Genomic DNA, 239,612 nt, shown 5'->3' with positions numbered 1-239,612 from the left:
CACTTCGAGTAGAAAGACTACTCCCTGGACCAATGTCTAGGATTCTTTGACACTATCACAAGACTTCCATTATGTTTTACATCCCTGGTTCCTTCAGGCATCACCATACAACAGTGCTCTCTGTTGTTCTTTGCTGCCATTATGGTTCTCTGGCGATTCCCACATCTTTTGTATATCCCTAGCTTGGCCAACTCCTCCACCCATCACCTACTCTGTCCATCGCCTTCTACTCCGGTTCTTTGATCAGAAAACTCCCTTGTGTCAACAACCTGAAAAACAACAAATTCTATTCTTTGTCTTACCTTAACTTAAGCTGGACATCTATGGACACTTCTTATTCCTATCTAAGGGCTGTTGTTTTTTGTTTTCTATCATTCTTCTTGTGCTTCAAACTGAGGATTTGAAGTAGGTGCATCCTTTCTTCAAAAATGTCCCATGAAGACCATGCCATGTGGATATATTATCCTCCCTTTCTAGCTGTCGTCAGCTATAAATCTATAGATCATTTCTCTTGATTCATTCTTTTCATTCATTACTTTAGAACTTTTTTGACTTTCTTTCTTTCTTTTCTTTCTTTTCTTTTCTTTTCTTTCTTTTCTTTTCTTTTCTCTTCTCTTCTCTTCTCTTCTCTTCTCTTCTTTTCTTTTCTTTTCTTTTTTCTTTTCTTTTCTTTTCTTTCTCTCTTTCTTCTTTTTTACTTCTTTATACCCCTACTTCTATCATGTTCATGGGTGACTTCAATATCCATGCAAACAACTCCAGCATCTGTGCTCTAATTACTTGACCACCATATTTCTTCCCTTCAGCCACCCTGTCAGCATCACTAATAACCATTTTTTTCTCTGATAGTTTGATCATTCATAAACTCTCTCACTACCACTTCTTGTCCTTCTGATTCATTCATGCTAGTCCTTCCTCTTAAAGAATGTCCCCTATGTCTTTGAGACCTCCAAACCATTGATCTTGTTATTCACTATCAACAACTTAGTCCACACCTAACTGCTGATCCAGAATGGTTTGTTTTTCATCATTATAATAGTCATAATGAGAATTGCCACTCTCAATTCACATGTTCTTTTTTTTTTTTTTTAAGATTTTATGTATTCATGAGACATACAGAGAGAGTGGCAGAGACACAGGCAGAGGAGAAGCAGGCTTCCTGCAGGGGGCCCAGTGTGATACTGGGTTCTGGGTCTCTGGGATCACACCCTGAGCCAAAGGCAGATGCTCAACCACTGAGCCACTCAGGCATCCCTCAATTCACATGTTCTTTTCTCCATCATTCTTACTTGAAAAACTCCAAACCCTGGATAAATCCAAGTATTTACAAAATATTTGCATCCTTTACCCTTGTATCCTAGCAGTTGGCATCCTGGGATAACACCCTTATTACCATCAATCTGGGAAAACTCCTCTCTTTTTCTCTTGTGTGGATTTTATGCCTTCCTCCTTTTTGGTTCACTTCCTCATTTGGGAGTACACCATTTGGCAATTTTTTGTGGAAGGGTTCAGGATGCATACCTTTTTTGAGAGCTTTATACCCGAAAATACCTTCATTCTACCCTTAGATTTAATATATTCTCTGAGTATAGATTTCTTGGTTAAAAATCATTTCTTTAATTGATATTTTGAATTTTCTTCTAAATTCCCATACTGAAAAATCCAATGCATATTTTATTTTTTGATCCTTTGTTAGTGATCTTATTTTTTTTCCTCTCTGAAAATTTATGGGTCGTCTTTTTACCTTAATGTTCTGAAACTTCATAATGAATGTTATGTCGCTTAACATTTTTCTGTGCTCCTTAAATACTCATGCCTTTAAATTCTGAGAAATTTTCTAAATATTTCTTAATTTTATCTTTTATATTCCTAGTTTCTTTCTGGAAATCTTATTACATCAGACATCTAATATATTGACCTTCTAATATATTTGGAAGGGACTTTTGCTCGCTTTATCCCATGTCTTTGCGTATGCTATTTTCTAGAAGATATTCTGAATGTATTGTTCTAAGCCTTCTATTGAGTTTTTAAATTTCTATCGCAATTCCCATGAGCACATTCTTGTTCTCTGAATGCTTTTTGTATAAGATTTTGTTATATTATGTGAATGCAATTTTTTCCCCTTTATCTTGTAGGACTATTCATGGTAGTTTTTTTTTTTTTTAAGTTTTCATCTATTTGCATGGACTGTTTCCTCTGACCCGCAGTATTTTTCCTATTTTTTTTTTTTTACTCTCTTCATTTCATAATAAATAGTTTCCTCAAATGTCTGGTGATACTTGCCTGTTTAACAGAGGAGTATTGAATGCTTATTAGAAATGTTTGTAGTATGGGGAGGACTTGTTGACTGTTGTCTATCTTGTAGGGTGACCTGATGGTGCCCTTATACTGGAAAACAAAATGACTAGTTAGATCCACAGAGAAGAATCTTCCAATTGCTTTTCTGGAGAATGTAAACCTAACTGCCATCGGAAGAAGAAGGCTTTAGTATGAGACTCCTGTCCTAAACTGTGCTGGATGTTCCCTGTTCTAGAGACATTTTGGTTTTACACTTTCCAGTGGATGACTCTCACTTTCCAGTGGATGACTCTCTAGGTTTCTTCTTGGGTATCAGAGAGGATCTTGGGATCAGACTGGTAGAGTTGTAGCTAGTCTTCCTCTCCCAACTCCATTTTCTCCTCACTTCCAGAGTCACCTGGTACCACCAGCTCTTGAACCTTTTAGTGGTCTTGCAATGCAAAATGGATTGATTACTGCCCTGCTTCCTCCACTACTAGCTTTGGATGAATCTTTCTTCATTCTGTTGACATTCACTACTAATTGATTTGTTTTTCAAATTCAGAAATTTGTCCTTGAAACTCCCTTGCTCTTTCTCCCTATGGATTTGTGATTTTTCATTTTATCTTTATTGTCATTTTCATGGAACTTTGGAAGGGACCAGAAGAAAATAAGGGTTGAATCTGGCATTCTGAATAAAACAAAAAACAAACAAAAAAACCCCTCCATTCATTCTTCAGTGACCTCCAATCTATCTTCTGTCACTAACAACTTCCAAGTTGCCAAATCCAATATTTCTTTTCCTGTCCTCAAATATCTAAGCTCTGCAGCATTTGAAATGATTGACTACAGTTTCACTTTTGAAGTTTTTGAAACTCCCTCCTCTCTGGGCTTCTATGGCACCACAAGCTTCTATCTCCAGTCCTACTGCTCTTCTCCAAACCCTCAAATCTCACATGGACCAGGATGATCTCTTAACTAATTCCCCTGCTTTTTTCTCATTCCATTAGCTGATTTTTTTTCACAGCAACTAAAGTTTGTTCTTTAAATAAAAAAACACATTGCTCCCTTGCCACTGTAATCTTCCAAGGCTTTCCAGCTGTTCTTAGAATGAAAATTGTGCTCCTTGCTTCAGCCTGCAAGACCCTAGATCACCCAGTCCTTGCCTATTTCTCCTGCTTCATCTATGAGCACTTCTTCTCTGGCTCATTGTGCTCCAGACACGGCAATTGTCTCTTCTATTTGTCTCATAGTTCAAGTTTTTTCTTCTGTAGAGCCTATGTTTTCTTTGCCTGGATGCTCTTCATAACAGTATTTTTATGTTTCAGGTCTCAGCTCAATGATATTCTTAGAAGAAACCACCCTTCATAGGGTAACTCAATCACTACTCCACTACCCTGTGTATTTCCTTTGTTAAATTTGCCACAACCTGAAATTATTGTCTTAATTTATGTGTAAACTTGTCTTTTATCTCCACTAAAATGGGCTTCATGAGGGCAACATAAGGAGCAATGAAATTCATGTCACATTAAAATTTAGGTAATTCAGTATACTTATATATGAAACAACTCTATTTTTCAAGGATAGTTATATTAAACACAGTATGTGTACCAATGAGGAAAGGCTGTAAACAAAGGAATGGAAGATGAAGAGGAAAAATGGATTAAAAAAGGGGGGATAGGATTTTGCTTGGACTGATAAAGATAGATCCAAGTTTTTAAAAATCTTAATGGAAAAACTTCTCTGAATTTATATATTATTTCTTCAAAACATGTGTTACAGAGTCATAGATTTATTTATAAAATCCTATAGTATAAGAATAATGGAGCCAAAAAAATAAAAGTACTAATTCACATAGGAAAGAGTAAGTCCATGAAATCCTTTACCTAAAGAGTTTATGTAGGTGGAAAGTTTGAGTAGATATAAAGTAGACTCAGCAAATTGATGGCTGATAAATTCACAATTGATAAGGACAGGTAGGATGCTTAGCATGTCCCAAAGCTCTTAGAGTGACACAAAAGACAACAACATCTTCCCAAACATATCTCCTGAGCATGACAGCACATATTCTATACTCCCTGGAATATTAGCTGTGTATGTGTTTCTATTTAAGAATTTTTTTTTTTTTAATTTTAAGATTTTCCTTTAGAATCTCAGTCATCCACTGTGTAAATTATTATGGGAGAAGTTTAATTTTTTGCCAGTGGATATTTTGAAAATGTCTTCTTTTTAAAAACATCACATTAATTGTGAAAGATACTTTGAAAGCATGAACTGAAATGACTGATCCCGGTGAAAAAAGGAATTTTTTGAAAGGGTATTGAGTAGTTATAGAATCATTTGGAACACTGGAGAAAAGGCTAGAAAAATGGGCAGGATAAAGCAGAGCACACAGCTTTGAAGTGAACATTAAGCTGTAGAACTCATCTGGTGAGTGAGGATACAGCTCCCACTGTCACCAAACACCAGATGAATGGTTTGCTCCTCATCTCCCTTGGCGTTGGCATTGCCCACTGCAGACGCTGGCTGCTGGATGACCCCCTGCTCTGTAGCTGTGACTGTATCCTCGAGGCTACTGCCCCTGCTGCTGCTAGAGTGGTTTCCCACAGTCATCTGCTTTTCTCAACAGCTCCCAAATTCATATCCAGGGGAATGCAGACTGAGCCTGTTCACGTGCCCTCTCCTCAAAAGCATGGAGCCTCTGAAAGCCAGTATCTGGCTTTGGGGCTTCTGCAGCAGAGGGCAGACATTTCTCAAACTTAGGAAAGGAATTCCGATGCCAGGAAGCTTTAAAAAAAATGCAAATGACTTTAGTACAAATCCTAGGCTTTGTAAACTATAACATGATTTGCATTCCTTCCTTACTATCTTTCCCTTTAAAATGTAAAGCAAACACATTTAAATGGCTATGCCTGTAGTATATGTGAACATGCTTCTGTTAAGCCATCATATTGTGATCATTCTCACTGTTTTTTGCCTTTCAATTAGGTCAAAATATTTTTAATTTCTGTATTGCACTTAGTTGGCTATCATAGTCATGTTTTCCTGTAGCAACAAGTTTTGGCTTGTTTTAGAAAATTACCTTTTTATCAAGATGTAATTTTATATACAATAAATTATGCAAATCTTAAGGGTTTATTTTGATGAGTTTTGACTTCTACATATCCTTGTAACCACCACCCAAAATTGGATATAGAATATTCCCATCACAACAGAAAGTGCTCTTGTGTCTCCTACTCAAACTTTCAACCCAGGAAACGACCAATTTCTGATCTCTATCTGCATGAATTAATTTTGATTTTTTCCCATTTTATATAAATGGGATCATACATTATATATCCTTTTGTGTCTGTTTTTTGTTGTTCATCATGATATTTTTGAGCTCGTCCATAAAGTTTTGTGTGTCTTTTAATCACTGAGTAATGTTCCATGCATGGATACAGCACAATTTTTTAATTCATCTTTCACTGATGTATATTTGAGTTCCAAGTTTTGGGCTACTTTGAACAAGAGTGCTATAAACAGTCAATGTAAGTCTTTCTGTAAAGATGTGGTTTTAATGTTCTTAAATAGACACCTAGGAATGGGTTCTTAGAATTGATGAGTGTTTGAAAGATACTGCCCAGTGTAGTTTTTCTTTCTTTCTTTTTTTAAATCATTTTGATATTTTGTATTTCCACCAGCAGCACATGAGAGTTCCCAGTGGCTCTGCAACCTCACCATTTGGTATTTTCAGTCTATGATTTTAGGCATTCTAGTGAGTGTGGAATGGCATCTTATGGTGATTTTTATTCTTATTTCTCTGATGAGTAATGAACATCTTTTCATGTTCATATTGGACAGGCATATATCTTTTTTCTTCCAATCTGAAGTTTATTTTTTTAATGATGTGTTTTAATGTATAGAACTCCTTATTTTTGATGAAATGTAATTTATTACATTTTATTTTATGTTTAATGCTTTCTACATATTGAGAAATCTTTGCCTGCTCCAAGGATGTGAAGCTATATTTCTATATTTTTTTCTTAACTTTACTGTTCTTGATTTTATTTTAGGTGAACCTTGAAATAATTCTTACCTTGAAATGATTTTGGAGTGACATGGAGGTTGAGATTTATTTAATTTTCCATAAAGTTATCTAGTTCTTCCAATATAATTTGTGAACTTTCCCAAAAGACGTGCACTGGTGTCCTCATTGAAAATTAATGGACTCTGTGTATGTGTCTATTTCTAGACTCTATTTTATTGGCACATCTTTCTTGGCAATAAAATGCTGTCTGGATTATTATAGTTCTATAGCAGGTTTTGAAATCCTGTGGAATAAATTGCTCAACTTAATTATTCTTTTTCAAGATTGTTTTGACTATTCTAGATTCTTTGCATTTTGATCTTGTACCCTGTATTTGCATTGGCATTTACATTGTATCCTGCACACTTGCTTGATTTTTTTCTTTGTTTTCTTTGAAAGATTTAACTGGCCAATATTTTGTTAGGGATTTTGTATCTGTGTTCAGGAAAGCTATTGGTTTGGAATTTTCTTGTAATGACTTTGTTAGATTTTGTTATCTGGACTATGCTGGTCTCATGAAACTGGGAAGTTGTTTTCTCTTCCTTTATTTTCTGAAAGACATATTAAGGACCCATTGCATTTAGTTTTCATATTTCTTTAGTCTCCTTTAGACTGAAGCAGCTCCATAGTCTTTCCCTGACTGCCATGTAGTTCACAGTTTTAGAGTATTAAGAATGTCAATCAACCCGAGACCTTCTGGTATTTCCAAATGGCCAGACTCAAGCCATTCTTTCTTATCAGGAATAGCACAAAGATGGTATTACCCTTACAGGATTTCATCAAGAGTCCTTCAATGTTGATCCTTCCTACCACTGGAAACGTTAACCTTGATAACCCATTCAAGTTGGTAACTGCCAGATTCCTAAACCATAAGGCCATCATTTCCCCCTTCGTGGGTGGTCTTTGTTGAGATATTCCAAGACTATGCAAACCTATAATTCTTCATGAAGCTACTACCCACTGGCTTTAGCATCTACTGATGACTCCACTGTGACAAATGTCATCATCCCTTCTCCATTAATTTGTTGGCATTGTACTGAAAGAAAAAGCTTTCCTTTCTTATTCATTCCTTTATTCTGGCCTGATGGATTTATGCTTCATTCAATGAGTTATAATCTGATTACTGTCATTATTTATTTTGATGCTCTGATTGTCCCAGATTTGGCCATTGAAGCCTCTTCAAGCTAACTACTGTGATTTTTTTCAGCATGTTCCCATCATTCTTTGAGCACTTCTGTGCTTTCTGACTCATTTTGTACTTTTTGTCCCACCCTTGGAATTGACCATTTCTCCATGGAACTTGATTCCTTTTGGTGAATGCTCATTACCGGTAGGGTATTATGACTTCTTGCCCTCTTGGCAGACAGAGGTATGTTTATATATCTATGTTATTTAACTATCTGTACACACATCTTTATCTCTTACCATGTATCTCTCTCTCTCTCAGTTGCAGTCCAATACCTTAGCCTTCTCCAGTTCCATTTTTGTAAATTCTTTCTATGACCATAAGAAACCTGGCTCCCATTATCTTCAGTGTATTTACTTATTAGCTCAGTCTCCCTGAAAGTAAGCAGCCTCCTGACTATGCCATCACCCTTCTCAGCTGCCACTCCCACCATCATCTCGTCAGCCCTAGCAATGCTATTTCCTCCTTTCAACCTCCTCAGCCCCCAGCCACCTCCATGAGAAGGAAAAGGAACAAGGGAGGAGGGAAACAAGAGGAAACAATCTCTTGTTTCTCAAAATAGAAAAAAAAATATATTTGAAGCCAAACTAGACCATTTGTGGGTTGTTGTTGTTGTTGTTGTTTTAAGATTTTATTTATTTATTTGTGAGAGACACAGAGAGAGAGGCAGAGACAGGGCAGAGGGAGAAGCAGGCTTCCTTCAGGGAGCCCGATGCGGGACTTGATCCTGGGACCCCGATGCGGGACTTGATCCTGGGACCCCAAGGCCACGACCTGAACCAAAGACAGACAGTCAACCACTGAGCCAGCAGGTGCCCCTACTACTTGTGTTTTTGATCAAATTTTGTCTGTTTCACTGTAGTGGAGAATAGGAAAAATACAGTGAATGCATTTTAAAAAGCACAGTTTGATAGCTTTGTAGATTCTGTGTACAAAAAATTGGAAAAACATTTGCAACATCTGTAGCTGTTTCCTGTTGCTGCTATAACAAATTACCACACATTTGGTGGTTTAAAACAACACAGACTTATTACCTTACAGTTCAAGAAATCAGAAATCTGAAATGGGTCTCACTAGGCAAAAATCAAGCTGTTGGCTGGGCTGTGTTTCTTCTGGAAGCTCTGGGAAAAGAATCTATTTCCTTGCCTTCTCCAGCCTCTAGAGGCCACCCACATTCTTTGGTTCGTGGCTCTATTCCTTCGTCATCAAAGGCAGCAGTGTGGCATCTTCAAATCTAACTCTGACTCTGATCCCGCCTTTGTCTCTCTCTTCCACTTTTACGATGCCTTATGATTACATTATGAGTCCACTGGATAATCCAGGATAATCTCCCTGTTTTAAGGGCAGTTGATTAGCAAACTTAGTTCTACCCATAACCTTAATTCCTTTTTTGACACAACATATTCAGAGGTTCTAGGATACCAGGAGGTGAACATTTTGGGGAGGCTATTATTCTGTCAACCACGATATAAGATGGACAAAATGTTGACATTTTTATATAAGTAACTTTTAGAAATCAATTAGAATAACAATGTTCTACCAGAAAAAATCAGCAAAAAATATTCACAAGTAATTAATAAAGGAAAAAGTAGAAATGACTCCAAACTTATCAAATGCTTACACCAGTAATTAAAGAAATGCAAATTAAAAAAAATTTAGAAGACAAATTTTCACTCATCAAATTGGCAGAGATTTTGTTTTTTGTTTTTTTGTTTTCATGATTATGGTCAGTATCAGTGAGGACAGAGGGAGAGAAAGACATTCACACACTGCTGGTGAGGATTCAAACTGGCAAAACCAAAAAAAAAAAAAAAAAAACCCCCCAAAAAAACAAAACAAACAAACAAAAAAACTGGCAAAACCTTTTTGGATGGCAGTTCCGCAATATATATTAATGGCCTTGAGATTTTGCAAACCATTTGACTCAGCAATTTTATTTCAAGGAATGTGTCCTAAGATAACTATAAAGGTATTTGTCATGTGCTTTAGCATAAGAATATTCATCAGTTTTGTTTAGTGAAAGATTGGAGAAGTGTAAATGCTTACTGGAAGGAGGTTGCTCGAATGAATTTTGATGCATCTAATTATAAAATAGTCTACTTGTGTATGTTTTAGAAATAATATATATGGTATAAAAATAATGAAAAATATTCATGTCTTTAAAATCATGGTTAGTATCTTCTCCAATCCAATAGTCTTTCAATAAACATACCCACTTTTCTGAATTTTGTGCTTATTTTCCCTTGTCTTTTATTATCATTTTACTGCACATGTACAGATTCATATACAGACATTAAATATTATTGCTTTAGAAGTGCATTTAGTGAGATGAGAAGAAACCCAGGGTATATTGAACAAAAAAGACCAGGTTAAAAAACAGCATATTCAGGATGATCTAAGTTTTTTGTGAAAAAAAGATACTAAATATGGAAGGATATATAGCAATGTAACATGGTTAACTCTAGGTCGTAGGAAATACCTGATAATTTGGATATATTCATTTCTACTAATCTTATATAGCTTAGTTAATATTTTTTTAGCTTTTTTTAGCTTAGTTAATATTGTAAGGTGCTTATCATCAGAGAAAACTATAGTTAGAAAGGATTATTTAAAAGGTAGTAGCGTTCTTAATATTTTGATCACCCACTGTTCGCCACTTAATTATGGAAGTAAAACACCTTTTAGCTGTGCTATAAAAAGTAGAAGGAAATGAAAACTCCTATTTTAACCTATTTAGTATTCAATACACATGTGTTTGGTTTTAGGGGTAAATGAAGGTGAAAATGTTTTTTACCATCTTTATTTCACATGCATCACTGTGGAAAGGTCTCCTTACCTGTGTTAATGATGCAGTAACTGAAGTATCTGCCTAGAATGTGACATGCTGGAAGTCAGGAGGAGTCAAGGAGAATTCACGGTGGGGATGTCAAGGAAGCTTTATTGGAAGGCATGACCGTGAGCTGTGCTTGGAAGGACAACTTCAGGGACACCTGGATGGCTCAGTGGTTGAGCAATCTGCCTTCAGCTCAGGTCAGTCATGATCCCGGAGTCCCGGGATCAAGTCTTGCATCGGGCTCCCTGGGAGGAGCCTGCTTCTCCCTCTGCCTGTGTCTCTGCCTGTGTCTCTGTGTCTCTCATGAATAAATAAATAAAAATCTTAAAAAAAAAAAAAAAAAAGAAGGACAACTTAGACATAACCAGGTTGACTGCCCTTTAGCTTCCCACCAGTAATCTGGAGTTTATTCTTTGGATGGGGTAAAAGAGGGTGATCTTTCATCTACTCTTGAGAGCAGGAAGTGGGATGGTAAACTTAGAAGCAGAGAAAGCAGAGCTGGCTACTGTCCTGTCCTATCACTGCCAGACCTCCAACACCAGACTCACACTCCAGATGCCTTATGTTTGGCAGGCCCACTTTCCCGTCTATTTGCCTCTGCTTCCCTATTAATGACTTTGTAAACTCCCCGTTACCAAACCTCAGTCTTGTAAACTAAAGCCATGCTATGATGGAAAGGTCCTGGTCAGCTTATTTTCTTCCAGGAAAGGTCTTCTCTCAGTGGCAATATTGATTTTTTTTTTTTCTTACACATATGGGCTTGTGATTGCTACTGAGTTTTTTTTTTTAAGATTTTATTTATTTATTCATGAGAGACACAGAGAGAGAGAGGCAGAGATATAAGCATAGGAGAAACAGGTTCCCCAGGTGGGGCCTGATGTGGGGCTAGGTCCCAGGACCCCGAGATCACGACCTGAGGCAGACGCTCAACCACTGAGCCACCTAGACATCCCTGCTACTGAATTTTTGAAAACTAAATGATGTATTGTTAGAGAGAAAGAAGAGCAGAAGTCTGGGTTAATGCAGAAGTCAGTGATTAACACGAAAGTTGGGATTGTGGTTACTTTGGAATGTGGAAGAACAGGGGTGTGGTTTGGAAGGGACACACAAGGAATGTCTAGACACATTCTGTTTCTTAAGGGGGTGCACGGGTGTTTATTTTATTATTATTCTTGAAAATGAAGATTCATGTTTTATGTGGCCTTATGTGTATATAAAGCATTTCATAATTAATAGAAAAAAGCTTAGGTGAAATAAGCAGGCTTAAAGATGGTGAGGAAGTAGGGGGTGTGGAAGGAGGCATACCCATCACTTACAAGGGTGGTTGGCTTTGCTGACCATTAGTTTATTCTCATTTTCTCTAAAATGGCCTTGTCTCTAATTTATCGTCAAGCATTCATTAAAAATATTTGTTTATCTGTATAAGAGATTTCACTAAGTAAAATGCTCTAAGAATTAGATGTGGAGGGCAGCCTGGTGGCTCAGTGGCCTACCTGCAGCCCATGGCATGACCCTGGAGACCCAGGATTGAGTCCCGCATCGGGCTCCCTGCATGGAGCCTGCTTCTCCTTCTGCCCATGACTCTGCCTCTCTCTCTCTCTCCCTCTCCTCTCTCTCTGTGTGTGTCTCTCATGAATAAATAAAATTAAATATTTAAAAAAAAAAAGAATTAGATGTGGAACTTCCAATGCTGTAGAAGAGCCTGCCGACTATGACGGCTGAAAAGCCAAAGCAATGGGCACTGAACAAATGCAGCATAAAAGCATCTGCATCATGTTGCAACCAGAGGGCAAGTGCATTTAATGGGGCTGTGAGGGAACCATGGGAATTGGGTGTTTATCCAGAGTTCAAAGGGAGTTTTCACCGTTTCAGTTAGGGAAGGCTTTGTGGAGGGGGCAGGATTGCTGGAGCCATTTGATAGAAGCAGGAGAGGTTGAACAGGAGGGAAGAAAATGTCTCAGGCTTTGAATTATTTGTGGTCCTGTTGCTATTTTGACTCCTCTGGAGCAGGCGCTGCCTGCATGGTGATCACCCCGGGCCCACAGCAGACTGTCCAGGAATGCTCCATGCGGCCTCCACCTCCTCTCTGGCGCTCCTCTTCGCCAACCACAAAACCCAAATGAATGTGTTTTTCTTCTAAATGGGCATGGCTTTGAATATGAAACCAAAATTTCTGGTTTGAGAAGAGTCAACATTTTGATGGCATTTAGATTTCTGGTCTTTATATTTCAAGCATAGCAGCAAAGATGAACTCTCTCCCTCCATCTGTGCTTGCGGCTTTTTATGGTTAACTGAAAAGTGGGCACCACGGTGCTTATCATGTTTGTCACCCATCCGTGTCCGTTTGTTCCTTATTTTTAGATCTGTGTCCCTCAACAATGGAAGTGTGCCTGTCCCCTTGGCATTTGAGTTCACTTTGTGACGGGAGAAGAGAAAACGTTAGGGAAGGCCTTGGGAGTCAAGGTCTGGAAAACAACGATTCCAGCGTCCTCTCCCCAGCTCTGTTTTCTGCTCTTCCCTCTTTTCGTTGTCCTTCATCCCCCCCAATCTCCCCCCTTGTCCCAAGTTCCTCTTGTCCTTCCACCCTCACCCTGGCCAAGGTTCCACATTTGGAAAGACGCTGCTAAGTTCCTCACCCCCACCCTGTTACTTATTACGCACCAGTTTTGCCTGCACCATCCACAGGATGAAGGACACAGTTATAAAGAGAAGTTTAAGCCATTGCTTAAAATTGGCTGCAATAAAGGAGCCAACTTAATTATTTTATTTATTTTTGATAGAAATTTTATCCAATCATGGTAGAGGTAAGAGGGAATTATTATTATTTTTTAAAAGATATTCATTTATTTGTTTATTTATTTAGGAGAGGGAGAGAGGGGACGTGGCAGGGGAGCAGAGGGGGAGAGAGAGGGAGGGGGAAAGAACCTCAAGCTGACCCGCCCCCCCCCCCCCCCCCCCCCCACTGAGCATGGAGCCAGAGTCATGGGCCTCCACCTCACAACCCCCTAGACCATGACCTGAGCTAAAACCAAGAGCCAGTCACTTAACCGACTGAGCCACTCGGGCGCCCCAAGAGGTAATTATTTTTATATTCTCCATGGAGAAAATGACATTACAAAATCATATGAACAGAGCATGTAGCCGAAAATTGCAAGAGAAGTATTATAAGGCCGTGTTAATCAACATACTTAGTAGGTTATTTTTATTGATTTTGTGATATTTATGATATTTGTCAGCCCCTCAAAATTTGCTTATTTGCTGAGATTTAAATTCTCTTTATAGATATACTTACGTCGGGACTCTATGTTCATAACTTTATGTTTTAGTTTCATAACGAGAAACCCCTAAATTGTAAAAGTGTCAGCATCCACAACATTTAGACCTGCCCTTGGTGCTCCAGAAAATGAGCAATTGCACATCTGAAAGACAAATGATAAATGAAGGAAGATTATTTCCGTATCAACGCAGGAAGAGACGTAGCTTCTCCTATGCTGTACTTCTGCTGTTTCTGGTTCTGCTTTTTAACCTAGCTCTTTCTATTTCCTGCCTTTGTGCAGAACCATTTTTCCAAATAGTCAAGTGCATGTTACACTTACTCTTCTCAGAGCGTCAGCCACTCTCCTAATTCAGAACTGTGCTTTTTGATTTACTGGAAACCTGCCCAGTGGGCATTGCCTCTGTGTACCCATTTGATATAGTGCTTCCACGAACTGATGTTTAGTAAATATTTAATAGGGTGTGTTCAGCAGAATTAGGTCAGCAGCTAAGGTGGGAGGGGAACAGTATTTTTTTTTAAATACTGGAGCAGCTCTGGATGTCGAAAAGCATTAGAAAGCAGAGGCCCTGAGAGGAAAGACAATAGTTACTGCTCTTTTTTTTTTTTCATGAGACTCCAGAAGCTGCTCCAAATTTCTGAGGAGATGTTCCAGTCAATAGAAGCGTGGGTCTAATATTGATCGGAAAGCCTTGGGAGAGAGGCATTATCACCCCCCAGCCTGTGTGCCTCGGAGGGCCCACCCAGCAAGCAGAGTGGATCCAAATCACTGTAAAATGTTGAAGGATTTAGTGAGACATCATTTCTGCAACTTACGCTCAGATTTTTGGGGGCCGTGGGATGGGGAATGTTTGAGAGATACAGCAAAGACTGTAAAATTGAACATTTGGGGGATCTGGGCAAAGGGAATATGGAAATTTTTTCTAGCACTCTTGAAACTTTTCTATACATGTGAAATTATGGACAAATTAAAACTACTACAATGTTCTAAAAGGAGAACGAAATGAAAAAATAACAGTGAATCTCCATTTTGATTCTACTTTTCTTCTTAGCATGATGAAAACACTGACACAAACAATTTAAGTAAAAGATTATCTCTGCATCTCTTTGCCTGGTGTATTATGAAAAGCTGGGTGGGGTGCCTGGATGGCTCGGTCAGTTAAGAGCCAGACTCTTGCTTTCCACTCAGGTCGTGATTTCATCATGGTGGGATTGAGGTCCACATGGGCTCCACGCTCAGTGGGAGTCTGCTTGCGATTCTCTCCCCCTGCCCCTCCCTCTTCTCACTTGCTCATGCTCTAAAATAAATAAAATAAATAAATATAATTTATATATTTATATAAAGAAAAGCCGAATATTACTGAGATTTTGGTAACTTAATTTCAAGCACTGCCTATTTAAGAGAATTGGGACTATCCATGAATGAGAGAAATTTGAGGCTTTGAAGACTCCATAGACAATTTTCACATTTCCAACAGCACAGATACTGCAATAAACAGTACCCTTCATGGTTTTGTTTGTTTGTTTGTTGTTTGTTTTAATACTAGGTTAAAACTAGAGGCCCTTGTGTTCCTGCCACTAGTTTACCTTCATTGTTGTTATTGTCATTGTCCCTCACTGCTTCGTGTTCCTGGATATTCCTTAAGTTCTATATATGATGTATATCTTGGATGACAGCCTCCATAAAACACTGTAGGTTCCATAGAGATGATAAAAAGGTTAGGTATGAGATCAAGGTTTTCCTGCTGAACCTGGAGAGATTTTTGCACTTACTGGAGGTACAAGGCATGTGTGCACTAAGTAGAGGAGAACCTTGCTTGGGTTAGGGTTGGCCCTCCTGTGGTTTAACTCTGAGGACACTGCACACCAGTGGAGGCAGGTGCCAAAAAGGCAACGAAAGAGGAAAAAACATTTTCGTTATGGTAAATCCCACATTCAGACAAGAAGAAGAGACATGCTTTCCCTTCATTTGCCCTTTTCTCACCTCTTTGTGTTTGCTTCATTCTCTCCATGACCTTCTATTTCCAGAACTTAAAATAGGTCTCTTCGAACTGTTCTTCTATTGTGTTATTTCAAATAGATATTTAATATGCTGCAAAAATCTAAAAGTAAATTAACCATTTGCACCATTTACTATAGCTTTGAAAAGATATTTATGTGCTTCTAAGCAACTAATTTAGAGCTAACTTGGGAACAAAGACTATAAACTAAGAAATGTATTATGCATTTTTACTTTTGAATTAAAACAACTTTCAGTTTTGCACATATTCCATTAGATGCAGCTACAGAAGAGGAAAACTGATCTTGGCTGGGAATCGGGAGTCTTGAGTTTCACGGCCCATAGGCACCAGCACGTGACTGACGTGTCTCCAGCAAATCTTCGCCTTCCCTGTGCTGGGTACAATAGGTCTTTAGCAGCCCATTCTTACAGTCCTAACAAAAGTTTCTAATAATTTATTTATCATCATTTCTATCCCAATAATTAAGCCAACTGCACTCTGGCTATCTTTAATGTTCAACTTTGAGCTTTATTAGTTATTCAGGGAAAGAAATAAAAGATACAGCATCCACTTCCTATATTTTTAAAAGATTTATTTATTATCTGAGAGGCAGAGAGAGAGAGAGCATAAGCATGGGGGGGAAGAGGCAGAGAAAGGAGAGGGAGAGGATTTCAAGCAGATTCCCCGCTGAGCTTGGAGCCCTAGCTAGGGTTCAATCTCAGGACCCTCAGATCAGGACCTGAGCTGAAACCAAGAGTTGGATGCTTACCCAACTGTGCCACCCAGGCACTCCCAATATTCTATCTTAGCCAATCACCAAGATCCTTGAGGAACTTGTTAAGACACAGATCACTGGGTTCCTACCTGAAGGTCTGGAGTGGACCTTCATTAGCTGGTATCTAAAGACATAATGAGCCTTATCTTGTTTTCCCTAGTGTCCTTTCTTTTTATTATATTACTTTTACCTAATTTCTCTCTCTCTCCCACCCACCATAACAAAGTTGTAGATAAAACAAACATTTAAAGAAAGGAAAGCAGCTAACATTTACAGATCACCTATTATAAGAAATGCAATACTAGATACAATATTGTTTTCAATCCTCAAAACTCTTCTATAATATTGTACTATTATCCTCATTTTCCTTAAAAAAAAAAAAAAGGGAGAGGGCCTCAGATAAGTTCACCATCTTGGACAAGTTTCTACTGATGGTGAGTGGCAGAACTAGGATTTGAATTTAGATGTATGTGACTACTGGTAAGTGCTGCTATAATGCTGTTTTCTGGGGAGTGATGTACTTTCACACCTTCTTTTCTGTCTCTGGTAGCAATAAAACAAATGCATATGATAAGCTTAAAATTATGCAAGAACTGAACATGGATTATTCACTATGCTTTATTTACCGGGGTGGGAAGAATGAAGGCATCTAAGTTTTTTTTTTTTTTTCTGATTAACTTTAAACTAGCTCACCACATTCATTGAGTTAAATTAGTTTCTAGAATGCAGAATTACTTCTGATAATTGCTATTGAATATGAGTACACTTGTGGTTTGCCAGATTTTCTTAAAAACAGAAAATAGAATAGAATAAAATAAAAAATAAAATAAATAAAATAAAATAAAATAAAAATAAAGAGGTTATTTAGGAGCTCTGCTTCTAGATGACCTAACAATCCCTCTGGAAAGTTCTTAGGTAGTTCTTTTCATATTTCACAAAAAGTATGAAACAAAGTAATGTAACTAGAAAGTGAGTGCTGTGGGTTGGATGGTCAAAGACTCTGAGAGATCTGAGTTGCAAGGAGAGAGCCATGCAATCGTCCCTCCGAACTTCTTTGGAGCTTGAAGGGTGGTTTCTCCCCTCATTTCCTGGTCCTGAGTTTGATTGCTGTGGGAGAGGGGATGCTGTAGTGGGGCTGGTGCCCTGAAACACACAAATGAATCTATGAAAAGGAGAAGGATGCCGACTAATTCCTGGCAGGTGTACTCCAAATTCGGGACTCTTACATTAATCTAAGAGACTGTGTGATCTTTACAATAAAGAAGATAAATAACTAAAAACAGGCAAAACATTTGAGAGACATTTCTCTAAAGATATATAAATGGTCAGTAAAGCATAAGAAAAGACGTTCTGCATCATTATCTATTAGGGAAGGGAAATGCGAATAAAAACCACAGTGAGATACTATTGCATGCCCAATAGAAAGGCTATAATTAAAATAAAAAAGGAAAATAACAAGTGTTGGCAAAGATATGGAGAAATTGTAATCTTTATATATTGCTGGTGAGAATAGAAAAGGTGTAGTCACAAAAACGGTGGGAAACAGTTTAGTAATAAGTCAAAAAGTGATATGTAGGTTTTCATATGATCTAACAATTCTACTGCTAGGTATATACCAAATATATTTGAAAACATATTTTCACACACCGAAAAAAAAAAAGCCTGATGCACAGATGTTTATAGCATTATTCATATCACCTAATAAGTGGAAACTACCCAAACATCTGTCAACTGATGAATGGATTTTTTAAAATGTGGTATATCCATACAGGAGACTATTATTCAATCATGACAAGAAATGGGATTCTGTTACTTATGGTTGAACCTTAAAAACATGAAGCTTAGTAAAACAAGCCAGCCGCAAAGACCTCTTATTGGATGATTTAATTTACATGGGCCAGGAAAATCCATAGAGAGAGAAAACTGATTAGTGGTTGTCAGGGGCTAGGGCATGGCTGGGAAGAAGGGAGAAATAATGGTTAAAGGATTTTTTGGGGAGAGAGAGTAGTGAAAGCATCCTGGAATGAGTGGTGATGGTTGCACAACTCTGTAAATGTATTAAAAACAACTTTAAATGGTGAAGCTTATGGTTGTGAATTATGTCTCAATAAGGAATATGCTTTAAAAAGCCTGTGTTACTCTACTGAGATGTAAATATTGAGGTTGCCATCTATAAATCAAGTAACCGAGAAGAAGTTTTTTTTGTTTTTTTTTATTTGGGTTTTTCTAGAGAGGAAGAGTGTGGGGAGAGAGGCAGAGAGTGAAGAAGAGAGAGGATCCCAGGCAGGCTCTACGCCCAGAGCAGAGCCCAACATGGGGCTCAATCTCACAACCCTGAGATCATGACCTGAGCCAAAACCAAGAGTCAGATGCTTAATGGACTGAGCACCCTAAGCACCCCAAGAATTTAATTGTTAAACAAGGAAGGTATCTATCTACACTAACAAAGCAGGTCATTCACATTTATTATTTATTACTTAAAAGTTGTTGAAATAAATTAAAGGAAATTCATAAGGAGTTAGCACTTGAAACTCGAGGCACCTGACTTGGATTACAGGTCTTTAGTCATCTATTCCTGCCTTGCTATTACTTTAGGGAGTATCAGCAAGCCCCGGGCTAATCAGATGGTCACACTGAGGAATAAATAGATGAACTGGGGATTCTTCATTCGATCTCTAAGGAGCAGTTGTATTGACACCCGAGAGGCCAGAGGTCAGTGCTCCTCTGATGGTGGCTAGCTCAGGGAGAGGCAGGCCTGAGCCTGAAGGAACCCCAGCGTCCAAGAATACAAGGACTTAGGGGAAGTATATATACTAAGGCAGTGAAACGCAAATTATATGGCTTATTCGGGGCGGGGCGGGGGAGGGAAATGTGTCTACTAGTTTGCTTTGTCCATAGGAGTAGGATAGAGGAACAGGCGGGGGAGGCTGGCCTAGATGGAGAAGGATACCTTGAACGTCAGGATAAAGTAGAAAGAACCAAACTAAGAGAGAATGCCACTTTTATCCTGGGCTTTCCCCAAGTCTGAATGAAGTTGGATAGTGTACTTCACTCTCCCTGTTCTAGGTTCCTTGTCATTACAGCTTAGAGAGGCACTGACGTCGAGTTCTATACAAAATCCTCTTTAGGTTACTGCTGTATTTCAGGGATCACTGTATTCGTTTACTATTTCTGCTCTAACAGATGACCACGAACTTAGCGGCTTAAAGCAACATACATTTATTCTTTTACAGTTCTAGAGACCAGAAGTCTAATCAGAGCAGCATTTCTTCTGGAGGCTTCAGGAGACAATCTGAGACTCTGTTTCCTTGCCCTTTTCAGCTTCTAGAGAGTCTATATTCTTTGGCTCATGGCTCCTTCCTCCATCGTCAAAGCACATCACTGCAACCGCTGGTCCCAATGTCACATCTTCTGTTTTTTGCTTTTTTTTTTTTTCCTTTGATCCTGCTGTCTCCCTCTGATTAGGGCCCTTGCTCAATGGGCCCCCAGAGATAGCCAGGATCACCTCATCTCAAGGCCTTTAACCCCATCATGTCTGCAAGGATCCTTTTGTCATTTAAGCTAATGTATTCACAGGTTACAAGAGGGACATCTTCAGAGGTCCATTATTGAGCCCATCACAGGCAGCTACTACAGTTTACTGGACTCCCTAAAATACACAGATTTCGAATGAGTCCCTTTCCAGATCTCCAGGAGTAGGGTCCAGAATATGCATTTTAAACAAGACTGTCCAAGTTTTCAGATCTCTGCTGCTGAGACAGGCATGTTGCTTAAGATTTTTGAGGATGAGTAGAGGAGTTAAATTAGTAAAACAGTATTTTAACATAAATTTGGAACTCTTTAAAATCATGTGAGAGTATAGGGGCACCTGGGTGGCTCAGTGGTTGAGCATCTATCTGCCTTTGGCTCAGGGTGTGATCCTGGGGTCCTGGGATCGAGTCCCGTGTCGGGCTCCCTGCAGGGAGTCTGCTTCTCCCTCTGCCTATGTCTCTGCCTCTCTCTGTGTGTCTCTCATGAATAAATAAATAAAATCTTAAAAGATAAAATAAAGTAAAATAAAAATAAAAATGTGAAAGTTAAGCTGTGTTGAGGGCTCTTGAATGTTTGGTGTAGGGTTGCTTTGTGTGTGTGTGTGTGTGTGTGTGTGGTAAAGGATCGTTCTGCTTAGAACTCAGATCAAAGAAAGACAAAAGGTATTGGCTTAGATGTGACAGTATGAGCAAGCCTGCTTTTTTAGTCTATGAACCACCTTAGTTATTAAACTCCTTTGCTCCTTGGGAGAACCCTGCTTCAGAATGCCTGTATTCCTATGGTGTTACCTGCCAGCTGGGAAGCCTTTTTTAAAAAATTTATTATTTAAATTCAATTAGCCAACATATAGTACATCCTTAGTTTCAGATGTAGCATTCAATGATACTTAGACGTGGATGGAACTGGCGGGTATTATGCTAAGAGAAATAAGTCAAACAGAGAAAGACGATTATCATATGGTTTCACTCATATGTGGAATATAAGAAATAGCAGAGAGCATCACAGGGGAAGAGAGGGGAAAATTGAAGAGGAAGTCACCAGAGAAGGAGAAAACCCATGAGAGACTCATATAATAATAGATAACTACAGGAAACAAACTGAGGGTTGGTGGAGGGGAGGTGGGAAAGGGGAAGGGGGAATTGGGTGATGGGCACTAAAGGCACAAAATGTGATGAGCACTAAGTGTTTTTGCATAACTGATGAGAAGCCTTTTAAGCCCTGTAGCAACCTGAACGCAGACACGCTTTACTACAGCACCCATGCACACGAAAAGGAATTCAGAACAAAGCTGGCATGTCCTTCCTTCTCCTGTCAGATAATTAATCTCTGCACTATGTTCCTTCTGGTTTTGCATGTGACAGGCTTCTGGGCCTTGAGGCTTAGAATGAAAAATTCTTCGTTTCATGGTTAGTCAAGGGTCAGAAGAAGCTTGTTTACGTGAGATGGTTTTCCCATCTTAACTTGATAGATTCCTCCAGCATGAGTCCACAGAATGAAACATATCCACCAAGATACCAAAGGGCTTTCTCCTGGAGGCAAATCCATGAAGACCTAGCAGGTGGCCCAAGAGAGCCAAGTTTCTGCCACTTACTTCCACATCTGACACATCGATTCTCAGCTCCACCCATACATTGGAATCACTTGAGGATCTGAAGTTATCCTTGGGATCTATTCCTCCTGGAGATTCTGATTTAACTGGTTTGAGAAGGATCTCTGGCGTCAGGATTGTTAATAACTCTCCAAGTAATTTAAAAAAAAAAAGAATTGGGAGTGATGTTAGACCTATTCTAACGAGATTCTAGAAGCAGAGCTTGGGCTTTGGAGATAGACAGACTTGAGGTTGAATGACTTTTGGTTCTTCCAGTTACTAGCTAGGAAGTGTTGACCTCTTACCTCTCCTGAGCTTCAACTTCCTTCTCTGTGGAATGTCTGTAATAATCCCTCCTTTATTAATTTGTTAAAAGGAATAAATGAGATTCAAATAAAGCCTCCGGCATATTAGTAAACACACAGTGACTATTATTGTCTCCCTTTTCATACAGAAAAGGATTTTTAGGCCAAAACCCCTCTGCTGTGTGTCTTTTCCAAGTAACACAGTTAACTAGCATAAAATCTGGAACTAGAACTGATGACTTCTAGTTAGGGTCTGGTTCTTTGGCAGAACCACAGTAACGTGGCTAATGTATTATTTAGAAACAGTAGCATCTTTCCCCTTAAGGGTTGCTTCTAGATGATTATTAACTGTAATGGCCCAAATCATCACGTCTCCTTTCCCTCCTCTTTCTTTAGCTGCATAATTAAATTTACGAGAGGCGGTTAGTGCAGGCCAAGGCGTACCTTATGTGGCAATAACAATAATATGCTCTAGAGCAGATAATAAACATGCGATTCCAAATGAGAGCAAGCTGCTGAGGGTGATTCCTCCCTGACTAGCCATAGGCGGCACAAGTGACCGGGCTTGAATATGATTCTGCCCTGTTCAGTACAATAGTCCTAGCCACATGCAGCTATTTCAATTAAAATTAAAAGGAATTAAATTAAAGAAATCTAAAACTTTAGTTACTCGGTTGGACTGTCTACGCTTAACGTGCTGAGTAGCCGTATATGCCCAGTGACTGTTGCATTGAACAGTTCGGATCTGGAACATTTCTACCATCGCAGAAAGCTCCATCCGTCAATGCTGTGCGAAGGGGCCCTACTTGTTTCTTTGGATTTGCCATTGCATCGAAGTTTGTGAGTCGCTCTATGAATGACTGTTACCTCCACAGCAATCACGTGAGAAAAAAAAAATGTTGGGGGCGTGATATGAAAGTAAGGTGGGAGGGAGAGTGCAGGAAGGAAGAGAAAACAGTTTGGCTTTCGAAATGGACATCTGGCGAGTGACAGTTCAAGCGAGAATGAACTGTCCCCCGGGTGAGTCAGCAGAAAGGCCCTGGCGGAGGGGCTCAGGAGGTGATTCGGCAAGGCTGGGGGTGGGACACCGGGTGACTCAGGCTCTGGCCGCCAGGGTGCCCAAGGGGCTCCAGGCCGGCTCCCGCTCCCGGCGGCTGTCGCCATGGCAACGCCCAAGCCAGGCGGGGGCCCCGCAGCCGCCCCGGGCGCCCTCGGCGCGGCCTCACTGACCCCTGCGCCCCCCCCCCCCCCCCCGCCCGGGCTCCGTTGAAGCACCATTTATTGCAATAAAAATAGGAAGACGCGGAAGGGAAACCGGCCACAAACCTGAGAGCGAATAACGATGCGAGGCCTCGTCCGCGAAACAAACGAAAATCGGTGCATTTTAACTCTGCCGCCGTCCTGGGGCTGTATTTGAAGCTCGGCTGAGACGCCCTGTCCCCTTGCTCCGCATCGAGGTAAAGGGGCCCCCCCCCCCCACCAGCGCCTGGTCCTCAAGCTCGTAGCAGGAGGCCCCTCCCGTTTTGCAATAATGCAAGTACCTTTGTTGGCAATCAGGTCGGACGGTAGGAAGTAAAATGCCCCCCTCTTTGTCCGTGTGATTGGTTTTGACCAATGCAGTGGCAGTGGGAGTGTCGTGTGTCACCTGCAGCTGGAGGTGGGAAGGGAGCCCGCCCGCAGGGGTTCGGACGGTGGAGGCCCCCGCTAGATGGACCTGCGCCTTAGGATGGTGTCCTATCCTACCCCTGCAGGAGAGACCAAGGTGTAGACCGCTGATATTTATTTATTTTTATTTTTAAAAGATTTTATTTATTCACTCATGTGAGATAGAGAGAGAGACAGGCAGAGGCAGGCCCCACGCAGGGAGCCCGACATGGGACTCGATCCCGGGTCTCCAGGATCACGCCCTGGGCCCAAGGCGGTGCTAAACCACTGGGGCTGCCCGACCACTGAGATTCAGAGGCTTGTTTGTAAACACAGCATCATCTAGAGTCTTTCAACTCATACACTGGCTATGCTCAAGTAAAAGTGAATGAAAATCAAACGGAAAGAGTGGGAAATGTGAGGACAATGAACAATTCAATGTAAACTGGATTTCAAGAATATCTTGTCTATCGGAGGATCAGCTTAAATAAAATAATTAGTTTAAGGTGTTATTATTATTATTTTTTTCTATGCCGGTATTTTTATCTCGCAAGCAAGATTTATTGGTCAAAGCAAAAAATTAGCCCTGTACTACTGACTGAATTAGTCTTCTCAGACTTCTTGAGGACAAAATGTACATAAAAATATTAGAATAGGGGGTCTCTGGGTGGCTCAGTGGTTTGGCACCCGCCTTCAGCCCAGGGCATGATCCTGGAGTCCTGGGATCGAGTCCCACCGGGGGCTCCCTGCATGGAGCCTGCTTCTCCCTGGGCCTGGGTCTCTGCCTCTCTCTCTCTCTCTATGTCTATCATAAATGAATAAATAAAATCTTTAAAAAAAATTGATGATGCCCACATGTAAAATTGTTTTTAAGAATTTTAATAAAAGGGACGCCTGGATGGCATGGTTGAGTGCCTGCCTTTGGCCTGGGGCTGACCTGGAGTCTTGGGAGTGGAGTCCCATGTGGGACTCCGTGCAGGGACCCTGCTTCTCCCTTTGACTCTCTCTCTGTGTGTCTCTCATGAATAAATAAATAAAATTAAAAATGTTTTAAATAAAATATTCCAGTTCTTATATTCAAATATATAGCCACATACAAAATCTGTTGAAAGATGAATGGATATATACTTAGTATGTTATCTGATATTTTTAATATAATTTGGGGGGGAGTCCTGGGGAACAATTTAGAAGACATATATTTTATTTTTATTATTTTATTTTATTTAAGTAGGTTCCACACCCAGCATGGAGCCTAACATGGGGCTTGAACTCATGACCCTGAGATTCAGACCCGAGCTGAAATCACAAGTCAGATGCATAACTGACTGAGCCACCTAGGTGCACCTACTTTTATTATTTTAGATAAATAGTTCAACTTTACTAGTTCATCAGGGTTTCAACATAACAGATTCTGAATGACACGGATATTTTAAAAAGCCAAATAGATTGTTAAGGTAGTAAGATTTGTCATAATTAAAGCTGTATTCCAATTTTTAAAAGTGAAATCCAAGATAGCTTCGAGCAATGGCAGCCTCTCTACTGTCTCCTCAAAAAAAGCAGCTTATTTAGATATATCGGTCCTGATGTGGGTGCGTGTGTGCGTGTGTCTGTGTGCTCGGTTTTAAAACTTAGATGTGGTATAAAATATTAAAAAATTAAAAAGCATAAAGCAATCCTGTTATTTGGTAATCACAAATCCTAACACCAAATCCTTTAAACATCCACTAAAGACAAATAAATATAGAAATCAGAAAATAATTTCTGCTGGATTTTAGAAATTCCGTGGCTGAGATTTCCCTTCGGTTACCTTGATACTCAGCAAATAAAATCTACTTTAGCAACTTTATTTTTTTTCCTTTTTAAGTGCAGGCAACTTAGAAGTGAAGTAGGATGTCTCAGGGCATGTCTTCCCACCCATCTTCAGGATCTAAGACGATCTGCCAGTTGGCCAGTAAGGGGAGCCATCGCAAAGTAATTGCAGACACATGCCACCCATTTCTCCTAGATTTCAAGTTTGTGAGGGTTTTTCTAATGTGTACCTCGTTCTTCAGTGAATTTTCTAGGTCATTGCTGACCATGCTGCCGAAACGGCAGGCCACCAGTAGTAAATGCTGCAGAGAAGCTCAGATGCTGTGCTGTTTCTTTGGAATCTCTCTCTCCCCGTGTCCCATGCTGTTAGAAAAAGCTTCTATTACACAGGATCCAGGCCAAAGGCTGTGATCTGAGTCCTGCTGCTGCTCTAATGTCTGCCCCTACTCAGGTCTCTTTATTAACTCCTCTCACCCCTCCAATAATACATGGAAATTACATGTTTCTTTCAAGTCCACCTACCCACTCCTTTCAGGAAAAGCCATTTGTTCCCAAGCACCTGGAGCTAATTCTCACTTCCTGCATCTTATCCACTGAGCCAACCCCCTGCCCTGCCGCCTCCTCCCAGACCCCCCTAGATGCCATTTTCCCCCTTCTGGAGGTCTGAGCTGGTGTGTTTTGGGACTTGCCCAAAATGAAAGAATTCAAGCGTTGAGTTTTTCCAGGTATGGTATTATTGTGTATTGTTTCATGAGGGCAAGCGTTTGAGTGTGGCAACTAGCCAAGCATAGTTGTTTCAAGAAAAGTCAATAATGCATATTACAAACATGTTTTGGTGACCAAACATAGCCTCCAAGCTATAGGTCTCCCCTAGAAAAGTGAGGCAATTATCTCAATCAGTCAAGTGAAAAGGTCTATTTATGCTTCAATTCTCTGGCTAATTCAGGCAAAAGTAAAATTTTCATCTGAATGATCTCAGTAATTGGCTTGCTGCTTTGCTTTACCAGTGAAAACTTGACAAAGAAGCACAGGCTGTTCCATACCGACAGGGTGGTGGTAATCATAGGGAACATGTGCATGGAAAACATCTATGAAGAAGTACATTAGTGGAGGTGTGGTTGAGAGATTCCAGCAAAGATAGCTCCTTAACCATAGTGCTGGTAAATACATGTATTCATTTTTTAAAATCTAAGTCCAAAACTTTACGTTGATCTCTTTTACTGTCACGTGTCTTTTCTTCTTTTTTTCATGTGATGGATATGGAGATCTACCAGCCAAATTCATATCAGGGCAAACTTATCTCGCTTTTGGGAATGACCTCAGCTGCAGAGAGATGTCTTGCTCAAAAGCATGACCTACCTGGGATACTCACATCCAATGACTGCTCATGGCAGGGACATAAAGATCTGACATTTCTGCCTCACTAGGGGACATCTCCAGTGGGCCATATCGACTTGTGAGTTGGCCTGAGGCCTTGTTAGATCCGCGTCACAGTTGAACCTGTCCCTGTGTTCAAATGCTTTTTCTCCTTGCTTCCACAGGTGTTGGTACCTAATAAATATCCTACTCTAAAAATTCCATTTTAGAGTCTGCCTCTAGAAAACCCAATCTGATATTTGGTACGAGGGATGGCCCAAAATATCAGTTGATAGCATGGAGTTTTGGAGCTGTACTTACCACTTGCCTAGTAATGTGGATTCTCTTACTGATGGTATATGGAGCATAGACATTCCCTGACCCAAAGCAGTAGGCCAACGGGGACGATAGAACAATAGAGGACAGGTGGGGACACATCAGTACTAAAAACAAGGAGGATGCAGTTATAGTGAGCAGCAGAGTTAGAGTGGCAGCCAAGGCGTCTTGACCCACAGAAAGTTATGGAAACAGTTAATAGAAACTGGTATATCTAGAGATAAAGTAGATGGGCAGCCAACCTGGGTACTTTTCAGTTATTACCAAGGTATAGCTTCCTTCCATGGGGGAAAAGCAGAAGTGGACTCATTTAACATGACCCGCTGGGGAAAACTGTGCTTGCTACCCCACAACTCCACCGGATTAAAGGTCCTGGTTCTCAGGGCAACTCTATCAGGGGGCTAAAGATTCCCATAGAACTTCAGCTCCTGCTGCTGCCTGGGCATTTGGGGCAGGGAGAAGAGAGTCACCGTCCCGGTAGAAATACTTGACCTTGATCATCAGGACGAGATAGAGCTGATATTATACGATGGGAGCAGGAAGGAATAACTACCTCGATGCCTCTTAGGTCTGGGTCTACCACCAAGTAGGCCACCGAGACTAGCAGGGGTGGCTGCTGAAGCTGCAGAGATTATAGAATTTATAGTGAAAGAGGGAGATGATGAGTATCAGTTGTGGTTCAAGACCAGCTGGAGTGGCAGGGGCTGTAATTTATTCTACTAACCAAAACCTTCTAAGTTTTCCAGAATCCTGCAAGGCCTGCTCCCTGAAATTTAAATGAAGAAGTGGGTCCCAGGGATGGAATGTGGAACACATGGGGCTGTGCCAGCTTCAATGGTTTCTCTTCATGGAAGGATTTTCCCAGCTCCTGAGAGTGTTCCTCTACTACTGAGTGCCACGGCACCCCCGGGGACTCCCTTCCTGAGGTGGACTACACCCAGAGACTGGTGGTGGCCGGCTAGAAAGGCCCATTTTCAGCCCGCCAAGGTCAGAGGAGCCATTTATGTTCTGGGCACCCCCGTGGGGGTGGCCCAGCTGGGGCTTTGTGGGGTCTGCATCAGAGCTTGCTTCCTCCCTCTTCCTGATATGCTTCCTCCCCCAGCTCCCACAAGGACTGAGCCCTAATGGAAACACGGCTTGCTCAACTCCATCTCAGCATCCGCTTCTGGGGAACACAGCCTGCAAGGCCAGCCCCGCAAGTGCTCAGTGCTCCCCATCCTACTTCTCTTTTTCGCTCTGTCCAGGTTTTTCCCACTCTCTGAAAGTTCCTTAATGTCAGGCCACCTGGTTTTGTGAAAGGCCTAGCGTATCTGTTTTCGATAACAAAAGAACTCTGCAGAGGATATTCGATTTTGTGGAATGGTAATTGCTTCTTCACCCTCTGCCATTCTGGCTTATGAAAGGTTTCACGGGAACGCTCTACTTTCAGGTAGTAGGGGAACCTGTGTTCCCTCTGAGAGAACACTCCACCCCAGTCTTACATCTACATCGAAGTTTGAGACTCCTGTTTCCTTCCATCGTTTGTTATTTTCCTGAAGTATTCCAGCATCAAGTCAATGTCCAAAATGAACACATCTTCCTTCTAACCTGCTAACGTCTGATAATGACATATGTCTTCCCTTAAATCCTTTCCCACCTACAGTATTTTAAGCTCATAATCTTGCTGTTACTCTTAATCTCTCACACCTCTGTAGGGCTTCAAATAGCTGACCGTTTTTTTGCCATAATCCCTCAGGCCCCTACCCTCACTTGTCTGGAGGGAGCCTGCCTGTCTTGTGCACGGCTGCCCCCTCATCCTCCAGCACATGCTCTAAACAGAGTAGGCCCTCAGCAATTGTTTTTTGGAAAGGATAGTGATTGCAAGAGCTCCAGAGCAGAGTTTTATGCTGGCATTCTCGTCTTCCCAAACTGTCTGTTTGCGGCGACCACTCTGATTCCGTGATGTCTTGGGGATTTCCCTATTTCCCTAAGGATAAGAGTCAGATTCCTTGGATGGGGTCCAAGCTTCTCAGAGCTTTGCAGTATCTGAATTGATTCTCCCCTGATTGCTCATTTGTTCCAAAGGCAAATCATCTGCTCTTAGCAGCGTCCCTCTGCTCAGTACAGAAAGGGGTGACTTGGTCCTGACTCAGACTCTCCTCAAGCTGACCCATAAAGTCCCCCTACCAGCTGAAACTCTTCCTCCCCTTGAATCTGACTCCTCCTCCTCTCTTTCAGCCAGCCACCTTTTCCCCACCTGAACTCCTGTAAATGCACCCTTCATTATCATATCGCAAATATATCAGCAAACATTTTCAGTGTCTACTATGTTCCAGGCACTAAGCTGGATACCAAGGATATGGAAAAGAGACACATTTTTCTGTTCTCAGGGAGTCCTGTAGAGGGAGTAGGTGCATAAATGAGGGCAGTGGAACTTGAAGGGAAATATCTGCACCGGGTATAAAACAGGTAATCCAGTTTCAGGAGAATCAGAAAGACAATGCAAAGGAAGAGACATTTGAGTTTTCTCTTGAAAAAACAAGCAGATGGTCATTAGAATTGTGCTGGTAGGACAGGGTTGTGGGGTGTGTGTTCTGGACAGAAGGGGCATGCTCCATAGAGGCGGTGAAAAATGGAGTAGCAGACTGTCCTGTGGGCGAAGGAGGACATGAAAAGCAGAGTCCGATGAGCAAAAAGGTTGGAAATGTTTGTTGCGCCCAGATCTTGGGCGATCTCGTGGGGCATTCCAAAGAATCTGGATTTTATCTTGTGGGCAGTGAGGAAGGACTATCACAGAAGATATTTTAAGTAAGCGAGCAACATGATCGAATCTGAGTTGTAGGATGTTCACACAATAGCATATTAGGATTTCACTTTCAAAAATATAAATCTAGGGGCACCTGGGTGGCTCAGCGGTTGAGCGACTGCCTTGGGCTCAGTGCATGATCTCAGGGTCCTGGGACCAAGTTCACCTTGCGCTCTCTGCAGGGAGCCTGCTTCTCCCTCTGCCTGTGGCTCTGCCTCTATCTCCACGTCTCTCATGAATAAATAAATAAATTCTTAAAAAAAAAAAATCTAGGGTCCAGAAGTGAGAAAACCAGTTGTTTGAGGACAGCGACTTGCATATAATAGGGGATGAAAAAGGATTTGTTTTCTCTTTGTTCTATTGCCAGTAAAAGGTTGCCTTAATTCAGCATTATCAGACAGGTAAGCATGTATCTGCTCTATGTGTACACAAATATTCTAAACAGCAAATCACACAGAGTCTGCTTTAAGCAAAGCAAAACAAAAATACTACTAATCAGGTGTACTACAGGATACTACTTGCAAGAGATTGGATTTGTCTTTGTCAAAACATCCTCCCAAATTTCATTTGAATAGGGAGTTCCTCTCTGGCCCTCATATTTGTTTACATATCATTTTTTGATGAAGGAGTTGAATAGTTGAAGAAGAAAAATGTTAGCAGCGGCTCCACTTAGGGATCAAGCATAATAAAGTTAACACATCTTTGAGATGATAATGTAAGAAGCCATTCACAGGAACTGGTTTCACGCGTTTCGGGACTCTGTTACACAGAGGGAGGGAGGTATTCCTGCATGTTTTGTGACAGCTCAGTATATAAGAACAAAGGATTTACACAAAATGCGAAAGAATGCAACAGTAAATACAACTTAGAAACCGGTTTTACTCTGCTGCAAACAAATGGACAAGATATTGTACAATATATAATAAAAAGTACAGCATAATACAAGTGCCACTAATAAAAGAAACTTAAGGATAAGACTTAAAAATGCTTATTTGTGATATATATATATACACACTGCAATAAAAAGCCACAATAAATACACGAATTTCCATGTCATTCATAATAAATACTGAAAATATAAATACAGAAGACTACATCTAATATGAATAAATTATTACAACATAAGGTCCAGGTTAAGTTCTGTTGAATATTATTGTAGCTTATTTTATATACCCTTTGGCATCTTTGATGTTATAACTTATACACAAGAGAAATCAATCTAGAAACTGTGTGACACACAATATGACGTTTTAGTGTAAAGTGATTGTATGTATGAACTGTTGTTTGATTTTCTTCCCTTTCAACCTTTCTGAGTGATTAAATTGAACATAACAGTAAGAAAATGTCTACTGAAATACTGTTGAAATTGAGTAAAAGTAATAACAGAGCTAAAAGATAAAACCAATCACAATGTCAAAAAAATGTTACAGTGAGTTTATATCACTAAGGTTTTAAATTACTTTTTTTTTTTGCCAGCAAAAAGGCAAACAAAAAACCAAACCAAACTAAACAAAAAACACTCTCAAAAGACTTCCCTTGTGTAAAGACCATTCCCAATGTCTGAATGGTTCAACATAGACTGAACGATAACACTCAAGTCCTTTGGATTATTTGATCTACCATTACATTCAGCTCACTCGATTTCACCAGAATTTGCAAATGCTCCAAATTTCTATGGCAGCTGGAAAGTGGAGACACAGTTGACATCTAAGACTATGATCAAGATAAAGATACTGCGAAAGGTGCCATTTGTCTATGCAACCGATTATACATATATATTTTAAATGGGGAAAATGCATTTTTGACCAATGTCAAATGACCTTTTCCTATCAAATTGATATACCCTGTGACATTGAGGGAAACACATTGAAATAACAAAGTGCCATTTTCTGCATTAACAGGCATTAACCAGTACATATGTATTAATAGTTCTATCTTAAGAGGCTATTACACCAGAAATGCAATAAACTAAAATGAAAGCAGATCAACTTTACTAAGACACAATAAAGGCTGAGGTTCTTAGGAACAGAGTTGTAATCTACAGGTTTTAAAAATTTTTTAACTATGTCTGTACTGTAAATGTCTAGCATTTATTTTACATCAAACACTTTTGAAACATGTTTCACAAACTACGCCTCAGACTTATTTCCATAGAGGTGTCTAGAGTCAATTAAAACATGGGCCAAATTATTCAACATTCTTTACATAAACATTCTATAGTTTTTTTTTTCTTAAAGCAAAAAGGGTTACTTCCCCTCGTGTTGTTTGTGGGAGACAACCACACTGAGGTGGCTGTCATTTCACAAGAGCATCCGAGTTGGGGAGATAAGCAGCCATATTTAGATTGAAAAAAATCCCATAGAGAAAGGAAACATTGATTTCAGGAGTGCTCCTCATCTTCCAGTTACTTCTGACTCTGAGTTGGAAGCAACTCTGAGCAAACAGAAAATGCTCTGAAAGCTGCAGGGGGTGCTTGGGTCAAGTGATATACTCAGAAAAAAAAAAAAAAAAGTCACCATCCTCCCAGACTCCTCCCTTCGATTTCAGGCCTTGTCAAGATGACAAATTTTTAAATCATTCTGCTGATCCCTGAGAAGGCAGGCAGCCATTGTTTAAATAACATGGGGACAAAGACTGGGATCAAATGGTGGCTGAGTAATTCTCTGGAGTCATTTTGTTCCACAGCAGACTCTCCAAAGCTAGTCACATCTTCCCCAGCAGGAGTGGAAAAGCTTGAGAGTCTCATTTTTCATTTTAGAGTAAAGAAAGATTAATGAGAAGGTACTTATTTAGAAGGAAGAAGATAGAAAATGCTCACTTTATGTAATTATAACTTCTCAGAAAACTGAGCAAATCAAGTCACTTGATCCTAACTCTGATGTCTTTCACTGGGGATCTGCAACAGTCACTTCTCTTGACATTAACTCCTGACATTACAGCAGCAGTGAACACAAACAAAAAAATAAAAATGAAAACGAAAACGAAAACCACCGTCATATTTATTGAAAGCAGGTTATGTTATTGAGCATGATCTCAATACTCACACCTTTCTACAAAGTCTGATTTCTTAGGAGACTTATGGAGTCATCAGATACAATAAGCATCAAAGAAAGGGGAAACCCAATGTCCTTTGAGTCTGCCAGGACAATGGTCCAAATCACCACAACTGTTGCCAGGTGCCTGGCCCACAAAGACTGGCCAAGATATTTTCTTATTGTGAGAAAAACCTAAGAGAGCTGGATTGTGTTGCCAAGGAAACCTCTTTCCCTAGAGATGTTAAGAATAGATGGGTATCTATCCTGTTGGGCATGCCTGAATGACAGTCCTCCCTGGAGATAGATGGATGAGCCAGATGACCTCTGGAGATCTCTTCTAGTCTCAGGACTATAAAATTTGAAGAATACACAAGAATCTCAAACTTTTCATTATTCACACACAGTTGGCCATTGTGAGTATCCTTGAAAAGATTAAACTAGTCTAAGATATCCGTTTGGCATGACTAGCGTCTAATGAATCAAGATTCAGAGCATAACCTTTGGCAGAGGACCCTATTTGATTGTGGTACAAAGGAAATAACTGTGCCAACTACTAAAATTTAAAGTCTATCAAGTTCAGATATTATTTGGGTATCGTTAAAGCATCCAAGGACCAACACTTAATTAAAAAAACCCAATAGCCTCAGGCAAATGATTTCTTAAGCTTAGATATTTAGGTTTCTCCTTTTTAGGAGAATTCAGGTTTTGATTTTATTTCCTTCCTTCCTTTTCTTTTATATTGAAATAGAATTTCAAAAAATAAATAAATTTCAAATTCCTTTGAATTTGTTTTAAAGATGGGTGGCTTTCTTTAGGGCTAAGGGGAAAAGCCTACTGACAAACATAAAAAAACTGGATAAACAAAACTGGATAAATTATGTTACAAAGTTTAACATTTTTATCTAATTTTAATAGGTTTCCTATGTAGAGACAACAACAAAACCATATTTGTAGGACACATCCCTGACAATGGGGTTTCTGGTCTTACATAGCCTGGCAGTAACACTTTATAAAGATCTCTGGTGATGAAGCTCCTAGATAATTTTTAAAGAGATATTTTCTAAATCAATTTCCTTCCAAATACTTATTTTTAAATAACTTTTAAGATATCCCCAAGCAGATAAAGATATTAGGAGAAAGCCAAAGTAGAAGAAAAGGCATACCTTATAAAACAGATATTCTAAAATTGCAATTAAAACCATTCAATCAGGCCACATAAATCACTTAGACAAAGGCAACGCTAATTTCTACCATAAATTTATCTTCTCCTAAATCCTTCAAATCAATATACATTATCTTAAAATATTGAAATGGCCTCATACATGTCACTAAAATGAAAGTTATTGAACTGACTTGATTATCACCATGGTAATGAGTAACGCGAAGAAAGGAATGTCATCATTAGCACATGAAATGCAAATATTGCCCAAAATAAATTCTTTCATATTCTCTTGAAACTTTAGTTCTGCCAACAACTTATGAGATAAAATAAAATGACACACTAAAGTTGGCTTTTCTTGACTTATAAGCAAGTGTAAAGTAGCCAATAAGAAACAGTTACCCTGTATAGTGATATATTTATCACAAGTGAAAGAAAGCAGTCAACAACATGACTTAAATCTTTGAAATTACTTCATTTTCCATGAACGTAACATGTACCTGCGTTTACTCAAATCCTAGGCTATGTGTTAATTAGGTTACAATAATTGCCTATAAAGGATGAACTGGTTTAGGCTTTGAATCTGGTTGTATTCATTCGCCTTCCTGCTTCCAATAATCCTATCTGAATCACTACTGTCAGAGATCAATACCCAAGGCATTCCATTTATTCTCCAGACAGCGCAGGGTTAGACTAACTGCAGGACAACTCACCAGGTGAAACCCAGGACATATCAAGCTTTTGAGTTTGAATTTCTGATAAGAAAGAAAATAAACCAAAACCCCCCCACCTGCACTGGTTGGTCGGAAGGGGGTCTCATAGTCTAGTTTGAAAGCTGAAAGGAGTTGAAGTAAAACTTAGAAGTGACTATTTTAAAAAGTCACATTAAATATGCAGATTTGACAGGTAAAATATTAAAGAGCTCTTTTATTTCCATATTCATCACTTTTGACAATAGTCTGTCAGTCACTTTAATATAAAATGTGTCTAAATCTTAAAAATAGTTTCTTTAGCATGTTGTAGCTCAGTGTTTTTTTATTTCTTAAAGCAAGCATCAAAAGATTTTTAGAGAGTTAGACATAATCGATGTGGATAGTGGGCAGCAGATGTGAACACCAACTGGGCTCTGAGTTTCCACATTGTCACCGCCCCTTCTAGGTTTCAGGCTGCCATTTGTGAATCTGGTTTTCCTGGTGAAAATTCTAGTCGTTCAGCTCTGCTGAAACTTTATGGTTCCCAGGAGACACTACCACTTATTACGCTTATATTCCATCCTCACTCCACCCTGACACTTCCATAATTTTAGTGGGCTCTTAAATTGCTGATATTCAGTTAAATTAAGTCAATTAGATTCTTTAATGCTACAGAAAACATCTGTTGAGCTGTGCTATTTGTGCAAAGCTGTGGTATTTGGCTTAGGCATTTAAGTTACTCGAGCACAAGTTAGCAGATCTCAGAAAGAATAATGTAATCAGAAGTTGCAAATTTGTGTTAGAACTGAGAGTGATTAAGGCTTTAAACTTTCCAAGTCCATTGTGGTAAGAATACACAGATAGTCGTGGTTTCAAGTGACAGTCAAGCCTTGCCAAAGCAAGAAGGTACTTTCCACTTAAGGTTGGTATTTTATATACTGACAACAGTAATAACAGTCTAAACTCTCTGCAAGAGAATAAGGAGCAGATGCCATTTTTAATGAGAAAGGTGAAGTCATTTTTGGAGAAATAGAAGGCTTCCTGGCACCTTTTAAAAAAGCAGTCTCTATCTGACTTCTGAGAATGTCCATCTTCCACCTGCTAATTTGGTGGCTTTTTGACCCCATCGAAAAGTGAGGTGGCCAGAATGACCTCTGTTTTCTATAGGCTACAAGGCGATGCCTTTGGAACTTGGAACTATGGTTTTGCTGATTTTTTTTTAGGCTGTTTATAAATAGAAGTAAGAGTGATTATGTCGCACATCATTGTTTTAAAGTTTCCCTGAAATGTTTCCTGGTTTATATATGAGTCAACCAGCTTTTGAAACTATCTGGTAGGAGTTTGCTAGTATAAATTTAGCATCACTTATATAGATCTAATGCTGCAGAAGCAAGTAGCTGAAAATCTCTTTTTCATTCGATTCAGTTCCTCTAGCTGAGTCTAGATTTAATTCAGAGATTTTGGATAGGGGGAGAGGGAAAAAAGAGCATCCAGTTAATCCCATTGATTTGGGAAAAGGAAGTATCTTTTTAGTTATAGTTTGCATACAATTAGACAATAATTATATCACTTTTTCTAATATCATGTTACAAAATCGCCAGTTAAAAGAATTAGAGTGAGGCTTGATTATTTCATGCTGCTCCTCTACATCATCACAATCCCTTAGAATATATAGTGTTTTATCTCTTTTTATCGCTTAGACCACTTCCTCTAATAGAGTAGGTGTTTCATAAATATTTGTTGATAGAGTTGATACTTCGTAAATTCTTAATATCAAGACCAAAGAAATATAAACTTGTGCAATATCAGAGGTTCAATCAAAGAAACAATGAGATATCAATTTATAGGCAATAAATCATGATGTATTTCCCTATTTAATGATAACCAAACCAGAATTTTGCCTAAATGACAGCTACTAGAATGTAAAAATATAAAGAACATAATCACTTACAATCTCCTTGCTTCTTGATTATTTTGTGGCCAAGGTTTCTGTATTCCATAGAGGTTTTTAAAGGAGGGGCCATATATCATTGTGAAGATCTTCCGACTCTAATAATATTAATTTCACATTTTATATGTGGCTGGCACACTGAGGAAAATAGTTTTATCACAAAGAAAAGGTTGACTTTTCAAAAGTAACCATATTATTCAGTTAACAAAAGACATGAGTTGAACACATTTTACTAATGTCTTAATAACCAATGATTAAATGATGGGGGGGGGGGGGACTTAAGTAAATCTCTTTTGTTTTTCTTTCTCCCAAAGGAAACCTAGAATGACAAAGGAAATGCAAGCTGCCCCAGCCTCTTTAATTGCAAATCAATCTGGCCTAGATTATAACTGGGAATCGAGTCCCAATAAAAAGTATAGGGTTGGTGCTAAAACAACAGAGACCAGAGCATGAAGCTTTGCCATTGACAGTGAATGATGAAAAAGCTGTGTGTCAGAAAAAGACAATAATTTGGTTAGATATACTGTGGGGGCAATACAACAGCTACAGGTCAGGTGTCACTGTGTCTCAGTATAAAGATCTTAAGTATCCCAACTGGCTGCATCTAGCTTGATCCCCATTTCAAAAAGCTCAGAAAAACTGTAGCGCTCTCCTGGCATGTGGGCAGTTTCTGTTGAATAGAAGGGCTATTAATGGGGGAAAAAAAAGTCAGATGGAACACTGTGCTCTCTTAGCTTTTCTGGGAAAGGAAGTAACAATGAAATGAATCCATCATTAATATTATTTGCAACTTTGACCCAACATTTTTAAACTATAGCTTTACAAGTTATCATCTCCTTTTCTCAACCTGATTTTTTGATCATAAAACCCAGTCAAATCCTAGGGTGGGGAAAAAACACAGTGTTCATTATTGGCCACTGCCTAAAATCTGTCATCCTCCAGTGTGTGACATGCATCGTGTTTGTGTGTGTGTGTGTGTGTGTGTGTGTGTGTTACAGTGGTGTTTTAATAGGTAATTTGTGCATATAGTTTGTGGGAGATGCTAGGGGTTAGGTTATCTATACGAAAATTTGGTCTGGAATTCATGCTTGGCAGGTTAATCCTTCTGTGCACAGTGACTTTCAACCCCAATTGCACAAATAGTGGAAAAAGCTCTGATCTTTCTGTTTGCCTGTTTCTAGGCGCAGCATCCTTTTGGAAATGAAGCTACAAAACAGAGACCTTGCCAAACAAAGAAGTAGGCGCCAACCTCCTTGTGAATGTAAAGCTGAACCAAATTAAATATCTCTCCTTTCAGAAACTGGACTGACATTCTATCCTTCAACGTCGCCCCAGCCAGAGTCGCCTCTTCCCCACTCTGCCACAGTCCGTGTTCCGAGAATATGCTGACCGCTTCACAAGTGAATACGTCGAGGGCTTGTAATGGTCCAGCCAATATGGCACATGTGATCTTTTCACATGCCTACATGGAGGAACAGAAGCCTCTTGTCATTTTTCTTTGGGCCTCTGCTCTTTAGATTGTATTGGTAAGGGAAACAATTTTGGAAATCCAGCACTAAAAAGTGTAACTTAGTAAACAATATGAGCTACACTACCTAGATCTGAGCAAAACCCCAATTGGGTTAACCCAAAGGGCTTATCATTCAAAAGTAACATCCCTGCCCTCATCACTGCGACTTCCATAAGGACAAACCCAAAGCTCCTTTAATGTTAATATTCACGGTTAGAAATTTGGCCCCGGGGAGCGGGGTAGAGACAGGGCAGGAACCAACTGCACAGTGGAAGAGCTGCCGAGTGAACATGTTTTCCCCAAATCAAGTTTTAGTAGAAACTTTTCCACTGGAGGACTTTCTCTAGATCAAACATTTTTTAGTTCAATTAAATAAAATAGTATTTTTTTAAGGAATCGAGATCTACAATATATTTATATCCATATTTCTAAACAATCTAAGTCTAAAAGACATAAAAATTAGCGATGCAGTCACTGAATAGCAAGGCATGTCCACATTTCAAAGAGGCATAAAGTGTGAAATGATGTAACAACGGAAGGTCAAAAATATGAAACGGACTCAGCGTAGTCATATCGCGTGGGGGGGGGGGGAAGAAGATAGAACATACCATTGAGTCACCTAAATTAATTTACAGGAAAACGGGATCTTAGAAGTCCTCCGAGGAACCAAGTACAGATAATCTAAAGGTGGGGAGTGCATGTTTTATTTCTATCTGTCCCCTTTGACAAGAGAACATGAGGTAATTCGAAAAGTATTCAATGCATTCTGGACTGTTCTGCTAATTGTCCCAGGCAAGAGAAATCAAAATGCTTCAGAAAAGTAAGGCCTAGTTGAGTATTTGGGTAGAGGCCCCCCCTTCAATCAATCAGCTAGTCACTAAAAGGAAATCTCCTTCTATACTCGTTTTGTAGAGATGGATTGATCACGCTGTAGAAAAGGCTGGTAGCTGAGGATGTGTCTCTTCCACGTTTCCTCTGCCTCTGCTTTTACCGAGTTAGGTCTTCAGAGTGGCGAAGGAAAAAAAAAAGGTCATTTTTCCTTCATAAAGTATCATTGGATGATTCCTCTATAGTAATTATATGAACCTTATAATAGTTACAGATTTAAAAAATTTTTTTCTTTTTTTTTCTTTTTTTTTTTTTTTTAAATTTTTCATCTCAAAGAGTTCTCAGTCCCCACCCCTCACAAGGTACCACGAAGGGGCACTAAAGTGCATTTGGATGTAGGGGAGTAGAGTTTAAAGGTGCTGTCCGAGCTAAGAACCAAGATGATGCTGTTTAAAAAAGAAAGGCAATTCCTTCTACCTCCATCTCTGGAGTCAACTGAGGGAGGGCAGTGACTGGACCCTCACCGGAGGATTGTCCTAACTCTTAACTTTAGAGAAAACTGTGTAAGGACCTGCACATATAGACTCATTTATTTGTCCAAAATAGCAAAAATAGGCCTATTTCACCCTTAAGAAAGTATTTGCAAATCTGATCAGTCATGATCATAAAAACGTGAATGGATTCCAGAGGCAATCCATGTGGGCATGCTCGGTGGTACTAACTATGCATCTTCAGCTTAAAAGAACATGCTGCTGTTCATTTTCATCAAAACGTGACTTCTAACTACCATAAATAAAATACACATGGAACGATTAAATCTTTTTTTTTTCTTACAATAGGTACTTTTACATTTAAAAAGTCACCATCATCTTCAGATTTATCGAAAATTAGGACTCTACATCTTATTATTTCCCAGTCTTAAGTTAACAATCTTGCACAGGCCCGATAATCCAAAACTTGGAGCTCTGATCTACACAGCTTGGCAGGTTTCACACAGTTTGACAGGTAGGCAACTGTGAGATAGGCTTTTTTTTTTTTTTTAATTAGCATTTTTCTATCAAAAGGGTCTGAAATCTTTTAAAATCCTCATAGAGACTGTATTTGTGCAAAGCCACCGACACGTAGCTAGAAAGGAGAGAACAAAATACAGTCTGGAAGATTCGCCGCGGTCCGGGGGGGTTCTTGGTCCTCAGCTTGCAGAACCGCGGGCCCAGGAGATGCAAGGGGGTGGGGCGCCTCGCAGGAGGGCTGGGGGGGGGGGGGGCGGGTCGGGGGCGCCTACACCGGGACCGTCTCCACCACGGGGGACGTGATGCACTCGTCGTGCAGTCTGCTCTTGTCGGCCAGACTCAAAGGCTTCTCCGCGGGGTGCTCGGGGAGGTGGCCGTCCCCGTGCAGCGGGGACACGAACCCTTCCGGGGGGGGCCCCTTCAAGTACGAGTGGAATTCCACCTGCGGGTGGCTGGGCCTGCGGTCGGGGTACAGGCTGGTGCAGGGCACGCCGCCGTCGTCGGCCGACGAGCAGCACACGATGACCGAGGGGCTGGCGGCCGGGTAGTGCGGGGGCCCGTAGGCCTCCTCGGCCTGCCGGGCGTAGTCGGCGAACTGCTCGGGCGTCATGCTGTAAGGCACCAGCGAGAGGGCCCCGGCCTTCCCGGGCTCCCGGGCGGAGTAGCCGTCGGCGGCCGGGCCGGGCGGCCCCGGGACGTGGCTGTCTATTTGGTAGTAGAGGGTGGAGGAGCTGGCGTAGAAGGACGCGCCCTTGGCCGGGCCCTCGTGCACCGCGCCGCCGTCGGAGTAGCACAGGACCGACGGCAGAGGCACGACCTCGGCGTGCGCGCCCAAGCCGTCCACGAAGCTGTCCCCCTTGTCGTCGTCGTCCTCGTCCTCCTCCTCCTCCTCATCCTCGTCCTCCTCCTCCTCCTCCTCCTCCGACTCACTGGGCGCCAGGCTCTGGGTGCTCGAGTCGGTGACTCCGCTGCAGAAGCTGCTGCCGTCCTCCTCCTCCTCCTCCTCCTCTTCCTCCTCCTCCTCTTCCTCCTCGTCCTCCTCCTCTCCTTGGCAGTCCAGCTCCTCGGCGGACTGCAGGTGCAGCACGGCGGCCTGCGGCTCGGCTTCGATCTCGAAATTGTCCGCGATGGAATACTCCACCGAGTGCGCCACGGGGCCCACGGCGCTGCCGTGCGCGCTCACCTCCGCGTGGCAGCCGTTCAGCGCCGGGATCTGCTGCTCCCGGCTCTTCTCCAGTTCAAGTTTCATTATCGTGTGCAAAAAGTGAGTCCGGACACGGATAGGATTAAATTCAATTCTACCTGCTGTGTTACTGCATCCTTCTTTAGTGCAGCCGCACGGGAAAGACATTCGGTCCACCTTGGAGGGAAGAACACAGTTAGCCCCGTGCCACGCCCCCCGGCCGACCCGGCCCGCACCGCCCCCCGCGCCCGGGATCCTGGGCTCGCCGGACCCCAGCTGCGCCACAACCAGCGACAGTCACCCCGCCAAGGAGCCCGGAGGGGAAGGGGAGCCTGCCAGCCCGAGAGTCAACCTGGCTGTAAAATCTGTACTCAGAAGAAAGAGGAGCTACGGCTGTGGGCGTGGCGTTCGAGTTCAGGGACCTCCTCCCCCGCTTTCTTCTTTCTGCGTCCTCCCCTCCCCGCCCCCCTCCATCCTGGTACTTTCCCTCCCGTCTTTTGAAAGCCTCTCCATTCCCCAAGCCCGGCTCACTTCTGCTGCACGCCAGCTCACATGCGCAGGTTTTTTTTTTTTTTTTTTTTTAGATTCTTTATTTATTCATGAGAGACACACACACAGAGAGAGAGAGAGAGAGGCAGAGACACAGGCAGAGGGACAAGCAGGCTCCGTGCAGGAGCCCCATGTGGGTCTGGATCCCAGGACCCCGGGATCACGCCCTGAGCTGAAGACAGACACTCAACCATGAGTCACCCAGGCGTCCCTCATGCCCAATTTTAAACTACACACACTTACTGCCCCCATCCCTACCTACTATTTTTAATCAAAGTTATTTGACATTTTGCCTACCAGACACACCCCCCGCTTCTTGGCTTACTCTAACATGAATTTTTCTGCCTGACGTGTCCAGATGGACACCGCTTAGGATCATGCGGCCTGACAATTCGTCCTCGTTGTGTTTTCTTCTCATTTGTTTGGATCCTTGGTCCGGGGCACCTGTGGGTGTCCTGCAGGACTGTGACGGTTGCGCACATTTATGACTCTGACCAATGGACCCATGCATTTGGGGGGCCTGGCTCTCCCTTGCCCTTCTCCACTCCAACCGATGGACCCATGCATTTGGGGGGCCTGGCTCTCCCTTGCCCTTCTCCACTCCAGTAGGTCATAGGCTTCTTGAGGGAAAGGGATGTTCCCTTAATCAGTCTCCCAGAATCAGAGCGACTGGGCTCTGCTGACAGAGTGTCTGGGTTCACCAAGTGTCATGGGACTGAACTGGTCACTCAGGTGATAGGTGGTATTCCCAGCCATCCAAGGGCACCCCTTAGACATTTGCTAATTGCTGACTGCTACCGATTACCCTGCATGCACACCAGAGCACAGGCACCCACAAAGAGCTGCTTGCCACCTTATCCAGGCGCAGGGAATTTCCTCTGCTCCAGAGAAGAGGGCAGACTCCAGCAGTCATCCTGGTTTCAGGAAAAAGCAGGGGCAAGGGGCAGAACCAGAATCTATAGCTGTTTTCTTACTCATGGATCCCTTTTCTAGAACTGTCCTCTCTTTCTGCCTGCCCGAGGGGCTGTCCTTGTCAAAAAAGGGCAAGTTTCTTCATAAAATAATAACACCTAACTAATCATGGAGTGTAAATCATAGAGATGTACGGGGGCTTGAGAATCACCTAGTCTGGAGGTTGGTAAACTCTCTTTCTCTTTTTTCTTTTTCTTCCTTCCCTTTTCCTTTTCCTTCTTTTTCTTGGTAAAGGGCCAGAGAATAAATATTTTAGGCTTTGTGGGCCATACAGTGTCTCTGGCAACTACTCATTGCTGTTGTAAAAGCATGAAAGCAGTCATGGGCAACACCACAACAGGCAAACAAAGAGACACAAAGTGGCTGGGCCTCACTAACGTGTTACTTACGGAAACAGGTGGCAGGCCAGGTTTGTCCTGTGAGTTATAGCTTGCCAACCTCTGATCTAGTCCAGCTCTTTCATTTTTGGGATAAGCACACCGTGCCCAGAAAGTTGACCTGACTTGCCTATTTCACGTACCTGGCGGAAAGCAGAGCCAGGGGTCGAACTCCATTTTCTGAAGTCCCGGTCGCGTAATTTTTCCACCAGTAGTGCCACCTCTAACCTCTCACCATCGTGTCCCCCACGGATGGACCAGAAGACACAATCTCACACGTCAGGGATGTCATCATCCCTCTGAGTGCTTGTAAAAACCCACCAGAAGCGAGCACAATAAAGCAATCCAAGGGGAAATCCTTCTGATGGGCTCAGCTGCAGCTTGGGCTGCCTCTCACATCATATCGTGTGCGTGTCAGCCTGTGAGGCACACCCGCAAACGTCCTCGACTTACTATTTCTCCCTGCTGGAACCACAGGCCTTGCCTCGCTCCAGAGTGCCTTCCTGTGTGTGGGAAGCTTCTGTATCTGCCGCAGGCGGGGTGCTGTAGGAGGTCCCACCTCCGGAGTCCTCGACATGCAAAACCTTACCTGACACTTGATGCCCGCCAGGCTGCAGGTACACGTTTCTGGATCACAGAACACTCGGCAGTCGCAGCCACAGTCCTCCCTCGACAGGCGGATGGCGCGCAGCTCATGCTTTTCTTCCACGTCAATCTTCTTCACCCCAGAGGCCCGCAGCAGCGCTCTCCTTTTCTTCGTGGGCAGGGGTTGCAGGAAGAAGTACTCGTCTACCTCGGTGTTGTCTAAATCAATATCATCATCCGAAATGTCATCCACGGTAAGGGTGCTAGCTTCTTCAGATTCCACTGTGCCATTCTTGGTCATCTGGAAACACAAAGCGGCCAACAGACTTAGCGTCAGCGGGGCCCTCACATCCCTACCCTTACCCTTTGCAGAACAAAACAGAGTCATACAACACCACGTCCCCATAATCCATAGGGTTTGTGGGTCACTTTATTTCCTTTTCTTTTTCTCTTTGGAGAAGTCATGAGAAAGGGGGATCCCTGGGTGGCTCAGCGGTTTAGCGCCTGCCTTTGGCCCAGGGTGTGATCCTGGAGTCCCGGGATCGAGTCCCACGCTGGGCTCCTGGCATGGAGCCTGCCTCTCCCACTGCCTCTCTCTCTCTCTCTCTCTCTCTCTCTCTCTATCATAAATAAATAAAATATTTAAAAAAAAAAAGTCAGAAAGAAAAAGGAAGACATCGAAATGAGAGGCTTTTAAATGTAATTGGGACTCTTAACCTCCTAATGTAAGGAGCCAGAGTCGTTAGAGTTGGTAGCCAGCACGATGTGAGAAAAGGCCAAAGGTTACAGCTGCCCATCAGTGAAAGCTATCTTTAGACTCAGTTCGCGATGGGCGGCTCTGATGGTGGAGTCAACGTGTCCTTGTTCCGAGGCGACAGCATCCTAGCAGAAGCCACTGCCACCTAAATCAGCAAACGTGTCCTTGAAATAACCACTCTGTCTCTTGGGCGCCAGCAAAGCCATGAACGAGGAAATAACATCGTGCTGCGCTGTGCTTTGGGGTCACAAACCTGGTTACCCTGCAGAACATTCCAAGAACGAGGCCTTGATGTGGAGTAACCCGTCAGGTCAGGGTGCTATCAGAAAGGCAAGGAGGAGAGGGCAGGGCCGGCAGGCTCTTGCCAACCGGCAACCCAAACAATAAACTCAGCCCCCAAAGGACTCACGTGAACCTGTGCCCAAAGCACCGGCTCCTGTGTCATAGCTCATGTGGCTCGTCCATGGCTATGGCTCGTCTACTCCTAACTATTCTGCATCTACTGATATTTCTTTTCTAAATTAATTTCATCCATCAGTAAACCCTGAATCAGTATTTTACTTCTGTTGTACCAGCACTTTATTATGCTTCCTGCATAGAAAAGCACTTGGAAAAGAGACATTTTCTCTATCAGCGAGAAATGTATCTGGAGAAGCAGCACACGAATAAATGCAGAAACTCCGTGCGGGCTTACTCCAAATACAGAAGCTATTTTGATTCTTTAATTTTAAATGTGTTACTTCACAAACTTTATTAATTGTAATTATTACCATGCGATTTTTTAAAATTTACTTATTTGAGAGGGAAAGAGAGAGAGTCCATGGGCGAGAGTAAGAGTAGGGAAGCAGATTCCCGTTTTGCAGGAGCCCGATGCCGGCCTGGATCCCCGAGATCGTGACCTGAGCTGAAGGCACACACTTAACTGACTGAGCCACCCAGGTGCCCCCATGCTGTTTTTCATCTTAATACCAGTTCAGTTATTACACAGTTAAAATACTCTGATGACATCAGACACCATTCTTTTATCTTAGGAGAAGAAAGTCCAGTATATAGACAAAAATACTTTATATTGACCAAACACCACAAACTCTGAATATGTTGGAAAACAAATAGATCACTGGTCCTTACCCTCAAGAAGAGGAAACAACACAGTAGCAAGTGTATATTTAAATATTTTACAGATGGGCTCTGAACTTCATGTTCAAAAGCTACTAAATTATATATATTTTTTTAATATTTCAGAGCTTAGATCTGTGTTCAGGCAACAATGGGCCTTCCCCTTTATTGGGTTTTGCTTCTCAGTGTGATCTGCAGCGCATTTTCCTTGTTGGCATTTCTTTATGCTGTATTGGCTAAGCTGCTACCATGTTTCTGTGATGTCCAACTACTAGGATGTTACTTTGATTGCTTGCTGTTATCATTTTTGTTAAGAATTAATTTGCTGATAGAAGCATCTATCCGTGAAGATCTGATTTCCTAAGAAATTCAAGTGTGCGATTGCCTAGCACATACTCAATCCTCCTCGATAGGTAAAGCTGCATTAACAAATAGGAGGCATTACCTTTCCCAGCTTGTCACTTCTGTGGCATTTAGATTGGTTTTCATTAATTCCTGGCCTGTCTATGTGAACCTTGTCTGACTCCACAGCTCACGTAGAACACCTAGGACTTGGTGAGCATGATTCATTTTAGTATTTCCCTTCCTACTTAATCTCCATGTTCTATACTTATGCTCCCTCATGTAACTGGTAACATCACAAAACGACGAAAAGCCCTCCATTTTATATCAATAGGGTTTGATTTAAAAAAAAAAAAAAGACTGCTGTCTAACATATCAGTGCAAATTGTTAGGGGAATATGAATTACCAGTTGGCATCTAAAAATTTTAAAAGAAGCTTTCTCAAATAAGTTAACAGAGATGATGCTTATTCCAAATATAAGCGCTCTTAAAAATACAATCTTAGTCTCTTATTCCCACATATTTAAATTACAACAAACAATTTCATTTCAAGATAAAAATTCAATTAAGAATCTAAAAGCTCTTCACTCAGAGCTACATACTGTTTTCACTCTTGTTTAGGAACCTGCAGGGGCCCTAATCTAGATTTCAAAATCTCACGTTAACATTGAAGAGATCTGGCAAGGTTTTCTCCTCACCTCTCCACTATAATCCTTGCCATTTTTTTTAAAAAAAGTTTTATTTATTTATTTTACTTGAGAGAGAGAGAGTATGTGCATAAGCAGTGGAGGTGGGCAGGCAGAGGCAGAGGGAGAGAGACTCTCAAGCAGATACCCTGCTGAGCACCCCACTTGGGGCTCGATCTCATGACCCTGAGATCATGAAACCAAGAGTCAGATGCTTAGTGGACCGAGCCACCCAGGAGCTCCTTATCTCTGCCATTTTTAATGAAGATTAGAAATATTGGAGTTCATCCTGGTCAGTTGCCTTTTCTTCCCTTCCTCAGTTTCTGGTGTGGTAAGCAGCCATTGAGAGATACTCTCTGCCTCCCCAGGCCCTCCTGTGGTCTGTGCCCATTTGCTTCTTTAAAACCAAGCCACATACTATATGTTGGCAAATCGAACTCCAATAAAAAAATATACAAAAAAAACCAAAAAAAAAAAAAACAAAAACAACCCAGGCCAAACCTACTGAGTTTAAATGCTCTCTAAAATCGATGCATTACAGGAACACCTGGGTGGCTCAGATGGTTGCGTGCCTGCCTTTGCCTCAGGTCCTGGGATAGAGCCCCATGTCACGTCGGGCTCCCTGCTCAATGGGGCGTCTGCCTCTCTCTCTCCCTCTGTCTCTTCCCCCCTTGCTCATGTGTACGCTCTCTTTCCCTCAAATGAATAAATACAATCTTTAAAATAAAATAAAAATGATGAATTGCATAGATTATTTTCAAAAGCATCTTCTCATATTAGAGCAAAAGGGAACAAAGTCAGTGAGCTCCCTATTTCGGGGCACAACTCCTGTCCATCATGCTCTCAAGACCTGGTGCGGAGAAGCCAGGGAGTCTTCAAGATTGCCTCGCCTACTTTTCCGGACCTATCACCCAGCTTCACAGGGGTATTCACTTTGTACATTTCTTTCCCCCCCAACCCCAACATTATTGAGACATAATTGACATATGACATTGTGTAAGCTTAAGAGGTGTGTTTTGATTTAATGCCCTTGGATATTGCATCATGATTACCACTGTAGCGTTAGCTGACATCTCCGTCATAGCACATAATTCCCACTTTTTTGTGTGTGTGTGTGTGATGGGAACATTTCAGATGGACTCTCTTGGCAACGGCCAAGTGTGAAACACAGAATTGTGAGCGACAATCACCGTGCTGTACATTAGATCTCCAGAACTTATTCATTTTACAACTGGAAATTTATAACCTTTGACCAACGTCTCCCCATTTCCCTTATTTTCCAGCTCCTGGCAACCACTGTTCTACTCTCTATTTCTGTGAGTTCTGCTTTTTTAGGTTCCACACAGAAGTGCTATCATACCGCATTCATCTTTATCTGTCTGACTTACTCCACTTAGCGTAATGCCCTCACGGTCCATCCATTTGTCGCAAACGGCAGGATATCCTTCCTTCTCACGGCTGGAGACGATTCCAGTGCATATATAGAACATTTCTCTCTGTCAACAGGAGTGTTACCTTTAAATGTCTTTTCTCTATCTCAAAATAGATCCATCGAATTTTCAGGCTTTAGTTTATCGGATGCAGCCTCCTTATTTTATGCAGTAATGAGGCCCAGATTAACTGTGACCTCTCCAAAACACACTTCTAGAACCTAATTCCCTTATGCTTTTCCCTGTATCTCACAGTTCCAGGTTTCTGATGGCAGGCAATGTCATGCTGGAATCCTTCTGTGGAATTAAACACGATGTATCTAAAAACCTCTTCTGTTTATTAAAAAAAATGCATACAGAGTAATGAGCACGTTCAGAGGAATGCTTCTTTTTGAGACAGAGACAAGACAATCTGTGACATGGACCATTTCTAGTTCTGCGCTCTTTCCCCAATGTAATGTTGCCTTCCCAAGAGCTAAGAAAAAACTTGCCAAAATGTGGCTTAATTACACTGTGGTAAACTACCGAATAATGCTGGCCCTGACCCCTGCTTTTGTTTCGGTGCACGTATGTGTGTAAAAAGAGAGATTGGAGGTGAGGATGAAAGAGAAGTGGGAGAGAAGTGAGAGGAGATTAACAATACGAATAAGAGCAATTTTTGCTCGGTGCCCAGCGCTACTCTAAGCACTTTACCTACATTAACTCATTAAACATCACAAAAATCTCATTAGGTAGATATTAGCATTATACTCATTTAACTGCTGATGAAACAGAGGCACTGGGTGGTAAATAACTTGTCCAAGATCACAAGCAGTAAGGGTGGGCACCAAGTCACGGCCTTAGATATCTGACTCTGCAGTTTGTGCTCTTAATTGCCATGATATTACATATATATATGGCTTTTATATATTAAAATATGTTGAATAGCCTTTGTGTTTACTTTGTATACAAGTATTAGGTATGTCAGTGCACAAGATACAGGTGCTGATCTCAATGGATTAAAGAGGTGAGGAATCTAGTCATTTTAATTCAGTTCAAAGGGCTTTCCAAGCTGAGAATGAGCACAGGGCACCTAGAGGGGGTGCTGGTGGTGGGGTGATGAAGAAGACTTCCACATGTAAACTTAACTCTGAAGACTGAGTAGCAGTGAGATGAACAAGTGCAGACAGAAGGATTTCACACTCAGCAACAATACAATTTCAAAGGTCTGACATGGAACAGAGCCTGGTGCTTTTATTGGCCTACAAATTATTCAGAGGACTGGACTTGTGCAGGATCCCTTCCTGTCTTGGTCCATAAGCAAGGAACAAAAAGTAAATAAATAGTAGACCTCTAGGGAGTAGCTCCTCTGTTCCTCTGCCTTAGTCACCTTAGAGGTGATAAGTAATGACCTAACTCATGATTTGATTAAATAATCTTTATCTTATTTTAGATTTATCCCAAATTTGTGTACATTGGTTTATATTATATTGGAAGGGTCTCAAGGTCAAGGACTCTAGAGTGTGTGTGTGTGTGTTTGCATGTGTGTGCACATGTACATGTATTTGCTAGCTTTGTTCCAAGAATAATTAAGATGAGACTTAGTTCTTAAGTCACTGGGTAAGCTTGTCTAGACTCATTCTACAATTGAAAGGATTTTAACTTTCTTTAGGTAGACAGAATTCAAACATCTTAATTTTGCAAATCTGTCTGATTCGTGCTGATAAGTATGAACAAATAGTTCCCAAGCCCAATTTACCCATCTAAATACACTTGAAGGATAGGATACATTAGAGGAATGATTCTCAGACTGCTCTAGGTCAAGTCTTAGGCAAGGGGGGTTCAAATGAAAGTCAGCATTCAATCCCCTGCCTTTTTTTTTTTCGCCATGTCATGTGGGGATGAATTCCAAACAGATGAAATTTTGGGTGAATTAAGTACCTGAAAGGACTATTTCAATGCCAAGTGATTATAGAGAGGGAAACACGACTGAAAATGTAGATTCAAAGTGCCAAAAGACAATACAAAAACCCACAAAAACAAAAACACTCCCATTTGGGAGTTAAAAGGTACTCTTAGTAATAATGTCTCCTGGTTATTACCAAGTTATTAGCATATGTAAAAATAATAATGGAAAGAAATAAGGATGTGAAAATAATTCAATTCCACAAACAATGATTACTGCCTATTGCAGTGATGATAATGATGTTAAGAAAGACCCAAGCTACCGTATATTGAAAACAAGTCAGTGGGCTCCATACTTTATATAAATTATCTCATCTAATTTGTACAATAGTCTTATGAAGTATGTTTTAATAGTTGAGAAAATTGGAGCCTTGAGAAGATAATTTACCAAAGTCTAGCTAGTGTTTGTACTGAGAATCAAACTCAGGTCTATTTGACCTCAAAGCTAAAGCCAGGTTCTTGAGACCAGTTTAGAGTAAGAATACTTAGAGGAACCCTGTACATAAGAAAAAAAGGATATGGTTGCAGCCACATTCCAAGAGCTGATCTCAGTGCTATAGGGTAGCAGACAAAAGAGCAGTACAAGCTTCCTTAGACTTAGCTCATTCAGAAATGAAAAATATGATTCAGACACAGAGAACAAAAGCTCAGAAAAGAAGAAAAGAGGAAGCAAGCTAAAGATACAGGACATTTCTTTGGAACCTAATCTGTGAGCGTGTGGTGGCGGACTTTCTAATGGAGATGCCAGTAGAAGAAGCTAGTCTAAGCGATAGCTACCACTGTTAAACTTTCTCAGATGACTTTTGACTCATTTACCCTGGCCTGCAGTTAATTAGCACACTATGCTGCCTAAGTTTGTGATAATATATTAGTTTTGGAGATTAGCTTCATGTATATTTCCCCCAACATAATGTGCACACACTGAGAAGGAGACCAAGTCAGGCTTGTTCACCACTTTATCCCCAGGCACTTTGTTAATTGCATTCTGACAGCAATTGCTTAATAAATATTTTTGAATAAATGAATGAGTGAATGAATGAATGAATGAATGCTTAAGCACTATGCTATACTGCCAGCCATTGTACTAGGTGTCAGAATTTACAGATGTATAATAATTCGTCATCTAAAGAGCTTCCAGCCTGGTGGAGAGATGATCACCCAATAAATATGATACAATGCAGTAAGGGAACAAAATATACGTGCAAGTTATAGAAGTGGCAGGGAAGAGGAAATGATAGACCAGTGAAATGGAAGGACAGATACCAAGACACAGAGGATTATTTAGTTCCTATTCTGATTCTACAGTCTCTCTCAAGGAGAAAACCTTCAAACCAGAAATGGGAGAATGGATATGTTAGTAAGGATTTTTAAAAATTAATTTATTTATTTATTCATGAGAAACACACACACACACACACACACACACAGAGAGAGAGAGGCAGGCAGAGACACAGGCAGGCTCCATGCAAGGAGCCCGACGTGGGACTCGATCCCGGTCTCCAGGATCACACCCTGGGCTGCAGGCGGCGCTAAACCGCTGCGCCACCGGGGCCGCCCTGTTAGTAAGGATTTAACATACAACAAAAGGTGGGGGAAGAGTGAGATAGTACTCAGCTGCTTCATGTGAGAATCTCCAGGTCCAGGCCATTCATGCTCTTGAGCAAAGAAAAAGTGTGAAGCTACAGTTGTTCAGTCTAACATGTGTGAAGCACTATGGGGAAAGGAATCAAAAGATGATCAACATGGGAGTGAATTGTTGAAAAAGGAAAATTAATTGTAGGTAATATTCTAGAAAAGATGATTTAAACAAATGGTCTTTGTACATTTGAAGAAAGAGAGTAGTGACTACTGGAGTTATCGCTTGAGTTCACTAAAGAGAGAATGTCCACTTTTCATATTGAACCCTGTGCAGAACCTCAAGCTATAAAATAGATACAAGTGGAAGTAAGGTATAGAGAGCTCCGACCCCATGGAACACAACTAGAAAACCACTATAGTCCTAAGATGCTCAGACAAAATTTTGTATGTTCCATGGAAGGGCAAAATGCAAACTCATTAATAAGAGTATGGTTGGATATGTGGATTTTTAGTTATTTGAACAGTTGAAAATGTCTCTAATAACAGTGATACTCAGCTCTTTTGCACACCAGTGAGCCTGGGAAGAGGGGTGTGGCACAAATACCAACAAGTATCAGCAGAGGTCATGGTGGGATGGTAAAGAGGAAAGTCCCCCTGTCCCCCTGAGGATCACTACTCTGAGAGGATATCCTGAACTTGATCCTGTCTTGTTAAATATAGTTTTTAAATCAAAGCATGGATGAAGATTGAGAGGTGGGATTATCACATTGGAGGATGACAAGATCAGGTTTATTTAAATTAAAGAACAAACTTTATTGATTGCTCTGTATGTCATGTCCCACACTAAAGAGGATTCGCCTAGAGATGTACAAAGTTTTGATGATGCTGACCTGACTTACTGGGCTTTGTTTGTTTGCCTGCTTTTTGTTGTTTCTCTTTTACTTACTTAATATGAACAAACAAACTCATCAAGATCCAAAAAGCTCCCGTACCTTTAGTATGCACTCAGGGATAGAGCATCTGCAACTTAAGGCAGGGGGGTGAGGAGGATAACGTAACATATTCCTGTATACCGTGGATACATCCCATCTAGAGTACAAAGTCCAGATCAAATACCATGTTTCGAGGTAGACATTAACAAACAGCATTGTATCCAGGGAATGTAACTGGAGTGAAAATATCCGAAAACCACACCCTGGGAGGATTAGTGGGAAGAACTAAGGATGTCTAATCCCATAGAACAGCAACACATGTGGACAGCCACATGCAGAAGAATGAAACTAGACCATTCTCTTTCACCATACACAAAGATAAACTCAAAATGGGTGAAAGATCTAAATGTGAGACAAGAATCCATCAAAATCCTAGAGGAGAACACAGGCAACACCCTTTTTGAACATGGCCACAGCCACTTCTTGAGAGATACATCTATGAAGGCAAGAGAAACAAAAGCAAAAATGAATTATTGGGACTTAAGATAAAAAGCTTCTGCACAGCAAAAGAAACAGTCAACAAAACCAAAAGACAACCTACAGAATGGGAGAAGATATTTGCAAATGACATATCAGATAAAGGGCTAGTATCCAAGATCCATAAAGAACTTATGAAACTCAACAGCAAAGAAACAATCCAATCATGAAATGGGCAAAAGACATGAAGAGAAACCTCACAGAGGAAGACATAGACATGGCCAACAAGCACATGAGAAAATGCTCCACATCACTGGCCATCAGGGAAATACAATCAAAACCACAATGAGATCCCACCTCACACCAGTGAGAATGGGGAAAATTAACAAGACGGGAAACAGCAAATGTTGGAGAGGATGTGGAGAAAGGGAACCCTCCTGCACTGTTGGTGGGAATGTGAACTGGTGCAGCCACTCTGGGAAACTGTGTGGAGGTTCCTCAAAGAGTTAAAAATAGATCTGCCCTACGACCCAGCAATTGCACTGCTCAATTTGGGATTTACCCCAAAGATTCAGATGCAATGAAATGCCGGGACACCTACACCCCGATGTTTCTAGCAGCAATGGCCAAACTGTGGAAGGAGCCTCAGTGTCCATCGACAGATGAATGGATAAAGAGGCTGTGGGCTATGTATACAATGGAATATTCCTCAGCCATTAGAAATGACAAATACCCACCATTTGCTTCAACGTGGAGGGAACTGGAGGGTATTATGCTCAGTGAAGTAAGTCAATTGGAGAAGGACAAACATTATGTGGTCTCATTCATTTGGGGAATATAAAAAATAGTGAAAAGGATTAAAGGGGAAAGGAGGGAAAATGAGTGCGAAATATCAGTGAAGGAGACAGAACATGAGAGACACCTAACTCTGGGAAAGGAACAAGGGAAAGTGGAAGGGGAGGTGGGCAGGGGGATGGGATGACTGGGTGATGGGCACTGAGGGGGGCACTTGACGGGATGAGCACTGGGTGTTATGCTATATGTTGGCAAATCAAACTCCAATAAAAAATAATAATAATAAAAAAAAACAGCAACACATGGATCCCACATAACCCGCTTGTCAAATATTGGCATATCCATCAACATTGCTTTCAAACACTTGGAGTTTGGAGAACAGGAGCAGGATTTATTCTGTTTGCCTCGAAGGCAGGACTAGGGTCAAAAGATATAAAGGACAAAAAGATACAAGGAACAGGGCTAGAGGTTAAGGTGGAGAATTATGTTGTATGGGTGAGTCACTAAGCGAATAAAGCACAACCATAAGGGTAAGATTTCAGGTGAAGAAAATTTAGGTAGAGATTTTTAAAGGGTTGATCATTAAAGGAAGAGTTACCACCTGGCAATTTTTTTTTTTTTTTTTTTTAATAAAGAGAGAGTGCAAACAACCAAGCATTACTCAAGGAACATGTGACTGAAGGATTGAGAAAACTAATTCTGGGAAGTAATTGGAAGTGGTACCAGAGTGCAGACAGTCCTTTGATCTCAGAAAGGAGAAAAAGAACAATCAAGATTGAAAAAACATTGAGAAGGAAAGCCAGTCAAAGCTGTGAAAGCTAAATTAAATTTCTTAGAACAAGGTAGTAGAATCCAGTAAGATACAACCCAGAGGCAATTGGAATGCCAAGGCTCTTTGAAACATAAATGGCTGCCTAATGCGTTTTACAGATACATGAGAAATGGGAATAAAGGCTAATGTAATTGTTCAACAATGTGGTGCAGATGATGAAATCTAAGCACTTAATTTGGAAAAGAGTACAGTATTAAGATGACCGCCTTGATTACTGTGAAGAGTATGACATGTTTGAATGGGCTTGACAGGCAAAACGGATACTCTCTGTAATTCAGAAATCTAAAGCTAGTTATTTCTTCTAGGAACAAGCATTTTATTCATTTAGCTTTCTCTATTGATTGTTTTTTGACATTGTTTGGAGCACCAACACCATCAACAAAAAAGACACCTGAGTGCCCAAATAGAATTGGATTTTTTTTTTCCTACACATCTAATCGGATATATTATTTCCCAATGTGGCTAGCTCATAATTTGATTAAGAGATGGATTTCAAAATAAGAAGCTATTTTACAGTGAAAAACTAAATTCCTATTCTTACCTGTTTCCAAAGTGTGTAGTGTGTGTGTAGTTTGTTTCAAGAAGTGTGTGGTGTATGTTTCTGTCTACAAATCTTTCCCGAAAGGCAGCATCAGAAGGGGTGCCATTACAGAGGCAGGTTCTCTATTTGGAACCTAGTGAAATGCCCTGGGAAGACTTGGAGGCACAGTGGAAAGAGGAACTTCTCCTTACTGTTCTGGGCTGTTGGTTCTCAAATAAGGAAAAGGGAAATGCCTCGGTTCCACGTCCAGTGGGTTTCCTGTGGTGTTGCGGCTGGTCTCCATGGGGAGGGCTTTGGAAAGTGTTTGTCTTGTCAGAAGTTGTCTTCTCTCTCTTACTCCATAGCAAGCTCACTGCCACTCAGGGAGGACCACCTCCAGCCAAAGCCAAAGTGAAGTTTGTACAATCCTTGCTTTCCTCTTTTGACCCTGTTCTGTGCCAGCAAACCTCCTGCTGCCCCAGTCAAAATAATGGAATCAATTTAGCTACATTTATTTTATTACTTACTCCAGAGGTATTAGTATTTCAAGACAAATGTTACATTAAAAGTCAAATTTTTAAGTATCAGAGTGATATTTTTGGATAGTGAATGTTTTTGGAAGCTAATTTTAGATTTTGGATAACTAAACCCTAGATAAGTATAGTCAATGATATTTTAAAAATCATAAAAGTTAATATACTAGAGGAATTATAATTAAAATATACAACTGTTGGGGATCCCCCTGGGTGGCTCAGCAGTTTAGCGCCTGCCTTTGGCCCAGGGTGTGATCCTGGAGTCCCGGGATCAAGTCCCACGTTGGGCTCCTGGCATGGAGCCTGCTTCTCCCTCTGCCTGTGTCTCTGCCCCCCCCGCCCCCCCTCCCCCGTCTATCATGAATATGTAAATTTTAAAAAATCTTTTAAAAAATATACAACTGTTTCTTCATTTGGTCTTCTCAGATTTTTTTTTTAAAGCAAACTGGTCCGCATTGCTATGATCTTTTATTAGGTTTGTGTGACATGTTTCTGAGTTTCTAAATATTTTCAACACAGAGAGGCTAAAATCAGACACCTTAGAATCCCATTATCTTTTTGCTTGGTATTCATTTGAAAGGAGCAATGATATCCAAATGTCTTCTGTTTACATCTTCACCAAAAAGGGAAGTTGCGTGTTTTCACTTATCAATGACAAACCGAGCCATGACTGCCTCTCCAACTTCCAATACTAAGTACGATTAAAAATAAAAGAAGAATCAATAGGAGAATTCTTTCTTTCTTTCTTTCTTTCTTTCTTTCTTTCTTTCTTTCTTCTTTCTTTCTTTCTTTCTTTCTGGTTCTTCTTTTCTTCTTCAGCTTATTAAAGAAAAAGCATAAAAGTCGCTGAATACAAATTACAGTATCAGAATATATTACTGCCTGTTATGGAAGGTTCCTGTAGGTGTGTGGCTCTCCCAACATTCATCACATGTATAATGTGCCTCAAAGTTCGCCACAATAAATCTTTTGGTTCTCAGATAGAATTATAGTCTCCCAGCTGCTAAAAACCACTGTATACACAGTCCAAACCCCAGAAAGGTATGACTCCCTATAGGTACAGAGATTGGCTTTCCCAATGCCTAGGGGGGATAATCAATTAATTTTAGAATAAGAAGTAACAGGATAATATAACCAGTTTTCTATTGAGTGAGTCAGTGTTTAACATCATTGAGTTCTTTTTCTTCAGCACACATGGTCCAATAATTTACTTATCCCACTGGGTCTTTGTTAAGATTAAATTGAATGATGTTTACCGAATGCCTGGCAAATAAAAATCACTTAATGAATGGCAGCCATTACTATTGTTTTGCCAATATTTGATTGGGAATGACTTTGTTCTTTGAGTAGGGCATAGAGTTGGTTTACAGTGGTTTAGAAAGGTAGAGGGCAGATTTCAAAAGCAAATCTAAGAGTTATTATTAAAATAAGCTATATGCAAAGCAATCAGGAAAAACAATAATAACAGTGGGCTGCTACCAAAAAAATCTTAAGAGACTTCCAATGAAATTTGTCAAAAATATCACCAAAGGAAATATGAGATAAGCTCTAGGCTAGATTGTGCCTCGCTTAATTTAAGCAATGGCCTTCTTATACAATTGGGAGCAAGGCAGATACATAAATTGCAAAATACATAAAAACAAGGTATTGTAAAACACACGGCACACCTCTGCTGTCTGACTTTGTACTGGGAACTAGAGTTACACGTAACACAGGTGTGCTCATTGGTGCTTCAGCGATTTAATAAGAGGCTCTTTATGTTAAGTATCCTGGATTACCTACAAAACATTTCCTTTGTCCCATAATAGTGGGAGAACATTCCTATATTTTGATAGGCTGATGGATCAGTACATGTTTAAAGATTGTCTTTGGTTGATGAAAGATGTTTTCTGAGCTGTGTTTCTCTCCACTTAATCTCTAATATGGCCTGGACACATCTCTGACATCTCTTTACTAATTCAAAAGCCTCTCCAAAATCAGTATGTTCAAAAATAATCTCATTATCTATCCCTTCCCTTCTGATCCCAGGCCCAACCTACTCCTCTTCCTGGATTCCTTGCCATATCCTCATAGAGAAAGCTACTATTACCCACAACCTGTTCATTTGTGTAAGCCAGAAATCCAGGAATCATTCTTGACTCCTCCTTTTTTTTTCCCTCTAAGTATCACAATGTTCATTGATAGATACAAGTAAATAAGATCAGGGCAAGAACATGATTTGATAAATTATGTAGACTTAACTTCAATACTATAATAAGAGGGACCAATTCAAATCATTACCATTTGTTTCACACCCACAAAACCACGTCAAGGGCAGGAATGGTCTCTCAAAATTGATCAGTTTTGTGCAAGTAAACCATGTTTCTTTTAAAAAGACTTATGTGCTAGCCCAGGTTCAAGGATATTAAAATCTAGCACATAAATCCTATTACGGGAGGTAGAAATACAGACAATATACTACTACAGCAACAAGTAACCACAGTTAAGAATTTTTCTGTAACAACCAAATGGATAATCAAATATTGCAACAACACAATATTACTGAGAAAAGTGCATTTCTACAGTATCCAGTATTGCTGTTCAATCTTCTAACTTCGAAAAGCCTACAGTAACCGGCAGCAAAGACGGTCCTTGCCTGCGGAAAGATTTAGGATGTAATTATCACATGCTACTAAAATACTATCTAAACATTAAAGATACTCCTAAAATATTTGATGGTAGACTATGATTAAGACATTACACTACAAAAAAATCCTTATGCAAAGGGAAACACTAACTGATGTGCTTCTGCTTTAAATAATGTGAAAACATTACAGCGGAATGACTTTTTGCAGTGGTTAGGTCAAATGCAGTTTGGTCATAGCAACGGTATGTTTTGCACAATTCGAGGCTTTGGCTGGTTCTTTAGTCAGCTTCTTCCTCAGACACTTCTTCTTCAGCAGTTTCTAGCCAGGTTAGCCACTGATTCACCTGGAATGAAGCCTTGCCTTTCCCGGCAATCTCTTGAGTTGTATCTTTCCAAGCCCAGCCCTCTTTTCCTTTCAAAACCAGCCTGTCACCAAGAGCTGTTGACTTTACTCTCGAAACTTCTTCCTCTGTCTATTTCTCTTCATCTCTCCTATCATCAGTCTATCTAACTCACCATCATCCTTCTCCTGGACTACTGCGATAGCCTCTTAACTGGTTAATCCTGTATGCTCCCCCACCCTTAAGCATGGCAGCCCTTACCCCAAAACTATTCTCACAGCATAGGATGAACCCGATCATATTATTCTACTACCCTGACCCCAATGCCCAAAACTCTCAGATGACTTTTGATGGTCTTAGATGAAGAGAAAAAAAGGTGCCTTAACATGATCTACAAAGTCTCGTCCTGCCTCCTCCATGTATAGTCTACTTCACGAAGTAGACTCTGTTCCAGCCACACTAGTACTCACTATGCTTCCTCCTCCAGCACAAGGCAGTTCTGGCTCTTCCTGTTGCCTGAACCACTCTTGCCAACCCTTTGGCCTAGTTAGTTGTTCGGATTTCCATTCAGTCGTCACTTCCTTGAAGACGCCTTCCTTGGCCTCTGGACCACACCAATGCCCTGTTACATACTTTCACAGCCTTTGCAAATCTCCTTTATAGCACTTAATGAAGCTATGATTCTATTTTGTCTACATGATTGATATTTTTCTTTCCTATTAATATAAAAGTTCCAGAAGAGAATGGACCACATCTATTTTTGATAGCAGTTGGCCCCAGCCCAAGCATAGGCTCTATGACCTGGTGGTACTCAATAACAAATATTTATTGAATGAATAACTAAATGATGTCAGATAGGCTTTCCACATAGCTTTCAGTGAAGACACTACTGTTTTCGCTTAAAAGAAAAAAAAAAAAGCCTCAGCAGGCAGGTAGTCTGTTGTGTAAAATGTCCAGCTTGGTCCACGAAGTATGAAAAGTATGAAAGTATGTAACAAGTATGAAAACGGATAATTCAACCAAATCAAGGTAAGGATACAAGGTTTTGCAAAAAGTGAGTTCCTAATGCTTTTTTACCTTTAGTTTTAAAGAGTTCAGTTTTTCCTCCCTGAGGTGTTCTCTCAACATCTCCCGGTGGAGCCTCTCTTGCTCTCTTGCAAATTCACCAAGAGTGTACTGGCGCACGCTGTTATGGCGGCTGGACATGCCCAGGGTGCTGCCCCCTTGACTGGGCACGCTCGTGAAGCCTTGCCTCCTGGTGAAGTAGTACACGGTGACACAACTGAAATGCACATTCTTTGTCCTTAGCCGCTTCTCTCTTTTGAGGATGGAGGAGGCTGGAAGAGAAAGAAACCATTCAGTGAACACCTAGGGCAGCAGGTTTCAGATGAGGTGAAGAATTAGAAAGTGCCATTTGATGATATTGAATCTACAGTCAACCCTTTTTGGCTAGGAGACACTAAAATGTTGTATATGAGAGCTGGCATAGATTTCTATTTCCTTTCTTGAATTTTCTTCTAACTGTAGTAGAGTAGACTTTTAAGCCCTCTGTAATGGTAGTCTAAGCAAACTTTCAGGAAAGTTGCCAACAGTCTATGAGTCAGTGGCAGGATTTAATTTTATTTTCCCTAACGTCTTAAGTTTTGGTTTTATGGTTTTCACGAGAGTGGCATCATAGTCTAATCAGAAAAGACACACTACACTACAAACTCTTATATTCTGGATCTTATTTTGATATCAGGGGCATTTGGCATAGAAAAATGTCTATTTACAAATTTTAGAAAATCTCACGAAGCAATAAAAACTAAAAAAGCAATAAAAATAAAAAAGGCTCAGTGGCACTATTTAGACATTTTTACAACCTATATCTAACAAAGCTTTGATTTGATAAGAACCCCACTAAAGCATTGCAGACAGTGGGATTTTAATACAAGTATATACTGAGATGATTGACAATGGTCATGAAATACATCAGAACCTTTATTATTAGTTAAAAGGCCACCAAGATGCATTGAACATCGTGGAAGTTTGAGATACACGCTGTGGTTGAGAAAGAGAGCCACACATTATAAACATGACCTTTTGGAGATGGAAGACATGCTAGACACCATCTAACCCGGTCCTTCTATTTTATAAAGTAGCCCAGACTTGCAGAATTTGAGTATTTTCAATGAAGGTAGTTAGTGGCAAGGCTACACTCAAACTTAAAAGCTCCCACTCTGGTGCCATATTATAGACACTTCTCCAATGGGGAAGGAAGTACACTGAATTGAGGAGGAAAATATAGAATCATGCTCATATGGGTCATTTCCTTCCCACTGCTACCAATTTGTTGAGGTTCTAGCCCTCGATACCCCAGGATGTAAGTTTATTTGGGAACGAGGTCCTTATACAGGTGATCAAGTTGAGGTGAGATCATCAGGGTGGGTGCTAATCCAGTACAAATGGTGTCCATATAAAAAGGGAAAATATAAACTCACATGCAGAGAGGGATGATGTAAAGGGACAAAGGGAGAAATCTGTGTGAAGATGGGTAACAGAGATTAGGAGTATGCTGCAGAAAGCTAAGGGATGCCTAGGGCTACCAGGAGCTGGAAATGCAAGGAAAGCCACTGCTTTCATAGAGAGCACCGTTCTGCTAACATGTTGACTTCAATCTTGTCTCCAGAACTGTTGAGACAAGAAATTTTCGTTGTTCTAAGTCACTGAGTTAGTAGTACTTTGTTTCTAAACTAATATGCACATTCAAGTAGAAAAATAGGCAGAAACAATAAATGAGGCAAAAATCCTTGGATAGCAACGAGTAATATAAGCTAACGTTTATGGAGCTTATGGAGTACTTCCCAAGTGCTGGACCATGCAAAGAATTTTACATGAATTATCTCATTTTATCCTTACATCTCCTTGGGTTGATATTACCCATGTCTCCATTTGAGGAAACCAAGTCACTAAAGGTTAAATAACATTGCTAAAGTCATATAACCAGTAGTGAAGCTGGGGTTCATTATTTCAAGGTCCAGGCTCTTAACCGCCATTTCACAGAGAGAACTGAAGCCACCCTGAGGGAACCGAACAAGGCTGAAACTTGCTGTCATACTACTTCTGGTAGATGTCAACTGCTGCTGCCTTCAGAGATGATTTTGATTTGGAAGGCTACACAATGAGAGAAAAGGGACTACACTATTACTTCGAATTTATATAAGAATCTTCTAACAAGGGGGTTCAAGTTCCTTAGTCTCCTATGTCTTCCACCTCATAAAGCATTCAACCCAAATACAGAGAGGCTGTTATGATTAATTTCATTTCATGAATTGGTTTATTCAGTAAATATAAATCAAGGGCCTGCCATGTGCCAGGCACTTTCTGGATGATTGGATATATTGGTGAAAAAACCAGATGGTGATTCCTGCCCACATGGAACTTCCATTTCCAGCGATGAGAAACTCAGGCAGAATGAACAGACTCAAAAGTTTACGGAGTAAGAGAAATATGACATTTGGGCAAGGATTTCATTTTCCCAACTTCTTTTTTCTACTGTTTTACCTCTCCAGAGGAGATTGCCAGAAAGCAAAGGCTTTCAAACGTGCACATAATTTCCCCATTTATTTATGTACATGTTCACTACACATACTTGTACTCCTGGCAGCAGAGACAGTTTTCAACTTTGATTTAAAAGCTCTGATCTGCTTCATAACGGTATGTTTAAATCATCTCAAAACAGGGAAGAATTTGTCAAAATGTGAAAGATTACCGTAGAAAGAAAAATTCAACAACCTGCCTACGAATCTGCCACCCTGACAGCCTCATCTGTCACCGTCTTACAGCAGGCGAGAGCTTCTGGTTTTGGGGTGATAACCTTCAACCTTTTTCACTCTTATTATCATAAAATGATGCCCTTCAGACATCATCTTTCAAGGCCATGAATTTATAAATTAAAAAAAATATTTTAATGAACCGATTTAAGATAATTCTTATAAACATCTCTGATGATTTTATTACTTATTTTTTAGACAATTCATGGTAGTAGTCTAGACAAATTTTCTTTCTTTTCTTTTAAGATTTTATTTATTTTTTTTTCACGAGAGACACAGAGAGACAGAGAGAGGCAGAGACACAGGCAGAGGGAGAAGCAGGCTCCATGCAGGAAGCCCGACGTGGGACTCGATCCCGGGTCTCCAGGATCACGCCCTGGGCCAAAGGCAGGCGCCAAACCACTGAGCCACCCAGGGATCCCAACAGATTTTCTTTTTAACACTTATTTAGACTTGTACCTGCACTTTTAGATTATAAAAATTCTTCAATATTCTGGATAAATCTATTGTGATATGAATCTACTATTTCCTAAAAAGTCAGATTATATTTTCCCCAAAAGATAGAGTTTAGAGACAATTTTCTAAGGCTTTGAGGATAACGATAGTGGCAGACTATAGAGTCCCTTCAGCTGGACTCTTGGCATTGCTAACATGGTCAAAGTGTGTTAGGATTGGATTGGTGTCAGTTCCTATCCACAGGGGTTTATAATTCAAACCTGTGCTTATCCTTGTCCTAGAATTTGCATATTATAAATAGCACCGTAAAAACAAAGATCGAAATGCCTATGGAATATGTTTAAAAGGAAGGCTTTGAAATACTATAAGATCAGCCTTATGGGAGATACTTTAAATGTGGCTTTCCTGAATATAGGAGCCACCCACGTCTCTCTTCTGATGATTGAATTGGAGCGCTAGAATGGGCCTTTATGGGCTATCTCCTGCCTCCAGGCCCCAATTTGACTAACATCGCAAAATGAAGCCATAAAAAAGAGTCTGTGTTCTTCAAGCCTGGGAAAAACAGGCCAAATTCACTCAGCACAGCTGCCTTAGGGAATCGGAAACCTCCCTCATATGCCTACCTACTAATTTGTGCCATTTGCAGAGGGATTGAACTCTACTTTGTGCCTCTATAGAGTTCAGAATTCATTTCACCACTGTGAGGTCAAGAGCAAGTAAAAAAAAGGGTGGAGGTGTCTTTCATTACCGCTTTGAAAATAATTAGTCTGTTTTCATACATGATACAAATTTTTGTGTGTGTCTTTCAACCCGTTTTCTTTGATCTCATTCATAGTTACCACCCGGAGGTGGAAGTGCGTAAATGCGACAGTACTTTGTACACTGCCCAGGACAGCTCTGGAGAACACCATTATGGCTCCCATCAGGGTACACTGCTGTTACTGTCAAATGATCACATTTTATGGAGATAGTATTGATCTTTGTAAACTACAGGAATAAATAGCACAGAGCAACTGATGTTAGTTGTCTGCAGAATATAGCTTTCTTAAAATAATGCTTAAAAAGTGAATGAAGAAGACAATTGAGAAATTGTCTAGTTCACAATGCCAGGGTAAGAATATAAGTAGACAAAATAATCCGTGCCATAAATTATATAGAGTTCATGCACAGAGTGGATTAAAAATGGAAGCCAAAACTAAGAACTGGACAGTGTGTTTCTGAGACCATCCAGGGAAGCCAGTGCTGTGATGACATGAATATTTGATCCAACAGAGGAGATGAATATATCAAAGTATCACAGTTGAATCAAATTAAACTCTAAGAAAATGCTTCTGACTTGGCTCCACTTCCACACTCCTAAACCAACCTGTTCATACAAATTGGAATACATCTTCAGATCAACAAGACTATCTACTTGATACATTAATTTTTTTCTTTTGCTGAAAATAATCAAATTTGTTTCAGATGTTTAATAGTTATTTCTGAATATGCATAGTATGTGTCATTACACTGGAGATTGTCTTGTCTGCATGCAAAAGACCATGATGTGTCTGGGCCTATAAAATTGAAGACCAGATCTTAGACCATTGGCTCCACCACGGTGCAGCCACTCTGGAGCTAACTATGCTTGAGCAGCACGCTAGTTACCCTCTCAAGGCGCGTGTTCTTTTTAATGTCAACAATCATCAGCAAAGCACCGTGAAAGCCAGAAAGGCAGAAAGCAGTAAGAGCTATGTTTTTTGGCACTAAATTTGGCACATGCAGGTTGAGAGTTTGTGGTCCAGTCTGATGTTAAACAAGAGGGAAATTATGGAAAATATTAATTCTACCATTTGGGTCTAAAGTCAATGATACACTTCTCTCTCCTATGTACTATGCTCAAAAGGAAAATACCAGATGATTTTTTTTCAAAGATTTGATTTCTTAATTCATGAGAGAGAGAGAGAGAGAGAGAGAGAGAGGCAGAGAGAGAAGCAGGCAGGGAGCCCCATGTAGGACTCGATCCTGGAACTCCAGGATCATGCCCTGGGCCAAAGGCAGGTGCCAAACCACTGAGCCACCCAGGCATTCCAATACCACATGATTTGTAAGTCTATATTTTGAGTTTATTTTTCATTTATTTGGGGGGAAGTTAGTCTAAGCAAAATGAGATTACTGAAATTAACTTATCTGGTAAATCTTGGGCAATAAAAACTCTTATTTTTTTTAAAACATACACCCCGAATTAATCAGGGGCATTAATTAATCAGCGTGCATGTTCTTCTTTGAAAAACAAATGAAGATCAAATCAGTTATGAAGTCATGAAGCCTACCTAGCTTATAAACAAAAAATCTGGTTTCATCAGAAAATATTTTGTATAAAAACTAGCCTAATAATAGCTCAGATATTAAGTCGATTTCCAATGGTTAAAGTTATTCAGATAAAAAAAAAGTCCCTAATCTTTACAAGTGACTTCTGTAAATGTCCAGTGATCATATTTTTATGTGTCCTCCAGCTTGCCATGGCAGTCCAGGTTGGCCCCTCTTGGTTAGGTGTCAACTTCATGGTCTCAAATCCTAACCCCAGAGTGAAAATGGATCCAGCAACCAAGAAATATAGGAGTAGTTTCTTTGAAAATGAAGTCTAGTTTGCTACTAAAAGCAATCCTTCCCCCTCTTCCTTGTTCTAGTTTTCCCCTTTTATTCTTTTAAGTTACATCCTCAAGCTTCCTGAAGATACTTGCCCCAGTCACGCCATTTATTATTTTGCTCAAGTGAGGTATTTAGGACACGAGTGAATCATTCAGGTGGGAGAAACTCCACAGGATTGATAATAAGGAAATGTCTGGGACATGAGTGAATGAGAGGCAAGACAAAAATAAGAACTAATTGAGGATGTTTTCTTTCCGACCCATGAACAAAATCCAAATTATCTTAAATGTGGGATGTGAAGTGATCTATCATCTATGGCTAAATCCATGTTACGTTGTTGTGTACTCAGTATGTTGTTTTATACTTGGTTATGAAGGGTAGAAAAACACATACAGACAGTCACAAACAAAAGAAAAAGAATCTCCCAAACAATTGGACGGGCACTACTGGGGTATACTCAATGTTTTGGAATTGAAGTGCTTTGCATTTCCAAAAAAGTAATCAGAACTAAGACAGAACCAGGAAATGTAAGAAAATGTCAGAATCCTCCAAATAGTAAGTCAGGATTTTTTCCCCTTTGTATTACTGCCCTTTTACTACGAAATAGCATTCAAAAACAAAAATCAAAGAAAAATAGCTCCCACTTACAGGGATGCCCGAGATGTCAAACCCAAGTTTGTATTTGGCTCCCTACAGTGTGAATGATAGCTCCAAATGCTTTTAAAATTGTAGCACATCTCTCTCCCGAGGCTCTAAATGTCACTCTTCCCCATCTCAAACCAACCAAACAACTCGTGTGCTAGTAAAGGGGCAAGCAGACTTGCACCACATAAAATATGATAAACATACATAAGAACCAGTCATCATTGTGATTTCAGTCCTTCTGTAGGGGAGGAATAGTTTTATAATTCTCAGGCAAGATGAGGTAGTTTAATCATTTAGCTACACGTTATTTTCCATTCTAATACTAAGTTGAAAATATTCACAATGGATTTCCCTCAAGACTAATAATGTCTTTTGTGAATTGCAGCTTCTAAGTGAAAAAAATTCAAGATGACACCCTTTTGTTTAAGTCACCAGTTTGCAAAAACAAAACCAAACAAAAACCTTCTCATACAAGACTGTGTGAAGTCAGTTTTCCATCAAGATACGTCCACATGCTGCACATGCAATTCAACAATGACAACAACAAACCAGCAAAAATAGAAATAATATAAAAAGATGACCCTTGAGTCTGGATGACTAAAGCTTTGTTTTGGATCATGAACATGCATGTCACGTCGTCATCCATTCAGTCTGTCGGCTACGTCCATACAAGCAAGCGAGAGAACCGCACAGAGGGGACAGGCTCTCTCCTGAGTCTCTCCAGACAGCTACAGCCCATGCTGCTCAGATGCTGCAAGCTGGTTTTGACATTATTGGGGTGCTTTCACAGCATAATCGTCTATTTGCAGTTCTCAGCTTAAAAAAATAAGATTTACCACCCAAGATTTTGATGTAAATTCAGAAAGCTGCATATAAAAAATTATGTCTAAGTGTAAACTTGGACCTCCCTCCCAGCTTTGATGTCATAAATAATTAAAATGACTAACTCACAAACAGTGATCATTTTTCAGAACTAGCTATTTTTTATCCACACATTTCTATTTTATTCAAGATGTCCCCTGCACTCTTCCCCTAATTCTTATGAATAAAAAAAAAGGGAAGGAATCACTTGCTCTCATATGTGTTAAGACAGAAGGGATACATATTATATTTTAAAGTTATAAAATTGAAATTGAAAAATTGAAGCATCAAAAATTTTAGAAAGAAATCATGTTCTCCTTTATAGATAATTGACTTAACACTAACCTTGAGCCCCCTTGCATTAATTTGACGTTCTACTGCAAGTGTGCTCTGACCGCAGAGTGCCCTAGCCATCAATAGAAAATGCGATTGATATTGGGGATGGTGAATTGCCAAACTAAAATAAATTCAGATCAAACTATAGATTAAATAATACCACTCACTGAGTGATCTACTCATTTTCATTCTAATTTTCATTTCTTATCAATCCATCCATCAAATTTACAGGGACTCGTATCATCAATTTTGTTGTTCCAATTCTATGTGACGTGCAGTCTTCCTTCCGATTCAGTTTTGTCTTTTTGTAATACATTACTTAAGTGAAATTTATAAATTCAAATCCTTGCATAAAATATTTGAAACACAATGTTATGTGAAATGGTTTTGCTAAATCTGCTCAGTTTTGCCCAAAGTAGACTGGAAATTGGGAATTTTCTCCATCTGGTCCACGTACTCCTCTAACCACCTGACATTGTTACTGGTAGGAGCTATTTTTATAGGATTTTGATCAAGTCAATTCTTTTCTCTTTTCACACTATATACATCTCTTTAGATAACACTAAACTTTTCCAAGGAATCTGGAGGATTCAATGTTAACATTTACACATGGAACATATGGCACATACATTGTTAGGGAGGTGTTTATTTGTCTTCTTATTCGTAAAGGACATTTCTTTATTGTAAGCATGTAATATTACTAATGAATTAGAGAAAACATGATCCTGTCCTGGGACCCAGAAAATAATAAATTGTTAAATAATGTAATCAATCAAAACTCTGAATTCTAATAATTGCTACGATCCATTGTACAAATTACTTTCATGAGCATCCGCATGTCTCAGTTCCTCCATTAATATTTTCAGAATTATGTTTATCTACCTCATAGGAATATTACCAGGAATAATTACCTTTGTAAAAAGCCTTAAGAATCACAGATGGAAAGCATTACATATACAGAGTACTATCTTGGTGATGCTGTTAAAACCAAATAAAAAGTACTCCTCTATTATCAGTGAGAAAATAAGGACCACCTACTTCCCAGTTTATTTCCTTAATTTCTCATACGTGCAATTAAGCCCTAAAACCTCCTGCTTAAGAAACACATTTCGCTACTACTAGAGAAACAGCCATTTGCAAAATATATAAATTTATACTCTTATTTTATTAGAATCTCAACATGGATACCATCTTAAGACCATACTGTTTCTTACTGGGGGAAAAAGGTGGTTGTTACTACACATAAATAATCGTAGCTCTGGCTGCAGTCCAAGATGTAAGCACTTTCCTGTGCTGTCTCAGCAATTCTCCTGATGTCAAAGACACATTAAAATAAATGGGAACCATATGGCTCCGCAGCAGAGTACCCGCACTCTTACAACCGAGAGGGCAATGCGATTCATTACCACCATCGGAGAAATATTTTGGGGACATGGAATATCTCTCAATGCAAAATAAAGCTGCGTGAGGCAGGCCATTTGATTAAAATCTGCACACAATGACAGAGGAGACATTTGCTGTTCTCCGGCTCTACTAACCTGTTCTGCTGCTTTTTACATTTTCTCCATACCACCGTGAGCCTCTCCTGCTAGAAGAATTAAACAGCACTTTCCACCTGCTCGATGACTTTCCCACACAGTATTTCATCTGGTCCCACAATACAGCCCCATCAAGCCTAATATATCATGATAATCCAGGTCAGAACATCACTTAACAATAACCACGACCAAACCAAATCCAAAGCTTCAAAAACAAGAGCAACAAGACGTTTCTAAGATCCAGCCATTCTGGAGAGCAACACAGAGTCAAAGATTATATGTTGAACTTTGACCTTTGCCAGGAAGGATGAAATCTGGAAGCATTTTTTTTTAAATATGAAAGCCTAAAAGGCCTTTACTATATTTATCCCAAATAGAAATCCAAATCATTGAGAAACATAAAAGGAAGAAATTCATCAATGCTGTATTACTGGCTCCATATGTCAGAAATCTAGGTTTAAAAAAGAGACACGGCTGCAGAGTTGGGATGAAAGATGAGGCTGGGAAGGCAGCCAGCGGGAGGGGGCGGCTGGGGTTACTGAGGTGCTGTCAGTGAGTGATTTGGGAGGACTGTAAACATCAAAAGCAAAAAGAAAAACTTTTAACTATGACTTTTTCTCTAATGCACATATTTTTTGATTGAGCATATGCTTCAATTTTTAATATTGCCCTGATTGTCTGTTTTAATGTTTTTTTTTAAGACTATGAATCGCTTCAGCACCATGTCTGGCATAATAGCATTATCACCCAACATCTACTAGAAAAGTAAAATCAAGACTCATCCCAAACGTCAACTCCAGAAAGCCTTTCATAGACTGCCTAAGAATGAGGTGAGCGCTCTTTTTACGATTTTCTGGATCATCCTTGCCTTGGCACTGATAATCTGAGTGTGCGTTTCTTTTCTTTTCTTTTTTAAGATTTTATTTATTTATTCATGAGGGACACAGAGAGAGAGAGCCAGAGACATAGGCAGAGGGAGAAGCAGACTCCCTGCGGGGTGCCTGATGCAGGACTTGACCCCAGGACCTGGGCCAAAGGCAGATGCTCAACCACTGAGCCACCCAGGCGTCCCTGAGTGTACGTTTCTACTCTACTATGAGCTTCGGACCTCAGGCACAAGGACCCTATCTTACCCTCTGGGGAAACTCTCGGCATAGGATTCCTTGATTAGTGTCTGTTTAACTAAATTAGATGAATGAATAACTGAACTCTGGGCTAAGCACATATTTACATTTCCTAAATATGTTTTCCCTAATCTTAAATGGTAAGGTGACATTTAACAGCTTTTCCCTGAAGCTTCAGGCTCAACACGTCTTCCTTCCTCCCTTCCTTGCTGTTAGTCATTTTATTTCCCCGCCGGGGTCCTTTTCAGTGAAAAATAAAAATGTATGTATTGGAGAGAGGACACATCGCCCTCATGCCTTGAGGGTACACGTAACATTTGTATTAGGAACCATTTGAAATATGCTATATTTTACATATCAGAAGATCTAACATAGCAAGCCAACTCTGGCATCATAAGAGACCTCTAAACAATCCATCAGTAATGAGCTTGTAGATCCAACTCTAAAAAGCAAGTAGCGGGGAGGAGGAAGAGTTACCTGAGAATTACAAAATAATTTTGAAAGAGAAATCCCGCTGACAAAATATCACTAATTAGTGTTGACCTCCAGCAAAAAACATGACTGAAATTCCTGCCTTCAGCGGTCCATTAGTGATAGATCTACAAAATGATTCTCTCTCTTAGTATTGAAATTGTCATCTTTGCCTCAGAGCAGGGACTGTCCTGTGAAAATAAAAATCATATTGCTCAAGATTTATTAATTTCCCATGAAACTTTATCATATATTGTCATGTTATAAGACAATGTTTGTCTTTTTGGTGGTAGTGGCAAAGAGACACAAGTAAAAGGCCCAGATGACATCCTGAGACAAGGAGCAGAAATAAGCCAGGAGAAGTCTAAATTTTTGTTAAAATATAAAAGCAGGACAGAACCGAAACAATATGGGCTAGAATAGAAGTGGAATGAGGGCAGAAACCTGTCATGCATGGGACTGGTTTTACCCTAAAGCTACAGAGTCATCCTGTGGATGTTTCACAGATGGAGGCAAAAGGCGTGCGACTCTTGAGTCCAAATAAAACTTTACTGTTCGTGGCACAGCAAAAGGCACGGGCATCCTATTTCTGTTGTATTTTTTGTCCTCCAAACTGTCCATGGTGGCAGAGAAATGCTACACATGGCAGGTCTGCATTGTACCAAAGGCCTAACGAGCTTGAGAACCCAGGGGTTCTTGGCACACAAAAAGAATCCCATTCTGTGTCCCCAGAGGAGACATAACCTCATCCCTCAAGGTTGCTTCCTACCAACCCAACACTGCATTCTTGACATCCTCAGAAAGACACGTAGGAATGCAAAAACCTATGGAAGTTTTTTAATTTATTTATTTTGTTCATTCATATATCCCAAGCACCTGGAATAGGGTCTGGCATAATATTCAGTACATCGCTGTTTAATGAACGAGTGGGATTTATTGATGGGCTTCTACTCTTATTAAATCTTGTAATTCTTGTGAAATTATCATTTCACAGGCATGTTTAATGTAACTATCCCTTAGTACGGGAAAGCAATATTCATAACACACGAAGAAACAATGTTTCCTGCAAAATGTCTATGAACTAAAGAGTTTCTTGAAGAATGTTTAGTGAGGTATTTTTATTCCTATGAAGTAAATCATTTTTTTTCTCTAGGTCTCTTCATAGTTCATGGATACTTCCTATCTTGTCAAAGGAGACAATCAGTCCACAGATCTGTAGCACAATTTTGGCAGCTCCCAAGACTGGTGTCAGCTACTATCACATCTAACGATGCGTAGGAAAAAAAAAAAAAATATATATATATATATATATATATTTAAGAATATATATTATAGGTATCTCCTGGATGCAGAGCAATCCCAAAGGATCCATGTTTGCCCTTTTCTATGCTATTATGACATGTGGGTTATTTGCTACAAGAAAGGTTTTTTTTTTTTTTTTCCCCCAAAGCCAAATGTAATCTCAGGTTTGGACTATATAAGGAAGAAGGGAAAAAATAAAGAGGTTTCTTTTTCTTCTACATTTTAAGTGTTTGTATTTCTTGGGATGGAAATAAAAACTGAGCAGAGTAATGAGTATACTGCATTTTATAAAAGCAGGATTCATCCTCTCCTACCTTTAAAGAGCATCACTCTTCAATGACTTCTGATTGTTTTGTCATCTGGAGCAAACTCAAATTCCAAAACCTGGTTCTCAGCATTCTTTACTAATCACTTCCTCTGACTTCGTTCTCACATGCCTATGGTCTTCAATGCCTTTGAGTCTAGTTTTTAAGTGATTTACACTAGCATAATATTCATCACTAACCCTGCTAGAGAACCATGGCACTCACCAAACAGGCTCTTGGAGTTTGAAGTTGGAGAAGGAAAAAGTAAGAAGTAGAATCAATTTAAGGCCGACCCTACCTTGGCCCCCAGACTTCTAGTCTTTGGTGAAGGATTCAGTAAGGATAACACAGGATGTTTTTTTTTTTGTTTTTGTTTTTTTTGTTTGTTTGTTTGTTTGTTTTTGAGTGTGTGAATAATCTTGGAAGAGCTGAGGGACTACGATGACTACTATTATTCCCAGATGGTAGTGGATATAATTACTTTCCTTCAACAGCTACCCCTTTTTCTTTAGTAAGTCATTGGAATTGAGAAGGACTGGAGGAGGCCATAGGCAGCTTTGAACAAAGAATTCTTTGGGGAAGAGAGGCGCAACAATCCAGGGGTGCCCCAGGACAGTTTGAGGGTATTGGGGCAAGATGAATGAGGACCTGGTGAGTCTGTGGTCTAGCTTAAAATTTCATGAAATCCATTACTACAGCAATGTAATTTCCATCATTTATACATAAAATAAGGATATACATGTCAATTGCACCGACAGAGGTGTGTGATCACAACAATGTGGGAAACTACTAGTACACGAGACGTGACACTGTCTAAAAGACAAACTGGGCTACTTTCAAAGTATTGCATCTATCAGTGAAATTTTATTCGTGTGTTTACCAAGTGCCAAAGACCTTTCTCACTGCTTTATAGGTATTAATTCACTGAATCCTCGAGTCAGTGCAATCATGGTTTGAATGGGTAAAACTGTACCGATTTTATAAATGAAAGTGAGGTCCAGAGAGGTGAAGCAATTTACCAAAACTTCACAGCTGGTAGCAGAGCAGCCTGATTTGAATGCAGACAGTGTCAGTCCATAGCTCAAGCTGTTATCTTGACAACATACTGCCTTCCTTTCTTAGTTCTAGAATGGGCTAAAACTCTTTCTTATATTCCATGAACACCTGCTCCCACAACCCACAGAATCCAAAATCATGGCAATGATAATCTAGCTGCATTATTAAGAAAACAGGAAGAGAGAAAGCAAGTTGCCTGTGCCTTGGAAGCAGTTAGAAGCAGCATTAGCAGCAAATCATTGCGAACCTCTGTTGTTTTATTACCAGACCACTAGTAGCCTGGAGCCATAAATCCTAAAGACACAGGCTTTGGAATCAGACGCACCAGTGGGTTCATTGCCACCTTGGGTCAGTTGCTTAACTCCTGTTTCCTTGTTTGGAACCTCCGGCTATAGTGAAGAAGCAGAGGTTATAAACATGAACTCTGCAGCCACAGCACTTAGTTCAGATCCTGGGTCTGCCATTTACTTGTTATGTGACCTTGGGCAAGTTACTTACTCTTTCTACGCCTTATGTTATAAAATGCTTTTAATAATAATACCTACTGCATAGTGTTGTTACAAGGATCATAAATTAATATTTATAAAGGGTTAAACAATGCCTGGTGCATAGTACTGTATAAGAGTTTGTTAAATAAAAATAAAGAAATCAATAAATCATTCATATAATTTGGATTCACATAAATCATTTATATAAAGCAGTAGAGTGTCTAAATAGAACGATCAATAAGTGTAAACTATTTATTGGCAGGGATTGGTCCCACATGACAAGGGCTTTACAATAAAAATGTTTTATTCTGTACAAAATAAGTGTTTTATTGTTGTACTTTAAACGTACAACATTCTGTACTTTAAAAACGTTTTGGGAGGTTTCTTGCATTCATTTTGGTACATTTTGGACATTGAGTATCTGGCATATCTGACAGAGAATTGATACATGTGTGTGTATGTGTGTATATATATGTCTATACATATATACTGCAAATATATACTGCTATATATATATATTTGGAATTTTGCAAAATCCTAGGATTGTATCTGTGACTAAGAGAGAAAATGTACCCTTAGGAGACATTTAGTCTAAGGGGGATATGTTAATATTGATTTTGTGGAGAAGAAAAATAGAGGCTCCAAGTGGTTTTCACCAAGGTCACAAGCTGGGAAATGAGGCTCACATTCGTCTCTGTCTGCCTTCATGTGGGAGCCCTTTGCATCTCCCCGTGGGGTGTTTCTCCTCAGGTGTCAACATATTGATTTTGCCAGTCTCAGCTTCGCACTTTCCTTGCTGTGGGTATGGTACTTCCTGTCTGTATTTCAAAATTACAGGATTTAAAGGGCACTGATTTTTACTCATTCCCTTTAAAATGATTTGTATTTATCTGTCCATTCATTCAGTTCTTTACTTACCTATATTTTTCGCCATTCAACTGTGGCCAGGCTACTAAAATATGAAGATAGAGTAGGGGCACCTGAGTGGCTCAGTGGTTGGGCATCTGCCTGTGGCTCAAGGTATGATCCCGGGGTCCTGGGATCGAGTCCCACACCGGGCTCCCTGCAGAGCACCTGCTTCTCTCTCTGCCTATGTCTCTGCCTCTCTCTCTCTGTGTGTCTCTCATGAATAAATTAATAAAATCTTTAAAAAAATAAAATAAAATATGAAGATAGAGTCAATCCTTGTTATTCATGGATTTTATATTTATAAATTTCCCTACTCACTAAACCTTATATGTAACCCCCAAATCAATATTTGTGGCACTTTCATGGTCATTCACAGGCCCAGAGCAGTGAAAAATTTAAGTAGCCTTACATTCCCAGCTGAGGCCAAACATGGTAACTGTCCACCTTCTTGTTTTCACTTTAGGTCATATGTTTAGAGCCACATCATTTGCACTTTTGGGCTCTTCTTTGGTCATTTTGCTGTTTAAAATGGCCCCACCATGTAGTGCTGAAGAGCTGCCTTGTGTTCCCAAGTGTGAGAAGGCAGTGATGTGTCTTCTTGAGAAAATAGATGTGTTGGAGGAGCTTAGTTCAAGCGTGAGTCACAGTGCTGTAGGCCACGAGTATAATGTTAATCAAGCAACAATATATACTCAGTAAGGTGTCTTCAAGATAGAAATACACTAAACAAAGTATGTATTGATCAGTGGATGAAAACATTATGACCGGAAGCTCCCAGAAACCTGACCCTCTGTTTCCCCTACGAGCAGGGGTTCAGTATCTGCTAATTTAGTATTCGCTGTAACCTGACAGAACATAACCACCTTGATAATGAGAATCAGCTGTATGTACTTTTCTTCTCTGTGGGCCATTTTCCCAACAACTGATTGATGAGTGAAGCTAATAAATAGAAAGGTGACATAAAACGATATTCAAATGTTTAGCATATATAAAGTGTTCAACCTCACTAATAAATAAAAATAAAAACAATAATAAAGATCAAGCTTCTCTCATCCACTTAGTAAATAATACAAAATTATAATAATCCTAAATTGTGGCAATAGTACGAAGAGATGAATACTTTTCCATACCATTATACAACATTTTCAAAACGCAATTTCTCAATATATACCAAGAGCCTTAGAAAAATCTTCATCTTTTTTGAATAAAAATAATTCTGAATCTAGGACTAAGCCTTCAGGATATAATCAGAGCTTTAGAAAATTATTTATATCCAAGCATGCCCATCGTTAAGTTATGCATAATAATGACAAATCAAAAACCACCTAAATGCTCGACACTATAGAAAAGGTTAAGTAAGATGAGGTTCTATCTGTATGAAGAGATATTCTTATAGCTAGTAAAATTAATAAGATCTTGCAGATGGTTTTTAACAATACTAGATAACAATACTAGATAACAATACTAGATAAGTCTGTTATAATGTCCAGTGAAAAAAATAGTAGATTAGAAAAAAATTGCTAAACAATATATAGCAACTATAATAATATACAAAGGAAATATTAGGACAGTACACTAAAATGCAAATATTGTTATTCAGAATGATAGGATTATATATGTATTTTTTAAGTCTGTTTTATACTGTTTTGAATTTTCCAACTTTTATACAATTAACATCACAAAGAGTTAAAAGTTTTCAGACTTTAAACTCTCCCTTTTGCATTTTAAGAAACACTTCTCGGGTGGCCCAGGTGGCTCAGCTGTTTAGCGCCGCCTTCAGCCCAGGGCGTGATCCTGGAGACCCGGGATCGAGTCCCACGTCGGGCTCCCTGCATGGAGCCTGCTTCTCCCTCTGCCTGTGTCTCTGCCTCTCTTTTTCTGTGTGTCTCTCATGAATAAATAAATAAAATCTTTTTTTTTTAAAGAAACCCTTCTCTATAGCTTTCTGAACATAAGACAATAAAATTGTTTAATATATTCATGAAGTGGCATTACTCTAAATGAGTCATCTTATACCCTAGCACTTATGACCATATGTTTCCCATTTTCAAAATTCTGTTAAACATAGGTACAAGTACCAATATATAGAATTCCATAAAGTATATTCAAGAGCCTAAACCAGTCTATAATGGCTATGAATGTATCATTCCTTGACTGTCCTATCACGACCAACTGTAAGTACTAACTCTGAGCCAGTGCGAATGGGCCTGGAAATGCATTAATAGCTCCGTCTCCATTGCCATGCCAGGTACACACTTAGTCTGTCCTTTTTCTCAGGGCACACTCATATGCACTGGATAGTAGCATTCCTGCCAAATCGGTATATAAAGACCCAGATAGTTAGAAGAGGGTAAGAGCTCTAGTCTCTATTACCCCTTTCGTCCTACTCAGGATTTGGTCTTTGTTCCTTTAATTGCAAGCTATTTTACGAGTTCCTGCTATAGCTTTGTCAAATCATCCTAAAAGCATAGCATTGTGACCTGCCTATTTCTCTGATCCAGCCATACTTCTTTCCACCATATCAGATATTTTACCTAAAAATAAAAAACAAAACCTAGAAAATTGGCCTAGATTAGAACTGAGTATTCCATAACACCTGCAGCATTGTGACTAGGACTGCTGGTTGTCTCACACAGGGGTAAAACATACTGTCCAGTGACTGCCCTCAGTCCCGATCCACCGAAATCTCTGGGCTCTGCTCCAGCACTGATAAAAGCCCCCAAAGCCTTCTTTGGCCCCAAAGGCTAATAAATAGCTAATGCTTAATACTCTAAAAAAAAAAAAAAAAAAGAAAAATAGTATTAGCCTGATGGAATTTTGGAATGGGTGGGAATGTATCCATAAAGTCTAAGCTTTCTAGAATTTAAATATGCACATGACTTATATATACAGATAACACATATTTATGTTTTACAGTCATATATCCATTTATGATAAGTATATCTGATTGATTTGCTAATTTGGTTCTTGTGAAGCCAAGGTTATACATGGTGATAGTGGTCACATGCCACATGTTTTGCACATCAATGCTATTAGTTACGAGAACTTAATGGGAGAGAAGTATGTGAATAACACAAAAACATCAACATTACTGGGAAAACACCTCAAGACACGTGTCTTACTGGTGGAATTAGAAAAATTTCCTCATACACAGATCTCTAAAAACACACCAATTATCTTCCTATGTTATTCACTCTTTCAAATAGCTCCTCACCTACGCACTCCTAATTTATGCATCCAATTATGAGCGCATACATTCATATTTATTCATTCACTGAATAAATATCTATTAAGTACCTATAACCCATGCAATTTCTAAGTGGGTTCTGCATAAATTGTCATTTTGCCTATATATGAGTTTGTCATTGGCCATAGCTGATGAGAACAAGGAAGTTCATTCGATCCAACAGAAGACATTGTTGCTCTCAATGTTAATGGGAATTCTATTAAAACAATGTCATGTGTTTACACAGATTCGGGAAACAGAGGAACAACAAAAACCAGTTATTTTTTTACCCCTAAGTCAGCTACTCCCCATGTTGTGTTTGGATATGTGAGTTAGGGAGCAGAAGCTAGAGGGATCAAAGGGCTTTGCATGATGGAAGGAAGTGAGTTGCAGCTCTCAGGGCAGCACTTTGGGAGGGAAAAGAGAATGAGTGTGGAGTGAGGAACAGTAGAGTCACAGAGATGAAGGAAGGTTGCATGTTTTACCAAGCAATGATTACCCATGACTCTGAAGTCAATTTTCAGTTCTTTTTTTTTTTTTTTTTTTCAATTTTCAGTTCTACAGAATCATGTAATTCTGGCTCGCAATCCTGGTGAATTGCACTGGGCCATGACCAGAACAACTAGATGACTACTATCATCTAACACAAAACCTAGACCAGCCTAGACTAGTCTTACCACTAGGTAAGATACTGTATGTAACCAAGATAATATTGTCTCACATGTAAATAATATATGAATAAGACTAGGGATTTAAAATAGCCTTTGTCCTGTGTATACGAACATTCTATGATGCCATGTTCTTACTGGAGCGCAAATTACTCACTTGCCCTTTGTCACTCGCTGTTTCTTTCTGCCTCACCAAACACCAGGCCCTTTCTCAAAGCAGCTGATTATCCCAGAGAGTCAAGTCTCAAATGTGCCTCTGAAAATGAGTTTCTGAAGACTGGAATTTACAGTTTCCACTTAAAATCTCCTCTTTTCCTGGGGGGGAATAGAGGCAGATTTTTGTCAACCAAGATGAATTAAAATGTCTTCTGTGGCAGTGGGGTACATTTTTAATATATATGGAGGCAAAAGAATGAGTTTCTCCAGGTTCTGCCCTCTGATCTCCACTATGATCACAGTAAGCTTTTCAAACAGAAGAGGATGACCTCATGGGCACCCCGGGGGCCCCGCCTGGCTGCACTGCTTTGGCAGCTCTCCCACTGATCAGATGTGCTGCCACAGGGCTTCTCAGTGTGTACAGTAATTCACAGGGGGAGAGCATTCAGCTCCCTCTGCTGAGAACACCAAGACAGGAGGTCCAGGTGCCTCCTCCCCCAGCTCCAGCTTAAGTGCTGGGAAGGCTCTCCTCAGGATGCAGGGGCTGAATCCACAGCCTGCTGGGTCTAGAGCACATGGGGACTGTAAGCACTCCGGGGCCTAGCAAGACGAACAGCACACGGCTCCAGACGAGATTACAATATAGACCACAGAAGCACATAAAATAGCAAGGCCGGCTTTCCTCCCCAGGTCGGGTTAGCATTCTGAAGTGTAATCACCATCACCTAACAGGTAGGTCTCTTCACGACGTTGTGAGCAAGGGACATGCTTCACCAGTCTCTATATTCTTGTCACCTAGCACAAGACCTAGCATACTTCCTCGTGAAATCTATGTCTTTATTCACAGAGGCCACCTCTAAGCTCCCTGTGTGGGAGAGCCACCTGCCCATCCTTCCCTCCATTCCTTGCCCTCTTCTATTTTTTGTCAGAGTCTGTATCCCCTGCCTGATGTTACGTATCAGTCTACTACGCACCTTGACGCATCAACACATATGCTTTGTTAAGAACGGGGCCTTTGTCAATCTTACTCACCATTGTATCTTTGGTGGGTGCTGACAGGGGAGGGTCTGTTTATACTTCACTTACTAGCTCAATGCACCCATATGTACTGAGCACCTACTATGTGTCAGACACTGTTCTCAGCACCGAGGAAATGAACAAAGGCATAAGACACAAGACCTGGTATTCAGCAGGAAAGAGGTAACAGGCTATTTTAACAGTTTGGTTTTATGTTTAAATCTTGCAATCAGGAGGCTGGATTTTTATTCTGTACTCAGTGGGAAGTCTTGGGAAGCTAGTGAGCTGGGGGATTGAAGTTATTATGTGGAAAACAAAGAAAGGCATTAGAAAGTTGAATAAAACAAGACTGAGGATGCTGCGAATCTCAGAAGGGATTGCTTTCTTTTTTTTTTTAATTAAAAAATATCTGAACATTTCCCATGCAGGTTCATAAGAAATCCTGGAAAAAATAACAAGATCAAAATGTTATTAATGGCAGCACTGGAGGCTCCGTTATAGGCTGGTACATTCTTTCTTAAAGATAGAGACTCAAAACCTGCTGGCTGCAGGAGGTTAACGCTCCTATTCCAACACAGTTATGGGTGATTTAAATGATAGAAAGAAACAATAAAGGACAGTCCTGGCTGCCTTCCTTTGAACAATACAATTGCATTATCAGTCCTCCGGAGCGGGGCGTCCCTAAGTTTAAATCACTTGATGGTATTATCTAGTAATGACTGGGATGAATGCTTAAGAGACGTTAAATAAGCTTAACCCCATAATCAATGTCTGGCTCACTCAGGTGGTCCTTTTCCTAAGTTTAAAGTGACAGGAACATTTGCATTAAATATGATATAAAAATGTTCAAAAATTCCAGAATATATCAAAAAAGGGAAGGTAACTAACATTTCTCACATGTTTACCACAGTGCAAAGCATGTCTCATGTTTTATCTCATTAATTCTCAGCACGGCCCTACAGATGAGATAAAGGAGCTCTATTTTGCAGGTATGAAGTGAAAATTGACAGCTGGTTAGTCGCTTAGTTTAGCTGTTGTTCAACCCACCTCTAGAGTGCAAAGTTCTGATAACAACAGTAGCAAAATAAAGATGTGGGTGAACCATGGGGCACAGCATAATTATACTTGTTGGAAATATCCCATGAAAAAAATAATCATTTAATTCAAGATTTTTCTTTATGAATCAAAATGAGATATTCTGATGAGAAATTTGTTAAAATTTAAATGATTTAGATTTGTTGATTTTTAGATACAGATTTTTTAAATGTAGATGTAAGGCTCTAACGTCCCATTGCAAGGACAATGAAGAGAGAAACAACAACATTTGGTTTATTTCACTTTTTTTTTTCTTAAAAGGATGACACATTTGTCACAGTGACAATAAAAAAGAACATTTCCTCACTAAATTCAGAATTAATATCTAGGCTGTATTCTAAGCACTCGTGAGATGTTTGATGGTTTTCTATTATCATTAGTGTGATGACGGTCATATCTCATTTTGTTTCTAGGCCGGGCCATGCAAGCAAGTCTTGAGGCGGTGCTTTAAATGCCAATAGTATTTGAGCCCATTCTTTTGAAACAGGTTCATACATATTTTATTGAAGGGGTCAACAAACTTTTTTCTATAAAGGGCCAGATGGTAAGCATTTTGGTTTTGTGGGCCATTCGGTCTCTTGCAACTATTCGACTCTGCTATTATAGTGCAAGAGCAGCCACAGACCATATGTGCAATATGTAAATGAACGAGAGTAGCTGCATTCTAATAAAACTTTACTTACAAAATAGGATGACAGGACGGGTTTGGCCTACAAGGGTTGTAGTCTTGCTGAAATCTATAAAATAGATTATCGCTATAAAAATATAATCCAAATACAATGACATATTCTGGTTGCCTAATTGCTAATTTGTGTCATTTGTCTGCTTCCTCCTCTGCTAGACCGTGGTCTTTGGGAGCGTGGAGTGCATTTTGCTTTTCTTTAATATCTCTAACCCATTCAGAGCAGGATATCTGGGCAGTGGCAAAGAGCTTCTGTAGGGGCATCCATCATGGGTTATAGAAATATCACTGGAATAAATAAAAGATATGTGCCAGGAAGACTGGATTTCCACAGAAAACTGGCAACTTATAAATTGGTCTTGTTCCCACCAGAGTCAACAGCTCCCATGAGTGAGAATATAAAAAGACTTCACTGGCATCACTAATCTCTGTTGAGGATACACATGGCGTGCACACCATGCTGCTCCTTGCAACGACAGGCAGAAGCACCACGTTCCTGCACATATGCTGCCCCCAGCCCGAGTCAGCTGCCTGAAGGCGCAGTCACTGGGAGCTGAGATTCTGATAGTGCACGATGCATAACTGCTGTTTACTGGGAACATGTGATTTATCATTTAAATTTAAAACCCTCTTATATGCCTCCTCAGAAGTTATCTGGTTCAGAAAATTGCAATAGCAAGGCAATTACAATTAAGTTATAATGTTACATAATGTTTAGTGCAGGTAATAAATCTCTCATTTTGAACATAATGAAAAAGGTACACAAATAATTGAAAACCCTGGCCCTAATAAGAAAACGTTGAACAAATAATTAGCTTCCCTGGGGCATTCACATGTCCTGGTATGTCCCTGGGTAGGCTTTTAATAAACGTTTGTTGAGTGAATGAGTGCAATAGGCCTATGCTCCACAAGCTCCGAAGAACTGAAGGGCTGGCTTGGAACATGTTGAATGTAAGCAATTTTATGATATGAGACATAAAAGAATTTCTGATAAAATCCCCACTAGGAGAGCTGTCCAAGGTCGGTATTTCCTCAAATGGTATTAAAGTTTACAACAAGTGAGAGATACTTTCATGTACAGAGTAAACATGAAGTGCCTATTTTATATCTGGGAGAGGAGGAGATACAATGAGAGGCCCTGGAGTCCCAGGCTGGAGAGCTGTTGGTGTCCAGCTGAAAAAGCAAAGTTCCAGGACATGCTGCCATGGGCACCCAAAATGTGTCCACCACTCACTGGAGTTAATGCCCTGTGGAGGCCAGAGGGGCAGGGAACAGTCAGGAAAAAAAATATGGTGGATTTCAAAGTGATTAAGGAGAGGGCAGGAAAGTCAATAAAGCAGGGTGAATAAACAGTTGGAGGAAGGGAGTCAGGTTTCGGTGCAGAAGAAATCAGAATGGCAATTATAAATGCTGTCTTAGATGAAAAGACCAATTCAAAATATATATGCATGCTTTTCGGATTAATACTTTGTTCACTAAGAATACTAGAATTTAATTTTTTCCGGCAGAAGAGGAGACAAAAAGGAGCTTTTATATTTCTTCAAAAATCAAAGAACAGGCACCCTTGGGTGGTGTGCCCTGGGTCTTATTTTAGTCTGCACACAGAAACGATGATTAAGCTTTTGTAGAGTCTGGTGAGATTCTTTGAAAGCAAGCTTGTTTTAAACAATCAAATTCACCTGACTACAAAAGGAAAAGCTGCAACCTTTCTTTCAAGTGGCTGAGAACTGAGCCACAGGAAATCAGCTTGGGGTCCTCTAGATCTGAGAGAGGGAATGGCTTGCTGAATGCTGCAGGCAGGGCATCCAGGGATAAAAGAGGAAATCAATGAAAGGTAGAATGCAAAATGAAGATAAATAAAGGCGAAAACTTTTAAAGGGAAGAAAAGAGGGTGATCGAATAGGATTAATGCTGGGCCACCGCTTCAGGTTTTCACAAGCAGTAATTTGATGGTCCTGGAATTTAATGTTTCCTAATCGGAAACGAACATGTCTGGAGATATCTTCATTTGTCACATGGTTGAATATTTTATGAGCGACGCTGAAGGGAGAAGATGACACTCTGCCTCTGATTCTGGCCTGTCTCCTGACTTGACAAGTAACCGAGTGACCTTGGACAAGTCACGTATCTGCGGGTGCTTCAGCAGCTCTACAGACATGGGGAGATAATACGTGCACTCTGGAAGTCATAGCATTTTGAAGAAAAATCACAGGAGCTCTCGTTATCTTTGTGAATGAGCTGCAAGAGCCAGGAGCTGGTAAGTATAGAAAGAAATTGGTACATGGTGGCACGTTGATAAAGCCAAGAGGACGAGAGAAATGGAATAGGGGGTAAAGGATATAAAATGGTGTCTCAAGAATACAGGAGACCAGAAAGTAGAGTATGTTTGTGGTTCGGGGTAGGGACATACCTGGAGCACGTCCCCCAGGGCTGATTGGTGATGTGAGAAGAGGAGTAACCACACGGAAATCTAAGGGTAAGGCTGACTAATAAAGTGATACCAGAGTAGAGTAGCAGGAAACGTTTTGAGACGATTCCATGGAACAGGCTGAGACTAAGAACTATCCATTCTCTTTAGGAACCCAACAATGGCTCCAAGAGAATCTGTTAATTGGTTTTAGCAAGTGTTGTAAGGCATCAACAGCTCCGGTGCAGTTTGCTGGGGCAAGAGTAAGAGGGTGCTGGAGGGGGAGGGTCTACAGAAGACAGGGTCCAAGTGGCAGCTCTTTATTGGCTGTGAACTTGGGGGGCAGGGAGTAGGACTGCATAACCTCTCAGATCACAGGTTTTCTTTTTTTTTTTTTAATCTAAGATTTTATTTATTTGTTCATGAGAGACACACAAAGAGAGGCAGAGACAGAGGCAGAGAGGGGAGTACGCTCCCCATGAGGAGCCTGATGTAGGACTTGATCCCAGGACGCCAGGGACGGCGACTTGAGCCAAAGGCAGACACTCAACCACCCAGGTGCCCCCAGATGACAGTTTTTTATCCATGGAAGAATGAGTGTCCTACCCTGACCCTGTCCCTGGGTGGCGAAGATAAAAATAAAATAAATGCAATTGACTCAATTGCATTTACCCGTGGTCGGGACAATATTTGTGAAAACTAAGGTCATGTGACAAGAGGAAGAAAGGGTTACTTACTGGAAAGTTTTCTTTTTAGGTAGAAAGTGCTTAGAACTAAACCAGGAGGGCACAAAAAACATGGTTTGCATGTGGCTCAAGTCATCATTGCGATGTGAAGGAGAAGTGGGGTTTCCAAGGAGAGAGGATGTCAGTGCACTCTTTTTTTTTAAAAAAAAAAAAAGGCAGAAAAAGCTATTTCAAACAGACTGGCACAAATCACTTCACATTAAAGCTAGGCTATGCCTCCTCCTTCGAGGGGCAGCCTGAAAGAGAGCAGAGCTCAGGAAGCTACCTGTGGCCTGGTGCAAAGGGCAGCTAGTGCAGAGGGGCTTTGGGGGGGGCGGCGGCAAAGGACTTCGGGTGGCGGGAGGAAAAACAAACTAGCTCAGAGCACACAACAGGGAAATCAAGGGAATGAAAGGAAAATGATCACACCCACGGAAGAGAGGCGATTGTGGGCTGGCGTCAGAGGGAAAGGAGTGGAAGGAGACTGTGGAGGGGGGCCCAGGGAAGTGGGTCCCCCAGGATCTCAGGGTGGCCCAGCCCTGGGCAGGCGAAGGCCCAGTAGCAGAAGACCTGGGGTGGCCAGCAGGGCTGGCAGGGCACAGAGGGATGGGAGGCCCTGGAGAAACCACCTTCTCTAAAGTGCACGAAAGCCCAAAGCCACAAAAAGCCACAGGTATGGCAGGAGGACGAAGGAGGCTGGCGACAGGCCTGCGCGATGGTGAAGGAAGTGCAGCTAGAGAAGGGAAAGGAAGCGGCCACTGTGTTGGTGGGGTGTGGAGTGGGCCTTTTCTCCAGTTTGAGACTAACAGAGGTAACCCTGGGCCAACCAGCAAGGGAGAAGCAAGTGCTTTCCCCCGTGGGGGAGGTTGGTTGACACTGCGGTGAAGCCACTTGGTCACTGGTACAGAGGAGAGAGGGGATGGGAGGCAGTGGGACATGGGTGGCAGCAGCGGCGCTGAGCCCACCCGCAGGAGGGCGGGAAGAGGCCCAGCGGGTCACAGCAATGAGCCAAGACAGTAGGTTTTTTATTTTTTTTAAGATAGATTTTTTATTTATTTATTTATTTATTTATTTATTTATTTATTTATTTATTTATGATAGACATAGAGAGAGAGAGGCAGCGGAGACACAGGAGGAGGGAGAAGCAGGCTCCATGCCAGGAGCCCGATGCGGGACTCGATCCCGGGTCTCCAGGATCGCACTCTGGGCCAAAGGCAGGCGCTAAATGGCTGAGCCACCCAGGGATCCCCAAGACAGTAGGTTTTTAAATGTGGTCAGCTCTCAAAAATGCTTTGAGCAAGGACACAGTGTTAGCAACACATGGAAAATTTGAAGAAAGAAGGAAGACATTACTGTGGCTGGAAGAGACCAATTATACGGCCTGTAAACATTAACTTAATTATTACAAGCTTTTGAGCTAGTTCTTATTAAATGCAGCCTTTAGGTTTTTGCACTTTTCCTTTTGCCTAGAATATTCTTATCCCAGATGTCCATGTGGCTCCTCCCTTACTTACTTTGCATCTCTGCTTAAGTTTCACCTTCTTGGAAAAGCCTTTTCTTCCCCTTTCTTTCCTTATTTTTCTTTCGAGCACCTACAACTACACAGTATATATATATATATATATATACCTACTATCTGTCTTTCCACTAACACCTTGGTTCTTCGAGAACAGAAGCATCAGTCTTACTCACTGCCATACTCTAAATGCCTACGACAGTGGCTGGCACGAAAGAGGTGCTCCATAAATGTTTACTGAAGGAAAGAATGGATCACTGGCCCCATTTTGCTGGTGAGGAACTCAGAAGCGTAGTGATTTGCCTAGGATCACAACCCAAATGGCGGAGTCAGGATTTGAAATCGGATCTTTTGGACTGTCACATTGTTTCAATTATTCTGCATGACCTCTCTGAAAACGTGACGTGACAAATGTGTCTGAAGGGCAGTGTGACACGGTGTTGGCCCCAGGGTCACAGTGGGATTTCAATCCTGGCTCAGCCACTATTTAGTTTCCCACCTTCCTGAGACTTCGTAACCTCTCTAGGCCGGTTTCCTCTTTGTAAAATGAGAATATCTCCCCCACCGGGTCGTGGAGATTAACAAGTATAACATCTGGCACCTACGAGAATCCTAGTGAATGGGAGGTGACACCACTGGAGTGGACAAAATAAATAATAGAATGAGGTGTTAGGAAAAAGAAGGGGAGAGGCAGGGGAAGGAAAGGTGAGAACTTTGGCTTTCCAAAGTGTATTTGGCCTTCCTTGAGGGGTGTAGGGGAACAGAAGGCTTCTTAGTTAGGAGAAGAAAACCCAGGCAGCTTTTGTGAAGAGAAAGGTCCTCTAAGGGAAAATTTACGAGGTGCCAGCTTAACAATGGATGGGGGCAGCTGGCCCGCAAGGGACTCTGCAGGTACCATGGTACCTCAAAGTGGACGAACCCTTAAAAGTTGTAGTCATACAGGATGAATAAGTCTAGGGAGCTAATACAACCTGACGACTCTAATAATACTCTAACACTAATAATAATACTGTATCATTAACTGGAACTTTACTAAGAGAGTAGATTTCAGGAGCTCTCACCACTACCCTCCCCCAACACACACACACACACACACACACACACACACACACACAATCACAAATGGTAACGATATGGAGTTGGGTGTTAATCAGCTTGACTATAGTAATCATGATACACCTTAAATATATACATTTTTGTTAAAAAACAAGGATGAAACATGTATCTTGATCCTTCATGATAAATGACAAAACTCAAGGTTAATTTAAGAAAGTATATCCTTTGAAATATATGTATATTTAAAGCTGGACATTTTTTGCAATGTGAATTTTTTTTTTATATTGCAATGTGAATTTTATGTGCATTTTGCCTCAAAGACAAAAATTCAAGGAGAAAAAAAAATGGGTGAAACCACAGAACACTTGTAGTAATTTAAATCCCCAAAAGTGAGGAAATTGTAAGCTTACATCAAAGAGAAAAAAAAAAAAAAAAAAAAAGACTGACTTTGGAGAAGGTTTTAGGAAGAAAAAAGGACCAGTCTGACGGAAGCTCTCCGTGGCTATTCTATAGAGAGGGCACTGGAGCTTTTCTTTCTTCCTTCCCCCAGGAGGCTCCATGGAACCAGGCTAGGGCGTACATATTCAGGATCCAAACCTGGGCCTGTGTTTTGATAAAGATTATTTTACCCTTTAGCTTCTGAATACATATGGAAAAGCTCAAGAGAGATAAAAATAATAAAATTCCTTTATTAAAAATTCAAAATTAGGTAAATTAAGGGCTAATTGCCTCCTCTCCCCACAAAATTCCAGGATAGTTTTCCTGAATCTTCTTTATGGTCCAGGATGAAAGCAGACACAAGGTAACCGAGCGGTACAGGGTAGCTGGGACTCTTGTTACTGCATATATGGATCAGGGGTGGCAAGAGGAAAACCCAGAGACAAATGGAAAATTAAAGCTGACAGACGTCTCGTGCTGCAGGGACAAGGAGCCAATTGCCTTTGTTGGGAATGAGGAGACATACAAGAGTCACCTCACTTGAGGTTGCTCAAAAAGGGAAGAGCATTAGAAAAAGTGATGGAAGGGGAGGAAAAGCTTCCAAGATAGCCACCTAGAAGTAGAAACCAAGTCACAAAAGTGGGAATTTAGGGGTAAGGGAAAGAGCCCATTCATGACTGCGCATCCTCAAAATACTGGAGGGCCGAAGACTCTGCTGCACAGGGACATGAGAGAACCAAGAAATGGAAACGTAGTACAAAAGCCTATTCTATCAGAAGGCAGGAAGACTCTTCAGAGAGGCGGAGTACCAATGGCTTTAAAGACAGGAGGTTAGAGTAGGAGAAGAAAGTAGAATGCATGAGTGTCCACTGGCATAGAGACCGGTGGTCCTTTCTCCAATATCTTGACTTCTTCTCTAGTCATGCTATTGTAAGCTAATCACCCCGCCTCCCTGGCACTTCAGTGGGGTCATGAAATGACTAGATTCTGATCAATATGTATGAGTAAGAACAGCATGTGCAACTTCTGGATCTTGTTTTTAAGGGAAATGTCTTATCCCTCATTTTTTTTCCCCTTACCCTCTACTCACTGGCAGGAATGTGAACATGGTGGTGGGGGACCAAACAGCAGCCTTGAACACAAGACGGAAGCTGTGCATGGAGCATGGTAGCTCAATAGGACAGATGTAACCTGAGTTCCCCAACCCAGGGAGCCGCTACATCATATGGCAGTGGGCTGTTCGTGATTAGACCCTTATGTTTAGAGAGAAGTGAACTTCCATTTTGTTTAAGCTAATAATGACCTTGAGCATCAGCTATATTCTACGACGCCACTAAAACTACTATTATTCTGTTACAGCAGCCAAACTAATACATAAAAAGCTATTTAGACATATGCCTCTCTTTAACATATTATTTTTTTTTAAGTACTTATTTTGACTCTCACAAAAAAGTACAGCCCCAGAACTAATCCGTCAAGGGATCTATAAAGCCAGATGCGAATTCGGGAGGCTTTGCTGCACAGTAACGTAGTGGAAAAATCCACATAGGAAAAAGGGAAATGGGCTGCTGGACTTGCAAATATTTATTTGTAAGGAAGAGCTTTTTAAGTTCGATTTGAGACATTCTCTTTTCTGACTGCCACAGTAACTTCAGAAGTCACTTCTTTTTTCTTTGTTTTTTTTTTTTTTAAGATTTTACTTATTTATTCATGAGAGACAGAGAGACAGAGAGAGAGAGAGAGAGAGAGAGAGAAAGAGGCAGAGACGCAGGCAGAGGGAGAAGCAGGCTCCACGCAGGGAGCCCAACGTGGGACTCGATCCCAGGACCCCAGGATCATGCCCTGGGCCAAAGGCAGGTGCTAAACCGCTGAGCCACCCAGGGATCCCCAGAAGTCATTTTCTTAATGTGGAAAACCAGGGCAGAAAGATAGTAAGAATGGGGACACTTCCAAGTAGAAAGGAAAGACCCACACAAAGAGGGAAGCCCTGCCTGCCTTTGAGGGTGGTAAGAGAAGGGGAACATGTTAAATGACCCGTAGAAAATTCTCTAAGTAGTAAAGCTGAAGGCTCTGAAGGACAAAGTAAACATTCTCATCTGTAGAAACATTCACTATCACACATGAGTAGGAATATCAAGTGGGAAGGCAAGGAATAAATGAGGCCAAAATAGGGGAAGCAAGACAAAGTGTGCGTGAAGTGTCTGTGGAGACTCTTTAAAACAGATTGATTTTTTTTTTTCCAATGCTGCAAACTGTATTAAGACCAAGAAAAAGGGCACCTGGGTGGCTCAGTGGTTGAGCTTCTGCCTTTGGCTCAGGTCATGATCGCAGGGTCCTGGGATCGAGTCCCTCATCGGGCTCCCTGCTCAGCGGGGAGTCGGCTTCTCTCTGCCTGTGTCTCTGCCTCTTGCTCTCAAAGACCAAGAAAAGGCAGAGAGGCGCAATGAGGAGGCCTTCACTCTAAATCCACTTGAACGCAGAAATGATAGGATTTGCAATTAAATAATGCCAGAAAGTTCCAACACCCCCTCCTCTGGAAGACCTTTTCGGTCCCCATCCCTTTACGCAGTAACACATCCTGCTTCTGTGCTGCTCCACAGATTTTCCCTCATCTTCACTGACTCATTTTTGTGCTCTGCTGAAAACTGTTCGCGTCTTCTTTTCCCCTCAGTGACACTAGGAGTTCCTAAGAGGCCTGGCCATGTTTTATTTCTTCGTGTCTTCCATTCTTAGCCTAATCGGATAGAAGAATACTTGAGGGAACTTGTGTCTGCTGGAAGGAAAGTGAGATGAAAAGCCAGGACAGAAAGCCAGAGTTGGCGTCAATGGTATTTCAAAAAGAAGGATCGAAGGAGGTGGGCCAAACACAAATGATAATACTTTGGTAGGACGCTGGCAGTCAGAGCTGCCAGGAGCAGCTGTGGTGGGACAGGACTCAGCATAACACCCAAGACTGCAAGGACCCAAGGCTGCTTCCCAAGAACTGCTATTTCTTTAGTTGGGCTTCTGGTTTCCAATGGAAGAGGTAGCACACGGTGGCGGTAGCTTTATGATCATTTTCAATGAGGAAAGAAATTAAAATAAGGTAAGAAGGGGGGTTAATGTGGTGGTCATTCCTCTTATAAAGCATAAAGGTGATGGGGCACCTGGGTGGCTCAGTGTTGAGCATCTGCCTTCAGCCCAGGATGTGATCCTGGAGTCCTGGGATCGAGGCCCACATTGGGCTCCCTGCTTGGAGCCTGCTTCTCCCTCTGCCTGTGTCTCTGCCTCTCTCTGTGTGTCTCTCATGAATAAAGAAATAAATTCTTTAAAAAAAAAGTGTAAAAGTGAAGAAAAGCAGGCTAGAAGAAGGTCAGTTAAAGAACTGATCATTATAGGGGCCCCTGGGTGGCCCCGGGGTTGAGCATCTGCCTTCAGCTGAGGATGTGATCCCTGGGCTTGGAGATCGAGTCCCACACTGGGCTCCCTATATGGAGCCTGCTTCTTCCTCTGCCTGTGTCTCTGCCTCTCTCTCTCTCTCTCTGTCTCTCATGAATAAATAAATACAATCTTTAAAAGAAAAGAACTGATTATATATGTTATAAAATATGTTTATTATATTATGCATATTTATCATAATAAATAATGCCTTTATTATATATTATCATATCTCATGTACACACAAGGAAGGGGTAAAATTGGGGGATAGTAAACAAAATTTGAGGCCATTTAATCCATAGGTAACATTGACATTTCAGCTGTGGAAAGGGAACTATAGTGTAATATCCTTCAGGTAAATTCCTCCTATGTATGTATGTGAACATCCATTGAATGAGGAAGACCTTATAAAACCAAATATAAGATTTCAGTCACTGGAATTATGCCTACCTACTACCCACTACGGGCTTATTTTACAGAATATAATAGAAAAGCAGTCACAATCTATCAAGGGCCTGCTTAAAATATTTCACAAATCCTATAGTAATATTTAAAAACTTTCCTGCTTTATTAACCTGCACAATTCTTAAAGGAAGCTTTTATGTAGTGTTAATTTGAACAAAGTAATCTTCTAGGATGTGATAGAGACATCCGTGACAAACTAGTAAATGCTGAATGGTCTACCTGGTGGACCACATTGGACATAACCTTATTTCTGAATAAATCATATTTTAATATCTAGAACAATGGTTTTTCAATGTTTTCAAGGCTGGGGCTCCCTTTTACTATCAAAGTTACCATTCCCCACATTACCTTTTAATTGATAAATACATGAAAAGAGAAGCCACTTTGGACTTGTAATTATTTTAACTGAATATAACAGCATCTGCATAGACTTCCAAAAAAAAAAAAAAAAGAAAATTCAAAATATTTATTCACTCTGCAGATGATGTTTCATTTCATTTCTTTTTTTTTTTTTTTTTTTTTTTTGAACAGCAGATGATCAGACATCTTAAATAATTGTTGGGAGGTTTATTCAGGCATGAACTCTGGCTGGATCAAATTGATCAAAAAAGAAAAACCGTAAACATTTAAATTGTTTATATGCTTTATCGTGTAACATTTCTAGAAAGCCATGTTATCAGTAACGATTAACTCCAAAGCTGCTGTTAATTCAACTTTTTAAAAGCTTTTGCAATAAAATATTCTTGCTTATGTTATTTACAGTTGACCTTTAAACAACACAGTTTTGAAGAGCACAGATCCACTTACACATGGATTTTTCTTATAAATACAGTACATACTGTAAATGTATTTTCTCTTCCTTATAATTTTAATAACTTCTCCATTTTATTGTAATACAGTACATAATGCATCTAACAAAAAATATGTGCTAATCAACTGTGTTATCAGTAAAGCTTCTGGTCAATAGTAGGCTATTAGTAATTAAGTTTTTGAGGAGTCAACAGCTTTATGTGGAGCTTTGACTGACAGATGGGTCAGCACCCCTAACTAATCTTCATATTGTTCGAGGGTCCACCGAATAAAATCTCAAGAAATAAGAAAAAAGGTTGCATTTCCTTTGAATGCCCACTTCAGATATATGCCCTTCATTTGAGAATTTTTCTTTGATTTCTAATCCTTACTCTTAGGAAGAAGCTATTCCTCCAGCCAGAGTAATAAGTTTAGCCTAATTAATAATTAAATGAATGACTTCACTATTAAGTTTGAAAGAACTCTTTAAACTCTTTATCTATGGAATTTCTAAGTCCTCCTGACTTCAGTGGTTGCATAGCAATGCAATATCTTTATCAGATTGAGCTAGAAGGGAAATTCCCAAGGTAAAAATGACCTATAGTAGGATCTGTCAGCAAATAAATTCTAGGATACAAGGCAAGAATTTCTGAACCTCCAACTCTTTTCTTTTTGTTAGTGCTTTGCATGTTGTGTGTGCAGAACTTTATAATTGACTTAAAAAGGCATGTTCTCTCTCTGTCTCTCTATCTCTCTCTGACATGTTCTCTCTTGATATTTCTGTCACTTTCTTGATTTTGCCAGCAGCCATGAGGTACAATATGGGTGTATGGGTGGAGGCGATCACACGTGGCTGTCAACAATCCAACTCACCAAGAAGCATTGTTTGCTTCCTAGGCTCACTATTAAACTGTAATGAAATAATTGTGGTAGCAAAAAGAGTCAATGTGATTCCATCCCTATAATCTGCAGATTACGATTTGAGTAAAAAAAAAAAAAAAAAAAAGTTTAGATAAGAAAAAAATACCTTGTGATTTTTAATTTCACAACTCAACACATAGAAAATTAGGACATAGAAGAGAGGATTTTTGTATAATAAATCTCATCTACTCTGTATTCTCCTAGGAACAATTTCAGGTAAAATTATGAATTAGAAGACATTTGACTTTAGTTCTCTTTTTTTGTTGTTCTTTTTCTTGATTTTATTGTAATTCTTCTATTATTCCGATACACAGAACACTACTGGGACCCCATAAACCCTCTATTAGAAACAAAGTCACTCATACTACCTTGGGTGTGCTTGATAGTTTTGTGACTTTAGAGTCCTAATACTGAGGCACTTGGGTGAGTCAGAGGCTGAGCGTCTACCTTCAGCTCAGGTCGTGTTCCTGGGTCCTGGCCTGGAATCAAGTCCCGCATTAGGCTTCCTGTTGCAAGCCTGCTTCTCCCTCCACCTATGTCTCTGCCTCTCTCTCTCTGTCTCTCATGAATAAATATAAATAAAATATTAAAAAAATAAAGTCCTAATATTACAATCCCAAAAGAATGAAAAAAGTGAGTCTAAATGAAAAGGAATGTGTTCTTAACATGTTATAGCATTTTTGAATAGCCTCCCAAACTCACATCATATAAATAATAATATTCATAATGATAATCTAGCATAATCCCTAGCAAAAAACTTCTTTTTCTAACTTCTAATACATTACCACATAATTCTTTAAGCTGAACTCAAAACTTGGTTCTCCTAATAAACCCTTTATTAAGAAAAAAAAAAGCAACAACAACAACAACAAAACAAAACTTCAGAGGATTTCCCATCACTATGATGGATGTTATCTCTAACACTCCATAATCCTTCCACATATATAATTTGCTCTGTTTGGGCTGTGGATGGAGGGAAGAGGTGAATGAATAGCAAAGATTTCTTATTTTTGTTTTGTTTAAGATTTTATTTATTTATTTATTTATTCACGAGAGACATGGAGAGAGAGAGGCAGAGACACAGGCAGAGGGAGAAGCAGGCTCCATGCAGGGAGCCCGAGGTGGGACTCGATCCCGGGACTCCAGGATCATGCCCTGAGCTAAAGGCAGACGCTCAACTGCTGAGCCACTCAGGCGTCCCAATAGCAAAGATTTCTTAATGCCAGTTACATAATTATATAAATGGTATAATCTGTGTAAATGGCAAGTTGTTTAGTTCTTGGTTCATACTGTCTCCCTGTTACTATTGCTCCTCGATAGCAAGGTTGTCTAACTTTGTGAATTTTATAGAGTCCAATTAAATAACAGTACCATTTGAGTGTTAATGTTAGTTAATGCTAATGACAATGACCGCTATGTTAATAAGATAACACTTCAATTTCCAAGAGGGGGAAAAATACTCATAGTTTTTCAAGCAACTGCTTGAAGATGACACAGTAAAAACACCTGCCTCAACTGTGTGACATTAAAACATCACAGATGGAATATTTGTGTTGATCCTTTGGGACTATGGTCTGTATACAAAGATCATGGAGCATCACACATTTTTGAATTGTGTTTTTCTGGTACCGTGATGCATTTTCATTTACTTATTTATCTTCTAGCCAGTTTCTATAGTATTGAAGATAGATATCAGAGCTATCTGATCAAAATTAGGGTTAACCTATATTAGTGGAAGAAAATGAAGCTGAGCTAGCAGTCAGTCTGGGATTAAGTTTGATATTAACATTCAAATTCTAACTAGCTGAGATAACTGATCATAAATCAGCAAAAGAGGACCAGAAATAGTTGAGAAACATAAAAGCAAAGCTGGATTTTTTTTGAATACTAAAATGAAAAATACCTACAAATTATCACCCGAATTCTCTTTTTTCATTTCATTGTAATGAATGGCATGTAATACTCCCCCCCCCAAATTCTTATAGTTTTAAGATTTTGTGATGAGTTAGTATTTACAAAAGTTGACAAAATATTTTGTCAGTTAAAAAAACACTAAAATTTTACACCCAGGGCATTGAAAAGAATAAAAGAGAAGTGCAGAAAAACATAAAAAAACTGGTGAGTTTAAATATAATTATAGAGTGAACCCAGTGGTGTTCTGGTAAATGTTTAACAGCTGGCTCCTCACAAAAAATGCATATATTTATTACAAATTTTACTTATATAAAGAAGCGTAGCCCATGGTTTACAAATAATAATAAAATATAAATTCTCTTTATTGTAATTCCATTTAATCAATTGGTTCTCATGGAATCAACTGTCAATTGATTTTTGCTTAATTTATGTATCCATCACCAACCTCTAGTTGCAACCGACAGATAAAGGTTGTTTAGATATAAATACTGGTTGACATTTTCATTTAAGTAAATGAGACAATAAAGCATTGAAGACATGTTGAGACAACTCATTCATTGATGACATGAATGACTTCTTTGTTAGGTAGGATAATTTTTGACTATTAAAAGACTTTTCATCTTTATATGCTAAGTACAATGCAAAAGCTACAGAAATTACATAATTTTAATTTGTATTCACATTTTCTCATTGCTTTCTTAAGTCTACACAATCTATAAAACAATAAATTCATGATTCTGATATGTGTTGTCTGCCAATCTCCATGATGCAAATACCCACACCATAGCTGAAAAATTCAGTTAATATAATTTTATGTTAATATCATTTTTTTTGGGAATGATTCAAAGTACAAAATAAGCATAAAGACAAAAACTAAAGAGCTATTTGATCAGAAAAACAATCTTTTTGGAATTTCACTGTTTTGATGGTTATAACTGATATTCTTACTCATATATCCTTAAAACTTTGAAAACAATGAATCCAAGTCATATAGTATTCCCACTCTCCTTTACATATGCATAGTTCTATTATTCAGCAATTCTAAGGTAATTAATTATGCTGCTGTATACAAAATATAATTGTGAATATTGGAGAACAAATTGATTGCCAAGAAAAACAATAAAAATAATGTTTGTAAGAAGTGCAAATGGCATTTAACACTTTGGCAAGCATCTTGTGGTTTTATAAACATTTCCTAGACAATGTGAAGGTGAGCATTATAAAAAAAGAGTTAAAGGCCAAGAGCAAATATATTGAATTATAGATGTCTTTACTTTTTAGGCAATACAAATCAAAGCTGCATAACAAAGACTTTTTAAATGAAGTCATTTGACAGTGATTTCGTTTTCTACGTAGAAAGTAGAAAGATTTCTACAAAGCCTAGACTAAGCCTAGACTAAGAACTGCATATCAAAGATAAAGAGAAGTTTTCATTGAGCAGGTCCTTTGAGGCTTCCATAAGGCGTACATTGAAGAGGTCAAACACCACAGTGAGGCTGGCCAGGGCTTGAATCTGGTTCTACCCCTTCCTAACAGTAGGACTCTGGAAAAGTCACTAACCTTCTCTGAACTCCCGTTTTATCATCTGTATGATTAGGATTAAAAGTAATACGCTATTCCTAGGATTTCTGTAACAACTGCATGTGTTAATGCGTGTAAAGTGTAGTAGCAAATATTTTTTAAAACCTCACGTTTTTTTTTTACCATTTCAAAAGAAGCCCACCTTTCTCAGGAGGTAGCAATAGATTTTGTCTCGTAACTGGAAACTTTGAGAGATGCTAACTGGAACAGTAACAACTGGTATTATAATGCATATGTTTATTTACCACCCATGTGTTTGCTAAGTGTGCCAGGTGCTTGAGCAAGCACAGCCCTCCATCCTGCAATGGTTTTCCTGTTCACATGCCTTTCTCTTCCCTAATCCCATATTCTGAGTATATAAGTACACATCTTCAGTCCAATCGACCACATTATCTTCCCTCCCCGCTCTGTCTCCCTCCCTCCTTTCTTCCCTCTGCTTGACTTTTAAGTCTCAAGTTACTATCCATTTGTTCTAGTAAATTGTCCTTGATAACTGTTATAGAAAAATTTCCAGAAATACCTGCGCCAACACTTATTTCTCTCCTGATATTTACACAAAAGTCATGCTTTATTGATGTCCTGATGGTGCCTAGAGTTTAGGAGCCTAAGTCCAAAAGACATCGAACGCTTGCTGTGACTGTTTCCCATAAATCCTATCTTGGAGTACACTCATAAAAGCTCTCACGTGTTTCCATTAAGATGGTCTACAGAAGAGCTCTGCAAATGGCTGATGCTAATGAACTCATAGATGTTTTTAAAGCCTGATGTGGTCAATCAAAGGGGGGGGCAGCTGCCAAAATGCCCCCTCTCTGCAGCTCTGAAACACTTCCCACAGGGAAGGGGGCCTGGCTGGGAGGTACCAGAATGCCCAGACTTACCCTCTCAGTCATAACAATGTCAGCATCTCTTCCTCCCTGCGTTTTTTTCTTGGGAAAGAAAACACTGCTCAGAAAGAGACAAATTCAGCCTCAAAAAATTCTAACAGGGCCAAGTTCTATCAACCACAGCATTTGAATACAAAGGTTTATGATATCAGTGCAAAAAGTTGTATGTGTGCAAGAATTAGCAAGCAAATGGAGCTTTGAACTCAATCCATGCACTCTTTATCGAGCTTCTCTCATTTTTTTTAAAGGTTTTTTATTTATTTATTCGTGATAGACAGAGAGAGGCAGAGACACAGGCAGAGGGAGAAGCAGGCTCCATGCCGGGGAGCCCGATGTGGGATTCGATCCCTGGTCTCCAGGATCGCGCCCTGGGCCAAAGGCAGGCGCTAAACCGCTGCGCCACCCAGGGATCCCGAGCTTCTTTCATTTAAAATGGAATCTGTGTGCTATTGGAGTAATTAGCAGTAGACTTTACTATATTTTCTAAATTGGAAACTGTCAGGAGATGTTTTCAGAAGTTTGAAAAGTGATGCCAGCATGAGAAAGATTGATAATGCTGTTTTCAACATTAATTACAGAAAGCAATAGTATAAAAAAAAGAAAACAATAGTATAACATACAGGATTCAGAGTCAGAATGATGCAAAGATCACAAGCTTATTAGCTTTGTGATTCTGGGCACCTACTTAAAATCAGCATCAGATGCTTCATACGTTGAGCTAATTAAGTAAGAGACCAATGTGAGTGCAGTTCCTAGCACTGAACATTTAATGAAAATTCAATAAATGCTAGTTATTACTGCTATGATTATTATTCTTAATCCTTAGAATTTTTTAGGACTAATGCTGGCAAGAATGATAAGTATATGCTGGAAATTCTTCCTTCTGCAGCAGCCAGGATTGAATATTGTGATGTCTTCTAAGTAATGCTCCACTGCCTAGACTAGGAATAGCAAACAGGTAAGATAGTAAACTGAAAATAGCTTTAAGAAGAATTTCCCTGGATTAGATAGGTTTATCATTATTATTACTATTTTTAAATATAAAGCCTTTAGGAAGATATAGTCTAGGGCCACCATGCCCTCTTGTCATACACCTGGCTGCTTTCTCACAGTTATATCACTTCCTTGGATCTGAAGATCCAGGATTTACATCTGTTACCTAGATCTTTCCAGACTTCTCTCCCACTCTATCAAAAACATAACTGAAATATGTCTCTTTCCTTTGGTGACGTACTGTCCACGTAGGCTGTTTTCTAGGATAACTATTAATAAAATTTGAGTTGTCCCTCATTGGAATCACCATCAGCACAGCTAATACTGTTTGGACCTTTACTAAATAGCAAGTACAGTATAAAGCAATTTGCCTTTATTCACTCATTTAAGCTACCATCAAACTTACAATGTAGGTAGTATTTTTTTTCTATCGGCATTCAAAGATGAGGAAGCCAAATATTAGAGATATTACATTATTTGCCTCTGAGTTGAAAATCTTTGATGAGAATCTAGGCAATTTCAGTCCAGACATTGTATTTTAGAATACTAGATAGGCCACGTATATGTAGATTTTAATAGGCATCCCAAAGGGATTACATTCATGATGAAACTTTCAGTCATGTGGTAGAAGATATTTCAGGACAGAAATGCCTCTTAAAATATACTGTCTAACCGCCTGCACAATCTGTTCACAAGCAGGGTTGACCTCACCGATATTAAAACACAATTAGCACATAGATGAGACGAACGCAGAAATTCAGTTATAAATAACATTTTATGATATCAAATGACCATGAACTTAAAAAATGTACCAGATAAAAAATTTCTGCAATTCTTTCATTCTTTTGTGACTTTCTTTAGAAATTTTCAGTTAGAATATTCCTTTGTGGTAATGAGATGTTCCAGAGTGTTTACTTACACATTTTAGCTAAGGATAGCCTTGAAAATAATTTTTAAAAATCATTTAAGTATCTGAATATTCTACTTATTTCTCCAATAGTTCTCTGCCAACAGACCAACATATATCTTCATTTATTTTTACTCAGTCCTATATTATTAAACTGTCTTTTTTTATAGTTCTAATATACTATGTTTTGAGTATTTTATCTACTTAATCAAGACTTCCTAAAGCAAATCAATTAAAATAATTCACGTGATTTTCACTTATTTATGTGGAAATCACAAGGTAAAATCACCAAATGGAATAATCTGTTGGACTTGTATATAGATATTCCAACTGTACACAAGCATAAACATTGAAAGATATCCTCAAATACGATATAAATAACTCAAGCATAAAGGGTTTTCAGTAGCATATTATATTCAGAGGGAAGAAGGATTACCTGAAACTCATGCAAATTACCATACCTTGAAAACCAATCTATTCTTGCATTTTCCAAATGAAGAAGCAGGTTAAATGATTTAAGTACAGTCAGAGCTGCTTGTAACAGAACTAAGACTATATTGGGGATCTTGTGGCTCCTTGGTTGTGGATTTTCCAATTATAACAAACTGAAGAAATTTGCAATAGAGTCTCATTTTCACAAATTCAACAGATGCATGAGGGAACGAAAAATCACAGCAAACCTAAACATTTTTCTCTCACAATGGCTCCCAAACACAAGCAACTCCTTCGCTGAAGATCAACTAAAGAAACAATATCCTACCTTAACATCACAAGAGGGGGGTCATGTGGGACTAGCTGTATATATAGTGTAACAGTGGATAGTGCACTTTATAAGCACAAGAAGCAATTTCTAACGATAATTTTTCTAAATGTCACTGTACATCCTAGAGCCTAACACCTGGGGAGGATACAGCTCTCTACATTTTAGGATTTAGGCAATGAATGTGTGTGAAGGGATTTCGGGGAAACATTTGGCAATATCACTTGGCTATCACTGTGGACAGGATGAAGACTCTCAATGAATATATTAAATTTAGTTCTACTTACTGACCTCATTTGGCCTGGAAGTTTCTAATGTGCTACAGGGCTCTTCAGCCTTTTCCTATTAGGAATACAATGCTAAGCAAAACAGGCACACAAATATAAACAAATATATAAAAATATACAAGTATAAACAAATATACTTAGGCACCTGCGTGGTTCAGTTGGTTGAGCATCTGACTCCTGATTTTGGCTCGGATCATGATCTCAGGATCACAAGATTTGAGCTTCTTGCTGAGCATGGAGCCTGCTTGGGATTCTCTTTTCCTCTGCACCTTCACCCCCTACTTGTGCTTGCTTGCTCGTGCTCTCACGTGAATGTGTGAGCGCTCTCTCTCTCTCTCTCTCCTTGACTCTCAAAGAACCAAACCAAAACAAATACCCTATAAAATAGTTCAAATTGTGCTATGTACTGTGAAGGGAAAAAAAAGGATGCTGGGAAAGTGAATGGTGGGATAATCTATAGACTTTGATCTCTAGCAAAAGTTATGTAGAACTTGCTAAAAATGATAAAATATCCAAACTTCCAGAAATAATATGTACTTACTATCCATATTTTTTAAAAAAGATTTTATTTATGTATTCATGAGAAACACAGAGAGAGAGGCAGAGACATAGTCAGAGGGAGAAGCAGGCCCCATGCAAGGAGCCTGATAATGGGATTCGATTCTGGAACCGTGGGATCATGCCCTGAGCCCAAGGCTGATGCCCAACTGCTGGGCCACCAGGCATCCCTTACTATCCATATTTAACGGATGTTAGTATTTTACCATATTTACTTCAGATTGCTAATTTAAAATATAAACAAAAGCGAGGAAGTACAGGTAAGCACCTACCACCCATTCTTACACTCTTCATCTCACAGGTACTGATCCTTACATTGCTGTGTATCATTCATTCCTATACATATTTTTACTTCTATAAAATATAGTATTGTTCTGTGTGTTTTCATTACTTAAGTGTATCACATAGAGTTTTGCAACTTGCATATGTCACTTAGCAGTACATACATGTAAACTTGACCATTCAGTTCAATATGTTATTCAATTTATGATTATATGAGCAAACTACAGTTATCCAATCCTATACTGATGCACAGTTAATCTTTCTTTTAACTTTCATTATGGGGTTTGCTAGGTGATTGAACCATCTGACACTCACACTGGCATTGTGGGAGTTCCCGCATCCGCACTTGCTTGTCAATATGTGATATTGTGAAACATTAAAATCTGATGATTTGATACATGTAATATGGTGTCTTCTTTCAATTTTAATTTCCCTTATTATTAACCGAACTGAACATCTGTTCAGAATTGTATTAGTTCTTTTTTTCTGTGTCTTATCTATTCATGTTCTCTTTTTTTTATTGCATTGGCTCTTCTTTATTTTTGTAGGAGTTCCTTTTATATTCAAATACTAATTTCTTATCAGTTAGTGAATTGCAAATATTTTTCCAGTCTGCAGCTCATCTTTTTCTACAGCGTTTATAGTATAGTTTGTTTTTTTACTTTTAGGTTTTTAGTTCATTGGGGATTAATTTTCATGTATGGTATGAGGTAGGGATCTAATTTTATCTTTTTCTTTTAGAGAGAGAGAGAGAGCACATGTGCTCAAGAGCTGAGGGGAAAGGACAGAGGGGGAGGGAGAGAGAGAATCTTCAGCAAGCTCCCCTCTGAGCACAGAGCCTGAAGAGGGGCTGGATCTCACAACTCTGAGATCATGACCTGAGCCAAAATCAAGAGTCAGATGCTCGACAGACTGAGCCACCCAGACAGACGCCCCACTAATTTTATCTTTTTTAATGTGACTGGCCAGTTGTTAAAAGGTCATTTATTAGAACAATCTCTCCTTTTCCAACTCATCTTCAGTGTCCTCCGTCACATACCAAACTGCCATTTAAATGTGGTTTTGTTTCTAAGCTCTCTATTTATTCCATGTGCAGTCTGAGCTAATTTTGTGTTTTAACTATTGTAGCATTTGAGGTATTGAAATCTCTAAAGGTCAGCATGCTTTCCTTTTTCCTTATTCTTTTTCAAAATTTTACTTGGTCATTTTTTAAGCCCTTGACCCTTTCACAGGAATTTAAGGATAAGTTGGACCTACATGCTTTTAAAATGTATTATGTAAAATGTTAATTATATAAAAATATAGAGTAATATATATATATTTTCAATCTCATTTTCTCTCTCTCACTCTTCTTTTTTTTTCTGGGTTATTTAAAAGTAAGTCCAAGATAGCATTTTTCACTGTAAAATTTAATCTCTAAGAGATGAAATATACATCTCTAAGAGATGAGAACTTTGGGCCTGCCTTCCTTGGATGGGTGATCAGGGACAGCTCCAGGAAAGAGCTGATATTTAAGCTGAACCTGAAGTATAAAGCGACAGTCATGCAAAGACTGTCCCAGGCAGGACCTTAGGGCAAGAAGAGTTTGTTAGGTTACACTTAAAACTAATATTACACTGTATGTTAACTAATTAGAATCTAAATAAAAACATTAAAAAACAAACTGACTCGGGACTCTTGGGTGGCTCAGCGGTTGAGCGTCTGCCTTCAGCTCAGGGCGTGATCCTGGGATCCCGGATCGAATCCCACATCGGGCTTCCTGTGGGCCCTGCTTCTCTCTCTCTCTCTCTCTCTTTCTCTCTCTCTCTCATGTCTCTCATGAATAAATGGATAAATCTTTTAAAAAAATAACCTGACTCATGATCAGTGTGACTGAATTTTAGAGATGAAGGGAAGACTGAGAAGGGAGGTTGGGGAGGAATGCATGGGCTCAATCGTGGGGCTGGATAGGGTTTTGGAGGCCTCAGTAATGAGAACATCCGAAAGCAACTTAAGGATTTAAGTAGGGAAGTGATGAGAGCCAATGTACTCCTGCAGAGAGATAACACTGAGGCTCCCACACGAGAGGAAGCAGAAAACAGCTGGAAGGCTCCTACAGGAGTCCAGGAGAGAGACAAAAGTCAGATGTCCTTGGGTGGCAACACAAATGGAGGTAAGTGGACAGATCAGAGGCATATTTATAGAACACATGACTGGGGGAGGAAAAGCAAAGAAGGAAACAATAACAGAATTTCTGATCATCTGGAATAAAGAGCTAAGTCTGACGTTACCATTTATTAAGGCTAAATCTGAGGTCTTGATGCTGAATTTAAACCAAATCAAACAACAACTAAAGGAACTGTATTTATATAATGTTAGTGATCTGACTTGGTAATGCCTTTTTTTTTCTTAGCCGAATCAAAGGATGGTGAAGGTGAAAGCAACTCGGACTCCCTCAAGTGTGTTATACAGCTACTGCATAAAGAGCTGCACGGCATCCAATTAAACAGTGATGTTTCTGCCTGGGAAAGCTATATATAAGCAAATGAAACCAGAAAGGTACATGTTAGGAATACATAATTACAGTCAGACCCTATTTAAAACACGGTTCACCATTACATGTATTTGGATATAATAACTGCTAAATCAAGATCCTGATATATCACAATGACACCCATCAAAATCATAAATTACAGAGTTAGCTTGTAAATTGGTATTTATTTCCACTAATGCCCCTGCCCTTATAAAGTCCTACAATAAATGCATTATTTTTTTTCCTCTGTATGGTTTAGTTGTACTAAAAAAAAAAAAAAAAAAAAAAGACCACTCTTTACAAAGCTAACTGTTATTTATCAAGCCTTTAACAGTAATTGAACTTGCACCAGTCAGCACTGAGAAGAAAACAAGCGTAAGCTCTGTAAATCTCCAGAAAAGATAAGGTGTGTGCACCAGTAACTACCTTGTGAAACAGAATTCGGGCAGTGGTGGATACGTGCTTTAGTGCTATTAGGCTGTGAGTTTCTACGGAAGCTGAATCATGTCTCATTGACTTTTATATTTCTAGCTCCTACTACTTGTGCAGTGAATGGCAAACAGCACGTGTTTAATAAGCATCCATTCATTCATCCATTTATGGAAATATTTATTAAGTGTTTACTAGAAGCTGGGCATACAAAGACCTATTTCCTGCCTTTGATGAGCTTATACTCATTCCTTCAAAACTCATTTTGAGTGCCCTGTTTAAAGGGAGAAGGACAATTATTGAAGGCAGGGTCTACAATGATGAGAAGGAAAGGTCTGCTGCAGATGAGGTAGCAGGTGGAGTGACACGAGTCTGACACACTCTGCGCTGTGAAGTGGGAGAGAAAGCCGACTGGGGGCACCTAGCAGGATGGCAGTGAGGCAGTCCTGAGCAGCTGAGTCTGAAATGCACAGTGGTTTTTTTTTTTTTTTTTTTTGCCATTTTCTTTAAAACTTCTTTCAAGTTTTCAGATATTTGAATAAAAAGGGAATATGGAATGAAGAATATAGGAAGAAAATGATTAAAACCTCTGGCCTCCAAATTAAAAAACAAAACCCCCCAAAAACCCAGAAATAATGGAGCACATGGTAAAAGGTAGGAAGATAGGTAAAAACAAGAGGTGGGGAAAATAAGATGAGGTAAAAAAAAAAGTGGTCAGGGAGGAAGCACATGGAAGGAAAAGGAGTTGTGGTCTGAGTTCAGAATACTGGAATGTGATATTTTGGTGGTAGAGCTGTTGCAGTTTGTAACAATATGCTGGGTAAGGCTGTGCACATGGGCAATTGAATGGAGTGGAGGTAAAGGACATAAATAGGATAGAAATAATGACTTCAGAATAGAGGTGGTCAGGGAAACATGAGGCTAATGGTTCAGTGAGCCCTCACGTGGCTACTGACATGATGGTTTGGGGGGAAATCCTGGGATGGAAAGAAGACACAAAAGCACAGTCAAAATTTGTGAATGTTGGCAAAATACCAAAAGATTCAGGTAAAGAGCAGAGTAAAATGAGAGACTTGGTAAAGTTTTTATGGAGAAAAAAATATTTGATGTGAATCTTAAAGCAGATACAGAACTTCATAGACACTGGGAGGCAGACAAGACATTTCAACCCGAAGGATGGTCTCAATAAGGCCAGAGGAGGCAGCAATGGTCAACCATCTCTGATTCATCATACCGGCTCTCTCAGATCTCTCAGATGAAATGATCTGAAAACAATTCCATTGCATTGGAATTGGACTTTACAGTGCATTCAAATGAGTATTTTCTAAATGGACCACTGACTCATATCTATCATCCTCCACTCCAAATTATATCCCATATTCCCATTTCCCCAACCAACTAAATACCTGAAGATTCAACTGGCCATGTCTGGTGTTCAGATAGGGACACTGACCTAGTATAAGTACATCTGCAACCGGTTCCAGGTCTGATCTGACAAGGGCCATCCTAACTGGTCTTCAACGCAGGGGATGCAGACGATCTGGAAATTTCTTAATAGTACATTTTCTTGACTTACGCTGCTTACCTCTTCTTACTTGGTCTCAGATCTAATTTAAGATACTTTTTGATCCTCATTCTTAGAATCATATTATCACAGAACTGAAAAGAGATTTTGAGGGTCATGTGACCCCACCTCCTGCTTAATCAAAGACTTCCCTTAAAACTCCTGTGTTGGGTTCCTGCTTGAACATTCCTCCATGGTTTGAAAAATCAAAGGTTCAGAGGTAGATTGCTACGTTTATCTTTGGCATAGGAAGTTCCCAAAGTAAACCACAGTGCTGGGTAGACATGACCTGCCCCCGCATATTTAAGTTGTATTTACCACTTGTATTCTATCATTTTGTCACATCTGAAAGCACCGACCTCAGAACCTGGAATATAAGATACACTCTATTCATTGGAACTGAATCTAAATCTTCAGTGCATTTTAACTGCTTGCGTAAGAGAATAGGTATGTTTTAGTCAAACTTCCAGTACAAAGTTTCGTGGCAAAATCTGTTTTCTGTGGATTCTTGATCTCTAATCCCATTAAGAAATGTGCAGTCAGTGGGAGGGAAATGACATTGGAGAAACAGTCTGACTCGGTTGCACATGGTAGCATATTTTTGCCCTGTGTGGGCTCAGAGAGGAAAGGGAGGGAAATAAAGAAAAGAAAGAGGAGGGAGGGGAAACACAATCTTAGCCTTCAGGTAAATTAAGAATACATCTCTGAATGGTAATTTCTACTTTTAAAAAATGGCTACAATAATAGCTTCTAGTCACACAACAATTTTGGGATATCAAATGAACCCAAGAATGTGAAAGTGATTTGTCCATAAGAAAATAGTATCCCTCTTTATATAAGACATCTACTACCTGCTTCCACGTGCAGTTTAGAACTATCCTTTTACTTCTTGATATTTTTACTTCCTGAATTCTCTACACTTATTTGTAGAAACAGTGTTTCAGGAAAAATAATGTGTTGCTTTTGGGGCGATGTTTCATCACACAGCTTCTCATTACTTGTGCGAAGCGCCAAGAACCTTGAGAGGGCAGGAAAAAAATCCTTCCTCTCTAGCTTCACTGCAGCTTTCCTTTCGACAGTGCTCCAGTACAGGCTGATTGGCTATAGAACCACAGGGATTTGATGAAACAAAGCGTTCCACAGCAATACAGAATCCAGATGCTTCTATCTCAAGGGAAGTACAAGATATGACCTTGGTTGATCGTTGGTAAGCATGCTAGTTGCCTAGCAAAACTCAGAAGTCCGTGGAAAAAAGGCATAATTCCCTTATTGATTTATATTTTGAAGCTTTCACAATGTGATGCGCTGCAAATGGAGTATCCTTACAGAAAGCTTAGAATAGCATGGAATTTTTTACTACCACAGCTGCTGACACGTACCAAACAATCTTATCAATGCCTGTATCTGTAATGACAACAAAATGTTATGCTACACAATATGTCTATGCCTATAAAGCACTGAGAACGTGGGATATTTTTAATTTGAAAGATGAGCTCATGATGGGTGAGATTTAAATAACCATGTTTAAAAAAATCTCAATGTGAAACTAAATTTGGTTTCCTAATGCTACACAAATTTGATAAGTCATCAAAAATCCTTTACTCTAAGACAGTTTTTTTTTGAAAGTAGAGATAAATGCTAAAGAAACAGAATTCACCAATAATAACATTCCTAAAAATTTATATCCATAGATTCACATGCAGATAAGACCACTGCGGCTAAGTACATACTTTAATTGAGATGAAAACAACCCCAAACATTTTCTAAAAACCTGTACATAAATTTTTGGACAAGTGAATAATCTGAAATGCATTTCTAGAAACAAGAAACCCTTTCAACTACTCTTCTCACATCAGTTAACATCCTCAGGTCTTTCACACAAAAAAATATTCTAGGTAGAATTTTTATCTCTTGATTCTGTGCTTTTCCCTCCTATTTTTTCTCCCTCTCCATAACATGAATACAGTGAACTAAGCAGACTATTTATTGAAAAAGGTACTTTTAAATTAATAATTTAATTATCTCTAAAAATTATGAAAAATCTGTCAGATTTCACTTAATACAGTTAAATCAGCAATTTAGTAAACTAACACACTGCCAACTACCACTGATAATAAGTGATGAGCTGAAAGATTTTGAGAACTTTTTTTTAATACGTATTTTAATTTTTTTAAGATTTTATTTTTAAGCAATCTCTATACCCAATGTGGGGCTTAAACTCATAACCCGAGATCAAGAGTCAGGCACTCACATTTTGATGACTTGTTGAACATCATAAAATATGTCTACTTTCTTTAATAAGAAAAATCATTCTGTTAGACATAACTTATAAAAGTTTTTACTAGTTAGCTGCAGTATTGCATGATTTAGCTGATTATGCCATTTCAAACTGCTGTCCACATACATAAACACAATTTGAACCAAAGTCATCATTTTAGTTTAAATTTAAAGCTTTTTTTGTTGTGGGAGACATAAAATATCAATAGAGATGAAAATTAATAAGTATTGAAATTCATCTATCTTTTTTTTTAATACCTCAGAAAAATCAAATCATTATCAGTGCTTAGGCGGTTATACCATTCCTCGCTTTTACACATACATCAGTTTTCCCTGATGGTATAGGTGAAATTTTATATTCGTTTTCCTTAACATTATCTTATGAACATTTTACATAATTGTCATAAGGTCTTCAGAACTATCATGAAAATCAATTGTGTAAGTCACTATAACTTAATGGAGCATTTCCCTGCTCCTAAACATCTTATCTTTCTCTTCCCCACCTCCAACCCCCATTTTTTACTATCACTAATCACCAACATTTTCACTTCTGCAGTTTTTTTCTTGTTTTTGATGTTTCATCCTTTAGGTAAACTATCTAAAGTACAGATTTATGAATAATATTGTGGCTCTTGTATTAACCAAGTGCTTTGTAAATTTCACTGTCATTAGTTACAACGTACGTACATGTGATTTATACTGTGACTTTCACCGACACTCAGGTCTTAGTAGTTTTTATTGGAGAGAAGAGCTCTAATTTCAGAGATGAAATTTCTGTGACTTCATACTAATGGAAGCCCATTAGTATTGTTTTAATCTGCATTGTTATTATTATTGTTAAATGCTTTAAAATGTTTGCTAATCATATTTCCTATTGTGTGGATCGTCTTTGGGGGTTATCTAAAAATTCATGTGTTTTTTTATTAAATTAAATATAATAAATAGTACATTTAATATATCATAAATATTTTGCAATGTGACTTTGTTACTTCAAAGCTCAGATAATGATCCTACCAAAGACAAATAAGCGATATCCCCATAATTTGATTTAAAAAATTATTTAATCCATCTGGAGTGTATTTTGGCTTATGTTGTGAGATGTGTATCTAAATTACTTCTTTCTCAAACTCCAACACCACAACCATTTATTAAATATTTTTTCCTTTGTCATTGCTCTGTAGTGCTCTATTCTTATATATTAAACATATATAACATGTTGAGATTTTTCTATATTTTCCTAGATCTAACACAGTATCAAAAAAGATAAATTATATCATTTTCTATTATGATTTGAGGTCTGGAATGACTTTTCAACCTTTATAGCTTCTTTTTAAAAATAAACCTACATTCTCATTAGCTTATTTTCCCAAATAGATTTTTGTCATTCTATTGCCTTCTAAGAAAACGCAGCTGAGAACTTTATTGACATTATGCTTATATGTATAGATTAATGTGGAAAGCTTTAATAATGATTTTTATATCCAGAAACATAACTTATCTCTTTACTAATTCATCTAATTCTTTTATAATTCACATTAAACATTTTAGAGATATGTCCAATATTACACACGTAAGGAGCAGCATGAGGTAATGGAAAAAAGCAAAGACTATGAAGTGAAACACACACACATATATATATGTATCTAGGCTCAAATCGTATGTGATCTTGGGCAAGGTGCTTAGCCTCTCTGAGCCTCGGGTATTTCCTCTTAAACTGAAGGTAATGGTACCTCCAGAACTGATAAAAAGAGTAGGGATAATGTATATAAAGCTTTTGGAGCATTCATGTATCCAATAAATGTTAGCTATGATCATAATTTTCAATATAACATGTTCTTAGTACTTAGCATTTTACAAAGTTGTTTCATGTATATTATCTCACTTGCTCTGTTGATTCTCATGAAACTCCATCAGATGATCATGTTGTTGCTATTATCACTCTTCATATAAGACCAAATAGGTACACATGTATCTTCTTTTAAATCAAAAACACAAGCTCACCTCATATCATCATGACATATATAAATGTATTTGTAGATCTCCCACATTACACAATAACCATGTCCCTGAATATTTTATGTTTTTTTTATCTGCTATGATCATTGTAATTGCCCTTTCATTATATTTTCTATTAGTTTTGCCTGTTTAAAGGAATGCTTCTGGTTTTAGTATGTTTGTTTCATACTCATCAGTTTTATTGAGATCCTTATTACCCTTTAAAACTATTGCTAATTCTTTTGGTTTTCTGGGTGGTCACATTTCCAAAATCAATCCTATGTTACAGAATCATATATTAATAAAATCAGCCACTTAATTGAAAAATGGAGAAATGAAGACTCGTTATCTACTATGGTATCAAGATATAGTAAAATCTTCCTGTGGAAAACATAAATTTAAGAAGATCGTTTAGCTATTACTAATCTACTCCTTTTAGCTTGTGGATTGTATTACTTTAAGAATTTTTCTCATCAGTCCTGCAAAACTCATAATACCTTTCTTGACAGGAAAGGCTACCATTAGAGTGTGGCAGAAAAAGGAATCAATGAGAAGGCATACATCTCTTTTTTATCTTTGTGGGCTTTAAATATTATTCTTGAGGATAAAGGATAAAAGAATGAGCAGAAAGAAGTATCAACTGCATGCACTTGCATACTTGGAAGAGTTTCGCAGCTTCCTCGTCTCTTCATGCATGGTTGGCAAGCTCTTTCTCATCATAACCTTGACCTTCCACTCCCAAATACATCCATTTTCTTCCTCTTCCCCCCCCAATATGTTTTCAGCTATGAGGGGATACATTTTTGTGCCTAGACTTGTCTATCCCCATCTACTCTCAGTAGGATTCTTCCTTTAAAAATTATTAATAATAAAATACTATTTTTCCATTGAGTCAGTCGGTTAACACCATCAAATAATCCATTGCCAAAAGCAGTCCAAATAAATCTACTGATGCCTCTTAATCATGTTTTGTTTTTATATCAATTACAAAAACAAAACAGAACTAGTAATAAAGGTTTAAAAAAATGATCAAGATGACATTTATTTTCACTGCCGCATTAGATGACAACCAGCTTCTGGTATGGTTTCAGTACTCACGGGGAAAATGATTAGAAGTGGATGGATTGACACTGTCCCCACTGTCAGCACTTTCACTGCTGGAAACTTCATCATCTGATTCCCGCACAGAGGAGCAGGGTGAGGAGCCGTCAACTTCTTCAAACTTCCTCTTTAAAATTCCACTCATAGCTGCGGCGCTGTCACATGTACCTGTAACAGGAACGGGAGCAACGAAGCATTGAAATATTTGACCGCTAGATGTGTAGCCAAGGTCTCCAGAGTCGTTTGTGTGTGTGTGTGTGTGTGTGTGTGTGTGTGTGTTTAATATATGAGCTGAGCCTTTCCTTGAAAAGATCACTAAGCAGTTTTTTAAAAAATATTTTCAAATTAACAAAAACTAAATTAAATTAAATACGAGCAACTATTTGGTTACCAAAATGTGCTTTTTAAAAAGATGCAGTTCATTATAGTGTAATGTCTCTATTCTTTTTTTTTGTTGGCAAATTGAGAAAATCCACCTGAACCCATGAAATTCTGTAACGAAAAAAATGCCAATATTTCCTCAAAGTCCTAAATGTTTCTTGCCTTATACAAAATTCCTCTGAAAGAAACACAGATAAGTATGCAAAAACTTCATAGTCTGAGTTTTAAAATGCAAGAACCTAATTAGCTGAACACAACAAAGCCTATGAAATCAGTTCTAAATTTTAGGGTGTTTCCATTTCAGTACTGCAATAAGATGAGATGTGTTCCCAGGACACCTGGTTACTGAAGCCCTTGCCACGGTTTCAGAAACTTCCTAAGGCTATTTACCTGAGAGATGGTGTTGAGTGGGAAGAGGGATGGGTGGGAGTGGTTTCTCCTAAATGCTTTCTCTAGGATGAATGGGCTTTCCTCTCTCCTTGGGCTGCCCTTTCTTCACCTTCCCCATTTACCTTGACGTATGCATAGTCAGCTAAAGAGCATAAACTTTCCTTGCAGTGTAAGGATATTTCAGGGAATTACCTATATATAAATTAGCTTAAATATATATATATATGTATATATATATGCACATGCTCTTACATTGCTAAATTAGGTTAACTTCCATCTCATTTATGTCAGCTGATTTTAACTCTCATTTGAGTTCATGAAACCATTCTCTCGTTTTCCTGCCAGTGTGTAGCCATCAGTCTTGTTGATTGAGAGGAAGCAAGACTTAAAACTATTCTAGATACTGCCCTCAGACGTCTCTGAAATCGCCCCACCCTCCTCTGTGCAGATCACACAGCAAGCAGTCTGCCCCAGTCCTTCAGCTGAGCCAGCTCTCCAAGGTCTAATTCTGTAGTTTTTAAGTGGGCTACTTGGATTAGCAGCATCAGCATCACCTGGTGGGGGGGATTGTGAGAAACGCAAATTCTTGGGCCCCACTTCAGATCTACTGAATCAGAAACTCCCAGGAGGCAGTGCCTAGCACTCTGCATACTCAAATTGGAGGACCACTTGTCTCGTTTCCAGTCTGCTCTTCAGCAGCTCCCTTCCTGGGCTCTTCCTTCCTTTGGGGTGTCCGCATACCAGCCCTAGAGTGACAGAACTCAGTACTGAAAACCTGGCCAAAATCTCTTCTTTTGCCATCCCCTGTGTGATTTCTTATAAAATTAAGTAGAGTACCAGATGTCTCATAAGTATTTATCATTAATTTCAATCTACTCATCTAAGTACATGTTGAGTAAGTGGTATGTATATGCTTGACTCCTTGAGTGGAGTAGATGATACAAAAGGGAGTAGAACACGTTACCTGCCCTCAAGGAGCAAATATCCACTACGCTGTTTCATCCCACTGAGAGTACTCCCAAATTCATGTTCTACTGCCTTGTGTTACAAATCCACATCTTTTGCATGACTTATATTAACAATGCAGGTAACTGATAGCCATATGAAGATATTGCAATGTCCACTCTCTGAGAATAAAATCTCTATTCTGACTCTGATTTTTACCACTATTCAAATTAGCATATTATTTTCTCTATCTTAAAGAGTGTGAAATGCATAAAATGTTCATGCATATCTGAGCAGGGTAAGAGAAAAAAAAAGATATTTTAAGTAAAGTTCTTGAAATAAAAGTAGGACAGGATATAAATTTTAAAATGGTTCACTTCAAACAAGATGCAAAGTAATTCATGAGGGAGAGACTCCAAGACACAAAGTAATACAAGATGGAAACCCATGTTTAAAAAGTACATTTTTATAATAAGACATTGCAACGAGAACAGTTAAAAACCATACCGTTAAGCTCTATTTCCCCATTCCATCACTCCCAGCATCTTTAGGAAAGGCAGATTTCTCAAGAACCAAGGACATTCAATTAGACCACAGAGAACCATGTTCCAATATTGTAAAAAGTGGTACTCAGTACTCTTCTTCTAGGAATAAGAAGGGAAAGTTTTGGAGGGATGATAAGGAAAGTGAAAAATCTCTCTTTCTTTTTGTTATCACATTTGGGACTGGGAAGCAAGGAAGTTGCAGGTTAGATACAATTTCTGTCTTCATCTTTGAGATTGAAAGAGCCTGAGCTAGACACAGCTCTAAAGAAAGAAGGGACATCTGACCACTTAGTTTGGGATTAGTATGTAAGCTGGAAATCAAAAATTCAAATCATTACAGAGGGGCATAGCCTTAACATATACCCATGATATTGGTTAAGTGCTGAATTTAACCAGTATTATTAAATGCAGCAAGGAAACATAGCACTTGTTTAGTTCCATTGCCTTTAAAAAGTACTTATGTGAGTGCAACAAGATGTCACAACAGATTATGAGAGTCAAATGACCCATTGTTTATAGGAATACAACCACTCATCTAAATCCAAAGGTGGAGTGGTAAAATGAGCATGTGGTTTTCTTCTACATCATCTACACTATCTCACTAGGGAGGAAAGAATACAAGAACTCAGGGGGAAGGCCCTGTTAAGAAAGGAGTTGTATATACCTGGTTTGTTTGCATCATGTATTGGTTTTCCTAGAATTTCAGGATGACAGTATGTGGCTAGTTAGGTACAGATGCAAGTGAGTAGAATGAATCCCTGTCTTATGGCTGCCACAGCTCCTTAAATATACACTTATCATATTTTTGTTCCTAAAGATGAGACATTATGAAACTTCTTGGATATGAAGCCAATGAAAAAGTGGTCAACATTTCAAATTGGCTTTATATAGCATCAAAGCCCAGAGAACAGAAGATAAATCTGGACAGGCATTAATTTGTTCTAAATATGAGAAGCCGAAAGTCTAAGCCTCAATAACAGCCATTTTAACACAGCTACTGTTTTCCAATTCATGAAACATATGCTAGTCAAGAGCGTCACCATTTCTCATTTGGACTAGGACAAGAGCTTCCTAATTATTCTCTCCTATCTACTACTGTTTGCTTTCAATGTGTTTTCCAGGTTGCAAGCAGAATGATAAATCTAAAATGCAAATCTTATCATGTCAGTCTACAGCTTAAAACTCTTAAGTGGCTTTGGATTGTCTTAGGATGAGTTCAAAATCCTTAAAATGGCTTATAAAGTCCTTAGCAATCTACTTTGGCTAACCTTTTCAGCGTCGTTTTGAGCCATTGCCTTGTTGTCACTATTTTAGCTCTCATAATCTTTCAGTTTCTCCAACCTGCCATTTCTCCCTGGCCTACAGGCCTTTTGATATACATTCCTTCCAATCTCCTTTTTAATTTATTTTCCCATAGCACTTACCACCTTCCAAATCCATGTTACTTATTTATATATTTGATGTTTATTGCTGACCATTTTCATCCCTTGCTAAGAGATACAAGGGCAGGGATCTTTGTCTTATTTACTATTGTACCAATGGTCTAGAAACAGTACCTTATATATTATAGGTGTTCAATAAATATCTGTTGATGAATGAATGAAACCCTTCTATACTTTAATTACTTTATCAATCTTTTTTACTCTGCTAGACTGAAACTCCACAAAACAAAAAGCATGCTCATCTCATTGACCATTCTATCCCTCCTAACAAAATATCTGGCATTTTTGATTGAATGAGAATCAAAAGGAAAGATGAAATTGACCTCGAAACGTCATACAATTTTTTTTTTTTTGCTTGCAAGTAACCCAAAAGCAAATTCTAGCTAACTTAAGCACACAGACATCTGTTGGAAAAATACTGAACTAGTTCATGCCATCTAAGATCGAGCTGAAATCCAAAATTAAAGAAAGGCAGGAATAAGGATAGCTTCTAGGATTATGACTGTAGATATTCCTTGATCTTTCCTCTAGAGCACCACCATCACCGTCAGCAAGTTTGAGCCCAGCAACTTCTGTGTCTCACAGTTTAAAGTTTCAAGGGGTAAGAAACATTTTAGCCCATCTTGGGTCAGGGGTCAGCTCTTTGATCACTCAGCTGCATGGCCAGAAGGCAAAGAGCCACTCAATTAGGTACTACTCCAGAGAATCTCACTTGGAGGCCTGAATAAGTTCAGTTGCATTTCAAAGCCAATGTTCTCTCCTTGTCTAAGAGACACTGATTTATCTTCTTTTTTCATTTATTAGTATAGTCTATGAATTCTCCACTTGGACAGCTTCCCCTTTCCCTGCACCCTCATGCCCTTTCTGTTGCAAAATTTAATTAATAACCACTTCATTATAAAACTCCAACAAGCATCTTGTGATCTTGGATAGCCACTATTCTTGATTAACATATACTATCGTTCTTAAATTTTTATTAGATGTAACCATTGCTCAGAAGCCTCTGAGTACATTTAATGAAAAAGTAATAGAAAAGTAATGTTTTCAAATCTCTACACACACACACACACACAAATACCAATGAACTACACTAGATGTTTTACGGTTATAAGTGCGTTTCTTTTGTTTCGTGTATTTCTGGAAAAAATTATCAGAAGCCAGAAGGATGCAGACTGAAGTAACTGGGAGAGCTTCGCTAAGAATGCCAAAACAAGGAGCTGGATAGAAATGTACATTTTAATGCATTTGGAAGAATGACTGAAACTAACTTTGGGTATTTGTTGGGATCTTCTGACAGTGTAAAAATCTCATAGATTTCATAGGTGACTCATTGAGTTCTTGTCACCCCACTTATATTCATCTAATGTTTAACCCCATTTTCTTCTTTTACTCTGTCCTTATTTAATAATGCTTTGCTCTGTATTGTAAGGAAATTATCACAGAAATATGCCTTAAGAATATCATCAATCCCCAAATTCTGAGGAGTGAGTTATCTGATTTGTAGAACCACTCTATGGCTACCAGGTTTAGCAAATAAAAATACAGAGCACCCAGTTAAATTAGAATTTTAGATTAAAAAAATCACCTTCAAGATATATTTGTACTTATTATTTTTTGTTTATCTGAAATTCAAATGTAACTAGGCATCCTGCAATTCTGCTGACAACCCTAAGGGGAGCACTTGCCTCTTGAGAAGAAAGAAGAATGACTATGAAATGAACAAAACCATCCAAATAAGAAATGCCACTTATCAACTGGAGCTACCAAACATGAATATTTCTGGGCTTTACCAATCAGATGAAACTCAGCAAGTAAAACTTGAAAGGTTATTAGGATGAATCATGAGTTTATCAAACAAATGAAAAAAGGTGGGGAGGTGGTAGTGGTTAATAGGTTAAGAACAGGCTTGGCCTATCACTGGTGCAGGAAGAAGTGAATTTAAAAGGAAGTAATTCTGGCATGGCAAGAATTTCCTTCTATGAGAACGAGGAGGTCTTTTAGTGAGATGCTGTCTCTTCTCTGGCCAGGTGGGAAAAAAAAAAAAAAAAAAAAAGAGTGGTGAGCTCTGAGTTCCCAGTTCATCTAACCTGGTAGGCCCTTATTCCATGGAAGCTGCTGAGACCATAAGCCTTACATGGTACCCTCTGAGGTAAAAAAGGGTTGCATCTGGAATCCCAACGTTCACTTTCTCCCTGGGGCCTGGGTTTATCCTTTGCATTACTTCCCTGCTAGTTTTGTAGTTAACAGAAGTGAGGCTCATCTTTAACTGCAAGGGTCATTCACAGGGACATGTGGTGTCTTGGTGATGTGCCATACATCAAGGGGCACGTTACCTTGTATTACAACATGACAGGGAGGACATTTCTTCATGATTAATCAAAGAACTAAATCACTTATTTTATGATCTCATCAAATTCTTCCAACAGGCACTCAAAGCTAAAAAACTATGATAAAATTCTACTGCAAAGACTTCGATAAGATAAGCTTGCTTGCTTCAAACAGTGATGGGCCTGGGGCCCAGGAAACACCAATGTTAGGATTAAATTGCATAGAAAAAACAAACCTACTTTTCTTTACTTTCTCTCAGAATAGAAAGCAGTTTTGATGTTTCTTGTGGTTGCCTCACCAGATTAATGATGAGCTGAGCAGCACTGCAAACAGGTTGACGAAAATACCGGTGTGTGGCTCATCTGTGATAGCAGGTGGGAAAAGCCTAGCTGGCAAAAGCAAGATTATTCACAATGTCACACTTCATCAGCCAGATTGTTACTGGGCCAGATAGAGGATGAAGAGGACAGTTGCTCAATTAATGGTGTATAGGTTTTATTCCAATATTTAAGAAAGCAGAGATTAGCTAAGAAAAATCATACTGTGTTATTTTGAATTCTTTAGCCTGATACCTTTAGTTATCCAGATGTGTTCCTACCGGGATATGATCTTAATCATATTAAATGTATTAAATCCTTTTCACCCCCAATTTTTTCTTAAGCCGTGAGTTTGAGTAATCTGTGATTTTCTGCCCTAATACTGACATTACTACTGCCTTGACACTAACTAGTCTGTTAATCAAACACTGATTGTGGACTAAAGTCTCTGCGAAATAAGAAAAGTCATTACTTTAAGAAGCTGGCATCAGATGCTATGCCTTGAACACTTATCACTCAACATGTTCTCAGAACTGTGCAGCTCTCTTATTAAAAAAAAAAAAGAGGGGATATCTTCTTCCACAATATTAGGACCATTTCTGATTTAACCCATTTGGCAAGACATGCACATATCTGCCGCCAAGAGAATAGGGATTTGGCAGCCATCTCACAAGGTAGCATCCTGCAAGGTGTTTCCATGGGGCACCTCCAATGTGAAAAATGCTGCTGGTGGCTTGCCAACAGGAGAAGCGCAAGTTGGCCAAATACACCTCTCTTGCCCAGGTGCCTGCTTCGGCCAAGAACCCCAGGGGCACGCCTGTCTAATGAATATTTTTGTTGGAGGAATGATTGCAGGGTTCCCCAATTATGTATGAATTCCTTGTGCCAGAGTTGCCCGTGACCTTGAGTTAAAGGTCTGAGTCACTTTATGTGCTTGGGATCTCAACATTTTTGCAGCTTGCAGATTTGCAGCTTGAGAATTTGATGAAAGAAATGAATGCTTTCCATAGGGGAAAAATAGGGCACATAAGCACAACTGCATGCCATCCATCTGTGGACTCCGTGGTTAAGAACCTCTGCTCTGGTGATTTACACCATTCCCCTAGCTTTGGTTGATCTCCAGAAACTGGAGAAGTGATTCATTGTGAATATTAGTTAAACGTATCAAAGAAGTTTGAGAGTCTGTTGCCTCCTATTCCTTTTACCAACAGGGCCATCCACTTCCTAGGGCAAGGGTCCTTCCAGCTCTCGGTTCCTTCTGCTGTCGCACCAAGGGCCCTACTTGGCCTAATCTCAAGGGCCCAAAGGCCTAATCTCAAGGCAGACATTCCATACCAATTTTAGGGCTTGCTTTCTTCATTCTTCTCTTGGCTGTCACCTACTTCTCTAAGACAACCACTGTAAACTGACCTCCTCTGGAACTTTGTGGCTTGGTAAATGGTTCTAGGTTGCAGTATAATCTCCTCAAAATAGCATCTGTCTTGGGGAAATTGTAGTTAAGATTGCCTTGTTCCATTTATATAAGACCAGTCAGCTTTTAGTGAGCACCTACTATGGGCTAGATCCTTTGTGCCTATTCTCTGTATGCAATTGTTTTCCAAATTTTGCAAGGCAATCTTAACAAGGGAAACTAAGATTTCAGGAATCTAGATAATTTTCCCAAGATGTCTGACCCAACCTTTCTCTGAAAAGTATTCCATGACCATCACCACAGTGTAGGTTAAGGGACCTCTCTGCACTGACAGCATGTGGTACTTATCAAACTCTACCATAATTGCTTGCTTACCTGCCATTCTCTCACACTTGACTGTAAGGTTCCTCATGGACTGAATATGTACTGCAGTGCTTGCTCAGTAAATGAATGGTCATCAATTTGGAGTCTAATCCTGGATCAGCTACTAACAAATGGTCTAATTTTAAGTAAGAGGATTACCTCCTTGGGTCTCGATTTCTACTTGTATCAAAATAAGGGGCAGACATAACTGGTAAGAATAGGCTCTGATGCAATATATTCCCCATACCTGGTAGTGAATGATAAAAGCCATGGCCTCCATCAAAGGCAGGCGCCTCTTAATTCTCCATACCCTCTTCCCTCACTATATGCAAATGACAAGGGCCTAAATTGACTCAGGCCCTGCTGATAAAGGCCTTGCTGATCAATGGCTCATCTACCTACTAGTGGTAAAAATGCTCTTTATGACTCTCTGGCTGGGGGACCCCAAGAAGCTTCCCACGTTACCTGCCTTTAAGATTAGTACCAATGTAAGAAAGACAGAACTTGATTTTTAATGCCTCTTCACCCTAAACATTGATCACTAGTTAGTATTTGACAAGATGGCACCAGAATACATGTGAACTAGAAGCCAAAGTCCTCTCCTAAAGTTCACCTCCAGGTTAACTCTTTTACTTAGCAGGAAGAGAGAAAACAAACCAAGAAAATGATAAAGCTTTTAAAACTGTTGAAAATTGATCAAGTGCCCATTGTAAGCCTATTTTTCCTACTCTAAGAAAAGTGCCAATGAAAAATTTATTTTATGTGCTTGCTATTAAGACTAAAGAACAGTACTTAGCCTGATTTCTTGGGCGAATAGCAAGACTTACTGCGTTAAGGAGAAAAAAAAAGACCTCACATACGTAGAGGAATTTACAATTATTACTGCAAGACTAAAAGACAACATCTTTTTTTTTCTCCTTAGCACTTAAGAAGTTTCTCTTCAGTCTTTTAGAAAGCTTCTGATTAAATAATAAAGTAGACAAGCCAGTGTAGATCAAATGGTATTTAAGGGGTAGGGATGTGATACCCTTTTCCACAAAAGAATCAGCAGAATAGTCTGAAGGGAAAAGAACTTTGAAAACATTTTCTTCATAAAGTAGTCTAAAGTGGACATCAGGGTAATATATGGCCATGCTTTAAGACTATACCCATCCAAGCACTGGGATCCTGCCAGAGATACTGTGCAAAAAATAAAGGAGATTTTAAAAATTATAATAAATTGAAAAAAGTACTTTGAACATTCTTTAAAATGAATCCCCACCTTAGGCAAGATATAGATTTTTACTACCTCAGGCACAGAACAAATTTTTCAACTATGCAGCTAACATTGCATTAAGGAGCAATTAGTTCAAATGATATAGAGTATAAGATTAAATATCTGGGTTCTAAAATCTGGTGAAGGTTTGACTGGCACTGATTAAAACTGGTTCATAACAGAAGTCCCATCAAACTCCTGCAATCTTCTAAAAGTTGGAAACTCACTACTTAGAGAAGTTCCACCAAGTATTACAAAAGCAGAGAGCTGTGACCCTCCTCCCCTTCAATTTATTCAACATTTGTTACCCATGTATATTTATCAAAAAGCACTTCTAGGAATGCTACTGAATTTCTTTTGGAAAACCTTATGACTACATCAGTTGATACAATATTTCTAAACATCATTCTGGTCTACAGGAACTTTAAAACAGCAAACCTGTGACAGAGAGATTGTTTCATGAATCAGAGAAATTAGCACTTTTAACTCATTAGTTAGAATCAGACTCTTTATGCTGCATAACACCATTGGATCAGCAAACATTTCTTGGGTATCTAATATGCGCCAGGTGCTCTCCGTAATTGAAAAGTCCATAGTCTATGGATGAGACAGAAATTCTGGATGGAGCTGAGGTGAATGACTAATATCTCAGTTGTAGGCAACATGGAAATTTGGAAAAGAAAAGTAGAGCAAAGGCACATAGATGAACATTTTTAAAGCAATAAAGGATATAAAATGAGAGCTCATAAAAGTACATATTGCCACAACATATGTGAGGATTTTTGTGGAGACTGTGCTTCCAGTTGGAAAGATTCAAGGTATCTATGAAGCCACATATAGCTTGAACTTTGATGACTGGTGCCTGCCTTCTCTACTTGCTGCATCTGAATAGAAAATGGTACTAGGGAGGTATAATCTCTGATAAACTGCTCATGGATTTCTGTTTTTGGAAAACAAGTCTCTTCCTCATCTCCTGAAATCGAAGATGTTTCATCAGGAGTCTTTGTAACTACAGGCTTAAGCTGAACTTGCCTTATCAGCAGCACCGGGGGATCAACTCCTATGATTGATAGGAATATCATTTATAAGGTTCTTATTATGTGCCGGGCATGCATCATGTCATTTCATTTTCATAAAAGAACATAGAGATGATGTACCCCACTGTGCAGATGACGATGAGGCTTACAGATTTCAAGTATCATGTCTAAGGCCACATGGATTTGAGGGGCAGACCATGTCTTGGAAGTGACACAGGGTTGGAATTTAAACCTTAGCTCCTAAGCACTATCCTCTTCAGTTTCTTCACACTCTTCAAACTTTGAACTCACCTACCCAAGAAACTACATAATAAAGACATTTACCCATCAAGAAAACAACACAGTATTTTCCTGGTTGTTTAGTTGTTCATGAATTCCCTTAATTTATAAATCACTATTGGATTGAACAAAATTACCCAGGTTTGTTGAAGTAGTTCTCAGGCTCTTTAAAATGCTAATGGGAAAAAGAAGACCAGAATAGGAAGCTTCTCCCACCCTCTACACCCCACCTCAGTACTTTGGACTAGCTCTCATTCTTACAGAGCATCTTTGACACTAAGTTCATGGAATCAACATTCCTTCACATCTTCAGAGTGTATGAGAAGACCTATTCACCTAGTGGAAATGGGAAGGATGACAGTAACTCCAAAGTGTCTGAGAACAGTTAACATTAAAAAAAATCTTGTTTCATATGCACCAAAAGATGGACCATATAAAAATATAAAGCCTCTTGTCATCAATGGCTGTGACCCCTTTAGAGTGAACCAATGCATTGCATGCTAAAGTGGCACTGTTGGTCAAGGAACCAGTTTCTGGCAGAGCACTACTTGTAGTTACTTTTGCTTTCTCTGAGAGACTGCAGATAATTAGATGTAAACACGAACACCTCATGAATGCACTTGAACTTCCATTTAGCTATAGCTTTACTCAGCATGACTATCGATAAAGATGGCAATGAACAGTTATTGGGGCTTAATGAACGTTTTAAACAATAGTCCCCTTTACTTGTAAGTTTTAAAATCATCTGTGTTTTAAAATCATTGTTATTTTCAGGGATACCATTTAATTTAATTGTATGATTTTTTTTGTCCCTATTGGACAAAACAGGTTCAAATTCCTGCTGATGGTATAATATTCCAGATTCTCATTGTAGTAACAAGAACTGGAGTTCAAACATGATTTTCAATATCCTGAATATAAGACAAACTAAGATTTTTTTTAATGTTTCTGTGCTTACTATACCATGTATGTGCACGTGTTGGAAGTTCAGTATATAGGAAAAGTATGGAGGGATGTTTATCTCCCTCCCTTTGCCTGAGAAAGCCTAAAAGACTTAGAATTTAATGTAAAACACAGTGTATACACTTCATTTTTAAATTGCTCTCAGATGAAGAGCAATTACTATTAAAAAATAATAAGTAGAAATATGAGAAAACAGTAAAATTATAAAAAGTGTATAAATATGTAAAAAGCCTGTACAATTGTATACCAAAAACATCCAATAGCAACACCATTTGATGTTGGGGAACATTTGGGAAGCAGTTTTATCTTTTCCAATAAGTCCAACGTAATGGTGGGAATAATGATTCTTATGCCATGAAGAAAAGCCTAAACTGATTTCCACTTGCTCAATGAAGCAGAATGATAGTTCTATATTTTGCTTCCATGAAAGTAATTAAGATTTTAAAAAGCTGGCCATTAAAGTTACAAACTTCACCTATTTGGAAAATTGGTTTATTTAGTGCAGATTCTTTCCCAACTGTCCTAGACAAAGTATTACTATAGCACTGCCACATGTCTAATAATATGGAATAAATGTAAGTCTTTAAAAAACTATAATCTTATTGTACTTTTTGATAAAAATAATACAATTCTATTTAAATTCTAGAATAGGTGACTAAAAATGCAACCATTTATTTTGATTGTTTCCTAAGAAATGCCAGGTTAAAAGAAAGAAAGAATGCGATTGTTTTGAATACTCAATTATTTTGAGCATTTTCCTTTTATACATTATAAGTCATTTTGCTCTCATTTTTATTTTATAGGCACCAGAAGCTCAGGAGAATGACATATATAGTGATAATACAACGTAAAACCTACACATGTGATTTTAAGATAACAACAGTTATTTGTAGGTTTTAGACGATGTTCCATACTGCTAGACTGAGTAAAACATATTTGCCCTAAAATCCTTTCCAAGCTTACAATCTGGTCTCTAGTTTTGAGTGATGACAAAGACAGACTGGTAATCAGAAAGCAGGAAATTAATTTTTGAAAAATCATTAAAGATTCCTTTGAAATCTGATATAACACTCTTTCTTCAAGTACACTAACTGCATATCCTTCAATGATTTGTTTTTATATTACTCTTTTACTTTACAAATTTGATTAGAACTGCACTTACACAAATACATTTTTCTATATACATTTAAATATCCAGCCTGTGAACCTACTATGTACATGGCTGCTGAGATTTGTATGGAAGTAGTGTGGCTCAAGCTAATGCAAAAAAGACTTCAAAGTTTTGACTGAATTTGCATAGAGACATAAATTATCCAGGATATTCAAAGCCATAAATTTGCTGCAGGACATATATAGCTCTCTTGTGGCTTACGGAAGCACAATTCTCTTTATTTCACATTTGTCTATTACCAAGTTTTCTCCAAGAACCTTCACAGAGTCTCCTTTTTGGCCTGTAGTGTTTTTATTTCTATATTCAGAATGTGCTAAGTGGTAGTGATTGCATTTAAAAGTTAACAGTATTGGATTGCCTAAATGAATTTTAAATTGGGCTCTTTCCTCATCACTGCGCTCTGCTTAGAAAACACACAGAGGTTAGTAGACCCAAACTATGGGCATGACCTGAGGTAGAAGTAAAATAAAAAATTTCTGTGTTTCAAAATTGTTCAATTAAAAATTATTGACCACAAGAAAGATTTTATTTGGTTGCATATGTATATAATATATATCATATATATTGTAATATTAACATATGTAAAATGTATCTATACATATTTATACACACACATATACACATACACATACACACACATTTATATATACGTAAAACAAAAGTCTACAAATATGGTGTTTGGACCAAAAGACAGCATATTCCATTCAACACACACAAGAAGGAAATTATTTAAAATATACCCCTTTAGCTGCAGTCATTATTGGAAGTTTCAAAAGAGAGTTTAGAAGAAAAGGGCAGTTTTTGCATTTTTAAAAAACTCACACAAGACATGAATTCCTTTTCCCAAATTGATCTCAGGATCCGGGATAAATGTCATAATGTCCCCACGAAGTGATAAAGGTTAAGAATCTGGCCCTAAATGACTACCACAAAGGGATTTCATAAATATTTGAAATAACTGTCCTTCACTGTTTTAAACGCTAGCCTCTTGTTTTGCTCCATCCTCTACCCACCCCACCTCCCCATTTTTAAATAAAAGATATTGTTGCCAAACTACCAAGTCTTAATCATTATAATAAAATTAATGCCCTCTTTTCAGTGCAAAGAAAGTAATTAAGTTTATCTAAATATGTATTAGCTCTTTGTATGTAAGCTTCATAGAATTCATTTTAAGATCTTATGCAAATAAAAAAGCATAAAGCAGTAATTTCATGACTAAACATTATTTTGTCTCTTCATCTTTCCAACATAAATTTTCATACACATACAACCTGTAATATAGACAGATGCACACTTGATGCAAATTAGACAACATTTTTCCCCATCAACATTTTAACTGCTGAATTGATATATTTAAAATTTTTAATGATATGGATAAATGTAGTCTGATCATGCTGCTTTAATTAAGTTTATTTAAAAATATGTTTTGGAAATAAAGCAATATGAACAATAAAAGTGAGTACACGTTTGTTTGGTACAGGTCAGACTTTACTATGATGTAATCACACATTTTACCAAAGTGTGATATTTTGTGCATGGAAAAGGAAGACTTTCTGCCCTGCCTGTGACATTTATGAGAATCACTTTACAATCCAGACTTAACTGAAGGGAAAAGTCATAGGAAGTTGAACATGTGGAGTTCAAAATGGCATTGTCTAAAAAAATCCCAAAGAAAATTAGTAACAACTGGAAAAATTAAAGAAGCATTTAAAAAAATCTAACCCCCAAATAATAAACCCTTTCTTTGATACAGTGCTTAGCAATAAAATATAGAATGAACACTATCAAAACTGAAACCCTCTTTTTTTTTTTTTTTTTTTTTTTGAAACCCTCTCTTAAAATGAAATGAAAATACAACTTATTACAACTGTCCTTATGAGGTCTTGTGGGATATGAACAAAAGAATTCCATTATTTTATTCCAGATACCTCACAAGAGTCTTAGGCTGTGAACCCAGTTCTAATTTAAAATACAGTTCTTAGAAATGTGGAAAATCCTGTAAAAGTTGCAAGTCTTGATATTTATTTATCTAGATGTCTCAACCCAGGCTTCTCTGTGCCATGAGAAACTTTCCAAAAAAATAGGATGATTTAGAGGCCCCCCAATTTCAATTTCGTCCTAACATGAAATTATGCCATTGGAACAAAACACCCATGTTTCAAACTGAAAACAAAACAAAACAATAAGAAGCTTTAATAAACTAGTTAAGGGAAACTGAGAGCTGAGAACACCCTGCCCATTTCCACAATGAATTAAAATAGCCAGTCCTCCTCCAGGCCTCTCCCAGGGACAGAGTCAGCGCATCATGAGATCTGTCACCATACCTGCGTGCACTTTCAACCACTATGGCCCACACGCTGTAAAATCTTCACTCTGAGAAATAAAGCACACTTCATTTAACTGCTGCAAAAACACTGCTGCAGAGAAGCTCAGTGCATTTTTTTTTTCCAGGCAACTGCTCCAGCCTTCCACCAGCCCTGTGACCTTTGAACTCCCTTCTTGCCCCCCTCAACCCCCCTCGCTTCTGCAGTCAAAGCTTCAGGAGCTGGTCTCATTTGCATAAGGTTCAGGCAGCCCTCCAGCAGCTGAAACGGAATGCTGGGTAAGGGAGCCTGGAACTGCAGTCGGGCCCCAATACCTGAATCACCCGAGGGGGGCAGCAGGCCATGGGGAGTGGGCACCGGCTTCCCTGGGCTGCCAGCAGCCAGACCCCGGGTCTATTAACGGATAAGTGTTTTTAACTCTTTGTTTTAGAGTCCTGCATCAGCCCCCCCCCCCACCTCCCCACCAAAAGAAGCTGTCAGCAGCAACTCTGGTAACCAAGGAAACCCAAATAGTCAAATACTTCATTTAAATACATGTGGAAAACCAATTTAAAAATTTCATTAACTTCCCTTGTTTTTGAGACCTAGCTATTTTCTTTCCCACTGGCGTACATATTGCATGCATAATCAGGGACAGAGGGTATTTTGTGTTGTCGTGGTGGTGGTTTAAAGAGCATTTTACAAGCATAGATGTATTTTAGTTACTATGCAAATATAGGAAGTCACGATAGTAATTCTATAAAATGTTAAATGTGCCCTCGTGTTTTAAAGACGAACGTCTCCTAAATGGTGTCCAAGACATTAATTGTTAAGAATTTAGGTCCCAAGATGCCTTTCAAACAATACAGCAGTAAAAATGTAGAGCAAAGTTAAACTGTGCATTGAAATTTAAAGATCCATGTAGCAGTAATGCTTGTCTGTCTTTGGCAAAGATGTTCAGTGTTGTGCTATTATTTGCTAGAGTTATTTCTTCCCTTGTCTTCCTACACACAGCAATCTCTCTATTTAAAACATAAACTTCTCTATTGCTCATAAACCTAAGAAGTGGTTATTTTCTAGATACAGAAGGTCATGTGTGTACATATTTTTCTACATAGACATGAAGGCACACATTCTTTTCTAAATGGTGAGTCGATGGAAATATGCATCATCACAAAATTAATCCATTCTTCTTTTGAAAATTAAGCTAATTTGTTTTTCTCCATTAGTGAGGGAATGATACCTATAAAATAAAAGGTTTTAGGAAGTATTTATTTTCCACCTATCAAAAGAAACATAAGATGAAAAATAAAAGGCACACAACAAATCAATATAGGTATATATTACGGTAGTTAAATATAAAATGCATTGTTCTAATAGTAGCATTATTAACGTTTCAAAATTTTCTTACTTAGAAATTTTTCATTTAAATCATTAAATATGCCAAACCTTCCTCTTGCTGTGTACGGAAAGACATCAATAAAATCTGAATGATATATCATCAATTTATAGGACATGTAAACTATTGCAATACAGGATTTTTTAACACTGGAAAAATAAATCTGGAGCTTTTTATTTGAGCTATTTATTAGTAGTATTCTGACTTCTATTATTTCTGCATATAGAGAAGCTTAGAAATCACTGGATGAATTTTTTCTTACCCATAAATTTTTAAATAGGATAAATAACTTTTCAGTTTACTAGATTCAAACAAACATTTCTCTATCACATCTGACTACAGCAACAATTTAATCACATTGGGTCAATTCAAGTGCATCCTTCATATTACACACTGCGAATATCTTGCAAAGTTTTTGTTTAAGGGAAAACACATATTAGCCCATCCTCATTTAAATCCAATCAAACACAAGGAAGTGTTGGAGTAATTTATAAAATCACTGACCTGTTCAAATAGCTGTAGCCTTAGTCCTTGCACTCTTTATTCATTAGAATCCAAAATAAATTGATTATCATTTTATAATATGTGTCAGCATCACCGAAGGCACTGTTCTTCCTGGTTCAGCGGAATCTTCTTAAATTTGCCAGCCCTGTGTTTTATTGCTGGTACCGTATGCTTTATTGTTCAGCGACAAGAGCTTCACTCTGCACAAAGACTCATTACCTACTGCTTGCTGCACGGCATCAGCCTCACTGAGGCTGCCTATATGTGATCACATGGGAGTTTTGTCTGAGAAAGCCAGGCATGCCACTGACTTCACTGTGTCTATGGATATTTTTATCAGCTGAGGTCTGCTAGGAGGAAGGAATAACAGATTATGAAGCTGCTCTAAGTCATTAATGCAGCCCGACTTATGGAAATCCTTTCACAAGATTTTTTTTATTATTATTATTATGGAAAACGTTTGAACAGGCATTCAAAAGAAGTTAACTAGATTTTATTTTAATAAGAGGCTGAATAATAATTTAAGGAAAGGGAACTAGCAAAAAGTGGTTTTCTACCTTCTGCTTTCTGCAAGTACTTTTGTACAAATGTTATTAAAGAGCCTTGCTCAACTGAATGATTTGACGGTATGTTTTTAACCTTTAGATTGCTGGTGTTTCTTTTTCTTAGAGGAGGTTATTCTCTAAAAGGACAAGTGGCTGTTTCTCTGAAAATCTCCTCAATGAAAATTTCAATCACTGAGAGATACTACATATGAATAAAAATAGAGTTATTCTAATTACTTTTGATAAAGTAGATAAGAGGGCGAGTCTCTTATTGATGTATATAAATGAGGTAGGTGATTAATTTATCTTCTCAAAAGATGACACATTCCTAGAACAGCTGACTTAAAAGAACAATGAAGATTTCAATTTAAAGATCTAAAGGACATGTGGTTCATATTAATTCTTAAAATCGCAGTAACTTATTCTAGACAGCTAACCTCAATAAAGCATATGGTTTACCTTATCTGATTTCAGTGTTAACAAGTAGTTTCAGAGCTGACTACTTAACATTCACAGGAATTTTCTGCTCTATAGATATTGAATTAATATATACACACATATGTGCATATGTACATGTGTGTATGTACACACATGCATACGTATATACATACACATGTATAGGCAGATTATCTAAAAAAATTTTTTTAATAATTAAGTAATTGCTTAAAATTATTTCCTCCCATTCAAAAATGGATTGTGGATTTCCAAATGAAAAAGCTATTTAGTTATCGGAAGTTGATGAAAAATCAATTTCTTATCTCTTTAATAATCTATGTACATTGAATTGGTAATTGAAAGCTTGTTGCTTGCTAATCTCAGTTGAAATTTTATGACAGATACATGCAAAGTGCAACAAAGAGCACAGAAGGAAAGGATGGAAGCACCATAAATGAAGACCAGAAAATAAATTTTCTGTATAGTTAGACGTACAGTGCATTTTAATAGTGTTTGTAAATAATACAGTAATCTTAAAATGAGTAAACGTATATACCTGCTTAAGCCTTCCATTAATAAATTATTTTCTGGAACCAACTCCCACTTAAAATTTTTGTTGTCAACTGAAATTTTTTAAAAATAATGTTAAGCCAGACTAGGCAAGTGTAGCTAAATAGCCTAGTCCCTGTATACAATGACCTAACATCGTTCTAACAATATTTGTTTGTTGGGTTAACACTGATTTAGAATGTTTTGTGACGTAAGTAAATGCCTTTTGGTGGGCCTTTCTTAACATTGAAAACTATTTAGCTATGTTTTAAGTGCCACCATTTTAATGTATTTGTTCCAAAATGCTCATGTTCATTTTTTCCTCTGCACACAAGAGCTACGCTAAAGCCACAAAACCTTGGGGCATTAAAAGAAAAAGGGAAACGGTGCTCTTATATTATGATGTGCTTCTAGGTTTTTAAAGATATGTACATTCTAGCTAATATCTTTGATGATGTCATCATGTTAATGTACAAGGAAATAAACAAAAGGCAGCCATTTTTCCTTTACTGCATCACTTCAAAAACAGTGAAATAAAATGGTTGCCAAATGGAAGGAAAGAATCAGCAGAAAACTAAATTACTTCCAAATTCTTAGGAGAGGGAGGGCACGGGGTGTGAAATTGGAAATAAAAACTACATGTATGTGAAGTTTGAATGAATGCATGTGAATAAATAATTTACAATAAGGAGAATAAATAATCAAACACAAGGAATATAGAAATAACTAGCAATTAAAACAAATGCCGGCAAAATAATAAGCCTCCCATGGAAAGACCATAGTCTATAAACTTAACATATTAAATGTAAAAGCCTATTTAGTCCAATAATATTTTATAAAAGGTATTTAAAGGTGGACAACAGAACTAGAAAGATCTAGAAAAGGACAGAATGATCATGAAATAGTAGTAATCTTTCCAGGTCTGCTATTGTCTTAAATGACCTTGGTCATTTGGTGAATTATTCTAGCATCTCGTGCTTTAATTTTTAAGTCTGCAAACAGGAACAGAACCGTCTTTGGGAAGCATGTCATGTTAATACATAGCAATAGTTTTATAGTTTAGTTCTCTAAATTGGCCTTAACCAAGCATTGTCAACGAATATTAGTAAAATAAGAAAAGATGATGTAAAATCCTAATGATTGTTGAAAAGAATTTTTAAACACATTATCCTACTAGCAGAGACAAACAGAAGCAAGAGGTGATTTTATTCTATTACATGCAGAAAAAAATAGAAATAAAGTAGTAACTAATTTGAGAACAACACTCATTAAATTATCTTAGGATTAAAACAAATTACAAAATATACCCATCTTTCCAAAAAAATAAAAAATAAATTCTGGAACTCTCTGTCAGTGACATGACAAGAGAATTACAGCAGAGCATCTGATTCTCACATTACACAATGAACAATGGTGCCTCTGCTTATATAACAGTTTCATCAGCCAAGAATTCTTAAAATTTGAAATTAACAGAGAAACACAAGATCACAACTTAAAGGGGCAAATTCCATCCCAGATTAAAAGGATGTTTTAATTTACTTTGTTACACTAAAAACTGTGAATTGAAAAAAGATATTTGATTCTTACAATTGACTCTTATTGGCTTGGTTTTTCTCTAATGAGAAAGAAGCATCATAGAATCATTTCATTTGCCCCCTCCCTTTTCTATAAAATAACCAAAGCTTATTGTATAACTCAAATGTGACCCAAAATGTGTGCTATTGAGCTCATGCAGTAATTTGGGCAGAGATATGCTAAATGAATGATCTTTTGAACATTCAATTGCATGAAGGAAGATGGGGGAGAGGTACTTATACCATCACTTGTGTTTCCTGGAACTGTATTAATTGGCATATATACCAGCACCTCCTGTTGGATTTACTCTTGACCAGGCAGGATTTTCTTGATACATTTCATCCTCCTTTACAACAAATTCAGAGAAGTCAATAAGTTGCCCATGTCAGCATCAAAATCCGGGGCTAATTCAATTCAATTCAACAAACCCCTATTGAGAGGTTACCATGTACCAAGCTCTGAAACAGTTGCTAGGGATATAAAAAATGAAATATACATTGTTCCTAGGAAGATTTTAATTTCTCTAGCAAATAAATAGAAAGAAAGAAAGAAAGAAAGAAAGAAAGAAAGAAAGAAAGAAGTTGCTGAACATGTTATAGGAGGGTAGTAAAGTATGGACATGTTTTTTCAAGTTTGAATATATTATTGACTTAACATGCATTTTATGTACAATCAATACAATTTCTACATTTTAAGTATTGTTTACTAAAATCAGAAAATCATTACGGTAATTAAGAATCGTTTATCAAATACACACACACATATGATAGCTGCAAATTCTGTGCTATATTTCTCATCAAGAGGTTGAATCTAATTCCCCCCACCTTTATTCTAAGGTAGTCTTAATGATTTGCTTAACCAACAGAGGCTGTGAAGTTTCTTGGAAATTTCAGTGCAGTGCTAAGAAATGTTGCCATTTATACTTGAACCTCTTGGAACACTCTTCAGGAGCCTGACTGCCACAGAAAAGATCTGACTACCCTAAGACTGCCAGGGTGAAGCCACATATAAACTCTCTGGTCAACAACCCAACTGAGCCCAAAATCTTAGCCATTCCTGATGCTTGACACATGTATAAAGTGCTATCTTGGCCCCTCAAAACCTACCCATCCACCGAATAGACACCAAAAAATGATTCTAGTTGCCACTATGTGGAAAAGAATCACCTAGCTGAGGTTTTCTCAAATTCTTGTCTATTGGAATTCATAAGATATAATAAAATGGTTGCTGCTTTAAGCCACTAAGCCTTGTGGTAATTACTCGGCAATGACTAACTGGAACATATGACAGAGACAATATAATAAACCTAAAGTACACAAAACTACAATCTGATACACATATTCAGTGAAGTCCAGGAATTTCATTCGATAAAATGAAGGCACTGAATGGGTGTATTAAAAAGGAACTACAACTTGGAAGCTTGAAAAAAAGAGAAGCAAAAATATCCAAGGAGGGTTCAAAATAAGAAGCACTGAGTTACCTGAGAAGATTGTACTGCAGGAAGGGGGTTTCTGAACGAATAGAAAAGAAACTGCATAAGTAGCTGAGAGACAAAGTAATTCCCATTTGCAAAATGGTGCTTTGGGAAAAGCCCAGAACCAATGTAAGAGCTTTATTATGAGAGGAACTCTGAGGAAATTGGGATGACAGGCAAGTGATGGGAGGATGAAAGGGAAAAGAGAAATCTGATGATCTTTCTAGGAGTGCTCTGAAGCTTGAGATGAGGAGATTTTTGCAACATTGATGTTAAAAAGTCACCAACACATAAGCAAAGAGGTGTGGTCAAAGTAGTAAAGAAGGCAGCTCTGACACTTAGGAAGTGGCTAGACCATGGGGAGCTGAGGCAGCAGCAGGGAGGCTGATGAAGAGGAGATAGGAAGAAATGATGAGCATCTGAACTAAAGATACTGAGTGAGGAATGAGAAGAAAAGAATTAGTCATGAAGAAAGAAGGTTGGACGAGCCAGTCTCTGATCTTTTACAGCTTTAAAAGTCAATGGTTCTATGAGTCAGTTACCAAAGATATGACAAGCAGAGAGCATTAAGCTGGTTTTGTTAGACAGATTTAGTCATGTCACCAGTATTTTCATTCGTATTGGCCTCAGTTTGTCAACATTCAGGTATTGTGAAAAATTGTCCCTATCAGATATGCTGTGTTTGGGAGGCTGCGAAAGACAAAAGCAACAGGACCTTCCCTAAATAACGTACGTTGGGGAGACTACTTATATTTCTTCCTGTTGACTGATTCCTAAGTTAGGAAAACATGTAGGGAAATGACAAATATGCCCTCGTTCTGTAAAGATAAAAAAATAGGTAATTTTGAATAACACAAAGTGAAACAGCACACACACATACACACCTTTACCTACCAAAGTAAACAAGCCTGTTGGGAGTTTTATCCTTTTGCATCTTCTTTCTATCTGGATATGAGGCTACCAAGGTAGCAGATGTTAAGTGGCCAGTGAATGGCCACTCAGAATGATGCAGGTTAAATGGTAGGAAGAGCTCTATAATTGCTGTACTGCACATACAATTATGTACATAAATCATGGGAACATGGCTGTAAGAAGTCTTTATGCAAAGTGACCCAGAGAAGAAAGTATCCAGATTTCCCCGCTACCCTTCAGTCTCTTTATCACCACAAAGGCATTAGAAAACAGCATTTATCAAGAGAATAGAGTAAATGAAGCAAACCTCCTCCCTGAGAACACAAAGAATACATTTATTTCTCAGTAACCATCAAAGTTAATTACAATGATTTCTTCTTATGCTGAATTAGATGTCTAACCTGGGACAAAAAATACGGAGTCAAATAGCATATCAGCAAAAATCAAACATAAACTGAGCAGGTAAAAAAAAAAAAAAGAATAATTTAATAGGATTGGTGGCTTTTCCTTGTCAATGGGAAGGTTGCACCATAACTAAAGGGGTGCTATTGGGGTAAGGCACGCACAAAAGTTTCCTATATTTTATCTCATCCATGTAAGTCTGTAAATACTTGGCTGACAGGCTGAGTCTACTTTGGCTTATATAATAGAATTATACAGAAACAGCTTTGGCATATTATTTACCTGAGTTCATTCATTTGTTCATTCATTCATTCATTCATACATTTTTTCATTTCACATTCACTGAGTACTATATGCTCAGAACCTGGTTCAGTGCTCTGATAGTTTATTTATTTTTAAAGATTTTATTTATTTATTCATGATAGACCTAGAGAGAGACAGAGACAGAGACACAGGCAAGGGAGAAGCAGGCTCCATGCCGGGAGCCTGATACGGGACTCGATCCCAGGACTCCAGGATCATGCCCTGGGCCAAAGGCAGGCGCCAAACTGCTGAGCCACCCAGGGATCCCCATTGCTCTGATAGCTTAAAGTGATGAATAAATCACAGTCTACAAACTAAGTGGCTGTCCATCTAGAGGTAGAAACAGATATAAAGAGTTACAGCATAATGGGGCAGGTTTTATAATTGAAGAGTATATAAGAACATCAGGACAGGAGTGAATAATACTATATAAAAATAGCTAATAGTTATCAAGCACTTACTAAGACTGAAGTGCTTTACTCTATATGTATGAATTAACTCATGTAACCATTGCAAAAGCCTATGAAATAGCTACTTTCACCATCTCTACTTCATGGATAAGATGATTGAGGCCCAGATTGGTTAAGTGACTTGCCAATGTGACAATCAGTATCCAAACCCAGGCAGTATGGCTTTAATGCAGTGCGGCTCTACTAGGAGCTTGTAACCTAAAGCAGTCATGTCAGTCTTTACAGAAGGGGTGACATGGGAAATAAATCTCAAGGGACGAGTAGGAGTTCTTTTCTGGAAAAGAAGAAGTGTATTCTAGGCAGAGGGCTGGAATATATAGATTCCAAGGCATGACTAATATATGTGTGAAGGAAACTAAAAATTTCACTGTGAGAATGGTAGGGTTATTTGATCTTCATGGGATGGTGCATTTGGGATGCTGGGATGTTTGGAACTCACCTTGGCATCAGTTTGTACCCCTAGGGGTATTTAAGTGGCTTCTTGTGATTTATTAGGTAACTCTGGAGAATGAATTGGATAGGGTCTAGAAGAAGGGATACCAAATGGGACTGTTGAAATATCCCAGAAAATTTACAAAGCTCTGAACGAAGACAGTGGCACCCCAGGGAACTGAGAGGAAACATATTGAGAGAGTAAATCAACAGATATTTAGTCTGGAAGTGAACAAAACCCCTGAATCCAAGAATTTTAATTTGGGAGACAGCAAGGATGAGGACACCACTAGCCATGGTTAGAAACAGGGAAAGAAGCTTAGATGTAGAGCCATTCAGTAGTAAACACGGAAGGCCCACCATGTATCAGGCAAGAGTATAAGGTCTTAAGGATACAAAGATGCCATCTGGGCCCCTTGTGTGCTCAATGCCTGCCAGAGGAGCTCACAGACAGAACCTATTACCCAGATAGGCAATTCCCTCCATCACAGATAACTTGTAAGAGTATAGGATTTCTCTCAGTGGCCTGATTAAAGGTTAAAAAAGAACAAAGGTGACTTGTCCATAATAAAACTTCAAATCTGGAATACCGTCAATTGAACTTAATTGTGGTGGTCATATATATATATAAATATATATATAATATATATATATTATATATAAGTGTTCTGTGCAGATTAAAATCATGATCCAGATCACAAAATCCACATCCATGCTTTCTAATAATCATACAACATGAAGAAATACAAGAAATAAATTAGATTTCTCCTTTAGGCAAATATTTTAATGAGCTTAATCCTGTGGCTTGCTATTAATGCTAGTGACTGGCTTCTTTGAAATGAGGCATGCATTTTCTTTCTTGTTCATATAGTCAGCTTCCTATTTAGTATTCATTATTCATGTCTATTTTTATCAAAGAGCACGATTACATGAAACCATGATCCAAGCATGTTTGGCTCTAATTTTTATCTGTAGAGAGAAGAAAATTATACACCCTTACTATACTGGAATATGATTGTTCTGTACATATGTGATCATAGTATATACGTGTCCGTTCATATTAGAATGTGGTGCTATTTAGTTTGGGTGGTCAGGCTAAAGGATAGATATTCTTTTCATACCTGTTTTAGTTTAGAATTAAAACTGTGCCATTGAAATAAAAAGCCATTAGCCTCATAAATAAACTAGTGAAAACAAGTTTTGATCATAGTCTCAATAAAATCTATCTGGATATCCTAAGAATTTCTTGTGTCAATAGCAAACCATGTGGGATTAAGAATAGAGAAAAGTGTAAACACATTTTATTTGAGTACTATGATCTCAGATAACTTTAGTTGACAACCATGGATACTGCAGCAATTGCCACTCTTCGGAGGCCAGAGCATAACTGGGATCTTTGCCTCTTTAATTACTGATAGTCATCTGTGGAACATGCAATTATGATGGCTGAGAAAAAAATTGAGCATCATATTGTTACTGTTTTCCATTCCATTCACAGTGGAGTGACTTTCACCTTGTCTGTATATGTTTGTTACGTTGTATTTACATAGTGTTCCTCTGACCCAGGAAGCTGATGGGGACATCGCCCCACTTGTAGCATACTCTAACTTACTATGTTCTGTGGCCACTACAGAACCAGGTACCAGCAATAAATTTATGATTTCATGGACTACAGAAAGAAAAAGGCTTTTAAATACAAAGATATTTCAAGAAACCACACTTAGAATAATTAAAACTTGAAATCATCTAAATATACTTACTACATGTTTATTAATGTAGTTCAATATGAGACAGCCATTAGAATCAGAATCATTCTGACTATATATATAAAAAAAAAAGTTTGCAAAATTAGTGAAAAAATTCACCAGAAATACTAACAAATACTATTATGATTAAGATGCATGGAAAAAGATTAGAGAGGAACTAAAGGCCTTACGGGAGTATGTGAGTCTATAAAGCAATATGCACACGTTGATCTCAATATTTTAAATATATAAAAGCATAAAATGATTGGAAAAATAGCATAAAAATCATAAAAATAATTATCTCCTGGATATTTGGTAATAGGTGATTTTGATTTTCTTTTTTTTTTTTTTTAATTTTTTTAAATTATTTATTTATTTATGATAGTCACAGAGAGAGAGAGAGAGAGAGAGAGAGGCAGAGACACAGGCAGAGAGAGAAGCAGGCTCCCTGCACCGGGAGCCCGACGTGGGATTCGATCCCGGGTCTCCAGGATCGCGCCCTGGGCCAAAGGCAGGCGCCAAACCGCTGCGCCACCCAGGGATCCCTGATTTTGATTTTCAATTTTAGCTTTTTATGTATTTCACAGGTGTTCTTTTTCCTGTTACTAATAACACAATGTAAAATTTAATGATATTTGAATTGTTAGGTTGAAATTAACTATGCTAGAATTAGTTTAATAATAAGAAAAGCATTTCAAAATAAGAATATTGTTCAAATGATTTCACCTGCTGTAAGTTTAAGCTTTTAGATGTCAGGGAAATTGAACTCTGTCTCCATATTCTATCCTCAGGCTGGATTTGGTGCTTGATGCCATCCTGTCTACAAGGCTCCCTTAAGACATGATTGCTTTTGATTGATGAACAGAAATCCTTCCAACGCTTTCTTCAGGAAACCATACACTATGTTGTTTCCCTAAATTCACTACTGAGGCACTACAAGGAGGTTCATTTATCTACTCCCACCCCCTGTCTCAGTGGCAATGGACCCAAATGGGTGATTGCAGGTGACACAGTAAGGTGTGAGTGAGGAACCTTCCTTCTTACCCCCACATTGTAGTGAATTATTTCACTTGCCCGGAGGAAAGAGATTGTATTATAGCAAAACTAGTTAGGACACTAGAGGGACATGTTACATGTTTAAAATGGAGAAAGAGCTTGAGAATTTAAAAAAAAAAAAAAAATCTGTAGCTGGGCTAATGTAGTTCCAGTAGAAATTTAACAACAGAAAAAGTGGAAGGCCTGGAGTGAAATGCTGAATTGGGAAAATATTAGTGTCTTCATACTAAGTCTCCCTTATGCTTGGAGAGTGCTTGCCATACAAAAGTCCAGCAACTGAACTCTTGCTTTCTTGCTCTCCCAGACAGGCATGATGTTGAGACATCCAAACCCAAACACACTGTCAGTGAATTTGGGTACAGATATTAATTGTACATAGGTAAGAACCAACCATAATAGAGTTTGAAAGTGTTTCCCAGGCAACAAAGTGAGGGGCAACGTTTAATCTGCATTGACCAATAAATCTTTGGCTGTAAGTGGGAGAGTTTGGAATAGAAGCCCACTCACAGTCCGTAGCACAGTGTGAATTGTAAGATGCCCCTCTGATTTCTTATCAGGTGAACTCTGAGTCCCTTTAAAGACTCGGCTCAAAAGTGCTGTCCCTTTAAAGCCTATCTCCATATCCTCTGCACATGGGAAGAAAGAAACCATTCCTTTCTCTCTCTTTCATCTTTATTACTTGACTATACATTTTACAACATCATACTGTATTAATGTGTTTGCATTCTAGAAAGATAACAATAAACTGGGATCTCAAAGATAAAGGCTCTGTCATGTGCATATTTATATCCTTAGAGCCTACCTCAAGGCTTTCACATTAGAGATGCTCACTGCTGTTGAACAAGTTCTTGTGAGTGTGTTTTTAGAACATAAAGTATACACGGGCCTTTAGAAAGCTGTCCTTAGAATGTTTGATGATGCTGGTAACCTGCAGGCTGTTATTCAGAGGACAGAATTACTGTTTCACACCAGTTTCTAGTTTGTGTTTTTGGAGCTTGTCTTAAAAAAATAAAAAAGACATAAAAAGCTGGAGATCTTGCATACCCTTCCCCTCCACGTCCCCCACAATAGTTAGGAAAATTGGATCAGATAGGATATCTTGCAATTTACCTCCTCTTATAGCCATTCCACAGTTGGCAACACATTTACACCTTTGTTGAAAATTTCTCCTACTGATAAAATTTTTAAGCCTGTTTCTCAAATATGAATCATTATTACTACGCCTCTTGCCAATAATTTTTTCCCTTCCCTTCTTTTCCTTCAAATGCAGAAAAGATGTGCTTCACAGTTACTTTGCACACATTTATTTACCTAACACAGGCTCTTTGAAGTCATAGGTAGAGTTCTTTGAGAATACAGACACTTGCACAGCAAGAGGTATCAAGGCTTTGCTAATGAGCCTTTACAAACATTTTCATATTTTGGATCAACACATCTGCCAATAGGTAAGACATTTTAAGAGGACTATTTCTGTCCATAGAGGCTCTCTGTCAACTCATATTGTCAAAACTTTATAAGGTAGACAAAAATGTCCATGTGTTGATATTACATGTAGAGGAGCTTTTCATTTGTATTCATTTAGCATTAATTTCACTGGACTTCAATAGTCATTAACATAAGAAATACTTCTTCAGACATTGATTGATAATGAGAAACCCCTATTCCCCATCAAACCTACAACAGATGGACCAGAAAGAAAAAGGGTTTACAAAGTAGAAATTCCTTCCTAAGTTTTTGTCTATCATGACTGCCTATTTCCTCTTCAGGAAAGGGGCATACTGTGCTGTGGAAAATAGTAAAATTTCAATTTCATAATGAAGAATTTCACAGGACCAACGAGCTTTTAATGTGGCCTATATTGCACCAATTTTATAAACATTGGCATCAAATTTGTAGAAGAGAGAGTAAATGTAATTTTATAATATTTGCAGAGAAAATAAAATTCAAATGAACAGTCCATTTTGGGATTCAGTGACTATATTGCCAAAATTGCAATGACTTTTTGTACAATATCAAAAGAACACAGAACAAACAGAAGAATTATTACTGAATAGAAAAAGTAAGAAATTATTCTTGGAGAGGAAGAAAAAAGATCTCAACCATTCTGTCTTTATAAGTCCAAATTCACGTGGCTTTTTAGGGAGTTTGTGCTGCCAAACTTGAATTTGTTCAACCTTTGGAAGGACTTGAATTTTCTCCTGAGATGTTTTAGACAATTTTTTCCCTCATAAGTTACCATGCAAAGTAGAAAGATCACTTGTAACTTTATCCTGTTTTACCGACAGGAAAAGTAAGGCATAAATACTTCAAGAATTTTTTTTTTCACTCAAGTACTCTGGCTTTTTATTATTTAACTGCAGGAATATATTTGACAAGCGGTAGTCCTTAGTAACTAATATAAGGAATTAAAGTATTTCCTTTTATATGTTAGATGAATGGATAGGGTTTAAAGGGATGTTTCTTGGCCTTAAACACACAAAGTGGACAGCTAACTAAATATAAAAATAATAGCATTTTTTGGTCTCTTGAATGTTTAAGCTTCAGTGAACCAAACCACATCATACACACTAATGAAAAAATGGTTTAGAGATTAAAGACAGATCACTAAAAAACTAGATCGACAAGCCCAGTACATAAAGGGACAACATCTGGTTTCCCATACGGACCTGCATTTCATATCGGATTGAGTAGTTCACCAAATTATACATAAATATTTTGAGCTTTGCTTTTAGGTAATACTTTATCACCTGATTACCACAGTGATTTCTTTACTGTGAAAAACAGAATGATTTGAGTAACTCGAGCTCAGTTTGGTAGCAAATGCGACAATATAGCAGCCAGACTTCTGGTGGTTTGGTGGACACTCAGAGAAGATGGGAAAGCTTTGGAGCAGTCAGAAACATTCATCAAGAACCACGAGGAAAAAGATAGCATACGTCTCAGGCTGGCTATAGAGTAACATGACAGAAGAGGATGCAGGAAAAGAGATAGATAAACATCGTCCACAGTTGGTTATGGAAAGTGTGGTCGAGGGGAGTGCTAACAAAGGGTGGAAACCATTGGTCATCTTCAAAATGGCTTTACAAAAAAAAAATGGCTTTACAGAGAAGTCACTGAACAATTTCCTTTGCCTCTAGAAGGAGTATATCTATACTATTTAAGTTTGATATTCCCATTCAAAACAATATTTTAGAAAAAATTCTATTCCCTCCATCATTTAAAAAGGAAGAGACTTCCAGGTAAAACAATTAAAGGGTTTTTGAGCTTCCTAACTGTAACCGCTGGTCCTTGGACTAAGGATAAATAAAAAAGTCTGTGCATTTTTTAAAAGTATGATATAGAGTGTAATTCCATAATATAGAACAAATAGGATTGTAGAAAGATGACTTAAAAACACAAATTTAATATTTTTCCTATTCATTCTTACAGATCTCTTAATTTAGTTATATTCCCTTAAATTCTAATGTGTCAAAGCTAAATGGTGGCAACAGAACCTGATTTTTCTCATTAGTACAACTATTAGTTCCATTTTATATCCCTTTTCTTTACTTCATGAATGACTCTGGGACACCTTCCAATGAACAGTCTGCTAATAAATTATGTTTAGTTCATTTTTTTTATTAAAGTCAGCTTTCCAACATTTATCTTGGTCTAATGCGTTTAAAGTTGTTCAGTTAGAAAGCCTAAATAAGACATTTGGAAAAAAGCATGTACAACTGACGACCATATCCTGTTTTCCCTAGCCTTTATTTATGAGGAGTTTAATACCACTTAGAACAAGAAATCTTAGTGGTACACCTTTATTGGTAGAAATCAACAGTTGACAGACCATATTTTTATTGCTGTTTCTCTCACCTTCATAGACCAAACACTGCTTTTTTTTTCTGGTATCAGCGTTATTTATTGAAGAAAGTAGCAAAGAAATAACATTTTGTATATGTTGAAAATAATGCAATCAGAAAGAAGAAACTATATTCCTATATTCCAATTCCCATATGAATTAACAGGCAGCCTATTGTGCTTCCTTTTTCTTTCCACATCTTCTTCATTCTCTCTCACTTAACAGTTTCTGACACATCACTTTCCTAGAAGTTGGTACTATACTACAGAAGAGTTAGTCTGCAGATTAGAGGCTATGGTATGAGAGTATGAAAATGTGCTCGTAAAAAAAAAAAAAAAGAAAAAAAAAGAAAATGTGCTCGTGACTATGAGGTTGCACGCATAGATACATTCTGTGTCCAAGCACTACAGTTCTATCAGTCACTTTAGAGTATTCTTTTCAGCAATCTCTGTCTTACTAGATAGAAGATTAGTGATAAGGACGATCATGGCAAGATGAATAGCATTATAGGGCATCACATGTTTAACTCCCTTTGGAGATGTGAAGATTTATTGAAGAGACTAAAGAACATTAGATAACTGAATGCCTGAAAAATTAATTTTTCCATTCATAATAGATTAGTAGGTAAAATCACAGAGACTTTCACATAGATGCTGTTATTGTTTTAATTTGGTGTTTATTAATTTATTGTAATGACATGTAATTGACATATAACATTGTGTAAGTTGAAGGTGTATAATCGTGTTGATATATCTACATATTGCAATATGATTACCACTATCATGCTGCTACTTCTTAGGTAAACAAGAGAGATCTGGTGATTTGGGTGATTGGGGTGAACATAAATGTGTGTGTGTGTGTGTGTGTGTGTAGGTTATAATAAAACTAAACTCAAGCTGGTCATCTGGACTGTTCTTATGCTTTCAGATAACTCTTCATTAGCAAATTTAAGCACTTCTCAGGTCCAGGCTGGCAGTATATTTGTATGAGCAGGTGTGAGACTGTGAATTGTGAGTGAGTACTATATAGCCAAGGGTGTTAAAATTCAAACTCTTAAAAGCTGGCTAAATAAAATAAGTAAGGGTTGCCATATATTGTACTCTGTAATAATTTTTCCCCCTTAACTTTCTCAACTCTCCGGCGGTTTTTTTTTTTGTTTTTGTTTTTGTTGTTCTTTTTTTTTTTTTTTTTTTACATTGTTAGTAGCTTAATAAATGCTATTTGTATAGTTTTAGTCGCAGAACCCATTAGTGTTTTATGGAACTATTCAGGCTGAAAAAGGGGGAAAACAGGTCAATTTGAATAAGAATATTAACTCTCTGCTATATTGCCTCCATTTAGTGAACTGGAAATTAACTAAATAGGAAGCCAGCTTCCATGCTTTTCACACCTCTAAACATAACATCAAACTTTAATAAATGTGAGCCCAGATAGTAAGAGAATTAAATGCAAGGCCCTAAGGGCAGAGGTTTCTAGGAATGTGCTTATAATAGAGTTTCACCTGGGATTCAATTAAATATTTAGTGAGAGTGGCTGAAAGGAAAGCACTGTGCTGAACACTGTGGGGGAGACAGATGAACACGACACAGTTTTTGTCCTCCAGAATGTCATGGTCGATGGCAGCCAGCGCATTTAACTGAGAGCATGGGGTGGATGTGATGCAGGGCTCCGAACTCTTTCTCCTCTAGCTACAAACTTGTTTGTATTTGCACAATCCGCTCACCCTTTCCCAACTTCATAGGATCAAGTATCCATTTTCCCGTTCAAGGCCAATACCCCTTTCTGTACCTTGATCCCATCTTCCTTTATCTTCTTGGAAATTGTACTATAAATCAGTAGTCAACAAGTCTTCTCTGTAATAGACCAGATAGTAAATATTTTAGATTTTTGCAAGACATATGGTGGCTGTCACAACTACTCAACTCTGTTGCTCTAATGCAAGAGCAGCTGTAGACAATACAGAAACACATGGATGTGTCCATGTTCTAATAAAACTTTATATATGGACACCAAAATTTGAATTTCATAAAATTGTTATGTGCTGTGAAATGTTCCTTTTATTTTTGGGGTTTTTTTTTTCAATCACCTAAGAGCCCTTCTTTGTTTGAGGGACTCTAAAAAGACGTAGTGGTCAAATTTGGCCCTCAGCCTTAGTTTGCTGACCTCTGCTATAAAAGATTGCCATTCCTCTTCTCTGCTTTCTTCCCCTCAGCATATAATTGAGAGAATATCAAAAATATTTAAAAAAAGAGAATGTTAAAGATATTTAGCAGGGACTCTGGGCATTAACTAATGACTCTGAGTTCTGACCATTCAGAATAGATAAAACAGCCAACCAGATTGGTACCAGCCATAAAAAACTAGTAGGTAGGGGCACCTGGGTGCTGCAGTTGCTCAAGCATCCAACTCTTGGTTTTGGCTCAGGTTGTGATCTCAGGGTTGTGGGATAGAGCCTCGCAATGGGCTCCATGCTCAGCACAGAGTCTGCTTGGATTCTCTCTCCCTTTCCCTCTGTCCCTTCCTGCCATCCCCCCACCCCCAGCATTCCCTCCCCCCCCCCTTAGATAGATAGATAGATAGATCTTTAAGGAAAAAATAGAGGGTAATCTTGCTGTAACTAATAGCCTAGATCACGGTTTTCTTATCTCACCCAAAGAACAAAACAAAACTCTTCTTGTACTGCCATCTTGATATTGCCCCCTTCTCTCCTCTTTATTGCCAGTATTTTTGAGAATTGTCCTAATTCTTCATCCGTTCTTTAATAAGGTATGTGCTCCCACCATTCCTTTAAAACTGAACTTTCCAGAAGAAACTTTCCCCTTACCTTTTCCCCTTTTGAAAATATTCTAATGCCATTACTTGCATTAAATTCCTCTAGTTATCTTCTACCTCTCTGACTTTTGATTCTTGACTTCCATGGCAGTTCCTCTCCAGCCAATGCTCTTTTCTGCAACCCTTCCCACTAGGTATTCCCCAGCATTCCTGACCCCCCGTTTTGTGTACCCTGTCCTTGCCTTGCCCGTCTGATCTATTCTTAGGGTTTGACTTTTCACTTCTATGCAGGTGCCCTTCCTGTCTGTGTCTCCGATCTTCACATCTCACTAGACAGTCAGACTCATTCACCACTTGGATTTCCCTGAGGTGTCTCAAAGTCAGTGTGTCCAACAATGAACCTCTACTGTTACCACCAGACATTTTTCTCTGACATCCTGTGTCTTAGTCCAGCAACACCACCCTGCTGCTACAGTCAAGAAACTTGGAATCACCCTCAATGCTTCCCTGCTGTCACTCCTGGTTCTACTTAGGTACTAACAATAACTGGTTTTCCTTCCAAAAGTTTCTTTCTTCTGCCTCTTCAGCAGCATCCTGACTGCCACAGTCCAAGGCCAGGGCTTCTTTGCTGAACTGGACTATGGCATCAAGTCTAGTTACTGGTTTCTCGTTCATGCTGCCACCAGGTGGGCAATTTAAAACAGCTGTAATCAAGAAACTTCTCTAATGAACACCTGAGTGACTCACTGTCAGTATTCTTAGCTTGGCACCAAGACTCTTCACCACTTGGACTCTGCTTCCTGCCTCAGTCTTATGTTCTATCAAATCCCGTGTGTGTGTGTATGTGTGTGTGTGTGTGTGTGTGTGTTCATTATTATTATCTCCCAGGAATAGGGAACTGAACATAAAATGCAACTACATACCTTACGTCTTTGTAGACGCTATTCCTATCACTTAAAATATCTCCTTTCTTCATCTAGCTAATGCCTACTCATCTATTAAGATTCAGCCTCTGAAATTGTAAAACTAGTCAAAAGGCTTTCCTCATTGTTTCCATTTGATTTGCCAAATTGTATTGAAAGTACAACTTCTGTCTTCCATAACTGTCTCAGCTTCACCATTATTGAGTAATCAAGGTATGACTTGTTGCCTCTCCAGCTCCTCCTTCAGTACCTGGTAATCAGGCCTGGGTGAAGAACACTTGGCAAGCCACGAGAGTCAGACTGCCTGGGTTCCAATCCTAGCAGCAAGCAAATTTGCTCTATGGTTTTGGGCTTATACGTTCTAAGCTTCATCTTTAAACTGGAAATGAAATTCATTCTTGAAAAAAATACTTATTAAGCATATACTATGTTTCAGGTATTCTTCTAGACACAAACTTTTTCTCACCTTCAAGGAACGTTCATTCCAGTGGAAGTAGGCGATGAAAGAGACAAAATAAGTAGGTAAAAAGAAAACAACTACATAAAATATACAGTGTGTTATATAGCGGTAAGTGCACAAGGGATGGAGAGTAAAGTGAAACATGGGAAGTGGTTGGCAAATTTTAAATAAAGTGATTAGAATAGGCCTCGCTCGGAAGTGATATTTGAGCGCAGACCTGACGGAAGTGAGGAAATGAGCCATAAGAATAGCTGGGTGAAGAAAATTCCAGAAAGAGATAGTAAGTACAAAGGCTCTGGCATGTTCCAGGAATAACATGGAAGCAAAATATTGGAGAATAGTAAGCAAGGGAGGGAGGAAGAGGAGATAAGACCAGAGATTTGGGCAAGGTGGTCAGGGAGTAAGAAGAGCTGGAGATAGTGCTATCACTTGTAGCCTATGCTAAGGACTTTGATTTTTATTCCATGTGAAATAAAGAGTCACTGGAGGACCTTGAGCAGAGGAATGAATGATCTGATTAAGGTCAAAGATGATTTTGGCTGGGGTGTTGAAAATACACTGTAGCAGAGCAGGGGTTCAAAGAAGGACAAGTTAGGAGGCTGCTACTCTAATCTGGATGAAAGATGATGGTGTTTTGGATCAGGTGAAGATGGTCAAACAATGGTTTGTTATGAATATATTTTAGAGTAGAATCAAAATCAAATTGCTGGATATTGAGTGAGAGAAAAGAGAGGAGACAACCCGACTCCAAGGATTCTCACTTGTGCAGTTTCAAGGAGGGTGTTAGCACTTTGTGCTGGGAAAGGCTGCAAAAGTTTTCCAAAGGATGGGTAAGAACAGGAGTTCAGGTTCAGCCAAATTAACTTTGAGATGCCTACTATATTTTCAGGTGGAGAAGTCAAATAGGTAGCTCTATCTAACTATTCATATGAGATGAAGTCCATAGAAGGATTCTAGCTAAAGATAAAAATTTTCCATTGAGCAAATATTTAAAGCCTCCAGACCATAAACAGAGAAGAGAGGCAGTCTGAGGACTAAGCCCTGTGCACGCCAATGTGTAGTGACTGAGGAAATGAGGAAGAACCAGCAAAGGAAACTGCGAAGAGACAGCAAACCAGGTAAGAGGAAACCAGGAAAGTGTGATTTTTCTGACAGCAAAGTAAAGAAGGTTTTAAAAAGGTGGGGAGTTAGGTGAAGGAGGGAGTGATCCTTTCTCTCAAAAGCTGCTGATAGGTCAAGTAAGTGGAAGACTGTGGATTTACAATTAGATTTAGAAACGTGGAAAACAATGTGACCTTGACAAGCAGTTTTGATAAAGCAGGAGGGGCATTGCCTGACCAGAGAATGCAAACAGCTCTTTCAAGATGTTTTACTAAGTGAGTGGATAGAAATGAGGAAGTTAGTGGAAGCTAATGTAGGAGAAAAGATACTTTTCACTTTTAAGGAAAAAATATACTCATATGCTGATAGAGACGATATAGAAGAGGGAGATACTGATAATATATAGAGTAGAGAGGGTATCTAGTGGAGAAATATATTTGAGTAAGCGACAAGGAATGAGATCCAGTACACAAGCTGAGCATCTGGTCTTAAATAGAAACATCAACAGTTCATCCATAATGACAAATAGGAAGTAGAGATATGGGTAGGCCAGGAGAGAACCTAAGAAAGTTCTCTTCTTTTTCCAGTGAAAGAGAAAATAAGATCATAAGCTGATCTTGAAGATGGTGGGGATAGTGTTAAAGTTTTGCTGTAAGAAGAGAGAATCTGGAAAGAACTGGGTGGATCTGGAAAATAAGATAGGATTGAACACAGCTCAGTTGAATTGGCAGTTATCAACTTAAGTATTTTAATAAATAGTTGCACATTTTTTCCCAGCCATGTTCAGCTAGAAATAGGTATGAAATAGGCAGAGTATGAACCTAGACTGGGATCATGCCAGCAAAAGAGGTAGGGAGTCAGGGGTAAATTAAAGAAAGCAATTACAATCATGGACCACGGAATCTCATTTATTTCAGGAAGATATGAATGGAAAGGTGGTGGGATCAATGCATGGTAGGTCCTAATGAGGCTGAAGAATTTTAAGAATCAGATTACTAGAGCGGCCCAGGTGGCTCAGAGGTTTAGTGCCGCCTTCAGCCTAGGGTGTGATCCTGGAGACCTGGGATCGAGTCCCGTGTTGGGCTCCCTGCATGGAGCCTGCTTCTCCCTCTGCTTGTGTCTCTGTCTCTTTCTCTGTGTGTGTCTCTCATGGATAAATAAACAAAAATCTTTTTTTTTAAGAATCAGATTACTAGAGGGAAGGAGCTAGAAAGATAGGAATTAGTGGTTGGAGAATGGGCTCCTTAAGATTGAGATCATGAAAGGACTGCAATTATTGATTATAAAAAGTTGTATGGTTTGTACACAGAAGGAAAGTAAAAGATAACACTATTGGAGAAGGTAGTCATAAAGCTACTACTGGATATCATCTACATGGATATTCATCTAATCCAAGAATTACGAAGGTGTGGTGTTAGGGATAGTATTGGTGAGACAAGTGCTGCAATCTTCAGGGAAGGAGGGAGTGATATGGGGCCTGTAAATAACTGTATAGGAAGGTAATGATAGTCTGTACCTTTCAGGTTGCTGCAGATTACAGGAGATATGAATATTAAGCAATTAACCGAGTAACTAATCCATGTGAACTCAATAAATACCACCTTGTATTATCCCATCTTGTCCATAGCTGACAACTATGTTGTCAACACCAAAGCATGACTCACCTTAATACTGTCAGGATGAGCTTTGTGTTGCAACTACTGTTTGGTTTCCTAACCAGATTACTGATCTAGATGGCTGCAGGGGTCTGTAGTAGGGGTGGGCTTGAAGAGCACCCAGAAGCAGAGCACCAAGAAGTGGAATTCCTGTGATGAGGCTATTACAGTATATCATCTTATATTAACAAGGAATTCCATGTAATTACGGTTTCCCTATTTAGACAAACTAATAGCCTTTTTTTCTTTTAATTAAATTTTCCTTGAGTGATCCCGCTCGACATGCTTATAAATAAAAGTGATCAGAGATTTTACATGAGAACACTAGCCTTCCCAGTAGACTGAACTTTCCATACTTTGGAGGCCAGTATTCTTTATAAAGTCTTCATAAACCGAGGATGGAGGCCCCCTTATTGATTTATCATCATGTCATGAGAATTAATAAGCTAGACTCTTCACTGGAAATAAACATGATTGCTTTTTCACATTTTTTTTTTGTATTTATCGAATTTCTGTGACTGTTAAAATACTCTTGAAGATTTCCTTCGCTGTATCTGGCTCATTTGAAGACAGGTTGACATTATAGCTTAAACTTGTAGGGAGTTCTGAGCTAATCTTTTTGGAATTATCTACATTTTCCTGTTTTACTAGTGGATCCAAAGAGGTAACCCAGGATTTTATGATATAGTCATAGTTTATAAACCAGCACTTTAGTAAGCATAATTTCTACTTTGTTACAAAGTGCTACCAGTTAGATTCCTCTGGAAATATGACTTTGTTCTGCTCCTGGCTTTCTATTTTAACAACGAACAGCTAGAATTAGAAAGAAATAGTTATTATCAAGATCTGCAGGGGCTTTTGAAACTGACTTCTGCCATTGCTGGGTACACAGGAGAGTTTTTAATGTGTAATTTCCCCATCTCCTCTTGTGATTTAGCACTTAGGGACAACAGAGAAGGAGAAAGATGAGGGGCAAACAGAGAGACAGCAGGAGTTCCCACTATCCTCTTGGGTATTGGAGGAGACTAAAAGATTTGGGGAGGAATAAACAAGGCACTCTGGAAATAAGGTGTGAAGGATACTTCATTTTCTCTTGGTGGGATCTTTCAAAATGTCTGTTTCAATATTCTTTTATAGAGTTTGTACTGGGTGGGGACAGCGTGTAACAGTATGTCTATCCTAGATCTCGGAGTGGAGCTGAACTGACTCCACTTTTTCCCAATTCCAGGGGTATTAGCTTGATCCAATAAGTGTGAAACAAGAGCTTTAACACTCCCTGTGGGAATGACCTTGGGATTATGTTTAGTCTCAGGCAGATCTGGAATCACAGAGTGGTAGCCCAGGAAGGGACTGTAAAAGCTATCTAGCTCTGAAAACAAATGATGGAGAATGTCAAGAGGAAGTAGACCTGAAAGAGTGACCTTAGAGGTAAAGGAAAATAAGTCTTCAGGAGGTGAGATGGAACAAGTAAGATGATGTGATCATAGTAAAAATGCAAAAAAAAAAAAACAAAAAACTTGTGTTTGAAGAAAAGCTGACCTCCACTGTTTTTATCGAACAGTTGCTCTTGTCAGAGCCCTGAACCCAGTGCAGAACAAGTGATGAAAAAACCTTATTTACCTACAAAGTGATGGTGGCCTCCTAAGACAGCCCGCCAGGGAACAAGTGCTGGAGGAAGAAAGTAGGACAGGTAGGAATGGGGGGAGATTCAGAATAGACTGGGCCAAATTTCTCCCATCCAAAATGCATCTATATTAATCTAAGTGCAGAAACATAAAAGAACTTGTGCCTTGACAGTGAGCTAGGAAACAAGGGTGGATGAGTCTTCATTTCTACTCGGCAGAAGAAGGCTTTTTTTTTTTTTTTTTTTTTGGTTTGTTCTGTTATCAACAGTACAATGTAAGCACATTTTAGTTCACATTTATGTGAAACATAAAACAAGTTATATCAGCTAGAATTTATCTGTCCCAGGAAGACAATGACTCTTAGCTAATTCTAAACTGCTGGCACTTAATTGAGCTGTTAATACCATCCCCACTCTACTCAAAATAAATTGTCCACTCTGTTCCCCTTGATTTTCCTTCCCCCACAGGACCACATCATAATTCATCCACAGGCTCACTGATATAGTAAATTGCTCTAAAACAGGGTCTTATTTACAGTAGCATTCTACAATATCAGAATAACATTTTGCCTTCTTTCAGTTGGCCTGCATTTCTTCCTTTCTCTTTTCTGTTTTTGTTCATGCATTTCCAGTGACACTTGAAAATTTGGTAGTTTTTTTTTTTTATTAATGTCCCTGTTTTTGCCCTCAAATCATTAACAAGGATCAGCATAGTCTGGGAAAAATGTTTATATCTTACTACATGTAGAATTCTTTGCTAAGGCTAAGGTTATTTGGCCAGATCTTAGAATACTCACCGTATTACACATGTAATAACAATTTTATTGTTAAATATTTGATTATGTTTCCCACTCTAAAATGTTAGAATACTTCAGTGAGGAGCCACAGAGTATATAGGAAAACCATGGGCTGGGCTGATTTTTTTTTTTCCTCTGCTCATTTCCAAGGTCATTTTGATGATTATCTCTAGACATCAATACAAATGTGGAAAGACACATCATCTGTACCATATGGACTACAGAAAAACTGAAAGCTCCTTCAGGCGGCCATAACAATGAATCTTCATTGTACTCTAGAGCCTGTGTGGCCTTGTAGGGGGTTTTAATGGATAGAGAAAAATAGGGTCTCTATCTAGCATTGTCATGCTAGACCGTATCATATTCCCCACCCCTTCGATTCTTCCCAAATTGAGTGCTAGTAAAGAGATGGGTCTTTGAGAAATTTTGTGAAGATTTACACGGAATAACACAGAAGAAAAATGTAACAGCTCATCGAGAACAATAATGTTTATGTAACTGAGAGGACCACAGTTAAGCTTAAATTAAGGTTGAGTAAGTAACTAGGGTATATTTCTTAAGTAAATAATTGACTGAACCCCAGCACTACCAATGTTAGAGAGGCCAAGTTCTCTATTAGCCTAGTTTCATAAGCAGCAATTGCTGTTACCTTAGGTTAGTAGATGTAGATATAAACTTTCAAATTGGTCACACAAGTATAAATTCACATTTATTACCTTGACTTCCAACTCTCCCAATTAAAGGAAACAATATCATATTTTCACGCTGAAAAAAATGACAACCATGTCTCGTCCTTACCAGATTTAGTAGGGTTCTAAGACGGAGACTTCATAACAATGCAGTCTCTATTAGCGCAGATTATAAATAGAAACATCTTCACAATAGGAAACACCAGCTCAAAATTATTCCTTCAAGGCCTTTCAGGCAACCTCAATATAACTAAGATTAGATTAAGTAGCTAGATTCAAAAAAATCCAGAATGCAAAAGTGTTTCCCTTAAGTAAGCCATAAAAGTCATTTTACAACTTACCAAAAAAAAAAAAAAAAAAATCATAGACATTACCTCAGTAAAACAATTTTTAAAAAGTTAAAAGGATAGGAAAGTAAGTAGTGGGAAAATATTTTTAAAAGCTAATTCTCATTTTATTTAGACTGGAACAGAAATTCCTAAAGGAGTAGTTCTGAAAAATGCCAGATATGGATTATATTAATTGTTGACATCATTCTGGCTAAACCATTTATTTAGAGACTACTCCTGTCCACAATAGATTCTTCACAGAAATATTAAGATATCATGATTTAATATATCACTCTCATGTCAATAAAAACAAGAACAACAAAACCAGGGACTACTTGTAGGTTTTATGTGCTTGTTCATATTTATGTATCTCTTAATTTTGAGGACGTAAATGATTTCAAACAGTTTAGACTCCCTTTGCTTGAAAATAATAAATGTTATGACCTGGTGAAGCTCTTAAGTTTTATGACACAGTACTTAAAAAGAAATCTTCTCTGCCATCTTTGTGATAAGACAGACTTTGGGTTATGAATAAATGAGGTGAAAATAACATCATTTCCTGTATAAATCTAGTTATAAGATAAATACAGTTATATAGAGTAGTTTGGATAATTCAAAGTCAAATCAAATTTATTGGGCACTTTCCCATGTGTCAGGCAGTATTGTCATTTAATTCACAGAATATCTTGGAGAAGTATGTGTTACTAATCTCATTTTACAACCAAGAAGGAATGAAGCAGTTTTTAATGTTTTAAATGGCAGAAATGGGACTCCGATCATGTCTTCAAACCCCAAGGCTATGTATGCCACTTCAGGGAAAGCAAAACTCTGGATTAGTTATTGTCAGTGCATATTTTGAGGGAATTTCTACCTCACTCTTATTTAAGTAGGCTTCACATATGGGTCTGAACGCCAAAATAATAAGGCAGGTTTTAAGGAAGTAATTTAATAAACCAAAAAATCAACCAGGGCAGGGTGCCGCAGAAACTTCTGAGTTCCACAGCACACTTCTCTGTGTATTTGCATGCTTTACCATGAGTGTGCATTATTTTCACAATAAAAGCAAAATAAGTTAAAATTTAAAATAATACTGCAGGTTTCAAAATGTGTAATCTTTTGTCACTTTTGTAAAATGGTGTATTACAAAACCACATTAACCACATATATATCTTAACCCAAATGTTACTAGTGGCTACCCCTGTTGTTATTGTATGTGGTTTTAACATTTTTCTTAATGGTTTCTTAATAGTTTTTTTAAATAGTTTTCTACACACCTGGATCTTTTGCAACTTACTTTTATAGTCAAGAAAAGATTCCACGAAAATAAATACTTTGTATTTTGAAAATAACGACCTGGACATAAACACTATTATTTTCTGGGTGAAATTCAGGTACCCTCTGGAATATTTCAGTAAAAACTAAAAGGAGAAATCTTTGAGAAGCTGAGCATATTTTGAATTCTATTCAGGTACCTCACAGAGAAAAGAAATACCAACTGCCAATACATATATGAAAGGATGCTCATCTTCTCCAATAATCAGAAAACTGCAAATTAAAATCCAGACACCCAAAACAGCAACAACAAACCTCAGACACCAATAAAACACACACGCACGCGCGCGCGCACGCACACACACACACACACCCCAGATTGGCAGATTTTAAGACTGATAATATCCAGTGTTGGCAAAGGGCTTTGATAGCAGGCTTCTGCCTACATTGTTGAGGACACAGTTCTTTTGTTCCGCAATTTGGCATAATTTGTCAAAAATTTCAAATGGCCAAAACTTTTGATTAGTAATTTTATGTCTAGGAACATATTCTTTGGAAATACATAGATGCTTGTTGCAGCACTATCCGTACTAGTGAAACTCTGAAGAGACTCTCAAATGTCCTTCCATATAGAAATAGTTGCATGAGTAATGACACATTCGCAGTATGAAATACTCTGCAAGTGTTAACATGAATGTGGGTCATCGGTAGATTCCAGAGAAGAAAACACTAAGATAGTGGGTTTTTTTTACTGTATACAGAAAAAGGCTTCAGAGGACACCTGGCCAGTGTGGACTGTGCTTATCAGTTATGAGGGGGGTAAATCAGAGGGAGATACGGAGGAAGCGTTCACCTTTTGCTTAGTAGATTTCATGTTGTTTGAAAAGATTTTTTACACCGCTTACTAATGCACCACAAGTTCTTAAAAGATCCGAACAAAGCTAACGTTGACTTAAGTTCTCTACTTTTCCCTCAGTCAGTTGGCATCCCACTTTTGAAAAAAGCACAAGTAATTCACTTTCTGCTTTGTAGTTTTCTAGGGTCCCAGATTAGGATGGCTTTCAATATGGGAAGGGGCGTCTCTCCCCCCACCACCCCTTGGGTACTAGATAGGTATCTACCATCAAACACATCCTGGCTGTACATTATGTTGTTGGGGGACAATCTGACCTCATTCAAATGTGCTTCTAGAGATCCTAAGAGGCTAATAGAAGACAGTTCTGAATTTTTGTGGTGAAGAAACTGCTCAGAAGGAGTCTGATTCGAAGAAAGCTTTGCACCGGGCATTTGGGTAAGATTTTTGTGCAGGGTGCTGGCATTGCAATAGACAGCTTTGTGAAAGGAGCGGAGAGTCAGACGGATCCAGAATGGGTCCAGGTCTTTCACTTCTCATTGTGGTTTCAGACAAGTTACCTAATATCTGTGAGCCTCAGTTTTAAAACTATAAATGGAGCTGATTTTCATATTTTACTAGATAAATGTGAAGCCTCACCAAATTATTGGCATCCAGTGCACATTATTTTAGTTCACAGGGACGCCTGGGTGGCTCAGCAGTTGAGCATCTGCCTTCAGACCAGGGCGTGATCCTGGGGTCCTGGGATTGAGTCCCACATTGGGCTCCCTGCAGGGGGCCTGCTTCTCCCTCTGCCTGTGTCTCTGCCTCTCTCTCTCTCTGTGTCTCTCATGAATAAATAAATTCTTTAATTTTGGTTCAAAATTACACAGTATTTAGCAATCACCCAAGGTAGACTGTTTCAAATGTTGCACTTCACTTGAAATCATCAATCATAGATTCCTGAATCCAGGAATCTCTTTAAGATTAATAATGTTCATTCTTGGGGCATCTGGGTGGCTCAGTGGTTGAGAGCCTGCCTTCAGCCCACGGCGTGATCCTGGAGGCCCCTGATAGAGTCCCACGTCGGGCTCCCTGCATGGAGCCTGCTTCTTCCTCTGCCTGGGTCTCTGCTTTTCTCTCTGTGTCTCTCATGAATAAATAAATAACGTCTTTTACAAAAAAAAGATTAATAATGTTCATTCTTTAATTTAAAAAGCAATAAATGTTAAGTTAATTTTAAGAAATACAGGTAAAGGAGAAGAAAATAAAATATCTCCTTCATCTAATCAGCCAATTGGAAAATATTTATTAAATACCTATTTAATGTGCCAGGATCCATGTGAGGCACCAGACACACAGAGTAGATCAAATATATTTGGCTGCTATCCTCATGGCCACTGTTTAAGAGCTAAAATGAATAACATGGAAAAAAAGTGACAACAACCCCAGACACCTATCAATGCGCTCCCAACCTCCACTCTGAATCTTGGACTCCTTGAACTATTTTTAAAATGACCCCTTGACATTATACAGGGTCAAAGTATATTTAAAAATCTCTCCACTATCTTCCTTTTCTCTATGCACTAGATCCCATCCCATCTTGCTTGGTCAAGGACACTGAAGCAGTAATTCTTTCCTTCTCCCATGTCATTAATCCCTCACTTTCCATTGGATTATTTTCCTATAAATCTGCTATTATCTCTTTGATTAAAAAAATAACAACCTTCTCCTGATGCCATCTACCCTCTGGTTACTGTTGCTTTCTTTGCTCCCTTTTGTGGAGAAACTCCTTGAAATAATTATCTATGCACACTAAATCTTCTTCATCCATTCTCTCTTAAACCTCCCTAAATCAGATTTTAATCTCACCAGCACACTAAATAAAACTGCTCTCAAGGCCATCAGTGGTCTCCATGATGTTAAACGCAATGGCTAATTCTCAATCTGCCTTTTGCTTGACCCATCAGAAGCAACTGACAGAACCAATCATTCCCTTCTCATTGATGCACATTCTTCACTGTGACCCATGGAGCCACATCTTTGGGGTACAATCCTACTTTACTGGTTAGTCTTTCTCAGTTTCCTCTGGTGGTACTGCTCTCCTCTCCCAAATATTAATTAAATTGGAGAGGGTCAGATTTCAAGACTTGGCTCTTGTTTTAATTTATATTTACTGCCTTTGTGATCTTGTGCTGCCTCATGGTTTTACCTATCATCTATAGTCTGAAGACTCCCAAACCTGTATGTTCTATAAAGATCTTTCTTTTTTTAAACTTTAAAAAAAAAGATTTTATTTATTTATTCATGAGAGACACAGAGAGAGAGACAGAGACACAGGCAGAGGGAGAAGCAGGCTGTATGCAGGGAGGCCAACGTGGGACTCAATTCCAGGACCCCAGGATCATGGCCTGAGCCAAAGGCAGATGCCCAACTGCTGAACCACTTGGTGTCCTTGTCAAGACTGTTCTGAACTCCATGCCTGATATTTAGCTGCCCCTCTCAATATCTCCACTTCAATGTATAGCTTATTTATTTATTTATTTATTTATTTATTTATTTATTTAGAGACCAGTGGGAGAGGCAGAAGGAGAAGGAGAGAAAATCCCAAGCAGGCTCCACATCCAGTGCGTGGCCCTGAAATCATGGCCTGAGTCAAAATCAAGAGTCTAACATTTAACTCTCTGAACCACCCTGGCACCCTGGACGCCAATAATTTTAAACTTATTATGTTCTCACCTGAACTTCTGATTTTCTGCTCAATCCTGCTGTCACCTTCTCTATGTCTACTGATCATATTTGACTCCCAGTTGCTCCATTATTTTGGTTTCTTCTTCTATTCTAGCACATGAAAACTGTCAATAGACCCCATTGGAACTGTCTTCAAAACAGAACCAGAATTTAGACCCTATTTTTTTGAGTGTCTCCACAGCTTTCACCCAGCCTAACTAAGCCTCCTGAAAGGTCTCCATGTTTTGCCTTTTTTTCTCTTGGACAGTAAATTTTTTAACATGGCAGCCTAGTGGATCCTTTCAAATCTCTGAGTCAGATGATGCCACATTCTTCTCAAAACCCTTCAAGGGCTCTCTCATTTACTCAGAGTAATAAAGTCTTTTATTAGCCAAAAGGCCTCTATAAACAAAGCCCTTCCACTCCTCTGACTCTCCCACCTACAACTCTTCCTTTACTCAGTCTTCATCACCTGAGCCACTTATAGCCTCCCTGCTGTACTGTGGTCATGAGAGCTTCCTCCAACCAAGGGCTTTCATTCCGGCTGTCCCCTCTGCCTGGAACACTAACATCCCAGGTAAGCCTGGGCCACCTCCGCCACTTCCTTCCATTTTTCCCCTTTCGGTAAACCCTAAACTCACAATCTGCTTCCTACTCTGTATTTCAGATCCCATTTCCCCAGTTCTGTTTTTCTTTTTTTCATATCACTTTCTAACATGCTACATGTTTTTATATAATATGTGTACATGATATTTTATATAATATGTATACACGATATGTATATATAATATAGAAATATAACATAATATTGTATTAGTTTCTAATTTCTGTCCTCTTTCACTGGAAAATAAACTCCTGGAAGGCAGTATTTCGATCTCTTTCGAAACGAGATCAACATTCATTGATGTGTTCAAGGCCCTAGAATGAGACTTCATGAGTATTTATTGAATGTATTTATTGAATGTATTTATTTATTGAATGTATTTATTGAATGTATGATTTAAAATCACTGATGTCATTGCAAGTTTAAAATAAGGTAAATCCTACTATTTTGATCAACTTCTACCTTCAGTAGAAGAATCAACACAATCCTGAATAGAATGAAAATAACTGATTTCCATGACTGAGAAATCTGTCCTTCCTTTGGGTAAATCAGATTTTTTTTTAATTAACAGAAAATAATATACTTAACCTTTTTAATCTAGAACTAGATGATACTGAAAATGTGGTAATAATTGCATATGCAGGGGTGACTGGCTGGTTCAGTTGAGAGAACACGTGACTCTTGATCTTGGGGTCATGAGTTCAAGCCTCACACTGGGTGTAGAGTTTACTAAAAATAATAATAATAATAATAATAATAATAATAATAATAATAATAATTGCACATCCAGTTTCACATTCTGTTTAAAATATAATTTAAGGGGATCCCTGGGTGGCTCAGCGGTTTAGTGCCTGCCTTCGGCCCAGGTTGTGGTCCCGGAGTCCTGGGATCAAGTCCCACATCGGGCTCCCTACGTGAAGCGTGCTTCTTTCTTTCTCTGCCTGTGTCTCTGCGCCTCTCTCTCTCTCTCTCTCTCTGTGTGTCTCTCAGGAATTTAAAAAAAAAATCTTAAAAAAATATATAATTTAAATGTTCACAAGATTTTAGGTAAATCATCTCAACTAATTTTTATTTCTATCTTTACTAGCTAAGTATAATTTAAGTTGCAGGCTTCTTGTGACAAGCGTTTTATTCTATTAATTAAAAAAACTGACCAATTAGATATACATTTCATTAACGAAAGGTTAACAAATATAAGAATCTAGAAAGAACTTAGGGGGATGCCTGGGTGGCTCAGTGGTTTAGCACCTGCCTTCGGCCCAGGGCGTGATCCTAGAGTCCTGAGATCAAATCCCATGTCGGGCTCCCTGCCTGGAGCCTGCTTCTCCCTCTGCCTGTGTCTCTGCCTCTCTCTCTGTGTCTCTCATGAATAAATAAATAAAATCTTAAAAAAAAAATAGAAAGAACTTAGGGACAAGAGCCACCGGAGCTTTGCAGTCCAGGTAGATGTCTGGCATAGTTAGGGAAGATCGATGAGATAGCCTGGTCTGGTTCAGGTGGAAAAAAATCCCAAGGCCTCAAATTAAATGTGAGTCAGCTGATGTTTCAGCCATTCCAAGAAGCCAGATATCTGTCCCCTCAGCCTATTCAGGAAAGGACACAGCCACACAGCATATCTCAACTACTAATAAGAGCCCACTGGTTGTTCAATCTGATTCGGCAGAGTTTGAGAGTCCACCGCTACATATTAAAGCACAGATTCCTGATAAATTCAGAAAACTATCATTCAGATTTACTTTTGAATACTCCATAAAAACTTATCATCAGAGATCTTAATAGGTATGACTATTCTAAATAATCATGTCTATTCCAACATAATAGTCTATTACTAAGAGAGGTTATCACGATCATTTGCAATTAGAACTATGTAAGATAAATGTCCATTGATTTGATATTGCTTATCAAAAGTCTTAAAATTCATTTCTAGGAATTTATGCACAGAAAACAATCATATATGTATTCAAAGATTTAACTCTAAGGTTCATTAGGAATAGTGGGAAACTATAAACAACCTCATTGTTTAGAACATAGTATATGTCTTAGTATAGTATAATATGATATACCCATACAGGGTGATATAACTCAGCATTAAAATTGTGAGATCATTGAATATTTGCTGATATGAAAAAAGGTTCATAATATACTGACAACTGAAAAAAGCAACTAATGTTACACTATAAATTGAGTCTTTTGGTTTAAATATTAGATGTTTATATACATACACATGTCTATCGTGTATCACTATATTTATTTCACAGCATGTATCATATTTTTTTTCACAAATGCTGACAGCATCAGTACCAAGTAGTAATAATGAGTTTTAAGAATTTCATGAGTTCTAGGAATCATATATAAACATTTTGGGGTATGGGGTTTTGTTGTTGTTGTTATTGTTAAGAAAGTTCATCTGATTCTCAAAGGCCTGGTTTTCAACACGTCTAGTTTTTTCATGCCATTCATTCACACAGAATAATCCCATCAGGGATACTCTGAAATAAGCAAACTAATTTTCCAAAGGAGGAAGTAGAATGTCAGAAGTGTTAGGGTGAAGTATTAAAAGTTCTAGAAGGGAATGAGCAATTTGAAAAATAGTCTTTGACAATTTTAACCACTGCTCCAAGGCTGTGATAGCTATATTTCAAAACTGCCTGCAAGGACACTACAGTAGTAAACAGATTTCCAGGTTCTAGACCTGGCCAAGACTTTGGACAAATCACTTGACCCCACATAGTCTGAGTTTTCTCAGTGGTAAGAAGACAGTTTTGCCCTGTACCTATGTGACCTTTATTTTCTGATACTATATAAACATCTTGAAAAAAAAAATAAAATCTGTGGAAGGAATTAATTGACTGTCTACCCCACTAGTTTGGCAAATGTGAGCATTTACCCTAAACCTGAGGTTTATGGAGATTTGTCCCTGCATGGAGTACACAATGGAGGAATGGAAACAATAGCTTAGGTTATGACTTATGTACTTAGAGTAGAAAGAGGAGCATGACATTTGTCACGGCCATGTGTGAGCTCAGTAGCTATTGTGTCCATATCCATGGTTTCTGTAGGCATAGATGACCTAATTCATCTTTGTATCTCATGGTATGTGTCAGTGGGGCTGGATGCCCTGCAGTGCTCTAGATGTGTGAGAAGAATCTGTGCTATAAAATGAGCAGAAAAAAAAAAAAGAAAAGAAATGAGCAGAAAATTTCAGAGGAAGGTACCACCCATTATATGGTAGGCAGACCTCCAATTTTAAAGTTAGGTTGAAGACGCTAAAGACAAAGGAGAGAGGCCTTAGGACAATCTCTATAATGCTCATCAGTCACGAGAGCCCAATTTCTAGAAGCTATGTGAAAAGCCATTGGGTAGAGAACAAAGCAAAAGGATTTTTCCTTCATAAACTACAGTCTCCAATAGTGAGTAACACAATAAATAAAAGAACCCCACAGTCCTTTCTCACTGTCTAAAAAATCCAAGTGATAGAAAGCATTTGATTACCTACCAGGCCATGGGGTAGAGAGAGGCCAGAAGCTCCAGATCACGGATTGGACTAGAATTTGAACTCTGAACAGCAACTGACTGTTCAGCTGGTATTCAAGCAAAAGAAGTTGATCGATGGAATATTAAATACTCCAAATTCAAGAAGTCAGGGCAATATGTGATGTTGTTATCTGACAGTTTTTTTGGAAAGGTGCACTTTCAGAGAAAACCCTGCCATATAAAAATATTTGGCCTTTTAAAATATATGCAAAATGTTCCTGGGATGCTATTTCTAGATGCATAAATTACACAAATATCTGGAAACCATGTTAAAGAAAAATACAGAAGGACTATCAAACTACCACGCCCAGAAAATGGACTGTCTCTTCTAGTCAGGACCGGACAGCTAAGTTCTCCCTCTGAGTTGCAGAAATTAGAGTTCAGGTTTAGAGACTTAGACTAATGAGGTAATTCAGAATATAGCAAGAATCCTGTAGGTACAAGCCAGCAGGGATTCCTGTGGAAAACAAAGAACTGGTACAATAAAACTGGAAAGATCAATGAGGTGTCTTGTGAAATAGAGGGGGACATCTGTATGTCTCTAGAGCTTAGTGAGTAAAGAACAGTAGGGAGAAACTGACTTCACCATTAAGCATTCAAAGGAGATAAGGAAGAGAATATCTTGCCTAGCAGCAGAGCAGAGGATAAAATTATAGGTATTAATTATGGTTCCCATAAAATTAAGATACTTTTAAATGCAAAAAATAAAGGCTTTCTACATATTGAGTAAAAGACTTCCAAATAGAGGACCAGATAAAATTTATGAACTTCTATCTCAGAGAGAATATTAACTTATCCAATATTGTTTACGCTAGTGGAAACGTTAAACACTAGGCTACAAACTAAAATTAAAACACTACCAGAACACTGAATTTAACAATAAAGACAGGGAGCAATTTGCCAAGGCAAGCCACTGAAGCAAATAATATAAACAAGTTCAACAGCCTAGTCAATGCATTTTAGAGCAAAAAGAGAAGGAGCTCTGGTTGCCTGCCGACACCTTGCCTCAGTGAAACAGTGCACTCTTCTCTCCAGGAATAGTAATAGGTTAGAGGTTTGGGCTGCAGAAGATTGTAATTTCATGTTGTTTTATTGGGGATGGACTATAGGTCAATTACTTCTGGCATTTCATCTTTTGGGTTTATTGGCATATTACCAACAACTCTGGAGATCTCTCTAGTTCAAGGATGAGGCTTCACCTGCAGATTTATTCTGATCTCTAGCACCTTTGGTTTTAAGTCAAGAGAGTATTTTTATAATTTGTCCCAAAAATAGTCACTAACAGACGTCCTCAGCCAAGAACTAGTCTCAAATAAAAATAAAATCTCTTACACATTAATTTTAAAAACGTATGCCATTTTGATATCAACAATTGCTGCTGTTATTGCCTAACTTCTTTCTTATTGTTAACCATGTCTCTGACACGGAACCACCTGCAGTGCAATATAAATCCACGTTAGTTCAAGCAAGAAGGTTATATAAAGAAAGCTGTGGAAAATAAATTTTAAAATCATCATCAAGATGCCTTTATTAAACATCCTGTTACACATTAGCTGTGCAGGTCACAATGTAAATTATAGAAAAGAACAAAGCATTTGTCCCCTTGGAGTTCTTAATCAAAGACATCTAGAAACAGCTATAAAAAATGCTCAAAATATATAAGTATTGGGAAAAATAATTACATATTGGACAAATAGGTGAGGCTTTTATATAATGTCAGGTGAAATATCAGTTTACTTAAGAGTGAGGGAAAAAGTACATGACTGGAAGAAAATCAAGTAGGTTAGCTACAAAAATTCTATCCTAGTTGAGCAGGATGAAGGAAAAAGCAAATTCTTGTCTTTCGCTGCCTATCAAGTGAGGCAAGTTGGACATAATATGAAACCACAGAGTAAAAACAGGGCATATTGATCTTTTGGTTTTACTGAAAACATTTTGGAGAAAATGCCTTAAGCAATCAAAACATCCCATTCTTTTATAATACATGTAAGTATGCCATGAAGCTGAATACAGAGAGTTGCATGAATTTTAAAGAAAAAGAATAAGACTCAAAGAAAACTTAAGCCTATCATGGTTGCTTAAATAGCATTTTACTTTCTCAACCTGCTACCCTATGATAGCTCATGTTTGCTATAGTCCATCATGAAGAATAGTTCTTTAACAAATGTGGGGGAAATCCTAAATATATTTGGGGTGATTTTAAAGTAAGAGGTGTTAGAAATGTTACCCATAGCAGGTTTTGCTATTTGAGAATTTGCTAAGGCAGGTACTTAGCAATGGTGACAGATGCTAGATCCTTCATAAATGAGGAGTATATCCCTAAAATAGTATTCACAAATGTATTGTCACATTCCAGAAAATATGTCAAGACTCAGAGTAAAGAGAAGCCATTTCATTATTATTTAATTAAGGGGAAAGGGACACTTCAACTGAAGCAAAGGAATAGAATATCTGTTTCTATTCCTGGAGACTATTATGAAAAGCACAGAAGAAATGTCAAGCCAAGATGCTAAGGAGGAATGCCATTGAAAAAGGCAATGATCCATTTCAAAAGCAATTCCAGAAAAATGGTTCTTAAAGTTACCTGGAAATAATGAAAGACTGGACATATTCCTCCTTTCTTAGAGTTATAGAGAAACAGGTGGAATGGAAGTGTGGCCAGTGAGTAAGTGGTAGAGAACACAAGGATAATGACTTTATGAAGAATATGGAAAAGTAGAGAGAGCTAATATGATCTCCAAAGAAGAGAGAATGCTAGTCAGTGGGAAAAGGTATCACTGGAAATTGGAATCCCAGAGTCTCAAAATGGCCTGCCCCACTTTTCTCCTACTGGTTGGGGGGAAATAGCACAATTAGAGGCAAAGTGGTATATAATAATAATAATAATAATAATAATAATAATAATAATAATAAAATAAATTAAACAATGCACCATGGGAATCCCAAATAGGGAGAGATTAATTAACTAGATTTCTCTTAGGGGTATTTGTATTTATAGACACTGCTATAGCATCAAGTGGAAGATTTTGCCCCTTTGAGGAACTGTAGCCACTGCTGAACTACTGGGGTTACTGCTGGCGTGGTGGTCCTCGCTAGGAATACTAAAGATCAAGGCTGACTCTGTCTTCTTCCTCTATCCTCAAGCGTTCTAGTTTTGCTTTTCTCACCCCTCCTTAGGAGCCAAAGGGAAAAAAGCTCCCTAGTTTCCTATTTCTTCTTCACTTACGATGCTCAGTGCTTGCACACATGGTAGATAATAAATGCTTTCTGAATTGAACGAATCAAAAAGAAAAATGGAAGGCAAGCAGCAGCTCTGGGTCGTACATGTAATCAAGGCAGAGGGAAGGAAACTCAAAGATCAATAAGAGAAGAAAATGGAAAGGGGGGAGGGGAAGGTGGGGAAAAGGAAGAGCAAGAGGGCACAGAGAAGGAAATTCCGAGTAAGAAGTATAATGATGCTCCTTTGAGGTACCAGAAATGAGATGTAAAAATATATATATTTATATATATATTTATATAAATATATATTTATATTTATGAATATATATTTATATTTTATAAATATATTTATATTTATGAATATATATTTATATTTTATAAATATATTTATATTTATGAATATATATTTATATTTTTATAAATATATTTATATTTATAAATATATTTATATATGAGCTTTGTTGAGAGGCTGTGTTACATTCTGTGTAATTGCTAATAATCCATATGAAGTGAGGCTGAAGTTAGTAATAACTTTTCCCCTTTTATACACAATATTGACAGAAGATAGGGATGGCAAAAACTCTTTCAGGTACTCATAATACAACACTGATATAAGAGAGCAGATAAATATGATTCATCATATATCTAGGAGCCAAAGATAATCCCTTTTGCAAAATTCAAGGCAAAGTTTCTGGCATTAGGGGTCTTTGGGTGCCCTGTTGTTCGGTGTCTGAATGTCTTTACTGGATGGCCAACAAATTGCTGAGGCTCAGTATTCACCAAGTCAGAATCTGTAAAACACTGGCACTCAGCAAGTGGTTACTCCCCCCCCCCCCCCCCCCCCCCCAGTGCTTTGTCCCTTTGCCACAAATACAAAAAAAGCAGCATGGAGTTGAATGTGTCAGTAACAGTCAAGTTGGTTATCCACTGTCCTTCTTTCCTGACATTTGAAGGAGCTGATTTATCTTCTGTGCTGGGCAGCAGAGACAATAGAGCGATGCGAAAATAGATGTACGAACTGCAGTGGGTAGCTCTTTTGGAAAGTCCACTGAGACAGGAGAGGGAAGGCAGTTTCCTGTTCAATTGTTCACTTTAAGTGTCCTGTTTTCAGTGTCCCTTTGGGGACTGCCATACACACAATATGGAGACAATAGCTGTACCCAGGGCAACGACATACAGTCTTGCAGCAGATCTTAATTAATACATATCAATGAATATGAATGCATATTACTTATTCATCTGTATAATCGAAAACATAATTTAAACTCTTGTTCTCCTGTAACACCTAATGTGTCCAATAACTAACAAATGTGAAAGAAGTACTTATAGCGGATCACGATTAAATATCACTTTTGGAAGGATGAGCAGATTTTGCCAGAATCTGTTTGTATCAGCATCTCTGTGGCAGAGTCAGAGCTCAAACAATCTTTTTTTTTTTTTTTTAAAGATCTCATTTATTTGAGAGAGAGTGAGAGAACACATGCGTGAGTAGGAGCTGGATGAGCAGCAGAGGGAAGGGGAGAAGCAGACTCCCCGTTGAGTAGGGAGCCTGAGGCGGGGCTTGATCTCAGGACCCCAGGATCGTGACCAGAGCCTAAGGCAGCCACTTAACCGACTGAGCCACCCGGGAGCCCCAGGGTTCAAACAATCTTATACACATTCCTGATAGCTATATTGATTTGTAGGGCTTGACATATATTTGATGTTACATACTCCAGAAATTTTAAGAGTAATTTCATAAAGGTGAGGTCGATAAACACCTAGAAAAATACCTACGTCTTAAAGACAGTTGTTATCTATTTGTCACTTGACGGAACCAATACTTTCAATGATAAAGTATAGTTTTCCTGTGGTCATGGGATATTGGCATGTTCTTTAATGAGTAGAATTGTGGGAAAAGTATATTCAGCTTTAATTTATGGCGACACTGTAGAAACTTTAGTCATCGACTCTTAGGAAAGGAGTAAAAAGCATACCAGATGCACTTTGAAGCAACCCATTTCAGCATGATTAATAATAAATAGATAAGAGTTATTTGAGGTCAAATCAATCTGCATTTTAAGCCTAGAGGCTGCGTATTCCGAACTAACATTAAGGCGGCAACAACAACAACAATCATTTGACAAGCAACTAGGATATATGACATTTTCTATTTAAACTGACAAATGTTCAGAAAGGTTGTGTTGACATATTTGGTCAATATTTAATTAAAATAAATTTTGAAAGCTTATTATTGGCACACAAATGTACATACACCCTGGTTTTCAAATCCAGATTGTCTTTTCCATCTCTAGTGTTAACCTAAAAAGCTCATTTTAAAGTAAAGCCAGGGATATATGGAGGAACAAACTTCCAATTTTACATGCAAACTTCTGTGTGCATTTTTCGCCAGAGAGGAGACTTGGTGTCATGGAGACAGAAATGTTCAAATGTTACCAATTCTGATGATGTCCACAATAACTAAATACACTAGTAAATCAACTGTGTAAATATATATCATTCTGTCAGCTTCTCATCATATGGGTTTTATAACATCAGGCTCACCACCCTTAATTCAGTGCCTTTCATCTGGCGCGTTCTCGGTATATGTTTGCTATTGATAATGATGACAATAGTCCAAGCCATGATCTCATTTTCCAGAGTGTGATCCCCTCTTTATTTTCAAGCTTCTCTCTAGGCCAGGAAGGTTTTAATTCTCTCTCATCATGGCAATAAACCTGTCACTGAGATCAGGTCAGACATAAAATTTTCCAAGGCTAGCACACAAATTCCTTCTCCTGCATGCAAGCTTGCCTCACTCTTGATCCTATCCTTGATGACAGGAAGGTCATACTGTAAATCATCTGTCCATTTGTAGACCAAGTGGTTTACAAGGACAGGGCATCTAAATTTTGCCCAGTTTACTTTGTAACTTACTGCCTAGTTCATGATTAAGTCAGAGATGACAAATTTTTCTTAACAGTAGGAGGATTACACTTTTTCTTTCCTTTCCTTCCAAAACAGGTTATTACAGAATTTTTAAAAAGTGTGAGTCAGAAGAAGAGATATCTAAAGCGTTTGGAATAGACCTGATCCTCAGCATAACACTATTCATGAAGCTCCAAACATGTTCTTCTTCTTATGTCTATGAAAAAGATATTCCTAAATATTTAAGTGTTCTTCTATCAAAGAATGAGTTAGAATTTGACAATTTTCTTATATATCTAAAAATCCATTTTATTCATTTAAATAGGAAAACAAAAAAGTAACCAAAGTCTAGTAAACATAACCCAAGGATTGTTTATAATTTGAACCATATTATATACCATTATTCTTACTGTCAATAGCCATTTTCTTAAATATAGGAAAATGTATTTTTTATCTGATTTTTTTAATAGAAAGTTTTGGTGTTTTAGATTTTATAGCTTAGATTTTTATTATGTGTCATATATGCTTGTCTACCAATTTAAATATTACAGGAATATGGGTTTAGAATACAAGAAATATGTCATAATTCCACCCACCCCATCAGAGATAGCTACTAATACCAGTTTATATTTGGTTTATATTAGCAATATACTATTGTATTATTATATTAATGAAATATTTTTTCACAGAAACATGAAATTTCCACTTTCTTTTTTTACTTAATATTTCTTTTTTCATGTCAGTGTTTATTAGAATTACCTTATTCTTTTATTAAAGAGCTATATAATATTTCATTATATGGATTGACTATAATTTATTAAATTAATACCTTATTGACAAGTATTTGGAAGGTTTCCATTTTTTAATTGCATCAATGTATCACTGAACAACCTTTATGTGCCTGTATGAGTGTTTCTGTAGAATAACTTCCAAAAGATAGAAGAGTTGAAGGAATTAATGTTTTGGTAAATATTGCCAAATACTCTCAAAAACATTGTAAAGAATTTACATATCTACCGATAATATGTAAGAGGATCTGCTCTACACACTTGTCAATGTTTCTGAAAACATGCAATTACTTTTTAAAGCTGAGGTTACAAATTCAGGCGACTTCAGGGCCAGACAGACAAAAAAAAAAAAATATGTGAAACAGCAGAAGGTAAGAAATGGGGAAGTAGTGGAAATTCAGCAATTTGACTGGTGGGGGGTAGTCTATGATGGCTGCACAAAATAAATCTTTAGTTCTCAGACTGCCAGTTTTTTCAGCCCTCATCTTACTGGAATACACCACATTTTGATTCTTAATTTAATTTCCCTTTAAAGATTGTATTTATTTATTCATGACACACAGAGAGAAGCAGAGAGACATAAACAGAGGGAGAAGCGGACTCCCTTCAGGGAGCCCCATGTGGGACTCGATCTCCAGACCTGGGTTCATGCCCTGATCCAAAGGCAGACGCTCAACAGCTGAGCCATCCAGGCGTGATCCTGATTCTTTAATTTTAAAGCAAGATCTTCCTTTACTAGAGAAAGTAGCATAATCTTTGATGAATTAATTTCAGGACACACATTTTATTTTAGCCTTATTTTCTTTCTTTATATTTTTTCTCAAATTTTATTCTTATGGGAAGAATTCATTCTCTTCTAGATTTAGGATTTATTATATGTTGTATTGATTTTATCAACACAAACTTTTTATGGTATGTTGGAAACCATAAAAAATTATATTTTGTTCTTGCATACACAAAATTTTCTAACTTTTGTCAAGTAGTGTAAAACCTTTAAATTTAAATATAAGATCATTTTAATACTCATATTATTCACATATCAGTAATAGAGGAAAAGAAATGGAAACACACTGCTTGTTCCAAATATAAGCCATATCCTGCTAAGATTGATATTTAACCTAGTAAAACATCCTTGAGAAGAAAAAAGAAATCCCATTATTTTAGCTTGACAAAAAACAGAAGAGGAAAATTCTAGTTTCCTTTTGATAACAGCGGTTATCTTGTGGTCTATGAGAAAGGGTGAAGGCCATGGAGAAAATTGGTTCTGTTCTCATTTTTCTAGTCCCACTGCATCAATAAACCTCTGGAAGTTTCAACACAGAGCACACAATGTGAGCATGAGGCAGCTTGGCCTCTTTTAGCAGTTTGTTATGCCCTTTACCCTTATGAGATTGTCGAGTTGAGAGAGCCCAGTAAAGGATTCCCATTGCAATAGGATGCATCAAAAAATGGATTTCAAAGCAGGACAGTTCCTCAATCAGTCTGAGATGAGGGTGATGATAATTAAGGAGAGTTTGGGAATGAGTCAGTGTATAATTCTAAATGCACTTTTGTATTTTGGGCTGTTACTTAGGCCATATTTCTTTCTTTAGACCTGAAAAAGAAAATACCTCGAGATAAAATAATGCACAAAAATTACAGCCATTTTTCCCCCCAACACTTCCATTTTTTATTGAAGAAAATGGTAAAGCTGCCACCTCTGCTGGGTGTAAAAGAAATAGTTACATGGTACTGACAACTAGAAATCATACCTGTGTTGAAAACAATTCCTAAACTGATTGTGCTCAAACTATATCATATTATCCTGTTTTGAAAAACCATTTTGGAAAACAAAAGAACTTTAATACTAAGGGATTTTTTTTTTAGGTGTTCTGAAATAGGTTCCATCTGTTGGTTTTATTTTTTTTCTAATATATGAGGCCATATGAGAACTATCTCATACTGTGTATTCATTTCTTTTGATTCTTAAAGGTAATCATGAGTGGTATAAAAATAACATTGTTTCAGAAAATGTATGCCTTAGAATAGAACAAAATTTTCAAAGGGTAATACTAAGTTTTAGATGCTTATTTTGGGCTTGATGTTAAAAACTTAAAAACAATTTTATTAGAACCAGCTCTGCTTAAAATAAAGGAGAGAGCAGGAAAAACATAGAGCTATAATATTGTGTAGAAAACGAAAATCCAAAAGGATCTCCAAATTCATCATGTTCAGAAAATGTTTCTTAAAAACTAATTAGATGAGAGAAATTCCTCTCCAATATCTGATGTTATATTTAGATATATACTTTCAACTTTACCCTGAAAACAAAATTAAAACATGGCTTGTAAATATTTTATTCATTCACTTATGTCTCTATGGCCTTATATAAAAGTTGACTTTTTTTTTTTTTACATTTTTCCTATGCTTATTGCCTGGAATTATACAAAATTGGAACTATAATTTTACTAAAATTAAGAAAGTCATTTCCTGTAAGATAAACTTACTTGAACCGAACTCTCTGTGGTTTAGACTTCTAGTTCTTCTATGAGATTTGTATTGGAATTGATTGGCAGATAATCCCCATGAGCATGTCAATACTGCATAAATTGGACAGCTCCTTGTAAAATTGTAAAGGACTTTTGAATTCTGACCTTGTAGAGTTGGGATCAACAAACATAGGCTATCCTCAAAATTTCATTTGCTTTAAAAATGTATACTCTTATAAATCTCTATAGAGCTAGTCTATAACACTGTTTATTTTAGCTACCTTTGAAAAACTATGAGCATGCATCTGTTAAAACTTTATATTCCTAAAAAAAAAAAACTTTTATATTCCTTGCAATTTAAAAACATTTGCAATCATGAAAATTACTCTAGCATGGACCCTTTCCTTTGTTGTTTTCTATTTTTCTCTTTTAAGTTCCCTCTAACTCTCATACACATTAGGTTTAGTAAATGAGACAGAGAATTTACCACCTTAATCCAAATTTTTAATGACTTCATTGCTAACTTCATAAATGTGGATAGTAGTTTGCTAAAATTTTAATTTCAGTAAAGTTCACATAGAATCTGTAAGTGCCCAACACTTTGCTGTATGATGTTCTGGATAAATAAAGTATATTCCTTGCTCTTGAGAAGCTTCAGAGCAATGGTCTTCAAGCATTTTAAATCATATATCCCCACCAGTAAAAAAAAGTTTCTGGATGTACTTCATATATATATATATATATATGATAGAATATATAACTACAAATATATTATCTAAATTATACGAATATTTAGATATAGAAGTTAGAAATGCTAAAAATCATAAATACAGATATTATTTTTTGATCAATTTGGTTGATTTCCTTATTTTTCAACAATTTTTTAGCATAATATTCATGTGAAAAATAAAAATAATAGGAATAACACAACTTCTCTTTTTTTTCAAATTTTCATTTAAATTCTAGATAGATGCTATTTTTCCTTTGGTTCTCAAAAGATCTTGCTCACCCCCACAGGTCAGATGCATTAGACTTTAGAGCTCACTGGTCTTGAAGGGAGGATAACATGTAGATAGATAATTTGAATAAGGTGGTCAATTATCTGATAGACATAAATAAAAAGGTGCTAGAACACAGAGAGACTTTCTGGAAAAGTCATTAGATATAATAAACCTCTCTGTATAAAGAGGAGAGTGATGGGGCACCCGGCTGGCTCAGTGGTAGAGTTTGGATCCTGTCACTGTATGGGAAATCTTTGAAGAAATTTAAGAGGGTGACTGAAGGTCATGGTCAGATGTTTGTTTCAGGTTGAGTCTCTGGGTAGCTGTACTGAGATTGGATGTGAAGAGACACAAATGGAATCTGTACTACTCATCAGAGGCTCTCACATTATCCAGGTGAGAGATGAAAAGCAACAGAATTAAAGCTGTGACAACGCAGCACTCAGGAGGAGATGAAAAGTAGCATGAGGAAGAAACTCCATAGAATTCAGTCATGATTTTCTGGAAGTGTCCAGTGAGTAAGAAGGAATAATCTTAGTTACTTTGTAGCTTTCTAACTTAGATGACTGGCTACTTTTTTTTTTTTTTTTTAAGATTTTATTTATGTATTTGAGAGAGAGAGAAAGTATGTGTGAGCTGAAGGGAGAGAGAGAGAGAATCTGAAGCAGACTCCACACTGAGCACAGAGCCCGACATGGGGCTCATTCTCATGGGATCAGGCCCTGAGCTGAAACCAAGAGTTGATCCCTTACCTGACTGAGCCACCCAGGTGTCCCAATGATCAGCTACTTTTAACTGAGATAGTAAACACATTAGCAGGAAAAGATTTGGGCCAGAGAGGAGATAAGCAGATTCTTTTTAAAATTAAGATTTATATAAAAATTATAAACATTTATGGGGTGCCTGAGTGGCTCAGTGGTTGAGCATCTGCCTTCAGCTCAGGTCGTGATCCCAGGATTCTGGGATCGAGTCCTACATCAGGCTCCCCTGGGAGCTTACGTCTCCCTCTGCCTATGTCTCTGCCTCTCTGTGTCCTTCATGAATAAATAAATTCTTTAAAAAAAATTATAAACATTTATAAATGAATAAAAAAGACAAATCACTTGTCATTCTACTTTTGAAAGGAAAGTTCTGTATTTCAGACACTATTTATAATATTTACATTATTATAAAATATTGGCCAATCATTTGATTTAATTTCTCCCAGTCCTTTATTTACTTTAATGGTCCTTTGTGTATATATAATTTATATTATCTCCACTCTTTTTATGTCTATTTTTCTCACCTAACATAGTCTAATAAATTTCATATGTAATGACATTTCATGTCTTTGAAATTTCTTGTAAATGAAATTTTAGCAGCTATGTAATATTTTATCTTCTGGAGGTACCACAATATGTAAAACAATTCGCCTAATACAGGACAAGTGTGTTATTTTCAATATTTCAAACAAGGATAAAGAGCATTATAGACATAATATTATGATATATTTCCTTTTGTCTGGGAATCTACTGCTTGTTTAAGTTTAGAAAACATAAGCATATGAAAGTTTGACATATTTTGCTAATAACATATTTCCCTCAAGAGTATAGGACAGTGAAACATATTTGCAATAAAAAATCTTGTTCAGGGCAGCCCAGGTGGCTCAGGGGTTTAGCGTCACCTTCAGCCCAGGGCGTGATCCTGGAGTTCCGGGATCGAATCCCACGTCAGGCTCCCTGCATGGAGCCTGCTCCTCCCTCTGCCTGTGTTTCTACCTCTCTCTCTCTCTCTCTCTCTCTCTGTGTGTGTGTGTGTCTCTCATGAATAAATAAATAAAATCTTAAAAAAAAATCTTATTCATTTGGTAGGCATAAAATTATAGCATTTTATTGCCATTTGAGTACTGTTGAAGATGAATTTTTCATTTGTTAATTAGCTATTTATATTTCTTTTTTATGTAAGTTGTTCTTTCATTTCTTTTACGCCATTTTTTAATGGAGTCTTATTGATGTTCTTATTAATTTGTGGATGTCCTTAAATAATAAGGATAATCACCCTTCGCTGTCACCTAAGAAATAATGTTTTAAGTAGTTGGCTATTTATCTTTTTATAGTTGATAGCAGTTTATGATTTTCTGTTCTTTCATATTTTATATTTTAAGTTATCTTTTCTTATAATAATAAGATGTATTTTGAGATAATTTGGAGACTACTGAAAAACACCAAGACAATAAATTAAATGTATACTTAACTATGCAAATATAATCAGTTTTATTACGTGTATATGTGTATGCATGCATATATGCATTTATGTAATGTATATATGCATGTAATATGCATTTATATAATCACCCTTTCTTTCGTGCATTACACATCATTTGAGAGCATTAATGGCATCATACGGTGAGTGCAGTTTTATAGCCTCCTTTTTTACTTATTAGTATATTTCAGAGAGGTGTCCAATAATAAAATATGTTGTGGAAAAAACTTATTTTAACTACCTCAGAATACTGCTTTGAGTGGATATTTAATAATTTATTTAATTAATTCGTTATTTCCAGACACGCAGAGGTTTCTAGTTTTCATTAATTTCAATATTATCTCAGTAAATATCTTTGTATACATAGCTCTTTGTTCACAACTGACTATTCATTAAGGCTTTTAAAAATTTGGAATCCTGGGGGACACTTGGGTGGCTCAGCAGCTAAGCGCCTGCCTTCAGCCCAGGGTGTGATCCTGGAGACCCGGGATCGAGTCCCACTTCGGGCTCCCTGCATGGAGCCTGCTTCTCCCTCTGCCTGTCTCTCTCTCTCTCTCGCTCTCTCTGTGTCTCTCATGAATAAATAAATAAAATCTTTAAAAAAGAAGAATAAAGAAAAATTTGGAATCCCGGGGTGCCTGGATTGCCATTGGGCATTTGCTTTCAGCTCAGGGCCTGATCCCGGGTCAAGGATCAAGTCCCTTATCAGGATCCCTGCGAGGAGCCTGCTTCTCCCTTTCCCTAGGTCTCTGCCTCTCTCTCTGTCTCTCATGAATAAATAAAATCTTTTAAAAAAAAATTTGGAATCCCTCGGTCAAAGAGTATACAAAGAGTAAGATCATTTATATATAATGACAAATTGCTTTCTAGAAAAGTTGAATCAATTTACCTGTCCATCCCTATAGTGTGACATGGTTCATTTCTCCACATCTTCACCAATATTTGATATACTTACGATGATAATATATATGTGTGTTTACAATGCGCCAGATTCTATTATTATTTTACTGGTAAATTGTCTGAACATCAGAAAGTTTAAAGTTTGCCTAACTCCTGGAGCACCCGGGTGGTTCAGTCAGTCAAGCTTCTAACTCTTGATTTTGGCTTGTCAGGATAACTTGGGTTCAAGTCTTGCATCAGGCTCCACACTCAGGATGGAGACTGCTTTGGAATCTCTCTCTCTTCTTCCTTTGCCCTCCTCCTGCTCATGCATTCTCCCTTTCTCTCTCTCTCTATAATAAATAAACAAATAAAATCTTAAAAAAAAAAAGTTTTCCTAAAACCTCATAGACAAGTAGAAAATGGACTCAAAGTTCAGTCTGACCTTAAAAATGATGCACTTTATCAGTATGCTACACTATTTCCCAAAGTTTTATATGTTTATGTGAGCATTATTTATCAAGTGTCTTTGATTACTGGTTATGTTGAACATTTTCTTTTTCAAGTTTAGAGGTCACCAGAACTTCTTTTGTAATAAAGTTTCCTCAAGGCCTTGCCAGTTATCCTAATGAAGTTTGGATTTTCTCAGTGGTTATGTTGAACATTTTCTTTTTCAAGTTTAGAGGTCACCAGAACTTCATTTGTAAAAAAGTTTCCTCATGGCCTTGCCGGTTACCCTAATGAAGTTTGGATTTTCTCAGTGATATCTAACAACTCTCTGTATTTTAATAATATTGACCATTTGTGAGTACATATGCTGTGAATATTTTTTCTAGTGTCTTTTCTTATGTAAGTTGTATTTGGAGCATTTTCTAATATACATCAAGGGATTTTCCAATCAAAATCCCAGCAGGATTTTTTGCAGATATCAACAAGCTGATTCTAAAATTTATAGGTCAAAGCAAAGGAGTTAGAATACCAAAGCAATTTTTGAAAAAGAAGAGGATGCACACTATCTGATCTGAAGATTTACTATAAAGCTACAGTAATCAAGACAATGTGATAATGGAATAACATATAAATACATACATCAGTGGGAAAGAACATCAGAGGCCAGAAATAGACCTAAACAAATATGATTGATTTTTGACAAAGGTACAGAGGCAATTTAATCAAGATAAGATAGTCTTTTTAAAAAATGGTGATGGAACAGTTGGATGTCTGTATGCAAAATATTGAATCTCATTTTTTTCCATTATCAAAACTTTACTCAAAATTAATCATAAAACTAAATGTAAAACATGAAATTATAAAATACTTAGAAGAAGAAGAAGTGAAAATCCTTGTGATCTTAGGTTAGGCAAAGAATTTATTGATACAAAACCAAAACCACAACCCATAAGAGAAAAGTAATTGGTAGATAAGACTTCAAAAAAGTAAAAAATGCTTACTCTGTGAACAAGTTAGGAATAATAAAAAAAAAAGCCACAGAAAGGGAAAAGTTTACAAATTTCACATTCCCCAAAAGATTTTTATCCAAAATATTTATAAAGAGCTCTCACAACTCAACAATAGAAAGCAACTCAATAAAAAATTGAGCAAAATAAAATATACAAAGAATTCTTAAAACTTAATGAAAAGAAACAAAGCATTTAAAAAATGGCCAAAGACCTGCACAGACACCTCACCAAAAAAGATATACAGATGACAAGCATATGGAAAGATGTTCCATATCTTATGTCATCAGGGAAATACAAATGAAAATAAAGTACTATTAACACCTATTAGATGGCCAAAATCTAGAACACTGATAGTACAAAATGCTGGAGAGGAGGAGGAGCAAGAAAAATTCTCATTCATTGTTGGAAATGCAGAATGCTACAACACTTCTGACGACATTTTGGTGGGCTCTTGTTTATTTTTTGTTGTTGCTTTTTGTTTTTTTTGGGGGGGTGAGAGAGAGAATGTGAGGGGCGGGGAGTATAGGGGGAGGCAAAGACAATCTTAAGCAGATTCCTTGCTGAGCATGAAGCCAGACTTGGGGACCAATCCTATGACTCTGAAATAATGACTCGAGCCAAAATCAAGAGTCAAAGGCTCAAAAGACTGAGCCACCCAGGGGCCCTACATTGGTGGGTTCTTATAAAACTAAACCTACTCTCACCATTTGACTTAGCAATTGTGCTCCTTGGTATTTACCCAAAGGAGTTGAATATTTATATCCAAGCAAAACTTCTGCACGAATGTTTCTAGAAGCTTTATTCATCACTGCCAGAACTTAGAGGCTACCAAGATGTCCCTGGGTAGGTGAATAAAGTGTGATACACCCAGACAAGGGAATATTTTTCAGTGCTAAAAAGAAATGGGTTATCAAGCCACAAAAAAGACATGGAGAAAACTTAAATGCATATTACTAAGTGGAAAAAGCCAACCTGAGAAGTCTACATATTATATGATTCCAACTATACAACATTCTGAAAAGGACAAAACTGTGGAGACAGTAAAAACATTAGTGGTTGCCAGGGGATTATGGGGATGGGGAGGAAGGATAAATGGATGGAGTTACAAAAGATTTTTTGGATAGTGAAAACGCTCCCTATGACACAGTGACGGCATTATACATTTGTCCAAACCCACAGAATATATAACACCAAGGATGAAACCTAAAGTAAACTGTGAACTTTGAGTGATTATAATGTATTAAGGGAGGTTCATCAATTATGACCTATGTCTCACTCTGGTAGAGGCTGTCAATAATGGGGGAGATTGTGCACATGTGGGGGCAGAGAATATATGTGAAATTTTTATATCTTCCTCTCAATTTTGCTGTGAATTTAGGTAAAACGGGTCTAAAAATAGTCTTTTTGAAAAAGTTGGACAAAGATTTCAAATGCTTGAATAAATACTTCACAAAGATATATAGGTGGTGAATATGCACAAGAAAATTTGCTCAATATTATTATTCTTTAAGAAGCTGAAAATTAAAAACCACAATGACAGTTAGAATGGCTGAAATAAAATAAAAACTGATAATACCAAATGCTGGTGGTGAAGGGGTGGAGCAACATGAATGCTTGTACATTGTTGATGGACATGCAAGACGGTATAAGATATTCTGGAAAACAGTCTTTACAGTGTCTTAGAAAGGTAAACATATAGTTAACATGTGATACACAATCTCACTTGGGCATCTACCCATGATAAATGAAAACATAGTTTCTCACAAAAATTTCTACGTGGATGCTTATTGCAGCTCTATTCAAAAACATCAAGAACTAAACAACCCAAGTGTCCTTCAATGGGTGAATGGATAAACAAACTGCGGTACATGCGGACAATGGAATACTACTTAGTAATAATCTGTTTCCCAGTAATGGGAAACAAACTACAGATACACGTAACAGCAAGAATGAATCTCAAATGCATTATGCTAACTGAAAAAGGCCAGATTTGAAAGACTACATTCTGTATGTTTCTATTCATATGATATTCTGGAAAAGGCAAAACTATAGTGACACAGAACAGATCAGTTGCCAGCGATTTCGTGGGGAGGGGAGAGTTGACAAGGGGAAGCTCAAGGTTATTTTGGGGGTGATAGAACTGTTCCATATCTCGATTGTGGTAAAGGTTACAGAACTCTGTGCAATGATCAAATCACATGAAACTAAAACCAAGAAGAGTGAATTTTACTGTTTATAAATATAAAAATGAATAAATTATTTCTCATTTTTTGCACTATTTAAATGCTTTTCTAAACCAAAGGCACATAAATACCTGAAAGCTATTGAATTTAATGTTTAATAATATTTTAAATGTTGAAAAGTATATAATTTAAAATGTTTTAAAATAATATCTTAAATATTTATCTATATTTTACTTTATTTTTATTTTATCTATATTTTACTTCACTATTGTATGATGTGTAGATCACACCTTATTTTTCCTCAAGTAGTTAAAGAATTGTTCTAATACCTTCTATTCAGTAAGCCGTCGTCCTTCTCTGCTTCATTCCCTCTCCCCCATTTGAAACACCCTCTTTAGCAGACACTAATTAATTATATGTGCTTGAGGTGTTAATAGCCTTTCATTGAGGGGCCTCTCCATTGACTTATGATCATTTCTTTGTTGCATTTTTGATTGCATGTGTATGGTGTCTATTTTTTGGACTTTCCATTCTGTTTCATTGCTCTGATGATTTGTTTGTGCATGTGTATTTGTAGGCATTGATATCCTATAGACATGTGTGTGTAAAATATAATTCTGTCCCCTAATCAAAGAAAAAAGCTGGAGTCATTGCCATTTAATTAATAAAGTCTTAAGAGTGGTTTGGCTGGATCAGGGTCAGCAAGGAAGGTAGATGAACAATAAGCTGAGGGTGGATCTCTGGGGAGCACTGTAATTTGAGCAAGGGTAAAATTTCAAGAACTTTTGTGGGCCTGGTATTTAGCCTCTACGTTGTTTATTGTTTTAAATTAGCTGACTTCACTCATTTATGTTACCTATGGCTTCATATCAGTATTTGAGTCTGTGATTCACAACTTTGTGAGAGAATAGAGAAAGCAGAACCTGTCAAAGGGGCCTTTACAAAAGGGTCTACAAGGTGTCAGGCAAACCAAGAGGGAGAGGTGTCACAACAGTCCTGGAAGTGGAAGAAGAAAAATGAAGTTAACAGTGTCGAATACCCCTGAGAGAGCCAGTCAAGATACAGGCTGCTAGGTCATCCGTGCCTTCAGAGAGAGCGTGCTCTGCTAAATGGGGTTAGAAATCAGATGGCATTGTGCTGCAGAGTGACTGGATCTTAGAAATCGGAGATAATGAATGTAGACTGCTGTATGGAGTGTTTGAATGGGCTGGAGAGGAGAGAAATTGGATGGTAGTGCCCATGAAATCTACTGAAGAGAGAGGTCAGTTTGTTTTTGTTTGTCAATTTACTTTTTAGGATGGAAGTTTGAAGAATGTATACAGGTTGAAAGAAAAGAGTGAGCAAAGGAGAAAAGGTTGAAGATAAAGGACAAAAACGAAATAGCTACTGGCCAAAAGCCTCAGCATCAGTGAGAGGAAATACAATCAAACACAGGCTTTGCCTTGAATAGGAAGGATTCCTGATCATTTAAGATTGGAGGAAATAAAGAGTGTTGATAGATGTAGCTGTTTGATGCTGGAGGGAATTGCAAGGATGCACAAGTAGTTTCCACACAATGACCTCAATTTTCTTGTTAAAATAGCAGGTGCAACTGAGAATGAAGGGGAGAGATTGCATGGCTGGAGTGGGGTGATAAACTTTTGAAATAGTGGCTGACCATGGTCAGAGCGAAAGGATTAGTGGATGCTATCGAGGAGCTAACTTGGATTAGAAAACCATAAATCTGCAGAGTGGATCATTTCATCCTGCAGTACTTTTGGGCCTGGGCGTGAGAAAAGAGAAGGTTCCCTATCTACTGGATTGAAGATTGCAGGTACAGTGTAAGAAAGGACAGGCTGTAGAAATGTAGAGATTAAGCTCCTGGTGCCCAAGCTAAATTTCAAGCAAGACTTGGAGAACATGGAAAAATCCAAGTCTCCATGAATTCAAAGAAAAAGAAGTGAAACGAAAAAGGGTTTATGTCATTTGTAACCTAGCACCACTCCTGACTTAAGCTTCTTCTTAGCTTATTTTTCCCTTTCCCTAATTTTCCTCACTTGTTTCATATCCATTCATTATGTCGTATGACACATTTTCGACACAAGGCCAGATAAAGGCAAATAAAAGAAAACTAAAACCACATAGATGGTCAGACAGAGGTGAGTTTCACAGTAATAAGAGAAGCTGTCAAGTGTTTTGGTTGAGTTTTAATTGAAAACAAGATACTGAAGGTGGCTAGGAGGCTTTGTGGTTGCTATGGAGGGGATGTTTATTGAGGTTGTGGAGGTTAGGGTTTGATCAGTGGTTCTCATCTTGGAATAGTTTGTCCCAAGGGGCCTTTACAAAGGCAACGTCTAGAGACATTTTTGGTTTTCCCGATGGAAGGGGAGGAGTACTCCTGGTGTCTACTGCCAGGGATGCTACTGAACTTCCTACAATGCACAACATTGCCTACACAATAAAGAATTATCTGATCAAAATGTCAATATTGCTGAGGTTGAGAAAGTTGGATTAAACTATTTATAAGACTGATGAAAGAGTGAGAATGGTAGGAAATCATCTGGAGAACCATTGAAGAAAGGTGGAGAAGGCCCCACCCAGGGCATGAGCATGCCACGTAATGTGATATTCAAAAATGTATATTTCTGGGTGGTGGTTTGCAAGAGGATAGAAGAGTCAGTCCATGGGGAACTGGATTTGTCATATGAATTTATAAATTATTTCTCAGTTTAACTTTTAGAAAGCGAATATAGGGAGGATGAAAGCAAGGGAATTTAAATTTTCTACTTGCTTTTGATAAGTCACATTTCAGTTACCCTTAAACAGAAGAGTTTCTAGCTTCCTTTGAAGCTTCCAGATGAATGCAAAAAAGATTAATATTGGTTTGGAAGGAATTTATCTCTGACACAGTGAAATTACATGAGAAGTCCTTGTTATTTGCATGTAATGAATCACTAAATTCCACCCCTGAAACTAAATAATATACTATATGTTAACTAAATTGAATTTAGTCATTGTTCTTTTTTTTCTTTTTAAAAGATTTTTATTTATTTATGATAGTCACACACACACACACACACACAGAGAGAGAGAGAGAGAGAGAGAGAGAGAGGCAGAGACATAGGCAGAGGGAGAAACAGCCTCCATGCCCTGGGAGCCCGACGTGGGATTTGATCCCGGGTCTCCAGGATTGCGCCCTGGGCCAAAGGCAGGTGCCAAACCGCTGCACCACCCAGGGATCCCACTAAATTGAATTTAAATAAAAAATTTTAAGTTTAAAAAGCATATTTTAGAAAAACAAAATAAGTCTTTCTTTTCTTTATAACCTTCTACTAGTCTTCTGCATCTCTTATGTTTTCTTTTCTTTTGGTTTTCGAGAGTACCAGTTGCCTCTTTTTGGTCAAACTCATAGACTTGACTGTCTGTTCTGTTCATACTACATGTAATAAGTACTCTCTGGTTTGGTTTAATTAAAATAGACCTCCCAAATAATTGTCACCCCCACTGCATCGTTCTTGTAGTACTTCAATACGGGAATTTATTTCTTTTAGATGATATACTATTTACAATATCTGACTTTTGTAATATTGAAGAAGTGGCAATATTTGATAGGTTTTGAGACTTCCTAATCCAATTTTTGCTTATTTTGATGATTAGATATTCCTTTCGCATAGACTTATTAACACAGAAAAAGAATTGATTTAATTTCTTTTTCTAAATATCAAGTTAGTGAAACCTTGCAACTCATTCATCTATAGTTTAGATGGGTTGCAAAAAATGCACAGGTCATCTGGGCCATACACACCTCCAGATTCCTGTGCTACTCTGTACTTAATGTTTCTTAACATCTCATAGAAAATTCCAACCAGGTTACCATCAAAAGAAACTTGATAACTCATTTGTTGATGATCACAAATAGATTAATATTTTAATTTCCAAATCTGCATATATCTTTTACTAAATGTACAAAGAAAGACATGTGTCCTTTAAAAAATTAGTACTATGGGAATGAGATGGTATTTAAATAACTTCCTTCTGTCTTTAGTCCCAGTAGTTAGGGCTCTCCTAAAATGATAACCAGACTGTTGATGAAGCAACAGAAAGACAATTATATAGAGCTTTTTAGCACCAAGTGTCATCTATATGTATTGTCATAGAGATCTATAACTACTTAGGGTCATAATATTTATTCAATTCAAAAAAATTGGATTAATTTTCTCCCCTACACAGATGAATAGTCATAGCCTTTACCCCTTTAGTAAGTGATTGGACTAATCCAACTGTGCCTTTATTGCAAACATTTTGACAACATTTTCTGTACATGTAGTAAGTGTGGTGTATTAAGTAGTAAGTATATTATCATTTTAAAAATACATCTTTTCCTTCCGGTGAAATTAAGGAAGACACATACTAGCTATTTTATATACATTAACAACATTTACTTTAACAAATGATGATTTAGAAAACTCACCAGCAGGCATCGTATTTCATCACATTCATTTTCAGTTGGCACTATTTGGGCAAAGGTAGTATCTATTTCTTTTGTATAAACTATGCAATACTAAGTCATTCAGCTTATTTTAACACTCCAACTCTACAGTCTATATTCCTTTTCCTATTTTCTTTTTCTTCATAGAACTCTAACCACCTAACATAATATATAATTATTTTTTTATTGCTTATATATTTTCACCCTCTAGAATGTAATTTCCACTGAGGCGAGAATACTGGTGTTTTATTCACTGCTGTTGCTCCCATTCACATAGTAGGCACTTGATAAATAAATATTTGTTGAATGATTGTGGCTCTTATGTAAATTAATCTAACCACTTATTTAATGGTGCAATTAAGCAGGAGATGTCTTCACTGACTTTTCAAAAAAGTTTTACTATGTTTAATGACTTGATCTGTTTTCGCTTATTCAGATATCACTGTGCTTTTCATGAGGAGCACAGTGGTATGCAATGCCATTTCAAGCAGTCTGGACTCCCAAACTACTGTAAATTTTTTACTCATCCAGCTACTATTTGTGTGGGGATCCCTTAGAGGTTTATAGCTTTCAATCCCTTTCAAACCTACATACATGCCTTTCTAGGTCATTGGGGAAATGATTTAATTCTCTGGTGAGCTTAATAATGAAGTTGAATATACTGGAAATAAAAAAAGAACACCAAGTAGGCAATGCTCATCTTTGTTCTTTTCATAGATGTTTGCATAACTACTTTCTACAACATTAAATTTGCAGTTGTGGCAAAAACAGAAGCTTCTTTTTTAAAATCTCATATTACTTGTGTTGTACTTGAAGAGTTACTTTATAAAATGTCAATTGGGTGTGGGTTGTAGTAGATTACAACACTCCAATTGGTATAAACTCTCACTATGCTAGGCTAATAAAAGCCATAATGTGAAGATATGAACAATCCCCAAATAATTCTCTTTGCACTTTAGAATTCATTACATGCCCTTTTAAATCTGGATTGTCTATTTATCTGTTGCTTGTGTTAATAATAAAATTAATTTCTGAGTAACATATTGGTTGGGCAATTCTTGAGAACAAGAATCATATCTTATTCATTTTGAAACAACCAAAGCACTTAGCCCATTGCCATGTATATGGTAAGTCCTAAATAAATTTTGAATGAATATATCCTTGGATGAGTGAGGAAAGATGTAGAAGATGTAGAAGACAAGCCTGACCAAGGCAATCAAAATAAAAGATCATCAATATTTTCTCATTTTAAATTATGAGTTTTTGATATTGGGTCCTACAAAATAAAGAAGGAAGAAATCATTCATTTTCTCCAGCTATCCCATGAGAATAAACTATTTCAACTTACACTGTAATTCAAGCTTCCAAATGAGTATTTTATATTAGGTTATTATTACAAGCTGTTTAATAAGCTGTTTTATTTTGCTTTTCTTTTCCAGACTTAGGACTCCAAGCAACATAGAGAAGGTTCTCAAAAACCCTTCTGCTCATTCATATAAACAGTCATTTTATTGAGGCCACATTTTCCAACAAAAGCAGAATTTCTTTGACTGTACTTAGGGAAAGTCAGGGAGTGAATTTCAAAGGATTGTAGAAGGTTGATGATCATCTATCCTTCTAAATTATTTGTGTATATGCATATGTTGCAGCCAAAGATACACAAATAAATGAAAACTGTGCAAAGTAGATTACATTTCTTAAACAAATCGGAAATAAAATTTTATAAGGATGCCTAATATTTATTTGTATTCTAACAGTGCTACCCATTATAAAGAACAAAGCAAATTTTAATAACCAAAGGTTTTCTACTGAAGCAATATTTCCTTTAAACATCCCCAATTGAATTAAACAATAGATTTCTGGTATAAATGAATTTTTAAAGATTTTGAAGAGATCTCATTAAAATATGTATTTTAAGTAAACATGTATTCTTAGTATTCAATTACACATCAGCAGGAACAACTTGGAACAGTTTATATCTCAGATCTGTAAAAGCATGAAAATAATGTGTAGATTGCTAACCTTGAGATCTCATGAACTCCAGTATCTTCCTGAAGACTCTATGCTTCTGAAAACATCTTTTCAGTCTGTTGATATCTCCTTATTTTTCCCTTAAAAAAGAAAATATGTCAATACGTCATATAAAGTTATATTTGCAAAAAGAAAAGCTAACTACATGATGTAAATGTAATGTGACACAGGAAAATCCATAAGAATCTTGAAACACAAACAAGGCATTAAATATAGAACTAAATAATCACACCGTATATAATTTAGCAGAAAGAATATCCATCCTAGAAGAATGTAGCAAATTTCTAATCAATAAACAAATATTACTACGTGCCAGAAGCTAAAGACATTTCATCTTATTAATCAGCATTACACTAGATTACAATAACTTTCTGGTTTCCAGGAGATTCCTTGCTTCAAGACAAACAAAAATCCAGGAAACTCAACCAAAATATTATAGCTAAATAGTTGACAGTGATCACGATGAATATTTATTGTTTTCTGATTTGCTTAAAGGAAACTATTTAATAATAAAATTAACTCAAACAGTCACATGGCTTGGTTTTAAGATACCTTAGGCTTTAAGAAAATAATTTAGACAAATTATTCTTTAAAATAAACACATTTTAAGAAAAATCTTATATTTGAAATTACAGTGCCATAATTCAAAATTATTAATGCAATAATTTTAGAAGCTGATGAAATCCTCACAGTAATTATACACTTGTATTTTTCTCATACTAAAGTGTACATAATCATTTTCTCTAAAGAATTAATGAATTTTCCATTCTAACATGTTAAAGTAAGTAATTTTGTCATATACAAATGTAAGTTTTCCTTAATGATGAGGTAGAGAAGTTTGTGAACAGTGGTTCATTTATTATTTCCACAATTGCTAGAAATGAACTATCATAGACCATGGTCAATAACAATAGGTAGTGTAGAAATACTATACATGAGTTGCTTGAATGAAGAAATAGCATGAGCAAACAACATAGGCTGAGGTTGTTCAAATAAGCTTAAAACATCAAAATCTTTAAGGAAAAAAGTTCTCAGGCACATTGTGTCTCTGGATGCCTCTTTCTTCTTTTAAACTTTATGTATATCTGTATGTATACATGGATTTAGAACAGACTAGAATATCCATAGTACTCACTCACAAGTGTTACCAAATTATGGTTAGAATTATAGAGATAACTAGACATTATTAGTCCAGTGTGGTTCTGAGGAAGTCCAGATTCAGCAGAAGAACTTAAGAAATTTTGGAGAGATTGATTCAAAATTCAGTTTTAAGTATAGTTTTAAATATCTTAAACTCCGTTGAAAACATTATATCCTAGAATATGGCATACTAAAGACCGCTGAAACAATTACTTGCATTGTCTGTTGCACTAATTTTGAGGAATATTTCAGAATATAACTTTTCCATCTTCTCTGTTAATGATATCTACATGTCCTGAAGATTGCAGTTCAAGCAATTAAAAACCAGTAACCAAGTATATTAACAGATCTCTCTACCTGCTCATAATATGTCCATTGAATAAAGACTTTGCAAATTATTTGCAATTAAAGCAAAATATTAAAAATAAGTTAGATGCTGCATTGAGTATGTCTATAAATGTCATTTATAATCTCAATTTAAATTTTCTTGTTAATTACAATGAATTCCATATTATTTAAAATCATTTTTACCTATTGAGGTATTATTTAAGATTTTATCCTAAAAATAAAAAGGTTTTGCTTTTATTAAAAAAAAATTAGGGGTGCCTGAGTGGCTCAGTCAATTAGGCATCTGCCTTCCACTCAAGTCATGATCTCGGGGTCCTGGGATTGAGCCCCACATGGAGCTCTTTGCTCAGCAGGGGGTCTGTTTCTCCCTCTCCCTCTGCTATTTCCCCTGTGTATTCTGTCTCCCGTGCACTCTCTCTCAAATAAACAACTAAAATCTTTTTTAAAAAAAGGGGAAACTGCTATCTAATTCAGTCTCCTTATTTTATAAATACGAAAACTAACTGCTCTATATTTGACATGTAGCTAAATCTGAAGAAAGAGATTAAGTATTTTTGACCACTACTGTTAAAACTGGAATTGAAAACAGAATTGTATTTTACAACTAAATAAATAAAAGACTTTTTTAGGCATTTAAGGTAGTCTATTGAGAAAAACAAAAGTATCTAAATTTACATACCTGCAATTACCATGTAATTTAGATGAGGCCAAAGGACCCTTGGTAATGGAAAAAGGAACCCAAACTCTGACCTGTTTGAAAGTCAAATATATAAGCATATATTTAATGGACAGGATTAACCTTAGGCCAGTCAAGGCCCTGGAAGGAGCTCATCACAAAGGAAAAATAATTCTGGAAGAACATGTCATTTTCAATGCAAAGTTCCAAGATTGGGCATCTGAGGATCAGTGCTAGCTCTGGGCACAGGGTGCTGTAGTTTTTGCTGGAAACCATTCCAACTCAGCACCTTGGTTCTCTGGATGTGACTTGGGGACTTGGGCTGTATGAGACTGTGTGAGGAAGTGTGTGGACACATACATGACAGCATTTATAGAATTGTGCTAAGATCTATGGATCAAGAGCACTCATGCTGAGACCCAGGCAACTTTGTAAAGGAATAACCCATAGGTAGTGTATCTCAGAAAGGTCGAGGGGCTGGTATTCTTCCCTTGCAAGGCCTCTGGGCACATCAGTGGTGATGTATTATGCAAGATAGGTGGGGACTGACATTTTCCTGGAATCCCATGTCTATAAAGGAATCATGACCTAAAGTGGATACCCCTGGCATAGCCTGTTATACCAGTACTTGAAGGGGATCGCAGTCCTCCTATGGGTGGCCTTAGCAGTGACAAGGTGACATCTAAGACTGATTTGTGGACAAATATAACCATCCCGGGCACTAAGGAAAATATTCAAGGAGAGTGACATTTATGGAATACCAGAAACATGTATACTAATGTAAATGCAACATCACTGTCCTCATAAATTTTTTGTGGTGTTCATCTGAAGAAGCTCAGTTTATGATGATAAATTCTACGAAAATTAACATTAACATAAAACTACTATGTTATGATTTAGGAATGTGCATCTAACATTCATGGTTCCTATCTGGTCTTTTCTAAAATCTAGGATTTGATTAAGAAATTCCCTGAGCCCTAGTTTTTCACTTTTAGAAATTTCTGCAATCTTACAGAGCTAGAGGGAATAGCAAATATCACCTCTCATACTACCAAGATTCTTTGGTTTCCTGGTTGCCCATGGACCTTAGTGCAAACCATCCTACAAATCTCAGCAGCTGTTTGGAGCGGCAAGGGTAAAGGCACTCTCCCATGTTCAACATTTTCCCTAACGGGCACTTTTAGCAGGCCAATGAGGCACAAAGCTCCTCTTGGCATGTTTCGATCAATAACCTTGCGAGACTTCACTGAGGTTACTGAAGGTCACATTTCAGTTGTAGTCTTGACTGAGCATAAGATCATCTTGTATTATTCTGAATGAATGATTCATTGATTAACTATAAGGAAATATAACTTGCTTAAGATACTTTTATCTTGTTTCTGTCTTTTTTTTTTAATTTACGATAGTCATACAGAGAGAGAGAGAGAGAGGCAGAGACACAGGCAGAGGGAGAAGCAGGCTCCATGCACCGGGAGCCCGACGTGGGATTCGATCCCGGGTCTCCAGGATCGCACCCTGGGCCAAAGGCAGGCGCCAAACAGATGCGCCACCCAGGGATCCCTTGTTCCTATCTTTTAAAAAAAAATCTCTTGCAAATCTCTTGCCACGTTTTTGTGAATAAACTTGTTCTTCTCAGGATCACAGAATTTAAGAACCCCAGGCTGACCATTTCTGCATGTCTGGAAGCCTGGCTCATATCAGTTTTAGTACGTCCGAAGGAAATGTCAATGTATGACCACGAGTGAAGAAAGGTGATTTTGCTGTTCACTATTTCTAAGGTGTTAATAAGACTTAGAAGTTCAGTGCAAGAGTTAAATTGCATTTGCAACTGCATCTTAAAGTAGAGTATTGTATAATTAATATGCCTGCAACCAGTAAAAGCATCATTCTCTCTGAAGGACAGCTTCCTGACAGAAACAAAGGGCCTAGGGCAAAAGAATCTAGCAGGAAAGATGAATCTGCCATGTAAAGTTTGACTTCCTAAAAGAATAAAACCTCACTAACAGTCACATTGATTCTACTTAGAATTAATTCTTAAGTAACAACACCACTCTAATTTCCTACTCCACACACAGTTGACGTGCAGATATCAAAATACATGCAGCATCTACTCATTTACCAAACAACAAAAAATGAATTGTCATGTTTTCCTCACATGTGTTGAACTATAATAAAGTAGTATCACACGACCAAAAAAGTTTTCTAAAATGATAGCACTTAGTCGTTCCATTTCAGTAAAGTGGACAAGAGTTATCAAAACAAATTAAATCAGTCCTAATTAGGTATTTATGTATCAGGTAGTCACCATGGGATTCCTCTACTCAATCAGCTGTGCTCAAAAGTTTACAAACATTTCTCTGGAATTGTTCAGACGGATCTCTATTTAACACATGGGAAAAGACGTAACAAATACAGGAAATTTGCAAGATTTATAAGAAAATCTAGGTGAAAACTTAGATAAAAATTTTAAAACCTGAAGAATTATATAATTCTCTAGAAAATTTTCAATTAGTGAAATTGACCCAAGAAGAGGTACAAACTTGATAAAACAGATTGGAAGAGATTAAAAAGATGTTTCAGGCTCTATGATCGCAAGGGCAGTTAGGATCAGCAGGTTACAGGGAAGCCTTAAAAAACCTTTATAACAAAAGGTTGCAAGTTGTTTATAAATCTCACCAACAAAAGTGTTTCTTGACCTTTACACATTTTTCACTCCCTCCACTCATGTTAATACTTTCTACTCACCTAATTTAGGGTCTCTTATTCAATATGGTAGACTATCCTTGCATATAGTCTCACCTCCAAGACTTTTCTCTCTCCTTTTCAAATCAGCATGATTATTTAAAAAATCACTTGGCCAAAATCAGCTCTCTTCCTGTGAAACTACTCATAGTTGCTGAACAGAAAATTATGACTAGAGAAAATGTAGGATATTGTATCACTGCCATAGCTCTTGATATATGACCACAGACTTCAACCCTATGATACTACTAACAGAAGCACCTCTGCTTCTTTGCAACTCTCCAACATTTCTTCTCATCTCCTTTCTCTCAGTTTATGATACTGCTTCTAGGAAAATTCAAAGAACAACTATTCAATTTCCTCTTTCTATCTATATCTTGTATACCCTTGATATTTATACTGATATAGTCAGTCTTCAATCCTGTTAGAATGAAGACACTTCTCTCGCCAACCTAAGATCAATCCCTTTTCTTGGATTCCATTTCCTCTTAACAATTTTAGGTCTTTGTTACTGCGATTATTTCATCTTGCTCTGGATCATTCTTCCCCCATTCCTTCCTTTTACTGGATTATTCCCAACTGTCTGCAAATACGTTGTGGTATCTCCCAACTTTAAAAAAGTACTGGAAGTACTATTCAACAAAGTACTGGAAGTACTGGAAGTCCTAGCTGCAGCAATCAATGAAAATAATTATAAGGTATCCAAATTGGTGAGGAAGAAGTAAAACTTTCACTATTTGCAGATGTATACAGAAAACTCAAAAGACTACCAAGAAACTACCAGAACTGATAAGTGAATTTTGTAAAGCTGTAGGATATATAATCAATGCACATACTTCTCCATTTCTATATGCTAAAAATGAAGCAGCAGAAAAATAAGTTGCGAAAACAATATCATTTACAGGTGCACCAAAAATGAGAAAATGCTTAGGAATAAATAACCAAAGAGGTGAAAGACCTGCAATCTAAAACTATAAAACACTGATGAAAGAAATTGAAGATGACACAAGGAAATGGAAAGACATTCCATGTTCATGGTTGGAAGAATATATATTGTTAAAATGTCTATTCTACCCAAAGCAAGCCACACATTTTATGCAATCCCTATTAAATTACCAACAGTGTTTTTCACAGAACCAGAACAAACAATCCTTAAATGTATATGGAGCCACAAAAGGCCCCATACAGGCAAAGCAATTTTGAAATAGAAAAACAAAACTGGAGGTATCACCATTTCAGGCTTCAAGCTACGTTACAAAGCTGTAGTAATCAAAACAGTATGGTACTAGCACAAAAACAGACACATGGGTCTATGGAATAGAATAGAAAACCCAGAGATAAACCCACTTATTTGGTCAATTAATCTTCAACAGAGGAGGAAAAGAACATACAATGGGAAAAAGTCTCTTCAACAAATGGTATTGGGAAACCTGGACAGCTACATGCAAAAGAAGGAAACTGTACAACTTCTTTACACTATACACACAAATAAACCTCAAAATGAATTAAATATTTAAATGTGAGACCTGAAACCATAAAAATCCTAGAAGAGGGCACAGGCAGTAATCTCTCTGACATCAACTCTAGCACTATTTTTCTAGACACAAGCCAAAGAAAATAAAAGCAAAAATAAACTACTAGGACTACATCAAAATAAAAAGCACAGCAAAGAACACAATCAATAAAACTAAAAGGTACCCCACCAAATGGGAGGAGGTATTTGCAAGTGACATATCCAAAAAACAGTTAATATCCAAAATATATTTGTTTAAAAAAACTGATAAAATCAACACCCTAAAAGCAAAAATTCCAATTAAAAAATGGGCAGAAAATATGAACAGACATTTCCTCAAAGACATACAGATGGCCAACAGACACATGAAAAGATACTCCACATCATTCATCACCAGGAAATTGCAAATGAAAACCACAATGAGATATGACCTCACACCTGTCAGAATGGCTAAAATCAAAATCCCAAGAAACAGCTAGGTTTGGTTAGGATGGGGAGAGAAAGGAAACCTCATGCACTGTTGGTGGGAATGCAAAGTAGTGCAGCCACTGTGGAAAACAGTATGACGTTCTTCAAAAAATAAAAAATAGGACTTTCCTACAATCCAGTAATTGCACTACTGGATATTTACCCCCCAAATTACAAAAAACACTAATTCGAAGGTAAACTTACACCCCGATGCTTGTTGCAGCATTATTTACAATGCCCAAATTATAGAAGCAGCCCATCAATAGATGAATGGATAAAGAAGATGTGGTATATATATACATAATAGAATATGACTCAACCATAAAAAGGGATGAAATCTTGCCATCTACAACAACATGGATGGAGTTAAAGAGTATTATGCTAAGTGAAATAAGTCAGAGAGAAAGACAAATACCATATGTTTCACTCATACATGGAATTTAAGAAACAAAACAAACGAGCAAAGGAAAAGAGAGAGAGAGAGAGAGAGAGAGAGAGAGAAACCAAGAAACAGACTCTTAACTATACAGAACAGATGGTTACCAGAGGGAAGGTGGGTGGGGAGATGAGTGAAATAGATGGAGAGGATTAAAAGTACACTTATCTTGATGAGCACTGAGTAATGTATAGATTGTTGGATCACTATTTGTACATCTGAAACTAATATTACACTGTAGGTTACCTATTCTGGAATTAAAATTTAAAACTTAATTTAAAAATCCCTTTACAACAGTTTCCCATCTCATCATCTTATTTCTCAAGTCCATTTTATAGCAACTTCCCCAGAGAGGGCATTCTCCATTGCTTAGATGCAAATCTATACTGAACTCCTCCAAATTAGGCTTCGTTTTTACAACTCCACTGAAGTAGCACTTCCCGAGGTCAGCAGTGAACTTGGATTTTGACAAACTAAATCGCAAATTGTCTCTCAAGAGAATTTGACTCAGATAATCTCTTTCCTTTTTTTTTCTTTTTCTTTTTTACTTGGCTTCTAGGACACCATGTACGAAGTAGGCTTATCTCCTACCTCATTTGCTGTCCTTTCTTAACCTCTTTGCCTAATTTCTTCTAATCTTCCTGACATCTAAATCCTTTAGTAGATTGAGGACTGAGATTTCCTCTCTCTGACTCTATCTTACAAAAGCAGATCCAGTCTAGTGTCTTTAAATGTCACCATTTATTTATGAATCCCAAATTTAGCTCTTTAGCTTGAACCACTTCTCTGGGCTGTAGATTCTTATATCTACTGCCTGTTCCACAGCTCCTCTTGAATGGCTAATATACTTTTGAAAGTTAACATGTTAATATAATAATAATAATAACAACAACAACAATAATAATAAAATGAAAGAAAGAAACAAAGGAGAAAAGGAAGGAAGGAAAGATGGGAGAGAAAGAAAATAACATATCTAGGCTTCCTCGTCCTACTCTAGTCTTTCCAGTGAAGTAAATGATATCAGTATTTACCCAGTGACTCGTAATAAAAATGTAGCTCCTTGAGAAATGGCTAATTCTGGGACTGGGGCAGGGAAAACACAAAATGAACTTGAAGTATCCTAGAGTGTTGGAAAGTAAGGAAGGGAAAGGAAAAAAAAAATAGGCACAAGCATATCAAAAGGATACAGGAACCAACCTGAAAGAACTCTCAATGATCAGAGTTAAAATAATTTAAGCAAAAATAAAAATGATGATGATAATGATGACAGTATTAGATGATAACCCAAAGAATGAAATAAATATCTATGAGTCAATTATGATGTAAATAAATGACTGAATAAATAAATAGGTTAGAAGGAAGAAGTCTTTCTTATAAGTATTCCAAAAAATATATCTGGATGCTTCTCCCCTTCAGGAAGTGGAACTCTTTACCCACCCCCTATCTTATGTGTGAGCCGTATTTAGTAAGTTACTTCCAGAGACTAGAACGCAGAAAGAGGAAAAAAGTAATGATAAATTGGAGAAACGTGGCAGATAGCATTTTATCCAAGTGGCTAACAGCATCACCAGTGATGCAGCCTGCTGGTTATCATCCAGCCCCTCATATAATCGGACAAGGAGAGCACTTCATCTCTGTGGCTTTCCTCTTCCAGAGCCACAATTCCCATGTAATCATGAGAAAACACCAGAGAAAACTAAAATCGAGGAACAGTCTAACTAAGTTCTTCAAAAACATAATGGTTATAAAAAACAAGGAAAGACAGGGAAACCACCTCAGATCAAAGGAAAATAACAAGATATGATAACTAAATTTGACATGGGATCCTTGAGTAGATCTTATTAGAAAAGAAAAAGAATATCCATGAATAAATCTGAAAAGAGTCTGTAGTTTAGCTAATATAATAATAAACTATAACAATGTTAACTTCTTAGTCTGGACAACTGTACCATGGTTATGTAAGATGTTAACACTGCGGGAAGCTGAGCAAAGGGTTTAGCTAATTCTGTGCTATTTTTGCAACTTTGCCATGAATCTAAAATTATTTCAAAACCTTTAGAGTTTGGTTAAAAACCCTAGGAATTATTCATGTGTATCTCTTTTTCTTAAACTTCACATCTGAACATCAGCATCTCCCATCAGCTCTACCTTTAATATTTGTCGTGAATATTTTTCTGACCACTTCTCACCAAGTCCCAGAAATCTCTCCTCCACCATTCGACATCAGTCTTACACTTGGTCTTTGCCTGATCCCCACTGACTCCCCATTGCCCATCCATGTAAGTGTCAAGCTCTTTGCTGACATCTTGCATTTCCTCTTCCTTCTTTCTAGAAACCTCCTTCCACTCCAGATATTACATGGCCCACCACTCCCTCACTTCATTAAATGTCTATCAAAATAGCATGTCCTTGGAGAAGCTTTTTATGACCAAATTATTTAAAATAGACATCCCTATTTCTACCCCAAACTTGCTTTATTTTTCTTCACAGTATATTTGTGTCATCATCATATTATTCACTTATTAGTTTTCTTGACTACTAATGTAAATAAATATCATAAGAGCAAGGATTTTATCTTTTTGAATAAATAAATAAACACATTTTATTGGGAATATGGAGAAAAATATAATCATATCCAAAGGTGGAAGTATGTGTTTTGCTGCCTTTTTGAAAAAGCAATATGGCAATATCTATTAGGTCAACGCTCCTACTATTAAGAATCTATCCTCAAAAAAATAAAGCACTTGGGGCACCTAGTCAGTCAGTTGGGCCTCTGACTAGTGGTTTTGGCTCAGGTCATGCATGATCTCAGGGTCGTGAGATCGAGCCCCTGACAGTTCCATGCTGGGTGTGGAGGCTGCTTGGGATTCTCTCTCCTTCTCTCTCTCTCTCCTTCCTTCTCTAAAAAAAAAAAAAAGAAAAAAAGGAAGTACCAGTATATAAGGAATTTTTCAAAAGAATGTGCATTACAGCCTTGCTCATAGTAGCATAAAAACTAAGCTGAAACATGGCAGCCTGGGTGGCTCAGCAGTTTAGCACCCCCTTCAGCCCAAAGCATAATCCTGGAGACCTGGGATTGAGTCCCTGTATCAGGTTCCCTGCCTGGAGCCTGTTTCTCCCTCTGCCTGTGTCTCTGCCTCTGTGTGTGTGTCTCTCATGAATAATTAAATAAAATCTTTTTTAAAAAAAGCTGAAACAAATGAACACTCATAAGGCAAAGATTGATAAAAACGTGATATACCCATAACTTGGAATATTTTGCAATCATCAAAAAGAATAAAATAGAACCATGACAAGGATGTATTATTCAGGACATTAATTTTGAAGCACAGAATGGTTTTTGGACATTGAGAGCTCAATTTTTTCAAGCAGAAGCAAACTTTTAAATATAAAATTGATTGCAGGGTTCCTCAATCTCAGAGAGAAAATAGCGGATTGCTGCTTGAAATTGATCAGATTCCCAGGAAATGCATAAGTTCTTACAGATGGTCCTAGGAACACAGCTAAATTGCAGCCTATGTTAGACAGTGTACTTTCAGTGTACTGTAGAAAATAGAAACCAAATCTAGAAAAAAAAAGAAAAAAGAAAAAGCAATATCCATGGATAGGAATAAAAGAAGAAGAATTTTCCAGAATTTTCTCACTCAACAGTTAGTTGTTGAAGCAGCCTGTGGTGTGCACCTTAATTGCCATAGTGGGCAATTTCCTTGATGGAAACCACACAGTTACTGTCCCACAGGGTCGGAACACCCAAATAAAGTCTTAAATGGTTGCTGGGGCTGCCCTGGCAACTTGGGTTCTCTCAAAGAATAATGAGGAACAAACCAGAGACATCGTGTTATATGCTATGTTCTTATCTTCTCTGCCACCATAAGATGTAAGAAGCCTCACAACTATGTCCCTGTAGAAAATGCCCAGCACCTAGATTTCATAAATGATTATGTACTTTCTTCCTATTTCAGAAACATTGCATGTTGTGGCAGGCAGAAATGGGGTGTATATAAGCATGGAATTAATTTGGTCACAAATTTGTCTGCTTGTAACACCATATTGTTAGACATTGTGCCAATATTAAGTATGAAGTGTGAATAAATGAGAGAGGGATTCATTCTGGATTTTATATGAGTGAATTTTGTTACAGAAGTCTGTTGATAGACTTTATGATAGATGAGTATACAATAAAGTGATCTTACCAGAAGGTGAATATGAATGAATCCTGAGTGAAGATTTTTTTTTTAAATATGAGTAAGGAAATGCCAATTCAATACAGTTCAAGGGAGAAATATTAGTGGCATAATAATGTAATAGAAAGTGCTTAGGCTCTGGAATACCAAAAACACGGAGGATAACATCTTGCTGATGTTTTTACCTTACCTTGTGCCTTTGGGCAAATTACTTAACATCATTTCTTCATCTGTTAAATGGGTATATAAACTCTGATTTTGTATTCTTTAGGAAAGAGAAATAAGGCATTTAAAACAACATGGGATTCACAGCAGATCTTCAATGTATTAGTTCTCTTAATCAGAAAAAGGGTAACCTAACACCACTCCCGACTTAATCTTGTTTTTACCCTATTTTCCCTTGCCCTTACTTTTCTCATTTATTTTGCATTTACTCATTATTTTGTAAGCAAAAAGGGCAGGATTTTAATAGAGTATTTATGAATTTTAAAAGCAAGTGACGTGAAATATTTCCACTACTGACAATTTATTGTGTAGTGCTGTTTTTTAAAAAATCAATTTAGATCTTCATGTTTATTAACTAGGGTATCAAAATAAATTACTGATATGATAGCCATTAATATCGGTGGGCCAACGTATTTTTCTTTCTTCTATTTTTTTTCTGGTAACATGCTCCACTTCTCCTTTCTTATTACCACAAGAATGGGTAAATGAACAACATCTAGCCAACTGCTTCAGCGAAGGGCTGGTGACCCATGCTAGGATTATCAGTCAGGATCCAGCTCAGGAAACAGAGGCAATGTCCGGTGGTCCAATGGAAGGAATTTCATATGGTAAACTGGTTATAAAGATTTTCTAAGCCCAGGATGCCAAACAAAGCAGAAAACAAAGAAACTCGGAATAGTAATAGTAAGAAGAAGCTAACACTCCTTCAGCTAGAGGCACAAAGGAAGGATTGATGTCACCAGAGCTCAAAACCTGGTGCTACTTCGTGGGAGCTAGATATGTGGGAAGGCTGCTGCATGAATCTGTGACTACAAAAGCAGGGTTATTACAGCAAGGGCCAGAACTATGGTGGAGATGCGGTGGCCAGTGGAAGTATCACCTGAAGCAAGGCTGAGTGGGTGGGAATGCTCTGGTTTATCCCTTTATCCCGCCCTCCATTGTCCCACCAGTGCCTCTCATTTGTTGATTCCCCCTGGAAATCAGTGGGCAAAGTACAATATTCAGAGGAAGGGCAAACTAGATCTGAGCACAAAGGGGCATATAGTTGACATACTAAGATAATTCTCACCAAGACAAGAGATTTCACCATTTAAGCTGTTGGAGCCATGAGTAGGAGAGACTGTTCCTTACCTTCATGGTGCCAGGAAGATGTATATGTCTATGTGCAGGCAGGTACCTTCCACAGATTAGGGAAGCCGATAATCCCATATGTAGTAGAAGAAAATGAGGCCTTCTCATGAGAAGAGAACCAAGTCATAGGGGGCGGGGAAAGCACCAAGGCTGCCGTGTGAGCCCCAAATTCGTTTTGCCTGATACGACTTCACCCCTATCTTTCTGGATTACATAAACTAAGAGGTTTCTTTTTGGTTTAAACTTAATTATGTAGGGCTTCTTTCCCTTGCAATAAAAAGTCTTGACTAATATAACCGTGACCATTAACTGAATATTTTAAAGAGGTTCAAGGAAAAATGCCAAGTATTATCAGTAAAAAAAAAAAAAGAAATTAAAGAATGCATATAGTTATGTGTTACCAGTAAAAGAAATTAAATGAACGTGGTTATGTTGACAGGTCTTGGTTGACATAATACTGAATGAATTCTCTCTCTCTCTCTTTTATCTTAAATAAGGAATTTAAATACAAAAAAAAAAAAAAAGGAATCTAAAAAGGTAATTTCCCCCAGCTTCTTAAGACAGAGGAACCGATTGATTTCTTTGATTCATGCCTGGTAATCAGACTACAAAAGGAATGCAGATCAATGCCAGATGGAGGCTATCAAAACAAAAATTGGCCACAAAGAAACAAAAATGTATTTAAAGTTAATCTGAAGCTATAATATATAAAACACTAAACAGAGCAGTTTCATCCTCTTTTATCCTACCTCAACAATTCAAGAGAGAATTTTTTAATAATGTAAGTGAATGATTTATCCTTTAACCCATTAACAGAAAGGTAAAGGAGGCCCAATTGACCCCTGGATCTGTTTGCTGAACACTATTGTTTCTATCTTTTCCATCTTGTACATCAAGCAATATCTGTACTTTATATTTTTATTACTCCTCAGTTAAGTGAAAAATAGAAATTAATGGGTTTTGCTTTATAGAATAGAAATCCTCGGAATCCTAAAGGTAGTTAGCAGTTTGTTTGCTATGACTACCTAGAACTAAGTCAGATCTTACTCGCCAATAAATATTTTTGAAGAATGAACTTACAACAAACCACCCCCTACCCCCAAAGTCTGTTTCCATTCAATGATGTACTCTCTTCTAGTTAAAGTTTCCTGGATATCAGAGTTCATTTTTCTCCATTTTACATAATTTACCAGATAGAAACTGATATTTCTCATTATGGTTTCATGTCTATTACTCTGGACTACTTATCTAGAGAGAATATTCCCCGGGATAGGAGCATGCTTTTACTCTGCCTGTATTTTGTAATACATAGCCAGTATTGTCTTCCATACACAGTGTTCTCCATTAATTCTCTTGGGAATAGAATCTTTTTTTTTAAGATTTTATTTATTTATTCATGAGACACAGAGAGAGAGAGAGAGAGAGAGAGAGAGACGCAGAGACACAGGCAGAGGGAGAAGCAGGCTCCATGCAGGGAGCCTGACGTGGGACTTGATCCTGGGTCTCCAGGATCATGCCCTGGGTTGAAGGCAGGTGCAAAACCATTGAGCCACCCAGGCTGCCCAGGAATAGCATCTTAATAGACTCTTCAGATGTGGGAAGAATTTATACTCCTTCAGTCATGGAGGTACTACAGGCAGGAACATGAGAGTCTTGGCAGGTAACGAAACTAACTTTAGCAACAATCAGCATAGATGGGGTTAAAATTGATCGGAATCTCAATCTCTATCCCTTCCAGGGATATTTCATTTTATTCTCAGTAGTCTTAATGTAAATGAGGACTGAAGAACCACTTGTCTATAATGTAGAAAGTTCTTCAAAAAATTAAGGATTTTGAAACATAATATTTATTACATGGCATGGAAATAGAATGATTATTTTTATTTTCTTATGGATTTTAGAACACATACCAGAGTGCAGTGGTTAGCAATGCTGGCTCTGGCATTTGAGCTGTTTTTAATTCCAGTGCAAGCATGTACAAGCTGTGTGAATTTAGGTGTGTTTATCCTATCTTCTCAGTTTCCTCATCTATAGCATGGGAATAATCCCACCAAGCTCATCATCCTCACTCATCTCATAGGTTGTCATGTGAGGAATAAATGAGATAATGTTTCCAAGGCATTTAAAATTAAAATGAAAGATCAAACCTACAAAGGTTATTGGTAGTGGCTTTTTTTTTTTTTTTGGACCATTAGCTTCTTATCATTTGTGTTGTGTCTGAATTTGAAATATATTCTGAAATATTTTATTTATTTGTATATATTTTATTTAAATTCAATTTGCTACCATATATTATAACACTCTGTGCAATAGCTTTTGACCAACATCTCCCCGTTCCTCCCCATCCTCCAGCATCTGGTAACCACGAATGAGTTGTGTTTTTTAAAGATTACATATAAGGGGAATCACACAGTTTTTCTCTCACTTATTTCACTTAGCATAATACCCTCAAGCTCCATCCATGCTGTTGCAAATGGCAGGATTTTCTCTCTTACGGCTGAGTTATATTTTATTTTATATTTTGATAGAGATATCTCACATTTTCTTTATTCATTCATTCATTCATTCATTCATCAGTGAACACTTACATTTTTCCATGTCATGGCTATTATAATTAATGGTTTAATGAACATGGGATTCTGTACCTCTCTTTGAGACACTGATTTCATTTCCTTTTGATATTTACCCAGAAGTGAGATTGCTAGATCATGTGGTACTTCTATTTTTAATTTTTTGAGGGACTTCCATTCTGTTTTTATAGGGGCTATACCAGTTTACATTTCCAGCAACAGTGCATGAACATTCCCTCTTCTCTACATCCTCATCAATATTTATTATCTTGGTACATTTGAGTGGGCTCAGGGGTTGAGCATCTGCCTTTGACTCAGGGCATGATCCTAGAGTCCTGGGCTCAAGTGCCACATCAGGCTCCCTGCATGAAGCCTGCTTCTCCCTCTGCCTATGTCTCTGTCTCTCTCTGTCTCTCTCTCTCTCTCTCAATGTATGTGTCTCTCATGAATAAATAAAATCTTTAAAAAAATTATCTTTTGCCTTTTTTATTATAGCCATTCTAACAAGATTGAGGTGATGTTTCATTATTATTTCAATTTGCATTTCCCTGACGATTAGAAATTTTATCACCTTTTCATGTATTTTTGGCCATCATATCTTCTTTGGAAAATTCTATCCAGGTCCCTTGTCTATTTTTTTGTTGGATTGTTTTGTTGTTGTTGTTGAGTTGCCTTAGTTCCTTCTGTATTTTGGATGTTAATACCTTATCAGATAAATGGCTTGCAAATATTGCCTCAATTCCATAAGATGCCTCTTAATTTTGTGCATTGTTTCATTTGCTATGCAGAACCTTTTAGTGCAATATAGTCCTAGTTGTTGATTTTTGCTTTTGTTGCTTGTGCTTTTCATGTCATGTCTAAAAACTTATTGCCAAGTCTGCTAAGTCAAAGCTATTTCACCTACGTTTTTCCTAGGAGTTTTATGGTTTCAGGTCCTTAATCCATTTAAGTCCTTACTCTGTTTCAAGTTAATTTTTGTAAATGACATATGACAGAGGTCCCCTTTTATTCTTTTGTATGTGAATATCCAGTTTTTAAAACACCGTTTACTGAAGAGAATAACCTTTCTCCATTGAATGTTTTGGTTCCCTTGTGAATTATTAGTTGGCCATATATGCATAAGTTTATTTTGGGGTCTCTATTCTGTGTCATTGATCCATGTATCTGTTTTTATGTCAGTATCATACCGCTTTAATTACTGTAGTTTTTTAATATGGTTTGAAATCAGGAAGCGTGTTGCCTTCAGCTTTTCATAATGAAACACATTTTAAAATGGATTTTAAATTAACCTTGAACATTTCTAAGGGCCCTTTAATGCACATATATTACCAGACTAAATTTGATCCTCATGTGGGATTAAATTACCTTCTGATGTAACAGAGTGAAAGGTAATAATAGTTTTATATTTGAAAAAAATATTTTTCAGTTCATACTATTAATAGGTCAAAGAAAAAAATTAGATTATTTTGGTATGTACTAATGAGGAATTTGATGTAACTTTATAGTGATTATTAATTAAAAACTCTTAATGGAAGGATACCTCCTTCATGTAGGATAAAGACTATCCTATGGCCAAATAAAATATAACCATGGAAATATTTCCATTAAAAAAAGAAAAACAATGTCTCTTTAGTGCCAAAAATAATCTGTTACAACATATTTAAAAAATCTCATTCCTAATAGGGACAAAAATATTTTAAAAACTTAGGGACTCAGAAAGGAAAATGCACAGCAAGAAGAAAACCACAAAACTCTACTGTGGGCAAAATAACAGTTAAATATGAAAGGACACTGGCATTCCTAAAATGGAAAAGCACTATGGTGAAGATGTTAATCTTCCTTGTGAATCAAATTCATCTATACATTTAATGTAATTTCCATGACATAGCAATGGTTTGTTTGGTAGCTTGACAGTATTCTTTTAAAATTCAAATAATGATCATGTGAAATAGCTTATGGGGCCTTTAGAGTATGGTAGGATGTGGTTTTTCTGTTCTGGTAAAGGAAAATTGGGAACTCTTATGTGAGATAGAAAAACTCACTATAGAGTCATTATATAACATTATTCTTGGTTTTAGAATAACCATCCAGATCATGAAACAGAGAAGAGACCACAGACACTGATCCTATTGTGTGTAAGAATTTGGTTCAACAAAAGAATACAATTTCATATTAATAGAAGATATACTATTCAGTATATGACCTTAGGAAAACTGGAAAATCATCTTTCTACTTCACGTAATATGCCAACATAATTTTCAATTTGCCTAAAGACTTAAATATAAAATAGAAAGTTATGAAAGTTCTAGAAGAAATTATTTGTGCACAGTTAATCTTGGGAGCAGAGTTCTGCCTACGTACTTTCTAAAAGCCGAATCCATGATACATCTGACCACATAATCATATATCCACGGCAAACATAAACAGAGTTAAAAGACAAATGGTAAAATAGAAAAGACACCATTGTGTATGTGTTCATCAAATAATTCTTAATATTATAAAATGATGAAAGAGAAATCATCATAATAATAAAAAAAAGAGCCAGAATAGACCGCTGATATATATAGGGAAAAAAAGGCAAATAAATATATTTGTAAATAGTTAGCTTCCTAGTATTCAAAGAAATTCAAATTAAACTACCATCAATGGAATCAGTTTTAAACCAAATTCGGGGGGGGCGGGGGGGAGATGGTGTGGGGCAACTTGCAAAATGTTGGGGCGATGCGCATTCAATTACTTAAAGCAAGCACATAAATTAATAAAGCTTTCCAGAAGGCAATTAAAATGATACCCTTTGGAGATGCCTGGGTGGCTCATCCGATTGAGCTTCTGCCTTCAGCTCAGAGTGTGACTGATCCCAGGGTTCTGGGATGGAGTTCCACATCAGGCTCCCTGCAGGGAACCTACTGCTCCCTCTGCCTATGTCTCTGCCTCTCTCTATGTGTCTCTCATGGAAAAAAAAAAAATCTTAAAATGATACCCTTAGAACCATGATTTCTATTTTTAGGGATTTATTCTAAAATTTATCTACAAGCATGCAATAACAGCAGGAATAATATTACTGAAAAATCTAGAAAGCTATTATAATGAATGAACACAAGTCTTATTAGGCTAAAAATACATAAAAATAAATTGAGAAAATATTTAGATATTGTGAAAACTGAGAAATATATAAATAACAAAACCTACCATCCAAGAAAATGTGTCTTAAGGCTTTCTATATTTCTGCAGAAAACATGTTTCTCTTTTTACTTCTAGATCTTATTCTATATATACCTCATACATATATGATTTTACAAATGGCATGAAAATGTAGTATAATTTTACAAACTTATTTATTAATGTGAAGATATTTTACATCAATAAAGACATTTGCTCAACTGTTTTTATTGACCACATAGTAATAGACTCTAGGGGTTTTCCACTGATTATTTAACCATACAGAGTCTGTGCAATTTTTCACCGTAAGAAAAAATACTGCAAAAATCATCCTTAAAGCTGTAAGTTTTATACACTTAGCTTCTGAAAGTAATAAGTAAATGTAAAATATATTGATTCAAAATATTTCAATGTTCTAATTTTAGAATATTCTGACTTAATGAATAAACTTTTTTTAAGGTTTATATTTATTTATTTGTCAGAGACACAGAGAGAGTCAGAGACCTAGGCAGACAGAGAAGCAGGCTCCTCGCAGAGTCCAATGTAGGACTCGATCCCCAGACTCGGGATCACGTCTGGAGCCAAAGGCAGATGCTCAACCTCTGAGTCATCCAGGTGTCCCAGACTTAATGAATAAATTTAAAGGTTGGTAAAACTATGCAGGGGGAGTTGGAGAGTGATTTCACTTTACTGGCAATAGTGTGTGCATAAATTGGAAATTTCATGAACATTTGATTTAAAAACATTTTTTCCTATGAGTCTGCACCTGTTGAAGGTAACCCCAATTGTAGCCCCAAATCTTAATTTCTCTACAGTTAATCTATTTCAGTTGACTCTCATCATGTTCAAGTTGACAATCATTTGATCAATTAAGTATATCCTTTTTCAAGAAAAAGAATGAATATGCCAATCAAAAGTAAATTTAAGATCTAGCATGAGAATGAAATAAAACAATTTTTTTAAAGCATCTAGCATAGCACAGCATCTGGCAAATTAAAGCTTGTTGTGATAATTACCATTAAGCAATGTGGGGCAAATATAGGATGCAGCCCTTACCACCAAGGAGTTTAAAATAATTGTAATGATAAATTTCAACCATTTTTCATATTCTGGCTACAAAGCTAGTGAATGTTTTTTTTTTTTTAAGTCATGGGGCACCTGGGTGGCTCAGGGGTTGAGCATCTGCCTTTGGCTCAGCGCATGATCCTGGGGTCCCGGAATTGAGTCCCACATTGGGCTTCCTACATGAAGCCTGCTTCTCCCTCTGCCTGTGTATCTCTGCCTCTCTCTCAGTCTGTGACTCTCATGAATGAATAAATAAACTCTTTTTTAAAAAATGTCATTTAAAATATAACAATACTTACTTAGGCTGCATTTACCCTTTTTGGATTCCATTCATCTTAAAATTTTTCATCAAACTTTTATTTACCTCATATTGAGGGGAATTTCTAGGTATATACACTTCTTTATTAGTATCCATAAATTACTTAAGTCAAGATTACTTCTTAGATTTTCTTTTGCAGTCTCTCTAGCTTTATGCATATATTTTTTAAAAATCTAGTTCAAATGTAAGATATATACGTCTTAATGTAGCCAAGATCTTAGTTAGCATAACATTTAAAAGGTATTGATTAATGACCATGGCAATTGCCAGCTTAATGATCAATTATTTCGGTAAGTAAAAAATTCTTAAAACATGTGTGTGTATGTGTTTCTGAAAACGTAAATATATCTAAAATAGGTACTACTCTCTCCAAGCTAAAATGACAGTTGTCATAGAAACAGTAAACAGCAGAAAGTCAGATCTGACAAAATAAGAAAATAGTGGGCAACGTCTCTGGAGAAATTGTGAAATAGGACAGGCTATATTAGAAAAATTAACAATGTTTAAAATTAAGAGTCATTATTTCTTCCAAAGTTTCTCAGGGATGGAATTAAGTACCGCAAACCCTGGCATTGTTAAGATTTAAAGTATACATGGTTTTTTAAATGTAGAAGTTGTAAGCATTAGCGCAATTTTAAGATGAAATATGCTAAATATTCTTTGATCATGAATATTTTAAAGTAATTTTATTAACGTAATTTAATACTAAATATGTACATTTTTCATCTTACAATCTATCCACTAACATTATCATCCAATCATGGCATAAAAATATGTAGCATTACATGCATTTCAGGTCTTCACAATATCACAACTAATGGGGCTCACTCTTGCATTGCAGTCAGAAATATCTAATGCTTTTAGCACTCTGGCTAGCAATCTTCACTAGCTTTCATGTTGCTTTGTAAATTGTTCTAATAGAGTTTGCTTTTTTGGTCATGCTAATTAAGACCACTGCAGCTATCCATTAAGGATCTTCAAGTGATTTAATAGTTCATTATGTAAATCAAGTTTCATAACATTTCATTCAAAGTCCTAGAATTCGAAATTACATAAATCAATCTTTATTACTATTCTGTTACTATACTTGTGAGATAAGATAAAACCAAACGCAGCAAACTGAGCTTCCATTTCAATTTTAATTCAGTATACTTTCCAACCTAAACATTAAATAGCATTTTTAAAAATGTCTTTCCAGTTTTGATGTGCTGACCTTTGACTAAAAATCAAATATTTATCTTTTGTTATATTTATTATTTGATTTTTTCATTACATGTAAAAACTATACTTTTTAACCTTAATCCCACTGTCAAATGAATTCAGTAAACTTGAAATATTTAACTATTCTAGTTCAAGCCAGATCACTGCAGCTGAACAGATAAGACATATGCTACAACAATTCTGTGGCCCTAAAACATTCCCAGTTTACTCCCAAATTCCTCAGACCAAAAAAAAAAAAAAAAAAAGGAACATTTTCAGAGTACAAACATGTACTTTCCAGAGTGAAATGGTTAAATATCGCAGCCAATTTAGAAATAGCACCAACTGGCTTTTTTTTTTTTTTAAGCAGGACCAGATTTAATTCTTTTCTGCATTCACATGCACACAAATATACTTCCCTCGAGCTGTCAGAAAGCATCAGATTGCCTAATCTGCATGATGAATTTTAAAATCTTTTGAGAAACACAAGGACATTTGCTTCAGGCACTATGATTTCATCGTCATCATCATAAACAAGTATAAAGCCAGTCAACCTCTGGTATTCAAACCAAAGCCAAAAGATTATGGGGCTTTGAAAATGGTTAGTAGAATTTTAATCACATAAATTTCATTTGGATCCATTTTTGACGCTACAGTATTTTGCAGTTGGGCGATCATCTATTTATTGCCTGTGACTATTCCTAGGTGACCCCAAAATAAGGATGTGATTCTTATCAAGAGGTTTATAAAACATGCAAACACTCTATGAAATATTTGTAAAGAAATTACATCAGATGAAAATTTTCTGATCACTAATGTGAAGATGGTGTCTTTAATATTTAATAGCAACTCTAATTCTTGTACTCTTATGAAATACAGCTACCCTATCAGTTCCACCTATAGACATCCTGAGTAAATAATAGATGTGGGAAATCGAAAGATTTTCTGTGATATATTTTGGATCCCATCCTACTAGGGCTTTATCACTTGAATGATGTGAGAAATAGTACCATTAACACCATGAGGACTACATTTACATTCAGTTTTTTATGGTTGCTAACAGAGAGTTAAAACCACAAGCAAAAAGCGTGGTTTTTCTGGATTCACTATGACAGTGATATATAAAAAATTATTTGAAATTCAGACCAATTGTGCTTTTAAGTTTAAAGCCAAATTTAAGTTTTTCAGGGCTTAAAACAAACAAGCAAATATAAAAGCCAATTCTGTACCTAGGCAGCAAAATGGAATATAATTACTGCATTCAGCCAGAAGCTGTGACTAAGTGAGTCTAATCGAAATGCAAGGTAAGTGGGTTTCTGAAGTCTTGAATTATTGAACAAGTAATGTAGGGTCCTGGAGTTCAAGGGATGGAAAGATATCATTATCTTTTTTTTCTTCCAGAGAGTCTAGGATGCCCGTTCACCCCTCTGGCAAAAGTGGAACATACAAAGGTTTTACTTTTAAGGTAAATGAAATAACCCTCTGTTTGTTAGCTGCTGTTAAAGATGCACACTGCGTACTTCATCTCATCTTCTTTTCATTGTAACATTTTCACATTATCACAAGTAGCATTATGTCACCAAGACAAACCAATTTCCTTCGTGTAAATGTAAAACAACATGTTTGCTGTAAGATATTTCCATCAATGTCAGTGACATACAAGGAAAGTCTTAACAGTCTGCCCTGTCACTTACTTACTGAAAGGGGAAGGGAAAGTGTTCGTTCACACTCAAATTGAATTCTCTGTCCACTATTTCTTTAGCTCATTGAATTTATTCATAAACTCATCACTGGCACTATATTACATCCAGAAGATACAAGCGCTTTCACTAGAAACCAATTGGAAAAAAAAAAAAAAAGGACAAGAGATGAGATGCCAATTGCCCTTTTACCAAAGGACAGACTCTTTTGATTTCTAAGAGGAACTGGCACAAAAGATATAGGCAATGTCTCTCTTTTGATGATTTGGGTCCTACTTCATAGTCAATGATATAACAGACCCAGAAAGCAGCACCTTTAGTCTAGTAGAAAGTCTAGTAGAAGTCTAGTAGATCCTAAGGATCTACACTAAAGTCCTCTGCCAGGAGCTGACATTTGGATTCCTCTCTAGTTACTCTCACTGGACCTCAATCTCCAAATCTGCAAAAATAAGAAATAGTCTACATGTTCTGAAAGGCCCTACTAGTCCTAACACTCTTTTCATTCAAAATGAGGGTTGACTCTTTACTATTGTTTTTATCTTATCCTGTTATACAGTGTTGTATTCTCTCAAGAATTAAAAGGAGTTTTCTTCTTCCATTTGCCCAACATTATGAAATAATCAGTAAGATTTTATTTTGGTGGTTAAGCTAAGAATATCTCACAATAACAGGAAACCATTCATAGGTCACATTTTCCATCCATTCCTCCTTACCCTCCTTCCCATTGTTTATCTCAAATCATGGTTCTGATCACACATTCAATTACAACTTGTTCAATAATACATATCATTTCCTTGCAGAGTCGCATCAGCAAATGTTTCCCTCAAAACCCTTTGAAAATGCAGTAAGAAAATTATATTAACAACAGTGCTAGAAGAAAGCTAATGAGACTTTGAAGCTACTTTCTTTATCAGTCTGACTTCTCCTCTGTGCACCTTGGAGCCTCCTCTTCCACAGACCATCACAATGATGATGAAACAGAAAAGTTGTGAACAGATATCAAAATAGTTATCAAGCAGTTTGTTTTATCCAAATAAAACCACTCTCCACTCAGACTTTTTCTTTTCCAGGGTGTTCAGGCACTCATAACAAGTGCCTGACCTATAATTTTTCAAACTACTCTAAGCCACCAGAACATCACTTTCATCTGGAAAGCATCTTGAGCCACAATTGTAAGACCTGATGGTGTTTAAATGAACATTATAGGTACTTTGTGAACTCACAAGCTATAGAAATCAATAGGTATCTTGCATAGAGAGTCCTACAATTGATTTTTCCAGGAGAGAGTCAATTTGTAACTTTAGGAGAGACATAGACACCAGGGAGGTTGAAAGCATGCTGAAGGTTTAAAAAAAAAAATCAACACAGGCATGTGAAAATTGCTGCACTGGATGAAGACTCAAAGAAATAGAGTCTAGATTGATGATGTTTTTCAGGAGTGGCTAAAAGGAAAAAGTTGAAAAATTCTAGGCAGCTCCTGCAGTGTTCTGGGGTTTGGAGGAGGAGAGCTCTCCAAGGTACACAGGCAAGGTATTTAATAGTGTCCCTGAGGGTCTTGAATTTAAATATACACTAAGGATTAAGACATCCAGTAGATTCATCCTCTCTGGCTCTTAAAAATTGTCTGAAATTATAAAAATAATGTATTGTATACTTGAAATTTGCCAGGACGGTAGATCTCAAGTGTTCTCCCCACCACCAATGAAAACTGTAACTATGTGAGGTGATGGAAATACGAATTAGCTTGATTGTGCTGATCATTTCACGATGTATACATATATCACAACATCATGCTGTACACCTCAAATATGTACAATGTTTATTGTCAAAAAAAAAGAGAACTATTATAAAAAGAAAAAAAAAGAATTATCTAAATGTAATCCATTCACTCAATAAAGAAGTCTAAGCATCATCCAAAGCTCAGTACTCTTCAGCACCGTGAGTAACAGCAAAGTATGTGCCCTCCATAGGGCTACAGTCACCTACGGGGAGGGGTGAAAGGCTGTATAGATAAATCTCAAACAAACCTATCCCCCCAAACCCACTGACTGACAGTAACTTTTCTGTGTAACTAGGAAATCCCATTCTCAAAACAGCTGTTGCTTTCTCCCTTCCTTCTCCTAAGGGTTCCTTTATCTCCTCCTCACTTTGTATACTTCCCATAAGACTGTAAAAGTAAGTTCGGCTTTGGTCAAGAGGTAAATGACACAGAGGCTAAATAAACATTCTTATAAAATTATTCCTATTTTTATTCTAAATGCTCCTAACAGAGACGAAGGAGAATTCATGAATATCAAACAAACTTTTGAATTCTTGGGAGTGGAGGAAAGACTGTTAAAAATGGGGGGTTTCAGGGGTTGCAGAGCCACACTGCATGAACATCAGTGTGAATTTAAAAGGTTGTTTCGAAAAATTAAAAAAAAAAAAAAAAGGTTGTTTCGGTAAGTTAAAAATCCCCAAACACAAATGCCTCAGAAAAATATTACAGGAAAAAAACCACGATGGAAAAGTAAAATACAAGACCTCTCTTTTGTGTTGGATGATTTTTACCTTTATTTATGAATTGGAGTTCCAGAAAGAAGTAGATATCCATCATCCCATGGACCTTTCTTTGACCTTATTTAGTTTTGCTTTGTATGATTAACTTCTAAAACTGATTTAGAGGGGCATCCGGGTGGCTCAGGGGCACCCCCGTGATCCTGGGGTCCCGGGATTGAGTCCCGCATCAGGCTCCCTGCAGAGAGGCTCCTTCTCCCTCAGCCTGTGTCTCTGTCCCTCTCTGTGTGTCTCTCATGAATAAATAAGTAAAATAATTTTAAAAAGAATATCTTAAAATATATAAATAAATAAAAATAATTTAGAGGTCCCTCTTTCCCTAATGATGGATTGAATAGACACAGAGATGTTGGGAAAGATTCACCTATTCCAAAATCAGTTACATGTGCATCAGTTACAGGGAAGGTGGTTTGGAATGGCTGGAATTTTAAGTTAGAACATCCCACACTAATGATGTTCACATTAACTTCTTAGGAAAGGCATATACATGCGGAAAGCTGCACTTAATCCGCTGCATGAACCGGGCCTCAAGTCTGAGGGTTAGCAGTGTTCAAACAATGATAGAAGCTGAGGGCTTTCAAGGCTTTGATTTCAGAGCAGCATTCTTTTAAAAGTAAACATCATTTTCTCACCTAGGAAATAAATGTGTTGTGCCGAGCACTGGTAATTCCATAACGCATTGACCAGTATCATTAGAAGTTTGAAAAAGCTCAATTGATCAGGTTTTGAAAAGATGGATTTCAGAGAGCTGAAGGCACATATGAAATCATTTTCAATTGCTTACCTTCAGTTGGACTGATTTCTGCCTCTCACACTCCATAGAGATGAACAGAAGAATGCTACTGAGATTTAATTAACCAAAATGATATCACGTTTTGCAAATATGTCTGATATGATGAAAAACTTGGAGCAGATACAAGGTAGTGGATAAAGATAGCAACTCCAGGAATCGACCATACAACCCAATTTAGAGTAGAGCCTGAAATATAGCTTCAGACACTCACCAGTGAAAAGATTACAAGTGGACAGATTGACACTATCAACACTGTCAGCACCGTCACAGCTAAAAACTTCATCATCTGATTCCTGCACAGAGGAGCAGGGTGAGGAGCCGTCAACTTCTTCAAACTTCCTCTTTAAAATTCCACTCATAGCTGCGGCGCTGTCACATGTACCTGTAACAGGAACGGGAGCAACGAAGCACTGAAACATTTGACCATGGCATAGTCCAAGTCTCCAAATCGTTTTTTTGAGGCTGTGATTTTTTGAGCCACATCTACCACATTATCATACCCATGCAGAAATTATTCTTCCCATAATGCTTTAAAGCGTTGAAAATCACTCTACCCTGATTCACTTTTATTTGCATTCTCATTTCTGACAATAGCATTTTAGAAGAAAAAGCCAGAATTAAGAATGTGGAATCAGAGCCCTGCATAAGGAAATATGGTTCAATGTTTTGAAACGTCAAAACAGGAGTCCATTACACTTATTTGATTTGTTCTAGTAAATCGTGTACTGTCATTGACAGAGCTAGAGTTCAGAACAAAATAGATCACTCACTTGCATGCTGTCATACCCAGAGCATACTGATTAGGGCATGTCTATCTTGCTTGGGATTTCTTTTTTTCTCGGGTACAAAGGCATCTACTTTCCTGGGGCTCTTTGTCCGTCAAAAATCAAATTGGTTGCTAGGAATGGCTGGCTATACCTGCAGAATTTAGATGCTTTATCATGTTTCTAGTCAATTCAGCAGAGCTACAGGGGATACTTGAGTCCTATGCCAAGGAGGTTGGCTGAATAGATTTTATGCAGGGTAAACCACAGTCCCTAAATCTTTTACTGGATAAAATGTTAATCTCACTCTCTGTATCAGCATGGTCAGTGCAAGCCAGTCAGAGGTAGCCTGATGTATTTAAAAAATTTGTTCATGTCAATTTAGATGAATCATTAAACCTCTGAGAGTAATAATTTCTTCATAGCTCCAGAGTAACTGTTACAATGATTAGTGGTCCCTCCAGTGGCAGGTAACCTCAATGAGTGAAGAAGGTCAGATGTAATAAAATCATAAAGTCATCTCAGTCTTCTTTTTTGTCTACTGTTATTTGTAACAAAGGTATCAAGAAAGACTCCTTTACCCTACTAAGATAGGAAAATGAAAGAGAATCCAAGAAAAACTCCTTTCTTTGCTCCTTTTCCCGCTTCCATTCCAGCTAGGATATATATCTCCACATGCCTTATAGAACAGATCATGTATGTATTCCTTGCAAAGGTCAAAGAGTTAATGACTTCTCTGGAGTCTTCCAGCACAGTAGATAACATCTAAGGAGTGACCGGGCAGGGTTTTCCAAGACCCCTGGCTCTGGGGCATAAGTGACCCATGGAGGACACCCAAACACTTGTCTTTGTTCCGGGATGCCGAGAAGACATGTGCACCAGACCACAATCCTCAATAACACCCCCAGACCCCAAGCAATGATGAGATTCACTCTTCTTTCCTTTTCAAGTCTCCCAGATGCTCTCCCTGTATCTGCTCTCTCTCTACATAAACTCTGCTCTCTCTTCCTCTCGGTGCATGTTTGATTTCTATTCCTATGCAAAGCCAAGGACCCACATGGCTGGTCCTGCGGGACCCCCTGGGTCCTCAAACCTCACACAGCCAGCCCACATCACTAGGATAGCATAGACACTATAAGAAATGGTTTCACAACCAAAGAGCCGGTAGTAAGCAGAATGAACTGTGGTGAAGTAGAGATACACACCCAGCCAGAGTGGGGATGCTGCTACTCAGGTCCAGGTCATTTTAGCCCGGGGTTTCCAAGCTGAAGTTGCTCTAACACTTGGCCAATGTCCCACTCACGTTCAGAAGCAGGCTTTTACACTGTTACATTTTCCATTCCCCATCCCCCTTTCCCTTATTAATCTTGTTTATAACATTAAAGGGTCAGTTTTTAGATTACACTGTAATTTGAAGCCCAGCTTGGACTGGCTCTACAAGAAAGACGAAGAATGGTTCAGATATGTGACTCAGAGGGGCTAACAGAGTGAGAAATCAAAACAGTGTCTTCTCTAGTCACCCACCACAATACCTGAATTGCCTTTGCTAGAAAATATCAGCCGGAGGAACAAACTGATTTTACAGAAGACATTGCGCAATACAAGCAACCAAGGAAAGGTAACATCTTAAGCCATTATATCTCAGTATGGCAGGCCTATCTATGCCTTTTGGTAATATGGAACAAGTCTAACTAGAGTGACTTTCGTAGAAAGGTATGGACTTTGGGACTGGCTACCCTCCTTGTGCCTCTCATTGACTTCATAGTCTCCTTCTGTTGCGGCAGCTACATTTCCTTGGAATATATTTGGTCCAAGTCTTTCTGCTGACTGGCTTCCTCTGCCTGTGTTTTCTGATTTCTTGTATCCCCGACTGACACATGGCTTTGGCTTTTGACTGATCTGCCTCCACTTCATTGTATCTTACAAGTCTCAACTCTGAACAGTAGTTGGCTCATTCTTTCTGTATACCTCAGTTCGAATTGTTAAGAAAGTGAATCCTCATTTAGTCATTTATGCCATTCTATAGAAATGAGATTTGTTTGTTTGTTGCCCTTAGTTTAGAGGTTATTCATTATTTGTTTATTTAGAACATCTCAATAGATGCTTCTATCAGGAACTAGTGACTGTCATTTAAGATCATAAAATAACAGCTCAGGAAAAATATTCCTCTCTCCTATGGTGCTTATTTACTGGGTATTGCTAGAGCAAGAGATAAACAAATAATAAACAGATAAATTAAATACAATATGTCATATGGAGATCAATGTTATGGAGAAAAACAAGCAGTTAAATGGTATAGTGACTACAAGGTTGGCTGATAGAGAACATTCCATTTTTAATTGATGGGAGAGCTAATGTCACAGCGAGGAAGGATAGAATGAAGACATGGAGGAGGGAAGGGGGCCAGCAATTTTGACATCTGGGGGAAAAGCATTCCAGGCCAAAACAATGGCGTGGGACAAGGTCTTGGGCAGGGCACAGTGGGTAATCAGGTTAGACAGATATGAGGGCTAGCTTGTGTAGCACCTGGGAGGACTTTGGCCATTACTCAATAGGAGATGGAAACCACCACAGAGCTTAAATTGTGGAGTGATAAAATCTAACTTACATTTTTAAAGGTGTTCCCATTAGCCTATTATTTCACAAGAAAACACAGGGCATATGGTAAAAGAATGACAGATTTCATGGGAAAAAGGAAAGGTCTAGAATTAAGGAACATACCTAGAGAGGACTTAGTGACTCAGATGAGCAGTTAAAGTTAGAAAACCTGACTGGTCAGAGGCCTGGAGAGGTCATAGTTTCTTTTCAGGGGAAAGAATTTAGAAGGAGGTTAAAAGGGGGAGGGAATCAAAGTGATTCCCAAAACAATATGATTTACTTAATTTTATCTAGAACCATCTCTGTCTTGAGATTTACCAATTATTTTATGACAGTGGCCATCTTATCTGCTAGGTTTCAAATAGGACCAATTCAGATACAATGGTACCACTTTATGATCTTGCTTGGGCGAATAAAATTAAAAATAAAAAAGTAAGCTCTCTTTTATCACTCTAAAGGAATATATTAGTTTGACAGAAAAGAGGGAATAAATGGACAATGACCATTATTCATGGAAAAATAGAGGCAAAGAGTTAACTATTTTATTCATCATCCTTTCTAAAGTTATTTATTTAAGACTTTAAAAGTCAAACATACAACCACCACCTGCTACTGCAGGGATTATAGGACTCTGGATATCTTTAAAAGTCAGACAGTCTCCAGCTCAAAAAGCCACTTGGTGACCTAATATAACCATTCAGTATTTGGCTGAAGAGACTGTCTTATCTTCAAGTGATGTACAGAGGTATTAGAAGAATTACAGAAAAACTCCTAAAGACTGAAAGCTGTTGATGCATTTTTTTTAATGTTGATAAAACTGAAGTTTATTAGTTATAGGAAACTATTTGGAAGTTTTTCCTTGACTGATATGAAATCAATAGAAATAATTTATATGGATTTACTCATGTTTGTGCTTTTGAGTTTGGTGCTTTTGGATTTGGTGGGTTGGAGGCCCTAGAATCTTGGACAAAGTCATTGAAGAGAGATTGGACTGTATACCTAGACAGCAGAAGAAATACACACAGAAAAAGAGATAGTTGGAAAAAATGTCCCAAAGTGTAACAGACACTTGTTGAAAGAGAGAGATTTCATCCCACAGATTGTGTCTGCCAATCTGATTCCACTGGAGTGTGCTCTGGTTGTAGTACTAAAATTGCAATACTACAATTATTTCCATGGCAACAGACATGAGATCATGCAGGAGAAGCTAAATTGTGAGAGATTAAAGATATTCCTCCATTCAGATTTCTGCAGTTAGAAGTGGGAAGGAAGACCAAAGAAAGTTATAAATGTCCTTGCATGAGTCTTTCCCATCTACATAGCCAAGTGGAAGTACTCTTAAACAATATTAAGTCACCCCATGACAGAATACCGACTTGAGAGTATGTGGCTGGATGAAAATGTTAGCAAATAGGACATACAGATGACTTAATTAAAATTTACAAGCATCCAAAAGATTGCACTATCTTTTGTGTATTTTTTACAAGTCACGTATTTTTTATAATTCTACTTCAGGGTCCCCTAAAAAGGTCTTGTGTTTCCAAGGTTCAAAAAAACAAAGTTTTCTTAGGCTGGCTAGTTTCCTTTCTTCCTTTCTTCCTTTCTTTCTTTCCCTTGGTTTTCTTGATCTGCCTAATGGGAATACTATGTTATTACTGACCCTATATCCAATAATTCCTTTTGAGAAGTATATAGAATAATATAATTTTCTTGATACTGCTTCTAATATGAAAATAGTTACAATTTGCATACCTGTCAAATAGAATAGTCAGATTTTTAAAATATTTGAAACAACAGCTTAATACTTTTAAACAAATCCAGATGCTCAAAAGGCAAGAGATTTTTAGCATTTAAGAGAAGAAAATTGTAAGTTATTTTTATGTTCAACTTATGATGTAATGAGAAGTAACAGTCAAGACACATCACTAAAAAAAATGTAAAGGTAAAAATATAATTTGCCATTTTGAGGTTAGAACTACTAGGAATGTTGGGTACACTGACCTTTCTACAAATGGAAATTTTTTTAACATAATAGTTTAGAACTTACATGGATCTTCCTTAAAATGTAAGTATTTGTTGTTATTAGGCAAGTTTTACAGAACAAAATACCTAATGGTTGGTTTTTTGATTAGATAACTCTAATATCAGACAGCCCAAATATCTAAATAGTAAAACTCCACAACCATTTAAATGCATTTTTATGTTCTTTTTACTTCCCCTACAATAAGGACAGTTCCTACAGAGCTAGGATACAACTATAGGCTTTGGTTAATTACTGAGGTTAACTGGGAAAAAACAGAATAAGAGTGGGATAGATCGCTGGAGCTTGAGATGGAGGCAGAATAAAGGTGACTAGAAATGAATGAATGATCCTGGGAATATGGAGGCAAAGTAGGGCAAAAGAGAAGATGCTGGGAAGGAGAGAGGGAAATCCCCAAAGGAGAAATGGACAATGCAGTGACTTGAGACATCTGGGTATTGATTTTTGTCAAGGATTTAGTCGTAGAGAGCACAAGGTAGGAGAAACTACCTTGGCCTGTAGAGTCTAGTAAATGCTAGTTCCAAAGATTATGGAACCTTTGTGCTGAGAGGGAACAGAGAAGAATTTCTTTAATCTGAATTTGTGGTGATAATCTGGATCCCCAATGAAAAACACATCTGTTACTTTGAAATTTAAGATCTGAGAGGCTGAAGCTGGAAAAAGCTTAGGAGAAAAAAAAAAGCACTCTGCGCTGTTACTGTCACCACTAATTTGCCTCCAGGTACGGGAAAGCAGTGATACGTCCTGCAGAGGATTTAAACTAGGCTAATCATTGACATTTCCAGAGGATATCTTTAAAAATATAGAGTCCCAAGAACCATTAAGAATCATGGTATGATGAAAAGAGGGAAGCCAGTTGCTTAAAAATTTGGTGCTTTCCTCATAATCGTTAACTTCTACCTCTGCCATTGGTATGCATTATGTATTGCAGATGTCTTGCATTATAGCTAAAACAAAACAAAACCATTCTCTAAAATCTTGGCTGAGAGTGTAATTGAGCCATGAGCGACCAGACCACATTATTTGCATTTTGAGACGTTGAATGAACGTCAACAGCACATGCGCATACACACACAAAATGGAGAAGAGATGATGTAAAGTCTTCTTATGAGGATGCCCTTGTTGTTTTGATTGATGGACATGGCCATATGGACATGTGAGTATGTGCCCTTCCTTGTTAAGTGACCCCATCTTGCCAAAAGCCTACCTTCAAACTCTAGGAAGGATGCTGAGACTCTCGAAGAAGTCTCTTGAAACCTACTCTTACCTACAGCAATCAGAGGAGGCTTGTCAGGGTATGTTGCCTTCCTTGTCAAGTGACCATGTCTAGCCAAAAGGCACCTAACATTCCAGGAAAAAGTGTGAGTTGATTAACACCAATATGCAATTGTGTAACCTATAATTTTCTGCCTATATCATGAAGATCTTCTCATTCAATGTTTTTCAAAACCTATGTGTTTTTGTTTTATTTGATTTTTACTTTTGTGCTTAAGGCTAGCTAATAGCATTTCCCTGAATAGCTATGCCATAAAATTTAACCAAAATTCTAAAGGGAAATGCTTGGCTTCTTTTTAAATGTTTAATATTATAAATCAAGGATAATTAACATTTCTTTCACATACCTTGGTCTATATCTCTGATTATATCTTTACAACAAAGCCCTAGAAGTGGAAGTAGTGAGCTTTCAATACACATCGTTAAATTACCTGGCAGAGAGCTTTCACCAATCTTTTTCTTCAATGGTGCATTGGGGTATCATTTTTCCACACCCTTGCCATCGCTGTGGCATTGCTATTTTTTATTTTTTACTTATTTTTATTTTAAGATTTATTTATTCATCTATTCATGAGAGACAGAGAGAGAGAGAGAGAGAGAAGCAGAGACACAGGCAGAGGGAGGAGCAGGCTCTACACAGGGAGCCCGACTTGGGACTCGATCCCAGGTCTCCAGGATCACTCCCTGGGCTGAAGGCAGCACTAAACCACTGAGCCACCCAGGGATCCCCCACGTTGTTATTTTTTTTAAATATCCATGAGTTTTGGGGTGCCTGGGTGGCTCAGTCAAACATCTGACTCCTGGTTTAGGCTCAGGTTCTGACCTTGTGGGTCATGAGATTGAGCCCCGTGTCAGGCTCCAGTCCCGTGTTGGGCTCTGTACTCAGAAGGGTTTGCTTAGATATTCTCCCCCTTTGCCTTCCTCCACTTGAGTGTGTACTCTCTCTCTCTCTCTCTCTCCCTAATAAATAAATGTTTAAAAAAATTTTTTAAATCTGAGTTTTTCAGATATTCTAAGAATAAGAGCTACACACCTAGAGTAATTACTGTATGTATCTTAGCATCCCACATATATATTAGACTGGATTCTAAGGTGGCATCTCTATCCCCTAGTGTGCATACCGTGTATATCCCCAGGATTGCAAATATAGTGAGATACCACTCCTGTGACTACGTTCACATTATAGGGCAAAGGGATTTTGCATACATACTTAAGGTCTCATTTCAGTGACCTGATAAGAGATTATCTAGTTGGGCCTGATCTGATCACATGAACCCTTTAAATCTACAGGTGAGAAATAAAGGGTGAGAAGGATTCAAAATAAGATTTCCTATAGTTGACTTTGAAGATAGAAGGGGTCCTTGTGACATGGGATGTGCCTCCAGGAGCTCTGAAAGCAGCTCCAGCCACAGCAAGCAGCAAACAGGGATCCCAGTCTTATAACCAAAAGGAGCTGATTCTGCCAAAAAGGAGGAGCTGGGAAGTAGATTTCCACCTCCCACAGTTATCAGGCAAGAACTCAGCCAAACTGACACCTTGGTTTTCAGTTTGAGAGATCCTGAGCAAAGAACTGAGCCGCACAGTGCAGGACTTCTGACCTGTACGCTAATAAATGAGCCTTGTTTTAAGTTGCTAAATTTGTGGTAATTTGTTACAGAGTAATAAAAAACTAATATAACATCATCTGATTTAATCCTCAATGCACATATATGAAGTAGACATTATTATTAATAACATTTTCCAAAGAAAAACCAAAGCATATAGAAAGGAGGTGACTAGGCGAAGGTCATAGAGTTAATTAGTCTTAGAGGAAGCATTCGAACCCAAGCGTTTTGGCACTTGTAATCATAGTTTTAATCACCACACTCTTTTTTGACTTTTGATGTTATCTTACTGCTTGAAATTGGTTTTCTCTGAATATTTGTTAGTTAGGACTATTTTTTCCCATAGGCTTTCCTTCCATTCTTAATGGTTGCTGTGTGTTTGCATGTTGTGTGCATTTGTCTAAATTACTTAACATCCTTTTTCCCCAGTAAAGTGTTCATCGGGTTTGTGTTTAGAGACATTTTATTATAGATATAAGGAGCACACTCCAGTTTGTGATTCTGGTATTTTTACATTACCTTTACAGAAGAAATAGGTCATGAACACTTTTTACATCCAAGTGTCTTCTTAGAATTTAAATCAGAATTCCTTGGGATTTCTTCATACTGTCCATTATGTTCTGTTTTTTTTCTTAATTAATAAATTGCTTTTCTTTTAAATAAGTAGATCATAATAATGTTACTGAGTCCCTACTTGGTGCCAGAAATTAAATTCTGTGAATGTGTTATCTCATTTGCACCTATAATGACTCTGAAATGAGTATTATTGTTTCCTTGTTATCACTGAGCAACATGAAGCTTAGAATGTACATTACTTATGTATTTTGGACATAAGGCTCCTTTGTGACAGCAAATATTTTGAAACATAAGTGCACATGCTACTTTGTAGAAATTTAAAAACAAACTATGGGGGGAAAGAGAATATACACTTTGAATATATTACTAGTATGAAGAATATGCATTTCATGGAGTAATTTCAGAAATGTTTTTATATTGAAAACATTGGAACTATTTTCATATTGAAAAAATTGTTAAAACATATACCATGCTTTAACCTTTGAGTTATAGATTCTTCAGGAGATTATAGATGTACGTCTGTCTTAAAAATGATTAATGTAGCATATACCAAACTTGGCTCAAAGAATTTTAATGGATGCAGTTTCGTGTTGGAAAGGGGGGTCTATGATCAAATAAGTCTTGAAAACTCTTAATACTATAAACCCTTTTTGAAGAATCTCACTGCATTAGTATAATAAAAGCTATACAGAAATTGGTGTTGTTTAAATTTTGTCCAGATTCGTGGAAATGTAACACAGAATTTTTTTTCATGGGATATTCAATAACATTTTTCCGAACTTTGAAAATGTTTTACCAGTTTGATATTTTGAAAGTCCTACCATTGCTAATTGTCACTGATTCTAGGATTTGGTTTCACCATTATGAAAATATGGAAAAAATACCATCTCCTACTATACTAACTTGACTAACTGATATCCAATGATTTAATTGCAGTTAATATGGAAAAGTAGAAAAACTTGCCAATCAAGGGGAATTTTATGAGTTTTCTAATCCTTTAATGAAGAATAATACTTAGGAGGCCATTAAAAGCCCTGGGGATTGTTTGGCTCCTTTCTGCCATTCCTGCTTTCCATTCTTAGCTTCTAAACAGAAAAGGATGACTAATGGGGCAGCCCGGGTGGCTCAGCAGTTTAGCCGCCTTCAGCCCAGGGTGTGATCCTGGAGACCTGGGATCAAGTCCCATGTCAGGCTCCCTGCATGGAGCCTGCTTCTCCCTCTGCCTGTGTCTCTGCCTCTCTCTCTCTCTGTGTCTCAAATGAATGAATGAATGAATGAATAAATAAATCTTTAAAAAAAAAAGGAAAAGAAAAGGATGACTAGCAATAACAAATGAAAATTACATACAATTCCATATTATGTTCCAAATTCTGTGGAGAGAAGTGTATCTATCAGTCTTTACAATATCACCCAGGTTGATAAGCAAATTTTATGGAAAGGGAAACAGAAGCTCAGATAGCTTAAGTCACTTGTCCAAATTTACAGAGGCAGTAAGATGGTATCTGTAAGAGATAAACTACAGTTGACCTGACTGCAAAGTTCATTATGCATCCTATCAATTATTATGCCGTACTACCTAAAATCTAATAGGCAAGCCAAAGTTAAAGTACCCTGTAAGCTCAAAGTACGCATTTCTAGAAACAGGCATGTTGACTGGCTGACTAAATCATCCATTTAAGGGGTATATATGTACACCACAGTACAGTTATCACATAAATGAGCACAGTAGGGTATATTAGGAACCACTATTTCTCTTTAAACTCCTAGACATCACATCAGGGCATTTTTTTTTCTTTTTGGTCAGTTCTACCTTGCTGTGGTAGACTATAGGACTTCTACTAATGTTATATTATCTGCCAACCTTTACCTCGAGACATATTAAACCCCAGTAAAATGGATATATCCGGATCCCTGGGTGGCACAGCGGTTTGGCGCCTGCCTTTGGCCCAGGGCGCGATTCTGGAGACCCAGGATCGAATCCCACATCGGGCTCCCCGTGCATGGAGCCTGCTTCTCCCTCTGCCTGTGTCTCTGCCTCGCTCTCTCTCTGTGGCTATCATAAATAAATAAAAAAAAATGGATATATCAACTCTCAGCATGCAACCTCGATTTCTTTGTAGCTAAGTCAACATTGTCACTTGTCAAGCATTATGGCTTAGACTTGTTCACCAGAACACAACATAAATGGCAGAAAGACAGTCCAGAGCAGAAGAAAAATATCGCTGAGTAATTCTATTTTTAATCAGATGTTGCTGAACAATTTAACTCAAGAGAGTGAAGAATAATTGAATGAGTATACATATGAGAACACTCAGAGATTGGTAAAATACATGTCACTACATTTTCTTATGTGAATATTATTTAATGTTTATTGCATATTAATACAAAAGTATAATTAATTGTGTTAATTTACATTTAATCCATTCCCTTAATATATGATGATGTTGACGACGTGTATGTGTGTGTATCAAAAACAGTAACAGATAATGAACGGCACAGTGCAGGGAGTCGTGAGATACAGAACGTATGCAGATGAAATCCCCTGTTAGAGTAGGTGAGCTCAAATGGAGTTTGCACAATAAACTGTCTGCAGTACATAATTTTTCATGACTTAACGACATTTACAGGACATGGACATTGTTACATTCAAAAGCATTAACGGAGAAGCCCATGGAAGGAAGGTACTATCTCAGAATGGAATGCATGTCTGTCGCTGGGAGGATACAAGAAAAGGGTAAGATGACTATCTGACACGATTATTCCCTTAGGCAGTTGGCAAAACAATTTAGGGGCACATAGTATGTATCAGACATCATATTAGATGTTGTTGCTAGAGACAAAGGACACCCCAACCGCCAAGAATTGTAGTTAAGATAATTGAATAAAAATGTATGGAGAGATCAAAAAAGTGGCTGTCGTGACCACATCAAGAAGCCAGGAAGTGCAGGACAAGCCCAAGGTAGTTCTGGGCTGTTTTCATTGGCTCTGCACAGAAGTTGAATGGTGACCTCTGAACAATAAGCTGAAGAGGGGAGTCCCCAAGTTCAGTTTCCCATCTGACACTGAGCCCTAGAGGACTTCATTGTGAGCATGGGAGAGTCCACTTGGGGTCCTTACTGATTTAGGTATAACAGTAGGTTAACCATCCCAAGCTTTAATTATGAGTTTTATGAGTGACCAGAAAGGAATTTTGAGAAAGCAAAACAAGATTTTTTTTTTCTAAATAATGTCTGAAAACCTTTTCTAGACTCTTTCTGGCTTAATATGCTGACAGCATCACAACCAGGAGTACCAGAGTCATACCTGATGACAGATATTGATTTTCTGTGGCTAGCTTAACCTGGGATAGAAAAGGAAATCTTTGTAAATGCATTCAGGAATCCTGTTTGGGAAATTATTTGTTTCACTTATTAAATATATTGTGATGTATCCACAACATGACAGCAACTAACTGTATCAACACTTACTAGAAAACAAAACTAAAATGCATTTTTACCATGACAGCAAGCTCACAAAAAGTCAAGGAGACTGTGACAGTAAGTCAAAGAGATCAGTAAAAGGATACCAGGGGCAGGTCTAAAGTGGAGAGTTCTGTGCAACTCTAAAATTCCTGTGCCATAATGCTTTGTGGACCATCTGGCCACACCATGCTTTTTTGCCTTTTCCAAAGTTCTAAACTGGATGCTTTTCTTGCATCCAGTATTTAATGCATTATATCCAATATTTAATACAAACACACAGTGTTCGGCTGTTGTTATTTTGCATAAGCAACTGCTCAGTTTCTTACTAAAAAATCACTGTGGGAATCCCCCTCTGTGCCTTTCTTTCTTCATAGGTAAAACGAGCAATCCAGGAAGAAACTATCTCTACAGGCCAGTCCCATGTTTCTAAGGTAACAGAAGACTAAAATATCCAAAGAGAATATATGAAAATCAAATGAGTATTTGCTAAAGGATTTTATAGTCAATATTCTTTAAAGATACATAAATTCACATAAGAACTACTTTTACCTGGTGATTTGTGGTTTATGTACAAAGGTGCATGTGAGTCAGGAGAAATATTGAAACGTGTATATCACCTTTTGTTGTTGTATTGCAAGTTAGTGCATTAAGCACTTGATCTAACTAAAGTAGAATGTCTTTGGAAATAAATCACATAGGTTCTATTCATCTCTTAGCCATAAGATTAAAAGGAATGTCAAAGTTGAGCTCCTGTCAAGTGGTTTTCTTGCTAGTGTTATTCTTAGAATTAGCACTGACATTTATCAAGGTCATCATAATCTTGAACTAAATGCTTGAAAAGTTACGTTGAGTCTGTATTCTCAGAATATGCACATCCAGCAATTTTCAGGTCAAACTATTTCATCCATTATAACAACTGAGATCTGAACAACTGACTGACAAAATCAGATGATCTGCCCAACTGATTCACTGAGTATGCGAAACATCCAAATGTGATCATTAGTTTATCAAATCCAGTTCTTACTTTTTGATGTTCAAAGTGGTAATTAAAGAGTAATGATGCTGCTTTGGATCAACCCCCTTTCCGTACCTAAATAAGCCCTATGTTATATTATCAGGCATTAAATATATACTAAGTCAAAACTAACTTCTGATCAATATTTTTGGGTTATGGATTACCATAGTACAAAGGTGGAAGCAATTGCTCACCTGCTTGAATTACCTGAGTACCTAGCACAATTTGAATGTTGAAACTGGACCAAGCTTTCTCATCCCCGTGTAACTTCCATTTCTTTTCAATCCCACCCTTCCATTCCCAGTGATGGGGGGTTATTTGCCAAACTAGCATCTTTCCATGACAGGTATAAAGTTGTCTACCTACATTATAGGGGCAGCTATTGATATTTCATCTTCTGAAGACATTTTGTGAGACTTCAGAGATTCAAGTAAACTTACCTATGAATCTGGCAAGCTTCTTTCTGTAGATAATGAACCACAGAGCAGTAGAGGCATTACTAACAAATGGAATTTTAAAATTATCTGTAACTGAGAGTGAGCCTATGCAATGCGTTATTTTCAGCAACCTGAAATGCACTTCATAACTTCGATCGTGCCTGAAATAAGGGTTATCTGCATAGGTTGCATGACCCATCTCCTCATCCATCTGCTTTGTCAGTGTGCTCGTTAATGTCTTCTGTCTTTACGCTGAACGTGTTGCCTCTGAAGTGCTTTGCTCGTGTTAACTGATGAAAACTAAACACCTCCCATTATCCTCTTTGTGAAAAATAATGTTCTGATGTACCAAATTAATTTAAGTAATGTAATGGCTAAATATTAAATATATTAAAATATATTTCAAGCATGTGGTACTTTATTTACTGTATGACTAATGAATCTAATAGACTAAGGTTAATATTATGAAAACTAAGTATTATATGTCAAAAACATTTAAATGAGAAATAAAAGAGAAAATAGGAATCTTACCTGAATTATAATAAAATAATAGGAAAGATATAACAGCTTTTTGATGATTTTTCCCTCTCAACAATTAGCCAGGAGAAAAAAAAAATTATAATGACAATGTTTTAACTTAGGAAATTGCCTAGGGCAAAATATGATAATTCTGATTTTTACTTCTTATTAAAAAAAGGTCACATAGAATGAAATTTTATTTCCAAGTAATGCAAAAGGCTTCAAATAAAACAAAAAGAATATATGTATATTTATAATAATTCCTTTTAAATTTCAGATACATATGTTAATATTTAAATGGTTTTTAGGTTGTTATGATGTTTAATTTTTTATATATTAGACTACAAAAGTAAGGAAATTACTGTATTACAGAAACAGTAAGAACACTAAGTTTAAAAGTCTTCATCTGTCTAAATATAAATTTGATCCTCTTCACTGCCCATAGCCTGAGCATAGATCTCAAGCTTTCTATGATTGAAATGACTGATGCATCAAAATATGTTTCTTAGTTTTATTGTCTCATTCAGTATACTACTAACCACTACAAACATAAAGAGAAAAAGGAAAGTATTATGCAACAGGAACATACATAACATATAAACACATAACATATAAAAACCTATATTTGAATCTAAGAAATGCTCTAAAGGAAAAAACAAATGGTATTGCATTTGCCATCTCCCACAGAACAGCCTTACATGGTTTTCATTTGCTTTATTTCCATCCTTCACTTGGACAGGAAGCTCTTAACTGTTTTCTTTCATGCTTCTTTTTTTTCTCTTGCCTCCACTCCAGTGTGCGCGCGCACACATACACTGCCCCCCAACACACACACTCCCCCCACCCCAACACACAGCCACCCCCCACCCAAACACACACTCTCTTTTTCCTGTAGTCTCTGCAGTAAAAGCTACCATAGTTATCTACTGGAGACGTCTCATGCAGACGCCTCATGCAGACGTCTGCCAGTGGATGATAGGAAATGCTGATTGAGAAAGGGTTTATCTACTTTTCATCCAAAATATGTGAACCATTAAGGAAATTATAAAAAGCAGCAACAATATACTCTGGTTTTATTCAGAACCTTTCCCTTTGCGATTATTAAAAGGATGATATTTTTAGCCAAAGAAAGCAAAATGCATCTGCAGCAGCTGGTTTCCAAGGAAACAGAATAATTTAAAACCATGTGGAACTCTGCTCTCTAATTTTCATCAATTCCCCTTCATTCCTGGAGGTAGCTTTACTCGGAATTTATAATTTCCAAAAAATACAACTGCCTTGATTTATTTTTTCTAATACATTTCAGGAGGTGACTATCTGGTCGTATATATCACCTTAAATTCCAATCTAGGGAGAGATAAATTTGTAGCATCATTTTGTTTTAAAAACCAAGATCAGAAGATTCTATCAATAATTAGAAACATGGCAATACTTCAGTATCATAAACTAATTTTTGAAAACCACAGAGTTCAAAATAAACCATGCAAGTGTATTTGCTTGGATCAATAGGACGTAAGGTAAGCATGTAAACATATTATTAGCTATATTCAGTGTGTGTAGGAAATTTAAGATAGTTCTCCATTCATTTAGATGATCTTTTCCCAACATCCAGTAGTTTTTCTCCCCCTTTATTTTTAATTTTTCAAGAACTGTTGTGCTTTTGTCATTAAAAAAACAAAATCCATTTCTCAGATTAAAAAAAGCAAAAACCAGATCAAAAAAATTCTCATATATTATACATATTCATTGTTAGTTTGTGATTCATTCAAAGGAAGTATTTTAAAAGTACTTGAACATATAATTTAAATCAGTGAAAGACTTTTATTTTATTATAATCAACAAGTCTTAATTGATCGCCAATGTGCCTAAGTCAAGAGCAATATCTCTTAAAAGAAGCTTGATCTTAATGAGGTCCTTCCTCCCTTAACCACCCAATATTTCTGACTTAGACTAACTATATAATTAAATGACTTGTAATAAAATTATTTTTCTTCTTCTTCCTGTGTGTCATGTAGTCTACACATTTAGAACTCTTGCCTAAAAAAAGACAATATTAAGAGATACAAGCAGCTGGTAAAGTAAAATCTGAACTTCTGAGCTGTTAAAGAAAAAATTATTACCCTAGGTATCTTACCAACAATATAAATGCTGCGAAGGAACCCTTATCTAGATATATTTGATTGATAAATGAAACTGCCAATGAAATTTCCTATTAAGATGCTATTTTTTACAGCAATGTTTAATCCTTCATAAACAGGTTTCTGAGCTTTTTAAATGAAAACAACCCTATGCATGTTGCTAAATATAGTTGTTTTATCATCACATAAGTTTACAATTTACAAAATGAAATGATACAACTACTCAATAGCATGAGATTTATCAAGAGGAGTAAGTTAAATAAAAGACCTTAAATGCATACGAACCATTCCTTCTAATTCAGCACTGGAAGAGCCTACAACCGGCAAAAATTATTTTCCTAAACCATTTACTGTATTGTAAACATTAAAAGACACCACATGAAATTTTATGTCGTCTATTCAGAGAAAGCTCCATTTTCTCAGAACCTGTGGAATTTCCTAGGCTTTCCTCATCTTTCCTTTCATTCCCAATCACGTAAACTTGAATAGAAACAAAAAAAGACACACGGTGACTCATTTTATCTATTAATTTTGCTTCAATCACACTTTCCTAGAAAGTTATCCGGGGTAAGACATGCCTCTGGTGTTTTTATCAGCTAATGGTGTGGCAGGGAGAAAAACCCCAGCTCATTGCAAAGCCTCCTTAAGCAATGAATGGGACACACTTGCAGGAAAGGTCTTCAGAATAATTTTCGCATCATAAAATTGTCTCAATAGGCACTGAGAAGCATTCTGTTTTGAAGAAAAAGATTTTTTTTCTTTTTTGCTCTTACCTGTAAATATGGTTTCTGTACTTCGGCTCCGTCAGAACAGACTGAAGACTTCACTCCTCCCTCGTCTATCCATCAGGCAGCAGCCAACCAATCCCGAAGCCGGATCCTGGCATTCTCCGGCTCATGCTCCCTGCTTTGCCTCCATCCCGTGTTTCCTCCCACCCCCACTCTCTTAGAGGGCAAATCCTTGCAGCTGGGAGAGAGGGAGTGGAGAACAGGAACATGAAGAGGAAAGGAATAAAGAGATGAAATATATTTCAAAAAATAGCTCCAAACCATAAACAAAATCTGCAGGTGAACTCAGCTGAAGCACAGTGTCTTGCTTTGAATTTAGGAAAAGAGGGTTAATCAGCGCCTCAACCACCTGAAATTAGAGCCAAATATTCAGGATAAGACCTAGGTAAATTACCTGTCTTTTCAGCTCCCACTGATTTTCCTCGGGGAGAAAAAGAAATTCTCTCTCCGTTGTATATTTTGATATGTAGATAGAGGAGGTTAAGACTGAACAGCAAGATGACATTATGCATATGCAGCTTGCAAAGAGATAAAATTAAAATGAATCAAGACCCTTTACGTTGATGTAAATGCAATACATTTGCATTTCAACCTCTGTTTGGCACAGTTTCCATTTAAAACCAGTTTCAGAGTCTAATCAGTATGAAAAAGATATTTCATCCTGAGAATTAGAATATTTAAATATTTCAAAGCTGTGTGGTTTGCATTGCTTCAGATTCCTTAAAAGCTGGCATCAATTTGCCTTTGTGAATAATGGAGCCTGTTAAAGATTAAAAAGGGATCAGCCACTTAGTTGCCATGTCTCAAAGTGACTAATTGAACTCCAATTTTATTCTAATAACCTTGGGCAAAAGCATTTCACTTTTGAACTAAGAACGAAACATGTATAAAAGGACAACTGAGGAAAGCATCCAGTTAGAATACTTTAAGGCAACAAAGCAAACCCATCTACAGCTTTAAGGAGGCTAGGTGGGGACTAACAAAGAATTTAAACTATACACAGATTTTTTTTCTTGATTTTAAAAATAGAATGCAAACCATGGCCCTTTAAGATTAAAAAGGTATTAATTGAGCTTCTGCTAGTGGAGGTGGTCCGAAAAAGTTTCCTTGGGGAGATATAAATTAATAGATATTTTCTCCCCCTTAGGGGTATATACTGTCTACCTGAGATATTACAGGTTTTGGTATTCAATTTCTCAAATCAGTAATGTATCCTCATGGAAATAAGACCACAAAGAGGAAAAAAATGCTAAGAAAATATTCCTTATCTCCAAGAGTAACGTGGGAGCAAATCATTGGTAGTCTAGAAATAACTGTACGGAAAGGTTTAGGGTATCAATCTTTTTAGCAGAGAGTGCTAGTAACTTGACTTGAAGCTGACTTTAGATAGAAGTGCACTGATTTCACTTTGTGTGTGCAGTTATTTGGAGTAGTTCTGGGAGACCCTACTAGATACAAGGGGAAAGTTAAACTATCCTTTATTCCCACCAAACCCCTCTACTATGGAAAATGCTTTCAAAGCCTCTGTCCTCTGCTTGGAATTGCTGGAGGAAGCCCGAGGACAGCATTTTTTGAAGTGGGGGCTGGGGGCTATCTATATCAGAATCATTGGCGGAAGCCTTGTTAAAAAGTCAGATCTGTGAACCTCACTCCAGATTTAAGGAATCAACATTTCAGGAGTTGGCAACTCAGCATTTTTAGCAAACTCTCCTGGGTGATTTTTCTGCCAACTGTGCTATAGGTAGCAATATCCAGTAGACAAGTATTCCTTGGGCACAAACTCTAACCAAATTTCATCATGATTTTAGAAGAAGAAAAAGAGGATAAGCGGGGGAGGGAGGTTAACAAATTTAGCTTGAAGATTTTGAATTTTTTGAATATCCAGACTGAAATATTAAGTAGTTAGTTGATATGAAGTACAGGTCTGGAGTGTAGATGTGATTTAGAGATCATCTAGAGTATGGCTACAGCATTGAGAATAGATGAGTTTCCTTAGGCCAGTGCTTCTCAAAATTGTGGCCCAAAATATTCTTTTAACGGAATTAAAAATGCAGACTAATGGACTCTACCCAAACCTCCTGAATCAGAATCTCTGGAGTGAAGTTCAGGAAGCTCCATTTCTAATAAATTTCCCAGCCAACTCTCTATTGTATACTGAAGTTTGAGAATCATCATTCTAGAAAGGGAAGTAGATTGAGAATGAAACTCTGGGGTATATTTACATTTAAGAACAAACAGAAGTGGAATGAAGAAAAGATTATGAGAGGAACAGTTAGCCAGTAGGAGGCAAACCAAGAGAGTGGTCTACCAAAATCCAAAGTAGTAGAGAATTTTGGAAAGATGCCCTTTGGAAAGATGCTCAAGGGCTTATGTCAGGGTCTAATGCCTTGTTATACAAAGTGCAATTCACTGAAGTCAGTTCAGGCATCCCCTGGAGTTTCCTTTAATGCAGAATCACTGGTCCCATTCCAGTAAACTGAATCACAATCTGCATTTTATTTTATTTTTTTAATATTTTATTTATTTGAGAGAGCATGTGAGCATGAGTGGGGGGAAGGACAGAGAGAGAGGGAGAAGCAGACTCCCCACTGAGCAGGAAGCCTGATGTGGGGCTCCATCCCAGGACCCCCCTGAGATCATGACCCCAGTCAAAGGCAGACACTTAACCCACTGAGCCACCCAGGCACCCATGTGCCCCGACAATCTGCATTTTATTTTAATAAGATCTTCAGGTGAGTTGTACGCACATTTAAGTTTTATTCTTTATTCATTTTTCTTTTCTTTTTTTTTTAGCATGAGACTCTTTTTTTTTTTATTTTTATTTATTTATGATAGTCACAGAGAGAGAGAGAGAGAGGCAGAGACATAGGCAGAGGGAGAAACAGGCTCCATGCACCGGGAGCCCGACATGGGATTCAATCCCGGGTCTCCAGGATCGCGCCCTGGGCCAAAGGCAGGCGCCAAACCCAGGGATCCCCTCTTTATTCATTTTTCTTAATTGAAATATATTTGACATGTAATATTGTGTAAATTTAAGGTATACAGCATGTTAATTTGATACCTTTATATCATTGTGGTGATAATTGGTACCTCTATCACTATCAGGATATATAATTATCCTTTCTTTTTAGTAGTTGGAATAATTAAGTTTTAGTCTCTTAGCAAGCCTGATGTTTATAATATGTATTGTTGTCTATATTCACTGTACTGTACATTATATTTCTAGGACTTATTTACTACTTGTTGTAAGTTTGTACCCTTAAACAACATCTGTCTTGTCCCCAACCCGCAGGCCCTGGTAACCACCATTCTCTCTGTTTTTACAAGTTTGGCTTTTTAAAAACTTCCACATATAAGTGATGTCATACAGTACTTGTCTTTCTCTGACTTGAGTTTTAGAAACACTGTTGCCACCCATTGAATATGACTTAGTTCTTGGTGAACTGAAAGTCAGCAGTTTCAGTGGAGTGGCTGAGGCAAGAGGCAGATTAAAGTGGTTTTAAGAATGAATGGGAAATAAAAAAATGAAGACAAGTTCAGTGCTTACGTACACCCAGAACAAGGATCTTCTAGCACACTGATCACCAGGCTGTCTCAATTCAAAGGAGCTGAATACGAACAATGGTGTAAAGTGGCCTAGTTTGCTGATGCAGGTCTCTGCCTTGTCCACTCCTCTGACAGAGGTGATAAGAGTAACAGAGGCTGGTAGTGAGAGACGAGACACTTTCCTATGGAATAATGACAGTTAGACCCTTGATCACCACAGGAGCTCAGCCACATATTGCCAAGAGCAAAGGTAATAGACCTTCTGAGAGTGGTCTGAGTAACTTTAAAAATCCTTCATGACAAGGCAATATTACAAAATTTTCTAAAAGTCAAATACCATTATTAAATCATTTAAGTATTCTTAAAAACCTGGAAAATAAAGATAACCCAAAAGAATAAAAGAATTGCCGGTCTTTAAGGAAGTCTCAGAATTAGAGCTGGTTGTAATAGGAAGGGACTTCAATATTTTATGCACTAACTGGGTGAAGCTTCCTCCAGTGGAGCTGTGGAGGTAAGGCTTCAGAATAATACAAATGACCACTAAGGAAAGAGATGATGCTTAGCACTCCAAATGATTAAATAAAAATTATTCGTGCTTAACTGGCTAAAGAGATTATTTTAATAAAACTTGTATTTTTGGAAGTCAAGGACTTGCCAAGTGAATGGAATTGGGACCATCTTGAGGAGTGATAGTCCAGATGCGTCCAAAATTATGTAGTTCAGAAGCGGGAAGACCTTTGCAAGGATCCAAACTATCAAAGTTAAAAGACCCTCAAAAATATTAATTCAAGCTGAAGAATAATGAACTATTTCATGTTTCTGATCTCATAAGCATTTCAAGGGTTAAAAAGTATATAGAAAATTATTTTTTTTCCAACTTCACAGAGGAAGTCATTAAAGGATTCCTAATTTGCCTTTTGAAATTGGGATTCGGAACTATCAAATCAAAAGGTGTTAAAAAAAATACTAAGATTCAAAAAACAACAAAAAAAGGTACTAAGACTCTTTAGTAAACAGACCAGCATGACTTGTTGGCAACCACCCAAATGTTTGTAAGAATTCAAGGATAAAATTTGGTGCAACAGGCCAAAGTATTTTGCATGTTGCTGTAAGTTGCCTGGGTGCCAGGAGACTAGTAGACCATCAATTAGTGTGGCTTCTTCCCATGTGAGAAGACCATGATAACCATCAGAGAGTAAGAGATGCTCAATGATATTTAATAAAATCACTTAGGGTTCAATGTAGTTTAATAAGAATCTATTCATTAGTTGCTTATAGGAAAGTAACTATGTACTCCTAAAAGTATAAATTCACAAATGTGTATTAAGCATTTTATGTGAAAGGTACTGTCTTTGGTATTAAAATACTACAATAAAGAAAAGCAAGTCTCTGATTTTATGGAGTTTCCATTCTAATGGAGGGAAATTATATCTTACATTACATATATGATCTATATTATGGAAGTGGAGTGCCGAATTAAGCAGTGTGTAGAGACCCAAAGTAAACAGCAGATACACTTCCTACCCTCAGGATGCATCCCAACAGAATGCATAACAAAGAGGATTTTGAACTATAGCAATAATTGGAATAACTATAGGAGCAAAGGTGACGATGTATTTTTGCAAGAAAAAAAATGTGTCTTATAATCTCTTGGTTAAAGAGGTATAAGAGCGTACAGCCATTAGAAATGACAAATACCCACCATTTGCTTCAACGTGGATGGAACTGGAGGGCATGATGCTGAGTGAAATAAGTCAATCGGAGAAGGACAAACATTATATGGTCTCATTCATTTGGGGAATATAAATAATAGTGAAAGGGAATAGAAGGGAAGGGAGAAGAAATGGGTAGGAAATATCAGAAAGGGAGATAGAACATAAAGACTCCTAACTCTGGGAAACGAACTAGGGGTGGTGGAAGGGGAGGAGGGTGGGGAGTGGGGGTGAATGGGTGACGGGCACTGAGGGGGGCACTTGACGGGATGAGCACTGGGTGTTATTCTGTATGTTGGCAAATTGAACACCAATAAAAAATAAATTTATTATTAAAAAATAGGTATAAGAGTATAAATTTTTATGTGGGTAAGGGTAATTTTTAAAAAATTGCTTCCAAAACAGTCACAAAATATGACACTTCAGCTAGGAGAGGATTATGGAAAACAGTGTGTCAAAAATAAAGAATTTTCTTAGTGAGGAGATGTTCTGGATAAAAAATAAAATTGAAAACATAGTTTCCCAAGGGATTCATACTGAAAACAGCTGCAAATATAGTAGTTAATCTTGCAATAATTAAGCAATATTAATAAAATGTTCTTAAAGAGCAGCAAAACAGCCAAGTGTTCTGATTCTACTTCTATTTTCTGGAGGGTGCATAAGAAATAAATGAGGATAAGCTATAGAGAACTTTACAGGTCAGCATGAATGGATCATAAAGTAGTAGGTGGGTTTAATTAGGAGTAGATATAAAGTTATAACTTAAGGACAGGTAACTTAAACTTCAAAATATGATGGTGTTTGAACATCATTGGTAATTTAGGATTATCACTTTGGTGCCTAAGACATTATTTCTCGTTGTCTACACTTGAAACACCATAGCAGTTACCAGTTACCACATTTCAAGAAAGACCTAGAACAACTAGAAGATATCTGGAGAAAGGCAAATCAAGCGATCGTTGGAAAAGGGGTTTCAAATGAGTTTGGCCATGAGATTTGGATAACTCGAAACTGGTACAAAAATGGAAAAAAAGACATAATCCAAGTCTTTAAATTATTGATGAGTGTGGATAATGTAAACAGAAATTTCTTTACCAAATTATAGGCAGTGTGAGCACTTGGAAGGGAGATCATTTCATGCTCAATAGAAACAAGCAATCGTTTCCACTTCCTATCCTCCCAAATACTCCACATCAGAATTACCTAACTTGGATGGGAAATGCAGTGATTTAGACTGGACTGCTTCCAAAATAATTTAAGGTTTACCTTTAAGATTTCTTTAAAACGTGGAAGATTTCTATTTAATAGTTAAATACACAGCACATAGCACAGGGGGTGGCAAATAATAAGGGTTTGATAAGTGTGGAAAGATGAAAATCCGCAGTGAGGGTGGAGTTGGGAGAAAATGTGGAGAAAAAAAAGGAAACAAAAAGGAGTGAAAGAGAGAGAAAGAGAGAAAGAGGGAGAGAACACGTGCAAGCACAAATCAGAACCGTATGGATAAATTGATCTTGTCTTAACTTTGGCTACCCTTTAGAATTATATGGAAAAAGAATTTCAAACTCTCTGAGCAAAGCCAACTTCTAGGACAAGGAGGTGAGATATAGATCCTAGAAATAAACAAGAAGTAACAGCCTTGTGAACCAGACTGAAACTGCTACTCTTCTTGGGTATTCATCTAGCTAATGATTCTCTGTCCAGAATATTCTGAGATGAATAAAAGTAGAGGAAAGCAAAATAGTGCCAAACTCCTTAATAGGAAACAATTTGGCAGGTGATAGTGAGAGAGAGCCCAACTAACACGGAAACATGCAAAGCATCTCTAAGATGCCTGCTGATTTTTGGTTAGGTATCAGAGCCAAGAAGTTGAAAGGAAGCTTGCATTTACGGCTGGTGAAGACTACAGAGAAAGCCTTTACTAAAGTGTGAGTTGGCTTTCCCCCAAACATTACATTACCCTTGAATGGAAAATTGATCGGATGACATATGGTGATAACATCTGCCACCCATGGATAAAGCCGTAGTGCCATGTGGGTGGTAATGGAAGCTGTAATAGTGAGGGTGGAGAATTTAATGACAGTATGTAACACTGAGGAAAGTAACAGCAATCTGAAAGAAAGGAACAATTTGTGTAAATCTTTACGATGGGTACTTCAGGACCATACATCGTGTTCTGTAGTCATCTCCGAGGGAATGATAGAAATGAAAGATGCTTTGTCATTTTATTACCTCCAAGTTGATCTCAGCCATAACCCCCAGGGAGGCATTTCTCCCTCAGTGTTGTGCATAGGCACTCTTACCTTATCAGTAAATAGATATTTATTACAAATCTGGGATGATCACAGCAAGAAATCGTAGCAATTCAGGGCCGTTTATATTAAAGATAAAAATGAGGGTGAACGCATTACTTCCTGGAATTTCTAAAAAAAAAACCCTATTATTTAAATATGAATTTTCAGTAAGTGAAAGAAGGCAAGTAGCAAAATAATACTGTTTGATAAATGAAACCTCGAAGTCCATTTGTTTTGTCCTACTCATACAGGAAGAAAATAAATGGTATCCTCAGCTGCACACAGCAAACAGAAGAGTTTTATGTGCAAGACAGCAAGAAGAACAAGGGAAATCTTGCCATGGCTGTACAGTAATGTGAGGTTTGGCCAAAGTTTCCTGTGGAATTCAAAATTTTGAAATGGCAGCAGGCATCCTGAGAGACACCGGCAGTAAAAATCTTTCAGGTGAATTTTCTTTTTCTCACAATGTCCTTCAAAACTGAAAATCCCAATACAATTTTTAAAAGGGTTCTTGATTAGTTCAAAGGTAGTTCTCAGTTTCTGTAAATTTCAAAGAATAACTCTGGGTTTTCTTGTCTCCTAAAGTAAAGAAAACAGCCGCTGATCCACTCTGACACTCAGTAGACCCTACACTAACTTCTTAAAACAATCTATAGAGGGCAATAGACCAGGGCCAGTTTTTTCATCCAGTTTAAACTTTTTGATCCAGTTTAAACCAATCCAGCCTAAATCACTGCATTTCCTTGCCACCCTTACACACACACAATTCTGAAGTCTTTTCATCCACCCAGGTTTCTCCCTATCTCCATTTTCAAGAACAAAAATGACATTGAGATTTTAAATTCTGATCTCCTCAAAGCAGATGCTGTGAAGTGATTATTATTATTATTTTTGATAAATATCACTTTGCAGTCCTGAAGTCCTTTAAAGCAAGGGATTAGGAATAAACTCTTAAGCTTACAAAAGGATAAAAATGAATAGGGTATGTTTTGTGATCTTTTTCTCATCTAAGTGTTTGAAGCGAATAGCAATTGACTGATGAGAAGCGTATAAAATAAAATGTCTTAGCAACCTACCTTCGACTTGTGGGTTTCAGGAGAATGTTTTCTAGGCTGATGCACATATACGTTCTTCAAGAGGACACTTAAGAAGTTAATATGTTTGAAGGTCTATTATATAAAGGAGGTACTAGAGAGATAGGGAAAATAGGAATAAAGATGAACTGCTGTCTAGTTGTGAACATAAAAACACGCCTTAAAATCATGGCTGATCTACATGCCAAGTATTATTTTATGATTCAAGGGCTGCAGAGACACGAAGTGTATATTTTTGATAACCTACATCATAAACATTTGGGACCTGAACTAGAAAACAAATCCCTGTTCCTCATCTCAGATTTGCAGAATCAAAATCATGGAGTCTTTGGCCCAAGAAATCTATCTTTTCACAAGGCAATGTATCTTACATTCGTTAGCATCTGATTAAAGATAATTCCAAACAGATACAAAAATGAGAATAGATGAAATAACCCCAAAGTATCCATCAGCCAGCTTCAATGATAATCAACTCATGACTGGTACCGTGTCAGTCACGTTCCTGTCCACTGCTGTAGGCAACACCTACTGTAGCAAGCTAGAGGTTGACGAGTGTGTTGAGGGGTTGGGTTGGGCTGTATTTGGGAACAAGGAGTGCAAAGAGGGGCCTGTCCCGCCAGAATCCAAGCAGTAAATTCGTTGGCTTGAGGATTGGAAAGGATTCTTGGTGGATGTTCATTGAACAGAAGATAAGTCTTGGTCTTTTGTGAATCAGGTATTTGTGGGAAATCAGTCTCTCAGTTCTTAAATTTGTTTCCTCTGAGGGTGCATGCATGAGATTCTCCATTTCACATCCTCCCATTCCATTCAGCAGTATAGAGGAGGAAAAATAATTTTTCATCTACCCTCTGAGTTCTTGGCTGAGACCACTGTAACAACAGGCAGATAAGCAAAAGAAAAACAAGCAGAAGTTTATTGACATGTATACGCGGGAGATACCCAGGTTAAAATGAGAAACACTCAAGGTGGCCTAAAGACCATCTTCAGCTGATGATGAAAGAGGTGCGGAAAGGCCTGTCCCAGAGAGATCCCCAGGAAAAGCACAGTAAACAAGGGCACAGTTTCTTAGGCAGATTTAAGTTGATGCTTTCTCCCAAGACGAGAGTTTCTCATGGTTTAGTCATCCTTTCTTCCTGGTGCAAAAAGAGAGATACCCTTACAAATGGAGATTTCCTTTTTAAATTTCCTTACAAAAAGGTGGCTTCTAATGTTTTCAGAGCTTCTTCTGTGTCTTCTGGTTCTCAAAATAACCAGCCCAAGATTATCCTTATGCCAAAGCATCGTATGCTGGGGTGGCATCTTCTCTTCCCTTCGTTTTCTACATTTGGAACTTCTACAAGAAGTTTCACAGTCTAGAATCTGAGTTAGTAGACATCTCATTAAACTCGTTTCTTAGTCCTGAGAAAAGATCAGTTCAGTTAAACAGTTTTGTGTCATTTCAGGAATTGGTGATGCATGGTGGGCTCCCAAAGTCAGGCTTGTGTGGTGGGAGCAATCAGATATTTCATAGGAGGCATTTACATGGAAGCAAAAAAAAAAAAAAAGTTAATGATTGGAGTCAACTATAAACCTAATTTGAGTCTGGAGGGCAGTTCGTCGAGATCTCTTGATGTCAAGCTTGAAGTATCTTGTATAGTTTCAAAGTCGCTGGTGATATCATCAGGTATTCGGGTGAACTTTCTGAGTGGCCCACACAGCAACAGACAGGAAGCTCGTCCATACATGCACTGTTGTGGTGATTTCTCTTATGTTTATATTGAGTCGTCCAACTTCAGTTGGCAGGGCTTTGGGAAAGGGTGACTTTTGTTCTTAGTTATTCTGGGTTAGAAGGGTAGGAGGCAATTGGAAATGTTAGTTCGGAGAGTCATAGCCAGATATTTGAAGAAACTAGAAAAGTTCATGATCCAGTCCAGTTTAGAGATGGGGTAAGAAAACCTTTGCACAGGCAATGCACAGCACTGGACTCTGATATCCTCAAGGGTGTGTGATAGTTTCCATTGAAACATAATTTCTCTATCTACACTCACCCCCTTTTCTATCAAAGATAATCACAGTAAGACGAATTTGTTTGCAAAATAAGTCCTGTCTCATTGAACTTGGCCTGATTGCTTACACAAGTGCAGCAAGAACAGTGATGACCATAATACGACCTTCTGAAGTCTGCTTTGCTGCCCCTCTTATAAGAAATCCCACACTGGACTTTTAAAACTCTCTCACAGCTAGGGACCCAAGCCAAAGGCTTGCCATTAAGACTTTACCTCTAATACCTATAGATTTGGGTGAATTTCTCTCTTTCCAATTTTCCTGAGTATCCTGAACCTGTCAGGAAGTGACCTTCCTCCCTCACATCAGAGGGGAGGGTGCCAGAAACCCCGACAGCAAGAAACTAAGAGGTTTTTTTTGAAGAGGGTTTTATTGTCTCCATCTTGGTTCTTTAACACTAGTCATACCTGATTCTATGCACATCACTCTCAAATAGGATTTTAGGTAACATCTTGGTAACATAAGTAAATTTTCCAATCATGTCTTGTTACAACGGAAATAGATTTGGGATGCCTGGGTAGCTCAGCAGTTGAGCATCTGCCTTTGGTTCAGGGCATGATCCTGGAGTCCCGGGATGGAGTCCCACATGGGTCTCCCTGCAGGGAGCCTGCTTCTCCCTCTGCCTCTCTCCCTCTCTCTCTCTCTCTGTGTCTTTCATGAAT

At 37.9% G+C, this 239,612-nt stretch overlaps 1 protein-coding gene across 3 annotated transcripts; it reads right to left on the bottom strand.

Moving 5' to 3' along the window:
• Positions 1–39,227: 39,227 nt before the first annotated feature.
• CSRNP3 (cysteine and serine rich nuclear protein 3) lies at positions 39,228–228,581 on the bottom strand. Of its 3 annotated transcripts, XM_025994290.2 has the most exons (8): positions 228,250–228,367; positions 211,260–211,430; positions 186,991–187,061; positions 184,815–184,903; positions 111,082–111,252; positions 59,606–59,865; positions 43,624–43,920; positions 39,228–41,313 (listed from the first exon to the last, which is right to left on the bottom strand). In XM_025994290.2, the coding sequence occupies exons 4-8, from the start codon at positions 184,825–184,827 to the stop codon at positions 40,222–40,224; spliced, it is 1,833 nt and encodes a 610-aa protein (XP_025850075.2). In that variant the 5' UTR covers positions 184,828–184,903; positions 186,991–187,061; positions 211,260–211,430; positions 228,250–228,367; the 3' UTR covers positions 39,228–40,221. The 3 variants fall into 3 exon arrangements, with proteins under 3 accessions (XP_025850075.2, XP_072607913.1, XP_072607911.1); XM_072751810.1 differs by lacking the exon at positions 186,991–187,061 and having other exon boundaries at positions 39,232–41,313; positions 228,250–228,581; XM_072751812.1 differs by lacking the exons at positions 184,815–184,903; positions 186,991–187,061; positions 211,260–211,430; positions 228,250–228,367 and adding an exon at positions 128,118–128,455.
• Between the last annotated feature and the right edge of the window lie 11,031 nt (positions 228,582–239,612).

This window comes from Vulpes vulpes, chromosome 3 (genome assembly GCF_048418805.1).
Source record: "Vulpes vulpes isolate BD-2025 chromosome 3, VulVul3, whole genome shotgun sequence".
Lineage (NCBI taxonomy): Eukaryota > Metazoa > Chordata > Mammalia > Carnivora > Canidae > Vulpes > Vulpes vulpes.
This window is presented reverse-complemented; position numbering and strand designations above follow the sequence as displayed.

Bases quoted from the DNA above. Each gene is read 5' to 3' on its own strand.
- CSRNP3 (XM_072751810.1), bottom strand. The intron at 59,866-111,081 runs GTGAGTACTGAA...TTTCTCTTCCAG, and splicing joins CACTTCTAATCATTTTCCCC to CCTCCTCCATCCTCAAAAGA. The intron at 43,921-59,605 runs GTAAAAAAGCAT...TTGTGTTTCCAG, and splicing joins TGAACTCTTTAAAACTAAAG to ATGACCAAGAATGGCACAGT.